The sequence below is a fragment of the Chrysemys picta genome, chromosome 20, assembly GCF_011386835.1.
Source record: "Chrysemys picta bellii isolate R12L10 chromosome 20, ASM1138683v2, whole genome shotgun sequence".
In the NCBI taxonomy this organism is placed as follows: domain Eukaryota; kingdom Metazoa; phylum Chordata; order Testudines; family Emydidae; genus Chrysemys; species Chrysemys picta.
In genome coordinates, this window is record NC_088810.1 from 17,648,062 (window position 1) to 17,895,656 (window position 247,595).

The 247,595-nt window shown below is 51.0% G+C and overlaps 7 protein-coding genes and 1 long non-coding RNA gene across 31 annotated transcripts; 4 read left to right on the forward strand and 4 right to left on the reverse strand.

The window, feature by feature from the left end:
* Positions 1-4,331: 4,331 nt before the first annotated feature.
* On the forward strand, positions 4,332-25,390 carry MINDY1 (MINDY lysine 48 deubiquitinase 1). Of its 2 annotated transcripts, none has more exons than XM_065574098.1 (10): positions 4,332-4,691; positions 10,720-12,761; positions 13,996-14,053; positions 14,704-14,768; positions 17,414-17,572; positions 19,130-19,232; positions 20,385-20,527; positions 20,939-21,118; positions 21,910-22,044; positions 22,842-25,390. In XM_065574098.1, exons 2-10 carry the CDS (start codon positions 12,123-12,125, stop codon positions 22,920-22,922), a joined length of 1,563 nt encoding a protein of 520 aa, XP_065430170.1. In that variant the 5' UTR covers positions 4,332-4,691; positions 10,720-12,122; the 3' UTR covers positions 22,923-25,390. The 2 variants fall into 2 exon arrangements, with proteins under 2 accessions (XP_065430170.1, XP_065430171.1); XM_065574099.1 differs by lacking the exon at positions 4,332-4,691 and adding an exon at positions 5,774-6,053.
* Positions 25,391-28,243: 2,853 nt separating this feature from the next.
* ANXA9 (annexin A9) lies at positions 28,244-41,235 on the reverse strand. Of its 2 annotated transcripts, XM_065574103.1 has the most exons (14): positions 41,115-41,235; positions 37,816-37,916; positions 36,912-37,008; positions 36,726-36,820; positions 35,734-35,847; positions 34,825-34,915; positions 33,945-34,024; positions 33,481-33,540; positions 32,882-32,975; positions 31,854-31,949; positions 31,156-31,245; positions 30,449-30,507; positions 30,011-30,133; positions 29,427-29,627 (listed from the first exon to the last, which is right to left on the reverse strand). In XM_065574103.1, the coding sequence occupies exons 2-14, from the start codon at positions 37,888-37,890 to the stop codon at positions 29,565-29,567; spliced, it is 1,137 nt and encodes a 378-aa protein (XP_065430175.1). In that variant the 5' UTR covers positions 37,891-37,916; positions 41,115-41,235; the 3' UTR covers positions 29,427-29,564. The 2 variants fall into 2 exon arrangements, with proteins under 2 accessions (XP_065430176.1, XP_065430175.1); XM_065574104.1 differs by lacking the exon at positions 31,156-31,245 and having other exon boundaries at positions 28,244-29,627.
* A 16,889-nt stretch (positions 41,236-58,124) lies between these two features.
* Positions 58,125-107,079, forward strand: CERS2 (ceramide synthase 2). Of its 5 annotated transcripts, none has more exons than XM_005293693.5 (11): positions 58,125-58,330; positions 96,457-96,630; positions 99,059-99,176; positions 100,413-100,531; positions 101,268-101,325; positions 101,433-101,483; positions 101,969-102,061; positions 102,651-102,779; positions 103,554-103,660; positions 103,950-104,103; positions 105,188-107,079. In XM_005293693.5, exons 2-11 carry the CDS (start codon positions 96,458-96,460, stop codon positions 105,311-105,313), a joined length of 1,128 nt encoding a protein of 375 aa, XP_005293750.1. In that variant the 5' UTR covers positions 58,125-58,330; position 96,457; the 3' UTR covers positions 105,314-107,079. The 5 variants fall into 5 exon arrangements, with proteins under 5 accessions (XP_005293750.1, XP_065429825.1, XP_008168545.1 ...); XM_065573753.1 differs by lacking the exon at positions 58,125-58,330 and adding an exon at positions 58,372-58,441; XM_008170323.4 differs by lacking the exon at positions 58,125-58,330 and adding an exon at positions 58,838-59,253.
* A 2,605-nt stretch (positions 107,080-109,684) lies between these two features.
* SETDB1 (SET domain bifurcated histone lysine methyltransferase 1) lies at positions 109,685-137,998 on the reverse strand. Of its 8 annotated transcripts, none has more exons than XM_065573751.1 (22): positions 137,884-137,998; positions 135,920-136,136; positions 135,014-135,186; positions 133,824-133,861; positions 133,461-133,560; positions 132,755-132,925; positions 131,157-131,358; positions 129,243-129,316; positions 128,579-128,769; positions 127,157-127,286; positions 126,359-126,497; positions 123,678-123,836; positions 122,080-122,688; positions 121,158-121,274; positions 118,782-118,951; positions 116,821-117,452; positions 115,504-115,532; positions 114,936-115,068; positions 113,470-113,635; positions 112,584-112,795; positions 111,650-111,738; positions 109,685-110,585 (listed from the first exon to the last, which is right to left on the reverse strand). In XM_065573751.1, exons 1-22 carry the CDS (start codon positions 137,981-137,983, stop codon positions 110,468-110,470), a joined length of 3,969 nt encoding a protein of 1,322 aa, XP_065429823.1. In that variant the 5' UTR covers positions 137,984-137,998; the 3' UTR covers positions 109,685-110,467. The 8 variants fall into 8 exon arrangements, with proteins under 8 accessions (XP_065429823.1, XP_065429822.1, XP_065429821.1 ...); XM_065573750.1 differs by having other exon boundaries at positions 135,038-135,186; positions 137,830-137,998; XM_065573749.1 differs by having other exon boundaries at positions 135,026-135,186; positions 137,830-137,998.
* Positions 137,999-138,822: 824 nt separating this feature from the next.
* Positions 138,823-147,536, reverse strand: CTXND2 (cortexin domain containing 2). 3 transcript variants are annotated; one of them, XM_065573756.1, is made up of 2 exons: positions 147,391-147,536; positions 138,823-139,197 (listed from the first exon to the last, which is right to left on the reverse strand). In XM_065573756.1, the coding sequence occupies exon 2, from the start codon at positions 139,141-139,143 to the stop codon at positions 138,970-138,972; it is 174 nt and encodes a 57-aa protein (XP_065429828.1). In that variant the 5' UTR covers positions 139,144-139,197; positions 147,391-147,536; the 3' UTR covers positions 138,823-138,969. The 3 variants fall into 3 exon arrangements, with proteins under 3 accessions (XP_065429828.1, XP_065429827.1, XP_023962743.1); XM_065573755.1 differs by having other exon boundaries at positions 147,347-147,535; XM_024106975.3 differs by having other exon boundaries at positions 138,833-139,197; positions 147,395-147,527.
* A 5,114-nt stretch (positions 147,537-152,650) lies between these two features.
* On the forward strand, positions 152,651-194,559 carry ARNT (aryl hydrocarbon receptor nuclear translocator). 8 transcript variants are annotated; one of them, XR_010594047.1, is made up of 22 exons: positions 152,651-152,803; positions 164,064-164,175; positions 165,874-165,924; positions 168,548-168,592; positions 172,271-172,315; positions 174,484-174,697; positions 174,856-175,069; positions 175,597-175,696; positions 176,309-176,374; positions 177,436-177,521; positions 178,076-178,152; positions 178,811-178,945; positions 181,147-181,221; positions 182,089-182,240; positions 184,192-184,302; positions 184,859-184,934; positions 185,519-185,642; positions 186,506-186,712; positions 187,115-187,265; positions 188,112-188,271; positions 188,910-189,058; positions 189,864-189,964. XR_010594047.1 is itself a non-coding variant. In XM_008170317.4 (22 exons), the coding sequence occupies exons 1-22, from the start codon at positions 152,782-152,784 to the stop codon at positions 189,951-189,953; spliced, it is 2,355 nt and encodes a 784-aa protein (XP_008168539.2). In that variant the 5' UTR covers positions 152,652-152,781; the 3' UTR covers positions 189,954-194,559. The 8 variants fall into 8 exon arrangements, 2 of the variants coding, with proteins under 2 accessions (XP_008168539.2, XP_008168540.2); XR_010594044.1 differs by having other exon boundaries at positions 152,652-152,803; positions 186,333-186,712; positions 189,864-191,744; XR_010594043.1 differs by lacking the exon at positions 186,506-186,712 and adding an exon at positions 186,333-186,432 and having other exon boundaries at positions 152,652-152,803; positions 188,849-189,058; positions 189,864-191,744.
* A 6-nt stretch (positions 194,560-194,565) lies between these two features.
* On the reverse strand, positions 194,566-204,778 carry LOC135976755 (uncharacterized). The gene is made up of 2 exons (XR_010594049.1): positions 204,526-204,778; positions 194,566-195,802 (listed from the first exon to the last, which is right to left on the reverse strand). It is a non-coding gene; the product is annotated as an uncharacterized LOC135976755 (long non-coding RNA).
* A 6,561-nt stretch (positions 204,779-211,339) lies between these two features.
* CTSK (cathepsin K) lies at positions 211,340-227,206 on the forward strand. Of its 2 annotated transcripts, XM_005293685.5 has the most exons (9): positions 211,340-211,548; positions 215,849-216,002; positions 218,009-218,135; positions 219,892-220,014; positions 220,924-221,079; positions 221,408-221,626; positions 224,332-224,497; positions 226,004-226,109; positions 226,288-227,206. In XM_005293685.5, exons 2-9 carry the CDS (start codon positions 215,992-215,994, stop codon positions 226,385-226,387), a joined length of 1,008 nt encoding a protein of 335 aa, XP_005293742.1. In that variant the 5' UTR covers positions 211,340-211,548; positions 215,849-215,991; the 3' UTR covers positions 226,388-227,206. The 2 variants fall into 2 exon arrangements, with proteins under 2 accessions (XP_005293742.1, XP_023962770.1); XM_024107002.3 differs by lacking the exons at positions 211,340-211,548; positions 215,849-216,002 and adding an exon at positions 217,480-217,644.
* The last annotated feature ends 20,389 nt before the right edge of the window (positions 227,207-247,595 follow it).

Consider the following 247,595-nt stretch of genomic DNA (forward strand, 5'->3'; position numbering starts at 1 on the left):
ATGAATATAGGAGGGAGTGTGTCGGGGTGACTGTGGGGGGTTGTGTTGGGGATGTGGGGGGGAGTGTATAGGAATCTGGTCTGAGTGTAGGGGGTTGTGATGGGCAGGGAATGTAGTTGTAAATGTGTTGAAAGGTTGTGCATGTCCGAGATTGTGATGTGTGTGTGTAGCTGTGAGTAGTGTGTAGGGGAGAGTGTGTTTGTGTGGTGAATGTGTATGGGATTGGTGTGATTGTGGGGGATTGTGATGGGGGAGTGTGTGTGTATAGTGAATGTATAAGGGTTGTGTTGGTGGAGTGTGTAGGAAGGGGTGTGATGGGGCAGTGTGTGTGCTTGTGAATGTAGGGGGGTTTCTATTATTGTGGGGGTTGTGATGGCAGAGCATGTGTGTAGTTGTAAATGAGTGTGCATGGGGTTCTGATCAGGAGTGTGTGTGTAAGGGTTGCGATGGTGGAGTATGTGTGGGAGGGTTGTGTGTGCAGGATAGGGTATGTAGTTATGAGTTTGTACATAGGAGGGTTGTGAGTTTAGGGGGTTGTGATGTGTATGTGTAGCTGAGAGTGAGTGTGTATGGGTTCTGACGGTGGAGTGTGTGTAGGAGGGTTATAAACATTGGGAATTGAGTCGGGAGAGCGTGTGTGTAGTAAGTGTGTAGTTTGGTGTGAGTGTAGGGGATTGTGATGGGGCGGTGTGAGTGTAGTGGTTGTGATGGGGAGTATGTGTGTGTAATGAGTAGAGGGTTGGTAGTCAAGGGGTTGTGATGGGGGAGTGTGTGTGTAGTTGCGTGTTTGTATGTAGGAGTAAGCATGTTTGCAGGGAGCTGTGTGAGGCTGTTTGTGTGCCGAGGGGTTTGGAAAGCATAATCCCAACTATACATATAAAATGATGGGGTCTAAATTACCTGTTACCACTCAAGGAAGAGATCTTGGAGTCATTGTGAATAGTTCTCTGAAAATATCTGCTCAATGTGCAGCAGTAGTCCAAAAAGTGAACAGAATGCTGGGAATAATTAAGAAAGGGATAGATAATAGGACAGAAAATACCATGTTGCCTCTATATAAATCCATGGTACGCCCACATCTTGAATATTATGTGCAGATGTGGTCGCCCCATCTCAAAAGAGATATATTAGAACTGGAAAAGGTTCAGAAAAGAGCAACAGAAATTATTGGGGGTATGGAACAGCTTCCGTATGAGGAGAGATTAGTAAAACAGGGACTTTTCCGCTTGGAAAAGCGACAGCTAAAGGGAGATATGATTGAGGTCTATAAAATCATGACTGGTGTAGAGAAAGTAGATAAGGAAGTGTTGTTTACTACTTCTCATAACACAAGAACTAGGGGTCACCTAATGAAATTAATAGGCAGCAGGTTTAAAACAAACAAAAGGAAGTATTTTTCACCCAACACACAGTTAACCTGTGGAACTCCTTGCCAGAGGATGTCGTGAAGGCCAAGACCATAACAGGGTTCAAAAAAGAACTAGATAAATTCATGGAGGATAAGTCCATCAATGGCTGTTAGCCAGGATAGGCAGGAATGGTGTCCCGAGCCTCTGTTTGCCAGAAGCTGGGAATGGGCAACAGGGGATGGATCACTTGATGTTCTGTTCATTCCCTCAGGGGCACCTGGCACTGGCCACTGTCGGAAGACAGGACACTGGGCTAGATGGACCCTTGGTCTGACCCAGTAGGGCCATTCTTATGAGGGGTGTTCATGTGCTGTGGGGTTGGGTAGGTGAAGGTGTGTGTGGGGGGGAAGTACTTTGCAGGTGGGGGCTATATGGAAATACACATCGGCAGCAGGTGTGAGTGTGTGTAGTTGTGGGATTTGCGGGAAAGAGGTGGGTGAGTAGTTGCTGGAGGATATTGGGGGCTGTGTGTAGGAAAGGGAAGGGGTTGTGATCCAGTTTGACAGGAGTGAGGCAGATCATTCAGGCCAAGTGACAGGGACAGAGGGAGCTCTGTGGAAGTACTGATGGGGCGGGGGTCTGGCTTTTCACAGTCACACGATTCCCCATCCCTCTTCCAGCTTTCCACACCCTGTAACTGTTGTTGCCCTGAATCCTGATTTGTTGTTCGCTACATTTCTTTGATCCAAAACCACTGCCAGAAAACAATATTCCCTGCTACCTAACATCCAAGTGGTGTTTTACATAACCCACTGGCTCTCCTTTCAGAAGGGCTCATTGCTGGACTGGTTCTTTTTCCTATGTTGTTGCAGCAGTCCTGCTTCTCATTGTGTCTTCTGAATTACTCCTCTTGCTAAAGAGCTAAGCTTCAGATGTGAGACCCAAATCCAGTGCAGCAGCTGGCTTGTGGGAGATGTCATTTCTTTGACAGCTGCGGTTCAGAAATAGGGAGGCCAGTGTGTGAGTGCATGTCTCTGTCATACACTCCCTTTGCAATAAATACTTTAATTAAAAAAACAAATCGTCATAGGGCAAAAATAACCCTGCAGCAAATTGCAATTAGGCCGACAATATTGCCTGTGAACCAGTTTTACTTCCTAATAAAGAAGCGCAAAACAGATTAAAGAGAAAAGGGTATGTCTAAAGGGTAAAAAAATCAAATATGATTTTAAATTGTGATTGGCCTAAAAATTATGAATATTTTTATAGCACCGCAACATTTGGGGGGAGGTCTTCTTTGCTTTCTGCTATCTGAGACTTTAGGGTTCAGTTGCTTCATGTTTTTAAGCATTTCTCTTCAACCATAAGGACAAGAAAGTTACTTTTTTTCTTGTTTCCTTTTTAAGAGTCTCTTGCAATCTCATGATTCCTGCAGCTGGAAATATCACGAATCTCGTGAGGCTCGCAATGAAATCTCGAGAGGTGGGAATGCTGTAAGAGTGACGGTGGGTCTTGTGATGCACGTGCCTATCCCTGCAAGCTCATTTCAGACAGGCTGGGATTTTTTTGGCTACTTAATAACTTGGGCTAGGTTGAAACCTAAACATGAATGGTTCTGCACAACCCTGTGTCATCCATTATGCCAATCAGGATGATTTTTAAAGGTCTTCTGGTGATATTTGTCCAGGGTGAGAGTAGAATTGGCCCTGCTGGAGGGAGGCATCAGGTATAAAACCCCATGAGCTGTGATGTACTAGTTATAATGTCCAGGTGGCAGCATTTCTTATGGAGATAGGCAAGAGGGGTTTGTTATTTCATCTGGGAGGATGTAGGGGTGACTCATAGAGACCCTGGCATGGGGTGAGGATGAGAGAGTGGGGGGCACACAGCTGCTGGTATGGGAGCAGAGAGGAATGGGAGACATAGGGGGAAGGGAGAATGGAGGGAGAGGAGAATGGGGTAGCACACAGCCCCCAGCATGGGGGGGGGGAGAGAAATGGGAATTGGTGAAATGAGGGGCATGCAGCCCCGAGCCTGGGGGGAATGGGGGATGTTGGAGGAATGGGGGGTACATGCCCCTGGCATGGGGAGGTTGCAGGGAGTTCCTGGAATAGAGGGGTATGGAAGCGTGGTACCCAGGGAGCTGGAGATGGAGGGATGCGAGAAGCCCCTGAGGTGGGCAGTGAGCTCAGCCTACGCAAGCTACAAAGTGTGCACCCTCCTAATTAATGTCATTGCAGGGCTAGGCAGATTGTACTCTCTGAATTATCTGATCATTTCTGCTACAACCCCCTCAGCTGCTGTCCTAAATTTAAAGAGTATCCCACAACTGGAAGAGTTTCCCCTAAAGATGAGTGAGGCCCCCCAGAATCTGACGAGGTTGGCTTAAAAAACACAGGGGCTTTTTTGTTTGCTTATTTTTATTTTTTAAAGCGAGGTTCTTTTTCTTTGGCATCTGTTGTCTCAATCATGCTTTGCTCCGCAACCATGAAAGCTAGACACCTACTTAAAACACGCATGCCACACCTGAGAGTCACACCTAATCACATGCCTCCAGCAGCGGGAGCTTTAAGAAACACGCACCAAATATTGCCAGACTCACAATAAAATCACAGGAACTGGGTGCTGTTGGATAAGAAACAAGATGGACCAGCCCACTGACCCAATATGTCAGATCCTGCAGGCCTTAAATGAGAATGATGATATTTCAGTGTAATCCCCAGTAGGTTGATCTGCTTTGCTTTCGCCCTGGACTCTTATCCTATGAGACAGCTCCTGCACATACCAATTAAAGCTAATTTCCCTGGTACTGTTTGCCCTGCCTTTCTTTCTCCAGCCAGTTCTTGTGTATTGCTTCAACTGGGAGGGAGGAAATAATCTCTTTTCCCTCCTCTTTGGTTGCTGTAAATCCTCCAACCCAGCAGATGTCTCTTCCGCAAACACAAAAGCTAGGCCAAGAAACCCAAGCACTTTTCTTTCCCCAGCAGCCTGGAGTCCTGTCCTTGATCAATTCACCCAGGGGGAAAAAAAATAAAAAATAAAAAACTTCCTAGAGAAGGCAGCAAAGTAGCATCAGAGAGTTCCAGGGGCGTGGGGGTGTTTTGGGCACCCCATGCAGGCAGGAGAGCTTGCCTGCATCTATGTGTGTGGGGGGAGGAAAGATACCAGGTTTCAGCCCAGTAGTAGTACAATCTGGATTAGTTGCATTTACATTTGCACCAAGAGGGGTGGGGAGGGAGAGCAGCGCAGTGCTGACAACAAGACGAAGGTGAGAAAAGTCGTTCCTTGCCCTGAAGCAGCTTCAGAGTGGAATCTGCAAAGAAACTTTTACACCCATATCAGGTAAAAATCAGGAGGCACGCGGCTTGCGTGGTGGGGAGTGGGACAGATGCCAGCTGTGAAAGAAATATGGCTGCTGAGAAGCAGAGTTTGCAGAGGGTGTATGTGTATGGGAGGGGGGTAATCAGTGTGTTGGGATCACTGTCACATCTGTAATGTGGGGGGGTGGTTTGGATCTGCAAGGCGACAACTCATTTGCTGGCTGTCTTTGGGGCAGGGGTGGCTGACTCACTGGCGGGTGCACTGTAATAAAATACCCCTCTACCCCAATATAACGCTGTCCTGGGGAGCCAAAAAATCTTACCGCGTTATAGATGAAACCGCGTTATATCGAACTTGCTTTGATCCGCCGGAGTGCGCAGCCCCCCCCCCCCCCCCCCCCCGGAGCACTGCTTTACCGTGTTATAGCTGAATTCGTGTTCTATCAGGTCATGTTATATCGGGGTAGAGGTGTATTTGGGGGCTGGGGTTGTTTTTAAGAGCTAATAATCTCTCCTGTAGCGCTTTAAACCTGCTGCAGGCTGTTTCCCTAGTCCCCAGGGCAAGCAGCGTCTGTTTGCACGGTGCAAAAGCTTTGCTTTTAATGTCGGCCGGGGGCACCCATGTGAGCAAACCCATCTTGCCCCCAGAGCGGCATGCTCCCAGATTCTGAAGTAGTGCAGGACGATTATGGAAAAAATGCCCAGCCACCTAGGGTGCGGTGTTTCTACAATTAATGGACAAGCTTGGGAGCGTCTCTTTGTGTGTGCGTGTGTGTTGCAAAGCTTGAGACAAAGATTGCTATGTGGTAAAACACAAGGAGGGGTGGATCCAGAGGCTTGTGATTTGGCTTGGAGGAGTTATTCAAAGCAGGGGGAAAACTTTGCCGTGGCAGCGGCGGCCTGAGTTTATAAGGCAATGAATCGAGTGTGGGAAGTTTGCTGGGATCCTGGCTCCTCTCCGGTTCCGGCCTAAGGCCTGCCATCTCCTCCCCAGATGTTCCTTTTATTTTGCTGCGCTGGAGCGTGCAATCCTGGAGGAGGGAGGGGCTCAGAGAGAGACGCCCCTGGCTCTGTGGCTATGCTGGGTGTGCCCAGGAGAGCCACACAAGCCGTGGTGGCTGCTGAGAGCCCAGACAACAGGACCCCAGTTAAGAAACTGGGTCACTCCAGGCTAAGCTCATAAACCTGTAATTTGCAGTCAGAAGCGGCTCGTGTTCTGGGAAGAGGATGGGGGCCGCGGATCACCCTAGCTTGCCTGTTTAAAAGCTGCTCTCTTAACCCCATCTCTCACGGAGAATGGCGAGCAAGCAAGCTCTCTTCCTTGCTTTGTGGTCCCCATGACTCCGTCCCCTCAGATGATCCTACCGGACACAGCAGTAAAAAGGTCAGCCCTCCCTTTCTATAGCTATTTATAGAGCACCCATCCCCGTGGCATCTGGGTCCTGAGGCCTAGATATTTGAAACCAGCTGCTCATGTGGGAACGGAGACCCCTTCTCCTTCCCACCCAGGCCTCTCCGACTTAACCCTTTCTATCCTGGGGCCAAATTCACTGCCGGTGTAAATGAATGCAACTCCGATTTCAATGCAGCGCCATCGTCCCATCGAGCCCCATGGTTTCACCAGTTCTGAGTCTAATCTGTGGCCTTGTCCGAGGGCTTTCAGAGCCTGTACGAAGTAAATTACAGTTCTTACCCATCACAAAACTTTTAACTGAATAGGTTTTGCATGTAAAAGCCCCCCCTCCCCCCTTGTGTTTTGGTATGTGGTTAGGTATGGGTATGTGCTGTTTTCCTCATTTTACAGGTGGGGAAACTGAGGCATGGAACTGGGAGTGGTTTACCCAGTGGGCTACGGCGAGTCAGTGGCAGAGATGGGGATAGAACTCGGGTGTCCTGCTTTTCCCCGCTAGACTCCAGGCCTGCTAGCCATTTAAAACTGAGCCTGGACATAAGCAAGTGACATACTCTAGTGGACTAAGGCTGGGGAGGAATTTGGGTGAAAAGTGTTTTCTCAGGGTTTCACTTCTGATAAGTTGCCTTTGTCGGCTGTGATGCAATGGCTGTTTTGACAGCTCCGGGGAGTGGCCCGGGGAAGGAATGTGAGATTCTGCAACACGACATTGCCATCTCTTGTCATTTTGGGTTTTGTTGTTGCAAGTCTTGTGATATTTGATGTTTCTTAAAACCCCAGCTCCTGGCGTCATGTGGTGTGGGAGAATCTCAACTTTCCTTTTTTTAAAGTTTCAAGGCCTGGTGGTGGTGGAGAAAAGATTGAAAACGTAAAAGCGAAAGGCTCAGTCTCTTTGTCGCTGTTTACAGATCCAGACTAACACGGCTACCCCTCTGATACCTAAAGGCTCAGTTATTACTTGTATTATAGTCATAAATGAGGACCCCACTGTGCAAGGTGCTGTACAAACAGAAGAAAAAGAGGGCCCCCATTCCAAAGAGCTTCTAATCTAAGTATAAGAAAAGAGAGAACAGATGTATACAGTCAGACAGGGGAGCACAAGGAGACAAATAATGGGCAGTGCTCTCAAAGGCCGAGAAGTGAATAGAAAGAACCCCACATCTATATTAAAAAAAAAAAAAGCAAACCCCCAAAAAATCTGTGATTTCTTTGGGATCCTGACTAGTGACTTTTATTTATTTTAGTACCTGGGGCAGGCAAGACTGGTGACAGCCCCGTGACTGCAAATGTTCAGACCGTATTTTCCTTGGGAAGAGACATCAGATATATACTTTTAAAGCAAAAGCATTTCCGGCTGGCTTGACAGTCTCAGATCTCAAGTCCCCTCTATCACTGGCAAGGCATGTAACCCCCACTGCTTCTCCCACTGCCAATGTGCCTCAACCTTGATCTGGGGAGGGGTCCCCCAAAGGGGAAGCTCATGTCCGTGACCCATTCAGTCCTTAGTCTCGGCAGAGAGGTTACCAAGGAGGGTTCAGATGGTGTCTAAACTGCAGGTGGCTTTGAAAGCCTGTTTTGAGACATAAGACTACAGAGAATAAGGTGGAAGCTGGATGCTTCTCTCGTGAATGGTGGGCGCCTGGATCCTGTCTCTCTCTAATCTATCACAACAGACTCTATTACCGCTCGTGCTTTGGCATTAAGGGAGCTGGCAGTGAATTACAATGGCAAGACAGAATTCACAGCTGCGTCAGTATCATTTTCTACCGATGCAGGGTACAAAGCCCTGTAGCTGGCAACTCGTCACCACTCTCCTTTCTCCCTGCAATCCCCTATGTACTCCGCATGCAAATAGAGGAAGCTTTAATGTATCCTGGCTGCTTTTAAGTGTGCTTTTAAATTTATCTGGTCTTGATCCAGCAAACCACTTAAGCATGTGCTTAACTTTTAAGCACAGGAACGGTTCCAATTGACTTCAGTGGTACTACTAAGATGCTGATAGTTAAGTATGTGATTAAGTGCTTTCCTGGATCAGGGCTGAAATTATTTGACTTTCCTCTCTCTTTTTTTTCTTTTTTTTTTTTTTTAAAGCTGTGGTGGTAGCTGGAAAGGGGAGAACTTTACACGGTCGCTTTTTCCGTTCCGTTTGTATGAATCAGATCTGTAGACCTGACTGACTGAGGCAAGTTTTCAGGCCTGTTGCAGCTTTGAGCCTTGGTTGTAGTTCTTCATCCCTCGCTGGTAGAGCCGTCAACAGCTGATTGCCGAGGCTTTAGCACTGCTCATGCCATCAGGAGGTGGGAAGAGCCATGAAGGAATTGTTAAGGGCTTAAATTTGCAACACGAACACCTGGGGAGTGGTGAGGGAGCATTTTTGACTTGTAAATCCAGCAAGTTTTAATGATCAAACTATCCTCGAAGCATAAGGGATACACTGTCAGCTTAACTTTGAGCTAAAATTTAGATCCCGTATAAACAAATGGAGGGCCTCGTCCAAAGCCCATTGAAGCTACTAGGAATCTTTCCATTGACTTTTGGCTTGTCTACACGCTCAGGCTGTACCACTATAAAGCAGTAAACCTTCCACTCCTGGCCCATGTCTACGGTGCTTGGCTGGTGTAGCCATACTCTTCACAGAACGCGCAGTCAACCTGTGGAACTCCTTGCCAGAGGATGTTGTGAAGGCCAAGACTATAAGAGGGTTCAAAAAAGAACTAGATAAATTCATGGAGGATAGGTCCATCAGTGGCTATTAGTCAGGATGGGCAGGGATGGTGTCCCTAGCCTCTGTTTGCCAGAAGCTGGGAATGGGTGATAGGGGATGGATCACTTGATGATAATCTGTCCATTCCCTCTGGGGCACCTGGCATTGGCCACTGTCGGAAGACAGGATACTGGGCTAGATGGACCTAGTCTGACCCAGTATGGCCGTTCTTATACTGGTATACTATACCAGCAAAGCTCTCCTGCAGCGGACGCCGCGGGCAGGTCCACACTTAAAAAGCTGCAGCCGCACCAATGGAGCTGCGCCGCTGTAGCGCTTCAGTGAAGACGCTGCTACACCACTGTGTGAGCTTCTCCCGTTGGCGTCGTTAATCCATTTCCGCGAGAGGCGGGAGCTATGTTAACGGGAGAAGCCCTTCCCACGGACAGCGCTGTCTACACCCAGGGCTAGGTCGGTATAACTGCATCGCTCAGGGGGGTGGATTTTTCGCACCCCTGAGTGATGTAGTTATACTGATGTAAGTTTGCACGGCTTATGCCAGCCTCTACCCTGAGCAAAACCAGCGATACCAGTAGAAGCGCAATGTTGCTGGTACAGCTGTGTACGCTCTAGGGCCTTTTGTTGGTACAGCTGTTTCAGCTCTTTGCACCCCTGACCGGCAGAAGTCTGTAGTGTAGACATAACCTTAGTGTGGACATGGTTATATTGGTAGAGAGGTGCAGCTGTTTCTGTGTGAGAAGGCGAATAAACTCTACTGGTATAAGGCATCTTGGTGCTGGTTTAACTGCATCCACAGTAGGGGTTGTACTGGTATAACTATTAAGGTTTTAAAAATAAATAAATCACCTCCTAACCAAAACGGACAGACCAGTATAAAAACTGGGATTCATAGTGATGTTTTTAATGCCAGAAGGAACCATTAGATCAGCCAGGCTGACCTCTGGGCTGTTATGGAGAGTTTCACCCCGTCACCCCTCTATCATGCGTGTAGGCTGTGTCTTTGTGAGTTTGGGATCAAGACTTTGAAGGAAAAAAATTGCTGTTGCCACTGGAAATTTCCAGTTGCTTACATGTTTGCAACCTAGACATTGCAACATTGAGATCCTGCCCCAGAGAAAGTTACACTGGATTTTTTATTTTCAGTTTTAACACCTATCGAAGGAAATTTTTGTTTGACTCAGTAATTATTGTTATAGTTATTTATTTCAAGAGCGCCCAGAGGGCCAAATGAAGATCAGGGTCCCAGTAGAGTGGGCTAGTGCACTGGATTGGGACTCAGGAGACCTAGATTAGAATTGTAGAATATCAGGGTTGGAAGGGACCTCAGGAGGTCATCTAGTCCAACCCCCTGCTCAAAGCAGGACCAATCCCCAGACAGATTTTTGCCCCAGATCCCTAAATGGCCCCCTCAAGGATTGAACTCACAACCCTGGGCCAATGCTCAAACCACTGAGCTATCCCTCCCCCTGACTCAGCCCCTGGCCTGCTAGGTGGCTTGGGTGGATTTGAATGAATTGAAGCAGTTGGTTTGGGATGGGGTAGGGAATCAGTGCATTAGGATCAGCATGAAAAAAAGGCCCAGAAACGGGAAATGCAGCTAAGATTTCCAAAAGGGGACCGATGCTGCTGGCCTCGTTTCTGGGGAGCCAACTTCAGACACTTTTTAAAGGACCTAGAGAGCAAGTTCATAGCTCTGCCTGATAAACAAGGCCCCCTTAAGGCATCTGAAATTGGGCACCCAAAAACTCTGGTTGCTGGAAAGTCTTGGCCTGTATTGCTGTGTGCCAAGCAAAGCTGATATCCATTAGGTGTGTGTCTGTCCAGCTGCAAATGAACTGACCTGTAACGATTATTGGAAATCTCTTAATGGAATTATTAGCTCATCTTTCTCCTCTCTTGTGTGTCTTTATTCAGTGAACAGAGTGGAGTCTTGCTACTGGAGCTCCATCTGACAACTCCAATGCTGCCGATACCCCAACCCAGTTAAATCCCGAAACGGAGAAAAACAGCTACAGAAGAAAAACTGGAAAGGCAAGTCAACGCACTAGGTGGAAAGACCCACAGATCAGGTCAAAACAAGATAAGAAAGCACCAGCCCTCTGCTCTGTTGACATAACCTCAAGGCTAGAGAGAAAAGGACGTTGGGTAAAGAATTGAGAGGAATCAGGAGATTCCAGACCACTGATAAGGCGAGAATTAGCCAAACAACCCCACTGACTTTGCTTTTTTTATTTTATGACTTAAAAATACTTTTTTGTAGGAAAATCTTTGCTCTATAGATTGAAGGGGCTGGGAACATACATTTTCTATAATTCCATCAGGCTCTTTTTGCAAGCTAGTGTTCTGTCTTTGTTTTGTTTTGAGTTAAGCTAGAAAGAAGGGGAGAGATTTATTGTTACTTTTCTACACCCAGAAAAGCATTGAGACGCCAGTTGCAGACACACCTTTTTTTATTTTTTAAAGGTGATTTTAAGCTATAATTATCCAAAGTGTGTGTATATATATATATATACACACACACAGAGAGAGCAGGTGGAATATTGCATTTAATCAATGCTGAGTAATTGAATTTAAAACAGGAAAGGAAGAGGGATTGGGATTAATTTGCTTTGAGGAAATTGATCAATAAGGGATAGGCCAGGGATCAGTTTGGAATCAGTTTTTTTGGGGAGGGGGAGACATTTAAAAAACCAACTTTCATAGAAACTTCAAAGTGCCTAACAAAGATTTTTTTTTTTTTTAATACCCTGGATTGACCAAGCAGAACTAAATAGATTCTGGAACAAGAATTAGACTGTTTTAAAAGGAGCTATTTATTATAATCTTCTCCTTTTTAGATATACTTTTTTTTATTAATTTGAACAAATTTAATGGGAAGGAAGGGGAATCTAAATTAATAGACAGGAAGAGGAAAGCGCGCTGAACCTGATAAATGAATAAGAGTTCTTTTTGCTTAAAACACACTAGTTTTATATCCTTGAAAGGAACATAGTCCTTGATTGTTACTGGACAGACTTGACGTGTTTGTAAAGGCTAGGTTGAGACGTGGGGATCTTTTTTTTTTCAGAAGCAGGTTGTGGTGGTTGTTGTTGGTTACCCCCCTCCAGTCGTGTTCAGTGGAATCGGATTCCCTGACAATTTGTAGAGTCAGGGACGGGAGCGAAATACGTGACAGTCAGACTGCTGCGGAAAGTGAACCGGGATTGCAGCTGGCGCTGCTTGCCGGAGAGGGACCAGCCCGCGCGATCCACTCCCTGCCCCGGTGAATGTACTAAGGACACCAAGGGGCACTGTGGAAGGGGTTTTGTCTGGGCCAGATGGAGCCCCGACTCGAGCAGGTGGATCCCATGGCTACGAAAGGGGACGATGTAAACACAGAAGTCACCACACCTGAAATCTGCCAAGCCCCTCTGGGGCTAGAGGAGGACGCTGCTGGCATGGGGGATGAAACCCAAGCGGCAGCAGGGCAAGGCCGCATGCTGAATGGGCAGGGGCTAGGAAGCCCAAAGGGGATTGGGGTAACGCATAGCGAGGAGGCTCCTTCTGGGCAGGGCAGCTCGAGCTGCCAGCAGACCGTAGGCCGGGAGCATGAGGACACCCCGAGGAAGGATCCGTCCCCGAGAGCAGGGCCCAGTGACGAAGCCAGGCAGCTGGAGCGTGGGGAACCAGAAGGAAGAGCGGACCCCAAAGAGAAGCAGCCTCCCCCGAGCGGGAGCATCCAAACAGGAGGCATCGACTCCTCGCCGGACGACCCCATCTCCAGCCTTAGCCCAGGCGCCGCAGAGCAGGCGTCTGACGCCACCAAGGCCCGGCCCCCAGCCGGCGAGCCCGAGCCTGACTTCTACTGTGTGAAGTGGATCAGCTGGAAAGGGGAGAGGACACCCATCATCACCCAGTGTGAGAACGGGCCCTGCCCACTCCTGGCCATCATGAACATCCTGTTCCTGCAGTGGAAGGTAGGTGGGAGGCCCAGGACTGCCGTTCAGAGCAGGGGCGCTGGGCGCGAGGAGGGGGCGGTAAGGACCTAGAGATCGAATGTAGTTCATGTGAGAGGCTGCTATCTAGTGGCACGGAGGAGGCTACTTGTACTGAGAGGTTGGATGGCCCCAGGGTTAGGACACTGACCTAGTACTGGGAAGACCCAGGTTCAAGTTCCTGCTCTGCCACAGACGCTGAGACACCAGTCATTAGCATCTCCGTGCCTCAGTTTCCCCAGATGTAAAATGGGGATAATAGCCCAGCCCCACATGGGTGCTTGAGGCCATAAAGTGCTCAGATACGATGGGGCCCAGATAGGTATCCAGGACACTGGGGAAACCTGCCGCAAGGGGGAACTTAATGGGTGGTGCTAGCTACCTGCTGTTGTGCACGTGTGGGAAACGTGCACCATGTTCCTCAAGCTGCCGTTGTTCTGCAGCCACTGAAGCGCTGGCGTTCTGAACTCCCGTTGTCAGGGTTCTTGCCAGCGCCAGCCCACTGAAGTTGGTGGAAAGACTCCTATTGCCTGCAGTGGGCTTTGGAGCAGCCATGGGTATCCTGGGATGTGTCTGACATTACGGTAAAAATAAGTCTAGTCAAGTCTCATGCTTCAGGGCACCTCCTGGCTATTGCCGGGGTCAGGAAGGATTTTTCTACCTCCGTGCTGGGTTGCTAGGTAGCATGGCCCAGTGGATCAGGGCCTGAACTCGGGAAACCTGGGTTCTATTCCCAACCCTGCCGCTGATTTGCTGTATGACCTTGGGCAAGTCACTGCCCCGCTATGTGCCTCAGTTTCCCCATCTGTAAAATGGGGATAACGCAACTGATGCGGTGTGGGAAAGTGTTTAGCAATTGATGGATGAAAAGTCCTGTAAGCGCCACCTTATGGTGGGGTGGTTGTTTTATTGCCATCTTCTGAAACATCAGGTGTTGGCTGGTGGTGGTGTGGGTTTCCCGACATGGTTACGAGGGCTAATGGTCTGAATCAGTATGGCAGGAGGCAGACTAGATGGACCAAGTGTCTGACCCGGTATGGCTGAAGCGGGGCTACCAGGTTAGCTGGACCATCTCATGTGGCATGGCAAATCTACGTAAGGATGTTATTGGTATTGATTATCCCTATGCCCTGATTCAAGGGGAAGCCTTGAGGGTCAAAACAGTGCTGGGAGAAAGGGTCCTTCGCTAACTTCCCCAACCCCCCTCTGTCTGCAGGTGAAGCTCTCCCCCCAGAAGGAAGTGATCACGTCGGACGAGTTGATGGCGCATCTCGGTAAGTGGTGACTTCAGGAGAACACCTGAGGGGACTGGGCTTCCCGGAGCTATGCTGTGCTCCTGGGGCGCTCAAGATTCCCATCTGCTTCTCTGGGAATTCTAGGTACACAAAGAAGAAAACAGGACCGGACCCTCCTGCCTGCTTGTGTGGGTGCCTTTCTCCCCTGCCCCAAACAGGAAACGGGCTGCATTTAGTGCGTCTCTGTTCTGTTCCTCCCACCCCACTCCCTCCATCCCAGTCTTCATCCCCTGATCCCATCAGGACCATGCTGCAGGGCTAGACAGAGAGCCATCAAAGGGGCCTTTCCATTGAGCCTGTGCAGGAATTGCCATCTTCACCATAATCTAGATCCAGCCCACGCCCAGGGATAGACCAAGCCCTTGCCCTGGTCCTAGAGGCAAAAAGGATATGCCAGTTCCTGGCTCTGCCACAGACTCCCTGTGTGACCTTGGTCAAGTCACTTAGCCTCTCTGTGCCCCAGTTTCCCCATCTGTACAATGGGGATAATAGCCCTGTTCTGGCTCACGGCGGGGAGGGGGCTGCGAGGATAAAAATATTAGAGAATGGCGCCCAGGTATTACGGTATTGGGGGACTAGATAAGTACCATCCATCAGTAATAGGGACTGGGTGTTTTCTTGTCTCAAAGGCGACTGCATCTTATCCATCAAACCCCAAGAGAATTCGGAAGGGCTGCAGCTCAACTTCCAGCAGGTGAGACCATCTGGATCCATCCCCCTCCACACACACACCTGCTGCAGAGTATCGAGGGAGGTCCGGGCGGCAGGGTTTAAAAAGGCCTATCCTGTCATCCTGAACCGCAGCCCCACTGCGAGGGGGAGAGACCTCGCATGCTGCAAAAGGAATCTGCAAATCAGGGAGCTGTGTAGCTAGCAAGAGTAGTCTAGCAGATAGAGCGCTGGACAGGGACTTGTTCTGCCATTGGCCCGGTTGAAGCCCTTGTGCGAGCCACTTAATCTGCTCGATGCCTCAGTTTCTCCACCTGTTTAAACAGACAAAAACCCCAATGTGTGTGTCTATATAAAACAGGGATGGGCAAACTGTGGTTCCCAAGCCACATGTGACTCTTTTACAATTAGTGTGCGGCTCGCGGAGCTCTCCATGCTGCCCCCCATTCTCCACCTACCAGACTTGAGCCCCGAGCCCCGGCAAGTGCCTCCCGTGGGGCAGAAGCCCCAAGTCCTGGCAGGCGTGCCCAAGTTCTTGAGCTTCTGTAAATTGCTCTATGCGGCTCGGAGGGTCAGTGAATTTGGCCAGCCCTGATATAAAATAAAATAAAAGTTATTTAGGTAACACTTTCCATCTGGGTTATAGGGATTAAAAAAAATTCCACGCTCACATTTGTTGCTGGTGAAGGCCAGATAGGTGCCTGAACGCTTAGATAAGTAGCAGACTAGTTGATTGAGCAGGCAGCGGCGAGCAATTTCAGAGCCGCACGCTGCTCCATCTTCCTTCGCCCTGTGTCCACACTCAGGATGCCTTCCGCCTCTACGGCACTTTCCACTAGGGTGAGAGAGGAGCCACTGAACCTAAAGGAGAGTGTTGGCCCAAGAACAAATGGGGATTAAACTGGCCAGGAGTCAATGGAGACTGGAAATTTAAAAGCGGGTTTCTAGCCACCAGAGGAGGGAGGTTCTGGACCAGCCTCCAATACGAGGGGGAAATGGCCTAACTAGTGTTAAGATGGAGCTTGATCAGTTTCTGAACGGGCTGACGTGGCAGGGTTGTCTGTGCTAGCAGGGACTCTGGACTCCGTGACCCAGAAGGCCCCTTTCAGACCTGTGTCCTCCGTTCCACACGAGCATCTTGTCTGGATTTCGATCAGCTGCGCAGCCCCCTTTAGTTACTGTATGCAGCACTGGTTACCCCAGCCCCAAAAGGATAGGGCAGAACCAGCGCGGGGTTCAGAGAAGGGCGGCGAGAATGGCTGGAGGCCTGAAAAGACTCTCCGATGGAGCGAGATTGGAAACATTGAGATTGTTTTATCTTACAGAGGAGGCAAATGGGGGGGAGGGATAGCTCAGTGGTTTGAGCATTGGCCTGCTAAACCCAGGGTTGTGAGTTCAATCCTTGAGGGGGCCATTTAGGGATCTGGGGCAAAAATCTGTCTGGGGATTGGGCCTGCTTTGAGCAGCAGGTTGGACTAGATGACCTCCTGAGCTCCCTTCTAATCCTGTGATATTCTATGATTCTAAGAGGAGACACAGTAAAACCATATGCAATAATGAATGGGACAGAGAATGTCGAGCAGGCACTTCTGTTCTCTCTCATTTATTTGAGAACAAGGGGACAGTCGATGAGATTGAAAAGTGGTAAATTCTAAACTAATAAAAGGAGACATGTGATTAACCTGTGGAACTCATTGCTGCTGGAGGCCACTGAGGCCAAGAATAGAGCACAGCTCAAAGAGGAGTTGGGTGTCTATACGGAGAACAAGTATAGCCAGAACTAGAATAGCTAATGCTGACTATATGAGCACTGGAAGGGAGACAGAACTTCAGGGCTGAAATCCATCTCGGTAAGGGCTAGGAGGAGCTGTTTGGGGAGGCTGGTCATCCCACATCTGCCTCCTGTGGGGTTTGTGCACCTTCCTCTAAGGCATCTGGAGCTGGCCGTTATGGGAGTTGGGATACTGGACTTTAGGTGGGCTCGGGTCTGATCCAGGCTGGCCAATCCTATGCTCAAAGCCCTTTGCAAGCACTAATGGCTTGTCTACATGGGGAAATTGATCGGCATAACTAGTGCCGAAGAAGCTCTTCCGGAGCAGCTGTCCTTGTGAATGCTCAGTTCCAGAATAAAAGTGACTTTATTCCAGAATAATTACTCCGCTTTGGAAGGGCACTGATTATTCTAGAGCAGAGTGACTCTTGTTCTGGAGTGGAGTGTCCACACGGGGAGCGATTCTGGAATGGCTCCTCTGGTCAGTTTCTCTGTATAGACAAGTCCTGACTGAGTCTCACAGCTGCCCTGCTAGGAAGTTTATGTGACAGTAGTGCCCGATTCGGGATTGGGACCCCATTGTACTAGATGCTGCGCAGGCCTCACAAGAGACGGTCCCTGCGCTGGGAGGACACAGATTGGTGAAGTGAGGGGCCAGAAAGAGAACCCGAGAGTCCCGACTTCCAGTTGGTACTGCTAGGAACGCTAGCCGAGGATCAGGGCCCCCTGCACAGACAAGTCTCCCTGCTCTGGAGTGCTTATGAACGATGTGACAACAGGATGAAAGAGACCGACAAGGCAGGGATAGGAGGAAAGCAGGAATCCCAGCCCCTCCCTTGCCAGGACTCCTCTGTCTCCTATCTATACAAGGTGCTGTCCTCTCTCTTTCCCGACTCCAGAACGTCAACGATGCCATGATGGTCCTGCCCAAACTGTCCACGGGGCTCGACGTGAACGTGAGGTTCACGGGCGTCTCCGACTTCGAGTACACCCCGGAGTGCATTGTCTTTGATCTCCTGAACGTCCCGCTGTACCACGGCTGGCTGGTGGACCCGCAGGTGAGCGCCGTTGCTGTAAAGTCCACCCTGGGCATCGAATGGATACAAGCCAGAGCCGGTGTGTCGGTGCATGGAGGGGGTGGAGCAGGGGAGGGGGAGACAGCGTGATCTAGTGGATAGAGTCCTCGACTGATCCTTGTAGCACTCACTGACAGGCGTCTCCAGCTCTGGCACTGCCCTGCTGGGTGACCTTGGACAAGTCACATCCCTGTCCCGTGCCTCAGTTTCCCCATTGCAAAATGCTTTGAGATCTGCTGGTGAAAGAGCAATAGGAAAGAGCTAGACGACATTATGGTTATTATAAGAGCGGGGACAAAGGCAGCTGTAAATTCAGAGGGGGTTTTAGGAATTGGCGAAGCTGAAGTCCCGTCCAGAGCTTCTTAATTCAGCTTCTTATGGCTGCTGGTAGCTGGGAACATCTGGGGGGACAACGAAAGGTTTGGAGCCCGCTCAAGGGCCGTCACTCCACACAGCGGGGTGACACCCATCCACGTCCTCTCCAAGAACAGAGGGGATGGTCTAGCCGGGCAGGAGATGGTGCATTCTGTCTCTGCAACGTTGTGGGTCATGCCAAGCTGACAGCAGTTTCGGCCCCGACTGCGGAGGAAGTCGAGCCCAGCCCCCAGATAGCGGGAGAAGAGCGGAAATATCTCTGGGACCAAGAGCCAGTGTTTGGGTCGATGCTGAGACACAAGGGCGAGCGGGTGGGTCGGGGGGGGTTGCAGGTGAGATCCTGGCCTCGCTGAAGCCGACGGCAAAACTCCTGTGGGCTTCAACAGAGCCAGGCTTTCTGTGCCCGTCGGCTGCTAGTTTGAATCCAGCCGGGCTGGTAGTGACCAAGCACTCTGCCCCCCCGGAACGGGGCTCCGGTCCCATTTTCAGAGCAGATGTGTCCGGATTGCACCCCCAAAAAGCCACCAACCTAAGAGCCGCCCTCGTTGGCTGCCCAGCAGAGAGCTGAGGATGGAGCGGGCCACTCTGGCTGAGATCTCCCCATACAGAAGGATGGGCTGCCTTCTTCCAGGACAGGTGGGGGCGGGGGAGCAGCGTGGTGGCCCGGCTGTCCCAGATCTGGGAATAACCAGGGGCCCCGGTCTCCTGTCTCCTTCATTTACAACTTAACACCAAAGGTGCAGCTAAAAGACCAATGGCGACACCAGGGCAGGTTTGCCCCATTGCTGGCAGCGGCACAGAGGGCAGGCAGCCTGCGCCACCCCAAAGCAGGGGCAGTGGGCACCCATCTGGCCCTTACTGGACCCTCTGGTTCTTCGGCCCCCCTTGGGGCTTTGCAAGGCAATGGATAGCCAGAGCGCAGGGCTGCACCAGAACCCTGGATTGGGTGCAGGGCTGGCCCTGCTTGAGGGGAGCATCCCCTTGAGGGGCGGAGGGGCAGGTTGCACGGGCATTAAACTCCCTGTGCACCGTCCTCGCTGGCGCAAAGGGGCCGCAGGGTAGCGACCGGTCAGGCCTGCGCTTTCCCTTCTGGTCTGGCTTAAAAAACCCCTGTCGGGAGCCCTCCTTGGGCCATCTCCTTCCCCCTCCCCCCTTCTCCCCCAGAGCCCGGACGCGGCCCAGGCCGTGGGCAAGCTGAGCTACAACCAACTGGTGGAGAAGATCATCACCTGCAAGCACTCGAGCGACCCCAACCTGGTCACCGAAGGTAAATCCCCGGCCCCCGGAGAACTCAACTCCCGACCTTGGCACGGGGGGGACCTCCTGAGTGCTGGGGCTCCCCCGGCCTTCGGGGGCTCCTGACATTGTTAACGGAGGGGGAGCAACGAGCTGATTATCCTTTAGCTGTACCTCCCCAGTCCTGCAAGGCGCCGAGTCCCCCTTCCCCCCCGCTGAACACCAGAGGGCACTCGCCCCTCGTTCGGGGCATAGTGAGGGAAGCGATTTCAGATCTGCAATGGGGTAGACCCCGTGGCCAGATTCACCTCTGCACTGGTACGGGGGGGGGGTACAGTCTCCCCTAATCAGGGGTTACGGGAGCCTGTGCCACCCTCAGGGGACCCCCCCGTGTGCCAGCGGAAGAGTGCAGAATAACCAGGGTACAGGCTTGCTCACGGGCAGCGAGGAACTGGGGTTCCCCAGGGAATCGGAGGATGTGCACGTGGCTCTTTGAGGGGCCTGGCTGCGTTGAGGGCGGGGGTGCTGCAGGTGGGACACTCCCCCTCGCCCCATTTCCACCAGCCCACCCAGTGTCGGCAGGTGGGAAAAGCTCAGGGAGGAGCCACCCTGCGCCTGGCTGCGTTTCCGTTCAAGGCCTTGCCGGGTTGCCCTTGCTGGCGTCAGACAACCGGGCCGTCAGGTTGCGCCCAGGAGGGTTAGCTGGGGACGAGGCATCAGAGCCATTCCCTGGCTGCCTGGGCAAACGCTGACTCCGCTACAGGCATGGAGGGAGCTAAACCACTGCTCGGCAGAGCACCTGCACCCCCCCACCCCAAAGGTATTTCCTCCCAGCCCCTACCGCTGCTCGGTGAAGCTGCAGCGTGTTCGCTCTAGGCATGTGCTTCCCAAGCTGTGGGTCGCTAGGCAGAGTGGCCCAGTGGGTAAGGCGCTGGATTGGGACGCAGGAGACCTGGGTTCCGTTCCCTGCTCTGGCACTGAGCAAGTCCCATCCCTTCTCTCTGTCTCTGGTTTGGTAAATCGATTTAGCTACGGTCAGTCAATTTGTAGGTGCAAGCTGAACTGGTTTCACACCCAGCATCGGTTCACCCATGCTGAGCGCCGGTCTAACACACACACACACACACACACCCCGTTCACACCTGCACCCCACCCCAGCTGACAACTCGTTTCTCCGCCCCAGGCCTGATCGCCGAGCAGTTCCTGGAGTCCACAGCCACCCAGCTGACCTACCACGGGCTGTGCGAGCTCACGGCCGCGGTCAAAGAGGGGGAGCTGAGCGTCTTCTTCAGAAACAACCACTTCAGCACCATGATCAAGCACCAGGTCAGCCTGGCCCCTTCCGCCCACCCCTCTGCCTTCCATAACCGCTGCTGCGTGCATTTGCGCACGGGGGCTCTGTGGCTGGGGAGGCTCCAGGAAAGGGTTAATGGGCTACTGAAGGCCCAAATAGAGACATTGGGGAAACAGAGGCACGGCTGCTGCCCCAGCACGGCCCTTTATGGCCCGGTGCAGCATTTGTGGCAGCCGTGCCTCAGTTTCCCCAGTGTCTCTGTTTGGGCCTTCGGTAGCCCATTAACCCTTTCCTGCCTTGCATGGAGGCTTGTGTGCCCCACTAGAGGTGGGGTAATGGTGACCCCTTGATTGCGACGTCCCCATTGTGAATCACAGGCTGCTGCTCCGCCCGCCCTCCGAGGGCTCTCAAGTGGACGCTGTCTCTTATTCATCTCTCCACAGGGCCACCTATATCTGCTGGTCACGGACCAGGGCTTCCTGCAGGAGGAGAAGGTGACGTGGGAGAGCCTGCACAACGTGGATGGGGACAGCTGCTTCTGTGACGCCGAGTTCCACCTGAGCCACACCCTGGGGAAGGAGGCGGCCGGCAGCTCCCCCCAGGAGCAGAGGCAGGTGGACCAGGTAGGAAACAAACGGCTCAGGGGAGGCCCGACTGCGCTGGGAGGTGGTTAGTTACAGTTTTGTAGCTGAGTGGTTAGAGCAGAGGGGGCTGGGCTTCAGGACTCCTGGGTTCCTTTCCAGCTCCAGGCAGGATATGTGGCCTAGAGAATGGAATTTGTAGCTCCCCTGCTCTTCTGACTGAAATGTGTCACCTCCAGGAATCGGTATCTACTGTAGCAGGATCCTTATCTTTAGGACAATGTTGTCTAGTGGTTAGAGCGGGGTGACGCTGGGAGCCAGGGCTCCTGGGAGCTGCCCTGGGTGGTCAGTGAGGGAGATAGGAGCTCAGGATCTCTCTGGGTGGCTCTGTCTCTTAACGCCTCTGAGCTTCCATCCCCCCTGCGCACACACTCCCCATAGAGCAAGGCTGATAGAACCTCCGGGGGGGGGGGGGGGGCGGCGGGTCATTGCGGACAGGTGACCTAGCCCAGAGCCTCCGAGCCTTCCAAACCCCCCCTCTCCCGATAACCACTGCTAAAGTGAATTCATGCAGAGGCCTGTTGAGACTGACGTACCTCCTCAGCGACTTGTCTCTAGTTCCTGCCCCTAAGTGTTTTGCAGCACTGTTAAATGACTGCTGCGTTGCTCCCCAGAGGTGGCCGCATGCCAGCGCTGGGCGAGTGATCCTGTACGTGCACAATTTGTGTAGGGCTTTGGAACCCTCTGGGATATAAGATCTCCTCCTCTTCCGTGTATCTCACTCCCTGGAAGTCCCAGCACTGACCACGTCTTCCCCCTCCCCTTGCCCCCAGGACTACATGATAGCCCTGTCCTTGCAACAACAGCAGCAAGGCCCCTCTGCCCTGAGCGACCTAGAGCTTGCGCGCCAGCTGCAGCAGGAGGAATACCAGCAGCAGCAGCAGCAGCCAGCGACGCCTCCTGCGCAGGTAATGGGCCCTGGCCCCCCTCCCAGAATACATTGCAGCCCCATCCCACTCCCCTGCTGGGAGGACCTTCCTTCCTCAGGGATTCCGGGGAGCGTGTCAGCGCTGCTCCTAGACCGGCCAGCAGGGGGTGCTGTGGGGGTGGCACCCTCCTACGGCGAGGGAGACTCGAACTCATGCCTGCATGGTGGGTCCATTCCAGCCTCCCTTTAACCCTCCCACCCAGGAGTTGCTCAGCCCGACCGTCCCCCTTGTGTGGGGACGACGCGCCGGTCACACTCGGTGGTGCTGGGACTGCTACTCCGTCCTGTGCAATTCTGTCTCCTCCTCCCCACGGCCTAGCTGCGGCCCGCAGGCCTTTGCTCCGTGGCGGAGGGCGGAGCGGGGATCTGCGGCTTTGCATGGGAATCTAACTCCAAAGCCTCCGTGTTCTCTTCTGCAGCAGCTGCTGCATCTCTCAGGACAGCGACTGGAGCCTGGAAGTGAGGCCGGGCACCTGGGTTCTGTTCCCAAGCCCGTGGAGGGTGCCAGGGTGCAGTCCTGGAAATGGGGACCCAATGACTCAGATTCCTAGCTCTGGGAGGAGTATTGCCTAATGATTAGAGCAGGGAGCTGGTGCCAGGACACCTGGGTTCCATCCCTGGCTGCGCCAAGGCCATGTGCCAAGTCACTTCCCCTCTCTTTGCTTCCATTGCCCCCTCCTAGGAGAGGCTATTGGTGGGGAGGGGAATGGGACTGGTCTGAAAAGCACCCTGAGATCGCTGAAGGCAGCGGCTGCTTTTTTGTCTCCTTGGTTTCAGGGGAGAGCTCAGCCGTCCAGCCGGCCGGCCGGGGAACGCAGGCAGAGACACAAGCAGGAGTCGGACTGCGTCCTCCTCTAGAGCCGCTCGCCCCCTGCCTGCTGCTTTCGGACCCCTCGCCCTCCCACGGTCCTGCCGCGTCACCGTAAAGACTCCCAGACGACAGCCCCTGCGGGGCTCGCCTCACCTCGCCTCCGGTTCCCCCGCCCGCCGCCCTCCCCAGCACAGGACCTGCGTCCCTAAGAACTCGGTCCTGGCTCCCGCACTGCGGGGGTGAAACCTCGGGCCGTGCTGCTGGTGTTTCCCCGGCCCCTGGCCTGTACATCGCAGCGCGTTGGGGCCGGGAGGGACCTCGCAGGGCAGAGTCCAGCTGGGCTGTGCATCGCCTGGGGTTTCTCCTCGCCCCCGACGCCCTCAGCTGTACCTCGCACTTCTGAGCTCTCACCAAAGATGCCGAGTGTTCTCCTCTCCCAGCTCACGCCGGGGCCAGGCCCGGGGCTGCTCTCACTCCTGCTGGCACCCTTTGAGCTTCCTCCCTGCAGAGCTCTGTGGTGGAGGCAGAGTTCAGTGATCAGAGCCCGGACTCCTGGGTTCTATTCCCAGCTTTGGGAACGGAATAGGGTCTAGTGCCTAGAGCAGGGTGGGGCTGGGAGCCAGGACTCCTGGGTTCCATTCCCAGCTTCGGGAGCGGAGTAGGGTCTAGTGCCTAGAGCAGGGTGGGGCTGGGAGCCAGGACTCCTGGGTTCCATTCCCAGCTTCGGGAGCGGAGTAGGGTCTAGTGCTTAGAGCAGGGTGGGGCTGGGAGCCAGGACTCCTGGGTTCTATTCCCAGCTCTGGGAGCGGAGTAGGGTCTAGTGCTTAGAGCAGGGTGGGGCTGGGAGCCAGGACTCCTGGGTTCTATTCCCAGCTCTTGGAGGGAAGTGGGATCAGTGCTTAGAGCAGGGTGGGGGTGGCGGTGGGAGCCAGGACTCCTGGGTTCCATTCCCAGCTCTCACCCTGCCTTGCTGGGGGATGCTGGAGCAAGTTGCTTCCCCCCCTCCCCGTTCCTCCATTTCTCCATCTGATAAAGCGGGGGGCGGAGGGGAGAAAAGGGGGGGATGGTACTGGTGCACCCACTCCTTCCTCAGATAGAAGCAGCTGTGATGCTGTGAAAACACAGGCTTATTTAACAGGGACGAAGCGGCAGCTGCCAGCCTCCCTCGGGCGGGGGCAGCTAACCCACCGAGCGTGCCAGGCAGCTGCCCGGTGCCTCTCGTGAATTCAGTGCAGGATCTCTGGGGCAGGGGGAGCCCTTCCAAAGGTGGAGGGACACCCGTGTGTCCCTCTCCTGCCACAGGTGCAAGGAATGCTCTGCACGGCCTTGACACAGACAGGAGGATGCAGAAGGTCCCTAGGGTGCTAGCCCATGAGTTGCTGCCTCCTTGTTTCGATTCTCATGGCAGGGCGAGCGCAGAATCCGAACAAGCACATTTTTCTGCCCCTCCCCCTCACTGCTCCTGTGTAGGAGCCGATCCCCTCTAGTCTCCCCTTGGGCGGGCCCGATCCTGCACTCAGCGGTGCCGCGGGGAATTCGGCGGGCAAGGCCGTCGGCTCTAATTAACTAAGGCAGCGTTGGCTGAGGAGCGGGGGGATCTGTCGGGTCAGAACTCTCTGTCCAGCCCAGTGACGCGATCCGAGCTGCAGGAAGCGCATTTTCAGGGTGCATTGAAATAATTACAGAGTAAAGCGCTCAGAGCGTAGGAGGCAGGGGGTGGGTTTGGATGTAAATTCCCTGCTGGCGCTTTCCCTTAGCCCTCTCCGCCATGGCAGCGTCCTCCCTCCAGCAGGGATGGGTTAAACCAGGCCCTGTGGAACACAGCCCGAGGCAGGATGGTGGGTCATTGCCTGGGCCGAACCTCGTTGGCATCAGCAGCCACCTATCTGGGTCGGGGGAGGCTCTCGGAGGTTTGCAAGATGCTGAGTGATGCATGACACTCCTGTCTAGCAGCAGACAGCAGGACTTGCAGCTCGAGGGGGGGAGAGTGCGGTTACCCCGGCTCCCGGGTGACTGCACACTGGATCCCAGCGCCTCCCAGGGAGGAGGAGAATTGACCGAGATGCTTGTGGCCATTCCAGGTCAGCGGTGGCCGAGCCCACAAAAATGGCCAATATCCCACAAAAAGCATCTCTTGTTCCCGTCCTTTTCTGGTTCTGCCCGATCCCTCGTCCTCGTCTAGACAGCCTCCTCCCCAGAAAAGCTGCAGTGGGGAGGGGCATGCTTAGGAAAAGGGATCAGGGTGGCTACCACGTGTTGGTTAACCCTGCCCCGCTTCTCATCCTGTGACGTCCCCCACCTCCACCCCGCGGGTTGAATGGGATCAGGATCAAACCTCGAGGATACGAACGACCCTTCTGCGGTAGGCGCCTGGGCACTCCCTTTGACAGGGGGCTGGGCTCTGTCCCCAAGCTCTGACACTCTCGGGCTCGACGAGTTTTACTCTTTCTTTTCTACTCGCCGTTATTTGTAACACTGCCTTAGACGTTTGGAAATAAACGTGTCTTTCCCTAGGGTGCTGGTGTGATGGTTTGGGGGACAGGGTGTGTCTAGGGCTGCGGGCTTGTTCCTAGGCTGCTCATGGGGTGTGTCTGTCTCCTTAGGACTGGTGTGATGACTTTCTGTATGTCAGTCTCCAGGGCTCGTCTGTCCAATCCAGCCCCCGGGCTCCAGTCTGCTGGGTGTTTGTCTCCCCCCCACAAAGCGGGGATGGGGGATGTCCATCTGTTTGTCCATCCAGCATGGGTGGGGTGGGGGGGCATTCTGCCCCTTGCAAAGAACACAGCCTCCCCCCCCCCCCCCCCCAATTCCAATTAAAGTCCAGTGGGAGTTGCTCCTCTGCAAGCCAGGCATAGTGCTTTTAGGTAGGTCCTACATAAACAGTGAAGACTGTTGGGGTTTTTTTGTTGTTGTTTTGGTGGCAACAGAGAATAAATGAAAGTCCCTGGTGTCTCACCCATGACCAAAGCACGTCTCGAGCCCAGCAGCCTTTTCCTTCCAACTGTTGGGGCCTCCAGAACGGGCGGCCTGCAGTGTCTTTGGGGGATGTGGCCACCTTTGGAGATGACTGAGACTCGACAAACTCCCTTCCTGCAGGTCACTGGCGGAAGAGCGTGTTCTGTGTCAGGACTAAACCCATCCCCCCCTTCCCTATCCCCTCTCCAGTTTTGGTGTCTGGGTTTGTCCATGGGACTGGGAGTTACTCTGGAATAGCTATACCTGATTAGCATCCTGTGTGGACACTGAGTCTGGATTGAGGGAATTGGTTCTGCTGTAGTTTAATCTGGATTAAGATAAACAGGAAATAAGGCACTCTTCTGCCAGAATCCTTGACTCTATTCGGGAATAGCTACTGCAATGTAAATTCATGCCCTACCTTAATCTGAATTAACTTTTGAGTGTAGACAAGCCTTCGTTCGGTTTGTTCCAATCTAGCAGCCCAAGACGCTGCACCTCAGTAGCATAACCTCCCTCAGTCCTAACCTCAGCCAGGCCCAGCACAGCACCGGTGTGGGAAACGGACAGCACCTTGGTATGCGCAAATGAGCCAGGAATCCAATTTGTGTTTAGTTCTGCTAGCTTTTCCGAGGCCCCCTTTGCCAGCCTGTGAGTCGCCCTGCGGGAGCCGCTGTTCATCTTCTCTTGCTAGTCTCCATTGCCAGCAAAAGGTACATTTAAAAAGTCGCTGTTTATATAGGACCTGCCTAAAAATGATACGTGGTGCTGCAGCAACAGTGAACCGTTTCAGGTGTCACTGAGCAACTGACCCCTGAACTGGGAGGCAGGACGCCTGGGTTGCGTTTCCAACTCTGGGGAGGGGCGTGGGGTGTGGAGAAGGCCTGGGCGTCAGACGCTGACTCTGCCACGGGAGCCGTGGTCTCCCTGCATCATGCCACCTCTGGGCTGAGAAAATTAAAGGGGACGGCTGCTTCATTCTTTCCATAACCAAGGGTTTCATCATTTATTTTTGTAAATGACGCTTGTTTCACTTTGGCGGAGTGATTCGGGTCAGCAGAGCTGCAGGGCCTCCCATCGGCTTCTGTCCAGGAAACGAACAGGGCGAGCGCTCGATTCTAGCAGCGTTCAGTCCTACCAGAACCCCCAGCTCCCCCGCATGGCCTTGGGCCAATCATGTAGCTTTTCTGGGTGCCGGTTCCCCATCCATGCAAGGGGGATAACAGCACCGCCCTGCCTCCGAGGCGCTCTGAGTCCACGCCACTGCGAGTGGGGCCAGATATGCACATGTGGCTCTGCTAGAAAGTTGTACACTTTGAACTATAGCCTGGTATAATTAAAGCAGCAAACCCCACCCTGCAGCCAGGGCCCTGCTTGGCCCTACGCTACAGTGATAGACCAGCAAAGCACGTTTACACTGGCAAAACTGCACTTTTACCGGTCTAGCTTGCGCCAGCCCCGCCCAGTGAAACGAGCAACGCTGGTAGAACTGTGGGGGTACAGCTCTGTAGCTGGGGGATCACGCTGCTGCCCACCATAGTTAACCAGCTGAGGTCAGGGTAGCCCTGGCCTTAAAGGGGCAGCTCTCAGCTATATGCTGGCAGAAGTCTATAGCAGAGGACTTCCACGGGGTACTCAACTCATCTAGATTCATGTTTGATAGAATATCAGGGTTGGTAGGGACCTCAGGAGGTCATCTAGTCCCACCCCCTGCTCAAAGCAGGACCAATCCCCAACTCCCCCCCGGGCCCCCTTAAGGATTGAACTCACAACGCTGGGTTGAGCAGGCCAATGCTCAAACCACTGAGCTATCCCTCCCCTCCTCAGCCTGGGGGTTGCAGCCCCTAGGAGGGTCACGGGATGGGTTTAGGTGGATCGCAAGTGCAGGGCCAGCATTAGGGGGTGGCAAGCAGGGTAATTGCCCGGGGCCCTGCCTCACAGGGGACCCCGCAAAGCTGTGCTACATGCTTCAGCCCCACTGCCTGAGGCTCTGGCTTCAAACAAGGCTCTCACTGAAATGTAAGTACAATATTTATATTCCAGTCGATGCGTTTGATAGAACGATATGGTCAAAAGGAGAAAGTCAGCAATTGGTCGGTAATGGTGTGGCTGTGACACGCCTGTATTTTTATGGCTGATTTTGTAAGCAAAACTGAGGTGAAACTTGGGGGTACACAAGACAAATCAGACGCCTGAAAGGGGTGCAGTCGTCTGGAAAGCCACTGATCTATAGGGTAGCCCTGGCCCTAGTGGGGATGCAGTTATATGAGGAGAGAGGTGCATTATGCCAGCATAGCTAGTCCTATATGAGAAGGGGAATCAGCCGTACCAGTATAAGGTGCTTTTACACTGGTATACACAGTATGATTTGACCCATTGGGCTGACTAGACTGGTTAAAACACAATTACCTGATTGACAGTTATGAAGGTAGAAATTTTAATAGTGGCCAGGCCAGAGAGAGGTTCAATTTTCCTGACTCTCTGTTGCCAAAGTCAAGGGATCGAACACCAGGTATCAGGCCTGCAAAGATCACAAGCTTGGCTAAAAAATCATGAGCTTGTTCAAAAATAATAAATGTGGAGTCTGGCACCCTGTTCCCCAAGCCCCGGTTTCTGAACTTTGAGGGTTTCCCTCGGGTCACATTCTCAAGCCCAAGGGCTAAAAATTGAGAGCGTGTCTACACAGCAGTGTTTTAGCAGCTGGAGCGCTGGCCTGCTGGGTGACCTTGGGCAAGTCACTGCCTGCTCTGTGCCTCAGTTGCCCCATCTATAAAATGGGGAAGGGAACACTGCCCTCTGTTAGAAAGCACTTTGCATTCTACAATAGCAGAGCTTGGTATTGTAATTAGAGAAATACTGGGGTAACCCTGGGTGTGGCCCCTCTTATTTCAGTAGGATGGGGGGGTGTGGATTTCACTTAGACCCCTTCCCAAGTGACATAGCTAAGTGGCCCTCTTGCACCAGGATAGGCGTGTCCATGGAGGAGGTTATACCAGTATAACTATATCAGTTTAAAAAAAATCACATTTTTAGGTGATACTGGAAAACTTTCCCATGTGGACAAAGCCTGTTTTGAAAATGCAAGCCAACATTCCCCCAGAATCACATGACTCCTGGAGCTGGGACTTCAAGAACATCACACGAATTGGCAGCACTGCTGTTTTCTCAGCCCCAGTCCGGCTGCAGGTCCTGGTATTCCTAGAGTCCAAGGCCAGAAGGGATCATTGTGCTCATCTAGGCTCACCTCCCGGATAGTGCAGGCCAGAGCCGTGCCCCAAAACAATTCCTAGGGTAGAGCTTTTAGCAAAACCTCCAGCCTTGATTTAAAAATGGTCTACCCTGCCATGGGGAGGTGTGACTGCAGAGCATGCAGAGGGGATCTAGCCAGCTCGCTCCAGTAACAGCAGCAGTGATGCCCGCACCTATCGAAGCACTGCATGGGCGGAGGCCATTCAATTAAGTATCCAGGGTCCTGGGAGGGCAGGGCTTGCCCGGGCAGCCACCCATCCCTGCTCTTGTTATTCAAGGCTCAGGTATGCGATCCCATACCCCAACTGCAGCGTAGATGCACCCTGCTGAGTGCGGCTCGTGGCTGTTTCCGTGATAAAACGGCAGAGGAATGAACCCGATGCCACAGGGTGGACTCATGCTTCCCTCCCTCCCTGGCGCACCGCTCCCCACCGTTTTCTGCAGGCCAATGGGCTGAGCGGGTTTCTCCGAAGTTGGCAGCCGCCCTACAGGTCTTCCGCCCTGCACAAGGCTAGCAGCGCTGCCTGGTAATCGCCTCTCGTCTCCACCTGGAGCAAGGAAAGGAGAGAGCAATGAGACATTTCCTCCTCCTCTCCAGACTAAATCTTTACAGCAAGCACTGGAAGAAAGCAGCGCGGTCTAGTGGTTAGAACAGGAAAGTTGGTGGCGGAGGGCCCGGATTCTAGGCCTGACTCCAAGGAGCAGGCTCCGGTCTTGCTCTCACTCAGCAAGGGGCTGGGAGCCAGGCCGCCTGGGTTCTAGTCCTGGTGCTGGGAGGGAAGTGGGGTCTAGTGGGTAGAGCAGGGAATCTGGGAGTCAGGACCACGGGGCGGGGTCTTGGTCTAACGGCTCTATGCCCCCGGGTTCTAGGGCACGCTGTTGTTGGGTCTGTCTCTGCCCCCGGGGGTAGGGGGGTGCGCATCGTGCTGACCTGGAGACAGGAGTACAGAGACTTCCCATGGTGCTTCTTGAACTCGGAGCGGATGCTCAGCAGGTCGGTTTCACTGCGGGAGATCAGGATGCGGATCAGGACTTTGTCATTGGTGCCGGGGCCCTGTGGAGGGAGGGGAGGTGCATGCTCAGGCTGGGAGATGGAGAAATTCCAGCTGCTGATAGAGGGGAAGTGGAGCCCCAAGTTCCAGAGGTAGGGGTCACTGTATCCCCGTTAGTCCATACAGCCCAGTATCTGCCCCCGGCCGGCAGAGTGATCTAATGCAGCATCGGCCCCCCTCCCGCTGGCTAAAGACCCTGCCTGACCCTTGTGGCATTCAGAGAACCCCTTGCAGCCTGAACATCACTGCCGGGCTCCCCCAAAAGGAGGCTGGGCCCATACGCTGCCGATGCACCGGCGCGGTTGAAGGCGACTCACCTTCATGGCGTTGTGCAGCTTCTCGGCGAAGTAGCGCGGGGTGTTCCTGCACACCGAGGCTGAAATGAGAGAGGGGCTCAGGGTTCAAACCATGGCACAGGCTGGCTAGTGTGCAGGGGGCACCGCTGCCGTTTGCTGGGTGGAATCAGAACTGCTCCACTGGGTGTCATAAGCCCTGTACTGTACACAGCGCCTGGGGATTCTCCCATAGCTGGCATGACGAGGGGGGGGGTTACTAGAGTAGGATTCTCTGCTCTGGGGTTCGCTGCTGTTGCCTTGCACCAGGGTGTCACCTGTCACGTCCTAAGGGACCACAGAACTGATACAGACCCACGACTGGGTTTAGTACTGATGTCTTCTGTTCTCCCCCCGCGTCCCCCCAAGTGCAGGGCCAGCAGGAGGCAGAGCCAGCGCCACACTGCCCCGTTCCCAGCGTGCTTCCTCCCCCATGACCCCTTCAGTGCTCAGCCACTCAGCGGGGGCTGCCAGCCCGGGGGGCTCACTGGAGACAACGCTGCAGCTGGCGTCTGCGAGGCGAGCGCCGGCCCGCTAGGAACTGCGCTGACAAGGAGGGGCCAGCAGACGGCAGTGCTCCTTAGCAAGCAGATGGCATTTGTCCCGGTGCCCCAGGGGCAGCGATCGCCCATCTTGTCCCTCAAGGCCAGGCAGCTCAGCGCCCGCCCCGAGTCACCTATCGAGCCCAGAACCTTTTGTGCCCACTGCCATGCGCATGCTCGTGTTCTTCTGGGCCTCAAATGGAGTCCAAAGCCTGGCTCTCACGCTTGGCACTGCAGGGTCTGTTTATAACAGGTTAGTAAATAAATGAGTAGCTTGGCCCAGGCTCCCATTACGCTAGGGGCTGTACAAAACCAGTCCCTATCCCACAGAATGTATAACCTACGTGAATCAATTGAGTGTTATAGACGGACTCAAACAGGATCCTTATAACCATCTATGCCCCCTTCTTCTGGTGGCCGCATAGCCACGCCCACCACCCACTACTCCTGTCTGTACCATGTCTACCCCGTTCATTCGCCAGGAATTAGCCCTTTATAAATGGGGCCCGCACCCGGCGGGTGACACCGTCAGAAAACAGGGAATCTGCAATAGCGACTCCCACTAAATGTTCTCTTCTACCTCTCCGGCCGCCATCCCTGAGCACCATCCGCCATCCCGGATCGATCCCCCCAACCCGCTGTGAGGCAGGTAAATGCCATGGTCTCCCATGGGAAACTGAGGCACGGATCGACTGGCCCAAGGTCACCTTGGGAGTCTCTAGCAGAGCACCAGTCCCCAGCTGGCACACTAACCCCTGGGCCATCCTGCCTTTCTGGACCGCACTAGGCTGATGGCGCTCTCAGGTTCAGGGGACCCAGACCCAGCCGCAGCCCGGTTTAGTGCTTACCCAGGGCCAGCATGGCCACCTGGCCATCTCCCCGGAAGCGCTTGCAGATGGTCTCCTCCACCTCCAGCCCGTGGGATTTCCGGTACTGACCGAACACTACCGAAGTTGGAAAGGGGAGAGTTAGTCCTGGCCTGCACGCGGTGCGCTTTGCCAGGGAGCCGGCCCGGGACTCTGTATCAGCAAAGCGCTCCTGGGACAGGGAGACACTGCGTATACCAGCCACACTGCACTCTCACGGGTAGGGCTGACTCCCGCCCTGCCGAGCGAAACGAGCAACACAGATAAAATACTGCGCTGCCGGCATGACCACATCTACCCTGGGGCCAAGACGCCTCCAGACATTTTTCACATGATATGCGCCTGCCACCCGTGTCCTGGCTGGCTCCCCCGGGCAGGTACCCACTGCAGCTTCCCTTGCTTGTAGCAGGTCTCCAGGCTGTTGCTGAGCGAGTCCCGAGGGCAGAGCAGAGGGGACATGGGCCGATGGAGGCTGGGCAGTCCCCCAGTGGGGAGCCATGGTGCAGGAGCCGGCCCCACGGCAGTGGTAAGGCGGCACAGTGCTGGCCACCTCACTGACCATGGGTCAGACCTAAGCAGCACTCGGACCCCATGCATCAGATCATGACACTGCTCACTCAGACTTGGCCCGACCAGCATCCTTGTCATGACCGGGGGGCCGCAGGTCCACACCTGAGTGGACAGTGAGGTGGCCACTGCCGCTTCTCCTCTGCTGCCATGGGGCTGGCTCCTGTAGGGCTTCCCCCCCAGGGCCCTGCCCAGCCGCACCGTGCTTCCAGGAGTCCATTGATTTAGTTGGGGATTGGTCCTGCTTTGAGCAGGGGGTTGGACTAGATACCTCCTGAGGTCCCTTCCAACCCTGATATTCTATGATTCTATGATTCAATTTCCAGGGGTACCCCTGAGTCGGGCCACATGGACACAGAGAGAGAAGGGCCCCGACTCCCTGTGCCAGCTCCCAGCTGTGTGCAACGCCAGGGGCTCCCTGCAGCAGGGCGTCCGGGCCTTGCCTCTGCTGAGATGCTCAGGGCTTCGCTGCGTGAAGATGCTTATCCACGTCCTCTCACCGGCCCCCTCGCTCCTGGCTCCTGGGTCTGCAAGAGCCTGGAAGGAGGAGGAGAGCGGTGACGGGCTGCGGGTGCTGCGAGAAGTGGCTCCCTCCCCCCAGGGGGCTTCCCCATTAGCCTGGAATTAACCCCACTGTGTTCTGGGATGCAGCAAGATGGGACCGGGGGCACCTATTCCAGAGGCATAACCAGGCCACTCTGAGCAAAGCTTGGCTTCGCTGGGGAAGCTCAGACCTGAGGCATGCAGGGGGCATGTGATCCAGCAACACAGGGTCGAACAGGTGCAACGGGCAGGGACAGCCGCCCATTGGCACCAATCGTGTCACACCGGCGGCATGTGGCTGGTGTACAGCAAGGTGCAGTACTGACTGCTGCCACTGGAGGGCTCCTTGGCCTCCTTTGGTCTAAAAGCAACCCCTCCCCAAGGCAGCTCTCTAGGGTAACTGAGCGGGATCCATGGGGACCCCGTGAGGCAGGGAATCAGTCCAGCAGTAGGATTTCAACAACTCACGCCCCCAGCTCGGGCACATCCCCAGGCTCACCTGGGCATCCTGCTGTATCAGGGCATAGTCGATGATCCCGGTGTAGTGCTCGCGCTTCCCCTGCAGGGTAGAAGGCCAGAGAGACGGATTTGTGACATGGTCAGAGCTGGCGTCCCTCGCCCCACAACCTGCCTAACGGTATGTCCGCTCGCAGTTACAGTATTCAGCCACTAGAGGACCCTTGGGTGGGCTGGGTGGAGGAGGCGGAGAGTGGCTGTCTGGTAAATAACAGAAACAAAGTTGGGTCTTGAGCTGGGTGGAAGCTTGTCTGTTTGCCAGTAGCTGTATGTACCACGATGCCCACAGATGCTGAGTGAAGGGAGTGTTGGAGATGATAAAGTAGATGGGTGAAGGCTCGCCCCCCCCCCCACACCCTTGCTGTGCTGGTTCCTGTGACTGAACAGTGGTCCCCAGTGTACGTGCCCATTCAGGTCATGCAGAAAAGGAACCAGGCAAAGTTTTACCTTTGCTAGCGCCAGGAGAATTTCCTTGAACCAACCGCTGGTTTCCGAGGCTATGTCCTTTTCAGGGTCTGCTTTAAAATCTGGAGACAGAGCAACCACCCTGGTTAAAGGGGAATTCAGCTCAGTGGCTTGCATGGGTAACACCACCGCCAGCTAGAATATATGCAGGGATCAAACTAAGAGACCTCTGGATCTAAAAGCAGCAACCTCTTCTGCTTGAGTGAAAGGAGCACCCCTGGTAGGGTGGCCACAGAAGCCTGTATATATACTCTAGCGTTGGGGTGGCGGGACAGAAAGCTACCTTAATGTGCGACCACATAGGACTGGTCCAAAATTTTTCATTGAAACTGTTTTTTGACAGAAAATTGGGGGTTTGACTAAAAAAATAATAATCACAAGACATATCTGCTCCCCCACAGAAAAGTTTCATTTTTCATTGAAAAGCAGAATGCCCCAAAACTGAACTCTTTCAATTAGGAAATGCTATTGCAGTGCCTCACGGGAGTTGTAGTCCAGGTGCCTCATGCTCCCCATGTTCCTCTCTTGGGCTAGGCTCCCTGGCTGGACTACATTTCCCATGATGCATCATGGCCAGTGATTCCCATGATGCACCACCTCTCCCACCAAAAGGGGAGAGCATGGTCCATCATGGGAGATGTAGTCCAAGCAGGGAGCCTGGCTGATAGATGACAAAATGATTTCCCTCCCTTCCCCCCCTGCCATTTTCATTGAAATTTCCCACAAAAAAGAATCCCAGCCGGCTCTAGAGACACACGGTTCCAAATGTCCTCAGAGTAACAGGGCCCTTCCTCCCGAGCTCAGACAGCGCTAACCTGGGTCTCCCCTCACAGCCCCTGGCCTTCCCCACCCCCACTTTTACCTTGCTGGTAAAAGGCCAGGCTTTCTCTGAGCTGCTGGTTGGATCGAGTGGAGAGAATTTCAGTCAAAGCATCTTCGTCAGTGCCTATACCCTGTGAAAGCAAAGGGCACAGAGCGGGTACAGGAGTGGCTGGCACAGGAGTGGCTGGCACGGCTAAGGGATGAGGACGAGCCCGCTGCTGGCTGCACTGGAATAGGGGGCGGATAGAGCCAGCCCGAAGGGGAAGCACTAAGCCAGGAGCAGGGATGGGCGGCCCTGTGGGCAGTGACGCTGCTTTGTGGCAAGCTAGCCCTTGGGACGGGGACGGCATTTGCTGCCGGTTATCACGTCCCCCTTCTAACCTCTCCGTACAGCTCCTGCCACCCTCCTTGTCTGTGCTGCTCTTCTCGGACCTCCCTCCAAGGTGTCACCCCAGAGCGGCAGGACACCTGGGTTCAATGCCCACGGACCAGCTGGGTGAGCTTGAGCAAGTCCTCGCCGCTCGCAGTGCCTCAGTTTCCCCTCCAACTCTTCGTCTGTTCTGTTCTGACTGTGAGCTGCTTGGGGCAGGGACTGTCTCCCTTTGGGTCTATGCAGCGCCCTGCGCCATGGGGTCTCTACACATCATATATGATAATATCACATCCCAGCACCTTGACTTGGCCAGTCCAAAACCCCCTTGAGCTTTTCTGCTGCTATATCCCCTTTGCAAGCCCCTCACTCACTGGCCCCTCCCCAACTCTTCCTGCTCCTCGGACCCCTCCCACTGACCAGATGAATTTGTTGAATCTCCTCTGGGTATTTTCCACCTGTGTTTATAATCTCTCTGGCGGGCCCCTCGCTGCTGGACGCGACCAGGCACAGAGTCGGGAGCAGGGCCACGTGCACCCCACCGGCCTCCCAAGGGGGAGCGGCGTCCCCAGGCCGTACCTGCATGGCCGCCCTCAGCTCGTGAGCGTCGTACTGAGCCGGCGGCTTCAGCAGCCCCACGATGACCCGCTCCAGGTTCCCAGACAGAGCCGCTTCCATGGATTTCAGCAGGTCCTGGAAGAGAGCCCTGGAAGGGTCAGAACTGAGGCCAAGCAGTGGCCTAGCTCCAGGCCCCAACTCCCCTGAGACAGGAGGCTTCATGCATTTGGGGGACCCCTGGCTGCTCCCTTCCTCAGGGCCCTGCGAATGGTCACCCCAAGTGGGCTGGTCTAGCAGTTGGAGCATGAAACTAGCCAGGACTCCTGGGTTCTGGGAGGCTTTGTGGTCCAGTGGGTAGAGCAAGAGACAGTAGGTCAGGATTCCTGGGCTGTCTTCACGGTTCTGCCACTGACTCGCTGGGTAACCTCAGCACAGCCTCAGTTTCCCCATTTGTTAAGTGAAGAGAGTAAGGGCTCCCATACAGGGGAGCTACACGGGTTAATAAATATTACTTGCACAGAGTTTCAGATGGAAGCCTCTAGAGAAAGGAAAAGGGTTGCATTGAGGTGGCCAGTGTCTCCGGGTGCACCGCTGCCCTCTAGTGGAGCGATTTGGTAATGTGTCATAAGCCCTATACTGCCCACAGCTAATGAAGATTCTCCGTTGGCGCAAGTGCTGGGGCCTGGGCTATGGCTATAGGAGGATCAGAGCAGCTGCAGTGAGGATCACAGTGGCCCGTTGTGCAGCGTAGAAGCAACCAGGATGTGTTGGGTTATTAATATGACGGGGTGGGGGTTGCTCCTTTGGGGACACAGAAAGGAGCCCGCTGAGCGGCTGCTGTGTCTTCCGCATGGCTGGTGCATTGCCAAATGCCCGGCACATGGCCCCACCTTGTGCACTAGGGCATGTCTCCGCAGGGCAGACAGACTCCAGTGCCTGAGACCGGCCCCAAGCGGACACCATCACTGCTGCTGAGAGCCCAGCCCAGCGCCCCCCGGGGCCCTTCCCATCACCTGCTTGGTGAGGGCCTGGAACACCTTGGTGATCTGCTGCCTCTGGGCACTGGTCCGATTGGTCAGCACATCCAGGATGGCCCCATGGTCAGCGCCTGTAGCAAGGGGGCAGGAAAACTGGGTGTGAATATTCAGCTGGCTGCCGGGATCCCCTCCCCGCACCCCTCCACGGTGGGATCGCGTTACCATTGCCCGCGATGGCCTTTACGAGGTGCTGTACGTCGCTCTCCGCGTCGAAGCCCAGGTAGGGTTTGATGGTGCCCAGCGTCCCCCAGGCTGCTGTCTATGGTAAGAGTAGAGACGGTTAAGCGGGTAGTTGTTATTGAAACTCATATATGGAACTTGCTGCTGTGTGATATTGTTGAGGTGAGCCTGTGGGACTCCCTGTCACGGGATATTGGTGGGGTTAACCCAGGGGATTCACTGCTGCTAGATATTAACAAGATTAGCTTGTGGGGCCTCTCTGCCCCAGGTTATTATTGAAGTTAATTCATGAGACTCCCTGCGACTGGATATTACTCAGTTTAACCTGTGGGACCCACTGCCATTGGATAGTACTGGGGTTAATCTGTGGGACTCACTGCAGTGGGATATTACTGAGGATAGCCTGTGGGACTCCCTGCCACTAGATATTATTATGAGAGTTAACTCATGGAATTCACTGCTACTGGAAATGATTTAACCTGTGGAACTCACTGTCATTGGGTCTTACTAGGATTAACTTGTGGGACTTCTGCCATTATGGAGGGTAACCTGTGGGACTCCCTGCTACTTGATATTAGTGGGGCATGCCTGTGGGACTCCATGCTGCTGGCTATCACTGGGGTTAACCCAATGGAAACCCAAATCATCCACTGTGGTGTTGCGAGTGCCCCCAAATCACCCCCTCAGAGTGCCCAGGGTGATCCCCAAATCGCCACCCCCCCACTTGCTAGGGTGAAACACTCACCATGGTGCCCAAGACCATCCTTAAAATACCCATGATGCCTACAGAGACCCCCCGAAACACCCTTCCACCCATGCCCCACGATGCCCAGGGCAGGGATGCCCATGGTGCCCCCCTCCTCCCACGCTCTGTGGCACCACTCACCTGCTGGGCCAGGGGCAGCTGGCTGAGAATCTCCTGGGCGAGGGAACGTCTGTCCATCCTGTCCCCCAGGAGCATCGCGTCGTCTTTTCCAGCAGACGGCCCTGAAAGGCAGAGAGGGGAGGGGGTGAGGCCCCCCCACAGGGAGACTTAACTGTCCCCCCGGCATCCCAAAACAGCCGCCTTCAACAGGCCCGGTCATAGGCCTGATTTCCTCAAGCCTGATCCGATTGGGGTAGGAGGGCTAGTTCCCTGCCCCGGTCCAGGCCTCCTGCCAGCGCCCTGCTCCTTTGCCGGCACTCGGGGACAGAGGACGGAGAACTGCGGGGCACGTGCGAAGTCAAAGGGGACGGATTGGGAGCCCTGGAGGGGATTAAGTGCACCCCAGTGGGTAAGGCACTGACCAGAGAGCCACGTGGGAGACAGGACACCTGGGTTCTATTCCGCTATCTGCTGTAAGACTCTCGGCAGGTGTGCTGTGTCCTGGGCCTCCCATTTGAGAGGGCCCCCTAACCGGAGTGGTGCTGCAACCCCACGCACTAGGTTGCAATGCCCAGAGTGGGGAGCCAGCCCTGTGGGACAGTAGCCACCGCTGCTGGGCGAGTGCAGGGCAGACCCCTCCCCGCAGGGATAATATTTTTGGAAGGGTGGGGAGCGTTTCTTTCAGATTTTGTCTCAGGCTCCCCACCTCTCTGCACCCTGCAGGGACTGTCTCTCAGGTGTGTCTGGGCAGCGCCCAGCATGATGGGGCCCAGGGCCGGCTCCAGGCACCAGCCGAGCAAGCTCGTGCTTGGGACGGCAGATTCTGAGGGGCGGCATTCCGCCCAATCCTAGCGTGGCACGGCCGCCCTTTTCTTTTTTTGTTTATTTTTGGTTCGCTGCTCCGGCCGCCCTGCGCCCTGGTGTTTTTTGTTTGTTTTTCTTTTGTTTCGCCGACGACTTTCAGCGCGCCATGGAGGAGGGGAGCGCCCTGCTGGGAGAGGGCTGCGCGCTCCGTCTGCCCCAGCCAGTGCCAGGTCTGCAGCAAGCCCGGCAGGGCAGCCTGCGTCCTTCCCTCCCCGCCGACCGACGACTTTCAATTCACCTGCAGGCGGGAGAGGCCCGGAGCCCTCCCGGTAGGCGGCGCGGCAGGAGGGGCCAAGTGGCGAGTGCCTCGGCTGAAGGAAGCCCTGACCACCCCCCTTCTCTCTCTCCCCCCTGCTAGCCGGGGCGTGCACTCCGCTGCCCGGGGCATGTCTGCAGTGCAGGGAGTCCCGCTAGCCAGAGTGCAGCCGCCGCCCGCCCAGAGGCTCGCCAGCGCAGCCGGGGGAGGCACCCGCGAGCCGCCAAGTAAGTGGCACCGAAAGTTTGCACCCTGTTTTTTTTGTGTGGTTCGCTGCTCCGGCCTTCCTGCACCCTGGTTGTGAGTATTTTTTTTTTTGCTTGGGGCTGTGAAAAAGCCAGAGCCGGCCCTGATGGGGCCCTGATCTCGGTTACTCTGTGTCTGGGCAGCACCCAGCACACCAATGTTCAGGCTCCTACAGCTTCGGTCATTGGCTGGCGCTCCATTGATTTCAACATAGCACTGCTCATGGACAACAGCTGGGGACCTGGCCTGCACATCTGCCGCTGACCCACACTTCCCTGCGGTGAGGTTTTCCCTGAGCTAAAGGGCGTGGATCCAGTTTTGCCAACGTAACCGATGGGTGTGCGCTCTCGTCCCTCTCTGTGCTGGGTGTTGAGTGTTGGCGCTTTTGCCCAATTCGTCACAGCTCCTGCTTTGGACGGCGGAGGGCCCTGGCGTGTCAGCCCAGCTGTCAATCAGGCAGACGGGGATCGTGGCGTTTGAAGGGAATTTGTTCATTGCGGACGGGGCTTTAAAAGCAACCTCCAAAGGGGCGAAATAAATGAGGCCCGTGCTAGCAATCCAGGCCGCGTGACTGGAGTGAGGCGAGACCGCTTTGTCTAGAGATCCAACCAGCTCTTCAGTGCAGCCCGAGCCTTTCCACAACGGCCTCCCCTAGGGCTGGCCTCCCTCAGCACCAGCCAGCCCCAAACCTCTTGCTTTCCAGGCCCCCTCGCCAGCCTCTCTTTCTCAAACCGCACCCGGCTGGGGGATGGGAGGGCGCAGTCCGTGACACATGCCTTGGACAGGCGCCAAGGGGAACTGAGAGCCACGAGGGCTTTTATTCGGACTGTTTCGAGGCTCCGGGTTGCTTTTTAACTCAAACATCTTGGGAGGAAAGACAGTTTGAGCTGCCCCGAGCTCTTTGCAGGTTGCCTCTCCCAGCCTGGCCTTTAGCGCGGAGTTGGAGCCTTTGCCACCAGCCCGGAGATGGCCTCCTTCTCTGGCTCCCTCCTCCATCTCCCGGCTGTGCTTGCTCGTGACCGTGGCCCAGCGAGCCGCCAGGCAGAACTAACTTGTTTAGTCTATTGCGAGCGGGGAGCTGAGATTCTAATCTGGTCTGCGGGGAGTCTGGCGCAGGGGATGGGGGGGTACGCTGGGGAGCCTTGCACGGGAGAGAGAGTCTTTCACAGCACGCCCGGGGGAGCGTTGCTCTGGGGATCACGGCATTGGGGGACTGCATGCGCTCCTTCTTCTCCGTGCCCAGTGCCCCTGCCCCACTCTGTACCCCTCTCCCTCTTCCCTGCAGCCCCATTGGGACACGGGGATCCCTTACTGGTGTGAAGCCCTGGGGGTGGCAGCCGTCAAAAGCAGGAGTCCCCCTAAAGTGTAAGGCAGATTGACCAGTTAGTGGGGCTCCATCTTCCCCCTGCTTCTCAAGCACTAATTGAGGTTAAGCTCCCTGTGGAAATGCTAAGAATTATTATGAATTAATGAATCCACCCTGTGGGAAGCCGGTAGATGTATGTCTGTCCAGCTAATCCCCATTGGGATCTAGGTACTGGACACGCTCTTGATCATCAGCTGCGGATCCACCCCTGTTAATTAGCATCATCCTCATTCCACAGATGGGGGAACTGAGGCGCAAAGGGAGAAAGTGAGTGGGCCAAGGCCATGGAGGGAGTCAGTGGCGGAGCTGAGACTCGCTCGCAGGAGTCCTGACTCCCAGTTCCCTGCCCTCACCATTGGAACGCATTCTCCTTCCAGAGCTGGGAAGGGAACCCAGGCGTCCTGACTCCCACCCCCCGCTCTAACCACTAGACGTCACTCCCCTCCTAGACCCAGGAAAGGAACCCAGGGGTTCTGACTTCCTGTGTTGTACCCATTAGATCACCCTCCCTCCGGTAGATAACGCTCCTCGTTTGCAGCCCAGCTGGATTCCCAGAGACGGAGATAGACCTGACGAGGCTGCACTTACCCTGAGCCGCGCTAGACAGAGTCCGGATCAGTGCACGCTATGACCCGACCAGTGTGTGTGCTCGGCTGGTGCAGGGCAGGGGCAGGACTAAAGTAATCTGATTGGCTGAGGTCCACACAACTGGTGGGTGTGTATCATCTGTCCCACCCCCACCCCACCCCCGAACAAACACCCTTCTGTGCAGGTGTGGGGACGAGGGGGGGCAAAGAAAGAACCCTCCACCCCCTAACCCACCCAGAAGCAGCCATGGCAACCCACACACACAGCCTGCCCATCCTCCCAGCAGCCGGATCTTTCAGGACACTGGCTGCATTGTATTGCGCAGTCCTCGGCTTGACGTGACAGCCACCACCAGCCAGTACCCACTGGGGCAGCGGGCACTGGAGGGATGCCCCTCCCCGGGGGGAGCAGGCATTGGGCAGGGAGCTGCTGGCGAGAAGTGCAAAGAAAAACCTGTCCAGCGTGTCGCTCCAGAGCTGGGGTGGGTGGGAGCAGAGAGTCAGATGGTTCTCAGCTTGGCTTGTGCACCGTGCCAAGCTTCACTCCTGCTGGAGGATGCCAGACGGGCCGTGCCCCAGGGGGAGCACTGGGGCGAGCGGCTCTGGTTTTTTGGATCGGTTGTGACCGACTCTGGGTTTCTTAGTGGGGAGGCAGCGAGTTGACTTGCTACAGCATAACCTGGGGACGGGTTCCCATCGGGAAGCCAGAGAGGGGGACCAAGTGGGGTTGGCAAGAGGCCAGGCCTACCGGCGTGGATCATTCAGTGGAGAAGACGGGTGGCGGAGGGGTTAGTGTACTAGCCTGCCCGTAGCGAGAGCTGCTTTCAACTCCCCCACGCTGCCTCTACGACCTTGGGCAAATCAATCAGGCCCAGATCCTCAAGGATATTTAGGTAACTAAGTACCCCTGAAATCTCAGACTTAGGCCAGGTCTACACTGCAGACCTATATCGGTGTCACTATGTCGCTCAGGGGCCACGTCTAGCTGTGGGCGGAGCCTGGGATTTGGGGGCGGAGTTAGATTCCCAGCCTGCCATCCTGGAAAAGGCCTCTTGGCCGGGAAGGTTCTCAAGGCAGAACGACCTACCCCTCCACATACACAGTGAGCGGCATGGAAAGGGAGTCTCTGGGAGGTTAAGAGGGGAAACTGGGCAGAGGAGTGCGGATTGTAGGATCATTGGGGGCTAAGCCACTGATATACAGTGGGGTGCAAACACCACCTGCTGCCACTGAAGGTCTGGTAGGGCTGGAGCAGCTGCAGTAGACCCAGCTGCCACCAGAGAATGCCAGAAGGAGACAGCACAGAGCATGGATTTTAGGGTTCAATGGGACCATTGGAATTCAGCCCCACACACTCAGAGCCCTGTGCCTCCATCCCCCATGGATCCTGCAGCCGCACCAGTTCAGCAGCAGCTGCCGCAACCTCTTAGCAAGCAAAAGCTGGTGTCGGCTGGATCCGTCTAGGTGGCCAGCGGTGCGTTTGTGGCATAAACCCCCACACCTGCGTGTGCTGGGCTGAAAATGCAGGGGTGTCTCTCAGCTGTCTGGAGCTGCATCTAGGGGTGCACTGAGCCAGCCAGTCTGACTCCGAGCCTCCTAGGCCCAGCGCTTCCAGCTCAGGGGAGTGAGATATGGAGCCGCTCGGCTCTAGGGTACAAATTGCAAACGTTGGGTGGCCTGCATGCAACGAGCCAGGTGGGATGGGGAAACTAGCCCCGGCCATCCCCATGCTGTGCTTGTTCTGTGGCTAGAGAGGGGATTTCAGCCTCCATCAAGCCAGCAGGAAAAAGCTGGATGGGGTGGGGGAGATCTCGGTGACTGGCGGCTTCTTTCAGGCATCTGACCACGCACAGTTCCTCTGGGTGGCGTCCACAGACTCCCTTTTGGGGCAGCAGGCACAGTCTGGGGTGCTTCGCTCGGTGTCCCCTTCTGGGTCCCTCATTTTGACCCTATTACTGTACCCCCATCCCTCTGCTAATTTTTTGTCCCCCATGCTCAGTTGTCATCTGGGTCCTGTGGCCCCGCCTACACCTGAGGAAGGCGGGGCCTTTTGGTCCAGTGGGCCCTGCCCACCATCTCAGTCATCAAACAGGCTGGGGAGAGCTGATGGCCTTGTGATATGACCCTGGGCTAGGGGACTGGGGTTTGATTCCCTGTTCTGCCATAGACTCCCTGGGTGAGGTCCTTAACTGCTCTGTGCCTCAGTTTCCCACCTGTTAAATGCGGATGGTATTTCCCCAGCTCCCAGGCTGAATTCACTTCTCTTTATTCCCCACCTGGGGTTAAACAGATCAGGTGCTGTGGCGTGGCAGCCAAAACAGAATAATCTCAAGCAGGTAGGAACCTGGGCCATTTTTCCGACCTCCCAGGAAGGAGCCCGGAGGCCCTGGGTGACTCAGCCCCCTTGCTGCCAGACTGCATTCCGAGCAGAATTTCCTTCCTTGTCGAACAAGATCAAACAATTCCTGCCTCGGAGGAGAACGGGGAATAAGTAACAAAACCACTGATGAGGGCGGATCAGATGGGCCCAGAGCCCCGCGTGTACAACACGGCAAAGGTTTCCGTGCCTGCCAGCACCTGACTCCGGGCTCTGACGCCCGGAGTGCTGCGGGGCAGTCACTGCTGGAGGGCAGAGAGCAAAGTCCGGGGCTGGGTCCCAAAGCTCTCGCTGGCGGGGGGGGGGGGGGGTTGGAGCTGGGGTTGGGAACTCGGAAGCCCCCCCAAAGTTAGAGGGGATAAATCTTGGGTGTGTGGGGTTCATCTCTGCATTCGGGGTGAGGAATCTTATCTTAGCCCTACACACGCCTGTCTGCCTCGCTAGGGCTTGGATGTGCCGCCCATCCCCGTGGCATCTGACTCCCCAGCCGAAGGCGCCCCCCAGCTCTTTTTTCCCAAATGGTATTTGCTGCTGTCAAGCCTCCTCTGAACTCTTCTGTTGGGATCTGCTCTCCCTTCCCAACCTCTTTGCTCCCAATCCCCGAGCCCACCCCACAACTGAGCAGAGCCCCCTCCCCAGCCCACCTGCTGCAGCCCTACAAAGAGCCCTGCCTCCCCCGCTTCCCTGGCCCGACTCCCCACTTATTCCCCCCAGCCTCAGCCCTTTCCCTCCCCTGCACCTCCTCACCCCTCTGCGCCTGTCTCCTTCCCCCCACCGCTGCCCCCCGCATGCCTTGTCTCCCCGCTCTCCTGAGCAATGCTTTCCCCTCCTGGAGAAGGGCTGTGTTGCAGCTGCTCAGGTCCGGGTGAGCCAGCCTGCCCCCTGGGGAGAGGGAAGGGGCAGGAAGCCTTGGCTGCCCGCTTAGCACCCATGGTAGCCGGGAAGCCGGGCACGTGCCCCCCAGCCCAGCTGGGGAACAACACTGCAGCTGGGCTGAGCGTCAGGCAAGTGCAGGGGGCAGGGCTAAGGCTGACACTACCTGTCCTGGCAGGTGGGCACTGCTGTGCCCGTGGGACTTGGTGTGTGTGTGTCCATGCGTGTGTGGGTGTGCGTGCAGGGCCGGCCCTAGACCACATGGTGCCCCAGGCAAGGAGCGTCTTCGATGCCCCCTCCCATTTGTTAAACTTTTGAATACCTTCTTTTTTATTGCATTTGTAACCCACGTCACAACGTTGAGGCACCATTTGCCTGCGTGATTTATCCCCGTCGTATAAGCTGATACATTTGCACCTGGGATCTGTACATCTGTAGTTATTCGTGCCGGATATAAGCAAATAACAAAAATTAGTTTCCTCTAAAGCTTCTAGAAACCTTTTAAGAATAACTGAAATGTACAGAGCGGGGCTGACCACTTTCTAGGAGGTTAATGAAAAATGAAACTACGGACAGAATGCCAGAAACATTTTACTTCAAACGTTCTATTTTCCCTTTTGTCGCTAGCAACAAAAACAGCCCCCTAAGCCTGGTGCCCCCCGATCCCAGCGCCCCCCGAGCCCGGCTGCCCATAGAACTGGCCCTGCGTGTGTGTGCCTGCGTGTGTCTATGCGTGAGCTTGCGTGTGTGTGTGGGGCGTGCTCCCAGCCTGCCTACCTCTCGCACGTTGCTCCCGGGCCCCGTGAGCTAGTGCAGAGATGCTAATGCGGGGGTGGCACGGGCAACACAGGTTGGGAAGGGATCCCAGCAGTGGAGGAGGTGGGCGGTGTGGGTTATAAGGTGCCACAGGATTCTTTGTTGCTTTTTAGGAAACACAGGACTCTCCAGCCTGGATTGGACCAATGGACCCATCTACCCAACATCCTGTCTTCAACAGTGGCCAATAGCAGATGCTTCAGAGCAAGGTGCAAGAACCCTGCAGCGCTGGGATAACCTGCCCCCCAGAGAAAGTCCCCGGCTGATCCCAGAAGCTAGAGCTTAGTTTATGGCCCTAAGGAGAGAGGTTTACAGCCTTTCCAGAACCTTTCACTCCACCCCCCTGGAGGTTTTCATTACCCACATCCATGTCTGATCCTTTCTGGAATCCCTCTAAGCTCTTAGCCTTGATGCTATCATGTGGCAGTGAGTTCCGCTGACTAACGGCAGGTTGCGTGAAAAAACAGTCATTGCATCCCACTGCGATGCAGCAATGGGGTCTGGAGTGCCTGGCTGTCAGGGCCCCACCCTGTGCTCTTTGCAGACCCAGAGCTCCCATCGGCAGCTGTGGGCGCTTCCGGCATACAGGCCCCATCCCCAAGGTTAGAATAAACCCCTGGAGCCAGTGAGCCAGATGCTCTTGCTAGTCAAACTGCCTCTGATGCAGAGATTCTGTGGGCTGGACAGGGGCCAAGCAGCTTTGAAGACAGACACTGCTGCAGGATCTCTCAGGCTGTGGACGTGGACAGGTTCCTGGTACCGGAGGAGCGAGGGACTATCTGCCGGGCAAAGCCAGCCGGGGAGGGAGGGAAGCTGCCATACCACACCCTGGGTTGGCTGGATTTTATTGACTGAATTTCCTGGTGCAATACGAGGCCACACTGTCCCCTGGAGTTTAGAGACCCTGGCTAGACGCTTGCACGCTCGAATTTTAGAGGGTAGATTATTATTGCCTGATGCTATAGATCTGCAATAAATAGGCTAGTTCTCGCAACATCCCCCCTGTTCACGCCCCCTCCCTCCCTCTCTCTGCTTTCTCCCAGATGGCTTGGCATTGCTTCCCTATTGTTCTCTGCCCGTCCCACCTTTGTCTGAACGGCAGTGAGGGCTATTATTATCATTGTTATTTATTAGGTGTATTACGGTAGCGTCCAAGAGCCCCAGTCACTGAACCCAGGAGCCCCACAGTGCTAGGGGCTGTACAGACTGAACAAAAACACTGTCCCTGCGCCACATGGTTCATAAGCGAAAGGTGAGAGCATGGTACAGGGAGGCAGGATGCCTGAGCTCTAATCCTAATGATGTGTGGCCCCCTGGCATGTCATTTCTGTGCTCCCTGACTCAGTTTCCCCCCCCCCCTGTAAAATGGTGGTACAGACCTCCCCTTTGCCCAGAGTGTGGAGATCCTGGGATGAAAAGCGCAAGGTGTTTATTATCTGATCTGATTATAAATCTGTTCTGGGAAGCTGGGCAATGCCAAAGGAGAGAGGCTCATCAGAGGAGGGAACTGCTAATTGTTCGGCAGGTTACCTTGCTGCGCCACGCCTGTTCATGGCTGTACGGAGAAAAATATAGTCCTGGCAGATATTGGGCAAACTTCCTTCACACAGCTGTGCCGATGCCCCTCAATCCCGACCCGCAGCCCCCTGCTATCCTAGCCCTGGACTTCCCCTAACGCCCGCTCTGCTGATGTCCCTCAATTCCAACCTGAAGCCACTGCCCTGACAGCCTTGGGCTAGCCCAGAACAGCTTTCCCGATGCCTCCTAATTCTGACCTACAGGCCTCCCATCCCCCGCTATTCTGCCCCTCCTTCCCCAGCTCTTCCGATACCCTGCATCATGACTTGCATACAATCATAACCCACCCCCTGGTATTCAATAGTCCTTTCTCTAATTTCTATTCGTCATGTATGCGGGTTTTGTTGATGACTCTGCTACTTGACTTGCTGCGCGACCTGGAGAGATTCACTTTCCCTGTCTAGGCCTCATTTTCCCCATCTACAAAACAGGGATCACAGCTCTTCACAGAGACACAGGGGGTCTAATTCATTAGTGCCTGTGAAATGCTTTGAGATTTTCCGATGGAAGGTGCGAGAGAAATGCAAAGTGTCATTATTATTATGGTAAGAAAACCTGTCCATGTAGGAGCTGTTGCAGGACTAGCCCCTGGGAACTTTGTAGCAAGAGGGGGAATTGCCCATGGATCCTTCTCCCAGAGCCCAAGCCATGCCCCTACCACTTGAGCTAAAGGAGAATCACCATTTATGTATAGGACATATGACACACAATGGAGTTGTTTCAATTCCATCCAGTAGAGGGCCACTCTCTTACTCTCCTTCTATATATCTCTCACACACTCTGCAGTCCATTACAATATTATTAATCAAGTATCAGAGGGGTAGCCGTGTTAGTCTGAATCTGTAAAAAGCAACAGAGGGTCCTGTGGCACCTTTGAGACTAACAGAAGTACTGGGAGCATAAGCTTTCGTGGGTAAGAACCTCACTTCTTGCATCTGAAGAAGTGAGGTTCTTACCCACGAAAGCTTATGCTCCCAGTACTTCTGTTAGTCTCAAAGGTGCCACAGGACCCTCTGTTAATATTATTAATGTAATTGGTCATTATTTGAACTCCATTTCCCAGCAGGCTATGATCCCCATTGCTTTAGCCTTAACATTTCTCAGCACTTACACGGCTTTTCACTTTCCAAGGCTGTGCGTTCATTAGCTTTTAATCACCCTATTAACAAACCACACTTCTCTACCTGATTTGGGGAAGAGGGGGTTGTGTTCTGGGAGGCACTCAGTACATAATCCTCAGCTGTGAGGATGCAATTTTTTCCAGGAATGCGAAGCCGATCACTGCTCCTGCCCCTAATTATTATTTTTATTATCAATAAGAATAACAACGCGATCCCCTTTCTGCTTCATATTGCCAAGGCGCAGCAGATGGCAGCAGAGTAAACATAGAGATGTTTGTATTACAAACATTTGCTGGGCGGTGACTCAGCAGTCCTGTAGGTCTGGGAAATTAGTTCTCCCCAGCTGGGCTTTTCAAGGCTCGTGGGCCCTCCAGGCCTAATGACAACAAAGCTAAAACCTCGGACTGTAAAGCCCTACCCAGCTCTTGGCTTTCATTCAGTGAGATGAGCTAAACCGGATGAGTTTTTGCGAAAGACTCACGTCCCGATCACACAGCTGGAGTCAGATGGGCAGGGCCCAGAGTGGCACCAAATTCTAAGGTAGATGGAAGTCCAAGTGTCAAATAAAGAAATACATTTAATTTAATTCTACTTTATTCTGAGTTCTATTCCCCGCTCTGCCACTGGTGACCTTGGGCAAGTCACTTCCCTGCTCCGTGCCTCAGTTTCCCCAGCTGTACAATGGGGATAATGATACCTACCTCCTTTCTAAGGCACTCTGAGACCTAGGAATGAAAAGTGCTGGATAAGAGCTAGCTAATAATCATTTCAATATATAATATAATTATACAATTATTATTATTATAAATCGCATACACACAAGCCTGTTTGCCACAACACATTTTGTATTCTTTGGGCCTTTTGGAGAATACAGTCCAAAAAATGGGCAGTGTGGAGCCTGGGATAAAATGTTATCAAGGCGTGTGTTAATGCTGATTGTTAATTAATTGTTACTCATAATTAATGGTGCAATCATGGTTGTATTGTTTATTGTGCTTGCTCTCTTGTTTTGATCTAATCTCTTCATGATTTCACTTGCTTACGAATTGGTTTGCACGCCAGCAGCCTGCAAAGGAGGGCGGGAGGCGTTTGCAGACAGATGCTCTGGAACAGACATGCAGGGAAGGGGCTCAAATTTTCAAACGTTCTTAAGTAATTTAGGAGCCCAGATCCCGCTGGCTTTCCTTGAGGCTGACGCTCTGGAATCGCTCAACTATTTTAACCAGCGTTCCTATCCGGGGCAGCATTTAGGGAGAGGTTGATAGAACTGGACATGTTTAGTCTAGAGAGAAGAAGACTGAGGGGTGACCTGATAGACTTCAACTATGTTAAGGGCTGTTATAAAGAGGATGGGGATCATCCAGAGCTGTCCCTAGGGTACGGCGAATCGGGGCAGCCGCCCTGGGCCCCGCGCTTTGGGGGACCCCACGGCCAAATCGCCGTACCCTAGGGACAGCTCTGTGTGTGTGTCGTGCAGGGGGCACTAGGCCAGACTAGTGGGGGAGGGGTTAGGGTGACCAGATGTCCCGATTTTATAGGGACAGTCCCGATTTTTGGGTCTTTTTCTTATATAGTCTCCTATTACCCCCCACCCCCGTCCCGATTTTTCACAGTTGCTGTCTAGTCACCCTAGGTGGGGTTAGCAGGGCCAGCACAACCCATTAGGTGACCTAGGAGGTTGCCTAGGGCACTACAATTTGGGGGGCGGCGACTGCGGTGGTACCTTCTGCTGCCTCTGTGGGGGGTGGCATTTCGGGGCGGGACCTTCTGCTGCCTAGGGCGGCAGAAAAGCTGGCGGCGCTCTTGGGGGTTAGGGTGCAGGGGCCAGACTGGTCCAGGGGGATTAGTGAGGGGCCTGGCACCGGCAGCAGTGACCCACCCTGCCCCGCTGGCTCCCGGCGTCACTTGGGGGAAGGAGGTGGAAGCTGGAAAGAGGAGGGGCAGGAGTGGAGCAGGGGCGGGGCAGGGACTTGGGGGAAGGGTTGGAGTGGGGGCGGGGCCTGGGGTGGAGGGGGCAGGGCCTGGGGCAAAGGGGGTGGGATTGTCCCAGGCCCCGCACCCCCTAGGGTCGGCCCTGGGCTCATGAACTCTTCTCTGTGTCCAATGGAGGTGGGACAAGACGTAACAAGCTTAATCTGCAGCAAGGGAGATTTAGGTTAGAGCAGGAGTCGGCAACCTTTCAAAAGTGGTGTGCCGAGTCTTCATTTATTCACTCTAATGTAAGGTTTCGCATGCCAGTCATACATATTAACGTTTTTAGGTCTCTTTCTATAAGTCTATAATATATAACTAAACTATTGTTGTATGTAAAGTAAATAAGGTTTTTAAAATGTTTAAGAAGCCTCATTTAAAATTAAATTAACATGCAGAGCCCCCCAGACTGGTGGCCAGGACCCAGGCAATGTGAGTGCCAGTGAAAATCAGCTCGTGTGCCGCCTTCGGCACGCGTGCCATAGGTTGCCTACCCCTGGGTTAGAGATTAGGGGAAACGGTCCAACTGTAAAGATCGTTTAGCACTGGAACAGGCTCCCAAGGGAATCCCCGTCACAGGAGGTTTTTAAGAACAGGTTGGACAAACACCCATCAGGGATGGCCTAGGTTTACTTGGCCCGGCCTCAGCACAGGGGGCTGGACCAGATGACCCCTGGAGGGGTCCCCTTTCCAGCCAGACATTTTTCTGATTTTCCATGTCTAACTTGGAGCATGTGCGTACGTCCCACGGGCGTGCGAGCGCTGGCCTGCATAGGGATCATTTCCTGAATCAGGCCCTGGGAGACTCAGCGGGCGACCTGACCCCGCTCTCATTTGACCACCCTGGGAAGTTTGCCCAGTGACGTCACTGGCAGCAGAACAGCTGCCGAAATGGGGCAAAGGCTCCGCCCACGCTGAGTTCATTGCAGGATCGGGGCCATGGGAGGGCGAGGGGAGAGAGGGGAAGAATGTCGCAACCTCTGCTGAGGCCGCGCAGAGGAAACGCTCAGTGGAATGTGATTCAGGCCAGAGAAGTGACTGCGCAAAACATTGGCCCCGCTTACTCAACCTGCTCCCTGCGTGTCTCTGAGTCACATCCCCTGATCCTGGCAACTCGGCCCTCCCGCTCCCTGCCAGCTGGGGGGAGTGAGCGGCGGGTGTCCTCTGGACCCACTGAATTGCCAGCTGCAATGGCATTGTGCCCAGGGGTGGTGGAAGGAGCCAGCTGGAGTTTGCGATCTCGGGGGTGCTGTTTAGCGGGGTGCTTCTCTAGACGTCAGTGGCCTGGCAATGACTACAAGCCCCGGCATTCTGGGCTTCTGTTTTACTGCAACAGCACCCTGAGATCAGGGGCCCTAAGTCCTGCTTGTCCTGCCCCACTCCCTGTTCCCCACCCCTGCAAGAGGTTACGCCAAAGACGCAGACAGGGATGGGAGCGGGGAAGTGCTGAGCTCTTTGCATAGCCACTTCAAGAGACAGCCAAGGAAAGCAGGGTCTAGTGGTTAGAACAGGGGTCTGGGCATCAGGAGGCCTGGGTTCTGTCCCCAGCTCTGGGAGGGGAGTGGGGTCAAGTGGTTAGAAGAGCACGCAAGGAGTCAGCACTGCTGGGTTCTATCCCCAGTTCTGGGAGGGGAGTGAGGTTTGGTGGTTAGAGAAGGGGGGGACAAGGACTCCTGGGTTCTCTTTCCCAGTTCTGGGAGAGGAGTGGTGTCTAGTGTTTACAGCCAGGAACTGTGACTCAGAAGACCTCAGTTCTACTCCCACTGCTGGGAGGAAAGCAGCGTCTAGTCCCTAGAACAGGAGACTGAGCGTCAGGGTTCCTGGGATCTATTCCCAGCACTGCCTGTGCAACCTTAGGGAAGTCCCATCCCTGCCCTGTGCCTCAGTGTCCCCCATCTGTAGAATGGTGCTGATGGGACTGTAACAAGTCAGTGACCACATAGGATTCTGCTTACCCAGAGAAGGAATTAAACCTTTTCTTCCTGCTGGAGCATGTGTCACTGGCAGAAAGCCCCTGTGAGTCAGGCTGAACAGAAGCCAGTCCTGCTAGGGCAGGATGGGATTACGTGCCGTGTGTTTCCCACTAGTTCCCATCACACCCCATATGGTTAGAGCCCTCGATGCAAGTTGGGGACACTGATCATTCTGCTTCTCTGCGCCTCTGTCATGCACTGGGCAGTGTGCGTGATGGCTCCCTCCTCCCCGGGGGGCAATCCACAGAGGACATGAGCCTGTTACAGCCCTGCAGGCTAGAGGCTTGGCTCTTTGAATCACACTGCAGCAGCGCCTGGTTCAGTCCTGGTGTGGGTGGCATGCATTCTTCTGCACGGGCCTGGATGGTGTCATGGTGCCGGGGCTATGGTGGGTGGCCCTGGTTGCAGAGGGCGAGACGGCCAGGGCTAACCTGATGGAAGGTTATGAAAATCACGACAGGGACCTTTCCCCCGCCTCTTCCCCAGGGAGCCAGGGCAGACAACAGAGCACCAGGCTGGTATGTTTACAGGGATCGCGGTTGCTAGGCGGATGGGATTTCTTGTTCTGTACCGGCTGAATCTGCACCAGGGTGTGTTTCTGCATTCCTAGGCATGGCAACCCACAGCCAGTGCTGTGCATCACGGCTCTGCCCAGCACTGCGTGTTGGGATTGTATTGGTTTAGCCTCTCACGGTACGTCTACATTGCAAAAAAAAAAAACCCAAAAAACCCAAACCCTGGAGCAGCGAGTCTCAGAGCCTGGGTCAACTGACTCGGGCTTGCGGGACTCACGCTACGGCACTAAAAGAAGCAGTGTAGATGTTCCCACTCTAGCTGGAGCCCAGGCTCTGAGAGCCACCCCCCCTTGCTGGGTTTCAGAACCCAAGCGGGAACGTCTACATTGCTATTTTTAGCCCCTTAGCCCAGAATCAGTTGACCTGGACTCTAAGACTTGCTGCTGTGGAATGAGTGGCCCAAATTTCCAGCCCGGCACCCAAAAGGTTCACATTTGGTGAGAGTCTTGGCACCCAGGATGCTTCCCATGCATTGAACTCTTCTGAAAAGCAGGTCCCTAGTACTGTGGGGAGCTGGGCACTCTGGGTTGACCGTCTAGCTGTATTTAAGGTACTTACGGGGCTCCTCCCATTACCAGAGCATCTGAGCGCCTCACACACACCCTGTGCAACAGGAAAGCTATTACGGATCCCATTTACAGATGGGGGAACTGAGGCCCTAATCCTCAAAGGTTTGGTCCCTAGTCATTTGCCCAAGAGCCTGGGTAGAGTAAGGAATTGCACTTAGGTTTGCCAAGTCCTAGGCTAGTGGGCTAACCACTAGGCCACTCTTCCTCTCCGGGGAGGGGTTTGTTTGACCTCTGTCATGCCTCACTATCTTAGGTTCTGACCTGGCCCCCACCACCCTAGTATCTAAGCACGTAACAGTCTTTAATGTATTTATCCTTACGCCACCCACGTGAGGCAGGGCAGGGCAGTTATCACCATTGTACCGATGGGGAAACGGAGGCAAAGTGACTGGCCCAGGGTCACACAAGGAGCCTGTGGCAGAGCAGATACTTGAACCCAGGCCTCTGGCTAGTGCTCCGATCACTGCACCAACTCTCCCTCCCTGCCTTCTCCCCGAGTGTCATGGCTCCATGCCCCCATGTTTAACACGCCAGATATTCACTCTCGCCCATTAACTCTTTAGTTGCTGTTTTATGGATGACTTGACACATCCCTCCCTGAGGCTCAGGGATGCTTCGCCCGCCCTCCGGAGGGGGCAGAAACCTCCATCCCTCTAAGGTAGAACTACAGTGCAAAGAAAAGACCCCTAGCAGTAAACCTCAGAACCAGGGTCAACTGACTTGGGCTTATACTAGAGGGCTAAAAATAGCAGTGTAGCTCTTTGTGTTTGAGCTGGAGACCCTCCGTCCGCACTGGGTCTCAGCGCCTGGGGCTCCAGCCCGACTGTCTACACCAGGGGTCGGCGACCTTTCAGAAGTGCTGTGCCAAATCTTCGTTTATTCACTCTAATGTAAGGTTTCGCGGGCCAGTCATACATATTAACGTTTTTAGAAGGTCTCTTTCTATAAGTCTATAATATATAACTAAACTAGTGTTGTATGTAAAGTAAATAAGGTGTTTAAAATGTTTAAGAAGCTTCATTTAAAATGAAATTAAAACGCAGAGCCCCCCGGACCGGTGGCCAGGACCCGGGCAGTGTGAATGCCACTGAAAATCAGCTCGCGTGCCGCCTTCGGCACACGTGCCATAGGTTGCCTACCCCTGGTCTACACTGCTATTTCTAGCCCTGTAGTGCCAGCCCAAGTCAGTTGATCCCGGCTCTGAGACTTGCTGCCGGGGTTCTTTTATGGCAGGTTAACCGTTCCCTCAGTCTTCTGGCCCTGGGGTACTCCCTGCAGCCGCCAATTGGGTGTCCCTGCAAATCACAGAATTAAGCCCAGTCAGTTATACGCCCTCCCCCTCCTCCAGCACACACTTCTCCATTTGGTCTGAGCAGGCCTGCCGCTCGACAGAAACCTGCCTGACTCGCCACCGTGGCCATTGTGTGAGTTAGATGCCTCCCAGGCGGCCGGTTGGCTGTGCCACACATCCGCTAAGAGCCGGCGCTGCACAGGCGGGTTCTGCAATCTATTGGGTGAGTGGAGGGAGGCCCCTTCAGCCACCGACAGTGACTTCATGGGGTCACTTTTTGGGGCTAAAGGAAGAGGACTTAGACTTGCAGCACATTGGAGTGGGGCTTAGGTGACCCAAGTTCAATTCCTAGCTCTGCTGGTGACCTTAGTTTCTCCATCTGTAAAATGGGGACAATGACACTGACCTTCTTCTTAAAGTACTTTTTGATCTACGGCTACAAAGAGCTAGGGATCTGATTCTGTTGATAGCATTCGCAGGACAGCAACTGGTGTGAATTGTGGTGCATTGACAACTGTGTTAATTATAAACTGTCACTTTAAATTCTCGGGGGCCTTCCTGGCTTTGCTGGCAGGCTAGGGGGCTCTGTAGGGAAGCATGCGATATGGGCCCAACAGCAGTCAGTGCCAGTCTGCAAAGAGTCATGCTAGAGCAAGGTGGGGTGAGGTGTGCCTCCCCGCCTTAGGGAGCAGCCTGCTTTGTCTCTCTCTGTTTTTGGTTCTTGTGTGTTAAGGTCTGGAGTTTAAGAAATAAAGTCGTGTTATGCTACAACCTTCCAGCAAGAGTATTGATGTTTTCATCTAACATCGCAGTGTGCATGCCCAAAGCAATGGACTCTCCTTCCTTCTTGTGATGTTGGGTAAAGGAAGTTGGCAGCTCATAGCTTGGTGACGGTCAGAACCATGAAGTACCAAGGACCGAAGTAGCATTTCTGTCCTCATGTTACAAGGCGCTCTGTTTGTCTACTTCTCTTTGGATTCACTCCATAGCTACTGACACAAAACCCTGGCCAAGTGCCATCGAGAGCTCTATTAAAAGCTCTTGGTTGGTGTCCCTTGCCAGCACCCTGTTGCCTCTTAAATCCAGACTCAAGGGCCATTTTTCAGGGAGCACCTACTACTTCTCCCCCTGATAACAGGAGGTTCCTATGTCTGGTTTTCATTTGGCCAACCTCGGGTTTAATCTTGTAGCCAGGCAAGATTCTTCGTTTTCCACTACCAGGCAGGATTGCGCTGTCTACCTGTCAGCTCCTTTGTGTTTAACACCAACACCCAGGTTTCACAAGAGAACTCTGTGCCTTGGCAGGAGTTCATAAGAATGTATTTTAGCTGGTTCCAGGCGGAGTTTGTAAGACCTGCCGCTATAGCATGGCATAGGGCGTGTCCAATTGCTCTCTTGAGTTTGCAAATACAGATGATGTGCCTCAGTGTTTCTCCAGCCTCTGATACACCAAAAAATAAGCCAAGCTGGGTTCTCACCCAAGCATCAGGAACTATGGCACCACATTGTGCTTTGTGCCACTGTAGACAAGCCCCAAGAAAGCAGCATAGAGATTTCCCCCTCCCTATTGACTGGCACTGCAAAAGCCATAACAGAGATTCTCATTGGGTGCTCTCTGTACTGCCACTGGACACCTGGTACACTGAGCCTGGGACTGCTGACTCTCAAGCTATGATGGGCCCCTGAGACTTTCCACTACACGCTTCCTCTTTTTGGTCTCTCTCACCTGCCACTCTTGCATCACTTCGGTCAGATGCTCAAGCTGTGTGTCTCCTCCAGGCAATGCACCAGCACCCCCAGAGAAGAAGCTCAAAGGAGCAGTCTCTAAAAAGCGAATGCATCAGGTGACACAGACATGGCATCTGAGGTTTAGAGTCCTTCCCATCAGCCAGACTTACTGACAGGACTTCCCCAGCGGCAGAGTGAAGGTTGCAAGGAGGGGCTGGTGTGCACCTCGGTATTTCCTAGTTTTCAGAGGTTTAAGTAAGGGGGCCCCTCAACGTTCTGGAAAGGCACGAGGCCGGCCAGACTTAACGCTGCAATAACAAAGTTTTTGGGCAGTGAATTTCCCTAGTTGTTTGGGGAAGAGAGGGGGAGTGAGGGCACATAAATGAGGGGCGCAAGGAGGCTTCCAGGGAGCACCTCACTGCAACTCAGCTACCAGCTCTGCCCTCCTCCTTGGGGCAGGGATGGGCCAGTAGGGCTGGAGTGGCTCTGGGGAGGAAGGAAGGTGGTATGCAATGGGTTCTGAGCAGCACATCGACCATTGGCAGGCAGCCAGGAAGAGTGGAGGGGAGCCCCAGCTGCTGCACCCTCACTGGGGGCCAGCATATTTGGAGGGGGTTCTGCATAACCCTCTGTAGCTCAGGAGGGTGCAGAGGTGTGAACTGGCCCATTGCTGCCTTCCTGATGCCCCTTTGAACATGCTGGAATCCAGCAGTCACAGCTACCTGTTGTTTGATCGCACTCAGGAAACAGGCTCTGTCGATCCTCATACACCCCATCTCTCTATTGATCGCCACATGTATCTATCGATCCTCATACACCTCATCTCTCTATTGATCCCCGCATGTACCTATCGATCCTCATACACCTCATCTCTCTATTGATCCCCACATGTATCTATCGATCCTCAGATACCTCATCTCTCTATTGATCCCCACATGTACCTATCGATCCTCATACACCTCATCTCTCTATTGATCCCCACATGTACCTATCGATCCTCATACACCTCATCTCTCTATTGATCCCCACATGTATCTATCGATCCTCATACACCTCATCTCTCTATTGATCCCCACATGTACCTATCGATCCTCATACACCTCATCTATTGATCCCCACATGTACCTATCGATCCTCATACACCTCATCTCTCTATTGATCCCCACATGTATCTATCGATCCTCATACACCTCATCTCTCTATTGATCCCCACATGTATCTATCGATCCTCATACACCTCATCTATTGATCCCCACATGTACCTATCGATCCTCATACACCTCATCTCTCTATTGATCCCCACATGTATCTATCGATCCTCATACACCTCATCTCTCTATTGATCCCTGTATCTATCGATCCTCATACACTTCATCTCTCTATTGATCCCCACATGTATCAATCGATCCTCATACACCTCATCTCTCTATTGATCCCCACATGTATCTATCGATCCTCATACACCTCATCTCTCTATTGATCCCCACATGTATCTATCGATCCTCATACACCTCATCTCTCTATTGATCCCCACATGTATCTATCGATCCTCATACACCTCATCTCTCTATTGATCCCCACATGTATCTATCGATCCTCATACACCTCATCTCTCTATTGATCCCCACATGTATCTATAGATCCTCATACACCTCATCTCTCTATTGATCCCCACATGTATCTATCGATCCTCATACACCTCATCTCTCTATTGATCCCCACATGTATCTATCGATCCTCATACACCTCATCTCTCTATTGATCCCCACATGTACCTATCGATCCTCAGACACCTCATCTCTCTATTGATCCCTGTATCTATCTATTGATCCTTATACACCTCATCTCTCTACTGATCCCGTATCTATTGATCTATCTATTGATCCCCGTCTCTATCTATCCGGCTATCCGCGTCTCTCTTTCTCTGTCTCTATTGATCCCTGTCTCTCGCTATTGATTTATCAATCGATCCCTGTCTCAATCTATCAATTGATCCCCTTATCTATCCAATTTATCCCCCCCCCACATCTCTCCCGCCTCAGCCTGCCCCCCTCACGCCCCGCCCCGCCCCCCGAGGAGCGGCCGCGCGGCGGCAGCAGTGAGGGGGCGTGGCCTCTGGCCGGAGCCGCCCCTGCCCGCCGGCCCCGCCTTTCCTCCCGGCGGCGGCGGCGGCGGCTGAGGCCTCGCGCGGCCGATCGGTTTCTCCGCGGTCGACTGCTGGGGCTTGACCAGCCTCTCGCGCGGCGGCGGCGGGCACGTCACTTGGGCAGGGCGCGCGTTGCCCGGCGCCTGGCAGGGGACCGAGAGGCCGCAGGGAGCCCGCTCCCGCTCCCGCTCTTCCACAGGTGAGGGGGACCCGCCGCCCCCGGCCCCGGCGCCGCGAGGCGAGGCGGGGCGCTTGGCAGCGGCGCCTGAGGGGAAGCGACTTGCGGCGTTTGACGAGAGTTGGCTGCAGGGTGGGGTTTCGCCAGGCGGCTTCTCCCCGCCCCAGCCAGGGGGAGGAAAACAACGGCCCCCGCTAGGGGGCGTGTGCAAGGGGGGGTTGGGGAGCCCCCCCCTGGGATATGGGGGGTTGGGGAGCCCCCCCCTGGGATGGGCGGGGGGTTGGGGAGCCCCCCCTGGGACATGGGGGGGTTGGGGAGCCCCCCCTTTGGATATCCCCCCTTGGATATGGGGGGGTTGGGGAGCCCCCCCCCGGGATATGGGGGGTTGGGGAGCCCCCCCTTTGGATATCCCCCCTTGGATATGGGGGCGGGGGTTGGGGAGTTCTCGATTTCTCCCTGTCTTTTGTGTGTGGAAGTAATTTAACAAAAAGGGAGGGGTGGTTTCTGCAGCCCCCCCCCGCCCCCCCCGCCAGGACTAATGGCTTCAAACGGGCTTTGGTGCGTTTCAGCCCGTGGCCGCCCACCTGAAGCGTTCCCAAGACACTGATTCGTGGGGGTGGGGAAGGGGGGTCGTTTTGCAGTCGGTCCCTCGCTGCCGATTGCCTTGGCTGGCGCCTGGGCTTGAAACGGTGGACGAAAGCGTTACCTCCCCCTCCCACCCCATTCCTCGGGATCCTTTCCACGCCCTGCTCTTCGCTTGGGGGGGGGGGGTTGCGAAGTTTGTTTGCCAACGAGGAGGGGGGGGGGGGTCCATCGGCTCTCCCGTTTGCGAGGCAAAAGCTGGGACTCTGGCGAGGTGACGTGGGCCGGCGGGGTGTGCGAGGCCTTTCTCGCTCCCCTTAAAATGAGGGAGTGCAACGGGCTGGGTGGATCATGCACAGAAAGTAAGTTGGAGGAGCGGCTGTTATCCCGCTGTTAAAGTATCTTACCCCCTCTCTCCGCCCCCGCTTGATGGGTAGTGCCTTATGGAGTTTGGACGATGCAGTTTGTGCGCTATAATTATTTTCCAAGTAGTCTATGGTCTCTTCCCCCCCATACTCCCTACATTTGGGGCACGTGCTTTCTACGTTTATAAGGCTTTTATTCATTTGCTTCCAGTTTTTTGGGGGGGAGGGGAGGAGGGGAGAGGCACCAGCCCTGCCCTCAATCTTGTTGCTGTGGTGAGTTTGAGACCTTTCCAAAGCACACGGTTCTGCAGAACGCTTAATGTCACTGGGAAGGTTGGCAGGGAGCATGTTTTCCAAGGCCTCAATTACCAGAGTTTATCTTGTTTTGACTCTTCAGATGTTAAACAGCACATATCTCTGCCGAGTCTTTTTATGTTTTTTAAGCTCCTGGGCTGCTGACTTCCCGCTTTCTGAATTCCAGGAGCCGTAATGTGACTTGCCAGTTAACGAGTCTGAGTCAAAGCGGATTGTAGTCTGTGGAAAAGATTCCATATCACGCATTAAGTTCTGGATAAATGTTCATCTTCAGACACCCTGTGTTTTGGGGGGATTGAATCAGAGAGGGCGTGAACTTTTAATGGGGCTTAAGGGGATGGAAAAATGCAAATTTAATAGCAGCTGGGCTCCTAACTCCCCTAGGGTACTCTGAAAACCCCAGTTTTATGTGGCTCAGGAAAGACCACACAGCAAGTTGGACGCCAGGGAAATTCCTGGCTCCCAGCCCCATGCTTCGTCTGTGAGTACATTCTAGCATTCAGTAAAATAGGTTTCATTATACAGAATCTGAGGCTGCCTTCCAAAGTAAGATAGCTGGATCTCTGGGCTCTCTCTTAAACAGAACGAAAGTCTCTGTTTGTAATGTTCATTGATTCAGCAATACAGGTTCTCAATTACCATATTTTGGGGGGGGAGGGAGGAAAGGGGGACAGGAGCCCAGGGTGTCAGAACCCTTGTTGACTCTGTACGAAACAGGACAGTCAGAATCTGCAATAACTTTCCTTATGGCACAAGATCAGCAGAATAATGTAACAATCTAGGAATAACTTGAAAGGAAGGATGGCCCCGTGGTCAGGACACTAATCTATGATTGGGGAGATCGGTTTAATTCCCTGCCCTGCCGCAGACTTCCTTTGTAACCTTGGGCACGTCACTTAGGAAATCAATGGAAGTTAAAAGCCTAAATACATTTGAGCATCTGGGCCTTAGTTCATCTGTGCCTGAGGGTCCCCAACTGTAAAATGGGGGTGATCCTTCCTCACAGAGGGTTTGGGAGGATAAATAGGGTAAAGATTGTGAGGGGCTCAGATACTACAATAATGGGGGCCAGATAAGGACCTTAAGTTAGAATGTCAAGTATCAGAGGGGTAGCCATGTTAGTCTGGATCTGTAAAAAGCAACAAAGAATCCTGTGGCACCTTATAGACTAACAGATGTATTGGAGCATAAGCTTTCATGGGTGAATACCCACTTCGTCAGACGAAGTGGGCATTCACCCATGAAAGCTTATGCTCCAATACATCTGTTAGTCTATAAGGTAGAATGTGTAACCTGCTTGATGCTATAGTAATTCTTGGGCACCTTTTAAAGTTAGTCTATTCTGTACAGAAATAAGTCAGTGAATTTCTGGCCAAAGGAGGCATGTTGATAGCTGTGTTAAAGGGGGTATGTTTCTACTTTTGAGATAAAGGTCTCGCCTCTAATCTTGTTTTAACCAGGGTCATCCTAGTTCTAGTTTATATTTACTGGGGAACCTGAATCTTTGGCCTTGTTCGTGGTGGCTCCAGCTGACAACCCTGGCACTGAGCAAACCAAAACACTTTAAAAGCAACAGTTTTCTGATTCCAAGTTCATCCCAAAACAACCCTCCTCTCCATTCCCATCTAGATGGATTAATTCCAAGGAGCATTATTTATACAGCAAATCTTGCAGGGCTCTCAGTGGAAAATGGTACTTGATTTACTCTTTCCTTTTTGTCATCATAACTGGAATTATAAATATTCCCTCTTTAAAAAAAATATAACAACTTGGCTGAGTGAGCAGAATCTTGTGGGGGCACATGCAGCACCTGGCACTTTGCAGAAATAGTTTGAAAGCTCTTTGTGGCAGAAAACACTACTTTAGTCTGAAGCAAATGTAGGATGCAGTATCATTACCACTTCTGTCTCTTGCTAGTGCTTTGGCCTGATCTTTTGGTCTGGTTTGAGCAGGGTGGTTCCTTGCACTCGTGTGGAACCACACTTTTGGGCTGGGATTTGTGTGGAGAGGTCAGATTGCAAGATGGGGGCGTTTTGTGAGCACCCAGTTAACCAAACGTTGTTAATCCATGCATTTTCCCTCCCGCTTCGCTTCCCTCGCTCTGTGATTTGAAGTGCTGGACAATCAAGTCTCAACTGCTTCAGGTTAATTATTCACATCAGTGGAGAGTTTCGTCTGAGCTATCTATTTTTGAGTGTAGATTTCCCCCTTTTCCTCTCCCTCCCCAAATGACTGGTGATTTTTTTTTTTTTTTTTTTTTTGATGCTTCTGTTTTTGGGCGCCCAACCTGAAACACCTTGGGCCAGATCCTCAGCTGGTGTCAACTGTCATAGCTCCATTGTGGCTATGGCAGGTACTTGAGACGCTCTGAAATTCAAACCCCTTTTAAAACGCTTTGAGTTCGGTTCCCCAAAGTGACTCATTGCTTTTGAAAATCGTGGCTTGGTTATTTTTAAGCCAGCAGGAGCAAAGCAGAAGTTGCCCAGATGTAATGTGTTAACTATGAAGACAAAAAGACTCTCTTCTCAATAAATCCCTACCTGTCACTCAGGAATTATAGGATGTCAGATGGGTTGAAAGAATTTTAAGAATATTGACCTGTCATCACTACTGCTCCATGTGTGTATGTTTACATAGGCTGATCTGTTTCACTTTTGTTTTTAGGTACTTTCACTTTCTGGTTCTCATGCCCCTTGGATAGCTGTTTGGTTGGATTTGGTTGGAAATCCATGTGTGGTTTTTCAAAAGCACTCAAGGCCCTGATCCTATAAACACCTACACACAAACTAAACTTTTTACTGTTATGAGTAGTCCCATGAATGTGTTTTTAAAAAAACATGAAATGAAATCAGGAGGCAAATAAACAGAACTCAAAACTTAGATTTCAAAGTGCTTTGCAAAGGAGGTATCATTATACAGACAGGGAAACTGAGGCACGCAGATGGGTAGTGACTTGCCTGAGTCACCCAGCAAATCAGTGGCAGAGCCAGGAATAGAACGAAGCCTCCTGCATCCCAGTCCAGTGACCTACCCAGTAGGCTGCACTGTTGGGTTCTGTTGATTTGCCTTCTGTGGTGTGTGCGGTGTATTTTGTTTTTGTTTTGCCATTGGGGGTCATATTCTCAAGCTTTTCTCTGCAACCACAAGGGCTAGAAGTGATAGATTCTCATGTAACCTCCTGACTACAGGACCAGGGGCTTTTTTAACAACAATTATCACAAGACTCATGATTCAAATTGCAAGAATCGGCAACACTTCTTTGCAAATAAATCCTATTTCTCCCTTCTAACCGTCTGAAAGCCTTCTCCAAATAACTGAAAAACCATGTGTGTGAATTTTTATGTATGTATATTTAAAAAAAAAAAAAAAAGGAAATTGTGGAGGTAATAAAACATCACTGCTCTGTTGTAACCCCACCCTGAGCTCTTATCTGTAAAGTTGTCTACTTGAAGACATCCTGATTTAAGTGAGGACAGAGGTGTTGGCATCTTAATACTGCAGCGCACATGAGATGCCTTCTGGTGCTGTATAAATAATAATGCCACTTTAAAAAAAACAAAAAAACAAAAAAAACAAACAAAAAAAACCCCCTGCTAACCCTAAATTTGGAGACTAATCTTAAATTGATGGTGTCCCTTTAATTCTGAGGAGCATCACTGCCAATGCTACAGATTTCCCTGGTTTTGGGGATCACAAGCACATAATCTCATTCATTCATTTTTTTTTTAATTTAAAAAAAAAAAGCATGGAATTAGTTAAACAAAACCCAAACTACTTGAGTAAATTCCAAATGCATCTGATAAGCTTTTTCATAGCCTGCAGCTGCGTGTCTGCCTCTGTTTAGATCTCTGAATCCAGCTCTCTGCTCAGTTGGTTGCTTACATTCTTTGACCGACAAAAATCTCTTTTCTTAATGGTCTGGCTCTCTCTAGCTCATCAGCCAGCGAGCTGCACAGTTCTCCATCAGAGTGGCTTTGTGGTCTAGTGGGTAGGGCACCAGTCTGAGACTTGGGAGACCTTGGTTTTCTTCACAGCTCTGCCACTGATTTCCTGTTTGACCTTGTGATTCCCTTTTCTGGGCCTCTCTTTTCCATTTCCACCCATTGTCTGTCTGCCTAGTTTTTGTTAGGCCCTGATCCTGCAAACGCTTCTTATCATGTGCCTAACAGTGACTCATGGAGGTAAAATTAAACATGTGCATAAGTGCTGGTAGGATCGGGGCTTTACACTGGAAAATGGGGATGATAATCAGTCCTTGTCTGTCTGGTCTGTTTAGATTGGGGGCTCTTTACGGGCAGGGTGTGGTCCTCACACAGTCTGTGCAATGCCTGGTGGGGTCTCAATGTGCTGCTGTGACACACTGAAGCAACAATGAGGATGCTATTTTGGCAATGAGTTTATCAATCGGTTTACTCTTGATTAGCATAGGATGGAGGGTTTTTTTTGTAGACTAGTTTAGGTAGCCAGTCTAAGCATCTGAGTTCTGTGGTCTTGTGCTTATGACTATGTGCTGATGTGAAGCAGTCATAATTCTCCTATTTTATTATTTGCATCATAACAGTGCCTAGAAGCCCCAACTGGATCAGGGTCCCATTGTGATCAGTACTATACATAGAATCATAGGACTGGAAGGGACCTCGAGAGGTCTTTTAGTCCAGTCCCCTGTACTCAAGGCAGGACTCAATATTATCTAGACCATCGCTGACAGGTGTTTGTCTAACCTGCTCTTAAAAATATCCAGTGATGGAGATTCTGCAACCTCCCTAGGCAATTTATTTCAGTGCTTAACTACCCTGACAGGAAGTTTTTCCTAGTGTCCAACCTAAATCGCCTTTGCTACAATTTACGTCCATTGCTTCTTGTCCTATCCTCAGAAGTTAAGAATATTTTTTTCTCTTTCCTCCTTGTAACAACCTTTTGTGTACTTAGACTGTTACCCGCCCCCCCAGTCTTCTGAAGACTAAACATATCCAAACTCTAAACCAACCCAACATGCATAGTGCGACAAAGTCCTTGGCCTGAATTCCTTAGACAAAGGTGGGAGAGAGAAATAATTATCCTCTTCCCTTTAGAAGAGAAACTGAGGCACAGAGAGGCCAAGTGACTTGGGCTGGGAATTAGACCTGGGTCTTTTGAGTTCCTGTCCAGTGCCTGAACCATTTGCTGCCCAAACTTTTGGAAATGTCTCATCAGCCAGGTGTGACAGTGGGACAATTGGAACGGACCAGAGCCATACAATGGTTGGATGTTTATCTTTTAAAAACACCCCCAGCATTGAAGAAAAGTTCTAGTTCAAACGGGAATTAATTCGGGGCAGTTTTGGGGCCTGTGCTATTCAGGAGGCCAGACTAGATGATCACAATCTTGGCATCTATGAATCTATAAATGAAAAATGAGCTGAAAAGCATATTAACTGACTTAATGATGCTGCTTTAGTCATCCCATCCCTAAAATGGAGCGCAGCACTCGTTAACTTTTGCACTCCCCTGAGCTAAAGGGATTGGCAGAAGAGTATCTGAGGGATTGATTTCCCCTCCCCCCCCCATAGGCTCTTTCTTTAAATATATTTTGTAAGTAGCTATTTTTGCAAAAATTCTGTTAGCGATCTAGGGAATCTCACACAGTGTTCATTAAAAACTAAAATACTTCTGATTAGCTGTACGGGTTAGTAAACAAACCAAGCAATAAGGAAGGAGGTGATCAAAAGTACCCCAGGGATTTAGGGACCCAAGTCGTATTGGCTTTGGATGGCACTTGTGCACCTAAAAATCCCTTTGATGCTTCTGGAAAATCTCCCTTTACATTGTTGTTAATACGATGAGAGGCCCTGTGGCCTGGTATGTAGGATACTAGACTTGGTCTTGGAGCCCTGAGTTCTATTCCCAACTCTGCCACTGGCTGGCTGGGGGTCTTTGGACAAGTCACTTCCTGTCTGTGTCTGTTTCCCTGTGCGTTGAATGGGGAGACAGGGATACTGACCTCCTCTGTAAAGCGCTTTGAGATCTAGAGATGAAGGGAGTGATGTGTAGTGATTAGAGCCATTTGCGAGATCAGACTCCTGGGTTCTGTTCCTGTCACCAGGTTGGATATGTGACATCAGACAGGTCACTTGCCCTTCTTGGTGAGAGACAGCCCCTGTCCCAAAAAGCTTTTAATGTAACCCATCTATAAAGAGAAGATAATGCTCACCCACCTTCCTCTACTAAACCAGACCATAGTCTGTTGGGCACAGCAGTGGGCTGGGTGCCAGGACCCCCTGAGTTCTAATCCTGGTTTGGCCACTGACTCGCTGGGTGACCTTGAGCAAGTTGCTTCTCTGCTCTGTGCCTCGGTTTCCCTCATCCGTAAAATGGGGGTAATGGGATTTTCCTCCCATACAAGGGGGTTGTGAGGCCAAATCAATGTTAAGCTCTTTGGGATCCTCTAATGCAGGGGTAGGCAACCTATGGCACATGTGCCAAAGGCGGCATGCGAGCTGATTTTTCAGTGGCACTCACTGCCCAGGTCCTGGCCACCGGTCCGGGGGGGCTCTGTTTTGTTTTAATTTTAAATGAAGCTTTTAAAACATTTTAAAAACCTTATTTACTTTACATACAACAATAGTTTAGTTATATATTATAGACTTATAGAAAGGAGACCTTCTAAAAACATTAAAATGTATTACTGGCACGCAAAACCTTATTTTAGAGTGAATAAATGAAGACTTGGCACACCACTTTTGAAAGGTTGCCAACCCCTGCTCTAATGCAAGGTGATAGGGGAGTAGGGCTGTAGCATCATGGGGCACCTACCTGCCCTTTGTGCCTTTGATCGTCATCAAATCATAGAAATGCAGGGCTGGAATGGACCTCGAGAGGTCATTTGGTCCAGTCCCCTGCGCTGAGGCAGGCCAAGTAAGCCTACAGAATCCCTGACAGGTGTTTGTCTAACCTGTTCTTAAAAACCCCTGACAGGGGTTCTACATCCCTGTTGGTAACCTGTTCTGGTGCTTAACTATGCTAATAGTTGGGATATTTTTCCTCCATTGCACCCCAGATGGTCTCAGCTGACATATGGCAGTTTTGATCCATGCCAGCTACAGCCCTTGCTCCCATTTGTTTTAGCAGCAGCATGGATTTCTTGCTGTTCTTTTCCCTCCCTCCTCCTTACAAATCTTCCTTACTTAGCAAAGCTTCAAGACTGAAGAGGAGGGTGAGGAGACAGGCAAATAGAAACCAAGTTCCTTGGAAGAAGTGTCATTCCCTCCCCCGCAGTCAATTGAATCTTTAAGTAGACAAACTAATATTAGCTCTGGCACGGGGCAGGGCAGACCTCCCTGAGCCAGCAGGTCGATCAGGGGGCTTGGCGCACTCATCCCTTGTTTCACTGAAAGTAAAATATTGATTGTACAGCGAAGATGCCAGAGGCACTGATTTCCCAAGGCTGGAGGGTCATGCCAGTGGGGGCCTGTTCTTGGTTGTCATTCAAACCTGTAATTCCAGACGTCAAGATCCTTTCATGGGACAGCTCTGCTCCTCCCCTCTCGCTCATCCTCTCTCTGTGGCCTGACGGATAGAGCCTCAGGAGACCTGGGTTCTGTTCGCAGCTCTGCCGTGGGCCTGCTGGGTGACCTTGGGCAAGTTGCTTCCCCTCCCTATGCCTTGGTTTCCCCATCTATAGGATGGGGATAATGAGACTGACCACTTGTGTAAAGTGCTTTGAGATCTCCAGATGAAAATTGGTAGGCAAGAGCTAGAGCGGTGTATATACGCAACCCTCCAGCTCTTATCTAGTGCTTGTCATCTGGAGAGCTAAAAACACTTTACAAATATATAACATTCCATTGGTGTTTAGAGGCCGCAACTGAGATATGGGCCCCATCATGTTAGATGTGGTACATTCACATAAGGTAAGTCTACACTGCAATAAAAGACCTGCAGCTGGTAGTTGTTTCTGTGTAGTTGTTTGGGCTTGGGCTGGAGCCCGGGATCTGGGACCCATCCCTTACAGTGAGTTTTCCGAACCCAGGGTTCAGCCCAAGCTAGAATGTCTACGCTGCTATTTTTTAGCTTCGCAGCCCGAGCCCATGTTGACCTAAGTTCTGAGACTCTGGGTTTTTTTATTGCAGTGTAGGTGAACCCTCTAGGGGATGGTCCCTGCTCCAAACAGCCAACCATCTAATGGACGTGAAGTGGGAGGGGAAATGGAGAGACTTGCCGAAGGTCAGGGCTGAGAATAGATCTCCTATCTCCTGACTCCCAGCCCGTGCTACCTCCCTGTGTGATGGTCCTATTAAATCTGTATTAGTGCAATGGGTTACATACCCCACCTGAGCTGGGATCTTATCCCTCCCCTCACTCTGGGTGCTACAGGATTAAATCTCCCCTGGTTGCATTTCGATTTGTACTGTGGTAGCTCTTAGACATCCCGTAAGTGCCCTTTTGTCCCTGAACTCGGAGACTATGGATTTAAGTGGGGAGGGGTCTGTGCGCTGGCTTTTTGCAAGGGGAGGATCTAATTTTCAGAGGTACTGTGTCCCCGCAGCTCCCAGTGACAGCTGTAAATCAGGCCACTGATTTAGGTGCCTCCTGTTAGGTCCCTGATTCTGGAAATCTCAACCCTGAACTGAGGAGAATCAGGACCCTGGTCTGGTTCCCTGATCCTCAGCTCTGGTTTCAGTCATCCAATGTCCTTTACTTAGTGAAACCCGAGAGTGTGGCCTGTTTGTGTTAGTGCCTAATCCTGCTTTGTGAGATTGTTTTCCTTCTTTGTCCTCCTAGTTCCTCTGCAGCGGGGGAGGGCGGCCAGCATAGCTGTATGCCCAGCACTGCCTTCCCTAGGAAGGCTGAAGCCTGGGAATTTAGCATCTGTGGAAGTGAGGATGTGCTAATGTCACCCGGGCATAGGGTGGGCAAGTGCTACTGCTCTGCTAAACCTCAGCCAGCAGCACTCCTCGCTCTTCCAGTCCTGTCTACCCACTCCCACATCACTGCTGCTTCAATCCTAACTTGCAGCCTCTACTGCCATTCCTGCCCTGAATTCCCCCACCCCTCAGCTCTGCCAATGTTGTAGAAGTGCAGGTAACTACAGTGGCATCATAGACTATTGGGCTGGTGGTACAAGATGGGAATTCTCTTGGCAATTCATCCATATTCCCACTTGTTGTAGGAGTACAAAGGAATAGCACAAGCATGTAGGGACAAAATCAGAAAGGCTAAGGCACAAAATGAGTTCTGTGTAACAAGGGGCATAAGAGGCAATAAGAAGAGGTTATTTAAATACATTAGGCGCAAGAGAAAGGTGGATGAAAGCATAGATTCTCTACTTAGCAGGGAAGGAGAGCTAATAACGGACAAGGTGTTCAATGTCTATTTTGCTTCAGACTTCACTAGAAAGGTATATTGTAATTGTAACCAGATATTTAACACAATTAATATTAGCAACAAGGGGGGGGGGGAACGCAAGCCAAAATAAGGAAATAACAGGTTAAAGAATATTTAGATAAGTTAGACATATTCAAGGCAGCAGGGCCTGATGAAGTTTATACTAGGGTATTTCAGTAACAGTCTTAGAGCCCTTAGCAATTATCTTCCAGAACTCATGGAGGAGGGCTGAGGTGTGAATGGACTCAAGAAGGGAAAACATAGTACTGTACCTCCCTTTAAAAAGGGGAACAAAGACGACCTGGGGAATTATAGACAAGTCAGCCAAACTTGGATACCTGGAAAGATACTGGAACAAACTATTACACAATCAATTTGTAAGCACCTGGAGGATAATAGGATGATGATTAATAGCCACCATGGAATTGTCAAGAACAGATTAGGGTTACTGGCCTAGTAGCTGGGGGAGAAGCAGTAGATGTGATGTATCTTGATTTTTAGTAAGGCCTTTGACACAGGCCTACATGACAATCTCAATAGCAAACTAGGGAAATGTGGTCTAGATGAAATTACTGTAAGGTGCATTTTGTAACTGGCAAAATGATTCCTCTAACAAACAAAAACATGAGCCCTATCACCTGCTTAAAGCCAAAGTCCAAAGGTGGCTATGTGACATCAAAGACAAGTGGTGACAAGAGAAGGCCTCTGAGATCTAGGGTTTCGTAGACTAGGATGACATGAGAAGCTTCTTTCAAGCAACAAAAGCTATATATGGGCCAAGCTCAAAGGGCCCAATCCCCTTACGTTCTCAGGATGGCTCCACCCTTCTCAAGGACAATGCAGCCATTAAACTCTGGAAGGGGCATTTTGAGAGCCTACTAAACCGCGAATCCACGGTCTCTGAAGACACCATTGAGTTTATTCCACCACGCCTAGCAATGGAACACCTTGCTGATCCCCCATCTTCTGAGGAAGTCTGGCATGCCATCACCCAGACAAAAAAATCACAAGGCACCAGGCCCAGACAGCATCCCAGCTGAAGTTTTTAAAGCTGGTGAAACAATACTCCACCACAAACTTTGCTAACTCCTTGACAAAATCTGGACCTCTGAAGAAATTCTACCTGACCTTAAGAACACCAGCATTGTTACAATATTCAAGAAAGGGGACAAATCTTTGTGTGGGAACTACAGCAGTATTGCTCTCCTCTCAATTGCAGGGAAGATTCTTGCCCAGATCCTACTAACCTGTCTCCTTCCCCTTGCTGAGGAATTCCTCCCCGAATCAGTGTGGCTTCAGGCCATCCTGAGCCACAACCGACATGATCTTCGTGGCACGACAGATTCAGGAGAAGTGCAGAGAGCAACACCAGGAACTGTTTATGGCATTCATCGACCAAACCAGGGCCTTTGACTCTATCAATCGTGATGCCCTATGGAAGGTGCTGTGTAGGTTTTGGCCACGGAAATTCATTTCCATCAACAGACTACTTCATGATGAGATGACTGCCACCATTTTATGCAACAGCTCAGAGACCGAACCATTCGCACCGGTGTCAAGCAGGGCTGTGTCATTGCTCCAACACTCTTCTCTATTTACCTTGCTGTGATCCTGATTCTCATTTGCGACTGCCTTCCTGACAGAATCTGGATGGCTAACTCCTGAATCTTCGATGTCTCCAAACAAAATCTAAAATCACAAAAATTGGCATCTCTGACCTTCAGTATGCAGATGACTGTGTCATTCTTGAACACACAAAGGCCGACCGGCAAAGCACCCTAAATCTTTTTGCAGATGCCTATCACAGCCTGGGTTTCTTTCTCAACATTGGGAAAACCAAGGTACTCTACCAGCCCTCACCTGCACAAACTACTCTTCATACTCCACAAATCACCGTCAGCAGAGAACCCCTAGAAAATGTGGACTATTTGCCGTACCTTGGCAGCCACCTCTCCCAAACAGCCAGCATTGACACAGACATTGAATACAAGATCCGCTGTGCCAGCACATCTTTTGGAAGACTACTCAAACGAGTCTCCAGTGTAGGGATCAAGGTACCAAGATCTTGGTGTACAAGGCAGTTGTCACCCCCACCCTTCTCTATGGATGTGAGACCTGGGTAACCTACAGACGACATCTCAAGCGGCTGGAGTGGTTCCAGCAACTCTGCCTCAGAAGCATTCTCAGCAACAGCTGGGAAGACCGACGCACTAAGATCAGCGTTCTCTCTGCAGCCAACATCAGCAGTATAGAAGCACAGGTCATGAAATACCAACTCCACTGGGCTGGCCACTGTACGTATATCTGACACTTGCCTCCTGAAGCAAGTGCTCTTCTCTCAGTTAAGTCAGGGAAGAAGGGCTTGCGGAGGGCAGCAGATGAGTTTCAAAGACCTACTGAAAGTACATCTTAAAAAGGGAGGCATCAACCCAACCAAGTGGGAGGAGTCAGCACGGAACAGAACACAGTGATGCCACACCATACACCAAGCCACAGCTCACTTTGAGGAGAACAGACGTGCTCATGAGACAGAGAAGCGACAAAGGAGGAAAGAAAGGGCACAACACTCCAGCCAACAACTATATCTCCTCCAAGATGACACCTGTCACTTCTGTGGGAAAATCTGCAGGGCAAGAATTGGGCTCCTCGGCCACTTAAAAACTCACCGATTACCCCCCTCGGCAGACATCATCCTCGTATCGAGGGATAGCTGAAGAAGACGACGACTATAAGGTGGGTCCCCAACTGATTGAAAAACCATTGTCAAAGAGGAGTTATCTGTGGTTCGCTATCAGATTGGGATGGCATATCTAGTGGGTGCCACAAGGGTCAGTTCTGGATCCAGTACTAATCAATATTTTCAGTTATGACTTGGATAATGAAGTGGAGAGTATGCTTATAAAATTTGCAGGTGACGCCCATCTGGGACGGGTTGTTAGCACTTTGGAGGAGAGGATTAGAATTCAAAACAACCTTGACAAATTGGTTCATAATCAACAAGATGAAATTATGTAAAGAGAATTGCAAAATACTTCACTTAAGAAGGAAAAATCAAATGCGCAGCTACAAAATGGGGACTAACTGCCTAGGCGGTAATACGGCTGACAAGGATCTGGGGGTTATAGTGGATTACAAATTGAATCGGAGCCAACGATATGATGCAATTTTGAAAAAGGCCAGTATCATTCTGGTGTGTGTTAGCAGGAGTGTTGTGTGTAGGATATGGGAGGTAATTTTCCCACTCTGTTTAGTACTGGTAATGCCTCAGCTGGGGGACTGTGTCCACTTCCGGGTGCCACACTTCAGGCAAGATATGGACAAACTGGAGAGAGTCCACAGGGAAAGCAACAAAAACGATATCAGGTTTAGAAAACCTGATCTGTGAGGAAAGGGTAAAAAAAATTGGGCATGTTCAGTCGTGAGACAAAGACGACCAAGGAGGGACTTGATAACTGTCTTCAAATATGGTAAGGGCTGTGCTAGATTGTTCTCCATGTCCACTGTGGGTTGGACAAGAAGTAATGGGTTTAATCTGCAGCAATGGAGATTTAGGTTAGATAATAGGAAAATCTTTCCAGCTATAAGGTTAGTTAAATGCCAGAATAGGCTTCCAAAGGAAGGTGGTGGAATGCCCGTGGCTGCAGGCTTTTAAGAGCAGGTTAAAAAAACGCCTGCCAGAGATGGTCTAGGTATTCTTGGTCCTGCCTCTGTGCAGGGGGCTGGACTAGATGACCTCTCAAGGTCCCTTCCAGGCTGAATTTTGTATAATTTTATGGCTCCAGCATCAAGAGTAGCTACTCAGCTTGCCAAGAGGCAGCCTGCTGTAGCAGCCAGAGCTCAGACCTGGGAGCTGGGATGTCCTGAGTTACCTCTGTGTCTTTGAGCAAGACTCTCCCACTTTCTGTACCTCGGTTTCCCTAGCTATAAAACTGGAACTAATGCGTATCTCAGTGGAGAGGGACTGGGGCTTCATGTATTATTGAATGTTGGCTTGGTGATGCCAGTGTGAATAAGCATTAAGCGCTAGGGTTTCTGTTGGCATCCCTCTGGGAGGTGAGTGCATGCAGGTGGACCTGCTCTACATTGCAGATATCGGGCACTGGGGTAGCTGCACTAATGCAAACCCCTAATGTGTACGTGGATTACACCAGCGCAGCACAGTTTCCGTCAGTGCTGTTAACCTGGCACAAACGGTGTCCACGCTAGGGAATTTGCAGCAGTAGCAACCATGCCGGGGAATGAATCCCCAGTTGACCAGGCCAGAGATCCCTGCAAAGTGGTCAGTTGATTCCTTCAGAGGGGATACCACAGCATCGGTTACCAATCCCCTAAGCAAACACAGAGGAAGAATGGTCTGGGGCTGAAGGTGCTGGGCTGGGACTCGTGAGATTTGGGTTTTGATTCCCAGCTCAGCCACCGACTCCCTGTGTGACCTTGTTTGGGCAAGTTAAATGATCTCTCTGGGCCTTGGGTTCCCATCTGTAAAATGGAGATCCTTTCTCCCGCCCGTCTCTTGCTCTACGTTTGTGCAGCACCTGAGCTGGGACCTCTGGGTGCCGCCATAATACACACACTAAAGTAGCACTGTTATGTGTTTTTAGGGGTTATCATGCAGTTCAGGGTATTGTCACAGCAGGGGAGATCAGTGGAATCCACTCCACACACTCATTGCTGATGGGTAGATTGGAATAGCTTTAGGGCAGTGACTTGTCGTCTTGTTCTGTGCTTTGTACAGCGCCTTGCACCATGGGGTCCCTATTCATGACTGGGGCTGAGAGGTGCCGTAATACACCTAATAAATAGAAATAGTTTTACAGCAATTTCCTCCCCAAATGTCATATCACTACTGGAAGGCCAGATCTAGACTAGAATCTTTTGCTGGTATAGTAATGTAGCTTAAGGGACTGATTATTTATTTAACATCTCTTCTGTACCAGCAAAACCACAGTGTGGGCACAGTTATTCCGGCATGAAAGTGGATTTGCTGGTGTAACTGATTTTGATTGATATACGCCATACTGGCAAAAGCCCTCTTTTGCCAGTATATGATGCATCTGCACTAGGAAGGTTTGCTGGTTATAGCTACACTGGAAAACCCTTTCTAGTGTAGACCTGGCTAAGATGTACACCTCTACTCCGATATAACGCTGTTCTCGGGAACCAAAAAACCTTACCGCGTTAAAGGTGAAATTGCGTTCTATTGAACTTGCTTTGATCCACCGGAGTGCGCAGCCCCGCCGGAGCACTGCTTTACCGCGTTATATCCGAATCCTTGTTATATCAGGTCGCGTTATATCAAGGTAGCGGTGTACTGATTTCAGGACCATTATTTTTGTCTTTCTCTAGCAGGTATGAAATCTTTCTGAAAATACAGCATTGCTCTAGTAAAAATGATACCATGGGGTTCCATATTGACTGTTGTTTTCTTAGCTCTATTACGGTAGCCACTGTAATCTTTCATCTTGTTGATTTCAGCTCAGGTCCTGTTGTGCCAGGCTCTGTACAGATACAGTGAGAGCCAATTCCTGCCCTGAACAGCCTACACTCTAAATAGCTAGATGATGTCTTCTGGAGAGAATCTGCCAACCCCCTGGAGTGCTCAAATCTGATGAGGGTGGTTCAAAACAAAACCAAACCATGAGACCGTAATAATGGGTTGTTTTTATTGACTTCCTATGTCTTGGACCCTTATAGGGTCAATTGTCCAAGCTTTTCTCCACCATCATTTTAGCTAGAAATTTGCCTTCTTTTTTTAAAATTGTGCCGAGATCACAGGACTCCAGGAGTTGGGGCTTTAAGGGAAAAAAGCAAGTCTCACAAAATATTGTGAGACTTGCTTTTTTCCCTTAAAATCATGAATGTTGGCCGTGCTGAACTTGCTTAGTTGACGACTAAAAATTAGGTGAGGGGTATTGTTCTGTCATCCTTGCATTCTGGGATCTTGAGGGTGAAGACTAGGACTTCTTCTGCCTCAGGCAATCAGAGTTAGTTAATTCTGATGCATGAGCTAGATTTTGTTCTGGCTCTTTCTGTCACAGCTGTGCTGAGATTTTGCAATACTAATGGAAGAAAAAATTCATGCTGGCATTAGTGCATCAGTGTAGTTATGCCCATGCAAACACTTATCCTGGAGCAATTTAATCTGGTCCCGTATGGAAATAAGATGGATGGCATAAGCCTGCTTTACCTGCTGCAGAGCTCCTACATCGGGGTTTTGCATTGATTATACACGTGCAAATGCCCTTAGTGACCTAAGGTCTTTTCTACACTACAAAATTCAGTTGACCTAAGTTAGGTCAATTTACAGCCATTGCAGTAATTATTGCGGTGTTCATGTCCACACTGCGCCTGCTCTGTCGATGGTGTGCGTCCTCACCAGAAGTGCTTCCGTTGACTTAACTGTGTGGGGCACTGACAGTTGGAGCCTCCTGCCCCGAGGCCAACAGCCAAGAGGCGATGTAAATAATGCAATAGGTATTAAGTTGGTGTAATGGTCAGCTTACATCAGCGGTAGCGACAGTGACCTAACTCTGTAGTGTAGACCAAGCTTCCAGTAAAGCGCCTGTCTGAGTTTAAAGTCTGCGGCTGTGGGTGTGTATCCCCATCCCGAGTAGACTGGTTGAGTGGAGGAAGCTGCCGTTTATTTTTTTTTAACAGTGTCCCTTTAAAGGTGTGCCCATTCCATGGCCCTGTTGCTGTATCCTGGGGATTTTTCATCCCTGTTAGGAGACAAGAAATGTTCAAAGTGGGAGACCCTGGTGCCAGCGTGTGCTGGTGGGTTGGAAGAATAATTCAGCTGGGTGGGGTGGGGAGATATTTGGCAAGAACGAATGTCCTCAAGGCAAACGCCTGCCACTTCCTATGGCTGCTTCGGCAGTGTGGGTGTGATCTGTGCGCTAGAGGAACGTTGGATCTGATGCACTGCTGAGTCTGAAGGGTTACCCAGGATTTCTGCCCATGCCCCTGAGATCAGAATCTGACCCTTAGACATGCAGCGAGGAGAGCAGTTCCCACTAAGGCAGATCCTGTTGGGTTTTTCTTCAGCACTCAGGGAGTCTTTTTACCCCAGGTCTCAGGTCGCGGAGCTAGGTTAATCATCTCTCTGTGACCCTCCAGAATGAGGGCAAAGTCCCTGAGCCAAACCTTTGGCCAACATGCCAGCAGCACAATAATTTCACAACCCTGTGGTGACTGGCTGGGTCAGGTGGGCTTGAGAATGTTTGCTGAACGATCTGGCGGATAAGACCTCCCCAGTGCCCAGCCGGGTGCTGATTCAAGGGCTAGGTGTGGATTTCCATGACAGCCTGCAGCTGATCCCGACTTGACAGCAGTGTCTATAAGTCACATGATACCTCCGCACCTCATTGCTGTCATAGTTTGGTCAATATATTTGTTGTTTGTTCTAAACCTGGATTGCAGTAGGGTAACCTCGGTTCCCCTCCTGAAGCTCTCCTGTTGCTTTAAGTGCTTGTAGAATTTTCCTTGTTCTGGCCTAGTTGGGTGACCATGGGTGAGTCATGTCCTTCTGTACCTCAGTTTCCCCATCTGTACAACGGGGTAATGATGCTGACCTCCTTTGAAAATAGTTTGAGATCTGCTAATGGAAAGCACTAGATAAGAGCTAGGTACTAGTAACCAGTTCCTATCCTGAAGTGCTGTGTAGTGTTACCATATGGCTGTTAAGCACTAGCAGCTGCCACATTCCAATCCAGAGGTGGCCACATCTTTATAGCGGCTGAAGGGAATTGGTGTAGGTGGCTTGTAATTTTGTAAAAGGATTTGGGGCTTTCAAAATAATCAGGAAGGATGAAATCAAATCTTAGGGCACCCATCTTCTGCATCTCCTTATCTGTGAGACCTGGCTGTGTATTTCAGATTGAATAAAGGAGCAGGGAATTCCGGAGAAGTGAAGGCCCTGGGCTGGGACTTAGGTGACTGGGTTTCGATTCCCAGCTCTGCCACTCCTTTGGCTGAGGCCCTGAGTAAGTAAACTCCATGCTTAACTTTAAACCTGGCTTCAGAGGGACTGAAGCTTGTGCTTAAAGTTAGGCACATGCTTAAGGGCGTGCAGCACTTTAACTACATTGGTTTAGAAACGGCTACAATTAAAGTGGTACAGCACCATACCATGAGCCTTTGAGTGCCTTTATACCAGTACCACTGCGTCCACAGGTTTTTCCAATTTAATTATGGTGGCAGAAAATCCCACCCCTAACCAACTGAGTTAAACCTGAACAAAAAATGTGAATGGAGCCATGAATCTCTGGGCCTCAGTTTCTCATCTGTGAAATAGGGATCATAATCCTTCATTTGTCTGGCTTATCTGTTGAGACAATGAGCTCTTTGGGTCTCTTGTCCTCTGTCTGTGCAGCGCCTGGCACAATGGGGCCCTGATCTTGGCTGGTGTCTCTAGGCACCTGTAATTATTATTTATGTGCATTGTGGTATTGCTTAGGGCCTCCAGCCAAGGACCACAACCCACTAGTGTGATTAAGTCTGATATGCAGGGACTGTTTGAGACACGCGAGGGCTTTGCCAGCTTCTTTTGCCCTTGGGTGCAAAAGTGAGTTCATAAATCAAACCTTAGGCATCTTGCTCCTCGATTGTCTTTATAACAGACCAGCCCTGGCCAAAGAACCATTCTCTAGAAAGGCACGTTGGCTCCTTCAGGAAGTTGATCTGTGACTTGTTCTCAACCCTGCCCAGTGGCTACTAATAACATAGCATCTCCTTGCAGCTGTTGACTGGAATACCCTGGGGATAGGGATGGCATCACAACACGCGTGCAGATTCTGGAATGGCTAGTGCTAGGGAAGTGGAACGGGCTGTGCACTTGGCCAGCCTGGCTTGAATCCGCACAGGTTTGCTGACCTATGGAACTTGCAGCAACAGCAAAGTAGCTTAGAAAAGGTTGGAAAGTGGGTAGGAGGTGATCTGCGTTCCTTGATGTGGTGGGTCCTTGTAGTAATCCCAGGTACAACTATGCATCTGGCCATTGCTTGAGCTACCAACTGGTGTTGCCCCCACCATTCCTGCAGAATTTGGAGCATTATTGGAGGTTGACTGGTATGAGTTGGTGTTAGCAATGGGATACTGGACAAACTGGTGCATTGTCTTGTTTCAGTTTGTTGCTTGTATTGCAGTAGCAGCTATACACCTTTTCATGGGGTCAGGCCATGTGTCCGCTGCCTCTGTTTCCCTTTCTTCGGCTCCCCAATGACAGCACATAGATGCTTGTGAATCAGGAAACAGCCCTTCCTGGTGGGTGGCTTATTAAAATATCACACTGCAGTGTTAACGACAAATCCAGAGGGGCAGCAATGCTACAGCGATAGGACTCTTTCTGAGGACTTTGTTGGGGGACTCCCCACACATTCCACTGTGCGCCGTCTCCCCGCCTAGCCTGAGCCAAAACGTGTGACCTTAAGTCACTTCCCGGCCCTCCCTTAATGCCTGCAAAGCTGTTCAGCTGGCAGCGCTCGGCCCTTGTCTGTGTTCCCTGCAGCAGCCGTTTCAGTCCTTGTGCGATTCCCTGAGATGCCTGTCCTGCACCAGGCCATGACATAGCAAACCTGTCTGCTGCCCCAGCTGGGGCCCAGTCCCGTGTCTGTGCTTTGCTTCTAACTATGGGGCTTCCACCCACTTAATGTTTGTGAGGGGTAGAAGAACTCGGGTTTGAGAACCAGGCACAATCTGCTTTGCAAAGTCTGGGTCCCAGTTCAGCACAGAGCGAGGGGGGGCGGGGAAGAGCTTATTTTCCAATTCCCATTTGGATGTGGCCAAAATTGCACTGTTCCCAATAGTGGTCTGTACCCATCAAACTTGGTACTTTGTGGAGGTGAGTGGAAGATCAACGTCCCTGGTTTGAAGAGGGGGAACTAGGGCAGAGAGGGCCCAGCATTTTGCAGCCAGTCAGAGAGAGAGAGCTGGGAATGGACTCTAGGAGTCCTGATTCCCAGTCCTGTTGGCTCTAACCACTAGATCTGCTCCCACAGCCAGTAAAGGAACCCAGGAGTCCTCATTTGCAGACTTGTCCCTTATTAGCTAGGCTGCAGCAGGCCCAGAATGGCGAAATCTAGCGTCTCCTGGCTACTGTCATCTTCAGCTGCAGTCTCTGTGTGTCTATTTTGTGTATGTTGCATTGAGAGCAGCTAGGTTGGTTGGCTTGCAAACACAGTGGATCTTCCCCATGGGTGTGTTTGCCACGTGGCTCTTCCTCTTGAATGACTGAGTTACTTCCAATGGCTTGGCTGTTGCTGCAGTGCTCTTAAATCCGAATGTATGTGTGAGAGAGCACGAGCACCTGGCTTGGGGTGTGTGTGTATGAGTGAGCTGTGCACATGGGGTGCTCTGGGTGTGTGAGACACTGTGTGGTAACCTCTCCCCTCTATTTCCCAAACGTGAGCCTCTTGGCTCACCTCTGTGGACACTCGCAATGCGCTTGGGCAAGGAGTACTGACTTCGTTTGAGGAAGTCCCTGCCCCACCCCGCCCTGGAACACCCCATGTGACTCAGGAGGAAACCACAGCTTGTGACAAGCTGCACCATTGGGTGTCCCTGGCTCTTGCCACATGCCTGCCCAGCTACACCCCTCCTCAGCTCCCTGTGTCCTGGGCTTCCTAGCTAGGCCCTTGCCCTGGGAAGGGGGACAGTCTCCTTCCAGGGTCCTGCTCAGCAGATGCATTGAAGCAGCACTTCAGTAGCTGTGGGGGGTGGAGGGGAAGGGCCCTGGGCACAGCCTGGTCTCTGTGACTGCAGCCAAGATCTGCGCCCTTCCCCAACTCCCGCACTCCAGATCTCCATGTGCTGCCCATGTCTCTGCTCCCTTCGCCCACTCCGCACTTCCCCGCCACCCCGTCTGTGTGCTCACTTGTCCCACCCTGCCTGCTCCCACGTACCTCAGCGTCCTGCGGGGCAGAAGCCATGTCTTAGCAGCCTGTGCACGAAGCTGGCCACGCTCAGGTTGCTATGCACTCAACGGATTGGATCCATCTGGCTTCTCAGAGGACCCTGGCAGGTAGCCAACCCGCTTCCTGGTGCTCCCTTCCAGGGGTCTGAGTGTGGGGGCTCAGCATCCCTGCCATCGGGGTCACTCTGCGTCCGGGCTACTGATTAAAGGCGATACCAGCTATTGTCTGCCTTTGGGCCATAGCACATCCCTCTGGGGTCAGGGCCACCCCTGGACTGGGGGATCCTACGAAGAAAAGGCTGAGGGATGGGGGGCTTTTATTGCTCTTGCTTGCTGTGATCTGGGAGCCCCCTCGACTCATCCCATTCCCCACGCAGCCATCAGGGCCCCCGTTCCTCTTGTGCTCCCTGCATGTGGGGTGAACGCACCCGTGGCCTGCCTGGCGTAGGGGGTTATTGCATTGAGGGCAGTACTTGGGGGCTGTCGAGGGCACCCTGGAATGTAGGAACAGGCACTACAGAGGGACTGAGGGAGATGTGCTCCTTTGTGCCAGCTGACCAGGTGGCTGTGACAAGGTGCGTTTGCAGTATACGTTTCCTTGGTACCTCTGCATGGTGATCATCAGCAGCAGGAGATCTGGGAGTTGGGACTCCTGGGTTCTATTTCCAGCTCTGTGAGGAAAGTGGGGTCTGCTGGTTGGGGTGAGGGGGTTGGGAGTCAAGACTCCTGGGTCCCACTCTTGACTCTGCCACTAACTCCTTGGCCAAATCACTCTGCCTCTCTTTCTCCGCCCATAAACTGAAGGGGCGTGACACTTTTGCAAAGCCCTTTAAGATGTATAGATGCAAAGCGTCCTAGAAAGCCATGGTGTTTGTGCTATCTCTGTTCAGTGAATGCACTAACTGATCCATCCAGCTTCTCCTGTGTGTGTGTGTGTGTGTGTGTGTGTGACGCAGCACATCAGCGTGGGACCAGTCGGTGCAGCTGCAGGGACTCTCCCTCAGTGTGTTTCTGTAGCACCCGGCATGGCGAGGCCCAACCTGCTTGGCCAGTAGGCGCTCGTGCTGTAGAGCTGTTCCACAACGACCTCCGCTGTCTGGCTGCCCCTCCCGTCGAGCCTCAGCAGCATGCACAAGGCCCAGCACCTGCAGCTCCGCGTTGAGAGATGCAGCAGTGGGAGAACCTGGGAGGAGCTGCTCTGCTCGGGAGACATGGGGTCACCCGGCGTCATTTGTTTTCCACGGATGGTATTTAAGACAAGTCCTGACACGGTTAGTTTCCTAATCTGCTAAACCTGCTAAGGGCAGGGGGTGGGTGTGCATGCACCACTTCCGTCCTGTCCTCTCACCACCTGGACTAGTAGCTCTTCTGCTTTCTAAATCCCGCAGCTCCCAAGCCTTGAAACGCAGCCCCTTCCCCAGCCCCTCTACTTGTGAGTTGGGGACACAAATCTAGCCTAAAGCAAGGCCAAGGGTCTGTCGAGCGGTCACGTGGGGGCATAGGCGCCGACTCTGTGGGTGCTCCGGGGGCTGGAAAAATGGTGGGTGCTCTGCACCCACCGGCAGCCAAGCTCCCCGCCCAGTCCGCCTCCTCCCCTGAGTGCGCCTTGTGCCCGCTTTTTCCCCCTAGCTCCCAGCACTTGCCCCTCGAAACAGCTGTTTTGCGCGGCTGGGGGGGAGGAGGGGGAATGCTGCACGCCAGGGGAAGAGGCGGGGCAGGGATTTGGGGAAGGAGTCCAATAGGGGCAGGGAGTGGGCAGAGTTGGGGCGGGGACTTTGGGGAAGGGGTTGGAATGGGGGGCGGGGCAGTGGCGGGGAAAGGATGGAGTCGGGGCGGCGGGGCGCAAGCACCCACTGGCGCCGGGGAAAGTTGGCGCCTATGCGTGGGGGTGAAGGGTGCTAGCAACACAAGACCATTCATGTTCCTTCCTGTGAAAGACTTCAACTCAATCAATTTAGCTTGTGTCTCTGGGATCCCTTGCTCAAATGAGCCCAAATTTGGACCACCAACCCTGCCCCAGGAAGCAGAGGAGTTTTCAAGAAGATGTGAGACAGCATGTGGATTTTAGAGCACTAGGAAAACCTGGTTGTTGAACAGTAACTTAGGCTATGGGCTGGTCCACACTAACCCCCCACTTCGAACTAAGATACGCAACTTCAGCTACGTTATTCACTATCTTCGTTTGAACTTACCGCGGGTCCACATGTGGCAGGCAGGCTCCCCCATCGACTCCGCGTACTCCTCTCGCCGAGCAGGAGTACTGGTGTCGACGGCGAGCACTTCCGGGATCGATTTATCGTGTCTAGACAAGACGTGATAAATCGATCCCAGAAGATCGATTGCTTACCGCCGGACCCGGAGGTAAGTATAGACGTACCCTATGTGTACGCTTACAACACTACAGCACTGCAGCTGCCCCAGAGAAACCCTCCCATCACTGTAGTCAATCCATTTTCCCGAGAGGTGGTGGCTAGGTTGCATGAAAAATTCTTCTGTTGGCCTAGCACTGTCTATATGGGGGCTTAAATTGGCTTAACTATGTCACTCGGGGGGGGGGGGGGGGGGTGGATTTTTCATACCCCTGAGCCATGTCACTGGGTTGACCTAATTTTCTTGTATAAACCAGCCCCAGTCTCAAAGTTATATATAGCAGAGCTGCGTCTTGGCTGTAATCAAAGAGAAGGTTGAGAGGCGACTTGATCACAGTCTATAGACACCAACATCAGGAGAAGGTTTCTGCTCTTGAAGTGAGCAGACAAAGGGAGAATCCGCTCCAAAGGCTGGAAGCTAAAACTGGAGTAATTCAGACTAGAAATAAAGTGCTACATTTTAAGTGAGGGGAATTGATCTTTGGAACAGCTAACCCAGGGGATTCTACATCACGAACAGTCTGTAACTCAAGGTTGGGTGCCTCTCTTTTATAAACATGTTCTAGCTCAGCCAGAAGTTATGGGGTGGATGCCGAAATTGCTGGACGAGGTTCTCTGACCTGTGAGGCAGGAAGCCAGACTAAATGATCATAATGATCCCTCTTGGCCTTATGCTCTGTGACTGTCTGTTATCGATCAAGCCCAAGATATCCACTTCTTAAAAATACCTTCCAAATTCATGTTCTGAACAAACCTATGAGCTCATTAGAGAGAGAGACTTCTACCCGTAGAAGAGCCAAAGAATTCAGCTAACCTCAGCAAAACCAACCAACCATGTTAATAGATAGTAGGCACACGCTGGGCCCAATTCTCTGCTGGGGTGAACTGGTAGAGCGTTACACTAGCAGCGTGTTTGCCCCGGTTACACAGCAAACCAGGAGTGCGTTGGAGAAGGGTTATTGAGTGTATCTAATGCACGAGGGGTGGGAACAAATGGTGCGATACTATATAGTCTCTGTGTATTGTTGCCTCTCCTCTAACACCAGATATTGGGGCCTTGCAGATCAGCTCCCTATGGAGGGGAAATCTGTGATGCCGAGGCTGGGTATATTCGAAAGGTCACTTGTTTTATTTATACACGTACACCAGTCCTGGAACGGGTCGTCAAACAGCACACAGAGCAATCCCTTCTCCCAGGAACCTCAGCGGAGAGCCAGTGCTTAGTTCTCAGGGAGCAAATCTGTGTCAAGAGTTGGCTCCCATCAGGGCTCAGGCACAGAGCAAACATTTGCACTGCTTCTGCAACCTTGTCTAAGCAAAATCTATCGCAGCATGTCTTCCCGAGTTGGAACACTTGCTCACACACCAAGAAAAGAATTTGGGCGACTGTAACAGTGCTACCTGCTGTAACAATAGGTATGAAATATCACCCATATAGTGATTGTGTGGTGGTCTAATTTGCAAATTTAATCTCCTTTTGGGGCATGCCTCAGGGTTGCTTATCAACTCAGCCCTAAAACCTGGATTAAAGGGTGTTTGTGTATTTTATAACTCTATGTGCAAGTCCTAACAGAAAGATTAATGTGCTTTATGATCTCTACAAAGTGTCTTCTTCAGATCCTTCTCTGAGGGGGGGACATCTGACTTAGTTTGGGCTCCACAGCGACTTTTCTCTCTGGAGGGTGGGAGCCAGTGTGTGTTGAGTTGCCTTTTCTTTATTTAAAAAAAAAAAAATCACAAGTCTAGCGTCTCCAGGTTCAGCACTCAGCCTGTCTCTTGGCCCCAACACAAGGAGCCAAGTCCAGCATGTTCAAGGTTGTTAACTAGCCTGTCTTGAATCTGCATTGCTTTGCTTGATCGCCTAATGCCTCGACTTTGAGGTCATCATGGAGGCGATGGAATGGGAAGAGCGTTGCTCCAATGCTTTGAGATCCTCCAACACCAGATTTAAGGGGAGTGTTTTATCATTGATGTATCATGTGGCAAAGACCCATCAGTCCAGGATTGTCTGTTGCCCACCAGATTCTCAAGAGCCGCCCTTTGTCCCAGTTCGTAGGTGCAGGTTTGCTCACTTGGGCCAGAATTTTCACAAGAGTCTCAGCTTCCATTTAGGCACCAGAACAAGGGCCCGGGGTCATCACAAGAGCTCAGCATTTCAGGAGCATGTTAATTAACCTTGCCCTTGTTTTTGGTTCCTAAATGGGAGCTGCGACTCTTGAATGCCTGGGCCCTTCTGCTCATCTGTAGACTGTCTGGCCCTTTGGTACTTAAACGCTGTGCGAATGATTGCAGGTGGTAAACTTCCACCCAGCCATTTGCAAATTGTGGTGATGGGGCAGGGGAAGAATCGTTGTGGTTGAAAATTAATCCCTTCTTGGCTTTTTTTAATGAGCTGGAGTTGCATGAAACGCTGTGGGCATCTGTGTGATTTGTGTTCTAGGCCATGAATTAGCGGAACACTTAGGTCCATGTGTTGGATTCAGTCCAAATTGGGCACGTGCTTAACTTTAAGCACATGCTTCATTGTGTGCCTAGGTTGGGGCCTGATTTGACCGTCGCAGTTAGAGGATGGAACCCTTTATGAGGCTGCCTTCTCCTTCAGGTCCTGACTGATCCTACAGAACGCCGTCCTACCCACCCTCCCCAGTCTGTCCTACAGTTGCTTAAATTTATCTTATCTTGGGCAAATGACACTTAGGTGGGGTGGGGGTGTGATGCGTGTTCAAATACAATTGCAGCATGAAGCTCCACTGATTGCTGCAGGGTGTGCCTGCTTCTGTACTCATTTGGGTTGGGCTGGTTTTTTTTTTAAATTTTGGATTAATCCCACTAATTACGGCAGTGCCCAAGGGCCAACCTGAGCGTGAGATGGAGCCAGAATTTACCAATGTACATTGCCAAAGAACCACAGTAATACCTCAGCAGCTCCCCCGTCCTCCAGCACCTCCCGCCCACCAGCAGCCCCACCAATTAGCACCTCCCCCTCCCTCCCCCGGCCTCCTGCCCGGTGCAATCAGATGTTTTGCATGCGCAGGCTCTGGGGAAGGGGCAGGAGCCTTGGGGGCAGGGGTGGAGTGGGAGCAGAGCAGGGTGTTGAGCAGTGAACGCTCCCAGGCACATTGGAAAGTTAGGGCTTGGCTACACTCGCGGATTCACAGCGCTGTGAAGTGCTCCACCTCTCCGAGGGGAATAGCGGGCAGCGCTGCAGGCGCTGATTACACTGGCGCTTTACAACGCTGCGCTCAGGGGGGGTGTTTTTTCACACCCCCGAGTGCAGCAAGTGCAGCGCTGTGAATTGCCAGTGTAGCCAAGGCCTTAGTGTCTGTAGCTCCAGCCCTGGAGTCAGCACCTATGCAAGGAACTGCATATTAACCTCTGAAGAGCCGTGTGGCTCCGGAGCCACAGGTTGGCCACTCCTGGCTTACAGTCTAACTAGATCAGACAGGCACAGGGTGAGGGAAGGGGCATCCCCCACTAAGGCTGCCAACACTGTATTTCAAAAATAAGGGGCCGTTTTCTTAGCACCCCCGCCTCACCCCTCCTCTCGGTATCCTCAATAATAATAGTAGGAGTACTAAGCAGTACTTACCTATGTTTGCTTTTTGCAGCACTTAGCCAGCCACCAACCAGCAGTTATGTTCCTCTGCTGGAGACATTGGCAGTGACCGCGAGTGGGGAGGCTATGCCCTGGGAGTACTGACTTCCCCCTCCCCCTCCACAGAGTCCCTTCCTGACCTGGGCCCTTCAGTGCAGCTCCAGGGCATGCCGCCCCGTCCACTTGCCCTGCCAGACAGATCCCGCGCAGGGAAAGCAGATGGGGCTGCACTCAAGGGCTGGAGTCAGCAGGGGGCAAGTACTCATGGGTGCACCTTTCCATTCCCCTCCCAACCTTGGCCTGGCCTTTGACTGCGCGCTGCCTGCTTTCCCTGCGCAGCAGCACTGAAGGACCCGGGCCGGAGGGGAGTGGAAAGAGGCACCCATGAGTACTGGCCACCTGCTGTTGAAATACTAGGTGTCCTGATTGAGTACTGGACAGGCAATTTTCTATGTAAATAAGGGACATTTCGCTTGTAATTTGGGGACTGTTGGCGAGCCCTTCCCTCCCCACCCCCCCCACGATAACACAGCCTGAGTGTGTATGCATGGAGGCATGCCCTGCAGTGATCGCTCTTTTCTCTTGCCCAGCTGCTGAGGACAGATCCATTTTGAATAGCCCTATTGAGCACTGACCCTGGCTGCGCTGGGTATTCATTTAGCCCATGTGCGTTCTTCACATGTTGCTTGCACAGCGCTGATAGAGGCCTGGGCAGGGCTGTTGTGGCTGCTTTCCAAGCCCGCTCTCCCTTCCCCAGCGCTGTTACCAGCTGCACCATGTACCTTGGATGCCCTGGACCTGATTCGTGATGGTGGACCGCTGGGAGATCTCTGGTTGGGCTGCAGGCCAGGGCCTTTGGTGCATTTGTGCAGTGGAAATGAGCCCCCCCCCCCCCTTTCCCATTCCTTCCCAGAAAAAGCCCATCCGTGTTGGCAGCGTGAAAGCCGGGATCGCTGCCCTGGTTTGCCGCTCTGCTTTTGATCTCTGCAGCGTGCGTACAGCAGCGCAGCGGCTTGGCGGGCTCCCATCTGATTGTTGTAGGGGCTCGAGGCGTGACTGAAGCGATGGGGCGAAGGACTGAGGGGCGTGTGCAAGCCGGGCAGGCTTCTTGCTCTCTGTGCAGGGAGTACTCGACCTGGGGCCTGGATTTTCAGAGGGGCAAAGCCTGTAGTTGTCCTGGGCTTGCTGTTGCTCAGCGCCCCTAGGAGCCAGGCTCTCCCCAGGACCATCTGGGGCTCTGTATATATCAGCTGTTGTGGGCTCCGGCTGCAGAGAAAAGGAACAACGCAGGTTCCCCACCCACTGCAGCCCGTTCCAGTTCTCGGATGCCAGGGCGGCCCAGCCCCCGTTGCAAGCCCCCTTGCCTCTAGCACTGGAGAAGCATCCTGTCATGGAGTGGTCCCAACAGTCCTTTCCAGCCTCAGTCTCAGCCCACAGCCACCCCGGTGGGCTTGACCACGCCATGCTCTATTATATTTGTTTCTAGTCAGCGCCAGGTTCCCCACTTGTCTGCTGCCGCAGCCAGTCCTGCCTACTGCTGCCTTCCGTCAGGCTCCCCGCTCCCCCCAGCACTTCCTGCCTGTTTCCTTAGATCGCCCTAGCTGCTGGGGCGCTTCCCCCTCACATAGCCCTCAGCTGCAGCTCTACTCAGTTAATTGGCACCCTCGATCAGCTCCCTGCCTTCCTTCCAGTTAGGTTCTAGTTAAGAGACTGGTGGGGATTTGAATTAGCCCCTGACTCAGCACACCCTGTCACACCTCCCCTGTGACTGCCATCTCCCAGGTCTCTGTGTGGGTGGGGGTAGGGGGGGGGAAGGGTGCTCAGGTAACAAGGAGGCTCCCGGCGGTGGGGATGGGGAGAGCCTTGCCTTGTCGCTGCTGCTCTGTAGGGCTAGACAGCCCACGCTGCAATGCTGCCGCCGTCCCAACCCAACTGACAGATGGTGGCGGCAGCTTCCTGTCCCCGGCTCAGCTGTGCTCAGGAATCCTCCCCTTCACCCTACTTTGCAGCCTTATTGCTTGCCCTCTGCAACAATTTTAAGGGGTCCCGATCCTCCTGGTTGCCAGGCAGCCTTCGCTCCCACTGACTGGCAGGAGCAGAGGATGCCCTGCACCTGCCAGGGGACATGCAGCCATTTGGGGGATTGGGCAATAAGGTGCCCAAATGCACCCTGGGTGGGCCTCTGTGCCCAACTCTCCCCTGAACCCAATCCACGCAGTCCCTAGAATGGCAGGGTGAACACAGAGCTCATCAGCCGGAGAGGATCTCTGTGGTTGTATGCCCGGGTAGAGACCCACTGCTGTAATCAAGGGGACCCTGCAAAGAAGGGAAAGTCAGGTTAAAATTAACCAAGAGGGAGTGGGGTCTAAGGGTTGGAGCAGGGGACTGGGCATCAAGACTCCTGGGTCCTCATCCCATTTGTGTCACTGGCTCACTCTGTGGCCTTGCAGCGGGTCACTTACCCTCCTTGTGCAGGGCTTCCCCGGCTGTACCCTTCTCTGCCCTTTGGAAAACAGAGGGTCAGATGCTCAGCTAGGGTAAATGGGTGTGTTCTCACTGACCTCAGTGCAGCTGGAATGTCATAGGATGTCATTAGGCTCCCGTCTCCTTAGTACCTGAGCACCTCATGCTCTTTAGTGTATTTATCCTGTCATCCCCCTGTGGGCGGGGGAGTGCTGTTATCCTGTACACGTGGGGAAACTGAGGCCCAGAGCGGTTGCGTGACTGTGCCAAGGTCACATAGGTAGTGTGGAAGAGCAGGGAGTTGATTCCGACTCTCCCAAGTCCTAGACTAGCGCCCTTCCTCTCCATGCTGCACATGCTTACCCCAGCTGTGGCTCTGCCCCATAGATCACCGAGGGCCGAGAGGGCTCTGAGTTCTGTGCCGGCAGGGGATGTGGCATGTAGAACCCGACACTAGGGGCTGTGTCATTGGTTTCCGAGGGCTGGGAACTTGGTGTGAGGCCATGCCCATGCCCGGAATGCTGTCTCCTTTGGGACGTTTGCATCAACAGATTGCAACGCTGCTGCCGCGGTGGCTATTCTAGTTCCCTGGGCGCAGTACGTCAGACCAAGTGCCTGCCTCGAGAGAGAGCTCACGGGCTGCCCCAGAGAGAGCGTGCAGTAAAGACTGTAGCTAGTGCCGCGTTGGGGGAGGGGGTATGGGCACTTTCTGGACACCTGGCAGCTCCCGGCCCCCAGCAGTGTGCGCTCTGAACTGCCTGTTGCACAGGATGGGATAGAAGGATCTGTAGGAGGAAATGGGAGCAGGGTATGACCCCTGTGAAAGATCATGCATCCCACACTGCTTCTCTGGGGTGGGACTCCGGATGCCTGGGTTCTATTCACAGCTCTGCCACTGACCTGTTGATGACCTTGGCAAGTCACTGCCCCGTCTCTGCCTCAGTTTCCCCTTCCATTTCCTAATTAGGTTCCACCTGCTCAGTCTCTTTAGACTGCAAGCTCCTTGGGGTGGGGACCGTGTCTCGCTCTGTGTCTGTGCCGTGCCCAGCACAACGGGGCCCTGATCTTAGTTTGGGTCCCAGAGTACTACTGTAACACACATAATACCTGTCGCCACCTGCTCTGGGTTGGGCTATTGGCTGCCGTTGCGCGTTGGGATGGTGTGGTTGATGGTGCGTTTGCTGGTTGGTTGAGCACATTGTGGTGGTGTTTGTGCCGGGGGCTGTGTGTTGGATTTGCAGTTGTTGTGCTATTGAGCAAGTTTTAATGCGGATCAGCACCCAGGTTTCCCTTTAATGATGTGAGACGCCACTTGATGGGGCAACAACTCTAATCAGTGTTGGGGTAGTGGAGGGGGGCTGGTTATTCGGCACCTGAATCATCCATTTGGTTGGGGTTTTCCCTTTTATTTTTTTTATCATTATTCAGATGGGTGGGTGCCAGTGGTGGGGAGACGGGATTGGGGGTCTGATGGGAGAGGCCAGTGGCTGGGTGTCCAGGGAGTAGGGGGATGGTATGAGATAGGGAGGAAATGACAGGGTAGGGCAGAATACAGGGGCTCAGGTCTGTGTTTGGGGTTATAAGGGGATGGAGGGAGATGGGTGGATGAGGGGGGAGGGATAGCTCAGTGGTTTGAGCATTGGCCTGCTAAACCCAGGGTTATGAGTTCAATCCTTGCGGGGGGGCACTTAAGGATCTGGGGCAAAAATCAGTACTTGGTCCTGCTATTGAAGGCAGGGCTGGACTCAATGACCTTTCAAGGTCCCTTCCAGTTCTACAAGGTAGGTATATCTCAATAGATGTAGCAATACCCTGTGCGAGGGGATGGAAAGAGAGCAGAGGAGGAGTGTGATGGGCAGGTTAGGGGTAGGGCAGGGAGATCGAGACAGGAGGAGAGAGAACCAGGAAGTGAAACTAGCCGGCCCAGCTGTTGGTGTCTGGGCTGTCAGTGGTGCAGGGGGAGTGAAAACCCCAGCCCCCTGCGCTCTATAGATTCGATCTCAGTCCTCTCCAGGGTCGATGATATTTTTAAACCGGCTTTGATTGAGGCGCGGGGCCGGCCACTGCTCTTGGCAGTGCTGGGAGATGCCATGCCGAGGCTGGGGGCGCGACTCTAGATTTACCCTGGAGTTTAGCCCTGATAAAATCCACCCTCGTGTGCGTGCGTGAAGAGGCTGTTTGGTTCCGAGCGAATCTGCCCACCCCGCTGACACAGCGGTAATGCTTAGTGCTCCGTGGACGCTGCCCACGCTCACAGTAGCAAGCGCCATGGTTCACAGTGGTGCATTCGTGGCAGGATTCCTTCTCTCATGTGCTGCGAGGAGCGGTAAGTGCTTAGGAAATGGTTTGCTGGTGCTCCAACGCCCCATGCGCTCTGCTCCCTCCCCCACTGGGCTGCGCCATGCTGCAGAGCGTGACTGGTTCCTCTTGAACAGGCGCACCCTGTGGCCGTAGCCCCACTCTGTCCGTTTGCCTGGGTTCTGTCTCACCCACACCTCAGCCAAGCCTTTTTGGGGGGCATTCTGGCAGGTGAGGCAACTTGTTGCAGGGAGGGTCCCCCTTGCTTGAGTCTGCCCCCAGCACGAGGGACTGCATGTTGGTGGGGTGGCCGAGCCAGTCTGTCCAGTGGCCCAGGCAGGGTGCCATGTAGCAAAGTCAGTCTCAGGTGCACACCAGACTCTGGTGAGTTGACTCCAGGCAGAGCCAGGTGAATATTGGCCTTTTTGGTTACCCGCTTTCTGCGCTGGGCAGGTCCTTTGCTTCTCAGCGTCTGTCTGGACAAGAGAACTGACCAGGAGAAGGGCCTGGGCTGCCCAAGGCCAGGAGCAGGGAATGGGGTGAGTGACTGGCTTGTCCTTGCATTCTGCCGTCCCAGCACCAAAATGTAGCCACCTCTGGGGAGGGGAGGGGCAGCTGTTAAGCTACACCCTAGTGTCCTATTCCTCTGAGGGGCTCAAAGGACATTGAATGTAGTCCCTTTCATATTTCCCATGTGGCAAGTGTTAGTACTGTTCCACAGGCTGGGAAACTGAGGCACAGAAGCAGGGAGCAACCTCCCTAGGGTCTGTTAGAAGTGGGAATAAAACCTCAAAGCATCCCTTTATGCTCAGGCCCAGCTATGGGACAGATGAGGTGACTGGAGATCCAAGGTTTACTGGACGGTATTAGGTTAGCTGCCCTGCAAAGAGCCACTGAACAGCCCCCCCCCTCCCCCTCCCCGTCCAGGCCCGCAATATAATCAGAACGCAAGTCAGCTGGCCACGCCATCTCTCTGCAAAGTTGGCTCCAATCCACCAATGCCTGCAGCCCTCCCCCTCCTGGTGCTATTGAATAGCTAGTAGTTAACATGGGTCTGGGAACGTCTGCTCCTTGCTTCAGGGAGCCCTACAAATGCGGCAGGAGCGAAGGCGGGTGGAAAATCCTGTACCTCCTCCCTGTCCCCCAGCAAACCCATGCTGGGAGCCTTGCTTGAGATGATCAAGTCAACTGGACACTAGATATGCTCCAGACTAATGGGGTCTGGTGCCTGAATCCCACAGTTAGGAGAAACTCCAGAAAAGCTCAATCATAGGAGTGTTGGGCTGGAAGGGACCTCAAGGGGTCACCTAGTCCAGCCCCCTGCGCTGACCCTGGACCAAGTAAACCTAGACTATCTGTGAGAGGTGTTTGTCCAACCTGCTCTTAAAACCCTCCAGTGACGGGGATTCCACAACCTCCCTTGGACGCCTATGCCAGAGCTGAACTAAACTTAGTCATAAAGTTTTTCCTAATATCTCTCCTAAATCTCCCTTGCTGCAGAGTAAGACCATTACTTCTTGTCCTATGCCCAGTGGACAAGGAAAACATTTTATCTCCATCCTTTATAATAGCCCTTAACATATTTGAAGATGGTTACCAGGTTCCTTCCCCCCCCCCCCCCGCCCCAACATGGCCAGGTTTTTACCTTTCCTCTTAGGTCAGGTTTTCTAACCCTTTGATCATTTTTGTTGCTCTCTGGCTTCTCTCCAATATGTCCTAAAGTGTGGCACCCAGAACTGGATGCAGTACTCCAGCTGAGGCGTTACCAGTGCTGAATGTAGCCGGACAGTTACCTCCCGTGTCTCACAAACGCCACTCCTGTTAACACGCCTCAGAACGATACTAGCCTTTTTCGCAACTGCGTCACATTGCTGGCTCTTACTCAATTTGTGATCCGCTATAACCCCCAAATCCTTTGCAGCAGTGCTACCACCCACTTAATCCCTACTTTGTAGTTGTGCAACTGATTTGATTTTTTTTTTCTTAAGTGAAGTACTTTGCACTTCTCTTTATTGAATTTCATCTTGTTGATTTCAGGCCAATTTGTCAAGGTCATTTTGAATTCTAATTCCGTCCTCCAAAGTGCCAGCAACTCCTCCCAGCTCAGTGTCATCTGGAGCCTTTATGAGCATACCCTCCAGTCCATTATCCCGGTCATTAATGAAAATATTGGATAGTTCTGGCCCCAGGACTGACTCCTGCATGACCCCACTAACTCTGTCCCCCTCACTCCCCCGCCAGTTTGATCGCTAACCGTTGATAACTATCTTTGAGTGTGGTCTTTCTACCAGCTGTGCACCCACCTTCCTCTAGACCACGTTTCCCTAGTGTGCAATTGATAATGCCATGTGGGACTGTGAGAAGCTTTACTAAAATCAAGATCTACCACATCTACTGCTTCACGCCATCCACTAGGCCAGTTATCCTGTCAAAGATGAAAATTAGTTTTGTTTGGCATGATTTGTTCTTGACTATTGCTTATCACCCTGTTACCGTCCAGGTGCTTACAAATTGATTGTTCAATCATTTGTTCCAGTATCTTTCCAGGTATTGAAGTCAGGCTTACTAGTCTATATTTCTCTGGGTCCTCTTTGTTCCCCTTTTCAAGACAGGTACTGTACTACGTTTGCCCTTCTCCGGTCCTCTCGGACCTCACCCCTCCTCCATGAGTTCTGGAAGATCATTGCTAACCGTTCCGAGATTGCTTCAGCTAGTTCCTTAAGTACCCTAGGGTGAATTTCATCAGGCCCAGCTGACTTGAATACTTGACTAACTTAGCTAAATATTCTTTAACCTGTTCTGTCCCTCTTGTGGCTTGTGTTCCCTCCCCCTTGTTGTGAATATTGTGCTGAGTATCTGGTCACCATTAAGCTTTTTAGTGCTCCATGCTCCCTGTTAAGCTCTAGAGTTTTACAACAGCCACAGAGATTGGGACCCTGCCTGGGCACAGAGTGAGAGACGGTCCCCGCTCTGATGAGCTCGCAGTCCGAATAGCCAAGGCAAAGGCGGGGAGGGAAAGCAGAGGCATACGGCAGGGCAATGACTTGTCCGAGGGCAGTGGCAGAGCTGGCAATAGAACCCAAGTGCCCTGCCCATGCAAGAAGGGGGAAGGTGGATCTTGTGTTTCTCCAGCACTGATGAAGGGCAGCCATCTCTGGGGTGGAGCACAGTGCCAGATTGCACAGCGTGTTATGCAGCCGCATGGGGGAGGAGAGTTGTTTGGTGGGTTTCAGCCTTGTTTCGTACAAGCTGCTCACACCGAGATGAGCCTCGATCCAGACACTGGGGCAGCCTCCTCTCTTTGGCTTCACTGCCAGGGAGTGGGCTGGACTGGAATCTGACATTGCTCTGCTTGCACTGAGCTGCTGTCCGAGTGGGAGGGCAGTAGCCCTGTCCCTGGGAGCCAGCCCCATGGCTGATCTGGAGGATCTTCTGCTGCACATGCTGGGGCTGGGGGGCAGCAGAGAGCCAACCTGACAGTCAGCACTGAAAGCCCTCTTACCAACACCCTACTTCCAGCTTGAGTCTTGGCCATGCCTGGCTGGTCGTACACCACCAGCCTCTCTGCCGCCCAGGCACTCTCTTCCAGGCTATGCCAGTCCTGTCTTCGCCTTGCCGGTGAACAGGAGATGCACCCCAGTCCAAGAGACCCTTTTGAATCGTTCCCCTGGGATATCCAGACCCTGATGCTCACAGAAATCCCAGCTTCTCTGCCCCCACGGGTGTAGTGTGCCCTAGTTTATCATAAACCACTCTGCGCTTGTGAGCACTTTTAATAAAACCAAAGCCAGTTTATCAGAGAGAGAATAGAGATTTAACTAGAAACAAGAGCGAGTGGTGGAGAGAAAAGGTTGCGATACAAAACAAAATGCAAAGCTGGGTCAGCACTTATCAATAGTTCCCTTTCCTAGCTAATAAAGTCGGGTTCCCCCCAATGTTCAGCCTGTTGCAGAAGAACCAGGATCCAAACGTTCGTGAAAACACCCCTGCTCCCCAAGAGGTTTCTTCCGTGACTAGATCTAAAGAACCCTTCCATCCTCTGACACTGAAACAGTTTTTTGTTCCTGTTCACAGCCTGGGCGAGCCCAGGTCTTGTTGCAATGCTCCTTTTTCACCTTTAAGAGGTTTTGATTGTATGGTACAAGGCTAGACAATGGAGCCTTGCATTGCATCACTGGCTAAATAGAGGAGGAGTGACAACTCCCTCCTGCCTGCGTGGGCCGTCACCGAGACCTATATCCTGGTGACTGATTTTTTTACTGCAAGTCCATAAAGCATACTGTCATTAGAAATACATTAGTCCTTGCTAGTACCCGTACAATTGTGAATCTTGACAAATTACGAGCTTTCTTTAGACACCTTACAGCAGGGGTGGGCAAACTACAGACCCGTGGGCTGGATCCAGCCCACCAACCGTTTTAATCCAACCCTTGAGCTCCCGCTGGGGAGTGGGCTCTGGTCCTTGCCCTGCTCCGGCATGCCAGCTGGGGGGCAGGGTTGGGGGCCTCTCCACGCGGCTCATGGAAGCAGCAGCATGGCTCTGCTCTGCACACTGCCCCTGCCCCAAGTGCCGCCCCTGCAGCTCCCATTGGCTGGGAACCGCAGCCAATGGGAGCTGCAGGGGTGGTGCCTGAGAACAGGGCAGCATGCAGAGCCGCCTGGCTACACGTCTGGATAGGAGCCGGAGAAGGGACGTTCTGCTGCTTCTGGGAGCTGCTTAAGGTAAGCGCTGCCTGGAGCCTGCGCCCCAACCCCCTGCCCCAGCCCTGATTCCCCCTTCTGCTCTCCGAACCCCTCAATCCCAGCCTAGAGCCCCCTCCCACACCCTGAACTCCTCATTTCTGGCCCCAATCCAATTTTGTGAGTATTCCTGGCCCACCGTACAATTTCTATTCCCCGAAGTGGCCCTCAGGCCAAAAAGTTTGCCCGCCCCTGCCTTACAGCTTACTCTTGCTGGATAAAAATCCTGTAAGACATGTTTGGTGTAGTGAGTTTGTCAGGTCTGAGGTGAGAGTTGTTCGCAAAGAAAAAGGGACCCTTTGCCAAGGAGCCTGTGTGTCTCAGGTGGGTGCTGCAGTCATCCTGGGAAAGCCACCATCACTTGCTCAGCCTCCCCTATTCTGAGCCCCAGGCAGAATGTAACCGGATCTCCCACGTGTGGCCGGGATGGGCCGGGGGGGACTAGTAGCTGGAACTCTGCATGGAGGTGAGCGAAGGCTAGATGCAGAGCTGGGTGCATTTGTGCTGTTAGCGCCTCCTACTGATGCTGTTTATTTGTACTGTGGTAGCACCTAAGGTCGCCATTTGGGACCCCCTGGCGCTAGGTGCTGTACAGACAGAACAAAAAGCCAGTCCCAGCCCCGAAGGACATACACATCTATACTTAGAGAGCATCTTGACTTGAACGTGGCATGTGACCTGCTGTACATCTGTCCCAACCCAGACCCTTTGCAGCCTCTATAGACCCCATGGTGCTTTTCAACCCTGAGCTTTCACGTTTGGCTTCCCTGGATTTCCTCTGCGATTTCAGTCACATACAAGGTTCTTTCCTTGCTAAACTGCCATGCGGTGTTTAAACAGCTGCAGCATTCCGTCCTCCTGTGCCAGCTCCGTTCTCACCACTTCCCTGTGTGTCCTTAGCACTGTAGGGCTTACGGTGATTCTCCTTCTGCTCTGGGACAGGAGGGGGCCTGTGCTGTGATGAGCGGTGGGATCCTGGGGCTGCGAGGGTTGGAGCAGCCGTGATAAGTCATGTGTGTCCATGCTGCTTCCTTGTAGCTGGGTGCTGCGAATCCGAGGGTGGAGGCGGGAGCCTTGGCCACTGTTGCCCAGGGGCATGGATAGGAGGAGCATGAATGAGTCACTCCATTTGTCTCTCTCTCACTGCAGGATGTTCCAGACGTTATACAATTACTTTTGGTGGGACCGGCTCTGGTTGCCGGTGAACCTGACATGGTCGGACCTGGAAGACAAGGATGGGCGGATCTATGCCAAGGCTTCAGACCTCTACATCACCATCCCCTTAGCCTTCCTCTTCCTCATCGTCAGGCACCTCTTCGAAATGTGAGTACCGAGGGGAGGCCAGGTCAGCATCCATTCCTGCAGCCTGGCTGGAGCCAGCTTCAAGGAGCTCCCCCTGGTGGACAGTGAGGGAATATCCAGCCCCTAGAGGAAGCTTAGTCTTTAATGCCAGACAGTTGAGGGCAGATTTTCATAACACTGGGTGCACATTAGGCGCGTCTGCAAACCCAGATCTTGTTAAGGTGCCTGAGCGGTCTAGAAAATCTGGCCCCAGTTCAAATCCCCACATCCCACTCCCTTCCCAGAGCCAGGAATCCTGATTCCTTGCCCCCCCCCGCTCTAACCACTAGACCCCACTCCTTCTCAGAGCTGGGGTTAGATCCCAGGAGTTCTGACTTCCAGCCCCCTGCTCTAACCTACTAGACCCCACTCCCCATCCAGAGCTGTGAACAGAACCCAGGAGTTCTGAATCCCCCAGTCCAGTGTGTGGGTCAGGGGTGCCTTCTAGGCTCTATGGACACTGGCTCAAATCCTGATTGGGTGGGATGGGACAAATGAAGGGGGAGAATCTCCTTATTTCACGTGGGCTGTGTGTACACTGCACTTCTGTCGGGCAGGAGTGTGAAAAAACTCCCTGACCGACAAACGTTTTACCGATGAAAAGCGCCGGTGTGGATAGCGCTTTGTCGGTAGGAGACGCTCTCCCACCAACCAAGCTACTGCCCCTCATTGGAGGTGGTTTTATTTTGCACTGCAAAATTCCCTCCCTCCAAATACTAAAAAGTCATAAACCCAGACTGCATAAAACAGCAGGCAACGGACTGCAGGCTGCGACCTGCACTGACCTCTGAGGGAATGAGAGCGAGCTTGGCAGAGGGTCTCTAACCTCCTAGCTTCTAGGAATACGGAGCATGTGGTGTATATTTATATGCCCCCGTCCCAGGCAGCACGGCACAGACGCTCGCATTGTGCACTCCGGCCCCCGATCCCGAGTATCTCAGCAATGCTGGGGGCTGAGGCACTAAAGAGCAATTTGTTGTATAAACCACCGTCGCGGTGACAAACGGAGACGGGAGAACAGAGCTGGCTTTGTTGGTGGATTGGGCACAGGCCCGGTGGGTGGGCAGAGCTCCATCGGGAGCTGTCCGCCCGTGTTGTGCGTGTGCCCTGGGTGCTCTATGCCTGTGAGCATCTTGCTGTGATCGCAGCTGGATGGGAGGAGCAGCGTGAAGCTGGGGGAAGAAGGGGGCTGGGTTTCTGTGGGGATGTCTCCCCACATGTTGTCAGCAAACCACCTTGGATGCCCAACCCCTGTGGGGTGAAAGCAGGGGCCTTGGACTGGGAAGTAGGAGGCGGGAGATGTTTCTTTTCTATGTAGCAAAGGGAAGATTCACTTTCCCAGCCCTTGACTTTTTCTTTCTTTCTATCTTTTCTCACCCGTTTTCTTTTTTCCTCTCCCCTCAGTTAGACATACTCAGTCTTTCTCTTTGCTTTCATATCATTCACTTCTCTCTCCCTGAGCCTTTCTTCTCTTCCCTCAATTCATTTTTCTTTCGCTCGGTCTCCCCAGCCATCATTTCAGATCCCTCACTCTGATTTTTAATCCTTTACTTCCCCTGCAACTGTCAGTCACCTCCATTCTGGCAGGTCTTCTGATCAAAACACCCACATTGGTGACTCTTTGCTCCAACTGCTGGGAGTCAGGACTCCTGGGTTCTGTCCCCAGCTCTGGGAGAGGAGTGGGCTTAGAGATGGGGAGGCTGGGAGACAGGATTCCTGGATTCTGTTCTCACCAACTGTATGACGCGGGAGTGAGTCCAGTCCCTTCTCCAGGTCTCAGTTTCTCCATCTGTAAAATGGGAAGGATGTTAAGATTCCTCCCGGGCCATCTGTGGCGCATAGCTGCACCCCTTTGGCCCAGGTAGGTTTGCTCTGTCATGTGGATTTGACTGCCACCTAATGGCCACTGCCCAGCAGAATTCTTGTCAGTGACTTTACAGGCGGCTTTGGAGTTCTGATTGATTGAGGGAGTTGATTGTCCATATGGATTTGTTATGGTAGGGCCTACAGGCTGAGCAGTAATGGGTGTGTCTTTGCCAGAAGCTGCACAAATGTAGGGTGAGACGGTTCCTGCCCTGAAGAGTTATAACCTAATAATTAGGCGTATTATGGTAGCACCTAACAGCCCCATGGTGCCAGGTGCTGCACACACTAATAATTCCTCCTAACTCTTCCGTGGCACTTTCCATCAGTAGATGGCAAAGTACTCTAGAGAGCCATGTCCTCCTCCCCCTTGCACAGATGGGGGAAAGCATCAGTGCTGTCCCTTTTCCAGACTGTGGCCCCAGGTTATAACAACGCCGTATCGCCACAAAGGGAAGGGCTTCCATGTTCTAAAGCATTATTCTAACCACGTGTTTTGTGTCTATGCTCCCCATTCCTCTCCCCCCTCCCTTCACTCCACCCCCAGATATGTGGCCACCCCACTAGCCGGGCTTTTGAACGTCAAGGAGAAGATCCGATTAAAAGCCACCCCAAATCCTGTGCTAGAAAAGTTCTACGCTTCATCCACAAAACACCCCAAGCAGGTACAGTGCATGCTACCGGCGGGGGGAGGGGGAGGGCTGTATTGCCTGCAGCCTGCGACAAGCGTGGTGCTGGGATTGCACCGGGGTGCTGCGGGCGAGGCGTCCCGGGCTGCCCTCTCCCACCTCTGGGAGCTGATCTGTATGGGGCTAGCCGGGCGCCTGGGGCGTTAATGTGACGGTATTAAATGAATCTGGCTCTGTGTGTTGGAAGAAACCAGGAGGCGAGTTGAGGAGCTAAGTGGCTGCACTTAGGGCTCGGGGGCGCTTTTGCATGCGGCTTTAGTGATTCAGGGGCTAAAGCACTGGTCTTTCCCCCCGGTGGGGTGGGGGGGTCCATTCCTGATCATTACAGGCGCTCTGCCTCATCCCCAGTATGTCGCTGGCCAGAGTGGCAGCCTCTGCCCGGGGGTTCCCAGAGCTGGTGTAGCAGGGAGGAGGTACAAGGCAGGGTTGAGGGGCATTGGCACAGCTGCTGGGGCAGAGGGGGAGCCCTGGGCTGGATTAGCAGGGGGGATGCGGGTTGGGATGAATGGGCCTAAGGCTGGGATAGCAGGGGGCTGCCGGGTGGGAGTGAGGGGCACCGGCAGAGCTGGGGGTGTGAGGAGTTGGGATAGCAGGGGATGGGGGTCAGGAATGAGGGGCCCAGGCAGAGTTCTGTGTGGGGCAAAACCAGAGCTGGGCTAGCCAGGGTGGTACTGGTTAGGATTGAGGGGCCCCGGCAGAGCGGTGTGTGCGAGGATAACGGGCTGCGGGTCAGGATTGCAGAGGAGCTGGGACCCTGCACTTGTCTGGTTCAGCCCAGGTGCTTTCAGCGTCTCACTCTCTCCGGCACCAGCGCCCCCCAGCCCTGGTGGCCACTGGCTCTGAGAGCTCAAAACAAACCCCTGGGCCTGGCTGCGCGGTAACAGCGGGCTGTGGCTGCAGCGGGTGTAGACAGACCCGATCTAGCTAGCTCAGGAGCAGCGAAGCTGCAGCAGCACCGGCTCAGGGCCCGTCTGGGCCCCTGGAGAGTTGGTCACGGGCTAGATGCCCCCACCTGGTGCCTATGGCCAGTACCTGAGCTCATGAGACCAAAGCGAGCCGCCATTGCACAGCACTGATTGCCAGGCAGACACCGTCTGCCTCCCCCGGCACAAGTGGCTCCTGACTCCCACTGACCACCCTGTCGTCTGGTCCTGGGGCCCAGCCAGCCCCTGGGTCGCCCCGGTAACCGCCCCCGGGTCTCTCCCCTCCCAGGGCGACATCGAGATGCTCTCCAAGAAGAGCGGCTGCGTGGTCCGGCAGGTGGAGCGCTGGTTCCGACGCAGGCGCAACCAGGACAGGCCCAGCTTGCTCAAGAAGTTCCGGGAGGCCAGGTAAGAGCCTGGTGCCGCTCGCCCAGCCGTGCAACGGCAGCCCTGTCGCACCCTGGTGTCTGCAGCGCCCCCTGCAGTCCATCTCCATTTGGATTCGGGACCCCCTTGCGCTCTCTGCCGAGCTGGGCACCGTGGGGCGGACCTGGGGCTCTCACGGTAATGAGACCTGGCAGGGGTTGGCAGGTGGGTGGTTCTCCAGTGGTGGTGAAGGGAGCGTCTGTGGGCTCTGAGCGCTGGAACGGCGGTGGAGGGGGCCCCGGGATTCCATTTGGGGTGATCCCCTTAAGCCCATAGTGCCCTGTTGCCCCCGTGCGTGCATCAGAACTGACTGGGCTGAGCAGGCAGGTTTGGTGGTGGGGGGGGGTGCATGGGAGCGGAGGAGCCTATTCCCTCCTCAGCCCAGCTGGGCTCCGAGCATGGCTCCAGCTTCAAGGCAAAAGGCAAGAGGGTGACAGGATTGAGGGGACTCTTAAAGCCCAGTGGCTGCCAGGCTAGCTTCCTCCCGCTTTCTCACAGGGCATAGGACAAGGCTCCGTCCCTGCTAGATCACGAGATAGGCACAGAAAGGGTTCCCGGTGATCCAGACGGGCTCTTCAACCCTGTGTCCCCTGGGCCGGCTCCCTCTGGCGCTCCCAGCGTCTGGGGCTCCCTACCTGCCCTTCCCATGACGTGTTCTCTCTCCCCTTCACTCCGCCCCGTGCTCCTCTGTTGAGAACCATCTGCTTCCTTTTTCCAGTTGGCGATTCACCTTTTACCTTATTGCTTTCATTGCTGGCATGGCCGTCATAGTGGATGTAAGTAAGATCTGGCATTTCGACCCCTTCCCGGTCTCTCGGCCCGTCCTGGCCCAGCTGCCCTGCTCACCCCTGCCCTGTCTCCCCCCTCCCGCTTTTCCTCACAGAAGCCCTGGTTCTACGACTTGAAGGAAGTGTGGAAAGGGTACCCGATCCAGGTGAGTCCAGCGCGCGCCTGCTGTCGGGTTAGCGCCCCAGGACAGAGCCGGCTGTTTCTCTCCTTCAGCTCCGCAAGCGGAGAGAGTTTCGGCTCGGCTCAGCCTCCAGCGTAGCTGCCTGGGCAGCCAATGAAACACAGCCCGGGCTCCCTGCTTCATTGGGACGCACGGCCATTGGTGCCCGTGCTCCGAAGTCAGGATGGTTACCTGGCAACTACTCGTTGGTTAACATCTCCTTGGAGGGGGTTCTGAGGAATTGCTGGGATACGTGGCCTGTGGCCACCTAGGAAATCCAGGGTGATGTCAAGGCTCCGATCCTCCTGCTTCCAAAGTTCAGGTCTACAGGAGAATCCCCATTCGTTCTGTGCAGCATTGGGCTTATGGCACACAGCAGTGCCATTCTGATCCCATGCAGCAGAGGGCGCGCGCACATGCTTCAGCAGAGCATTGTTCCGCTGAGCTCTCTGGTCCCGTTTGCCTTGCAGACCACGCTGCCGTCACAGTACTGGTACTACATGATCGAGCTGTCGTTCTACTGGTCCCTGCTCTTCAGCATCGCCTCCGACGTGAAGCGCAAGGTAGGCTGTCTCCCGCGTGCCTGGCTGTGCAGGGGGGATGGATGGAGATCCGTGTGCGTCCCCAGTCCCGGGCTGCCGCTGAATGAGGAAGAGATCTGGCGGCTCTGGGCTGGCCCTGCCACCCCTGCGGGGGTCTGGAGAGAATCCCCTGTGCCCTGATCAGTCCTAGGCCTCCAGGACATGGGCGGGGAGGGTTTGCTGGGGTCAGAGGGCTTCTGCTTGGGGCTGCCTCCATTAGCTCCATAGGGCGAGCAGTGGCCCCCAAGCCAGCCCTGGTACTAGGAATGTGGCCCTCCCCCCACGACATGGGTGTAGCTGCTTGGTGATCCCCAGGCAGCCCCTCTCAGCCCCGTTTTGGGATATCGCAGGGGGGGCACATCTGCCTCCCGCCCAGAGAGGATTCTGTGTCCAGGGCTGGGGGTGTCTGGGCAGGGCTGGACAGGGAGGGTCTGGTGTGTTTGGGGAGGGGTAGGAGGTTTGGCAGGGCCTGATGTATCTGGGGCAGGAGGGGCTGGGCTGGGGTCTGACCCCTCCTCTTGTTTGTTGGGGGCTTAACCCCTTCCTTTCCCCTCCCTTCTCTTCCTGGCAGGACTTCAAAGAGCAGATCATCCACCACGTGGCCACCATCATCCTGATCAGCTTTTCCTGGTTCGCCAACTACATCCGGGCGGGGACGCTGATCATGGCCCTGCACGACTCGTGCGACTACCTGCTGGAGGTGAGTGCAACCCCCCCACCCGGTCCCTGCGGTTCTTCCCCATGGCTGATGCACCACACGACCACGATGCCAGTGAGAGCAGAACCCCTGGTGCCCCCGCAAAGCCAGTGGGACTCCCCCACTGAGCCCGGCACAGAACCCAGGAGTCCAGAGACCCAGAGTTGTGAGTTCAATCCTTGAGGGGCCATTTAGGGAACTGGGGTAAAAAAAAAAAAAAAAATCTGTCTGGGGATTGGCCCTGCTTTGAGCAGGGGGTTGGACTAGATGACCTCCTGAGGTCCCTTCCAACCCGGATATTCCATGATTCATCCCTGGTCTACTTGGACTCTAAGCTCCTTGGGGCAGGGGACAGCGTCTCACTCTGTGTCTGGGCAGCACCTGGCACACCAGGACCTCTGGGTGCTGCAGCAATACACCTAATGCGAAATGGATGCCTGTGCGTTTCATTGAGACGTCCGTCATCGGGAGCTGGGGGCTGCTCTCCAGAGGCAAACCAAACCCTGCAGCTGCTGTTAGCAGCGCTGCTCTATCTTAGTGCTTAGAGATTCCAGCTAAGGGCAGGACCCTGTTGTGCGAGACCCGGCCCCTTCCCCCAGGAGCTCCCAGTCGAGACTGACGAGGGTGGGAGACAGGCAGGATTGGACAAGTGGGAGAGCCCCCGAGAGACGCAATGACTCATCCAAGTCTCCCGAGGCCCACGCTCTGCCCCCAGCTCACGTCTCCCACGCCTCAGAGGCACTACAGCTTACTGTGGTCTTGGCCTCTCGCCCCCAGTCTGCCAAGATGTTTAACTACGCCGGCTGGAAAAACACCTGCAACAACATCTTCATCGTGTTCGCCGCCGTCTTCATTGTCACGCGCCTCATCATCCTGCCCTTCTGGTGAGCAAGTGCCCCAGCCTCTGACCGTGGCCTACTGCTACTCCTAGGCCTGGGACAGCATTGCGGGTGGTGGGGCGGGAAAAGCTGGCTGTTGGAGGATGATCCAGGAGTTTCATCTACGTGGCAGAGCTGGGAATAGAACCCAGAGCTCCTGAGTGCCAGTCTGGCCCTCTAGCCACTAGGCCACGCTGCCAATTTTGCTTCTGAGCGGCGTGAGCCAGGAGGGTCGCTTAGCCGCCTCACTTTCAGTACAGCGAACATGTCTGAGGTCTCCTGTGCTCTCCTATAGGATCATGCACTGCACGGTGGTCTATCCTCTGGACCTGTACCCGCCCTTCTTCGGCTATTACTTCTTCAACTTCATGATGGTGGTGCTGCAATCGCTGCATATCTTCTGGGCGTATCTCATCATCCGCATGGCCCACAAGTTCATAACTGGAAAGGCAGGTTCACTTTCTCTGGCGGGGAGGGAGGAGGGGGTGTTTTTGTTTTTTCCAGGTCACCCTTCACTTACATTGGAACCCAGGGGCCAGGAGGGAAGCAAAGTGAAGCCACCGCTCCGGGCAGGATGGGGAAGTGGAAGAGATCAGCAATTTTTAAGACTGGCCAGGGGGCGTTTTCTCGTCTTGATTAATGGGGACAAATAACAGGATGCGGACAGGGGTGTTTATTGTAGGGTTGCTCGTTTGTTTGTGGTGCAGCAGTGCAGAGATTCCCGTCAAAGGAGCAGAGGGGTGTGTGTTTTGTAGGGTTGCTGGTGTGTGTGTGTGTGGGGGGGGGGGGATTGGTGAGCACTGGGGGCTCTATTGACTTTTTGAGGATAGAGAAAAGCTTTTGGTCCAATCTTCAGGAATTCAGGCGCCTATTTCCCACGGAGTCCTATGGGAATTAGGCACTTAAATCCCAATGAGGATCTGGGCCTTGGGACTTTAAGCAGCAGCGTGATTTGAGGCTCCAGTGGCGCGTCCGGGGCCAGCAGGGCCACGTGCTGGCTGGTGCTCTAGGAACGGGAGAAGTTTGCTAGGGCAACAGCATGGAGCAGGGAGAAGCCAGAGCTCAGTAGCGAAGTCCTGGAGCATCTCTGGGGAAGGCAAGGCAGTAGGGGGTCAGTGGGACCTGCATGCCGCAGGGGTAAACGGGGAGGGGGCCTTTCACATCGCAGTGGTGAGTGCAGCTCCGTTCCAGGCAGTATCTGTTACCATCTGAAGTGCGTGCGGTGGCCCCCATGTGAGATGTGTGGGAGGATTTCACCCAGTTCCCAGTCAAGTGCCTGGCTCACAAAGCCACCCGTGCAGCTGGCACTAATGGAGGAGGGGCAGGGCTGTGGACGGAATGGGCCTCACTAAGCCCCGCTCATGGTGTTCCACAGGGAAACTAAGGCACAGAAGCAAAATGGATCACGCAGCAAGTCAGTGGCAGTGCTAGGAACAGACCCCAGGAGTCCTGACACCCAGGCCCACTCTGCTCTAGCCCGCTCACCCTGTTTCACTTTGATTCGTGAAGCCCCTTTCTTTTCAATCCCTCCAGGTGGTGGAAGACGAGAGGAGTGATCGCGAAGAGACCGACAACACGGAGGAGGAGGAAGTGACAAAGAATGGGCCCCTTTCCAACGGGCACCCCGTCCTGAACAACAACCACCGGAAAACCGATTGATTTTAGGCGCATGTGGAGGTGTTGCCAGCTTGCCGCCCGGCCCCACCACCATGGGCATCAGCTGAGGCCAAAACGTCAAGAGAACTTCAGCTTCCACCCTGCCACCGACTGTAGTGCCAGGGTCTCCCTCCTGTCCCCTATAAATAGTTACTCTCCCTCTTCTCCTCAAAACGGATCTAGTGGAAATAGCTGACCCATCTAGGGGGGAGGCTAAAGGAATGGACCCTGGAGTGCCAGCACCAACCCTACATGTGTGCTTAGAATACATCATTTGAGGTCAATTTTCTTTCCTATCGCTGCAGATGGAAATGTGCCAACTTTGTGGGGGGAGGGGTGGTAGTGCCTTGTGCCACCACCATACAGTAGTGTCCTTTCTCTCTGCATCTGCACCCAGCTGCCTTAAAACCAAACTGGGACGCAAGGATTCCCTTCTCCACGACTATCTGGCCCCAGCCCCAAACTCTAGGTGCACAGGGGAAGGCACAGCCAGACTGCTACATGAGGGAGAGATGGCAAATTGCTCTCTCTGTTTTTGTGTTTTACACACACACACATCCACAGAGAAAGCTGGTGCCAGTTCCTTCCCAGTCTGTTTTAGTGGTGAGGTATGGTTTCATTGCCTCTCGAGTTGCTCTGTTCTCGCCTCTCGAGTTTCTGGAAGGGAATCCCCGAGCTGTGTGGCTGGTGGAAATAACGCACAAAAAGCAGAACTCTAATGTCCTCCGAGGGCTTGGATTCAATCGCAAAGGCTCGTTCGTTCCCCTTTGTTGTTGGGTTTTTTGGAAACGACTGCAAGCCCTCTCCCCAAACTCCTTTCCAGCTGTAGAGGAAATAAGTGTTTCCATGGAGTTTATTTTGCTTTCTTGGGTAGTAGCAAAGGCATGAAATCAAAGCCTTGGCAGGCCAGAGACCAACCTGTCAATTTCAGCTAAGCCCATCCTGCAGTTCAGGCCCTTCCGGGAGCTTTCGCTCCGCTGCAGAGTGGAGTTCAGGGACTAAGATGGCCGGGTCTTGTTTTGAAAGAAGGGCCTGGTCCCCGTTTTGGCTTTGCTACTTGCCACCGTTAGTGAATGGCGGTCAAAGCTTTGGCGGCTGGCTCCCCAGCATGACAGAGATGTGCCCGTTGCACCCAGAAAAATGAGGAGCAAAGTCACTGACTTGCTCTGGGGAGCAGCCAGAAGGAATTTGTGCTTGGTTTACAGCTCACCGCCACAGTAACAGACTTGTGGGATCAGGTGACATTCGTTATACCATGGGGGAGGCAAGTTAAGTAGATGAAGGTCTGGGTATTAATGGCTGATTTATTAGACAACACTATTGAATACTTGCTGGAAGGAAGCTGTGTGGTTTAGACACACTACCTAGTATCCATTTCGATGGGGATTTAATACATCCCATTGTTTTGCTCTATAAGAATTGGTTCTGATCACCTTTAAGAACGATCTATTCCACTTCCCTTCTAATGTGCTTTCCCCCTCCCCTCCGCCCAGGCTATGAATGGACAAATGAATTTGCAACTGATTTTTTTTTTCTATTTATTTTTTTTTAAAGCTAGGACTAAGTACAAAAAAGAACTGGACCGCAGAGAGTCTTTCATGTAAAAACAGATTCGGTGGGGGCTGAAATGCTGAAGGCAGTAAAACTTTCCAGGTTAGACAGAGGGATTGGAGAAAAGGACCATTAACCTAACTTCAGACCAAAATGTTGAGTTTTTTAAAAGTTAAAATTTATTAAAAGTTAAATAAAAACTAAAACTTCTGTAAAAACAGGCGTGGTGGTTTCTGTTGGAGTGTCACCCTGTTCCCACCCCCCCATCTGAGGGGTTTGGATCAGTATGAAACACATGGGACAACTTTCATATCAGCTGTGCTATTCCTGCCAGACTTGAGCTGGTGTGGTTTTCACAGGAGCGTCCTCTTGTGGTGGTAACGTGCTCACTACAAGCATCCCAAGGCTAGCAGGGATCAGCTCCCCCTTTTTAAGGCATCAAAATAAGCAGCCAGATTTTCAAAAGTGCTCACTCAGCCTGCTTGGGTTTGAGGTCTCCTGGAAACCGGGATGAGGCCCACTGGGAGGTGTGGGGAACTTTTGAAAGTCTGGCCTTTATTTAAGAGCCTGAACACTGGGGGGAACCAAGCCCCGAGTGTGGGTGTTGCATGCTTGGAGAGGGGGTTCAGAACTTCACATGCTTTCTACCGCCCTACTTTTAAACACAACTGGCCTCCCACTTCCTAGAAAAGCCACCTGCTCCAGCCCCTCTGAGGCTCCGCTGTTGAAATACTAATGTGGCTACGGGCAGCTGTTCCTACAGGCAGCTTGGGAGGAAGGAGCCACTGATTTAACTCTGCTATTCATAGCACTTCTCCATTAGCATTGCAAGATTCCCATGCAGCCCCTCAAATGGACAGTCAGCGAGCGGAGGAGCTTTCAGATGTCCTAGGAAAGGTAATTACTATACAACACTTTAAAAGCCATGGTCAAACTCTCTCTCCCCATTAGCAAGGGTGGAGTTCCTTTTCTCTGCTCAGGAGTGACCCCCTTTGCTGGTCCAGGGACCCTCCGTTCCCATGACCCATTCATTTCTGACTAGCTCAGTAGAGGGGCCTGCTCTTTGTAGCTCAGTGCCGTGCAGGGTGGTGACGCTCTGGCCTTGAGCCGGCTTGCTGCAGGCTGGAAAGAGGGAGCAACTGGAACAGTTTACTCCCCCTAGCTTGGTTCGGTCACGATCACCGTGAACTCGACTTGCCTGTGCCCCGTGCTGCAGTTTGACAGCTGGTGCCTAGGGATCTCCCCTAGAGGCTCTGGCAGGTGCCATGTGCGGATGGGGTGGTTCTGGCAGATTCGTGGTGACAATGCCCACAGTCCAAAGTGTGTTAAGCTAAACATGCTGCGCTAGGCTGAGTTGAGTAGAACCTGCTACGGGTTTAGGATGGTAAAGTGCAGCTCTTTGTAAGCTCGGTTTAGTTTAATAAGAGACCCCTTACAAGGAAGTCACTCAACCCCTTTGGCTGTGCAGGGACCTGGACAAGCTACAGCGCCTCCACCTGCAAAAAGAGGCCTAAAATCACGTCTTTGCTTTAAGGAAAGGAGCAACTTTTAGCTTCACCCGCAGCCATAACCCTTTGGTTTTGGAAAGCTTAGCCTGGCCCCTGAGAAACCCCATGAGCAGGTCCAAATAGACTGTGTGCGTGTTTACACAGCAGCGGCCCAAGCTTACTCTCGCCAGTGTCAGCTGGAGCCTGGCAGCAGGGATGTCCCCTCTAGCAGCCCAGGCCCCACTAGAATTAGTTACTGTCACTTTGAAAGTGACTTGGATTTTACCACTGCAGTTTCCATTGCTAGATCCCCTACTTGAAGAGCGTTTTAGGAGGAGACACTCCCTGTTCTGTATCTTGGGTACATGTGTAAATAAATTACGTGCCCCAGACATAATGATCTGTGGTTTCTTGTGAGTGTTCACCCTGCTAAAGCCAGGTTGTGTGGAGGGGGTGCAACAGCCTCTTTCCATCCCCAGGAGATCAAGCTCCTCAGGTAAACCTACAGCTGCCATTCGATGCACCGTTCTCGGAGCAGACATTTTTAGATTTGTTTCCGTGGTGAGCTACGTGCCCTGGCATTGCTAGGCGAAGGAATTTGCCATGTACTGCCCTGAGGAGGGCAGTTGTCATGCAAAGCTCTAAGAGGTAGTGTGCTGTCACTGGCAGGGGGAAGAGCGGGCTGTAGTCCTGGTGCTGCAGAAGTTAGTCTGCTATTTGATGGAGCTGTAACTTAGCCCTAGAACAATCTAAGCATCTTCAGCTGTGTGACTGAGCACCCGTCTCCTATAACTCTGGTTTCATACCCTTCTTGCTTCCTCTAGCTCGTCAGGGTGAGAGAAGTTGGTCTTATAAAATATGACCTCACCTGCCTGGACGTGCTCATACTCTAGAACTAACATGGCTACTACAAAGGGTTCTCCAAGTAACCGCCTTTATCAGCTTTGGTCTAGCTCTACTGAAGTCAGAGGAGTTATGGGCCGGAGTTAATCCTGCCTGCGTTGAGTATTTTATAAGCACTGGTAGGTACAGCCTCCCTTGCTACAATTAAGTTTGATCTTATTCCCTCCACTTCTGTAGCAGCTGGGAGCAGCTGCATAGAAGCCTCATGCCGTACAAGCCATAAGGGGCTCTGGTGGTGCCTTAAAGACCTGGGTTTGTTCACTAACCGACAAGTGATTGTTGGTCCCAGTGTCCAATTCCTAGGCAAAATCTCATGTGCTCGCTCCTGTTCACCCACTACCTGAGCCCACAGCTTGCCTCTGTCTAAGTCCACTCCTGGAAGTGATGCTTTCCCAAAAGCAGGCCCCAAGCCACTTTCAAGTTCACGCTGTACTGGAGGGTGGAAGTATTTATTTATTTATTTATTGGAAAGCATCCATTATTGCTTTCAACAGCCGCCAGGTTGGTTTTTTTTTTAACAGCATGTTCAGCAATACCCCAGGAAACTCCCAATACAGTTCCTGGATTGGATGATTTACCCCCGCTCTCTCTGAAATGTTTCTTTTGTTGAAATAGTGATAATAAGAGGGCACCAATTCTAACTGTAGTTGCCCTAGTTTTTTGGGGATGGGGGATTTGACATGGCAGACTTGGGTGCAACAGAGGCTGGCTGTAGGATGGCGAAGCAGGGGCCCCTTCTGTAGTGCCTGCCTAGTGTGTTTCATCCTTGAATTGAGCTGTCACGCTGACAGGTATTAAGTCTCAGAGCTAGCTGAATGCCTGATCAGTGCGTCACCCAGTGCAGACAGAGCTCCACACCAAGGCAGTAGCTCGCTGGGAACATTGCTGTCCATCTCAGCCCTACGCACAAAGCCAAGCGACCCTTGTGTTAGCCTGATAGTGTTGTGGTCTGTGTACCTGTGGGCGTATTTTCAAGTGAACGGGGCAGCTCCAAGTTACTGTAACCAGCCTTGTAACAGCTACAATTACAAATCAACGCGGTGTAATTAGAAACCGCTCGAGATGAAACACAGGACATCACCCTCACAGACAAAGGGTTGTGTGGGGAGGGGAGGGATAATGCCTGTGGTTGAGAATCAACCTTGTTCTGGCTCAGAGCAACTGGGGAATCCAGGGCCAGCAGCCCATGTCCGTCACGATGCGGGCACCAGCGTGGTTAGAGCAGCCTGCCTCGGCATTCGATAGCGCCACAGCAGCACAGGAGCTCCTTGCCCTCCACGCTGCCTACCTCGTAGTTATAATCCCAGGTCAGCTCAGTGCCGGCTCGTATCCGCCTGAGAAGGAAGGGAGGCAGGCGGGTTACTTAGCTAGCAGCCGCACTTGCTGGCCTTGCGGCCGGGAGATTAGGGTAGCTCCCAAGGAAGCAGGTGTATCTCTGCCAGCAGACACAGGGCAAGGCTTACGCTTGCTCAGCAGCGAGATCCGTGCCTTGGCAGCGCCCCCAGCCTCGACCGAAGAGAAGCATTTCACAAGCTTTGCACAGAAACAGCCTGTGCGACAAGAGGTGGGTGGGGAGAGGGCGGCGTAGCCGGCGGCTATGGACCGAGGTGGTTTCCCTGCTACCGCCAGAACGGCACAGTGGTGCTGCATTTGCTCTTTTTGGGAAGACTCTGGAAAGCCACAAAGTGAAGGCTGGTCCAGTACATTTCGTTATAGGATTCAGAGGCAGGACATCTAGCGGTTAGAGCCCTAGCCTGCAACCCCAGAGACCTGGGTTTAATTCCTTGTACAGATGAGGACTGAGGCCCAGAATGGAGAACAAGGGGCAGAACAGCCCTGTTCTACCTCCTCGAAGAGCTGAGGTGCTCATGTGCTACAGTAATGGAGGCCACAGAAGTACTTGAGCGATTAAGCTTCACAACCTGTGAAAGGTGCAATTTTGCCAACGATTAACTGGCCGCACCTTCCCCCCGCCCCTCCCAACAGCTGAGAACTTGCAGCTCCCAGTTACTTTGGCAAGAGCTGGTGCTGCAGGCCCCGGGGGAGACTTTCAAAGGGCATAAATGGGAGTTGGGGCTCTGCTCTCACAGACTTTCAAAGGCACTTGGGTGCCTAAACTGCACCTTGTGTCTCTGAAAGTCTCTCCACGAGTCACTTGCCCAAGCTCACAATAAGCCAGGGCCTGAGCTAGGAAGAGAAACCAGAAGCCCTGACTCCCCAGGTCTAGTCACAAGACCCCATTAGAATCCTCATGGCATAAGCCAGTAGTAAAACTTCTGAAGGGGTCTTGAAGTTTTAAACCTCCTGAACCAACAGGAACTAAAAAGCAACCAGTGTCTCCAGCCGTAGCCCTACAGCCAACAAAACTTCTCAGACTGGGCAGCATCAGGTCACTTACTTGCTAGCGAAGAAGGCAACCCAAGGGAAACGGAGATCATGCGTGTCCACAAAGACATTCTGCACAAACAGATTGGGGCTGCAGCTATGCTGTAAAGGGACAAGAGGGACAATTTGTGACCAGGCACGTGTGACAGGCAGGGAACAAGCAGACGGTGGGACGCAGTGTTTTTAAAAACAGGTAGATCACTAATTAAGCCAATTGAAACAGGGGTTATATTGTCTCACCACACACGCTACATGGACTAAGTCCCAAGATGTAATAGAAAGTGACATTTACTCAAAGGAATGGCTTTTGTACAATGTTCTGTCTTGTAACATATAAAGAGCCTGTAGTGTTTGTACTGCGTGTATTTCACACAGCCGCACTTAGCATCTATCTTCAACTCTTGCATTTCCATCCCCCACCCAATATCAAGAGCAAATACGCTCGGTTGTGGAACAGGTTTCACTTCCTTGCTAAGCTGGTCCAGAGTCGAGCACAGAGTGACAAACAACAGAATGCCGTACAAACCTAAAGCAGACAAGACGTCCACCTTTAAATGATAGAAATATAGGGCTGGGCGGGACCTGGAGAGGTCAAGTCCAGCACGCTGCACTGGGACAGTAACGGATGTTTGAAGCGACGAACTCAGGTCAGTTCCTAGTGGATAGGGGTTGACTTAACCGCCACCAGAACTGGCAGGCACTGGTCTCCCAGGACGAGTAAACCCTCCAGGACAGGGCTGAAGTTCGGAGTACGGCAAAGGGGGAAGTTGCACTTGAGGCTAGATTCGGACTCACAAGGACCCAAGAGAAGTGAAACTCCTATGCAACGTTTGCTCAACTCAAACAGAAGCCGAGAACCAGACAGCACGGTTGATGCTCCTGGAGGACTCACGCACATCACCCTTTGCAGCACTGCCTGGGAGAGCGCCTAAGAACAGGAAACTCACATTGAGGTAACGGCCGAGGTTCCCTTCGAGTTTGGCATCAATGATATAGCAGGACTCTTCGCCGTCATAAAACTGGCGGGTGTTTTTGCGCACTAGCATGTTCTCCCCCTTGTCAGCTGATGCCATATTGGTCGATTTTATGGCGATCCCGTGAGTCGATTTGAGGGCAAAACCCCGTGTGGACTTCACTGCCACTTGCCTTTTCACAGGGCCTGCCAAAACAGAGAAATAATCACTGCATGATTTCCTCTCACTTCCTTAAAGGGGTCTAAGACAGTGACATTACTTTAGTGGTAGCTAGGGAGCTGAAATCAGTTCAATTCAACCAGCACTGTCTGCTAACAAATTGTCCTGTTTCAGCCAAGACTCATGGACCATTCAGGATTCAGCTTCTAGAGCTGGGACAAAATCCTGAATCCCTTCTGAAGCTGGGACCCAGGAGTCCTGGGCTCCCCACTCAATGCCAGTCCGTGCCCAGAAATCCACAGGAAAACAAATCGCTCTTTCTTCAGAATCTCAGGCCGAACGTTGTCCAGACGGCGGAGTAATTTTGGGTGCCCATTGTGAGCTATCTTAAGAGGGGCCCGATTTTCGGGAAGTGCCGAGCATTCATCTGAAGTGCGGTCCCTTTAAAATGTCTCAAGTTGGGCACCCAAAACCAGTCACTTTGAGAAACTTTAGGCCTCGATCAGAATTTAGTCTGTAGTCAGCTGCACTGGGACCAGTGTAATAGGTAGATATGGTTATTCTGCCCAGGGCACTACAGACACATTATCAACACCTCCTGTCGCTTCTGAACACAGTTTCTTCTTCTGCATCTGCCCTCTGTACAGAGCTCCCTGTTCAATCCCGTTACTCCTTGGCAAAATGCCGCTGCTGCACCTACCTAGACCGGAAGAGGAATTCTTCTTGTCGTCGATGTCCTCTTCCTCTGAGCCAGAGGAAATAGTCTGGATGTCATCACTATCATTCGTGTTGCCCTGTGCTTGTCCTGCTGCCGGCTGGCCATTCTCCCCCTCGCTGTCCGTGCTACTTGATAGCGTCAGCACATCCTGTAAACATGCACGTGTGCCAGCGGCTCAGAGGGGTTGCAATGCAGGCCAAAAGCATCTTTCTACCTTCTCTGCAATGCAGGCCAAAAGCATCTTTCTACCTTCTCCACAATGCTGCTAAAGTCTCTATTAACTCTCCTTCCTCCAAGGAGCTGAGGTTAAATATTGTGCCTTTCTATAGAACCTTTCAGCAACCCTCAAAGCCCTTTCATTCATTAAAACTTCCGATACCCTTGGGAAGTCATTTTAAATACACACATGGAAAAGGCAGGAACAGAACCCAGAAACCCTGATAAACAGGCCTAGAGACTTCAGAAAAACGTCTATAGCACCTTTTGGCTTGAAGACTATTTGGACAGGAAGGATTTTAGCCACCTAAATGTGCAGCTAACAGTGCAAAGTCGCACTACAGTCCACAGTTTATTAAATGGGAAAAGAATAATGTTCAGGTTGAAACGGCAGGGGGAAATCTGAGAGGCTGGTTAGTAACTCCAAGGTGGAATTTAATCAGAACACAGAGATAATACCCCTTGCCTTGCTCAGTGAAAGAAGTTCTTTAATGACCACTAATGGTCAGAACTTTGGTTTAATCAACTTTTACAACAGCTACCTTTTTTATGTTCTGCAATTAGGGGTTAATGATGCAGAAAGTGTTTTGATTAAAAAAGACCCCAAATTCAATGCCCAATGTTGTATGAAATATACGACACACACAAAGAGCTAAGGATCACAGAACACAAGTGATTGTTCGCTCCAGGTTGGGCAGACGATCTCTTACAAAAAGAAATAAGTCAGAAAGCGCCAAGATCCACTCACGCCAATCCATGCTCGCTGGAACTGCAAGAGATCAACTACATGGGATAGGTCTATCTGACCCCAACAGATGCTCAGTGTCCTAGGGGAAGGCATAAGGAAACCTACGATCCCTGTCCACGTGCCCTGGGGACAATTCCTTCTTCACACTAATTCTGGCAATCACCTGAACCCCATGCACGTAAGAGTCCCCACAGCGGAGTCTCTCACCCCATTTAGACCAAGTCATCATAGCTGCTTTCCCAGAGCCTTCAAAACCCAAATACAGGGACCTGCAATTCAAAGCAAAGCCTGGAAAGACGAAACCCCAAGGAACTAGCAATCATAATCCACTGGACTGGGGGTGGCTCTTAATCAGGCTGGAGCATGTAAAGGACTCGAGTTTAAAGAGGGCCTCACGCCAGCCTGCAGTTTTGCAATGCAAACCGAAAAACCCACAAGGCACAGGCCAGTCTTCAAAGATCAGGCCCTACAGCATGATTCTTACGTCAGTTGCTTGCTGGGGAGGAGCCAAGTGCCTTTTGCTCTGATGCATGATGGTCTTGCTTGGTGGCCTCCGGATCCCCTCGAGTTTCATGGGGCTTGGATTATAGCCATACACCTTGCCGGGCTCGGATGCCCTGGAGGGAGCAAGAACAAAACAAGTCACCCACGCCGCTTCCTAGCCATCTCCCCAGCCTGCCTAGGGATACTCGGCATCGCACTGATGCCCAGGAGAGCTAACACAGAACTGGAGAAGGTAAGAGACGGTCACACCTGACTGTGTAATTTGCTAATCTAGCCAGTCCAGTTCCATGGCCTAACACACAAGGGCTTCACCAGCCTCGGTAATAACGCAGCAGCTTTCCCGGCCCCTTCTGTTGGCACAGAGCTGGTTTCTCACTCACTGTGCAAATCAGTCAGCTACCATGGACCTCCCTCATTGGCTGCACACAGAGGCCAGCCAAATTACCTGGGAGGCATCTACCTGCGACAGTGCTTGTGGCAGTAAAGGTAGCTAGCGCGCACTGGTAAGCTGCAACCTTTCACTCAAAATCAAATATTTCAACACTTACATCGAAAGCTTGTTTGGCTCTTCAGATTCCTACAAAGTGAAAAACGTAAGAGACAGTTAAACACCTCTTCTGCAGGCTGCATTTCGCTTTCTGTGAATATATATCTAGTGTCTCAGAGACTTAAAGTACTGTAACCCACGTGCTATAAACAGAGACTCTTCGGGGGACTGGTTTCCACTGGCTACACCTTCATCTGGGACGTTCCAGCCTTCTACAAGGGCTTAGTTTTCAATCTCATTTCCATAAAGTCCACACACCCTGCTCAGCCCAGGTTTGAGCCTTAAATCTGTCCGCCGAGGATTAACTATCTTATAATATGGCACTTCAACTTCCCATAGGAGACTATTCCACACGCCAACAGAGCTCACTGTTAAATCTTCCCCTTTCTTAATGTCATCCCATTCCTTCAAGTAATGGGCCTTGGATCACTCCAATCCCCCAACGCTTCTACCCTTTAGACAGCTACATTCCTGTTCGTGGCCGCTTAGCCAAGTCATTAGGCATTCTGTAAATTAGTACTTGGGGCTTTTGACACTTCTCCACTCAGTGCTGCAAATCCCTTGAACGTGTTGAACGTGTCTGCTGGAGGAAGGATGGTCTAGCACAGGAGGTCTCAACCTTTTTCTTCCTGAGGCCCCCCCAGCATGCTATAAAAGCTCCACGCCCCACCTGTGCTGCAATAACTGGCTTTCTGCATATCAAAGCCAGGGCCAGCGTTACGGGGTAGCAAGCAGGCAATTGCCTAGGGCTCCAGGCCACAGGGGCCCCCATGATGCTACATGGCTCAGGCTTTGACTTCAGTCCCGGGTGGCAGGGCTCAGGGCCTGGGCTTCAACCCTGTGCAGCAGGACTTTGGCTTTCTGCCCCGGGCCCTGGCGAGTCTAATGCTGGCCCTGCTTGGCGGCCCCCCTGAAACCTGCTCAGGGCCCTCGGACCCCCTGGTTGAGAACCACTGATCTAGCAGAGGGGGCACTGACCGGGGACTGAAGTCTTGGGTTCTATTTCTGGCTCCGTCACAGCCTCCCGGTTTGACCCTGGGCATCACACTTGCCTTCTCTACACACCTGTTTCCCCATGTATGCAATGGGGATAATGCTTCCCTACCTCACAGATACCAAGGCGAGGTGGGCTGTACAAAATGGCACCGTAGCCTAGCTGAACACAGCCTTGGGATCCAGGAATGCTCTAGTGGCACGGCTGGTCCAGGCATTCCCCTTCTCTGCACCTCATCTATAAAGAGGGGGGATGCTGCTCCAACTCCCCAGTGATGGGGAATGCCGTGTACTTAGAGAATCATCACAACAGCCTCTCGCTTACCTCCTTCTTCTGCATCTTTGAGTCGGCATCCAAGCCAAAGGCCTCCTTGCCCCCAAGCCCAGAAGTGGAGGGCTTCTCTCGGTCACCCAGGACTTCCACTTTGCCCGCCTTGACCTCGCTGGCCTCGTTCATCTTGAACGAGGAGGCGCTATCGTTGTCCTGGAAGCTGTCCGACATGCTGTTGGAGCTCAGCCAGGAGGCCACTTTGTTTTTGGAGGTCTCCTCGGACACGGGCAGTTTGCAGGCAGCGGCCACGGCGACCTCGTCGTGGCTGATCTGCCTGGTGAGGCCGGAGTCCTTGGAGGCTGTCTCAGACAGGCCGTTCTCCTTCTGGCCCCGGGTCTGCCGGCGGGTGGCATAGCTGCGCCACACCGAGCTGGTGCTGAAATCCTCGTCCTTGCAGAAGTTGTCGTCGGAGCTGTCCTCGTTGGACTCCTCCTGCTCCTCGGTGCCGGTGTTCTCTTCCTCTTCGTCCTTCAGGTCCACGCCGCTGCTGTCGGAGGAGCACTTGGCATCGCTTTCGTAGCCCTCCTTGAAGTTCTCCACGCTCTCGATGTGATCCAGGTTAGCGAAGTACTCGTCCCCCATCTCCAGCCCTTCTTTGTCGGCAAAGTCGTCTGTCAGGATTTTCCCTGGAAAACGAGCGCGGCATGAACTTTAGTGGGTGTGTTACCCCTTCAAAAGGAAATAGGCCTGGGTCTACACCCAAGGCCAGGCCTACACCCAAGCTGTGCTCTGAGAACAAAGCATGCTATGCCTGTGGCTAATCAAGGGGGGTTAAAACAGCTTGGTGTGCCTGAACGGACCCTGGCTGACCCCCAAATCAGGGACAGGAAGTATAACAACAGCTGCTAAGGCCGGTGGAGAGTTTTCCACTGAAGCTATTTTTCATTGGATAATTGGGTTTTGACTCAACAATTTAAGTGGGGGAAAAAAAGGGTCTGGCTTCCATGGAAAAATTCAACTTTGTTAAAAAGCCAAATACCAGAAAACGGAAAGAAAACTTTTAATCTGAAATGCCACCATGGGGCCTCATTGGAGCTGTAGTTCAGGACCTTCATGTCCCCATTCTCCTCTACAGGCCGGGACCCCAGAGGGACTACATCTCCCACAATGCAAGCACGAGCAAGAGGAGAGCCCATGGTGTGTCATGGGAAATAGAGTACAGCCAGGAAGCCCAGCTCATAGAGAGGGAGGTCTCTGAGGCACAATTTCCAATCAGCCCTACTGCAGAGCTTCTCCGGCAGGTCACTGAAACAAGCTGTAAAGCCAGCAAGGAGAAACCCGTTTTAGGCACTTTCTGTTTTGTTAAACCTACTGCACTTTAATGACTGCATGACAGCTCTACCCAGCCAAGGACTCTCGGAAGAGAGGACTGATTAGCCAAAGTGTCCAGTCTCTATACTGGCTACGACATCTGGACTCACGTAGGCCAAGAACACAAGTTCGTATAAGAAACTATCACGGAGGCAACATCAACACTCAATTATCGGCAACCCAGTGCTAGACTGTTTAAACAAACAGGAAGCTCGGTATGCCCCATGCTGCTGAATGAACGCCGCAAGGGAAGCCTTCACTCTTAGCAAATGCTTCCCTTCTCAATACTGGCATCGCAGTCACCATGGTTTCTGTATTTCCTTGTTTACGGGAAAAAGCAGGGCTTAAATTGCAGTGCGTCCTTAAAGGAGTTGAACATGCACGCGAGGAGGTTTGTGACAATTCTGTTCGAGTCTGACATTTTGTAAAAAGAAAACCTAACGCCGGTGTCATTTTACATAAATATTTGTTTGGTTTAAGAAAGGGTAGGTTAGTATTTGATTTCTGGGACTGCTGGCGAGAGCAGCGCAGTCTAGTAGGAGCAGACATTTCATAAGAGAGAGAGAGCCGTGTTAGTCGTGCCTCATTTTAACCAAAGGACTTCCAGGTGGATTTTCAGTACCACTGCGCCATGGCAGCTGTACCTGCATAGATGCAGACGAAAGAGCCCTTGGCAATATCGTCAAGGCAGCGGATTCCCCAGCCTTTGTTCTGAGTCTTGAATAGCTGGAGTCTGACTTGGAGTCCATGTTGTACCAAGCGATTGGTGCACATGTTCGTGTTGCATTTGCATCTCTTGTTACATTCATAGACTCTGGGAAAGGGAAAGCAGATGGTTATCGCTGCAAGTTTCAAAGCCCAGACTGAGCGCCTAAAACACCACCAAACAGAGTTGAGGCCAGGACACTCCATTTGAATCTTGCCGTGTTACTTTAGCACTGCCTAGGTGCTGTAGATGTCATATTATGACAAGTGGGGAAATCCCAACTTTCAGCTCTAGAGGGCACATAGCATTGGTAACGCTTGTTACAGAAACCAATTTAAAACCTGCTGAGGACAGTTTTAGAATATCAGGGTTGGAAGGGACCTCAGGAGGTCATCTAGTCCAACCACCTGCTCAAAGCAGGACCAATCCTCAGACAGATTTTTGCCCCAGCTCCCTAAATGGCCTCCTCAAGGATTGAACTCACAACCCTGGGTTTAGCCGGCCAATGCTCAAACCACTGAGCTATCCCTCCCCCATTCACAGCTGAAGAGTACTGGACCTATCCCTATTAGAGGTAGAGGTGGACAGAAGTCCAGACATAACCCTGCATCTGAAAGTAAATCGCTTGCCATAAGATGGGAGTGATTTCTAGTGACGTACTGGGGGATTTGAGACACCCCATGTAATAAGGCTGAACTGCTGTAGAATGAAATAATGCATAAATTACTTTGGCGCAGAAGCCCCCTGCTTTCTCCAACGCATTTATAGACTCATAGACTTTAAGGTCAGAAGGGACCATTATGATCATCTGGTCTGACCCCCTGCATGCTGCAGGCCATAAAACCGTCCCCACCCCTTCCCTGGACTCTGCTGTTGAAGTCCCCAATCCTGTTATTAGTGACTTCAATCGGCAGAGACCCTCCTGCTAGAGATCCCTGCCCCATGCTGCGGAGGAAGGCGAAAAACCTCCAGAGGCTCAGCCAATCTGCCCTGGAGGAAAATTCCTTCCCGACCCCAAATATGGCGATCAGTAAGACCCCGAGCATATAGGCAAGAGTCTCCAGCCTGACCCCTGTTGGCCATTATGCTATTTACCTACCATTGCTTGGTTTTCCTTGACTACTATGTTTTACCATTAAACCATTCCCTCCATAAACTTATCTAACTTAATCTTAAAACCAGACAGGTCCCTCGCCCCCACCGTTTCCCTCGGAAGGCCGTTCCAATATTTCACCCCTCTGACGGTCAGAAACCTTCGTCTAATTTCTAGCCTGAACTTCCCCACGGCAAGTTTATATCCATTCGTTCTCGTATCCACGTTAGTACTAAGCTGGAATAATTCTTCTCCCTCCCTTGTGTTAATCCCTCTAATATATTTAAAGATAGCAATCATATCCCCTCTCAGCCTTCGCTTTGTCAGACTAAACAACCCAAGCTCCTCTAGTCTCCTTTCATACGACAGGTTTTCCATTCCTCTGATCATCCTAGTGGCCCTTCTCTGCACCCGTTCAAAGCTCAGTATTTGTGTTACTAATACCAATAAATAAATAAATCAGCAGTCCATTGAGAATTCAGGGACAGAATTACTATAAAAATAACTGCAGCTGACTTGTCGGTCCACTACAATTTAGCAACTCTTCTACTGTGCCCATCACCACGGTACCCGAGTGCCTTCCGTTAGAGCATTAAGCAAGGTGACAGACGGCTCCCACTGATTGCATTCACCACATTCTGCAGTGAATCTGAACAGGTCACAGAATACCCAGCCGGCTGCATCTGACTGCCACAGACGCTGAACCCCTCCCTGGTGCCGTGGCTAGGACCAATTTTCCATGGAGCTTTAGCAATACCTTGGACTTGTACAGTCTAATCAGAAGTGCTCAAAGTGCTTTCCGGCAAAGTTCGTTTTGCAACAACACATGAAAGGAAGAATTGCATTATGGGGAAGTTTCTTGCGGGCAAGTTGGTGCACTGGTTATGACACTAGTCTGGGACGCGGGAGACCCAGTTTCAATTCCCTGTTTCATCACAGATTTCCTGTGAGACTAGGTGCAAATCATGTAAGCCCGGGCCTCAGTTTCCCCCTCTGTAAAATAGGAATGAGGTCGTGTCCTATTTGTGGGGTTGGTTTTTTTTGTTGAGAATAACTAGATTAAAATTGTGAAGTACTTGATGAGAGTCAGACGTGTCTTGCCAAATGCCAGGAGTTAGCAGAAAAGCCAGGAACAGAACCTAGCTCTCCAGTGTGTTGTCAGATTGACCACACTGGTCTCAGAAATCCAGCATAACGAAAGCACAGTGCCACTCTACTCACCCTGTGGGGAGGCATTCCTCCAGCCTCTTGTGCTGGTAGCCAGAATTGGGGTTGATCTGCCCACCGGGGGTGCAGCCTGTCGCTTGGACTGTCAGCTGGTGGCAGGCACATTTAGATCTGAAGTCACAAATCCCCCCCAAAGATTTATTTTACACCAGTTTTGCGAGAGAAGTCACACCTTTCAAGTCACATACACATGAGGGGGGTCTGAACATTTGGGACTCTCCGCCAAGGGCAGGATTCTCGGTAAACGGTGCCACAGCACACCACTGTGAGCCCCTCCCACGTACTCTGATGGCAGGTTACCTTTAAAGATTGGCTTGCAACAGAGCCCCTGTCCTGCTGCCCGTGCACAGACGACTTGAGCCACACGGCAGAGCCAACTTTTACCCCAAACATTTAACACTGCTTCCCCAAAGCAGCAGTGGACGCAGGACGCTAGTCAAGAGCAATCCTGGGGCAGTGAGATCAGAGCCATAACCTGAGACCTTGATACGTGCAAAAGAAATTAGAACAAACAAAATGCTATTGTGGGCTGGATCGTGGGAACCCCGCACTCAAGCGGCCTCCAACCCTAACCTGCACCCGCACAAGGGGAAACAACTTTTGAGACAATCGGAATAAAGAGGTGGATTTTAGAACACTTGGGAATCGGCTGAGAAACAGTAACTTAAGTCTCAGCCTTCTGACAGCAGTGCTACTGCGGTCAGTTGGGAGGCTCCAGCCAAGTACCCTAGAATTGGGAACAGTGTTCTCCATGGGGAGCCCTGGCCCCTGAGATTTGCTTCCTTACCACCACCCACATACTGTGCAACCAAGCCAGGAGCTGGTAACATTCAGGCCATACAGCAAGGCCTATTTGCAGAGCCTTCCCTCAATGTGTGGCCCAGCGACTTGAGGACTTGCAGACAGAGTCACCTACTTGTCTCTGCAGCCATCTTTACAGTCGCAGCCCACGAGGAACTCCCAGCCGGTGTTGATGTAGACCCCTTTCCCCGGGATGCGCTCCTTGCTATAAGCCACCTGCGGAGGAGGGGTGGTGTCTATCTCGTTGACGCAGGACAGCGGCACGTCCTCCTTGCCTTTGGTGATGTCTGCAATGTAGTAGAAGGGCTTGTAGGGCTGGAACTTGCGGTCCACCAGCACGTAGGGGTCTAGGCAGAACATCTCCAGGAAGAGGAAGTCGCAGTCCGTCTCGAAGATGTAGCGCTCGATCTCCTGCATGGTGCGCAAGCACAGCCCGCACGGCGTCTTGTAGATGACGTGGAAGCCCATCTTGCGGTTGACGCGGCGGCGGGCAGTCATGCGCCGGAAGTCATAGAGAAGCGGGATGAGGAGGGGGTTCTTGCTGCGGTACTGGTCGCTCCGGATGGGGCGGACCCGCGACAGGCAGGTGTAGCTGCAGACGTGGGGCAGGTAAAAGAGCTTCTCCATCGGGGCCCGGTAGGAGGGCTCATTGGGCACCCGGTCCATCATGCCATGGAATGGCTGCACTGCGCTGCTGCCTGGCTGGCCACTGGAATAGCTTCCACTGGGGAGAGAGAGAGAGAGAGAGAGAGACAGCAAATAAGATACACTAAAGATCCGCCACCTGGAGAAAAGCAACACCACCACCTTGATTTGGCACATGAAGCCCTCCTCAGAGACACTGTAAGATAGGCTCACAAGGGAAGCACCACTGAGTACACTGAGCAAAAAGCCACAGGGAATAGGGGGGATGACCCTACGGTGGCTGAGGATGGACAAGATTTTCAACTCTATACTGGGAGCTGCCTAGTACACCTGCACCATCGTAAAGAGAGATCAGGTCTTTTCATTATTAGGATTATCACAGCACTTAAGAGCCTTGGTCATGGACTAGGAGCCGAACGTACTAGGGTAGGGGTGGCCAACAGAGCCACATGTGGCTCTTCAGAAGTTAATACAGCAGAACTTCGCTAGAACATGCGCCTATATAGCGCGGATTCTTTTAGAACGCGGTCACGGACATGGCTCCCAAATGTAAATATTTACACTGGTAGTCATGGTAACGCGGTACTGTGCATGGATCCCGATTCCCGCGTTCTAGCGGGGGTCTGGTGTATAGGAACTGACTCCGGGGCTGGAGTTACTTTCCAACGTGCCGGGGGGTGCTCACTGCTCAACTCCTGGCTCTGCCACAGGCCATGCCCCCACTCCACCCCTTCCCGCCCCCTCCCCTGAGCCTGCCGTGCCCTCCCCCCGTCCCCCCAGAGCCGCCTGCACCCACGAAACAGGTGATCCGGAGATGTGGGGAGGGAGCAGGAGGTGCTGATCGGTGGGCAGGAGGTGGGAGGGAGCTGATGGGGGGGGGGGGGGCTGCTGACAAATTACTAAGGCTCTTTGGCAACATACATTGGTAAATTCTGGCTCCTTCTCAGGCTCAGGTTGGCCACCCCTGTACTAGGCGCTGTACAAACAGCAGTCTCGTGTAAAATATGCACGAGCCTAGGGATTCTGCAGCATGCATGTTAAAGTCAAACTACACTAGAGCTTGCTTACCGATACTGCTGGTTCACTGCAGCTTTTCCCATGGGAGGAGTTTCACTTAGCACAGGAGAAGGAGGTGAAGAGTGTCCAGACCCCACAGAGCCAGGACGGAAGGACGTGCTTTTCTTGGCCACTTGCTTTCTGGACTGAGCCAGCTGACTTTCGGGGCTTCTATACAAAGGAAGAAGAACGATGCACGATTTCAAGGCCAGATGCTCACAGGAGTGGCAGGGATTAACAAACAGAATTTGGCACCTAAAACTCTATGAAAATTCGTGACCCTGCTCAGCCCACTGCTGCCTGCCAGAAACAAACTCAAGCAAAGATTTTCTGTGTGATGGTATAATCCGTTCAACCCAATAGAATATGTACAGGGATACAGGGAATCCCAGGTTGAATATAAAGATTACATTTTAGAAATGTTGTTGGCACACAGGGGATTTCTGGGAAGTGGGGTGGGCGCTTGAGAATATTACACTAATTTCAGGCGTTTCGGAGAAACCTGGACAGCCAAAGATCCCTAGGCTGGCAGAAACAAAGAGCCTTTGGGATCTGTACTGGTGGCACTTTTCAGCATCAATGAGAAATTAAGAAGTGTCCCAGTTGTAATGCTCTCCTTACCATCTCAGCTAGCAGCAAGAGCGAGGGGAATATAGGTCTCCTCTCTAGACTGAGCTGTGTGACTCAATTACAAAAGGGAAGCCCAACTGCTGAGTGAAGTAGAACATCTGTACCGGAAGATGCCGGGCGCTCAGAAGAGCGCAATTAAGGCTCATTCTTTGCAGAGATGATGGTAGTTTCCCATCCAAATTACACACCGACTGACGGAATGCACCATATGTGAAACCAACCATTGTATGTCAACCATTGGGGGGGGCAGAGGGGCTACATTTATATAAAACAAGTTCTAAAATCCAGGACCAAGAGACATGTCTGTGAACACATAAATCCAGGGGAAAATGGCTTGAAGAAGAGACTGTTAGCCTGAAGCACTTGCAATCCCAACACTGTGGCATTGCACAAGAACCTGAAAGTGAAGGACTAGAAATCAAAACAAGACCAGGCAACGTCAGTGGACTAGGAGTACACAAGACACCAAGGCAAAGATGCCGTTTTTTCAGTTTTAATAATCATAATCTTAAAAGTCTTTACGAGTAGGATTTTTAACCCAGCCATGTCCCTTTGAACAGCAGCAATACTCGAAGTACGGAGTCTGTTTTTAGTTTATACTAGAAACTATCGTCTTTGCAGCAGTGTGCCACGCTAAAGGCAAAGGGGCTTAGAACAACAGCTGTAGTCCGAGCCACTTATCTGCAACTATGTGCTTCGAAGACCGGATCTTTAAAAAAAATAAAAAAAAAATAAAAAAAAGATTTAAGATCCCAGAGCGTCTTGCAGCCACTGCAATGACTGCTCTATAACAGAAGAGTGCAGCTCAGACAGCTAGAGGAAGTCTTTATCCTGCAGTTTAGCGTAACAGACTATCAGTCTATGGGCGGTGCTGCTGTTTATCATCCTGTAGCCTCCTCAGTTCGAATTACTTTAATGGCAGCAAAGAAGTCCCGGTCTTGTTCTGAGGATGTGGCCCTGGGAGCGGAGAATGAGAAGCCAAACTCTGCGTTCTTCAACCACTTGGGAGTAGGACTCTCCCCTTGGCTATGAAAAGAGGAAGAATGAAACTACAGCTTGGATTCCCAAGCCTTGGGAAAGCGTTAGGGTTAGAGTGGTGTGGATTCGCTAGTCGGCCACTATGTTCAGGGCAGAAGGATTTGTAGGACACTGGCATTCGGGGCTACAGGCAGCGGCAGAGACTGTTACTTGCATGCTGCTACGTCTGGAAAGAATCTCGTGTGTAACGTTCAACTTGCTGCACTGGTTCACTACAGCTTGGGCACTTCTTATCTCCCTTTTCCCCGTGCAAAGTGGCACAGTCACAGCAGAAGACATGTAGGCAAGGTATCATGCGTCCATAAATTCTGATGGGAAATCCACAGTGGTGACAAAAGTGAACAGGGACAGTATCTTTTTCTCCTAGGAAGTTTATCTTGAAGTCCCAACACACGTGCTCAGGAAATCTTGCATTCTCCAGCCCACAATCTCCATTGCACTGCGGCTTCTCTCCTTCGTCAAGTCCTCCTCCGGCACTAGGATGTGCCTCTGACAGTGGCCAACACGTGCCTCTTGCGGCGGAAGGTGCACATTGGATTTGGTTGGAGATTGGCTTGATCAGGTCTGGTCCGTGACCATCAAGACCAACCAAGGATTCTGAATTCTCAGTGCCTTGTAAGTCAGTGAGGTCCATGAGCCGGTCAGTCCAAGTTGAGGAATGCAAAGCAGCAGGGGGCCAATGCCTGGATCGTGACATGAGGGAGTAATTCAGAGAAGCAACAAACTTGGTAACTTGGAAATACATCAAGTGTGAAGCATTAGGATTGAACAAGGACAAGAAGCTTTGCTCAATGGGTACTGTGCTGTCAGCCTCCCCGCCCCAAGATACTCATCCATCAGCCTTTATCTACAGTCTCCCCACATTGGAATTAAAACAACTGCGCAACCAAGAAATAAGCCAAGTGATGGAAGAAACCCACACCAGAAGACTCCTTCCCACGGGAAGGGATGGAGCCAGGAACAACTAAGCACTGGACTATTTGGTGCAGCAGAGAGATAAAGCAGAGAATTAATAAGATACTTACTCCATCTCAGCAGGCTGTGGGGAAACAGACGGTGCAGCTAGAGACATTGCTTGGATTTGTTCTATAGGTTTAAACTGGGTGCTGGTTCCTGTTAATTCTTGCGTGTATTGTACTACGGGCCCTTTGCTCCTCACAGCACCTGGTGGAAGAGAGAATCTCTACTTCAGCCAAAAGATAGCTCAGTGGTTTGAGCATTGGCCTGCTAAACCCAGGGTTGTGAGTTCAATCCTTGAGGGGACCATTTAGCGATCTGGGGCAAAAATCTGTCTGGGGATTGGGCCTGCTTTGAGCAGGGGGTTGGACTAGATGACCTCCTAAGGTCCCTTCCAACCCTGATATTCTATGATTCAAAGATTGGTGCATTAATTAACTACATGATATTGGTAGATTCCAGTTACCGCTCACAGAAAAATATGCAATTGAACTGTGAACAACAGATTGTTAAACAATCAAATCTATTCTTTGGAAAGACTTCAGACCGACAACCACAGCACTGAACATCTAGCAAATAGCAACGTTGCAGTTAGTGGGAGATGTGTAGATTCAAGAAGGGTTAAGTCCACATTAGCAAAGTTAAGACAGCAAGAATCCCATTTTCTAGTGCTGTAGACACCGGTGTTGCCAATTATCTCCAACAGACTGGACTCTGAACGCAACTAATTTCCTTGCCAAGTCTTAAAACTAGTGAATGATGGGCCAATCTTGTAGCCCTGATTTGGTCAAAGCTTCCATAGGAGTCCTGCCTGAGAAAGCAGTTTAGGTTCATGCCCTCAGACAGACACTGGGGGAGTGACATACCAACATTGGGACGAGTCCTCATCTGCCCTCCTTGTTTCTTTTCCAGAGTGGAGGCCGTGGAGGTTTTCATGCTGAACATAGGCTCCAGGCGCGTGGAACCACGGTAAATCCATTCACAGCGTTTGTCATCCTGTGGCAAAGAGAGAATATTGTAACACTCACAGCATCTGTCTGAGATTCAAGACAAGAAGTGTGTGTGTTTAAGGGGACATCAAGATTTGAAGTATATATACAAAAGTGCATTCATGTTACACTATTTCCACAGTGTATTAAAACTCAGAGTTTAAAAATCATAGTGCACTAAATGTGCTCTGAATCACACAACAGGACAAGTGTGTCAAAAGCATGCAGAAGAGCATGCGCTCTAGGGGCACTGCATGTACAATACAGAAGAGAGACGGTGAGCTTTTTACAGTTAGAAAGGGAGGGAGACTCGTGCAAAGGAAAGATAGAAGATGGCAAAGCTGGCAAAAGATACAGTAAGGAGAGGGAGTAAGGATTGCATTCGGAAGTAGGCGCTTTCATTTAAATGATGGCCTTGCAGCTAAGGCACTGGATTGGTACTCAGAAGACCCAGACTCTATTTCCAGCTCTGCCACCAACTTCTTGGGGGATGCTGAGCAAGTAATCTCCCTGAGTCTCAGTTCCAAGAATAATACTTTGTTGCCTTAAAAGGTGGTCGAAGGATAAATTGGTTAGTGTTTATCATCAGGATTTCACATACTATGAAGGCCACACGAGACCTAGATAAGCATGGAAAGAGACAGGAAATCAGGGAAGGGAATTAAGCAGAGGGAGGGGTGGGGAACAGTAGTGTACTAGGACAGCAAGACTATCACTTAAGCTTCTGGTCAGTTTCACACCAGTTTTCTCACACTAGCACAGTGCTCTTAAGTTTGGATTCAGGAGGCCGCTGGAGGAGTTTACAGTCAGAAAGAAGCCAAAACAAATAGACCGTTAAATAAGAAACAAAACTGGTGTTATCTATTTCAATTTGAGAAAACACATCTATCCTATACTGAGCCTAAAAATGAGACATTTTTAGGAGCATCTACTTGACCTAGGAGCCGAAGCCATTTTTGAACACATGACTTGGGTGCTTTGGAAAATTTGACCCACTCTCATTTTAAGCAAAAGTCTCTCAGGTGGCATCTCCAAGCCCACCTACAGCTATCGGACCATGTTCCATGCAGAATGGAGGAACTACCAGCCTGGATCAGAGCTGAGGCCCATTTAATCCTGCATCCCATTTCTAACTGTGGTCAGTAACCAATACACTTTTAATTTACTTTCCATGGCAAAGAAGCTCATTTTGTCCAGCCTGACCTACTGGAGAAGGAAGTCCTCAGCCCCAGATTGGAAACATTTTAACAAAATAAACCCAAGCTTCCCCCGTTCCAAGGGTAGGGAATGCTTTCATACCAGGAAGAGGATTTTGACCAGACTGCCATCCACTTCCTCCACTCTGGATTTCCACCAGGTCCCTTCCCATTCTGTTTTAATCAGCTGGCCGCTCTTCAGCAAGACCATGGGACGGTTTGGGTAGGCACTGATGTATTCCTCTATGAAATCACGGCAGGAAACGTCTTCTATGTCTTCCCAGGTCTTCTTTACTATTAGGAAAGAAAAAAGGCGGGGAGAAGGCTTTTACAAAGACCTTCTCTGCAGCCTCTCCGGTGATATTCCAGGTGGATTTTACGTTAGACAAGCCAACTAAGACAGTCTAAAAGACAATGAGGGATCACAATAGAATGATTACTGTAGTGCAAATACTTGTAATCAAAAATAAATATAAAGTGAGCACTGTACACTTTGTAGTCTGTGTTGTAATTGAAATCAGTATATTTGAAAAGGTAGAAAACATCCAAAAATATTTAAAAATGGTATTCTATTATTGTTTAACAGTGCGATTAATCAAGATTAATTTTTTTAACCGCTTGACAGCCCTAGTAATAATTTGATTGTAACGTTCTGCAGCTTCTTGTGCACAGCAAATCTTTCCAGGCAAGGCGTTTAATTCCAACGCTAGGACAGAACCCAACTAGAGCCCTAGCAAAGCATAGGAGCGTGCAAACAGAGAACTCACGTGGCCTGCAGATCGGGTATAGCTCCGACTGAGTGACGTAAGAAGCATAGCCATCATCGAAGAAGATCAGGAACCTGGGATTAAAAGTGTGACAAAGGGGCCATGTATTTAATACGGCTATGGAGCTGCCTTATGTGATGAGAGTAGTGCTCATGAACGCAGCTGAAAACACCTCACCCACAGCCTGTTTGTATTACTGTAGTGCCTCGGAGCCCAAGTCACGGCCCTTTATGCTAGGCACTGTACAGACACAGAACAAACATCTGCCCGAGAGAGCTTACAATCAAAGTTAGCTGATACTTCCACTTCCTCACCATGGATGGGAACAGCAGTGGAGATATCACACCATCACAGCACAAGGGAATCCTTTCCATTTAGCCTCAGGGGCTGAGGAAAGGAGAAGCAGGGCTTCCTTCAGAGAGGCCCCAAAGATTCCCCAGCAGCGAGGAGCAACAGCAGGGCAGGGATCCCAGCCAGGACTTCTTCCCAGCCTTGGATATGAGCATGGCAGAGAGAGGATCCACCCTCCCATTTGGCAGGACAAAGCTCCCTGCCCCAAACCACAAGGGCCAAGAGCAGAAGAAGCCGCAGTCGGAGCCGTTCCCACAGACGGGGCTTACTCCCCAGAGGCAAAAAGCACCCCCTAGCAGCACCTCTGTACCCTTGAAACACTGACATCAGAGAGTGTGCTCCACAACAGATCGATGGCCTCCGAGTGGCATCCCATCCCTAACCAGAGCATGCATCCAGGAGGGAGGAGTTTATTTTCTAGGCAGTTCAGGTAAGCAGAGGGGCACTTAGAAATAGTTTGTGTTTGGGGGGAGGGGACGAGAACAAAACCAAATAGGAACCAAACCCTGGAATCACTTTTTCTGGGGACAGGGGGCATTGAGATTACAGGGGCTATGGATTTATAGAGTGGAACGTGGTAGCTGTTTAACAGCATACAGTAACACTACACAACAGTTTTAGGACAACAGCATCTAGTTGAAGTTATATTACAAAGAGATCACTGATCACCTATAAAATAAGTTGTATTTGCAATATAGCCTCTGAACGCAGTTAATTTTAGATAGTTAACTATTTGTTGCACACAGCTTTGCACCATCAGGAATTTATGACCGAGTCATGTTTGATTATTAATCTTCTCTAAGGAAGATTCAGCCTAAACCATATTTGGAAGAAAGAACCCTGCCTAGTTAGATGTAGATTTGTGTACCCTGTTTTAGGCCTACAATCTCTTTTCCTTAAGGGCTTCTCAAGGGAAGTGATACTGGTAATGCTGCTGGTCATTAATACTTCCATGGCCTATATTTCTCATCATAGTGTTTTAGGGCAACAGTTGCTTTGGGCTGTGTGGAGACCAAGGGTATGTCTACACTGGAAAAAGCTGTGTTCTTAACTTGGGTTAGCTAACTTGGGTTAAAAACCAACATTGAAGACACGACAACTCGTCTTAACAGATCAAATTAAGGGTTATAGGGAGCATGGAGTTGGACTCTGGCAACTAACCCGAGTTAAAAGCTGAATTGCCATGCCTTCACTGCTAGTTAACCTGGGTTAGCTAAGCTGAGTTAAGAACACACTGTGTTGTTGTTGTTGCAGTGTAGACATACCCTAACTCCTTGACCCTGTAGCAGGAGGGTCATGGCATTAGCAGGTGCGATTTGACTATCTCAGAAGAAAGTTGCACACAGAATAGGAATTCTGACGGTATGATTAGTGGAATGGGAACGCTTCTCGGGCTATTAAGCATCAAAGATCCAAACCACTTCACTAAAGATGGTTCGCCCAAATTCACAACAAGGTTTAGAATCTGAGACCCAGCCTCAACTTCACTATAGTCTTACTATTCTACATATACCTGCCCCTGAGACTGGGACCACCACTATGGAGGAGGCGGTTGTTTAATACCTCAGTTTATTCTTCATGTTCGGTGTTTCGGCCACAATACCAGCATAGAGCCAGACTTGATTCCCATCCTTGTATTTGGCCACGACCCGGCTTCCAACGTAGAGTTTCTCAGCAGAGGGATGATAGTCATACGCAATGTGATTGCCAGAAAGCAAACTCTTCCCTTTGTTGTCGAATTTCACTTTGAACTTCTTACCAGCACCTGAAAGGCATTTTAAAGAGGGCTACGGTCAATGAGAACCACGTCACTTCACACTGAGATCCCACTACCAAAAAGAACCTCAGATTAGATTATAAAGACAGAAGCAACCATTGCAACCATCCAGGCTGACTTCCTGCATAAAACACAATCATAGGACTTCCCTGTTTGAATTACTCTTTGAACTAGAGCATATCTTTCGGCAAAAACATCCACTTAAGTCTATGATCCAAGATAGAAACACTTAAGAGTTTAATTCAGAAGATTACTAGCAAGACCACATCATTTATCATCCCTAGTTAAAGTATTTTGCACTTATCCAGCATCTTTTCATCCAACGATGTGAAAGCACTTAAGACATTCAACCTTGGCACCCCTGTGTGACACACAAGCATTATGCCCTTTTACACAGGGGGGGAAACCGGCACAACTGTGAGGAGATACGATTTGCCCCACCATCCACTCTGTGATAAAACTGGGACTAGAATGCAGGAAATCTCGACGAAACTCCTCTGTTTTAAATAAAGAGCCCATGTTACCTCCAAGCGCTTTTGCAAATATCAGAACACACACTGTTATTCCATTACTACTGTTAGCTCAACTGCAGGAACAGTTCTAGTAGTAAAAACTAAACAGAAGTTTGGGGAAAATATAAACCCTCCTGCTTCAGAATATAAAACAACTTCCAATGGGAGTCAGGAAGAAACTTTCCCTGGGGACGGATTATCCCACATTTGGAAGGGTTTCTTACACCTTCCTCCGAAGCAGCTGGTCAGTATCAGAGACAGGTCCCATGAATAGATGGACGACTATTCTGGTCTGGTATAGCAATTCTTATGTTCCTAACAGCATAGTTCTGCCATCTCAAGGACACAAGTTCTTAAGAGAGAAGATTCCAGAGTCTGACCAACCCTGAGCTAAGCTATGCTAAAAGAGAAGGTTCAGGTACCCTCCTCAACATCAGGTATTAGCAACAAGAAAACATTAAATAACCAGTGGACTGGCACCGACCTTTAGACTCATTTTCACCCCAAACAGGCTGCTCTGATCCATAGCTGGTGAGGAGAGCAAAGGACTATGTATTGAAACTCTTCATCTGAAGGAAAGAGGATGGCCCTAAGGATATGAAGAGCTCAGATATGGTGACATGCAGCAGCATAAAACCTTAAGAGAGCATTTAACTTGTAGGTAGCAAGTTCAAAACCAGGCCAGATGGGAGTGTAGTTGCCACTGTACAGTAAACTGCATGGGCTACTCCCCTTGCTGTACTTGTTCTGCACATGGAAAACTGCAAATCTAGCACATGTTGGTCACTAAATTCAAAATGACGCTTAGCATGTTGCATTCACCTTGAGACATCGCTGGCTAGTTTACAGCCAAGACTGTGGGCCTCACTCACCTACTGCCTGGATTGCAATCAAAATTCCTTTGTGCCACGTCTTGGTCCTCTTCTTGCCTAGGATACGCATACCAACCACCAGGTCACCGTCATTGCTGAGATCACCCCCAGCAAGTGCAGAGCTCACCTGCTGGGACACGCCAACAGAGATTGGTGGAGAGGACAGCCCATCTGTCCAGGAGAGAACAAAAGATAAGTCAGAAATCATTTTTCAAAGCAAACTTCTTACCTATGCAACTAAAAACCACTTCAGCTTAGAGCTTGACAAGCTAGAAACCTCATTAGCTTTCCATCATTTATGCTATTTCACTCAGCCTAAGCTAGTTAGTTTCACTTTCGGGTTCTCACGCCCCAGCTCAGCGATGTTTGGGTGACAAACCCTGCAGGGCTAGGTGCAAACTAAGCCCTTTAACAAAAACACAGTGTTACGAGAGTGTTGCTATTTCTACTAGGGTTTGGAAAAGATTGTCAAGAGACAAAACCTAAAGTTGGGGCACGAACCACCTGATAGTTCCTTCAAGCAGACAAGTAGCAAAGAAAAGACAATGGTCTTTCTGTAACATTCTAGAGATGGATTACTGCAATCCTCCCAATCACTTTCTATCTCAGAACAGCAGTGACCTGTCTTGGGTTGAGATAAAAAGCCTGGGCACACGGCTAAGCCAGTAATGGGACTCCCCTCTCACTCCCTCACATACAAACACACCCTTTTGCAGGTCCTGGGCGTTTGTTTTTTTGTTAACAGCTTCCATAAATTTCTGAACATCTTGGGCAGACTTCCTCATTGCAGCCATGGCTTCTCGAAGCTACAGGGAGGGAAGAAGGAGGTAGAAATGAAGACACTTTTCAATATACAATTTTTTCTTTGAGGAGTTGCAACTTCAACATGATTTGTTTGTCCTACAAGTTTCTCAAGGAAGCATGACGAAGCTCAACAAAATTTAAGATTGGCAGCTCTCCAGAGCAAGGAGTATCTTTTTTAATGTTTGCACAGAGCCTAGCACACCAGCATCCTGATCGTTACTTGTAATACAAGAGCACATTACAACACACATCTTTTCCAACTCACCAGCGACTGATCCTTTGAGATTCTGTTACTTGTATCACCTAGATTTAAATTAAAGAAAACAGAAAAAGCACTTGAAGCTTGGAACTGATGCTGGAAAAGAGTCTAAATCAGACCACAACCTCCTCCTGCCAAGACACCAGAGCAAATGGAAGGGGGCAAAGGAAAACATCCATTCCCAAGGAGAATATAATTTAGAGTATAGTTCTTTTACACATTTATTAGAAGATTCACTCTGTTAAACCAAAGATTTACATTGGTCATTGGAGTGGGCCACTTAAGACAAGTTTCACAGTTCTCATGAAATGCAGCCACCTCTGAGGTGAAAGGCACCAATACAGAGGGATAATTGCCACACAAGTGTTGGGCTCAACAGGCAAGGGAAAGATTTGGGGTGGAATACCTGGACAGGCCTTAAACTCTTAAGAGCTACGGAACGTTTAAAATCTATGCAGGTCCTCCGAAGTCTTTACTTATAAGGACTCTCCCAAGAAATACATGCACAGTAATCTTAATGGAACTCATTTTATATACCTAAGAATGACTGGAGGGACATGCCAATCCTTCTAGGGTTAAAACATGTAGTTCCAAGCAGTCCTGCTATTTCAAAACTGAGGCTTATACCATTAAGCCATCCCTCTTCAAACAGGAAGCCCTTGTAAACAGAATCTCAGGATAACTAAGGGCCACATCTTGAGCACGTACAACACCTAGTGACTTCAATGGGAGCTGAGAGTGCTCAGGATCTCAGCCCATGACCCAAATTTTGCCTCATTTTTTGAGGCGAGAGGATTCCCCAGGACCTCCTTCCATTTCACCCTCCTTCTTCCCCACCAAAAAGCTGTGCTTTGGGATGGGTTAACTAGCCCTTCTGGCTGTTGAGTGCTGGATGCAGCTTATCTGCACGACTCCTGAGACAGCAGGAGAATGGGGAGGGGAGTGTCATTTGACAGCTTCCCAATTTAACTCCTTTCAATTCAGGGAACAAATGCACTGACTTCACAAGTTTTACACTTCCCACAGACTCCATGGGAGTCTCCATCTGGTTCTCCACAGCCTGAGGAAGAGTGGCCCATTCTTGAGGATGCTCCTTCACCAATTCCCCCTTCCCCTTCGTATTCTTTCCAGGGATACATTTTGATCTTCCCCACCCTTCACCAACCCACTCCCCAATGTCACATGGAACACTGAACTGTGCTTCCAACCCGAATCAATACTCATAACATCGTCGTCATCCTCATCTGGGATTTCGATCACTTCCGTGGGCTTGGAAGCTGAGTCCTCATCTTCAGAGCTGCTCTCACGATACTGAAGGCCCAGCTTGGAGTAGAGATCTTTTACCAGTATCTCGCATTTACCAATGGCTCTGCAGCGTATTGGGGGAAAAGAGGGGCAGAGAGAAAACTCCAAGATAAGTACAGCTGTACCCCACCCCACCCTGAAGGAGAAGATTTTGCACAGCAGCGCCTGCTACATTAAGGGGCTACTCAGCAGTTGCTGCCATCACTAGCACTAAGCAGAACTGTGACTTCACCTCAGTAAACAAACCGTAGTTAGGGGTTGGACAAACCTTAATCTGAAGGACTTTCAAAGCCACGACAGAATGTGGCATTGCACGAACTACACACAAACAAGTACCGAACCACACAAAGTTAGCGAACACTTCTGAAAACTTGCCCACACATCAGTGGTAGAGATGGAAATAGAACCTGAAGGTTTGTCTACACTACCGCGTGGGGTTGATCTAAGATACACAACTTCAACTATGTGAATAGCGTAGCTGAAGTTGACGTACTTAGATTTACCTACTGCGGTATCTTCACCGAGGTAAGTCAACATCTGACGCTCTCCCGATGACTTGCTTGCGCTCCTCATTCTGATGGAGTACCAGTGTCAACAGGAGAGTCGTCAGTGGTGGATTTATCGCATCTATACTAAACACGACACGATAAATCAACCCCCGCTGGATCGATCACTGCACACCGATCCGGTGGGTAGTGTAGACAAGCCCTGAGACCCAATTACCTGTTCCAGCATGCTCCTTGCTACCTCCACTAGCTCACTGTTCAACACAAAGCTGCCACTGCAAGTGTGCCCACCTTGAAGCATCATCGAAGAGCTGGTCGACATATGCAACTTCTGCTTCTTTCTGTTCCACGTTCTTTTCCAGCTCTTCCAGCTGCTGTTTCCGCTGCTTCACACACTCAAACTTCTCCAGCTCCTCATCAATGAATTGCTGGAGCTCTTCCATAGAGATCCCCAACTCCTCCATCACTTCTTGCTGCAGCTCTGTTACTTCCGGAGAATCCATTTTTGCTAAAACCAAAGCAATAAAGAAATATGAGACAACATGCAAGGTTTCAAGATTTTCCTCTCACACGCTGTAAGCCACAGCACATGTATTTTACCACTATACTCTCCTGACTGCAGCCCAAGGCCTCACAAGCATATGAACATTAGAACGGCTATACTGGGTCAAACCAAAGGTCCATCTAGCCCAGTGTCCTGTCTTCCGACAGTGGCCAATGTCAGGTGCCCCAGAGGGAATGAACAGAACAGGGAATCGTCAAGTGATTTATCCCCAACAGGTGCACATGAAGTGGTGCTTAACGTGAGCTGACTGACCGTTTAGATGAAATCAATAAAATGTTTAACATAATTTCAAATATCCTGCTCTCTTCTCGAAACAAGAAGCTACACTGAATACGACTATTCAGAATGCTGCTTCCAATACACCAGCAACGGAGTGGGAAGCAGGAACACCAAAGCTAGTTTTTCCAGGTAATTTTGTTTTGTTTATACAGAACCTTTAAACCAAAGTATCTACATTTTGGGTTGCTGGAAGTGGTTGTAAATGAATTAGGGGGCTGAGGGGCCCTAAAACAGCTAGAATTTCAGTTTGGACAAATTCTCCAAGCCGCCTGAATTTTCAAAGTTTACACCTCACCATCCCTAACCACCCCCACCAATCCCCTTCATAGCCATCTGAGACACTGCTGGGCTCACTCCCATGCTACCATAAGTTCTACTTGCCTAACCAGAGAGAAAAAGAGAACATGACCCCTCTGTTGGCATCCAGTACCCCAAGCCTACATACATGAAAATAACCCAAGACTGCTCCCCACACATCTATCTAGAGAACATGGATCACAACAGTATCTAGATTCCTGCCCCCAGTTCCCCCACCCAACATCCGCTGGTTGCAGCTCCTCCAGCCACACAGCCATCCCTCCTTCCCACAACTCCTGTCTTTCCCCTATGCCATCCCATTTCCTTTGCCACTTCCTAGCTCCAGCCACCTTCTCATTACTTTCCTGACTCTCCTGCTTTCCCCCTGGTCCCCTGGCTCCGGTCACCCCTCTGCAATCATCTTCTGGCTCCCCAGCTCTCACCTCAACCCCTATCTCCAGCCCCCTTGGCTTCCCAAAGTCATCTCCTCTCTAGAGCTCCTGACTCCACCCCCATCATCTCCTGGCTCCCCGGCCCTCTTTCCACTGACTCCCTTAAGCCATCTCGCATCTTTCAGCCCCCCCAGAGCTACCTCTTATGCTTCTACCACTCAACCAGCTCCACCCTTATGTCCCCCACTCCAGCCCGCCTCCCGTCCCACTCCTTGGTTCCTGCCTCCCCCATCAGCCCCTGGCTCCCCAGAGCCTCCCATGCCCCTTCCCCAACTCACCCCCCCCCCGGGGCTCCCCAACCCCCTACCTCCAGAGACCATGTGTCCCTCCCCAGCGTGCGCGTGGATCCCCCGAACCTTCCCCTATGTCCCCCCCGACCTCCCCCCCGTCTCCCTCCCCCCCAGAACCCTCCCCCATCGCCCCCCCGTCCCCCCGACCTCCCCAGAACCCTCCCCTATATCCCCCTCCCCCACCACCCCCCAGACCCCTCCCCTACGTCCCCCCGACCTCCCCCACCGCCCCCCGGGCTCCCCAACCCCCCGGCCTCCAGATACACACACCCCATATCCCCCTTCCCGCCCCCAGCCCCCCGGGCCTGCAGCCCTCACCTCTCCCGGGGGTGGGGGGGGACAGTTTCTGAGAAGCCGCCGCCAGGGACGGACCGGAAGGGACCTTACGACACTTCCGGCGACGGTAGCCCGCGAAGCTCAAGTGAGCTCCGATTGAGAGCGGGACGAGAGCCCACAGGTGGATACTGCGCATGCGCTAACAACGCCAGGTGGGGGCGCTCTTAAAGGGCTAGCGGCCCGTGGGGCTGTTTGGGGCGGTGCGCATGCGCTGGGAGAGCTGCGAGACCCTTGTTGAAGATGTCGCACCAGCGGGCTGAGGCTTCTCTTAAAGGGGCAGGGGGGAGGCTGGGAGGGGGAAGGTGACTTGCCCGAGGTCACATGGAGAGTCAGTGTCAGAGGCGGGTATGGCAATCAGGAGTCTGCCCTCCCACACACACACCCTTCCAGAATCCCTGCTGGAGTCCTGGGGGCTACTTGGGCACAAGTCTCTGAGCGGTGCGTAGTTGGGTGCCAGCCACATGCCCCTACGCTAGTGGGGGATAACAGTCTACTACTGCTGCTCCTTCATCTCAAACGGGAGAGGCCTGTGCTGGAGGTCGAGAGAGTTCAGACAGTGAGGACCTCGCCAGGGGTGATTACACATGCGCAGAATCACAGGAGAGAAACACCACGCGACCCATGCTAATCGTGCACAGATACCATGGTTATGAGTGTGCAGGAATAACAGAGTATGATGGTCTGCAGCCACTCGCTTGCCCCTTGTAGAGACAGCTGCCTGGCATAAGCAACCATCTCCGACTCCGTCTTGCTGTCGGGGTCAGCCGGCCCAGATGGCTACTACTGTCTTCTTCAATAAGGTGTCACAGGAATCTACTGTTTCAGACAAAGAGAGTCAAGATTCCTAAATTCAGTTTTTGGTTTGGCCACTGGCTCACTTGACACAAGGGGTTTAATATATTCACTTACCTCCCAGAGCTATTATGAAGCTGAATTCATTGCAACGTGCTTGGAGGCCCTCAGATGGAGGGTACCGAGCATTATCATTAGTGTTAGATTCTGTCAAATGCACAATTTAAACTACGGAATCTTCATTTTCCCTGCAGGGGCAGGGATTACAGGGATGGCAAAGGAGTCAAACACATAGAATTGATTAGCAATTTCCCTCCCCTTTATTGCCAGTCAATTGATCTGCTCCTCCTCCCACGTGGAGGTGGGGATGGCGCTGTACGGGTCCACGATAAGCTTGGCGCACCTCACGATCATGGCCATCAGGAAGAAGCACATCAGGATGACAAACCCAATGGCAAACCCCTTGTCCACGTCAACGTACGGCTGCACTGTTGGGCTCTCCATAGGGCTCCGCCTTCACACCCTTCTCTGTCCTCTGAGCTCCCGCACGTCCATCACCTGCACGGCAGAGTTTGGGATGGAAATCATTATTGTTGATAATAATTTGTATTGTGATACCACCTTGGGGTTCCAATTAGGTCCCCATAGTGCTATGTGTTGAAGACAACACAATGACAGTCTCTGGCCCAAAGAGCTAAGTATGGAATCAGAAGGGCATATTACCTGCCATGGCAGAAAATCCTGGTGGTTTTAGCTCATAGGCTCATAGACTCTAAGGCCAAAAGGGACCATCATGATCATCTAGTCTGACCCTGGCACTTCACAGACTACGGAACCTCACCGACCCACTCCTGCAATAGGCCCATAACCTCTGGCTGAGTCACCAAAGTCCTCCAAACTTGATTTAGATAATTCAAGTTACAGAGAATCCACCATTTACTCTAGTTCAAACCAGCAAGTGACCCAGGCCCCACACTGCAGAGAAAGACAAAAAAAATTCCACGGTCTCTGCCAATCTGACCTGGGAGGAAATTCCTTCCTGACTCCGAATATGGCGATCAATTAGACCCTGAGCATGTGGGTGAGACCCACCAGCCAGACACTTGGGAACAAATTTTCTGTAGTAACTCAGAGCCTTCCCTCTCTAGTGTTTCATCTCCGGCCGTTGGAGATTTTTATTAACAGCCAGCATGGATAGGCCATGTGTCATTGTAGGCAATCTCCTCAGATCACCCCCTCCATAAACTTACCAGGTTCTTTCGATTGCCCATCAACCCCAGCGTGGAGCAAGCACATTCCACGTAAGGCATGTGCCACAGCGCAGACTGCCTTGGTTATGCACCAAGGAGTGCTCCTAAGAAAGGCCTGACTCTCCCCCATTCCCCTAGCCACTGAGTTATAAACTCATTCTCACTCTGCCCAATTCATGTTTATTTCTCTATATCTACAAAGTGGACCAGCTTCAAGAGGTGAGATGGAGAAAGGCCTATTCTGAAAAACCCCTTAGCCCACTGGGTAGGGCGCTCATCTCAGAGGCAGAGACCTACGCTCAAGTCCCTTCTCTGGTGCAGGCTTTGGCCCCCTAACCACTGAGCTATGGAGTGACAGCTCCTCCTGCTGTGTTTTTGTGGGGGGCCTGCTCTGGTAGACGTGCTCTACAGTGGCCTCGGAGCATGCCTGTGCTCCCATTCCCCATAGAATCATAGAATATCAGGGTTGGAGGGGACCTCAGGAGGTCATCTAGTCCAACCCCCTGCTCAAAGCAGGCCCAATCCCCAGACAGATTTTTGCCCCAGATCCCTAAATGGCCCCCTCAAGGATTGAACTCATAACCCTGGGTTTAGCAGGCCAATGCTCAAACCACTGAGCTATCCCCCGTGCACTGAGTATAATATCACCTCCCACGGGGGTTGTGAAGAAACAGACGTTAAAGAGGGTGAGGTGCTCGATCCGACGTGATGCATGGAAATACCTTCGATAGGTGACCTGACGCACCATCCAAATGATGGTGAATTTCAGTTTATAAAATAACTTGTTTACGTCCTGCTGGACATTTAGTTCCAGGGGAAAATGACACTGAAAATACCAGGCTGAAATCTTAGCACATGCTCATGCTATGTCTGGTGGGGGGGAGGGGTGTTTCCCGCATGATTTCACTACTGGTGTATTTTCACTGTTTCAGGTGTGTAGTCACGTTGCTTAGCGCACCCCTGGAAGCTCAAATGCTACAGTGGTGAGCATGGTGTAAGAACCTGTATAGAACAGAACTGGTGAAAGGTGCTGGATGGACTGGCTCAATGACTCTGGAGTCCTGTGTTTATCCAGAGACCATGGGCAGCAGCAGGGTAAGCATCCCTAATTCCCCCTCCCCTGAAGCCTCTCTCCCTATTCTGGAAGGACTACGATCGAGAGCGTCGCTCAGACGCTGGAGCCTGCTCAGTCCTTGTCGTCTTGAGCACCTCACAATATTTACTATATTTATCCTCACGACATCAGTGAGCAGTGGGGCTATTAACCACGTTTTGCAGTTGAGTTACAGAGAGACTAAGTGACTGGCCCAAGGTCACACAGGGATTCTGTAGCAGGGAAAGGACTTGAACGGAGGTTCCATGAGGCTCCAAACTCTTAGACCCTCACTAGCATTCGTATGTCTGAGGGGAGCAGATATCGCCTGCTGGGGTGCCGGTTGTGCAGTGTGGACACCTGTCACTCTGGTGATATACCGAGACCCACCCACCTCATTTTGCGTATTCCACCAAACCTGTGGAGTTAAAATGAGTTGCTATTCCCTGGTGGGCCAGGAGGTGGCACAGAAAGAAACTGAAGCTGTTCGGTAAAGAGACTGTTAGAGCGAAATCTGACGTGGCTGTTAAAGTGTCACAGAGGAAACCTGTGGAACTGAACCCAGCTCTCCCAAGTCAGCAGCACCCTGACCACTGGGCCACCCTCCCTCTCCTCATGACCGCCCCTCGGCCTGCCCGTAATTAGCCATTTTCTTGCGAGCAGCGTGAAATCAATGGGTCTTGAGAGATCGGAGGCAAGTGAGTGGCTTTATGGATCAGCTCGAGGAGGGTGTTGCCAGCATGGTGCGCAGCGGGGGAGGTGGTGGTGATAAGAGAGCGGTGGGAGAAGCAGATGATTGAGGGATCAAGGTGAGCACAGTCAGGGTTAGTGATGTCCCCATTCAACCGCCCATTCTCGTTGCTCTCCTGAAGTGTATCTGATCCACGGGAGAGGGAGAGACACAGTGGCATGGAGAGAGTTAAAGGAGTGTAACAGATTAACCATCTCCTATGCTGATGTTTAGATGTATTGGGCCTGATTCTCAGTTACTCCATTCCCGCCGTTGGGGCAGGAGCACGTGGGAGGTTGGGTGTTAAGGTGCCTTTAAGACATTGAATCATAGACTCACAGGACTGGGAAGGACCTCCAGAGGTCATCTAGTCCAGTCCCCTGCACTCCTGGCAGGACTAAGAATTATCTGAACCATCCCTGACAGGGGTTTGTCTAACCTGCTCTTAAAAAAACTCCAATGATGGAGATTCCACAACCTCCCTAGGCACTTTATTCCAGGGCTTAACCACCCTGTCAGGGAGTTTTTCCTAATGTCCAACCTAAACTGCTCTTGCTGCAATTTAAGCCCATTGCTTCTTGTCCTATCCTCAGAGATTAAGGAGAACAATTTTTCCTCTGTCCTCCTTGTAACAACCTTTTATGTACTTGAAAACTGTTCTCATGTCCCCTCTCAGTCTTCTCTTCTCCAGACTAACAAACCCAATTTTTTCCATTTTTCCCTCATAGGTCATGTGGTCTAGACCTTTAATTACTTTTCTGGCTCGTCTCTGGACTTTCTCCAATTTGTCCACATCTTTCCTGAAATGTGGTGCCCAGAACTGGACACAGTACTCCAGCTGAGGCCTAATCAGTGCAGAGTAGAACGGAAGAATTACTTCTCCTGCTCATACATCCCCGAATTGCACTCAACTTATTCTGGGCCCTGCCCAGTCCTGAGGTAAGTCGGAGCAGTCCTACAGCTGCTCCAACTTACACTCCACTACCCTGGGAAGCAGAGTTTAGCCACAGTGCGTTGAGCTCTGGCTATGCCACAATCCACTCCCTTCACCGGAGGCTCGTGTAGGACCCTTGTGCTGATTCCACACCAGCTGGGGAGGCCCTGTGTTGGGCAAGGATTCTCAGGGGACTGTTTTCACCCTCTTTTAGGCTTTGTTATGTTGCTAATGCGGCATATACAGCAGAAAGATTTTGAAAGTGGAAATTCTGATGCCCTCAATTGCAGCAGTGCACGGCGTAAAACAGCTACAGTGTTGGAAGAAGATCTACGACGCCTCCTTGTTTTTCCATCCAAACAGACACGCCTCCAGGCGCTTTGGATGGCAAAGATTCAGAATTTCCCTGGTTTTTCGCCCCCTTCTGTTTAGCCATCTTCATTTCATTGGCTCCCATTAGTATCGCCTAGCGAGGAGATGTCAGATGATGGGCGGGACAGTAGGTCACGGGTCAGCTGTGATTATGCTGCATTCAGATCCTCGTTGTGATTTCCAGTGTCCATGCGGCAGCAGGCTGTGTGTTTTTCTGGTGGTGCCTTTCCACCTCTCCAGCGCCAGTGTAAAGAGATTGCTCAGCTCCTAATTGTGAAAAAATCAAAAGCTTTCTCTTTCCAGCAAAACCAAGGAAAAGAACAGTGAGCCGCCGGCTGCTCCTTCGCTAAGGAAATTTGGACTCAAGAGCAGGGTTGGTAAACAGCCTGCCTCCCACTGCTAAGAAAACAACAGCTCAGCCAGGCTATCAGGGTGCTGACTGATTTGTAACATCAGGGCTGCTTTTGACCTTTGCAACTCACAAGTTGCAGATCTTGATTTGAATTACTATAGCAACCCAGACACATAGGAAGAGACGGTTCCTGTCCCAAAGAGCTCACAGTCTGAGTCTAAGGGCAGGAGGGGAAATGAAGGCCCAGATCCTCAAAGGGACTTGAAATCAGTGGGAGTCAGGCACTTAAATACCTTTGCGGATCTGGGTTCAAGCAGCTTACCCAAGGTCACAGGAGAGGCATAGCTAAGATTAGAGACACACATCCCCCTTTTTTTTTTCCAATGCCAAGACCAGAGCCTTAGCAATCAGATCTCCCGGGAGTGGTTATGGAGCATCCAGGCCAATTTAGGAGGAGAAAAATGTTTGTCACGAGACAATGAGATAAATGAGGATTTCATTGGAAAGATTTATTTCCATCGATTCAAAGCCCTATTCGCTCCGAGATGCCTGAGACTGTGAGGACTCATGTCCCTGCCATGCCTAGCGAATTTAATTTCGATCGCTTTGCTTCGGGTTGATTCATCTTGTTTTCATGCTGTAATGCAGTTACATGTGCAGGCGGGGTGGGATTTTCCAAAGCTGTCGGGGTTGGCTGCTCTCTCTGCCCCTAAATAGGGTTGCCAACCCCCCAGGATTGGCCTGGAGTCTCCTGGAATCAGCATCAATCTCCTGGTGACTATTGAAAGCAATCCAGGAGATTTTAATAGAATATTTTAACAGGGCCGCCCAGAGGATTCAGGGGGCCTGGGGCAAAGCGGAGGAGCTGCGGTGCTTGTACTCACCCGGCGGCGGTCCGGGTCTTCGGCGGCATTTCGGCGGCGGGGGGCCCTTCAGTCGCTAATGCCGCCGCCGATATGCAGCCGAAGACCTGGAGCGACTGAAGGGCCCCCCGCTGCCGAAATGCCGCCGAAGACCCGGACCGCCACCGGGTCAGGGCTCGCGGGGCCCCTGTGGAGCCCGGGGCAAATTGCCCCACTTGCCCCCCCTTCTGGGCGGCCCTGTATTTTAAGAACAGGACATTACATCATGTTGGGGGGAAACATCTGGACTAGCTTCAGTCAGAGTTGGCAACCCTACTCCTAAAGCATCCGACATTGGTCTAAACTCTGCTCCTTTGTCTTTAATGGGAACAGCATTAGGACAATACTGAGGGTATGTCTACACTACAGCAGCACAACTGTGCCACTCTAGCACTGTAGTGTAGACGCTTCTTACATTGCCAAAAGGGGTTTTTCCATTAATGGAGGTAATCCACCTCTCTGAGAGGTAGTAGTCTTCTGTTGACCTAGGGGTATCTACAGTGGGGGTTAGTTCAACCTAACTACATTGCACAGGGAAATTTTTCACAGCCCAGTGATGTACCTAGGTTGACCTAAGTCAGGGATTGGCAACCTATGGCACGCGGCTCGCCAGGGTAAGCACCCTGGTGGTCCGGGCCAGTTTGTTTACCCGCCGCATCCGCAGGTTCGGCCGATCGTGTCTCCCACTGGCTGCAGTTCGCCGCTCCAGGCCAATGGGGGCAGCGGGAAGCAGTGGCCAGCACATTCCTTGGCCCACGCCGCTTCCCGCCGCCCCCATTGGCCTGGGATGGCGAACCACGGCCAGCGGGAGCCGCGATCGGCCGAACCTGCGGACGCGGCAGGTAAACAAACCGGCCCAGCCCACCAGGGGACTTACCCTGGCGAGCTGCGTGCCAAAGGTTGCCGATCCCTGACCTAAGTTTTAGATGTAGACCAGGCCTGAGTGCTTTCAACAACACGGCCTGTCGTTTTTTGAATGCCCTCCCGTGGCAGTTCTCGTTACGGTGCTTCTCGGTACAAGAAATGCCTTGTAGATATTATTATTCAGAATGCCTAGCAGGATGAGTCTGTGGTTGGAGAATGGAAAGTAGAGCATAGCGGAGTGTTAACAGCAAGCTTTAAAGCTGTGTCTTTCCTTATTTAAAAACATCCTAATGTGACTGCATGCACGCAGCACACCTGCACAAGGCGCACATGCAAGCAATGGACGGACTTTGCTTTTATGCCCGGCATTTTGTAGCTAAAGATGACTGAGTCTTAATTATAGATTCTTTCTACATCCTTCAATTATTCTTATAACTGGCTTATTAAATCCAAACAAATTCAAATGAGGAATAAGGCGCAAAATTGATTAACCACTGGAACAAACTCCCAAGGGAAGTGGTGGATTCTCCGTCTTTTAATGTTTTCAGATCAAGTCTGGATGCTTTTCGGAAAGAGATTTTTTGCCAAACACAAGTTGTTGCTTTCAGTACAGAAGTTCTCTGGCTGTTCTACAGGGGGTCAGACTAGATGATCTGATGGTTCCTTCTGCCTTTAAAGTCTATTCATCTTTTATGTAGGTACAAATGCTCTGCTAGAATACACATATATTATTAGTTTCATGTACTTTACTGCCTAATGCATTCATGATAACGATTGTGCATTTCTGTGATACCAGAGTATGTGATTTAACAAGAACATGGCGTGAGTCATCTCAGTCTGGCAGCAGCTATGCAAATATAAGAGGTTAATTAAAAAAAAAAAAGCCACTTTCCATACCAGAAGGATTTTTAACAATTCATTATAGAGCTCTCCCTCCACAAAACAGACTGTGAACATTCATTGCACAATCTTAGCTCTCGTCTACACTGGAAAGGGTTTGCCATTGTAGCCAAACTTGTAGAGCTAAACCATCAAACTCTCTTAGAGGAGACAGTTTATACAGATAAAAGAGTTTGTTTGCTGCTATCTCTTCTAAGGGGGGAGGGATAGCTCAGTGGTTTGAGCATTGGCCTGCTAAACCCAGGGTTGTGAGTTCAATCCTTGAGGGGGCCACTTGGGGATCTGGGGTGAAATCAGTACTTGGTCCTGCTAGTGAAGGCAGGGGGCTGAACTCAATAACCTTTCAAGGTCCCTTCCAGTTCTAGGAGATGGGATATTTCTATTTCTAGTTCCCTGAACAAAATAAGCTGAGCTGCCAAAAGTGCTTTTTTGACAGAAAAACTAGGGTTTTTGCCAGTACAGCTGTGTCATTTGGGCTTTGATTTTTTTCACACTCCTGACAAAGCTCTGTCGGAAAACTTTTAAGTGTAGACCAGGCCCTCAGTAATTTGGGCTGCTGATTAAATGTGTTGCTATGAGGCTTTGTGTATTAATTCTGAGCGGTGCTCTAAGTGACATGGTTTTAGTTCTGCGCTGAACAGCCAGTTCTTTTAGAGATTGTCACACTGTAGGCCCCCAAGTTTAGGTTGAATACATAGGTGCTGGAAGTAGAGGTGTGGGGGGTGCTGCAGCACCCCCTGACTTGAGGTGGTTTCCATTATATACAAGGTTTACAGTTTGGTTGAATGGCTCTGAGCACCCCCACTATAAAATTGTTCCAGCACCGCTGGTTGAATAAGAAAAAGAATAGCCCTCATTTTGTTTTAAATTCTATTCTGAACACAGAAGTTCTATTTTCTGTTTATTAAACAATTTGGTGAAAACACACAGTCATCAAAATCTTCTCCTTTAGTGCTGGAAACAGAAATGCAGTAACTTCTGGCCAGCCAGAAAGTGAAACTGACTAGAAACAGAAAGTGAAACTAAGCAGCCTCCTTCCATTGTCTAACTGTGCAAAGAAAGTGTAAACAAACAGCATTGATGGTGAAAAGTCAATAGGATTTTAAAAATTCATAACCATCCATATGTCATTTGCAAGAGAGATGGGTGAGTATGGGGCTAGACAGCTAGATTACATCACATGCACTGTATATCATTTGAGCACAATTATAGACACACAAGAAATAGCATGTAAAGAAATAGAATCCACAGAAAGTTACACACGGTAGAAAGATTTTGCTAAGTGTAATATAACATTGGCGACCCATTACCTTCACACATGTCTGGATTTGATTGACCTCTGGACATTCCTTACCTACCCCAAAGGATCTTTCAACAGCTCCCATCCTCTGCCCCGTGGTGCGACATTTTCATTACCCTAGGCAGTCTGGCTGGGGCTGTGACTTGCTTGCTCTCCCTGACTCCTTGCTGTGTTTGCTGCTACAGAAGCTTCATAAATACTTCAGAAATGTGACAGCATCGAGTTTCAGGCACTCCCAGTAATGAGAGCAAAATGATCCCTCACAGATGAAATTATAGCCCAGGTCATCAAGAAAATATTTCCACAATTGTCTTTCAACAGCGTGATGAAAACTCTGCTGAGCAGAGAGCGCATGGCTCAGTGGCAGAGGCAACCTTTCAAACCAGATTCTCACCAGCCGAAGCGCGTCTTAACAGATTGGTCAGTAAGAGGTGCTATCATATTATATCCCCCACCAAGGACCTGACCCTTCGTTCTAAACACAGCCATGTTTACTTCCACTGTGCCTGGGAATAACTATTTGCTGGGTTGGGCTTTAAGGCCTGGATCCTGGGAGGTGCTGAAAGCCCTCCACTCCCACTGATCTCAACGGGAGCTGAGGGTGCTCACTGCCTTGCAGGATCGGGCCCTGGGTGTGCGTGTTTTTGCACCACTTGCTCAGTTGAATCGAAGGTGGTTTAGCACAAGGCCTACACATCACTTAAGTCTCACTTAGGCCATCGAAACAAAACTTAAGTGGTACCTGAGTCCTGGGCTTGCCTTCCGCATGGGGCATATTTCACCCTTAGGCCCTAATCATGCAGCCACTTACGTACATGCTTCATTTTAAGTTAGCAATCTCAGATGGGCTAGTCACCCTGGTACAAGCCCATGCCGCCATGCCTTGACTACTATTGTTACCCGTGCATTAGAGAAAAAAATATTTTAAAACAATAAAACAATTACTCACATATTTACTCTCATCTAATTCAGAACTGATAAAAGGAGATACTTTTTTCACACCTGTGATTAGACTGTGGAACTCATTGCCACAAGAAGTCATCGGGGCTAAAACCTTCACAGGATTCAACAAAGGATTGGACATTTATATGGATAACAAGGACAGCCAGAGTAAGAATTTATGCTGACATACATTTTGGAGGAAATATTACACTTCATGCTTCCTGGCTTAAGAATGTGGTCTACTGAAAACTATGTTAAAATTACAAGCTATCACTAACTCATAAGGGGTTTCCTGGGTTTGGTGATATGCTAAGGAACTCTGTAGAGAATCGGGAGATCAGAGTCTGTCTGCAACCAGGTAGCTTCCTTAGAGTAAGAGGGGTTGAGTTGTCGCTCTTGGTTTTTTGGGTCCTTGTGTGTTATCATTCTGAAATCTAAGATGTAAAGAATATTACGTTGCGACCTTCCAGCAAGAGTTCTTCTTTATGTGTTTCTTTAACTTCTGTGTGCATATGCCATGAACATAACAAAGACAATCCCAGTGCCACTAGGGATTAGGAAATTTCTTGCACCTTTCCCTGAAGCAGCTGGTTCTGGCCACCGTCAGAGACAGGATACTGGGCTAGATGAGTCTGGGGTCAGATCTAGTCTAGTATATAGTGTTTCATTTCCCCCTTTGCCATGCGGTAACTTTATCAAAGTGGAGGAAGTCTGAACAAGTTACAGAGTGAAAAAAAAAGCGGGGGTGGGAAGTGTATGGGGAAAACCCTAGACATCCATCATTCTGTGGCACAGTGTAGCTAAAAAGGAAAAAGGGGGGGGAAACAAAAATTCCCAATTTTGAAAACTGAAATGAAATTTGCCATCAAAAATGCCCTTTTCCAGTGGAAAAAAAATCATTTTTGACTAAATCAATTTTTCAATGTTTTGTTGGGTTTTTTTGGTCAAAACATGTTGACCGTTTCTAATTTATCAGGGGGGAAATGGGGTCATGGTGCTTATGAGAATAAGAATGGCAGCTGGAGTGACAACAGCTAGGATGAAAATGACAAGGCAGCCTCATGCTTCAGGCCATAATTTGATCTCCAGCTGAGCTGCCAGGAAGAAATGCCCTTCATTCCACACACCCCAGTCATGGGACATCGTTTTTAAAGTTCTGCACCATGGAAAAGGCAGATTTAGCACCACCTTCGGAACAGGCTCCCACGAGCCTCCTCTTTCCTGATCCAGATGCAAAAAGGATTTAGAGGCTGAACGCTGAGAAGCACCTTTGTTGAGAGCACTGAGACCCTTCCCAGAGAGGATCAGAACCCTTGCAAGGCCAAGCCCTATCTAGCCAAGGCCATTTTGATCACATCCATTTGGGAGAAGTGTCCAGTGTAATCCAGAGTCAAGCCAGGTCCCCAAGGAGGGAATCCGATTATATGAACTCTGCTAGATAAGCGGATTACATAAACCTTACCGGATAAGCAGAAGCAAAGGTCATTTTATCCACAGGGACAAACACCCTCTTGAGTGGCAGGGAAATTGTTACTTGCTTCAGAGCATGGGCAAGGCCAGCTCCAGGGGAGTTGAGCTCACTGTTCATTGTGCTGGCATGGACGGAACAAGAACAACTCCCCAGCCTTCTCTGCTCTGACTTGCCGTGTTTCATCGAGCGCCATTCAGAGAGCAGAGAAAAGCGGCAGCGAGAAAATCTCAGGATTATTCGGAAGCACTTGGAGGCCCCACCCAAGATCAGAGCTCCCTTGTGTCACGCAGGGCACAGCCTCATGGTGAGAGGCGAGACAGGGCCTGCCCCAAAGAGCTTACAGCCTGAATGGACAAAGGAGGGGCGGGGAACCAGAAGTGCTTTGCTTAAGGTCCCACAGCAGAGCTGGGATTAGAATCCAGGCCTCCCAAACTGGTCCTCTAACCACTGGACCACAACACAGCAGATTAAACGGCCACAGCCGATGCTGATGCCCTATGTAGGAATTGCCACATCAGATCAGACCAATTGCCCACCTCAGCCTGTGTCCTACCTCCAACGATGGCCAGTACCAGCTGCTTCACAGGAAGGTGCAAGAATTCTCCTATAATGGACAATTACTGGGCCTAATCCAGCACCCACTGATGTCCATGTAAAGACTCCCATTGACCTGAATGGGCACTGGGTCTGGCCCAGAGAGACTGAGCCCTAAATATCTTGGTCCTGGTCCTGCATCCCTTGAAGTCAACGGTGGTTTTGGCGTGGGCTTTATGGGAGCAGGGCTGACTCCATTATGCAGAGAGGTAAGGACACCACACCAGAACAGATGATAGGTCCGTCTGATCTGATGATATGACAATACCCGATGTTTTGGAGGAAGGCAAACAAAACCTGAATGAGGCACCTTACCAACTGGGCAAGTCTTTTCTTTGGTGAGAGGGATATTTTCATGCTCATGACTGGAAATCAGCATGGGCCGGCTTGTCACCTTGAGAGCACCTAGAAAGGACCCACTGTGCATGGATCTCCCCTCTTCTCTGGGGAAGGGAGGTTGGCCACCTGCAAGGCACTCTCCCACTGTTCCTGGATCCCACACAGCCTCTGCACATGGGAAATGTTGGAGGGAAGGTGGAGAAAGGCGGAGACAGGGTGAGGGGGAGCTGATGCTTCAGTGCCCCAGGCTAATATATCTGCGAAAAAGTAAATGCCCCCTGAATGAGGTACCAGGGAATTGGTATATGCAGGAAGTCTTGAAGCCATGCTGTCTGTGAGCTGGAAAGATCATAAGTCCTGAAGCTGATTCACTGCATAGACAGGTCTGGCCTTCTGGGATTTGCAGGTTTGTGGGTCTGAATGCATATGTCCGGGGGCGTGTGTTTTTGCACATCACTTGAAAGAACTGTGCTTGCTGCAAGTGTCTCATCCCTCTTGCACTTGCCTCCTTTTGTGTCTCAAAGATTTTAATCTTCCGGAGGAGGTGAACACCTGCTTAAGGACTTTTCAGGATCAGGCCAGAGTGCCGAGCACTTTGCAGGGTTGAGGCCCGAGCCCATACAGTGCTTTGGGAGTGCAGAAGACTGCAGAAATGGAAGGTTAATTTTTTTTGTAGTAACGGAAGGCGGAGTTAAAAATAACCTCATGCACAAAAGCCCAGGGGGAGCCACTTTCCCCTCCTCCCCCTGCCACAGGCTCACATAATTTATGATAATGATTTATAGGGAGCTTATTGCCAAGGCAGCTAAGGGTTTATTTACAAAATTAAAAACACCCCTCCATCACAGAAGATCTCCCCACTCCACCCCCATGCTGCCTCACTCAAAAACATCATTGCTCCAGTTGCCACCAGCAATATTAGCGGCCTCGCTTTCAGGCGAAAAACCTGACAGAAGAATGAAGACAAATCCCTCCCGAAGCTAAACCAAAGAAATGTGACTGGGCTGGGCAGACAACAAACTCAGACGCCAGCAGCCTCGCCAAGGGCTGAGCGTTCCCATGCCAGAGTCCTCCACTGAGAGCAGCCTGCTACCACTGCCGGGGTGGGTGCAAAGGTTGTCACATGAATCCTTGCCTGGGATAGCCCAGTCCCTAGTTGGGGTCTGTGTGTGTGCATGCACTGAGCCCTACATTGTAGGAAGAGAGGAGGGGAAGCGCATGAAGGGGGGGAAGGAAGGGCTCAGCCCCAGGTGGGGGGGAAGCACATGATGGGGGGGAAGGGCTCAGCCCCAGGTGGGGGGGAAGCACATGATGGGGGGGGGAAGGGCTCATCCCAGGTGGGGGGGAAGCACATGATGGGGGGGGGAAGGGCTCATCCCAGGTGGGGGAGAAGCAGATGATGGGGGGGGAAGGGCTCATCCCAGGTGGGGGGAGAAGCACATGATGGGGGGGGAAGGGCTCAGGCCCAGGTGGGGAGAAGCACATGATGGCAGGGGGAAGGGCTCATCCCAGGTGGGGGAGAAGCACATGATGGGGGGGGAAGGGCTCAGGCCCAGGTGGGGGGAAGCACATGATGGGGGGGAAGGGCTCATCCCAGGTGGGGGAGAAGCACATGATGGGGGGGGAAGGGCTCACTCCAGGTGGGGGAGAAGCACATGGTCCACAGGTGGGGGGGTGAAGAGCTCAGCCCCGGGTGGAAGCGGGGGGGCTCAGCCAGGCTCCTGGCCCTTTAAACCCTGCCTTACGCCATCCCAGTGACGTCACCCAACTACACACCCTCATAACAAACTCGCCCTTTAAATCTTTCCCAGCAGAGCAACCCCCTACTTGGCCACGCCCCTCTCTGACCACGCCCCTGTAGGCGGGAGGGGGTGGGGGCGGAGCGTGCGGAGACAGCCTAACTGATGTTCCAGGTGGCTCCGCCCCTTTCCCCTCCCTGCCCAATGGGGAAGGGTCAGAGCGCGGCTCCCGCCCCCGCTCCCCCTGATGCGGAACGGACAGGTTCGGTTGCGCCGCAACGGGGAGGGTTTTCCTGCGCCGCCATCTTGGAAGTGGCGGTGGGACTGAGCGAGCGAGCTGGGGGGGGCGGTCCCGGGACCATGGCAGCCGCCGCCAACCCGGGTGAGTGCAGGGCCCCCCCGCGCGTGGCAAGGGGGCCGGGGACGGCGTTCAGGGGGAAGGGGAGTGGATGTGAGATGGGCCTGGCGGAGGGGGGGTGACTGATGAGGGATCCAGTGGACAAGGCTGGGGGGGAGGGGTGACTTGGAGGGGGAGCTGGGTGGAAGGGGGGAGCAGGGGCAGGAATGGAAGGGAAGCTGTGGGGAAGGGGTGACCTGGAGGGGGAGGGGAGGCGAGGGTGGGGGAGGGGTGACTTGGAGGGGGAGGGGTGACCTGGAGGGGAGGCGAGGGTGTGGGGGGGGGTGACCTGGAGGGGGAGGTGAGGCGAGGGTGTGGGGGGGGGTGACCTGGAGGGGGAGGGGAGGCGAGGGTGTGGGGGGGGGTGACCTGGAGGGGGAGCTGGGGGAGGAATGGAAGGGAAGCTGTGGAGAAGGGGTGACCTGGAGGGGGAGCTGGGGGAGGAATGGAAGGGAAGCTGTGGAGAAGGGGTGACCTGGAGGGGGAAGCTAGGGGAGGGGTGACTTGGAGGGGGAGGGGTGACTTGGAGAGGGAGCTAGGGGGGAGGGGGAGCTGGGGCCGGGGTGGAAAGGAAGCTGGGTGGAAGGGGGGAGCAGGGGGAGGAATGGAAGGGAAGCTGTGGGGAAGGGGTGACCTGGAGGGGGAGGGGAGGCTAGGCTGGGGGAGACTTGGGGTGACCTGGAGGGGAGACTGGGGGTGGGGTGGAAGGGAGGAGTTGGGGAAGGAATGGAAAGGAAGCTGGGGGGGGGGAAGGGGTGATCTGGAGTGGAGGGGTGGGTGGGTGCCAGGGATGTATGGTCTGAACTCAAGGTGGTAGAGGTTAGAAACTCTAGGCCTCAGAGTTGGGGTTGGAGTGGGTCCCCTTTATATTTAAACTTGGGGGGAAGGCTTAGCTGGGGCCTTTAACAGGGAATACATGAGGTGGGGCTGAACTACCCCCCACCCCATGAATCCTCCCCTATTTTTTTCCTTCTGCACTTCAGTTTTGTGCACCTTGTTTGGTTGTGTTGCTGGCTAGCGTGTGCCTACTTATACCCCACTTCCCTTCAAGATCCACATGTGCATACAGTCCAGACTGTATGCTTAGCGCCTGTGTCTCTCTTTCCCAACCTCTATAAAATCATTCCTGGTTGCCATGCTGTAGGTGCACTCCAGAGAATTCTTATTTTTGTGATTTTTTTTTTTAAATGGGTGTTATTTCCAGATCTTTTATGTTGTATGTTGACTTGTTTTTGCCTTCGCAAGAAACAAAATCAACTGTTGCTAATTGCTCAAAATGTAAGGACTTCGCACATTGTAATTCATAGCAATAAAAACAGTATCCCGTTTCATCATTTCTAAACCGATTGACAGGCAAAACTGACAGCACACAAGGGCATGAGTGGAGTGTGTAATCTGCTTCTAACTTTCTCTCTTTGTAAACTCTGATTTACAACAGGAGCTCTTTTTGTCTGGGTGTAGGGGGAAATCTGGTACTTCTGATGCTTGCTGATTTAAAATTTAATCTTTCCCACCTCATAGATTTCTGGCTAAATTCTTATCTCATTTGTATTGGTGTATATCTGGTATAAGTTCCTTGATGTCAGTAAAGTTATTGTTGATTTACAGTGTTGTAACTCAGATCAGAATTTTGGCCTCTGCTTGTGTTCCTTTGAGTTGTGGTGTTTTTTGTATATTCTCATTTGTGGCTTGAGGCTGATTAGGGGTCTCGGGTTGAGAGAGTTCAGGTTCATCTAGTACTGTTCAATCGAATTTTGAAGGATGACATTTTCATTCTAACTCAACATAACTTGGGTATAGTAACCTTTTGTGGCTTTCAAGATCAAGAAAGCGTCTTGGGTCTTTAGCTTGTGGTGATCTTGAGGCGAGGGTGCAGCACTGACGTCTAGAAATACGTGGTTGTGGTTTCACATATAAAGAACTGAAATTTTACAACATCCTAAAGCTAGAGTTCCCTATAGTTGAGTCATTGATGCTTGTGTTGCCAGTCGGTCAGAATATGGCAACTGAGATTGAAACTTAGATCCCGATCCTGCAAATACTTACACATGTGCTTAACTCAGCAACGAGACTCCTCAAAGTAGTAAAAAGTTAAGCATGTACATATTTGCAGGATTGGGGCTTTATTAAAGACCTTCCTTGCCTGCTTAGACCGTTGTTGTATTTTAGTGTTGAATATGGTTTTCTCTTGCAATTGCATGAGCAAAAGAGGTGTAGTTAAATCTACAGCAGTAATTGCTTGGTGCAGTAAAGCTAGAGAAAAATCATTTTGTAAACCAGACTTTGTAGCACAATAACATTTCTTTGAACTACAAAAGAAATACTCAAATGAGTGTTCTTTATTGTTCACACATGACACAATGTTTATGCAACTTCATCCTGCTGAGTTGCATGATATTTAGCATTATAGAGGCACTCTTTAAACATTGCTAAATTCACATGTCAGGAACAAGTTTTCCATCCGTGGTTAATGTTTATAACTGCATGGCTGCAGTCTGACAAACAGAGCAATAATAGCTTGGTTCTCTAAACAGGAAAAATTATTTGCTCTCTGAGTAAGCATTCACTGTATACACAAGGATAATGTTTGTAAGATAAATTGTCAGCCGCTGTCCTTGCAAGCTTTGACCCCTTTTTTTCCTCTTTGGTCTTAAAAAGTGGACTGCAAAGTTCAAGAGAGTCACTGTATATTTCTGGGGTTAACTCAATGTCCTCCTATTAAGGAAGCTGTGAGTGTAGTGATGGGTAAAACTGGTCGCAAAATACGTTGCAATTTACAACTTGTTAAAAGCACAGACATTTCAAAGTTAGGCCCAGATCCTTAAGTTCTGCACAGGAAGACCACTGTGCCCTCATGGACCCTCACTGACTTCACTTTCTGCAGGTGCAGGGTATGTTTGTGCCAAACAGTTTGCAGAATCGAGTCCCAAGCCTGTTTAATGGAAACATTCAGTGCACGTTTCTGGGCTTAACTCAATTTTCACATTAGCCTTGCTGTTCATAAGTGCTTATGTTTCAACCTAAGCAGCAAGCAATAACATATTGCTAAGTGGACTACAGATGAAGCACCTCTTTTCATTTTAAATAACAGTACTTCTCCCATTTTAAATTTCTCCTTAAAGCACCATAGCTTCCACCACGCAGTCCCCCAGCAGTTAATCTATGGCTCCCCCATAGCTTAAGGTTTCATTGTTTAATGGAAGAATGATTTAAACAGCTGAAAAGAATTGCATAGTATTTTAAGGATAATTTTTAATGACAGATTTTGCTTGTTGGTAAGATTTTTGATTGGAATGGCGGAATAACATCCTGAGAATAAAAGGGAATAGTGAAAGGAAAAAATGCCTTTCAGATGGAAGTGTACAATGAGGCCTGCTTGACTCAAATCAATCTACAAGCGTAATATTTATTTGGATTATGGGAACACCGTTAAGGTTGATAGGACAAATATTTGACCTCCTAGTTTTGTTATGAACCTCCATTCCCTGTTGTGCATATCTGCTTTTTTAATATTGGCAGTAAAGTGAAAGGTACAAGGTTTATTTGTTGTTGGATTCTTGTTAATGTCACTTTCTTTTCCTAGGAGCCTTGTTAAAGCATAAACTGTGTCCTGACTCATAATAAATGCACAGCTTTTTTTATCTATTTTTGTTAAATATGCTCTGTTTTTTAATATACCTGAGATGCTAAAGGTGACCAAAACATTTGGAAAACTTGTAACTTTTAAGGGTAATCAGGTTTTTGTTTCCTTTGGGCAATTACTTATGTTCAGGTTTGCTGTGATTTCTTTCCTACCCTTCCTAAACGGGGGGAAACCTATTAACATCGGCTTTATTTCCCCATGTTAAGTATCCTCACATCTTCTATAGGCCATCTCGATTATCACTTCAACAGTTTTTTTTCTCCTGCTGATGATAGCTCATCTCAATTGATTGGCCTCTTACAGTTGGTATGGCTACTCCCACCTTTTCATGGTCTCTGTATGTATAAATATCTTCTCTCTGTGTGTTCCATTCTATGCATCCAATGAAGTGGGCTGTAGCCCATGAAAGCTTATGCTCAAATAAATTTGTTAGGCCTTGGCTACACTCGCGGATTCACAGCTCTCCGAGGGGAATAGCTTGCAGCGCTGTGAGCGAGCGTGCAGCGCTGCAGGCGCTGATTACACTGGTGCTTTACAGCGCTGCACGCGCTGCTGTGCTCGGGGGGGGTATTTTTTCACACCCCTGAGTGCAGCAAGTGCAGTGCTGTGAATTGCCAGTGTAGCCAAGGCCTTAGTCTCTAAGGTGCCACAAGTACTTATATGCATCCGAAGAAGTGGGCTGTAGTCCACAAAACCTTATGCTCTAATAAATTTGTTAGTCTCTAAGGTGCCACAAGTCCTCCTGTTCTTTTTACAAGTACTCCTGTTTTTCTTAATTCTGAATTCAGGCATTCTGTCTTTCAAGTTTTTACTTCTATGGTATTCCACCGTTTTGATGCCACCAGTTGAGGCATCCTCCTTCACAAACAGAATTGATATGCAAATCTGGATATTCAATTTTAAATGCTAGACGAGAAGGATGGAACTGAAGGTCATGTCCCATCAGTTATGTTTCAGCCTCTTCCTGTTCTGGAGGAAGCTATGGTCTTTTGTATTTGCAGTCAGTCATGTTGGTTACAAATGCAAAAGATTCATATCTTCTCTGAATTGCTTGATTTTTGTTTTGTTCTTTTGTGGTCCTGATTTGGTGGTGGCCATTTGATATAATGGGTGTTAAAGGCAAACACGTATTGCTTCTGAATGGTGCTGATGTTGAAGAGCTGCTGGAAAGGCTTGGAACAAAGACTTGCATCTTATCATTCTGGCTATGTTTCTGTGATGACGATAATGTAAACCAGATCCCGTTTGCAGGGTCATGGAAGATTTGACTTTTCCACTTTGACAGACAAAAGTTTTTCTCAATGACGCATTTGATCTTGCAGAAAGTTGGTTTCTTCACACTTAAGAACATGACTCTTTCCTGTCTTCCTGCTTAACTCCCGACAGTGTTTACAATTTACTTCAATAGAATAATGCTATTGTTGTGTCAGTTGATCTGTTACTTCAGACCATTCAAAGGCTTGTTTCCTACCACTTCATCTGTAGGTAGCTTTAGTCAAAACTTCATACACTGACATTTGGTAATCACTAATTTTTAGTTTGCTGTATTGGTCAGCAGCTTCCACATTTAATACAGTGAGAATAAGAAACTACTTAATGAAGTTAATGCTGAGGACTGAAAAAGATGAAGAAACCAGTGGCATGCCCAACCATTTCAGACATTTCTAGGTTAGCAACATCCTGAACAGTTCATAACTCCACCATTTTTCTCTTGTGACCATTGATCCCACCCACTAGCCATGTCCTTCTTTTCAGTCTCTCCAGCCATTTCCCTTCACCTCTAGGCTCTTGGGTAGTTTTATAACTTTAATGTTCCCTAAGACACCACAAGCCTTGGTCTCATCACTTCCCTTCTAATTTCAATATAAAATTTGTATTCAAACTAAGATTGGAAAAAAGATTGGAGCCTGATGTTTGTTTAACATTTGAAAGGGATTTGTTATGTTCATATAAATATTTCCTAATGACAAAAGTTCTCATATTTTTAACACAATTTTGAAAGAGGGTTCCCCCCCCCAGGTGAAGGGAACACAAATGGATTTTCCACAGCCCTTTTTTTTTTTACCCCTTTAACACTTAAATATGGGACTTGTCCTTCTGTAGCACTTTCTACCCTTTGATCTCAAGGCACTCTACAGACTTTGTTTTCTTAAGCCTCACAACTGTCCCCTGAGGTAGGCAAGTGTGCAGTGCGGTTCCAGTTTTTACAGATAGGGAACAGGCAAGGGATAAAGTGACTTGCCCAAATTCACATGGTGCATCTGTTTAAAAAACAAAAAAACCCCAACGTGAAGCCCCGAGAGCTAAAAAAAACCAGCCCTGGCAGTGGCTCTTGGAAATGCAGTGAACATTCAGACAGATCAGAAAGGAGCTTTCTTTTTAGAAACAAATAAATAAATACATAAAAATTGCTGTTTTGCTCGTAAATCAGTCTTAAAAATATACAGTCATTTCCTTCCTCTGTCTTTAAGGCGGGAGGAACTTCCGGTTAGTAGAACACTGACATACAGTGTCAGTTTCAGGAACTCCAGAAATGCAAATATCATGGTTTAAACAGGAAAAAATTACATGCACCATAAAGCCAACAACTCCTTGAGCAGCCACATATACACAGGTCTAGACAAAAAGCAAACACCACCGTCGAGATTTCTTCTAAACCACTTAAATTACCCTCAAACCGAGGATTAGGTTTTACGAAACAAATGAAGCAACATCAACACCATATCACTGAGTGCTATAGGCTTTAGATTTCAAGAGACAGGAGAAGCTATGTATTAAAAAAAACAAAAACAAAACTAAATCAGATTAAAAACTATTGTGTTCCCCAAACCTTTAGGCAGTTAAAACATTTAAGAGCCTTATGCAGCAATAGGTGGTCTAGTCACCAGAAAGGAGGTAGGGCGAGGATGTTTTTTACTAAAACATAGGGCTGGAAGGTCCAGGTCTTTCCAGACACACCGGGAACTCGTCACTTTGTGGGAAAATTCTTTGAATAAGTTTTATTTTTTAAATATCCATACAAGTTTGACAGGGAACGTAGGTAAGAACCTAACTGCCCTTTGCCCTTAATCTCCTTTGCCATATTGAATTCACCTGCAGTATGGGGTTTTCATGCTGACAAAGTTTTGGGGCTTTTAGTAAGCCGTCAATTAAAAAAAAAAAAGATGAAATACCCTCTTCTGTTGCTATAGTTAGTATTTATATCAGACTTCCCATGCTATTGATAAGGCTGAGAATAATGGCTCTGCTAATTGCCAAGCTCAATAGTTATTCTACAGAGCAGTCACCCTTGGTAAATTCTACAAACTGGCATAGCCTTGCTGTGATATTTATGCAGCGGTATGAACCAAACTCAGGTTGGGGGTGCAAAAGAGACCAAGGCAGGCTAGCAGTGTATTTTGGTGAAATGTTTGGGGAGAACTGCAGGTACTGTTTAAAAATGCATTGGAGTATTAGGCTTTAATCTCTTTGAAATCAGATCACTTGAATTATTGCACAAATGAATAGCAAAAAATGTTTCCGACTATAAACAATGACAGTTGTTAGCCTATATCTTTTTGCTGTGTGGGGAGTGATTTTTTTCTCACAAAATGGCTTTAAAAATCCCCCAAAGCTAGTCTAGTCGTGGAATAGATAATTCATATTTCACGCCCAATAGATCTAGTATGTTTCTTGATTGATTTGTGGCTGTGTGCTGTTCATTTTACTCCGAATGGTTGGATTTTGTTATGGTTCATGACAAGATGTCTTGATTACCGTACTCTTGGCTAGCTAATGAAATTATTGTAATGATCTATAGTGATGAGAACTTGTACACCTCTACCCCGATATAACGCGACCCGATATAACACAAATTCAAATATAATGCAGTAAAGCAGTGCTCCGGGGGGGCGGGGCTGCGCACTCTGGCAGATCAAAGCAAGTTCGATATAACGCGGTTTCACCTATAACGCAGTAAGATTTTTTTGGCTCCCGAGGACAGCGTTCTATCGGGGTAGAGGTGTATAGTGTGGTGTTTGCTGTGTAGTATAATTGCAGCAAGAGAACAAAAAAAATGTGCTGACTGCAGTGTTTGTAGTTCTGTAAGCGGCCAGAGGCTTACTACTTGATTTGTATTGCAGTAGCACATAGAGGCTCTAATTGAGATCAAGATCCCATTATGCTAGGCACTGTCCTAGTAAGACAGTCCCCTGCCCCAAAGAGCCTACAGTCTAAATAGGCAAGAGAAAGTGGGAAGGGAAATGGAGAAACACAGAGGAGGGGTGACAGAGCCAGGAATAGTTCCCGGAGTGAAATCCTGGCCCCCTTGGCTTCAGTGACAAAACTCCCATTAACTTCAGCTGGGTCTCTTGGGAGTTCCAGTCTGGTGTTCTATCCCCTGGACTACACAGCCTCTGTCTCCCCTACCCCAGCTGCTCTGATGAGACAGGTGTGTTTTTTCACCCTCAGGGCATGCTGCAAGGCTCAGTTTGCCCAGGCTGTAGTTGGAGAGTCCGGCGGGAGCGAACAGCTACTTTGGATGCTTTGGGCTTGTCTACACTGGCGCTTTACAGCGCTGCAACTTTCTCGCTCAGGGGGGTGGAAAAACACCCCCCTGAGCGCAGCAAGTGACAGCGCTGTAACGCGCCAGTGTAAACAGTGCCCCAGCGCTGGGAGCTAATCCCCTCCTGGAGGTGGAGTACCTGCAGCGCTTTGAAGTTTTGAGTGTAGCCACGGCCTTTGTCTAACACTGGGTTAACAGTTTAGTGAACTTGGTTGTAAGTGAGCCTAGAGGTTACCTAGGGAGGTTGTGGAATCTCCATCTCTGGAGATATTTAAGAGTAGGTTAGATAAATGTCTATCAGGGATGGTCTAGACAGTATTTGGCCCTGCCATGCGGGCAGGGGACTGGACTCGATGACCTCTCGAGGTCCCTTCCAGTCCTAGAATCTATGTATCTATGAAAGATAAATACCTATCTAGTGCCCTATGTACACAACAATTCAAACCATGGTAACTAGAATTGTACGCCAACACTTTTCTTGCTAGCAATGCACTTGCATAATTTCTGTGTAGACCAGGCCAGTCTCAACAGTGATGTTAGCTGTTTGACAAAGCATGCTATGTGCTCCATAAATAGGCTTGGCAGAATTAGATTTGATGTTTTTTTAATAATTTCAGTGGATATCAATGGTTTTTTTTTAAGCATTTTTTTTTTGCAGTTTAAGTTTTCACTGTTGCAGGAAATTGTCAGGGGAGTCGTAAAATAACTATTTAGTGATGGTAGACTTAGATTCAAAAAGTTTTGGAACCATTACATTATAAATTGTAAACATCGTATGTCAAAATATACAAAGTAAATAGCTGAAATCAAACGCTAAAGTTCTCAAGCAGCATTTTTCCTATTCTGCCTATCTGTCAATGTTAATGGAAATATGTTGTGTTGGTTTGCATGTTTATAGTGAAATTGACATTTACTGATTAAAAATCTAATCTTTCTGAGCCATCTATAAAATAGCTTAGGGCACAGAGCAATCCTCTTTGAGGGCCAGGGAAATCCTGCTTAGTGCCAGTGCACAGAGTGCTTTCAAACCCAGTGCCTGAGCTTGCAAGGAACTGAGAACCCTCCACTTGTATGAGAGTTGAAAGCGGTTGATGTTTAATAGGCTTTGCCCCATTGTTTGAACTGTGAATGAAGAACTTGAAAGCTCTTTGCTGATGCATTTCAGATTGTTTTCAGGTAAGAATTGTTGTATTCATGTCTTAAATCTTTCATGTTACCATTTTGAGCATCTTGTATTTCAGGTGTGGAACCTTTTATAGAAGTTTATTTCAGTATCATGTACCACAATCTCTGAAGACCATGACCATTTCCTCCCACGGTTCTTCTCTTTCCTCTGGTTCCCTTCTGTTATAATCTAATGTAACATATCCCAATTAAATAACATGCAAAAGATTTTTAGTTCCAAAAATGGTTCTAGATAGGAGGGGTAACTTATGCCTTGTTTAGCCAAAGAACTGTTTCTGGGTGAGGTTTGTGTGATTTGCATCTTACCATAAAGTTTTCAGTCTTTCAGTTTAAAAACAAAAACACAAACCACGAACTTATCCCATGCTGACCTTTGATTCAATAATCCTTCAAATGGGTGGGCAGTAGGCAGGTTGGATCTTTTGTTGCAATGATTAGATGCCTTTTCCATTATGCTATTACTGTGAATGTCCATCTCTCTCAAAACCACAAACTTAGCAGGGATTTGGTATTCCCAAGATCTCGGTTTTTCCCTCTGATCTATTTTATTGAAACATTATACCATGCAGGCAACTTAGTTACTGACTTTTTAAAGCAAGTAATGTAATTAACATTTTCATTTAGAGGTTTATATGGTTAGACACAATTCTTACTTGGGGAATGAACCATGAATATTTAGAATGGGGCAGGAAATATCTCATTAAATTTAATTAACTCAGCTCTGTACAAAATGTGAATAATTCAACTGGCTTTGAATTCAAACATGCATATTTTAAATCTGGCTCTTTTCTTGTGCTCCCAAGTTGCTCCGGGTTAGAATCTTTACTTCGGCTTAGAGGGTTTGCAGCAAAAACCTTAGTCTTCCCTTAATAAGAACTTACTTCTACTGTGCACTTCTTTCAGTAAAAAGAAATCGCTTCTCTCGGGTTAATTGTTGTGGCACCAAAAATGGGGACAATGCTGCTATGTCAGGCATGCTTTCTCCTCCATTGTTCTGCCATTCAATGGAGGCACATAGTTAATATATTTGTGGTCAGATGGAGTCAGTGCTGTTTAGCTTTGCGTTTCAGCATAATTCCTCAGTGTGAAGTTCTATTGGAACTGTAGAAGCAAGCAGGGATTAGATCGCTTCATAAAGGACAGACCTTTTTGGCTCGATCACCAGTTTGAATCCAGCCCAGATTGGTAGTGACCATAGCAGCTTCTGTTGCATGTTGTTGAGGATAGGTAATGAACAAGAGTGTTACAATCCCACTAGAGCGGTTGAGGGTTGAATGGTTTCAGGATGTCTCCCTGTTCCAATTCAGCACAGTTACTTACATAATAAAACTCCACTCTTCTACCATGTTTCATCTGTAGATTTCAAAGGGTTCTACAAACATTAATTTGACTGCCCAACTCCCTTCTGAAATAGCGTCCATAAGAAAAATGCATGAAAACGTACTTCCTAGTGCCAGCTCCAACATGAGTTTCATTCTTTCCCCAATTGTATTAATCATTTTAGTAGCTCACAGCTTTCCTTCCCTCTCCCTTCTGCATACCAGAGTGGGGCCAACTAGCATTTGAGACTGTCTCCTCTTCCATCCATGACCATGCCAAGCTCCTCCTCCTCCTTAAAAGGAGCACATCTTTGAGTTTGACGATCTGAGCTTTTGATCTTATGAAAACAGCATGTGCTTAGATCCTTAATACAGGCTCTGGAGAGGAGAGCTTGATGAGAATCCGACTTGCACGTTGTATAAAGTCTACCCATTTAAATACATTATGGGCTTAACTGCATTGGGGCTCAGATTTAATCACTTCTAATGGATAACGTGCTTCAGAATCTGAAACCTAGTGGGACTTGGCATAATTGCTTTATCTCTCCTGCTCAGAAATGGCATCGGATGTTCCCTCTTTGGGTGCAGCAGTTGCTTCTGGGAACCCTGGACCTGGTACGCAGGCTGGAGTAGCCATTGTCCAGAGGACAAACAAGAGACGACCAGGGTAAGTTGTAATCACTAAAAACACAGTAAGCTCCTTGAGACAGTGTCAGCTTCCTTGCAGAGCAATTTGTGTAACCTAGCAAGGAGTGATCAGCCTTGTAATGAGGAAACATCCTTCCCTTTGAAAGGGTTTAACTATTCCTCTGTTGCTTCAGCTACCCTTTGACTTCTGTTTAGGCCTTGTCTACACTGCCATTTTACAGCGTTGGAACTTTCTTCGCTCAGGGGGGTGAACCCCCCCCCCCCCCCCGAGTGATGCAAGTTTCAGCGCTGTAAAATGCCAGTGTAGACAGTGCTGGGAGTTATTCCCCTCACAGGGGTGGGTTTTTTTACAGTGCTGGGAGAGGAGCCGTGACTACACAGACATGTTGCGCTTAAAGGTCGGTTGTGTAGACATACCCTTAGTCTTTTTATCTTGTTGTGTCTTTTATGCAAACCATATCCCCAAATGCCTCTAAGCTAACATGATTAGAGTTAAAGGGTGCAGTCAAAAGAAGTTGAGTTTCAGGACAAAAGAGAAAAGATGTCTTCATCCAAGGCTGGGAATGACCCGGGGGGGGGGGGGGGGTCACTGAATCACAGATATAAGGAGTCTGCTCCAGAATATGGTAGCTGCAAAGAAGAAAACACTTCTGCTGGTGCAGAAGCTGAGACTGGGGGAAGGGATGGAGAATGCCAGTGGATCAGTAATGCTCCTGCAACGCTTTTCTGCTGAGACTCTGTGGGGGAGGTTTATTATAGCAGTAGTGCTTGTATTTTGCTAAAATACCTTTGCAAGTTGAAGGGAAGGGAAAGCACACTTGAATGGTTTCTCTTAAAATGCCCATTGCTGGTAAAATCCTCTTATTCTGAAGCTGACTAAAACATTCCCCTACCAGCTTTGCTCGCTGCTCCAGCACAGGTCCCTCCCACTCTGCCGCCGCCTCGTTCCTTGCATTTTATTTCCAGACTCGTATGCAGCTAAGCTGGTTCTGTATGCCAGGTTCCAACTTGAAACGAAGCAAAGTGAGAACTCTCTTCCCCCTCCCATGCATACAGAAGGTGGTCACAATAAAAATGGTGGCCCTTGTCTAATGCAGTGATGCCATCTAATGTCACTAAGAAGACTAACTGGACAGTTCAGACTTCACTGACTTTTATTTTGTTTTCCTTTTTTAAAACCAAATTCTCCAGTTGGAGACTGCCACTTGGATCAGATCAGGGTGTGTGGAGTGCAGGGAGCTACACCTCTACCCCGATATAACACGACCCGATATAACATGAATTCCAGGGCGGGTGGGGCTGCGCACTCTAGCGGATCAAAGCAAGTTCGATATAACGCGGTTTCATCTATAACGCCGGAAGATTTTTTGGCTCTGAGGACAGCGTAGAGGTGTATCTGCTTTATCAGATCACTCGCTTTTCTGAATCACCCACAATACTTGGTAACCGAGGTTAAGACATGGCGAAGGTGATCTCATGCCAAATGGCCTTCCGCACCATTGCACACTCCATTTCTGACAAGTGCATATGGGAAGCCCCCTATTTGAATTTCCTGGCTCGTCCCAGTATTACTGTAATGTGGGGTTGTTTTTAATATTAGCTTCAAACAAATTCTGCATCTTTCCAAGGTGGAAGTTGCAAGGCTGACAGTTTCTCCTTTCGAGCTGGTTATCCACTATCTCTGGTAATGGTTGCTTCTCCCGCTTCTGTTTTTCAGGCTTGATTTTGATGACGATGATGATGAAGAAGAAGGGAACAAATTCCTCAGGTGAGGCGTCTCTTTCCAGTCATATGATCGTTAAAATATACCAAACTTATGGTAAAACATGAGGTGAAAACACTCTCCGCACGGGGGGGGCTTCCCTCCCAGCTCTGGTGGGAGTGGGGTTGACCCTCTTTGGAGGAAGGCACAGCAGCCCTCCTTGGGCAGGGGGATGATCCGCAGTAACACAAGGTCTGTTGGATGGGGGTGGGGAGAATACAGATGCTCAGCATTTAGGGTCAGCTAATCAAAGCAAGGCGACTCAGATAAAAAATTTTCTATTCACACATCCCTGGTGTGCTAAAGCACTAGAGAGCTCAGAACAGTATGTGTCATCCTGCATCCCAGTATGCTGTCGTATCCAAACCGACTGGAGTGAGCCAAAGAGACGGCGTTAACTCTCTGGAAACTGGACTGGTGTGTTCATTCACACCATGCAGTGGTATTTGGGTAGCTTTCAGACGGGGCAGACCTGATAGTGTCCTGTCATATGTTCGATTGCTGCCCTCTGTGTTCAAGTATTCCTGTTAGAACGCCTAAACCAGAAATGTCTGCTAGTAGTGAGTCTTAATGAGCCAAGATAACACCGGTACTAGCTGTACAGTAATACATCACTCGGTTATTTCAGTTGATAAGATTAAGTATGGCGCTGCAGAAACATCCCTGCTAGCGTAACAAAGTGGCTAATGGGGGAAAGCAAATGTGATTTAACTCCTTTTAGATCTTTCAAAGGCGAGTTAAGCAGCTGTTCAGTGTTTCCTTTGGGAATACAAGTCCGGCCTAACAGCATGTTTCTCCTATAACAAGGTCAAACCCTTTTGCTAATGAGCCGAGTTTCCATTACTGTCCTAGCAATTTGCCATTCAATCTATTGTACGGATGCTCTAGGTTAGCTTACAACAGCCCCCTACTGCTGAGAACTCCCAGTGGCTGCACACGTCCCTGTTTATCATAATCCATATGGAAGATTGGGAAGTCATGAAGAGCTCATGTAATTAATCTGTAGTCCAGTTACATGGATTAGTTTTTTGATTTAGACAACTCTAATGCAATCCTAGGATGCATTAGGCGAGGTATTTCCAGTGGATATGGGGAAGTGTTATTGCCATCATACAAGGCACTGGTGAGACCTCTTCTGGAACACTGTGCTATTCTGGTCTCCCATGTTTAAGGAACATGAATTCGAACTGGAACCTGTAGCCGTTCTCTGCATGATCAGAGGAATGGAGAACCTACCTGACAAGAGGAGAGTTAAGGAACTTAGCTTGTTTAGCCTAACAAAATGAAGGGTGAGGGGGGGATATAATTGCTCTCTTTAAATACATCTGAGGGGTAAACACCAGGGAGGGAGAGGAGTTATTTAAGTTCAGGGCCAATGTTGGCATAAGAACAAATGGATATAAACTGGCCATCAATAACTTCAGGCTTGACATTCGAGCAAGGTTCCTAACCATCAGAGGAGTGAAGTTCTGGAGCTGCCTTCCAAGGGGAGACATAGGGGTAAAAAACCCTAACTTGTTTTAAGACTGAGCTTGATAGGTTTATGAGTGGTGCCTACAATGATAGATGGCCCATTGGCGACTGCTATTAGCAAGTATCTTCAGTGGCCAGAGATGGAACACTAGAAGGTGAGGGCTCTAAGTTACTACAGAGAATTATTTCCCAAGTGTATGTCTGGTGGGTCTTGCCCACATGGTCAGGGTCTAACTGACTGCCATATTTGGGGTCGGGAAGGAATTTCCCCCCAGGATCAGATTGGCAGAGACCCTGGGGGATTTTTTTCATCTTCCTTTGCAGCATGGGTCACGGGTTGCTTGCTGGTTTGAACTAGAGTAAGAGGTGGAGTCTCTAATTTTAAGTCTTTTACTGAAGTCCTCAGATCTTGATTTACTCAGCTAGAGGCTATGGGCCTACCACAGGAGTGGGTGAGAGAGTTTTTGTGACTTGCAATGTGCAGGAGATCAGACTAGATGATTATAACGTTCCCTTTTGGCCTTAGAGTCTGAGTCTAATGAAGCTCAAAATCCATATGTCAATTTGTCAGGTTTTCCCAGGCTGCATGGCATTTTGCTATGCAGTTGAATGCCATTCAAGCTTTGGAATGGCTAACGAGCATGACAATAGTTCCGGCTTCTTTATTTTTGTAGTGTATGTAGGATTTATCTCCTGAATTCTAAGTCCTTGCATGGATGAGGCTATGGGAGAAATTGCATCTTCAGAGCATAATTTAAGCCGTTTTACTTATGAGATTCAGGCAATGCATCCGAAGAAGTGGGCTGTAGTCCACGAAAGCTTATGCTCTAATAAATTTGTTAGTCTCTAAGGTGCCACAAGTCCTCCTGTTCTTCTTTTTAGGCAATGGGAGGTGGCTGATCGTGGTATGAGATCACTCTTATGCATCATATGGAAGAAATGTAACTAATAAGCTTATTAATCTCTAAGCTCTTGAGAATGGGAAACAAAGCTCTGACTTCACTATGTCAGGTTGTAACTTGTATTCTACGTAACTGGTGTATTTTTTTTCAGTGCGGCTCTCCCACACAATTTAATCAACTTGTTACTTTATTGTTGAAAAGGAATGACATGTAAGTATTTTAAAACATTTTTTCCTTTCTCCCCCCCCTCCTAGATGTGATGATGATCAGATCCCAAATGATAAAGAGAGATTTGCCAGGTAAGAATTCACAGTACTGTGGTCCATAAAACCCACGAAGTCCTACTGCTTACATCTGGGGCACCTCCCCTACTTGGTAGTGCATGTTCATCACCCTTCTCATTTTTTGTGTCTTTCTGAGGAAAGCCTACATCTTGCACCAGGGAAGCTAGAAATCCTGCAAAATTGCTTTAGAGCAGTTTGATTGTAAAAGGTATCAAACTAATTCAGTGTGAATTTTTTGCCATGCTTCTCCTTGTTCAGCTGTCGATTAGCAGCCCCCAAAATCTTATAAAAATACACGTGTGCCGCATGCTTGTAACAAACTGTACTTGTACAGCGTTTCCTTTTCTGCCTGTAGTATGCCTCCTGCGTGTTGCCTACTTGTATATTTTGTAAAGGAATTCTGCCAAAGCGGTGTGGATAAATGGGTTGGGTTTTTTTAAGAGACCAGATAATACAATAGCATTATTAGAGAACTCTTTGACCTTGAAGTTTGAGGGAAGTGTCTGATAATGTTGGTGCTGTAGCACTCTTTCCTCAAGCACAGCTGAAGTCAATGGGAGCGGAGGGCATTGAACGCCTTGCAGGAAGCTCTCTGTACCATCTAGAATTGGGCGCTGGCACTGTTGTATTTCTCCGGTTGCCTTGGGCGCATTGAAGGGGCACCACAGGCCTAGAATGAAGCTAATTTAAACTGATTTGAAATGTTTAATTTAAATGTTTTTTTAACGTGACTTTGTAATGTTGCTAAACGTTTGAGTGTTCTGTATGTTCTGAATGCTGGCTCCAATCCACATCTTCATTGTGAGCGTCCATTTTGTCTTCTGATTTTGCTAAACTCTTAGCCAAAATAAGCAGTTCGAGAGCATTAGCGTCAGTGCATGCAATGACTTGTATTAAGCAGCTAAATCATTCGGCTAGAACCGATGAAATGCCCTAGATCTAAACGCTCCTGAACTTGGTGGAGTTAAAATACAAACTTCAGAGCATGGGGCTCGTCTCTGGGTACACATTACGGCCCTTACGCAATGTCAGAACTGCTAGGATTCCTCCGGAGAGAAAGCAAAGGATGTTGTGTTTATAAAGATCTTCCATTCACCAAAATGCTGTGGGCAAAGGGCCTTGCAGTGTAGTGGGTCGTGCATCTTGAGGTTTGGGGGTGCAGAGGAGGCAGGGATGGTACTGACCCTTCCGTAGGGAGCCCTTCTCAGGCAGAAGGACAGTGTGTGTGCTAATGTTGGGCCTCTGAACGGGAAAAAGATTAAAAATGGTGTGTGGGGGGTGGGACTTTGGCAGAACTCCTTGGGTAAGCTATAGTGTTCCTGCACTGGAGTTCTACTGTTACAGCAGCTCTGCATTTCCAGGTTTCTTTCCTAACTCCTTGTTTCTGTGCGTTTACACTGGAGCTGTAACCTTCTTAACAACAAAAGTCTCAGCACAGAGAGCGAACTCTCAAAACCAGCCTCTTCAGGTCTGTGATGGGCAGTACATGCATCTACAAGATAACGCTATGGGCTCAACTTCACTAGGCTTTTGTACTTTGAGTTAATTGCCAGTTCACTTCCGTTCACGTTAACCAACCTGCACTGGCTAGCCTGTGTTAAAAAGCTTTCCCTAGTGTAAGCATGGCCTTGGTGGCTTTTGAAGAAACTTAATATAATAAAAAATGGCAGATTCTTTAAGCATTATCAATGCATAATGTAGCACAGGTTCTCTTGGTATCATATGTTGTGATACCCTAGGACTGCTCTACAGGGTCAGAACGTTAGCTCTCGAGTTGGATATACTGTTTCAATCCCTGACCCTTCCCAGGAGTTGTATAACTCTATAATACTCCAAGCCTGTGGTGCAGTGTTGCACGTGAGGTTGTGTGGAAATTCATCTTGACCCTCTGCTTGTGATCAACTTACGCCCTGAAGTATGAGATCAAGTTCTCCTTATCTTGGCATACATAGCTACAAATGTTAGCAACGATGGACCTTATAATTACCCAGGTTAAAACAAACAGCTACCGTCTTTAACCTCCACTCTTGTGGTTAAAAAATTAAACAAATGAAACAGCGGAAGCATTGAGCTGCTAATGTGCAGGACCACTGTGTCCAGCATCATTCTGCATATCTTCAGCACTTAGTCTGTTCCTTAGTGATGTGTAAATCGATACATTCTCTCCTATACATGTTGATTGTAAGGCAGCCAGCAAGTTACTTCAAGTGTAGAATAGGAGTACTGCAAATACCTGGGTGTTACATTCATAGAATCATAGAATTTCAGGGTTGGAAGGGACCTCAGGAGGTCATCTAGTCCAACCGCCTGCTCAAAGCAGGACCAATCCCCAACTAAATCATCCCAGCCAGGGCTTTGTCAAGCCTGACCTTAAAAACCTCCATACATTGCTGCTGTATGATTACTCTTTATCAATCTGTGTAGAATTGGAAACTCTTTCGCTACTGGTGGAATGAAGAATGCAGTAAAGATTGGGGTTGGATAAAATATATATTTATACAACGCATTTGATCGTGATACCCAGGGACTAAAGTCCTTTGTATCCATGGAATTAAACTGCACCTATTTTGCCCATTAATCCACCTCTACTGGGACCTCTGAGCAGCTTTCATATGGCCACCATTTACCAGCTGAGAGTCTCTCTCCCCCCACCCCCCTTCTTCCTCAAAATATGTATTGAGTAAACCAGGGCTCGAAAGTCAAACATCAGCTATTCAGTACAGGACTAACAGTATATCACAGTTGGCCCAGTATATCACAGTTGGCCAGTGCTAGAAACTTATGCTCCACTCCATGAATCCTAGCTATATTTTGAAGAACATGCTTTTTTTATGCCTGGCAAGCAGTGGGAGATTAAACATAAAATTGTAGCTCCCTGACTTATAGAGAACATTTGATATCTGAAAACTTACAAATGTAGCTTTTGAGTCATTATGTGGTACCTAAGGCAACCTGGTTTGAAGGACAGAGAAGTTTGGAAAAAATACCAGCGAACTTTTGAAAGTGTCCCCCCCACCCACAACATACTTTTCTGTAACAATGCTATACTAGCATACATGTTGTTGTGATTATAAGGTTTCTGTAGGCCCCTTGTTTAGATGACTTGCACAATACCTTTGTGGTTTCACCGCTCATGCATAATGTGGTCGTCCCAAATGTGTGCCAACTCCGTCTCATCACGTGGTGTCTGTGCATTTAACAGTGTTATAAAGGGCACTTGTGTCTTGGTCTCTGACTCTTGGCATTTGTGGGTGTCGTTGTATGCAAAGTCTGAGTATGTTAACACTACAAATCAACAGGTTGTGTGTATTGATTAAAAATACCTTCTTTCTCATTACTTAGGGAGGTAAGTGTGACCTGAGAGTCAGGACTTCTGGGGGCTTTTCCCAGCTCTGCTGCTGACCTTCTGCAAAATTATTTCAGTGTGCCTCAGTTTACCTGTCTGTAAAAATGAATCTAACACTTGTCTACCTTATAGGTTTGCTTGATGTTTTCAGAGTGCTTTGAGACACTTTGATAGAAGATGCTAGATAAGTGTATAACACAATACATTTAATGACCTCCTTGTTTTTGTGATCTGTTTTATTACAGAACAGATGTATCTATAGGTTGGGTTTCCTAATACATCTTCCCATTTTTTCTTTTCTTTAAACTTTTTTCCATTTTAGCTTAGTTCACTAATTTTATTTTTAGGTCTGATGATGAGCAGAGTTCAGCGGATAAGGAAAGACTTGCCAGGTAGGTAGGAGAATGGAGATTTCAAGCATGGCAAAACAGAGTACTTCCTCTCCTTGATGTTTCTGCAGGCATCCCCACTTTTTTTTTCCTTATCTGCTGCAATAAAGGACTTGAAACTGGACAGACTTCTGGAAATCTGTGTGATAGTAAAACTTCAAGCTGTATTCTCCTTGTAGAACATCTTGTGGGAATACCCTCAAAAGAATTGGTTTGCATCCAAATCCAGACAGCAGGAAGACTGCAGGGCAGAGTGTGGCTGGGCCAGTGATTTCACAGATTACTGTAGCCCTGCTAACTTCAGCCTTGGCAAGTAAAACCTCTCTTCTGCTGGACTGAGAGAGGCTAGGTGCAGGAATACCCAGTTTGTAAGCTCCTGCCACGTTGCGATGGTGCCTTTTACTACTGTATAAATAGATATCATAATTGTATTGGCCAGACTTCTTCTAAACGCCAAATACTGGTTTGGTGTATGGCAAAACAGAATGGGCAGTGTGCTGTAAAAAAGTGAGGTTTTTTTGGTTTATTTTTTAATCTGTTATTGAAAAGTCACTCCTCTTCAGTAATACATGGAATCATTACATGGGTTTGCGTGTTTAGAATCTGTCAAGGTTCTGGTTGGCTTATTACATGCTGTCTAAGAAGCAGAGACACCACCTGGAAGTGCAGCGTTTCATAGTTGAAATATTTCTGACCAGATCAGAAAAAGATGGTCAGTGGCTTAAAGGAGGACCCCTAAGTGCGTCTCTGGTGAACGAGGAACTTTTTAGCTGCTTGTGTAGACAGTAGAATGCAGTACTTCCAGGAGTCCTCGTTCTTCTTCAATTAAGCAGTGACCCCACAATCTCTCGTTACGGCTGTCTTGCAAAATCCTTCTTGTTGGGAAGAGGATTTTGCAATGGGGCAAGTAAAATATCATTGATTTCCCCATTATCCTGACAGAAAGTGTAGGTGAGTAATACATGTCTGGGCAGGTAAATTTTCATTGCAATGATGGAAAGCTAAATTAAAGATGAATGGGATATTCAAAGCACTGTGCCGAATGCTATTCCCCCTTCAGCAAAAGGCAAGTCCCTATTAAACAACTGCATAAGCCTAATAGGTGACTCTTCTTTTTAATTTTCCCTTTTTCGTCTATCATATTTAGTTCATTTTTTACTGTTTCTTCCACTTGCTGTCATCCATCCAGTTTCATCTCCCATCGTGTGATTCCTTGCACTGATCCACTCTGTTTGCACCTCTAATCAATCTTTCCTATAGGAAAAACCTGGCATTTATGTTCTAGTTTGAAAAATCCACGTTCATAACCCAACTAAATTACACTTGGTCCATAAATGCAACATGTGAACACATGCTAGCCTCTATCCTGGGGGTGCCAATAGGGAATGTCCCCCCAGAAGCAGATGGATTCCTGAGAGAGGCATGTTAAACCCACTAGTGGGATCAAATCAAGGAACGTTAGTTCTAATGCATCTCTAGGAATCTGTACCTCCGCACCGGCGGTAATGTGGTGGGACACGGGGTACAGGTATGTGTCTCACAGGTAAGGACGTTGGGCCGCTTGTAGAGTTCACTTTGTTTTATACTAGAGAGGAAGTTGCCTCCCGAAGAAATTAGCAAGCCATAGTGCCTAATGGTCATATATGTGAAACTCCAGCAGTGGACAGAAATTACATTTACAACCACTCTACAGCCTTTTTGTGTGCCCATCATGGTGTGTAAGGTGCCTTAGTGTAACAGAATCAGGCCTGTAGCGTTTACTTATTTCAAAGAAGCATCACCACAGTAACGGTGAGGAAACCTATATTACTGTTGTAGGTTAGTGACTTTCTGCAGAACGATGCTCTCGATCAGCTGGAGAGAGCTTCCCGTGTTGAAGTAGCTTAGCCCTAACTTAGTGTCCTTCGCGAGACTTCTTGAATAAATATAATTTAGAGCAAGATGCTCTTGTGTTTGGCAAAGATGTCCTGGCTCTAGCTTCTCTCCCTTGCACTTGTTTTTCCCGTGTTCTTTCATGCATGCCCAGCATGGGAGGCTTTTGCAGCCCTTCTGATGACCCTGGCCCATCTTTTTGTTTTGCGCTCCGGCCTGGCGGGAACCCAGGAAGGGTTGATGAGGCAAAAGAGCTGAGCCGTTTGGCTCTGGTGACCTCTCCCCATCTGCTTTCCCAGGGAGAATCACAGCGAGATCGAGCGCAGGCGTAGGAACAAGATGACCGCCTACATCACGGAGCTGTCGGACATGGTGCCCACCTGCAGCGCCCTGGCTCGCAAGCCTGACAAACTGACTATCTTGCGTATGGCTGTGTCGCACATGAAGTCCTTGCGGGGCACTGGCAACACCTCCACTGACGGCACCTACAAACCCTCCTTTCTCACTGATCAGGTCTCTGCTGATTTTGCTTCTAAGGAAAGACTGAAAGACCTCAATGGGTAGCTCACCCAGAGGGCGATTAATGTGGGGGAGACCTAAGAGCTTAAAGGCAGCTGGTGGGTGATGACTGTCTCGCCACTGGGTTAAGAACGTGTCTATTCTGTATGCAGGAACTCAAACACTTGATTCTGGAAGCAGCCGATGGCTTTCTGTTCATAGTGTCTTGTGAGACCGGAAGGGTGGTGTATGTCTCGGACTCGGTGACTCCCGTCCTAAACCAGCCGCAGTCCGAATGGTTCAGCAGCACCCTGTACGACCAGGTGCATCCTGACGACGTGGACAAACTGAGGGAGCAGCTCTCCACCTCGGAGAACGCTCTGACAGGTAAAGCAGCCTGCTGTGGAAACTGGGCCAGGCCGATGATTCCCAGAATTTGTAGTGCACCCATTGGCCTGTTACTGGGAGGGGCACGCTACTACACCCCTGTTAAAGCATGGAGTCTCTCACTCCATCCTCAAATATGCATGGGCATGTGACAGACGCTACCTTTCTGTCTGACAAGTGGATGGGCTGCCAAGGAACCCTTAAACAATGTGCCTGGATCCGCTCGAGCCGTTTGAGCGTTGAGGCCTTTCCTTTTACCCCTGTAGCATCAGGGCTGACCATAATGCTGTCAGCCTCTGGAGCAGGGGACCAGCTCCTGTAGGAAGACGCAGACCAAGAGCCTGTCTTTAGTTTCAGTCTCACGTAGGATTTATGCACGGCTGTGTCCTGTTTTAAAGCTGGTTATGTAGAAAATTAAGTGGTGCCCGGTATGCTGTCTGGTGTATCCTGGTGATACCGAGTGACGATCCCAGAAGTTTCCCTGTTGAACAGCATCACTTGGCTTGTCTTTCCCCCCCCGCCCTCAGGTCGAATCCTTGATCTAAAGAGTGGGACAGTCAAGAAGGAAGGCCAACAATCCATGAGAATGTGCATGGGCTCAAGGAGATCCTTCATCTGTCGAATGAGGTAATACGGGGAATCCGATAGGCGATCTGGTTGCATGAGCCCATGGCTAAACCTGCGAACTGGCTGCTTAACAAATATCCGAGCAGTTAAGCTTTTCTCGGTCTCTTTCGGCCTTCTCAGGTTCGATGAGGTGGAAGGTGGCTCTGTAAAACCTGTTTGCCTAATGGGGTTCAGCTCTAAAACAGACTTACTTTTCCCACCCTGTGTTAATGGGATTGTACAGCTCTGAGATGTAACCACAGGCAGCTCGAGAACTCCGGGTCTGTTCCCGCTCTGCCGTTGACTTGCTCTGACCTTGGGCAGGTCACCTAGCCCGCTGCTTCAGTAAAGTAGGGCTAGTTACCCCCAAGAGGCGGTAGCGATGTCCGCTTCTCCCATCAACATAGCACTGTCTACACTGAACATTCAGGCGGTGTAATGGTATTGCTCAGGAGTGTGGATTTGCCACACGCTCCTGAGTGACCTCATTATACTGACGTAAGTTTGTAGTGTAGACCAGGGCTCAATTCATGTTTATGAAGCATTGTGGAATCTTGAATAAAAGGGCAAAGTATCTTATTTGCAGTCTTTACCATTGGGCTTTACACTTTTTTCCCCTCTTGACTGGTCCAGGTGTGGCAACAGCTCAGTGGATCCAGCCTCCATGAATAGACTCAGCTTCATGAGGAGCCGATGCAGGTAAACTGCAGCGATCGCGTTTAAAGATGATGCGTATGAGTCTCGCACCACATTGAGTAACAAAGTAAAAAAAAGACCTGAGAGCGGCGTGGGATGCGTGGTACATAAAGCATATATGAGATGGTATAGCACAGCCTTTGAGTGCTTAAATATGTACGCAGTCGATGGAGAGAGATCTTAGCAATGCCGCTTTCCACAAGACACTGTTAATGTGCAGATTAAAACTTCAGACCATTATTCTATGCAGTGTATAGATTAAAGTTCCAGTAGTAGAGCACAGGTTGAGATTCTGTTCCCTTAGGCTTTAATAGATTTTTGAAAACAAGCAGTGTTACTTTTAAAGGACATTAAGGCAGGCTCAGATGTCTTCAGTGCCTGGAAATCACAGCACATGTAATAACTCCATTGTGCACGCGTCTGACCTTAAGAACATAAGACCGACCAGACTGGGTCAGACTAGTGGTCTGTCTAGCCCAGAGTCCTGTCTTCCGACAGTGGCTGGAGTCAGATACTCCAGAGAGCATAAATAGGACGGCAGATCTTCAGTGATCTATCCCCTGGCATCCAGTCCCAGTTTCTGGCAGTCGGAGTCTTAGGCTTGGTCTGCACTACAGAGTTAGGTCAATATAAGGCAGCTTAGGTCGTCCTAACTCTGTGTCTATACTACGACGTCACTCCCGACGATGCAAGTCACCCACTACGCCAATGTAATACCTCACCGCCGCAAGAGGCGCAGCGCTTAGGGCGATGTAGTTAGGGCATTATGTACATCACCTATTGGCAGTCAGCCCCATGTGTGGCTTGCAGCTGGGAAAACCCCACCCTCCATGCCCCGGGTCTGACAGCCTGAGCTGTTTGGGACACCCAGAGCATGGGGTTGCGTCCCTGACCATCTCGGCTAACAGCCATCGATGGATCTAAATTAGGTGTCATTGGGCGTGCAGGCTCAGGGACTACACTCCTTCCCTGAAGACCCTTCATTTCAGTTATTTAAAGAATCCAAAATAAGCGGAGCCTCTTAAACATAAAGAGAATAATCTTAATTGTTTTGTCTTCTCTAGGAGCGGCTTGGGTGCAGTGAAAGACGGGGAGCCCCATTACGTGGTGGTGCACTGCACAGGGTATATAAAAGCCTGGCCCCCAGCAGGTAAGGAATCACGCCAGCTCCTTGAAATATTGGAGTTACCAAGTCTGCTCTTAAGCTAATCTGTGGTGTTTGCATGTTCTTGTTCTTGCTTTCAGACTGCCCATGTTGCTAAGCAGGGGTGTTTGGAGACACATTTCAAAATTCAGAGAGAACTAAAAAGGGTACCGAACTCTGCTGAATCAATTCCTATAGGTCTGAGGGTTTATAGAAGGATGGGATGTTCCTGGTGGTCAGGAGAGTGGGTCTCGCTTTCAGAACACAGCCCAGAGAGAGTCTAGAGAACCTGGGGCTGAAACGAGACTCACATTATCCTTCCCTTTGACTTTCATATAACAGTTTGAGAAAGTTGAAAACTGCACAGGTGTTGAACTTGAATGTTTTTAGCCTGTCAAACCCTTTTGACTAGGAGAAAGTGACTGGCAACAAAATGACAGTTAGGTGTGAAATATTGAAATTGGAGCTTCTTCTCTTGCTGCTTCCTGTGTGGGATTAGGGCCTTCTGGTACGCTTGTCATGCTGTAATTCCTTAAACATTCTCTTGTCTTTTGTCTCAGGTGTCTCATTGCCAGACGATGACCCGGATGCTGGCCAGGGGAGCAAATTTTGCCTTGTGGCCATTGGCAGACTACAGGTGAGTAGAAACTTTGTCATTCAGTGGGAATGTGGTGATGATGAGAATTAAACCACCTTCCTCCTTTCTCTCCAAGGGTCTTGAGCAGTATATTCTCTCCATGCAGCCTATGTTCCTTTCCTCCCAGCCATGTCATTTGTGGGTCTAGATAAAGCAAACACAATAAATCTCTGGAGAATAAAACTTAATGGTGGATTTCCCACAAGCCCAGCCCAGCACTCTGAAACCTGCCAGGTGCATTCTGGGGACTGCCATGCCAGCAAGTGCACTGAATGCCCCATCTGGCTTCACAATTCCTGCTCTCTATCTCATGCTGGCATCTCAACTCATGGGGGTGTTGTGAGCATCACTGCCCTTTGGAAATGTGCAAAGGGCTGTATAAATGTTGGTAAATATTTAATTAGTCTTTGAATTGGGTATGGATTTACCTGGGCTCAGATGCAGCTTTATTCCACCTGTCTGACATACCTTAGAGACATTCCTATTTAATATCTGCCACCTGTTCCTTTCCAAGCAGAGATGCCCGCTTCATGGTTCAGTGGGAGAAAATTCTGTTCAACCAGGACAAGCACCTATTGTATATGTTGGCTGGGAGGGCATACTTGCACTTCTGAGTGGCTTTCTTTAAACCTGAATCCAAATCTGTCTTGCTTTTCAGGTCACTAGCTCACCCAACTGCACAGACCTGAACAACGTTTGTCAGCCAACTGAGTTCATCTCCCGACACAACACCGAAGGCCTTTTCACCTTCGTAGATCACCGCTGCGTGGCTACAGTTGGCTACCAACCACAGGTGAGAAACGGTAGAAGCTTCCTAATGTAGACTGCTGCAATTCAAACCGGCTTCCCCTCCTCCTTGCTCCACATGTCATGACTTCAGTTGTCTGATAGAACTGAGCTAAAACAAATTAGTGGTTAGGTATTGAACCAGCCATCAATTTCAGCTCCACTAGTTGCTTAGAAAACAGATGTAAGGTGACAAATCTGAGGAACTGTCCCAGATTGAGGTGTCAATAAAGGAAGTTTTGGAACAAATCGATACATTAAACAGTAATAAGTCACCAGGACCACGTGGTATTCACCCAAGAGTTCTGAAGGAGCTCACATATGAAATTGCAGAACTACTAACTGTGGTATGTCACTTATCACTTAAATCAATTTAATTACCAAATGACTGGAGGATAACTAATGTGACACCAATTTTTTAAAAAAGGTTCCAGGGGTGATCCTGCCAATTACCGGCCAGTAAGACTAATTTCAATACCAGGCAAATTGGTTGAAACTATAGTAAAGAACAGAATTATCAGACACCTAGATAAACACAATTTGTTGGGGAGAGTCAACACAGCTCTTGTAAAGGGAAATCGTGCCTCACCAATCTACTGGAATTCTTTGAGGGTGTCAACAAAGACCTGGACAAGGGTGATCCAGTGGGTATAATGTACTTGGACTTTCAGAAAGTCTTTGACAAGGTCCCTTACCAAAGGCTCTTAAGCAAAGTAAGCAGTCATGGGATAAGAGGGAAGGTAATCTCATGGATTAGTAACTGGTTAAAAGACAGGAGACAATGGTTAGGAGGAATAAATGGTCAGTTTTCAGAATGGAGAGAGGTAAATAGCGGTGTCCCCCAGGAATCTGTACTGCGACCAGTGCTGTTCAACATGTTCATAACTGACCTGGAAAAGGGGGTAAACAGTGAGGTGGCAACGTTTGCAGATGATACAAATTTACTCAAGATAGTTAAGTCCAGAGCAGACTGCGAAGAGTAACAAAGGATCTCACAAAACTGGGTGACGGGGCAATAAAATGGTAGATGAAATTCAATGTTGATAAATGCAAAATAATGCATATTGGAAAACATAATCCCAAATGTACATACAAAATGGAATCTAAATCGGCTGTTACCACTGGAGATCTTGGAGTCATTGCGGACAGTTCTCTGAAAAGAACCGCTCTGAGTGCAGCGGCAGTCAAAAAAGCGAACCATGTTAGGAACCATTAGGAAAGGGATCGATAATAAGACAGTAAATATCATAATGCCATATATGAATCCATGGTATGCCCACACCTTGATGCTGGGTGCAGTTCTGGTCACCCCATCTCAAAAATATATATTAGAAACGGAAAAGCTACAGAGAAGGGCAACAAAAATGATGCCAGGGTGTGGAACAGCTTCCATATGAGGAAAGATTAAAAAGACTGGGACTATTCGTCTTGGAAAAGAGGCGACTGAAGTGGGATAGGACAGGGGTCTGTAAAATCATGACTGGTGTGGAGAAAGTGAATAAGGAAGTGTTATTGACCTCTTCATGAAACACAAGAACTGAGGTCACACGATGAAATTAATAGGCAGCAGGTTTAAAACAAAGGAAGTACTTCTTAACACAACGCACAGTCAACCTGTGGAACTCATTGCCAGGGGATGTTGTGAAGGCCAAAACTATAACTGAATTCAAAAAAAGAATTCGGAGGATAGGTCCATCAATGGTTATTAGTCAAGATGTCAAGGATACAATCCCATGCTCTGGGTGTCCCCAAGCCTCTGACTGCCAGAGTCTGAGACTGCCAGGGGATGGATCCCTCAATAATTGTTCTGTTCATTCCCTTGGAAGCATTTGGCATTGGTCATGGTCAGAAGACAGGACCCTGGGCTAGATGGAACATTGGTCTGACCCAGTGTGGCCATTCTTGTGTAACACAGATCAGTGGAGGGAGGTGGATCTGGCATATATTTAGAGCAAATTTGGTTGCAGCAAGGTCTTCGACTCCACTTCTGAGTTACAGATTAAACATCAGGGTCAGCTGCTGTGGTGCTGTGTTTTGTAAAAGTGCATCAATTCCTAAAATAGGTGGATGACCTGATGTTTTTGTCTTGGAGAGTTGTATGTGGGAGTTGTAAGCATTAGTCCAAAGTGGAGCTATTCGAGCAGGCCGAAAGCAGGGAGTCTGCTTATTAAATGGAGACTTTTTTTTTCTTTTCCTCTTCAAAATTAGGAACTCTTGGGGAAAGATGTTGTGGATTTCTGCCACCCAGAAGACCAGCAGCTTTTGCGAGACAGCTTTCAACAGGTAATATATTTAGCCACCTTGGCTGCTTACAAGATGATCTGCATCACAGCTCGTAAACCAATATTCCTATTGGCCGTCTGCTGTGCAGTGGAACTAAACTGGTTTAGATTTTTATCAAGGCAGGAATCACACCTCACTGGCCTTAAATTTCTCAGTTACTGAGTAGCATACATTTGAATAGATTTTTAAACACAAGAGAACTTACTAACATGCAAAATTAAACTGGGTGGGTTTGCGTGTCTAATTTATTTTTGAATTCCTCCTTTTGCTGCTAGTTGTCTGAGACCAGAGATGTGAGTACAAAGTCTTGACATCAAGGCCATGCTTCAGTGGCTGTGTTTGGACACCTTACGCATGGCAAGGCAGATGAACTGGTGTCTGAACTTTAAATGGATGTGGCTTGCTGGCCCTCCTGCTGTTATTACTCTCTCCTCTGAGGGCACTTGACTTGACAGGGCAGGAAAGACTCCACTACTGATGATTCTGAAAAGCAGCTCCTCATTCGTTTGACCCAATAGTAAGAATCATAAACAGCAGACAATCTTTGGTTGCTGGAGAAATTAACTTTTTTGTTCTTATTTTCGTATATTCCATTGCTGCAAAGAGCATTAATTGAAGGCATAAGAAAATGCTACATTCCACTCCCATATCATCATCCTGGGAAGTCAGACCATTGGAGGAATATAAAAAGAGTTTAAAAGAATAGAGTAGTTGTATTGTGGCTGGGAACCAAGGTACAATATTGTAGCCTTACGACAAAGAATGCCATAGTCAGCTGCTAGCAGGGTGGGTGTTTGCTTATAAACAACACTGTTCTCAAACGTCTTCTTTTTATCAGGTATTACTGATGGCGTTAAATTTTTCTAGGTGGTGAAGTTAAAAGGCCAGGTTCTGTCAGTCATGTTCCGATTCCGGTCCAAAAACCGTGAATGGCTCTGGATGAGAACCAGCTCCTTTACCTTCCAGAACCCCTACTCAGATGAGATTGAGTACATCATCTGTACCAACACCAACGTTAAGTATGTACATGGCAATGGCTTTCAACCCATGAGCACTTTCAGCGATAGCATGTGCACTTTGCCTGACCTAGTGCCTCCCCGTATGACCAGCTACGCATACCGGATGCTTTATGAGCTCGGGTTCTCCCACCATCACCCCCTCTTTCTCCCTCCCCACCCCAAACTTCTGTGCTTTCCTGAAAAGTCACTCCCTACACTGGGCAGTATCCTGACAGTGGTGCAGTGCCTGCTACGAAATGCTTTTAATATGCATAAAATGGAATTCTGTTGGATGCTCACTTGGGCGTTTAGGGAGCTGTCAAAATTCAGTTAACTCCTGAACTTGCTGGTGGTGCATTGACTCTTCAGGCTGTATATCTGCATTTGGAGTGTTAATACTAGGAGAATGTATTTTAATGTAGCACTTGGCTTCCATGGCAGCAGGACGAGGCGTGCGTAGGTTGGGGACTGAATTTTAAAAGCCACCGTTTGAATGTGAGCTGGAAAATCCTCAGCTGACACCAGAAAGTAAATATTGACTTTGGCGTTGTCTGCTTGCTTCAGCAGCTCATCCTAGAGTCAGGAAAGAATCTCCCCTAATTGTGACACTGCAGTAAAAATTGTGCTCTCTCTGTTACTATCTTCACGACCCACCACCCGTTCCCTTCTTGGCCATCGTGGTGGCGTGGCAATACTGTGCCATAGTTGGCTCTCCATCGTGGGTAGTGGACGGATGCTTCCTCTTCCTAGGGGGAGCACAAGGCTCTTAGTGCAGGCCTAGCACTTGAGATCCTGAGAGGGAACGCTCGAGTCTGGCAGGCACGTATCTTGTAATTGCAGAGCTAATATTGGCCTTACAGGACGTCTGCCCAGCTGGACAAGAGGCAAGCCAGGCCATCTGTGCTCGTGGACAAAGAGGGCAGCGGTTGAGTTGGATGTTCAGGGTCCCTTCTGGACCTTTCTCAATCACGCTGTGCAGTCAGCAGTGCACCTTATCCACCCACCAGCAGGAGAAACCCATTCTAATCAGACTCCCTTAAAAAGATTCAGAGCAATATTAATTCGGTCCCTCGAGGGGCTTCCCTTTGGTTCTAGACCACCATGATGTGAGCATGGCGTAAGGATCCAAGAATCTGTATTCTAATCACGTTTCTGATGTGCACTTAGCTTTTCCTGGCATTAGAGGCATCTCTTTGATCGTATTCTCTCCTCCTCTTATTCGGTCCACATAAATCCATTCCCATTTCCATACGCCAGCTTCCAACTATACCACTCAAGTTCAGACCAGAAAAGCACAGCTGTGCAGCGGATAGCATGTGGTGCACTCCAGCCGCCAGGCTCTTTGCTGTGTGCACTGTGCTTCGCTTTATTTTTCACAGACCCAAGTACTCTCTGCTGGGCAGAAGCAACAGCTTTTAAAACACATGTTGAGATGTATCAGATTTTTCTACCTTACGGGAAAGCTTGTTAAAGTTGAGTTGCATTCCGCTATACAGGCTTCACGACTAGACCGAAACAGAGCCCAGAGGATACTTTCAGCGTTTATATTAGGCTTAACAGTTGCCCCTTACTGAGGGCATCCTGCTCGAGCCATGATTTATTTACTGTCTCAAATGGTAAGTCATGTATGTTTTAGGCCTGGTAACCTTGGGAGTGCTGATTATTTGAGCTGTATCTAACTGCTGAGGCTTCCAGCATATATAAATTTAATAGCAGCTCTTCTTCCTGTTGCGTATGTTGGGGAGAGGGGGGGCTAGTGCCCTTTGGATCCCAGCTGTGTATCCCATTAGATGTCTGATTCAAAGGCTGTTGAAGTTTGCAGATCGGTCCATTGACTTCATCGGGCTTTTGCAAAGATGAGGCTCTCGGACCCACGACTGAACCAAAAAAGGCAAATTTTAAAGGACAGTAACTGACATTTGCACCCTTCCTTTTCTCTCTCCCCCCTTTTTTTTTTTTAAACAACATTAAGGAACTCAAGCCAGGAGTCTCGGCCTGCTGTGTCTAACTCGATGCAGCGGCCACAGCAAGGACAGAATGTCAGCCTCCCCCTGGACATGGGCACAGCTCAGCTGGCGTCAAGGTGAGAGGATTCTACCGTGCCTTTAACTTTGGTCATCTCCTCTCTTCCCCTACCTGGCCACCTTGTTTTTATAGACCTGTCAGTTCTCTCATCTCACCCCTACTTTGCTCTTTGCCAAAGGAACAGACACTCTAGGGTTAAAGGTCTGAGTCAAGAGCTCCAAAATATTTATTACAGCAATCAGCCGACCTAGTTAAGTAGCAGGGCTAATGCTGAACTGGTAATTAATTTTTAAATGAGCGGAAAAGAAGAATAGCTGATCTGCTGGAGTCCAATGGGCCATGCAGGAGATGGATTGCTTACAAGAGAGTTGAATGGTTGATGCTTGTGAGCCTCTGTCGCAGAAACTTCCTTTTGCAGGGTGGAGTCTTAATCTGGTCGTGCTGGAAAATATTGGGGTTTTCTGATGGGGCTTGAGCATAGGCAGAATCTCCAGTTGTACTGTAGCAGTCCTGCTTGCTTTTGTAGAGACACTCAAATTCCTGGCTGCCGGCGGGTCAGGGCTCGGTTGTTTTTAGCAAGACCCAGTTCTTATTACATTCACGTTCTATTTTAGGCAGCAGCAGCCCCAACAGACTGCGCTGGACGTGGTCCCAGGAAGAGAGAGTCTGTCTGGTTATGACCACTCGCAGGTAAATCAGCAGGGATCTTGATGGTCTTTGGTCTGTGTGTTGTGATCCGTTCCTGACTGTTGATGAAAACTGGCCCATAGAGCAGTCACTTGAGGCCACCGCTTGGGAGTCTGAGTTGCTGGGTTTCACTAGAGCCCATGTTGTGACTTTCTGAGAGGACAGAGTTGGGCCTGCCACCTGCCCTGCATGAGTGATGCCCTCATCTCTCCATCAGGTGTGCTGGCACAGCCTCTCCGGCAGGGCAGGGCAAAGCTGCCTCCAGAATTCTGAGTGCACTGGTGCTCAGTCCCTCTGCTTGGGGTGCCCATATCCCTCTGAGAACCGCCTCTGTGCACCCCCTATTTTTGAGCCATCAATACGCTCAGCACCATCAGTCTGGACCAATCCAAGTGGACATTGAGTCTGCGCTAAAGCACCTTGCAGACCAAGGTGTATGTAAAAAGCCAGGCAACAAATGCCCTCTGCTCTTTATCATAGGCAGTAGGTTCCTAAGTGGCTTCCTCTGTAATCTCATAGGCAACCTGCCTTTGCCCTCTGTTTTACCCGCTGGGTGCTTGTGCTTATATCTCCCTCCTGTGATCCAGGTTGCTGTCCAGCCCGTGACGGCTGCTGGCCCAGAACGCAGCAAGCCACTGGAAAAAACGGAGGCTCTGTTTAGTCAGGAGAGGGACCCGCGGTTCAGTGAAATCTACTCCGGTATCAATACAGGTAGGGATCGTGGTGTGCAGAGATTGCGGAGTTAGCCTAGAGGTTCAGTTGACTCTGTTCCTCGATCTTAGTCCTGGCTTGGTATCCTCACTTGTTCTGTTTAAATGGTCCTAGTGTTAGGGACAGGGGCTGAAGTGGCAGTGGAGAGAGCAGTCCCTTCTTTTGCAGAACAGGAATGTCTCTGGCATCCCACTCACCCACCAGTCTGCCTCTAACCTTTCCCCCGGTTGCTGCCTTCCCAGCAGTGCCTTCCTCACTGCAGTCAGCATCTTGGCAACGCTTCGGGAGGGCAGGGGCAGTCTTTTTGCCCTATGCCTTGGGCCAAGTGTCCCAGGTCTGGGATCTCCTCACAACCCCTTCTGCCTATCCCCAGAGAGCAGATTTGTTTTCCGTGACTCAGAACAGACAACAGTGAATGTCCTAAGCCCCGAAAAGATCTTAAGGCAAAGCTTATTAGAAAATTGAGAGGAAATCAAATTAATAAGCTGTTAAGGCACCATCTGCGGGCTGAGTCTGGGTAATGTCTCTAACAAGACTGTCCCTTATCTAGCCAAGCCGTTTAAGCCAAAGAATCAAACTTGACATGGAGAGCTCAGGCGTTTAGCTCCCTTGCCAACAGCCTTTGTCTTGGCCTCCCTCCATCAGCATTGCCTTGTCATGGGCTCTAACCTGTTTGCCTTCCTTTCACAGATCCGAGCAAAGCCATTCCTGCCAGCACAGTACCGGCCAATCAGCCGCTCTTCCCCCAGGGAAACACTTTCACTCCTGCGCGGCCCACCGAAAGTTTCAGGTGAAGCTGGTGCTCTGGACTGGGGTCGGGTTGCTGTGAATTGTATCTTTCTCTTTCTGCTCTGTCTGTCCAGGCTTAGTTTTCTGGAGGGGCAACAGAAGAAACGAAGGGTGACAGTGCTTTGTGGTGTCTGGCCGCTGCTGAAAGATAATTGGACTGTAATAACCATCCAGAATGAACAGACTGTTGCGCTAAAGGGGACTCCCAATGCACCAGAATTGACTGTTTGTTGCAAGTGCTGGATCATATCACAATGGAATATGCCTGCAGTTCTTAAAATGCAAGTTTAAACCAAACCCCCTAAGAAACATGTGCCAGGGTGTTCCTAGTACTCAGACGCCATTGTCTTTTCGTTCATTGAAGCCATTTGGTTTTGCATGTTTGCTTATATTAATTGCCTGCCAGACAGTAGCTAGACGCTGGTGGGAATATTACTACAAATGGACAGACCGCATCGGCAGACGTGCATGCTCCGTCAACATCATCTCCAAGTTGGGCTAGCGTCCCAGCCCAGCACACGCTCTTGTTTTGTAATTGAGGTATAGAAGTTGTGTGGGCATTGTAGATTACCTCCAGATGCATCGTACCTGTCTGCCTATGCTGGTAATGCCTCCTAAGGCACATCTAGTGGCAATTGTTAGATCTGGGCTAACTCTTTAAAGCCTGTTCTCTTCTATTCTAGGAGCAGTAGCATGGCCCCCCCTGTCAACATCATCCAGCAGCAGCCTGCTTCAGCAGGCCAGATTTTAGCACAGATTTCTCGCCACTCCAGTACCACTCCAGTCACTGCAACCAACTGGGTGTCAGCGACGCGACCGTCGTTCACGGCACAGGTAACGTTTCTCAGAATGCCCAGGGAGCCTTTTCCCAAGGGATACAGGTTTGCAAACAAACCCACACCTTGCCGTCACGAGAATTGCTCTTTCGTTAGCAGCATGTAATGTTCAAGTGCTCTGACGGGGTTGACTTCTGAATAGCAAAGGGGAGAAATTTCCCTGGCACGTGGAGTGGGTGGTGGTGGATGCATTCAACAACTCCCGTTTGACAGCGATCGCCATCCCTTAATAGCTGAAATCCCAGCAGCTGCTTTTGGGTGAATTGGTCCAGATCATTTCTCCACCTCCACCCTGAAAACAATTGCTCGATCATTGTGCCGAACCGGAGCCCCTCTGGCACAATCAGCAATAAGAGTAGAGCTTGTCTGGGCAGGAGACAGAACGTCCGCAGGGGCCGGTCCCAGACGAGAATGAACTCCCCCAGGAACGAAGGCCCATCCTAAAGCTCCCCTCCTTCCACACCAAGGGCAAGGTGCATTTCTCTGACCTGGCCTTTCCTGTTAGATAAATGCATAGCAACAGGTATATTTATAAAAGCCAAAAGAAATCCCCCACTAAACCAAGGCACTTCACTGTACATCCTTCTCCGTCTGGGGAGAGAACAGATATGTGACAGATGTGTTGCTTAATGCATGACTGGAAGGCGCTCAGGTATAGAGAGAGTTCCTCCAGATGCCGGGCTGGGGCAGATTGGCAGGGAGAAGCTTGCAATGCACATGCTGTACCTTCTTTGTAGCTAGGGAACGTCACTCACCGGAGCTGGGTCAGTCCAGCACCCTGCGCCGTTTTCAGATTTAGAGCAGAATAAATACAGCGTTTACTTCTCTCTCGTTGCCGTTCTAGCAAGTGCCTTCCCAGACCGCAAAGACTCGGTCCCCTTCATTTGGAATGGGGAGTTTCCAAGGCACCCCTTCCTCCTTCAGCCCCATGTCAACACCTGGTTCCACAGCCTCCCCGGGCAGGGCTGCTTATCCAGCCCTCGCCAGCCGCGGCACAGGCTTTGGTAAGTGTCATTCATGTCGCACAAGGAATATACGTAGGATCTTGCTGTGGGGGTGGGGCCAGGATAAAAATCTCCTTTAAAAAGAGGCTTGTTTGGATTTGTGCTTCAAGATAGGGTTAGGGCCAAATTTGGGGCAGATGCATCACCCCACGTCCTTTGTCTGTTGTTTTTGTAAAAATGTCATGGATGCTCTACTAGTGTCAGTTCTAAACCTGAATTCCTGCCTCTCCTCTCCCCCAGCTGTCCTTGTTGAGCAAGGGGTGACGCAAACCGAAGAGACTCCAAACCGCTGCAGCATGGGGGGGGGGGGGGGGGGAAGAAGGGACTCCTAAAAAGTCACAGGTTGGTTAGAGTTGGAAGGAGCCACTCAAATCCCATTGTCCTGACCTTGCCAGAAATTCAGTCCAGAGCTGGTTGGACAATATCAGGGATGGATCCTTCATATTGCAAGATCAGATTTCCTTTGCTGTTAAGTGGCTGGGCCCTGGAAGCCCCCTCCGCGTTATTACCGTACTAAGTTGTCCGCCTGAAGCAATACCATTGACCAGCCAGTGCTTGTGTTTACTGACCCTTAAAGGCTCTTGGGTAGAGACTCTTCTGTGGACACAACTCACTGACCTTGTTACTCTGTTGAACAGCCACTGAAACCGGGCAGACCCCAGCCCAGTTCCAGACACGGACAGCGGAAGGAGTTGGCATGTGGCCTCAGTGGCCAGGACAGCACCACGGGCGGAGCTCTGCGGAGCAGCACGTGCAGCAGCAGCCAAGCCAGCCTGAGGTCTTCCCAGTAAGATGACGTTTTCGTAACCTGTTGAGGGAGGGCTGTAAATCCTGGGGGAACGTATGGGCTTGGTTCACAAAAGCGCAGGAAGTTGGCTAGAGTGCAAGCTCCGTGGCCAGCGTGATGTGAAAGCTGTAATAATCCCAAGTGGGGCTGGATCACTGGGGAGGAACTGGTCAAGGGATCTGGAGCTGTTCATTTCTATTAGGTAGCTGGTTTGAAACTGGCTGAGTTTGGGATCCCAGCGGGGCCTGACTTGTTCCAGTGGACAGGATTCCACTTCACCCAGCACCACCAGAATCGGCTTGAATCATCACTCATCAGTCTCGGAGGTACAAAAGTGGCCGCAGACTGACCTCCCCTCTGAGGCGTTTTGTCCATAACTGGGCTAAGGCCTCCTGGCGAGGCGCTGTGCAGAGCTCGTGTTGCTGCCTGAGCTGGGCCTGTTCTGTGGAGAGAGGGAACAGTTGGGTTTTCAAAATGAAGTACAGCCCCATAATGACTGTTCGCAGGATTCCTCTGCATCGTGCACTCCACAGGGTCCGGTTGTCAGTTTCAGCCCGCCCGTTCGCCCACGGGTGTGTAGCTACAGTCAGTCACTGATCGTATGAGAAATATAGCTTGTATCTAGACTATGAAAGGCAGTTGGAATGTGTCTGCAGGACTCTTTAGACTGTAAGCTCTTTGGGGAAGGGAGTATCTGTTCTGTTTTTGTACAACGCCTAGCACAATGGGGCCTTAGTCCATGACGGGGGCTCCAGCTCCTACATGCGACTACAGGACAGATACAAAACTTATTTTGTTCTTCCAGGACATGCTGTCAATGCTGGGAGACCAGGGAACCAACTACAGCAATGAAGAATTCCCAGACTTAAATATGTTCCCTGCCTTTTCAGAATAAAATAAAAAAAACGAAACCCCCCTCACAAATTTTATATAAATATCTGTGTAAAGGAAAAAGCACCTAAGTCTTTTTTCTCAGACCCCCTGAACTTTCTAAACACTTCCTACTTCCTGGAGGTGGAAACTTCCAACCAAGAATCCAGAATGGAAAGCTTGTCCCGAAGGAGGAGGCGAGGTCTCTGCAATGCTGCCAGCCCTGCGTGGACGACGCTTGGGATTGTTCATCGGGCGGCGTCAGGACTCATGAAGCATTGGAGAGTGCAGGAGGGAAACTCCCACAGACTGCGGGATGCACGCAAGAGGCTTACTCTGTGCACTGGGTTGGGAGGAGAGACTCCTGGATCCTTCAGCAAGCATCTCCCAAAGTTCATGAGGTGCTTTTTAAAAATGTCAGTCTTCTGTACCATGACTTTTTAAAGACTTATTGTAACGGCTTAAATGTTGGAACCTTTTCCCAAATGTTACCCTAGGATCGAGGTATAAAGGGTTAACACGCTGGGGATTACAAATCCTTCTTGGTTTACCCAGCTGTTCTCATTGGGACTGCAGATCACCTCAGCAAGGAAGCTTTTGTGTCATCTCTCTGGAGAGGAAAGAGTAGAGTTATTACGGGCTCCCCGGCTTGTGATCGGGGTGTGTTTGAGAAGCTTCCATGTTCACGGGAGCTTAGCTTTGGAAGAACGTGTTTGTTTGAAATCCCATCTCTCTTCCATAAACAGTGCAATTAATATGGGTATTTTAGTTAGCATGACCTATAAACTTGGGGATTTTTCATTCACTTAAAGATGGGAAAATAATGAGCCATAAAGTGTTAAATAATCATATGTAGCTTTGCTTTCTAGATGCACCAGTCCACAACTGATGGCTTCAGTGCTGCCATAAACCAGTGTTAAACGGGTTTTCATTGAGTGTATCTATTGAGACTAACATGGCACTTTTAGTGCAACTTTACCAGTTTTATCTCCTTTCCCACCATCTCCATTTCTGAGTTGTAGGCCCAGCTCCTGTTGGAAACACTCTTCTGCCTCTCTCGCTTCTGGGTAAGGAATCTGGGTTTTCCAAGAGTTGTGCTCTTCACTCAGCTATCAGAGTGGCAATCTCCAGTCTGATGTTCACTGATCCCTTAAAGAACTTCTTACTGCCAGGTGCTGATCTATTGCCAAAATACAAAATGGAGGCGAGCGAGACAGGTATTTAACTTAAAGATTCAAGCCTTGTGTTCAAATTTTCTGGCACCTTCCCTGGAAAAATTTGTGGCAAACTTCACGCTCCCTCCTGGCCCTGTTTTTTAAAAAGCGATGGTGAAACCAGTACCCATGGCAAGAGTTTGCTGCTTGCATTCAGTAAGTAGATCTGTCTGCTGTGGGGTTCAACACTTGGAAACTAACTCTCCAACGCTGTGGTGGAAAAACCAGAATCTTTCCTGAAAAGGGAAATCTGTTTTTCTTTCAGGATTAAATCTGTTGGAAGCTGGTCTTGTTCCTTTAAAGCATGCACACTGCTCCACGTTAAGTGAGATTAGGGATGCTGACCTTCTGGAATGCCCTGGGGTGACCATCCTTCAGCCAGTAAGGTCAGAGCTAGACAAATAATGGAATTTCCACTGGTTGGCAATTTTGCAAAAGTAAAGAAGAAATTTGGCTGGGTCAAATTTACCATTTCATTTCGATTTGTGAGCATTTTCAAGCTTCTGAATTTAAAAAAAAAAAAAGGAAATTTTGAAACTAAGTTCTTTCGAACTAATATTTCAACCTTTTAAATAAAATGAAATAAGACATTGAATTTTTTTTATAAACAAAACAGAGAACTGAATGCAAATTCAAAGTGTTTCATTGGTGCAGAATCTGCATTTTTCATAGTTTGTGCAAATAATTTTGCCTAGCTCTAATGGCAAGATTGTCAAAAGGAAGGGTGTGGTCTTTGTCGGACTAGTAGATCTTGGGGCAGGTGAGGGTGGAGCAGTGTTGAGGGGGAAACCTTTGCCAGCTCACATATACCCTCCAAAGAGCAGATTTCCTAGACTTGTAGAGCAGGTAACCTCTATCTGTGGAAGTATTGGAGCAAAACACATTTGTGTGAATAACTGTTGTAAAGTGCGGTGAGACGTTTCAATATTTTCTGTACCCTGCCAGAGATGATATTGACACTAGGATTAGAAGAACCAAACCTATACTGTATTCTCATGCCTTCGTTGTTAAAACAGTGTTCAGACACTAGTGACCTTGGTCAAATCTTCAAAAAATCTGAAGTCCCGTTTCAAAAGTGATTCAAACAGTCACTTTTAAAAATGGGACTTAAGCTTCTAAATCACTTATGAGCTTTTGAAAATTTTACCCATATACTTAATCTGCTCTCTGCTGGGTGGATTATAAGGGTGTTGAGCTGAGCTAACAGCAGTAACTGCATTCGGCTCTTCTCTTCAGCTCTGGCAGTTCACCATGTTCCCAAATAACTTTATCACTAGCCTCTTTGGCTGTGGAGCCATGGGGTTTTCTCAGGCTTAGAGCAAATCTGTTTCGTAAAGTTGTCATGTGTTAACTCTCCCAGGTATTTCTACTCAGTATGGCAGTGTCTGCTTGTGAGTTAATTTGCAGGGCTTGTGAGTTAACTTGTATCAACAGGATGGCAGAAGCATGCGTGTGAAAATGACTAGAACTGTCTGTGACATCTCCCGAATGGTAAAGGCTGTAGTCACTTTACCAGTCTCATAAAGGTGAAGGCAGCTCTAGCCTTGAAAATCAGAATGAACCTGTTGACAAATGCTCTGAAACTATATGGCCATAAGGAAAAAACCTGTTTCTACAGAAATCATGTACTGTATGCACACTATTGTAACGCGATATTGAAGAGAAACTCAACCTTTTTTCATTCTACCGCTAGAATCTTTCCTGGGGCTTGCGGTGGGTGGGAGACCACTTAATAAGGTCAGTTGCTTGGCATTGTTTTCTGCAGTCAGTTCTCTCCAGTGGTGGTCTGAATTTCCCATCTCTCTGGCAGAGAGCAGGGCACATGCATGGCCAGACGAGCTCCTGCTAGCTGGGTAACGACCTTCTCCACCATCACATTCATAACTCCTGGGTGACCAGGTTTGTTTGTTTCTTAGCTGGGCTGCTACCACCAAGGGGGAGAACTTGGCTCTTAAGCCGAGATGATGGCCCTTGCCAAGGGAAACTTGCCACCATGATGGCTTGAGCCCCCTCAGCCCTGACCTGGGGGGACCATTTTCCCCAGGAGGTAGTGTTGCCCCCATTCTTGTTGCTCAGTCGTGGGCCCTTTCGTTGTGTGTTGCCCGCAGGGGACAAAAGGACACACGTCACTGACTCGGCGCTGTTGTGTGGGACGAGAGTCCCAGAACCTACACCGGGCTCCTAGCTCACGGCACCTTAATGCAGTGGGATTCAGACAGCGCCCTCGCCATCCACTAGACTGGAGGTTCCCAAACTTTTCTTATTGCCTACCCTCTTCAGATCTACCAGCTGCCTGTAAACCCCTACCCTTCTCGGCACTGATACTTTGTTCTTAACACTACCTGTCTTGAGCCATCTGTCCATATTTCACCGTTACTTACAGATATAGTCATGGTGCGACACACACAACCGAAAAAAAACCATCCTAAGTTCCGAGCTCAGTTAGATTGGACAGTTGCTAAGCAACTGAACCCGCACTGTATCGTGATTGGAGGTGAGGGCTCTGTACATCAGCATCTGTGTTCTCATTGGTACATCTTGAAGTTAAATTAACTGCCGTATTTTATATAACAAATTCCCACAGAGTTTTAAAGCTTCATCTGAGTCGCCTGGTATGAAAATGCAATAAATAAAATCTACAATTTCTCCCACGTACCCCCCAGAGATGTCTCGCGTACTTCCAGGGGTACGTGTAACACACTTGGGGAACCCCTGATGGTGGTGGGCTTAGTTTGGTGATCCAATACTGCAATGTTGGGGTCCATATTAGTACTTTATAGTCTGTAGGGAGGATTCAGCAGCTCTGGTGGGAAGCCCCTCTCCTCTTAGAGCTCAGACTTCCTGGGGTTTGACCTTGCATTCCTTGGAATTAAATCAGTGCAGGGATGAGGCTTTAAGAGCCTGATCCTGTGAAATCTTACATCCCATGGGAGTGGCCGGTTGTGCTACCCCTCCTGTGGAATGACACCCGGACCCTACACATGTAGTATACCCCATGTGCCCGCAGATTACACCGCGACCTAACTGAAGTGTCACCTGGCAGCCCCGCTTAGAAACCAAAAAAGAGCTCCGTTTTTGCCATGCAGGTGAAAAGGGCTTGCGTGAAATTATCGTTGGTTCTTTTCCTTCCCTGCTCTGGATGCAAAGGAGGCGCAATGTCTTATTAAAACAAAAAATCCGGTAGGCTAACTGAAAAAAGGTTGACTTTCATTTGAGTCATGTTTTTGATAATCAAATATTTTTAAATGTGAGTATTTTATTGTACAGTTTGGTTGGGGAGGGGCGGGGGACGGGAGATGCTAAACGTTTGTTCTTTTTTAAATGTTCTGTACTGAAGACTTTGTGTTGTGACAGAGGTTGCAAATAATTATATGTAGCACAGATTTTACAAGAAGATATTTTTTTTCCTTTTTAAAAGTGCAGTCTGTCTCTTTTCTGCTGGGTGTCTTTTTACAAGTGTTCCACTGGCCTGACTCAACCCATTTGGCTTGCAGGGCCTCCATTGGGTGTGCTAACGGCCCTGGGTCTAAACCTGCCCTGCAGTCCCTGACGAGTCTCCAACCTGACTCTTTTTTTTTTTTTCCTTCCCAATCCTGCTCCCTATCTCTGTGTCGGGAGATCTCCCCCCACGACTAGCAGCATGTTTCTCTTGAAGTGGCCTAACAGAGAGATTTTGAAAGGCTCAAATGGGGCCGTTTCATGCCCAGCTCCTGTTGAAAGTGAACGGGAGTTGGTGCCAGATTCCTCCAAGTTGGAATCATTGGAGAGACCGAAGGGAAAATTTTTGGAAAGTGCCTCAGGCCCCTGAGTGCCTAAGTCAATTTAGAAAAAAGGGACTTCAGGCTCCTAAGTCATTCAGATGCTCTTGAAAAATTCACCCTAAATCCCTACCGCTGTGTTCTTGCTCAGGAGATTCAACTCCCCAATATATTAAAGCCCTCCAGATCCTAGTGGTGACTAGCTGTCTGTGTCCTGCATTGGTTTGGGGAGCAGAATAGCCCCCCCCCCCCCAACTGTGGCTATATCAATAAGTGCTGCTTTTGTGTGTGCCAGTCTCAGTAGGTTTCTAGACATCTCATCGGGCACCTTGGGGGTGTGCCCTGTTCCGGAGATGTTCAGAAATGATCTGACCAGTGTGCTTGGTCTGAGGAGAGAAGTAGTAGCGCTGTGTTCCCCGCTGCCCAGAAACTTAATATTCCATAATCTCTGGCTTCAATCAACCATTGACCATCTCCGTTCTTTTTCACATGTGCATCCCCCCTTGTCTTCTCCCCGCCGTCATCGCTTGAATCAAAGCCAGGCTTTTTATCAATGGCCAGCAAGTTCACGCCAATCTCCGATCCCTCCTAGCCAGTGCCGTCCCTTCCTGCTGGGACGGATTAAGAAGCAGAGCGGGCCCATTACTCAAGCGTCGGCAGGGCTGTTGCAGGTAACCTATCGTTGGAGCCATGACCAACACAGAGCTGAACTCTCTCCTGCCATCTTGATCCACCCCACCAGCATCTCCTGTCGTCCCTAGTAATGCCGTGGAAGCTAAGAACAACTTCATGGTTGGAAGAGGAAGTTTTCTGCATAACAGATGGTGTAACGTTGCTCTGCTTGAGTAGCTTGGCCTCATCCATACAATCAAGAAAGATAATTTGGGGTGTTGAAGGGATTCCTTTTAAAAAAAAAAAATCTGATTGTGGTTAGTTGCAGGCCAGTACATCCCTCCTGTGCTCCCTATGGTGCTAATATTATCTCAGTTTCTTGGCGTGGGAGTTGGAAGGTTCCTTTAGGCTGTTCTAGCAGTGTAGTAAGGAAGAAGGGGTCATGCCCAAGGTCTAAGAGCCCTGCCTTCCCAGCCAGCCAAAGAGTGGTGGTGGGGGGGTTGTTCTAGGTGTCAAAGCCATGAGCACATGTGGCCCGCCTAGACCTGGGAAGAGGAGTCGAGCGTGGGAAGGAACAGGGAAATTGCTGCTCGGGAGTCAAACCCTCCAACTATCCTGTGCTCCATTCCTTGTGTGGATTGGACGGAAGTAGTGGTGTTCTCTGCGACATGCAGGAAAGAAGGGCCCAGGTGCCGGGAGAGACCTGCCTGGGGAAGTGAGCGGACGTGTTCCTTTCGGAAGCTCACGCAGCCGCGCTGCATTAACGTGCTTTACAGAACTTTTCAGGAGCTGCTGCAGTTTTTCGCTGTTCCTAGCAACTGAAGTTATGGTGACTGGACAGCTCGGGGGTTTGCTGCTGAGCATGGAACAGGAGCCTTTCACCTCCAGGCAAGCTGGATCCAACACCTGTTTAGCCTCCATCTGCGGCTCTTGGCCCATGCTCTGGTGGCTGGCTGTCCATCGCAAATGGTGCCTCTTCTCCACATCTTACTCAGAGAAGCCATGGAGACTGACTCCATGCTGACCTGTGGAGGGTGCAGGGGGCCCTTCCGGTGCATGCCTTGGGAGAGGGACGCTTGCAAAGCCACCTTGTACACAATCTCTGGAACCCATCTCGTCCTGAAACTCGCTGCACTGCTCTGAGCAGGGCCAGCTCCAGGCACCAGCCCACCAAGCTTGTGCTTAGGGCGGCACCTGGAGGGGAGCGGCGCGGTGCTCCGGCCGCCGGGGAGAGCGGGGCCACGGCCGGGGCTCACCGCCCTCCCCCCGGCACTCTGGCCGCCGGGGAGAGCGGAGCCCCAGGCGGGCTCGCTGCCTTCCCCCCGGCGCTGTGGCCGCCGGGGAGAGCAGAGCCCCAGGCGGGCTCGCTGCCTTCCCCCCGGCGCTGTGGCCGCCGGGGACAGCGGAGCCCCGACCGGGACTCGCCGCCCTCCCCCCGGCGCTCTGGCCGCTGGGGAGAGAGGAGCCCCGACCGGGACTCGCCGCCCTCCCCCCGGCGCTCTGGCCGCTGGGGAGAGAGGAGCCCCGACCGGGACTCGCCGCCCTCCCCCCGGCGCTCTGGCCGCCGGGGAGAGAGGAGCCCCGACCGGGGCTCGCTGCCCTCCCCCCGGGGCTCCGGCCGCCCTCCCCTGCCGTGCTGGGGGTGGGGGGCGGACGGAGGCTTTTTTGCCTGGGGCGGCAAAAAAGCCAGAGCCGGCCCTGGCTCTGAGCATCTTCCTGAAACGCCCCTTCAACAGAAATCTACTCTGAGGAGGAGCTTCTGAATGCTCCGAATTGGGGTAAGTACAGGGCACCCTGAGGAAATCGCCCTAGAAACCTGTTTGAGGGGCAGCCGTGTTGATCTGTATCAGCAAAAAGAACAGGAGTCCTTGTGGCACCTCAGAGACTAACCCATTTATTTGGGCATAAGCTTTCGTGGGCTAAAACCCACTTCATCAGATGCATGCAGTGGAAAATACAGTAGGAAGATGTATATCTACAGAGAACATGAAACAATGGGTGTTGCCATATCAACTCTAACGAGGCTAATCAATTAAGGTGGGCTATTATCAGCAGGAGTGGTTGTGTTCAGCCCCCAGCCTTGGCCCCAGCTTCCTTGTGGGACCTGGGGCAGATCACTTAATCTGTTCTGTACCTTCATTCCCTAGCTGTGAGCTGTGGTCAAGTGAAAAATTCCTCTACCTTCCAGGGCTGGTTGTGAGGGTAATAATCTATGAATGTTTGATGCTCAAGGACTGCGCTGCCAAGGGCTATAGAATTATCTGAGCCCCACTGCGCTAGGCCCTGTACAGACATGGAGTAAGAGATGGTTCCTACCCCAGGTCTACAATAGACAAAGGAAGGATCGGTCTCCCCCTTGCACAAGTGGGGAACTGAAGCCCAGAGACACGCTTAAGGTCGCACCATGAAGCTGTAGCAGAACCGGGAGTAGAACCCCACTGCAGAGCGTTAATCACAAGCCCGACCTTCACATACCGCCTGGCACAGTCCACGTTTCCCCATCTCTGGTAAAGGGCTCGGGGACTGAGGGCTGCAAAGTACCATTTCTGGCCAACGCTTGTGCCTGTGTTTATAAAAGAGCAGGGGGTGGGGGGCAGCCCATCCTTCCCTTCTCGCTCTCGCAAGCAGCAGGCCTGATCGATGCAGCAAAGCAGATGCATCTGGCCAGGCCATTAATCCCGTCCAGCGCGGCTGTAGGCGGAGTGCCCTGAAGAAAGATGCCTTTCATAAGAGGAGAGAGGGGTTGCCAAGCTGGAAAGCATGTGTTTGGTGAGCTAATGATTCCCCAGCTCCTTTCATCTCTTGTTCTTAGCGGTGTTTGAAGTGGTTTGAAAGCCAGAGTCAGAAATAAGAGGAGCTCGAAGGATCTGGAGCCAGGCTCATTCGTTCCCTTTGAAGTCTCCTCCTCCTCTGATGCCGAGGTGGCAGCTTCGTTCTGCTGCAGCCTAGAGAAGACACCACCATCACGTGTCTCCTGCATCCTGTAGCTTCCTTCCCCCTTAACTGCCCTGCTCTGCTGTCTCCAAGGTTTAAATCCTGCTCAATTCTTGAGCGGTGCAGTGCTAGGCTGGCACTCAGGAAACCTGGCTTCTAGTCCTCTGAGCTGCTGGCTGACCTTGGGGAAAGTCACGTCCCCTCTGTGCCTCGGTTTCCCCTCCCAGATTGTAAACTGTGGGGCAGGGAGAGTTTCTCACTGTTTTGTCCAGAGCCTACAGCAACGGGGCGCTGATCCCCTACTGTAATACCAAATGATCACTGTCCTCTTTCATCTGGGTCAGCTGTTGTGTATCCACCAACCAATCAAAACAATTCCCAGGCCCTGATGTCCCTGCCAGATGTTACCAATTGTAGGTGGCACCTCTCCCAGCAGCCGACATCTGGCTCGTGATCTTCGTAAGCGTTTTTAAAGGGCCTGTTGCCTGAGGATTCAGCTGCTGCGAGGGGTGGAAGAAATGGACCAAGCGGTTGCAGCAGTTTGCTGAGTTAAGTAACTATTACAATTGACTCTTTAAGGAGCTGCATGAGCCAACCCCCCGGGGATACGAAGCGACCAACTTTCCCATGGACGATGGGAGAAGGCGAAATGTGAAATTCTTGATGAAGCATGGTGAACTCTTTCCCGCTGCAGATCTTGGATGGCTTGGTAAAGGCGCATGCCTCTTAGGCTAGTTGCAGATGGGGAAACTGAGTCACCCAGGGGCTAAGACTTGGCTGCAGTCACCCAGTGAGGCAGAAGTGCCTGTGATGCAATGCAGGCCTCCTTCAGCTCAGCCTCCCCCTCAACCATATTCCCTCCCTAGCTTGGGGATAGAATCCAGGAGTCCTGACTTGATACCTGTAGCCACTAGGCCGTGCTTCCTTTTCAGTGGTGCAGGAATTGACTAAACCAACAGACCTCAAAGGGCTGAAGCTCCCCCCACTTGCCACCCAGCTCCAGAAACCAAATCTTCCGACTCTCGGCTCTTTCCAACTGTGGCCACTGATCAAAGCGAAGTCCTCCATTCTGCTCCGCTCTCTAGAGGGTGATGCTCCTAGTACCCTGGCTCATTCACCGCATGGCCATTGTTCTGCTGCGGTGTCGGCGTGAGCAGGCGGGCAGCTGTCCAAGCGATCTCCTACAAAACCACCTACTTCAGGGTTTAAGTCGATTTCTAGCTAGCAGAGACCTAATGCCGGGAGCAGATTATCCCCCATCTGTCCATGGTGGGGCTCTCTAACACCTCCCTCAGCAGCATCTAGTGCTGGCCACCTCCAGAGACACAGCGCTGGGCTAGATGGGCCTCGGGACTGATCCAGTCGGGCAATTCTTGGCTAAAGAGAGCGCGCTTGGAACCCAGCTACTGGGCTCTGCCTGCTGCGCGAGCCAGAATGCACTCCAGCTCGCGCTCCGTTAGCTGTGTCGCCCCCTACAGGAGTTATACAGAGTTGGCCTCTCAGCTTCCAGCGTTGCCCCTGTGTGGGAGAGGAGTGGCGGCTGCAGAGGGAGCTGAGAGGCCTACTCCTGTGTAGCCCAGCCCAGCCCCCTCCCACGTGGGTGGAAGCCCAGGCTGAAGTGGGGGATTGGAGCTAGTCACCAATGCTGCGAATGGTGCAGAAATAGTTTTACCATCAGCATTGACCGCTGGGCAGCCCGTTAGCAAGAGGTGTGAGCTCATGTCCTAAGCCGCTGGTTCCTGGAACGTTATTTCACACCCCTCCTCAGTGCGTCAATCAGGGCCTGATGCTCCCCAGGCCCTGCTGTGTTGGGGGCTTGGCGGGGGAAGGGGGCAGCACCTGAGCAAACAGAGTAATGCAGGCGGCTGGCGCTGGGCACCAGGAAGACATTATTTATCGACAGGACCACCAGCCACGGCTGGGCGCTGCCACGCCACAGTCCCTGCCCCCAAAGAGCCCCCAGGCTGAATAGAGACAGAGTTGGGGAAAGGAAGGATTGTTCTCCCCATATTAGACAGGAAACCCAAGGCTCAGAGCTGAAGTGACATGACCAGGGTCACCCAGGACTGAATCCAGAGCTCTCACCGCGAGCCCTTTCCTCTCTTGGGGTAGAGCTGCTGGCAGGAATGCTGTGTGGTCGGCTGACATCCGCACCTTGCTCCAGGACTGGGCGTCATTGTGGGGGGGTTGTCAGCAGTGTCTTTCTGCAGCCCTGTTGTCAGGATTCCCGTAAGTCAGGATTTTTTCCTGGCTGGCTGCTCCCTCCCCTCCTGCTCTTTTAATTGTTTGCAGAATCCTTAGAGCTGGGTCTGGATGTGATTAAGCTGGGAACGTTGTGATCGTGAGTTACGTCTGGATTCTGTTTGTCCTTTCTAAAATATCACATCCTCCCCCTGATGTGGTAAGAACTCCACAGGCAGGAGTTAGGGGGGGAAAAAGGAGGGGAAGGGGGGACGCAGGCAGACACACCCATCCTCAGCTTCAGAGAGTCCAAGTTTAAAATCCATCCCCATTGCAGGGGGTGCGTTCGTCAGTCACAGCCCTGACAATAAAATGCAGGAGTCCTGACTCCCGGTCTGTCCACTAGACCTCAGTCCTCACTCCCAGAGCTGGGAATAGAACCCAGGAATCCTGGCTCCTGGTGTTCCCCTGCTCTAACCACTGAGCCACATTCCTATGAAAAACATTAGGAGGAAATTTACCCTCCTTGGTATGAAATACTCCCCTGCTTTCAGCATGACGAGAAAAGAAAAATGGGATTTTACCTGTGTGTCAAAATGTGAAACCGCGTAGCGGATAGGTCACTGGACTGGTACTCAGGAGACCTGGGTTCTCTTCCTGGCTCTGTCCCTGACCTACCGAGTGACCTTGGGCAAGTCATGTCACCACTCTGTGCCTCAGTTTCCCCATCTGTAAAATGGGGGATAATGATACTTTAGAAAGCGCTTTGAGATCTAGGGATGACAAGAGTTATGGAATGTTCCCACCCCCAATCATTCAGGAGTCAGGTCCCCCAAATATCATGAAATTGGCTTAAGATTTTTAAGTTGCCTTTTGTCTTTAGGGGTCACACTTGCAAGCTTTCTACTGCAACCACAAGGGCTGGAAACCTGCTTTAAAAATAATAATAAAAAAACAACAACCCTGAGATTCCCACAAAACGCCAGGACTCCAGGAACTGGGGCTTTAAGAAAAATACCAAATATTGCGGGGCTTGTGATAAAATTGTGACTTGGCAATGCTGATCCTGTATTCAGGAGCACGTAGGATGACCTCAGGGGCTGATCCCTGACTGGAGAATTCTTAATTCTTTGATGTATTTCCACTTGGCCCCATATCTTCGGTTTTGTGTCTGCGCTTCTCTCTGCCTAGCTTGTTCCCGATAGGACGCTGCCTGGACCTTTTGCTTTGTTCATCATGGGGCTTGTCCCTTATCACGTTGGAGGCTCTGCTTTGGGGGAGAGATGGCCAGAGGTTTTAGCACCTCCTGCGTCCCCTTCTGGAATGAATGTCTACAGAGTAGAGACAGTCCTGCCATCCTGCCTGGCTCGGAACTGACCTCTAGTGACCCCCAGTACATACTGCAGCTTGTTCTTTTTCATTTTCAGCATCTGTGCCTTTATTGCACTGCTATAGCCCTTCGGAGCCTCAGTCGCAGACCAGGACCCCCCGGTGCAAGGCGCTGTACAAACACAGCAGAAAAACCCGAACCTTGCCCCAAAGAGCTTGTGACCGAAGTACAGAACAAGAGATGAAGGATGGATACAGACGGACAAAACCAGACACACAATTGCTCAACGTGAGGGGCCGCGTAACCCGTGTCAAGAGGTTTTGGTCTGGGGCATGGCCAAGGAGAGTTTTGAAGAGGCGTTGGAAAGAGGATCATGCGGCCATTTTATGGATGTTTAGAGAAGGGGGAGCCAGCAGTGGGATGTGATGCGGACAGAGCAACGGGCTAGGAAAACCATCTTTGTGGCAGCGTTCGGACGGGATCTGAGTGGGGCCAGACTGCTGCTGGCCAGGCCAGAGAGACGGATGTTGCTGCAATCGAGAAGTGACGTGTCAGCCTGGACAAGAGTTTTAGCTGTGTGGGGGACTAGGAAAGGCTGTAGCTTGGAGCGGTTATGGGGAGAGAAGCAACAAGGTTTAAAGGCAGCCAGGATCTGAGGACCCAGTGTGAGGTCTGAGTCAAAAATGCCCCCCACGTTGTTGGCCTGAGTGACAAGCAGAATGCTGGCGTTGTCACAGTGAAGGAGACCGGAGGTAGCGGGCAGGCCTGGGCGGAGAAGTGGTGGTTTTTTGCACGTTCCGCATCGCACGCCGGAATGCTACAGGCTGCAGTGCATCCTGCAATCCTGGGAGGCTAGGAAGTGACCTCTGGGGGGGGGGGCAGGGGGAGGGGCACAGAGCTCCCAGGGTCAGGCCCGGTGTCGGGGGCGGGGGGGAGAGGGGCGCAGAGCTCCCAGGATCAGGCCCAGTGTCGGGGGGGGGGAGGGGTGCAGAGCTCCCAGGGTCAGGCCTGGTGTCAGAGGTGGGGGGGAGGGTGCAGAGCTCCCAGGATCAGGCCCGGTGTCAGAGGTGGCGGGGGAGGGGAGGGTGCAGAGTTCCCAGGGTCAGGCCCGGTGTCGGGGGGGGAGGGCGGCACAGAGCTCTCAGGATCAGGCCCGGTGTCGGGGGGGGGGGAGGGCGCAGAGCTCTCAGGATCAGGCCTGGTGTCGGGGGGGGGGAGGGCGCAGAGCTCTCAGGATCAGGCCCAGTGTCGGGGGGGGGGGGAGGGGAGGGCCGCAGAGCTCCCAGGATCAGGCTCGGTGTCAGAGAGGGGGAGGGGCGCAGAGCTCCCAGGATCAGGCCCGGTGTCAGAGGTGGGGAGGGGGAGGGGCGCAGAGCTCCCAGGATCAGGCCCGGTGTCAGAGGTGGCGGGGGAGGGGAGGGTGCAGAGCTCCCAGGATCAGGCCCGGTGTCAGAGGTGGCGGGGGAGGGGAGGGTGCAGAGCTCCCAGGATCAGGCCCAGTGTTGGTAGGAGGGAGGAGCGTGGGAGCCAGCTCCTGTGCCCAGATGGCGGAGAGCAGGAGGCAGAGCCAAGGGGAAGGAATCAGCCCCCTCTCGCCCATCCAACGTCGCTGGCGGGGAAGTGGCTCGTGGGGTGGATGAGAGGACCCCCCGGCGGGGAGCCGGGGAAGCAGCAGCCGAAAGCCAGGCCCTGAAGAGGCGTGCATGGAGCCGAGCTTCGTGACGGCTGGTCTGGTGCTGAGCCAGCTCAAACGCCCGGCCCCAGGAATGCAGCCGAGTCCCTTGCACTGCGGTGGGCCCCTGGCGGGACACGTTACAGAGGGAGGGCAGGAGCTTCCGGAACAACCCCAGCTCCTTGTGTGGCTTCAGGTTCCTTCCATGCCTCAGTTTCCCCTTCGGTGAGGTGGGCACCAGAGCGAGCAGCCTCTGGTGCGGCTGCTGAGGCCTGGCTGGGAAACCCCAGGGGGCTGGGTCCGGTCGCAAGAGGCTATAGCTGGGGCCTACAGGAGTAAAGACCCCAACTTCCAGGAGTTGTTCGGCTCCCTTAGGCTGGGATTTCCAAAGGTACGAAGGGCTTGGCCACCCTGGGACTTGGCCCCAATCACCGCCATTGGCCCATCAGCTGCGCTGCAGAGGCCCAGATCCGCTATTTGCACCGGTGCGGCCTACCCTGGTTTTAAACCGGGATTAAGCGGCGCTGGTGCGAATTGTGGCTTATCGGCCCATTGCCTGCAGTTTGCCTGCTGCATCTCCACCCCCGACAGGAGCCCCCAGCATAGCAAAGCCTAAAACAAACCCCCAAAGTCCGTCTCCTTCCCCCCCCCCCCCCCCCGCCAGCAGCCAAAGCTCCTGCAAGCTGACCCCATGCCCCATTTTGCTGGCACAGGCCAGAGGGTGCTGAGTGTCACTGCCACCCTAGGGGGGTTGGTATAACGGGCAGTGCAGCAGCACCCTCCGTTCTGCTTTTGGCTTCTGGGGGCCGTCTTTGGCCTGGCCCGGAGCTGGATAAACAGCTCCTGGTCCCGAAGGAGTCAGGCCCCCGTGACTCGGTCACAAGCTGCTCGCTCACCCGCGACGGCTCTCCGGGGAGTCGTGCGCGTCGGGGCCGCGGCCCTTGCCAAGATGACTCCGCGTTTGCGGTGGCCCCTCTGCTCTGGCTGATTCATGCTGCTTCCATGCAGCTGTTTGCGGAGTGCCAGGAATGTTCCTCCTGGCGGCGAGAAGCAAACAGCCCCATCCAGCGACGACGGGAGGGGAGAGCCGGTCACGGGACGGGAGAGCTGGTCACGGGATCTGCCATCACATGAGTCTCTGCTCTCCACGAAAATAGCTGTGACCTCCTCGCTGGAGATCAGAGAAAGTGATCCTCCCCCTCCATCCCACACAGGCTTAATAACACACACCTCTAAAGACCCCAGCTGAGATCAGTGCCGGGCCGCAGCAAGAGACAGGCCTTGCCCCAAGGAGCTGCCCGTGTGAAAAGACCAGGCAGACGCTGGATTAGCCTCCCCATTTTAGACACTCGTAGTCTCCCAGGCCAGAGGGGCCCATTAGATCACCTACTCTGATCTCCAGTATAACCCCGGCTGGAGAATTCTCCCCCATTTCCCCTATGATGCGGCGGCTAATTTGCGTGTGACGAAACCATCACTCCGACGGGGCGCTGAGGGCCAGAGAGAGGACGTCACTTGTCTCCTGCCTCTCTCTCTCTCTCTCTGTGTGTGTGTGTGTGTGTGTGTGTGTGTGTATGTATATATATATATATATATATATATATATATATATATATATATATATATATATATAATTTTTTTTTTTCATTTGAACTTCTTTCCATGCAGGCCCCGTATCAAAGCAAGCCCCTGTCCGCTGGAGAAGGGCTGAACGCGGCTCTCTCCTACACCGACTAATGTTACCGCACCGCTGGCCAGACAGATTTGCTAGAGAGGGACGAGACGTGATCCCAGAGCCACTTAGTCTGGGGAACAAGACTAAGGCCTGTCCTGGGTTTGTATCCCAGTGGTAGCAGCAAGACGTTTTGTCGTGCACGTTTTTGGGGAAAATGTGCCTTCCCCACTGTGTGGAACTGTGGTATAGTAAAATGTGGACTGCCCTTGGGGTGGAAAAGCTTTCGCCCCCCGCACGTACACAGGAGAAGTGCCAAAACGTAGACAGGTGCTCAGAAATTTGGGTACCCTGTTTAGTACTCAGAGGAAGGCTCCCTAGCCGGCAAGCCAGAATCTTGAGCCAAATTCTCTATTAACTTGATCCCGAATAAGTACTGAGTAACGTAATTGTGTAACTTTGCCTTATGAAAGTGTTTTTTGTTTTTTTTAAATCACCTATACAAAGCCCTGGGTGCCCTGGCCTACAATCCCCAGAACAAGCCAGCAGCGTTCAACTATTGATTTGAGTAGTATTGCTAGAGGGCTGGCCACGATGGCGTTTGTGAAACACACAAATCCAGGACAAGCGTCCTGAGACAAGACGGCGTCGCTTCCTCGGCTAGGCCGGGTTGGGAGCAGGAGCTCTGGAGTCCTCGTTCGGACACCGATGGGTATTGTGGTCAATGGAGACTTGGCTAATGACTTAGATGGCCCCTTCTCCATGACTTAGATTTTCCCTCTCGAAGGTGGGGAGAATGGGGCTTGCTTTAGAGGGCGGCCGTGTGGCTGGATTACCTAATGCAATGCATTGCGGCTCCCTCAGGCAACATCAACACTCCCAGCCTGCAATGATGGTGTAGCTAGTGCTCCAGCAATACATGGCTGGGGGGCTGTCGGCTGCTGCCAGGAGCGGGTGACCGCTGTTGGGGGTGAGGAACCATGAGGGAGAGGATCAGATGGGACCTCTGTCCACGAACAGCCTCCCCAAAGAGGCACTAAGGGGAGTGTCTGGTGCAGTGTTTTCCCCAGGAATTGAAATTGGGGGGGGGGGGGTGTTTGAATTTATGGGAGGGGGGGTCAGAGCCGATGAGGGGCGAGACCATGAGGGTGAAGGTGGGCTGTATGTCACCATAGTAAAAACTGAAAAATGTTTCGTGACCGTTTTTTTAGATTTAACTCATGTTTTAAAATCATCAAACAAATTTAAGTTGGCTACTCAAGCCTCCTATGAAGCACGACATCTACATCCTTCTTGGTTTCTTCTTGTAATGTTGCACAACTCTGTTAATGAACTTCTTGAATGCAACGCGTTCATCATTGGTGGCTTCTCATGTGTCCGGTACTTCCATTCCTTCAATTGATATGCTCATTAGTTCATTCACATGATCAGGCAGACGGCGACTTCTTTCAGAACACACAATTCTATTCAATGATGGAAAAGAATGCTCAACTGTAGCTGTTGTGACTGGGAGTAGCAAGAGATGAATTCCTACTTCTTTCATCCCAGGAAACAGAGCACAAAGATTGGGTCGAACCACTAGTGATGATGATAAAGAAGTTGAAGTCAAATCTTCATTCATTCGTCGTATGATATTCCACTCTGTGTTCAAATTCTCTATTCTATCCTAAGCACATGGCAGCCCCATTGCTGGTAGTGCCTCACTCCACTCAGCTGTCAGTGTTTTATAGGACAGGGATCTGTAAAAGCTCCATAGAGGTTGAGTAGAATCTAGAAGTCGTCGTTGTAGATTTTTAAGAATCAAGTCTGTGTACTTTTCAGTTGTCTTAACAAACACTTCTTGTCCTCTTCACTTAAGGGTTCAATATAAATGCCTTCATTAGTCAACTTCTGGACTGAAATCTTTGCTTCTTCCAGAACTTTTTCAATGGATAGCTCTCGGATTGATCCAAATGTAGGTTCTATTGCTGGACAAAGATCTACTACTGTTGTAGCAGATGCCTGGATGACATTGTTTAATGACCCAAGTGATTTCAACAGTAGACTTACAAGAGGGAAACTGGCAATAGTCTTCTCTGAACGTAGTAGCAAATGTAATCCACCAGCCTCACTCCTTAGATCCATCCCATCTTGGTAGATGCTTTCCAAAGCCAGTAATAATGGCTGGAGTAATTTTAAGACGACAGCCAAGGATCGCTCATGAGAAAGCCAGAGAGTTTTCCCAGGTTGGATTAATTTGAACTTCAGTCCCAGTGTAGCTTCTATATTTCCCAAGATATTCAGTCTTTTTGGACTCTTGCTGAGAAAAGAATATAACGAAGACATTAAATTTATAGCTTTTTTTAATGTCTTTTGAAGAGTCTGCAGCTCGTACTAGCGCTAGTTGGAGTAGATGGCCTCTGCAGTGTGTATAGGAGAGATTAGGGTTACACTTTTCTCTGAGTAAAGCTTGTACTCCACCATATCTTCCAGAGAAGTTTGTAGCTCCATCAAATGCACAAGCAGCCATCTGTTTGGGGTCCAGTTGACAAGCATTTAACTCTTCTAAGATGTGGGTTGTCACAGATGCAGCCGATGTGTCTTCTAGAAATGCATCTACCGGCCTACCACTAACATCAAGATAACGTACACAATGACTTGATGCCAATTTGCATCGGTGCATTCATCAGCCATGTATGCAAATATGGTGAGAAAGTTCTTCACTTTTTCAACTGTTGAGTCTTTCACTGTTGCATAGGGTTACCATAGTTTGTGCCTCCAAAAGGAGGACACTCCACGGGGCCCTGGCCCCGCCCCAGCCCCGCCCCCTCCCCCACCCCAACTCCGCCCCCTCCCCAAAGTCTCCGCCCCCTCCCCTGCTTCCCGCGAACATTTGATTCACGGGAAGCCTGGGCAGGTAAGGGGGGGTGTGGGGGGAGGAGGTGCGGCCCAGGCTGGCCCCCCCCGGCGGCTCCAGCCTGGGTCGGCTCGGGCCCTGGGGTGCCGGCCCTGGCCCCCGGCCGACCACCCCCGGCCCGCCCAGCACTGCCGGCCGGCCCCCGGCGGCCCAGCGCACCCCCCCGGATCCCGGCCCCGGCGGCCCAGTGCACCCCCCCGGATCCCGGCCCCGGCGGCCCGACCCCGCGGCCCAGCGCACCCCCCCGGCGGCCCGGCCCCGCGGCCCAGCGCACCCCCCCGGCGGCCCGACCCGGCGGCCCGGCTCCCGGCCCGACCCCCCGGCCCCGCGGCCCAGCGCACCCCCCCCGCGGCCCAGCGCACCCCCCCGGCGGCCCGGCCCCCCGGCCCGGCTCCCGGCCTGGCCCAGCGCACCCCCGCGGCCCGGCTCCCGGCCCACCCCCCCGGCGGCCCGGCTCCCGGCCCGACCCCGCGAACCCCCCTGGCCCCCCGGCCCCGCGCACCCCCTCGGCGGCCTGGCTCCCGGCCCGACCCCCCGGCCCCGCGGCCCAGCGCACCCCCCCCAGCGGCCCGGCTCCCGGCCTGACCCCCCGGCTCCCGGCCCCGCGGCCCAGCGCACCCCCTCGGCGGCCCGACCCCGCGGCCCCGGCCCGGCACTGCGCCCCTGGACCCCGGCCCGGCACCGCGACCCCAGCCCAGCCCTCCCTCCCGATTTTCCCGGACATGCCCGGCTTTTGGGGATTTCCCCCCGGACGGGGATTTGAGCCCCCAAAAGCCGGACATGTCCGGGAAAATCCGGACGTATGGTAACCCTACTGTTGCACCACATGCTTCTAGCCACTCTGAGTTTCTTGCAGAAAGATAGTGAGCATTTGCTGTTCTTGTTCAGTACTGTGTTCAACTTCAGGATGAACTATTGACAATGCACTTAACATTGCCCACCAGTTTGTAGTGTGTGGTATCTCTTGCTTAAATAGAAAGTATGATGCCACAGCCATGTTTGTTCGCATGAACTGTGTTGTGTCTCCAGCATTCTTAACAGCCTCATTAACACTCACCAGTGTTGTCCTTGGTCAGTGGAGACTCAGAGTTCAGAGGTGCTTTCACATGAGTTCTTCTCCCAGGTAGTGGGCAAGAAGGCACCTTGCTCATTGTTCGCTCTGGCCTCTGTTGTTCGTTGCGCCACCGTTCACTCCATTGCTCTGTTGCCAATGGCCCTGCGCCGTCACCTTCTGCTGCCACCTGCCACTGTGACCTCTGCGAGTTGGTCTCTTGAGGTTCCACCCAGCTCTGTGATTTCAGCTGAGCTCTCAGTGCGGGAACCTCGCTGCTAGTGCAGACTGGGCCGTCTCTTCCACAGAAACACTGTCCCACAGCAGGACTAAGCATTTAGACCTGATTATCAGTGATTTCAGCTGCAGTGGTCACTTAACAGAACAAGACTCTCTCTGGAGCCTAATCAGCTCTGTCTTTAAACAGTGGAGCGGGTCTAATAGTACTTGTGACTCAGGCAGACCATCAAGCAAAACACCTGTCCCCACCCTCGCTCTTGATGTCCTCAATCAGCACAGGCTAAGTACAATTCTACTGCCCTTTACTCATACAATAAGAACAATAGTTCATTACCGCCGGCATTCAAGTGATTTGTAACCTCAGCCAAAATCTATCGCTTGGGCAACACAGCTCTGTTTGCTGGACACCTGGGTAGATTAGGTATGAAGGTAAATACAATCTGGTCCTGAAGCCTCTCCCTCCAGCCCCAGCTCATCACTAGCTGTCAGGGAGACCTCATTTAGTCTTTGATTACAAATCATAATTTGAAAGGATTAGGTTGGCCAACATCACCGAAATGAATGCACTGACATTGTCGTAAAAAACAGCTGTATAAGAAAGATAGTCTATGTTCATACTTTTCAAATTGATGATACTTTTTCAGATGCATTTTTCAGAGTAGCAGCCGTGTTAGTCTGTATCCGCACATGCTCTCTGTATGTGTGTGTATATATATCTCCTCAATATATGTTTCACTCGATATGCATCCGAAGAAGTGGGCTGTAGTCCACGAAAGCTTATGCTCTAATAAATTTGTTAGTCTCTAAGGTGCCACAAGTACTCCTGTTCTTTTTTCAGATACATGTATTTTATCATACACTTTATATGCTTTTAAAGTGTGTATTAATGTTTCAATTTCAATTCAAATTTCCAAACAATCACAAAATTGGCAACACTGCATGTAACGAGTTCACAAAACTGGGGGCGTGTTGGGGAAATTCGGGGAGGGGGGGGTAGGGAAATCCCTGGTCCGGGGCAGAGAGGAGAATCGAACTGAGGGAGCTGTGCAATATGTTTACTTGTAATATGCTGTTCAGCCACTAGATGTCTCCATCTGCAGCACAGCGCTCCAGGCAAGTTGTAGGTCCCTGGCAAACCCGGGAGATAAAGTTGGAACGCAAGCTGTGCGGAAGCTTGTTTGCTTGCGTGCATGGTTGTGTTCCTTTAAACAATGCCTCCTGTTGAGAGGGACTGAAGTTCCGTATCTCAGGGCAGGGAGATGAAAACTGAAGGTGGGTATTTAAACCAAAATACCCTGCTTCCTAGCATCTTCCTGTGAAGAGTCCCAGCAGGCCCTCTGTTAACGGGAATGGCTAATGCAGGGCTCTTGTTGTCTTGTCTCCAAAACATGCCCTGGTCACCTGGAACTGTGTCACTGCTCTGTTTTTACAATGTAAGTCCTTTGGGGCAGGGTCCCAGATCTCCCTGTGTGTTAACGGAGGCCTCTGAGCACTGGCTGCACTAGGAATAAATAATAATGTAGTGTGCGGTTATTCTCTACCCCAGCTCTTGAGGGACCAGCAGAATCGGTCCCTGGATCATTGTATTGTGTGGGACAGGAAGGGTAAAGTTGGGAGCAAATCTCAGTGGGGTTGATGGGAATGCTTGTTAGGCAGAACCTGCAATGGCCTGGTGTGTAAGAACTGGGCTCTGATTGCAGGCATGGAAAGGGCGAGACAGGAGACAGAGCTGGGGTAATAAGCCACTTGCTTTCTCCTTTGATCAGTTGTGCCAAGCACAGCGCCCCCTGGTGGGCTGAAGGAGGCAGTTGTTTTTGACGCTGTTTCTCCCTGCCTGTTTTTTGACTAATAGCCAAGGCTGCTTCCTTGTTGCAAGTCACTTGCTTTCCTCCATGCCTTGCCAAGGGACGGGCTGCTTCATGAACTGCTGACCCTGCGTGTGCATCAGGCCAGAAAGCACCTTTACTCAGAGAGCAGGAGTCAACTTTTCTGGTCTGCTGAGTGCCGTCCTCTGCCCTGAGCCACTGCTACAGGCGGGGAGAGGAACCCTTTGTCTGCCGGTGAGCACGTTTCCACACTGCAGGGGCTTTGCTCCTCCACTCCCATGTCCCGGCCGATGTCGCTGTTTTTAATTATTTGTAGTATTAAAGCACCTGGTTACGACCAGGGCTCTGTCGGTGCTGGACAAACACAGAACAAAGACAGTGCCTGCCCCAAAGAGCCTCCAATCTAAATAGCAGGGAATCTGCTCCCCAGGGGGTGGGGTTCTTCTGTGGGTTGGGGGAGCCAGTGTTGCTCTGGGAATGGAAAAATGCGGCTTGACTGCAGTCAGCTGCGTGGTGACTGTAACGCCCCACAACCACAAAGATTGGTTGAGACGCAGTTAAGTGCAGTTCAAAGGATACTCTGAATTAAACACATCCTTCCCCCCCCCCCTTCCCCCCAAAGCATTAAAAACTGGAAATCGGTAAATTTAACATGCTAATCAACAACTCCGGCACACAGACCATTTTGCAGTGATCAGCATCCAAATAACCTTAACTCTGCCCTGGATTTGTGTTTGGCCTTTAGAGCCCAATCCAACTCCTCCTCTTTCCTTGGACTTCAATGGGATTTGGACTGGGCCCCTCCTTGGTTTAACATTCCAAGATGTTATAAGAGGTATGATTGCAGCTTGGGTTGGCATCCCCACCTAGTTTTCATCTAGCTAGCATGGCTAAAGATAGCAGTGAAGATGCCGCGGCAGCTAAGGATGGTGTATTAAAACTGTGTCAACAATTGTAGGCTGTCACTTGAGATTTCAAGGTTTTTCCAGCTGCTGTGGGCAGGTTACAGGGCTCCGTAGGGAAACGTGCAATCTGGGTCTAGCAGCAGTCAATCCACGCCTGCGTTTGCGTCTGTTTTGGGGGGGTTGTGTGTGTTCTCGTTCTGAATTCTAAGCAAGAAAGTTGTGTTAAGTTGCAACCTTCCAGGGAGGGGCATTATGTTTTTTTTTTTTTTTTTAAATCTAACTTCCCTATGTGTCTGCTGCGAATATACGCCTGGGTACGTACTCGCATTACTGGCCCACACCAGGCTCCATGCCAGCCGGGTCTTTGCTGCTACCGTTAGCCATGATAGCTATATTAAAGCTAGCCCTGGTGGGCCTACCCGAGCTGCAGTCCCCCACCGGTTGCAGGGCCGACCTACACTCAATTATCCAAATGGAGGGTATGCATTTATTATTTGCTCTGTTCCATCAGATCTGATGGCTGGGTATGACCCACCTACTCCCTATCTTTACTGTCATGGCCCTGGTTTTGTGGCTTGTTGAGTCTGTGTCGGTACAGCAGCGTGGTCTCTAATGGTATTTTGTCTAATTAAGGGTGACATGGAATTATTTTGCTCTCTGGAAAAAGACCGCTGTTCCCTCCTGCTTATTCATAGATCAGTAGACGGTAAGGCCGGAAGGGGCTGTTAGATCATCTCGTCTGACCTCCTGTATAGCACAAGCCAGAGAACTTCACCCAGTGACTGCTGGATAGAGCCCACTAGTCTGTGTCTGGCTAACACGTCCCTTCCAGAAAGGCAGCCGGATTGTGTTAGAAGATAAGGTGTGGGGAAGCAACGTAATCACCCTCGCTGGTCAAAGTTGGTGCCTGATTCCTAATCTGAATTTGTGTGGCTTTAACCGCTGGCTGTTGGGCTTTGTTCTGCCTTTCTGCACTAGAAGGTGCCGTAACACTCAGAACAGAGCTGGGCTTCTTATCCAGCCCTGGGTGCCCCTCCCATCCAGCAATATGGGAGTGGAGCCCCCGGACACCTTGTTGTCACCTCCCCCAGGTTAGACCCGCCTAATAGAACTAGGTAAGATGGTGCAATTCTCCATCGCTTATGCAGTCCCTTACAGCAGCGCAAGCCCGAGGTCAAATGTCGCCAACTTAACATGGCAGCGTTTTTTGCAGTGGTTGAAATGATTCCATAAGCTATAGGGCAATGAAAGATAGTCGCACTGCTTCTGGCCTTAGTGGGAAGGGCCCCAGGCTGTGACCCAAAAGACTTGGGTTCTATAACCCGGCTCTGCCACTGGCCTACTGGGCGACCTTGGGCGAGTCGTGTCCCGGCTCTGTGCCTCAGTTTCCCCATTTCCACCGTGAAGCCGTTTGAGACCTGTGGATGAAAAGCGCTGGATCAGATTAGCCGGGCAGATGACATTGGGGTCACCTTGAGCGGCTCGTATCTGTATGGAACGCCGTACTTTGGTATGAATAAGAGGAAGGTTTTCTGACCAGTTCGACGGGGAAGCCACGGGATGCGTGGATAAGAGTCATTCAGGCTGGGATGATGCGCGAAGCAGCTGATGAGCTAGTTGCCAGGTTCCTGTTAAATTTAATCCAGTCCTTGGGGCAGTTTTGAAATTCCCAGGCACCGATTTTCTAGCTAATGCCTTTACGTAGACGGGAAGCTCTTTGGGGGAAGGACTGTCTATTTGTTCTATGTGCAGCGCCCTGGGGCCCTACTCCATGATCGGGGCTCCTAGGTGTTACTGTAGAAGAGTGGAACACATCTGCTGGATCTCTTTGGTTCCATCCCTTGCTACAGCCAGCCCAAATGGCATTCAGAGGCCTATGGAAACCTGAGTCCTGCCCTTAAAGGCACATAGAGTCAAATCCCACTTGGCCCTGAATCCGATCTCCCTTCTGCTCCCCTGCAGCTGTGACCGCTTCAGTCCCGCTCCGCAGCAAGCTACGCATATGAGTCAATTGCTGAGAAACCTCTTGGCTGGCCCTGGGGCTTGAACCTGGGCCCTCCCTAGCTAAGCACATGAGTCTCCAGGGGTTCTCCGGACAAATTATTCGGTGGCCTCAGAGTGCGGCCACCAACCTTTCTGGTGGCCACGCTCACACTTGTTCTTAAAATACTTGATTAGCTTTAGGAAAACCAACAAATGATGCACATCCCCACGTCCAACGCATTGTAGTGTATTTATGGCGAGCTAGTCAGTCTGGTGTGAAAAGTGATATTAACAAACCTACGTGTATCACTTTTCACAGCAGACTTACTCGGCCCCAGCAAGCCTGGGGACATATTAAGCCCTGGATGGGGGGGTCGGGAGAGGCAGCGGGAGCCAGGGGAGATTGGGGGGGGGAGAGGGTTGCCAGGGCAGACAGTTGGGGGCTGGAGCCTGCAGCCCCACAGACAGAGCCTGCTGCCCCCCTCCCCAAAGCTGAAGCCTGAGCCCCATGCCCCTGGGAAGGTGGGGAACTGACCGGCTGCCTGTTCCTTCAGCTTTGTGCTCCAGGGGTCTCCAGATGGGGGCATGGCCCAACCCCTGCTGGTGGCCCCAGCAACCAACACCAAGAGGGTGCATTGCTGCCCTCCCGGCTCCCACAGTCCCAGCCCAGGAGCCTGTGTGGCCACGAGAAAAGCCCCTAGAAACACTGCTCTACAACAGGCACAGGGGGGGATGTGTAACGCCTGCTGATCCGCAGCTCCTCCACGGCTGTAATTGGTGGGTTCAGTGCCTGGGCCTGGGCCGGGTGGATGTGTGGTTGCGGGGAGAGAGGGGAGTGTGTGTGTGTGTGTGTGTGTGTGTGTGTGTGTGTGTGTGTGTGTCTCTCTCTCTTAAGCTGTAGCCACTTCTGAGCTCTGGAGGTCACTGGGTCAATCCCCCGGTGCCTCCGCTAAGAGGTGGCATCACGCAAGTAGCGAGCTGACCCATGGGGGCCAGGCCCAGCCTTGCATTGACCCAAGTGACTCCTGCAGCTAGTTACGGGGTTAAATTGCCCAGGGGCTGAGCGCCCGCAGCTCCGATCTGCCGCAGCTGGAACAAGGGGCGCTCGGGGCCGAAGGTCAGCCCCTTCTGGGACTAATCCTGCCGGGGGTGACCTGCCCCAAAGCCAGAGGAAACGCGGGGTGCTCAAGACCTCCTTGGCTACGACCCTCCATGGGTTGCGGATGGATTCGGTAGGGGCGGTGGGGACTCTACGGGGCGTCATTAAAAGCGAAGTGTCCTTTGGGCTTCCCCGGCGAGGTTCAGCGCCCGCCCAATCTGGGGCAGGGCGGGGATTGTGTGCTCTGGGATGGGGGTGTATGCTCAGGAAATCTGGGCCCTACTGGGGCTTTAGGGGAGGGATAGACACAGCCCCCCACCCCCAAGTTCTCCCCTGCACCCGCTTTGGCCAGGTGCAAATGACTCCCCAGGGGGCAAGGCCGGGTGAGACCTGGGCCTGTGAAGCACCGAGGTGACTAAGTTCTGCAGATCATGTGAAACCGAACACCCAGCCAGCACCGCTCCCTGCAGCCCGCCCCACTCCCCGGCCAGGCCCATATGCAAATCTGAGTAAACCCTGCATGAAACTGACAGCCCATATTTTCCAGCCGCCTGCTCGACTTCCTCAATCCAGCCAGCATAAAAAGAACTAGCAGGCGAGCAGAGGTGCAACATCGCGGCTCTCATCTCCGCTTGGCGTCTCTTCGGGGCACGGAGAAGGGGTTGCTAACTTTGGTATCCGAAAGCAGCCATGACTTACAGGTGAGCCCCGCTTTCCTTCTTAGCAGCAGAGGGGGATCTGATAGCGCTCCAGACATAGCCGCCAGGGTACCTGTGGGGTACGATGCAGAAAGCTTCTCCTACCTGTGCCCTGTGGTACAGATTACAGAGTTTTCCTTGGGGAGCAGAAGAGGTTTCATAACCCCAGGCAGTAGCTTTTGCTGCTCTCAGAATAGGTTCTTTGTTCGCTTTCATTTCCTTCTTCCCCCAAGCAGCAGGACCAGCCTGCAGAGGCCTGGGGCAGTTTAAGAAGTTTGCTGCTGGGGCTGAAATTCGCCCAGGCCCAGGGGAACGGAAGCAGTTTGGGAGCCCGGGTTGATAGCCCGGCTTGTAAACCGAACGGGGAGTCTGGCTTGTTGTTAGTTTTATGGGATCGCTTGGAGGCTTTCCTGGGCTTCCATTGAGCTAGGTCCGGTGCATACTTGGAGTGAGAAACAGCCCCCGCCCTCAAGGGCCTCCACTCAGAATTGACCAGGCAGACAAAAGGTGAGAGAGGGGAAACTGAGGCACGGAACAGGAGACGTGACTTCTCCTAGGGTCAGCCAGAGACAGAACCCAGATGCTCTGCGCCCAGTCCAGTGCTCCAGCCATTAGACCGCTCTGGTGGTCCCTGATTTCTGAAGGATTTAGCAAGCTGAGCTCAGCCCGGGGAAGGCGGGTGGTGGCAGAGCGGGAGGAGCCGTCCGTTCATCCTGGGTCCCTTGCACGCTGGGTGTCGGGCAGGGCTGGAGGGTGGACGCGGGCAGAGGGAGCTGAGGTGAGCGTGACAGTGGTGATAACGCTGGCTGTGACGTGGGAGCTCGGGGCTTGATCCCAGGAGCTGCCGAGGGCAGGAGCGACCGTCAGGGGACTTGCATTCTACACCCAGCTCCTTGCCCCTGGGACACGTCCCTTCCCCACGCTGCCCTGCATTTGCTAGGCTGGGAAATGGGGAAAGCAGGCTTAAGGGGAGGCAGGGCTGCCCAGTGATTAGAGCAACTGGACCGGCAGCCAGGACACCTGGGTTCTTTTTCCCAGCAGGGCCGCTGACTTGCTGCAAGACCTCGGGCCAGTCCGGGGCTCATTCTGTGCCTCAGTTTCCCCATCTGTAAGATGGCGAGAACGTTACCCGCCTGTGGGAAATGCCTTGAACTGGGGGGAGCTGAGGCAGCAATGAGCCGTGGTGGGTTTTATCCCGGGCCGGCCTTCGCCAGGCTGCGCTGCTGTGAAGGAGAGTTAACGAGCCCCGCCGGCTTGCCCTGCATTCCTCCAGAATCTCCCAGGCCTCCGCCAAAAGGCCCTAATGGGAAACAGCTGCTGGGGCTCACGTGACGGCTGCTTGTGCATCCGACGGGGGGGTCCAGGGGCTGGGATCCGGCTGGTGAAAGAAGAGTCTGGTTCAGGTTTTCACTGACCGGCCCTGTGTAAACCCCTCCCCCTGGCCAGGCTTTGGGGAGTGGAGTGCTTCTGAGGGCTCCGTGTCGCCAGAATTCAGGAGCAAAGTCCTCATTCTAGTCACGGGGCAGGCGCGGTGCGGGATGGGGCAGGGCCGGAGCCCCTCCCCGGCCCCGCAGCAACGCTAGGCCCCAGCTACCCGCAGCCGCAGGGGTAACGCACAGGAGGCAATCGCTCGAGCTGCAGCTGGGTTAGAACAGGGCGCTAACGCCTGCCGGTGGCATGACACCCCCTCCCCTGTGGGTCATCGGCCGGGTTTGAACTTTCAGCTCCGCAGCCCGGACTTCCACCACTGGAGCTAAAAGGGCAGCTCTGGCAGCTGTAGTAGGCTGTTGTCCTCTATGCGGACTGGCCAGTAGAGGGGGACCTGGCCTGCATTTTGCCATGTGTTGTGCATGCAGGGGGTGCAACCTATACAGTGCCAGGGGGATCTGTACTGACCCAGTGCGGTTGGAGGTTGTCCGGGGTGGGGTGTGTGTCTCGTGTCGCTTTATCCTGTCCAATGCTGACCTCCTACATTGCCCTGCTCATGGCTTTCCCCTCCGCCCTCGCAGGATGTGGTGGATCAGCCTCTTAGCCCTGCTGCTCCCGGCAGTGAAGGCCAGCGTGTACCCAGAGGAGGCGCTGGATTCCCAGTGGGAGCTATGGAAGAAAACCTACCACAAACAGTACAACGGCAAGGTACCCGGGCTGGGGGAGTCTGGCAGCTCCATATGGGTCAGGACGCTTCGGGGACTGGGCTTCAGCATAGCGGTGGGGCTGAACACTCGGCAGGCCGGGCCCCAAAAGCCGCCGCCGCACTGCTAGCGCGCAGAGCGATCCAGATCCGTCTCCTCTGCTAAAGACGGTGGGGCTGGTTCGCCCTCCTGTGGTCGCCGCTTGCACCGCTGCAGAGCTCTGCCACGTCAGGGGGGTCGGTAGCACTTTACACCCACTCTGCCCCAGCGTCTATGGGTGCGGAGAGTGAGGCCCCCTGCGGCCGGAGCACTGAGGTTTATTGAGAACGCGGCAGCTGGTTTTCGAGTGGCCGATCGAGTGCTTTGAGGCTGGAAAGGTGTGGAGTGGAGGGATTAGTGTTATGGGCAGAGCGGGTCTTGTGGGGCTAGAAGTTCAGTGGCAGAGGGGTTATGGGAGACCCCCGAAAGAGGGTAAGACGTAGCAATGGGGAAAGGCCGAGTGGCTGTATGACCCTGAGGGAACGTAGGACTAGAACTTAAGGCTAGACTAGACCCTTATGAGCCACTAAGCCTGACCCTCCTGCATAAGAAGTCCCAAGTTATCCCCTGCACGAGGCACATCCAGGATTTGAACCTTGGCCCGCTGGCACACAAGGTGAGGGCCATCCACGGCACCCCCAGCCACTTGTTAGAATCCTAGAATATCATGCTTGGAAGGGACCTCAGGTGGTCATCTAGTCCAACCCCCTGCTCAAAGCAGGACCCAATCCCCTGACAGATTTTTGCCCCAGATCCCTAAATGGCCTCCTCAAAGATTGAATTCTCAACCCTGGGTTTAGCAGGCCAATGCTCAAACCACTGAGCTATCCCTCCCCCCAGGGACGAGGGACCCTGTTACTGCTTTGGCCAGCCCGGGGAATTCTAATGAAGCTTGAAAGCAATCATGCACCGCCTGGATGTTGACTAGCTCAGTGGACTGGGATAGAGGCGGTCAGGTTTAGTGGGTGGAGCAGGGGTACAGGTTGGGGAACAAAGCCAAGGGTCAGCACCAGAGTCAACTGCCAGTTCCCAGAGCCAGGGATCAAGCCAGAGGGAGAACCAGCAATGGAAGCTGAGGGTCAGAGCCGAGGTCAGGCGCCAAAGGCCGGAGCCGAGGGTCACGCCGGAGTCAAGGGCAGAAATCTGAGGCCAGGGTCGGAGCCGGGACTGGTCACTGAGGACGGGAGGCCAGCACGGTGGGAACAGGAGGAGCGAAAGCAGGGGTGAGGCAGGAGCAGAACAGGAACCAGAACTGGGTGCGGGGGCCAGGCACAAGCGGGGTCCGACACAGCCACAACAGGAAACCACCTGGTTCCTCAGACAAACTTCCTATTCCTCCTCCTTAAATAGCATAGCTGGACCAATCAGTGGAGCTGGGCGATCCTCCAATCAGAGCTCCTGGGGGTGGGGCTATAGCCCTGGTAGCTTCTCAGCCCAGTGGGCTTCAGTAGCCATTGGGTGGCAAGTGTCTGGAGACTCCCAGGCCTGGGTTCAAGACCCAGGACATCACCTTGCCAATCCAGGGCTATATGGGAGGCCCTATTCCAGTGCTCTCGATCTCTGCGGTGCACTGGGACAGCGATAACTCTCACCCCTACCACGTGGGCTCCAGACCCTGCTGTAGCTCCCAAGCTAGCGCCGGCGGGAGTCTGAGCAGGGTCCGGCCCTTGGTGTCCAATGGCCCGGTGTGTTTCCATTCCTGAATCCTCCTTGCCTCGCAGATGGACGAGCTCTCGCGGCGGCTGATCTGGGAGAAGAACCTCCAGTACATCACCACCCACAACCTGGAGTTCTCTCTGGGCACCCACACCTACGAACTGGCCATGAACCACCTGGGGGACATGGTAGGTGGATGACATGCCAGGGTATTTCCGAATCCTCTGTGAATTATCGCCAATTGCTGCAGCAACGTTACCCTCTGTCCGTCTATCCCACGGTCATCGCCGGGGTGTTTGGCTTAGGGTGACCAGGTGTCTGGTTTTTGACTGGAACGCCTGGTTGAAAAGGGACCCTGGCGGCTCCGGTCAGCGCCAGTGGGCCGTTAAAAGTCCGGTCGGCGGTGCCGCGGGATCTCAGGCAGACTCGTCCCTACCTGTCCTGGCACTGTGCTGCGTCCCAGAAGCGGCCAGCAGGTCCATCTCCTGGGTGGGGGACACGGGGCTCCGCACGCTGCCCTCACCCCAGAGCCCGCACCCCCTCCCAGCCCCCAACACCCTGCCCCAGCCCGCAGCCCCCCTCCTGCACGCTGAACCCCTCCTTTCTGGCCCCACCCTGGAGCCCTCACCCCTTCCTGCACACCGATCCCCTGCTCCAGTCCAGTGAAGGTGCTGCTGTGATGCATATGCTAACAAGGTGGGGAAGATCTCACCAAGCGTCCGAGTGCAGGTCTTTGTTCCTATCCCCGTCTGTCCGTTCACCGAGTCTGGCCGCCGGACCCTAGTGGCACAACCTGCTTTCCCATCTGAATGCTTTGACCCCTGGGTCCATGCCGCACCAGCTTAAACACTGTTCACAGCCGGGCAAGAGAGGGGAATTCTCTCTTGGCAGAAGCTCGTTTTTCTCTCCACCCAGGGCGGGTGCCAGCCCGGCAGGTTTAGCCATGCTAAAGTTCTCCTCTACTGTGCAATTCCCCAGGCAGTGCCTTTGGGTCACTGCCCCTGCCGCCCTGGGCCAACGCAGCTCTGGCCCACTGGCGACTACAGAACTGTCCGCCAGTGCCCGGTTTTGCCAAACGTCTGCCTCTCCTTCCCTAGACCAGCGAGGAGGTGGTGCAGAAGATGACGGGGCTGAAGGTCCCTCCGTCGCGTGGGCCCAGCAATGACACGGTCTACGTTCCCGACTGGGAGGAGAAGGTGCCGGACTCGGTGGACTGGAGGAAGAAGGGCTACGTGACGCCCGTGAAGAACCAGGTAAGCGGTGCTGTTCTCCGAGCTCGGCGCTTCCTTGTCCACTCCGGTTGAACCGTATGGCTGCCCTACGCCGCACTTCGCTTGTTGGCTGGGACTTTTCAGGACCAGCTCAGAGAGCCAGTGGCCGGAGTCCGGGCTCCTTTCCACGGAGGTGGAGTGGCTCCGGATTTACGCCAGGGTGACCAAGATCTGACTCTGACTGCTGTGAGATCCTTACATTTCAGTGGGGGAAACAGCCACCAACGCTGGCTGCTTTCTGCTCTCCCTCTCTGCCCCTCGGGCTAGGAACAGCCTCTCACTTCTGACCATCTCCCCTCCTGTGCGCCAGGGTCAGTGCGGCTCCTGCTGGGCTTTCAGCTCCGTCGGGGCCCTGGAGGGGCAGCTCAAGCGGCAGACGGGGAAGGTCCTGGGTCTCAGCCCGCAGAACCTGGTCGACTGCGTGACCAACAACGACGGCTGCGGGGGCGGCTACATGACCAACGCCTTCGAGTACGTGAAGGAGAACAGGGGCATCGACTCGGAGGACTCTTACCCCTACATCGGCCAGGTCAGTGCCCCGGCTTTGGCTCTGCCTATCGACGTGGCGACAGAGATGAGAGCAGTTAAGATGAAATTTAATAGTGAAAAGTGTAAGGTGATGCATTTGGGGCTGACTAATAACAATTTTAGTTACAAGCTGGGGACGCATTGGTTAGAAGTAACGGAAGAGGAGAAGGACCTAGGGGTTCTTGTAGACCGGAGGATGACTATGAGTCGACAATGTGACGTGGCGGTGAAAAAAGCCAATGCGGTCTTGGGATGCATTAGGCGAGGTATATCTAGTAGGGATAAGGAGGTCCTGCTTCCGTTGTACAAGGCGCTGGTGAGACCTCATTTGGAGTACTGTGTGCAGTTCTGGTCTCCCATGTTTAAAAAAGATGAACTCAAACTGGAACGGGTGCAGAGAAGGGCCACTAGGATGATCAGAGGAATGGAAAAGCTGTCGTACGAAAGGAGACTAGAGGAGCTTGGGTTGTTTAGTCTGACAAAGTGAAGGCTGAGAGGGGATATGATTGCTATCTTTAAATATATTAGAGGGATTAATACAAGGGAGGGAGAAGAATTATTCCAGCTTAGTACTAACGTGGATACCAGAACGAATGGATACAAACTGGCCGTGGGGAAGTTCAGACTTGAAATTAGACGAAGGTTTCTGACCGTCAGAGGGGTGAAATACTGGAACGGCCTTCCGAGGGAAACGGTGGGGGCGACGGACCTGTCTGGTTTTAAGATAAAGTTAGATAAGTTTATGGAGGGAATGGTTTAATGGTAAAACATAGTAGTCAAGGAAAGCCAAGCAATGGTGGGTAAATAGTATAATGGCTAACTGGGTCGGGCTGGAGACTCTTGCCTATATGCTCGGGGTCTTACTGATCGCCACATTTGGGGTCGGGAAGGAATTTTCCTCCAGGGCAGATTGGCTGAGCCTCTGGAGGTTTTTCGCCTTCCTCCGCAGCATGGGGCAGGGATCTCTAGCAGGAGGGTCTCTGCCGATTGCAGTCACTAAAAACAGGATTGGGGACTTCAACAGCAGAGTCCAGGGAAGGGGTAGGGACGGTTTTATGGCCTGCAGCATGCAGGGGGTCAGACCAGATGATCATAATGGTCCCTTCTGACCTTAAAGTCTATGAGTCTATGAGTTAGGGGCGGAGGGGGGGATTATGGCTATGCACCAGCCCAGGCGTCAGGTCATCTTCCCCTGACGCCAAGGGCAATGCAGCCGCTAACGCCTTGGGGTAGAATTTTGCAAGGCTGGGTGAGAGGGTCTCCCACCTTCTTGTCCAGAGGATGGCAGTGAGTGGAGCTGGCTTGATCCAGCCCAGATAAGGGGTAGTCACTAGATGACAACTCTAGTGACCATTGATTTCCTGCTGTCCCCTTGCTGCCGCTGGGGAAGTAACCTGGGCCGGCCCTGCCCTGTCGAGATGCCTCCCACTACCTGCCTGCTTGTGTAGCTGCCCGTTGGCAGCTGCTGTGCGTCTCCTGCAGACGCCTGATGCAGGGAGCTGTGCCATGATCTAAGAGCCCCTGGGACGGGGCAGGGCTCCTCACCAGACCTGGGCAAAACGTCCAGGACACCTAGTTTACTCCAGGACAAATGCAGTTTTGGTCGAGGCAAAACGAGCCCCGATTTTGACGTGAATCGCTTTGGCCAGTCACCAAGAAGAGGCGGCGGTGGCGATGGTGGTGCTGTGCCCCCCTTTATAACTTCTGGCCCTGCCAGGGCACTCCCTTGGCAGGTGGGAGCCCCCGTTTCCAGGCCCGGCTCCCCTGAACAGCCCCAACCCCGATTGCTTTGATGCATCAAAAACACCAGAAATATTTCCGATTTGGTTCAACCTGACTTGAAAAAGCAGTTATTTGCCCAGCTCGACTCTCAACTGGGCCTCCTGGCTATCCACCAGCCCTGGCTACTCATCCCCCTCTGCAGCCCAGCTGTTCCCCGCCCTGGCTCTCAACCTGTCACTCCTAACTCCCACGTTCCTCTGCAGCCAGCTCCCAGGCTGCTGCTGGTACTTCCTCCAGAGCAGGCCCCCTCTGGTCACACTACCCTTTTCTGTGCTGGAGAGATTGTGAGATCTGTGCTGGACGGATGTTGCACTTACAGTTCGCCCAGTGCAGCAGCAGCTTCGTCACAGAGCGAGCAGCGTTCCCCGGTGCACCCAGGCTGCTGTGTACTGACCCCGTCCCCGTGCCCCAGCAGGGCAGGTCTCACTTAAAACCCGGGATGGGTTCTGCAGGTGTCCTCGTCTCCCTGGGACAGTTGTTCCAAACTCCTGACCAGGATGATGGAGGGTTACCAGGTATTGTGCTCTTGCCTGGCTGTAATCACAAGAGCAGGCTGGGAAATTCTATTGATTTATTTTCTCCCCAGCGCAAAATTTGGATGAAATTGAAAACGTTTTTGTTTTCCACAAAGTTTTTTCCGAGTTTTTATTGGAAACCAAAATTTTTACATGTGGTTTTTTTTTTTTTTTTTGCAACCGGAAACAGGAAAAATGTCAGCCGGTCGGTTCTCTCAAACCGGCCAGACCTTTTCAGTTTTGGTTGCCGAAAACTGGAGGGGGGGCGGGAGAGGATTTTCTATAAAACTTAGAAAAAAAATCATCAGAATCCCCTGGAAATTTCCAAGTCCACAAAACAGCCAGTTTCCATCCCCACAAAACCTCCTTTGACAGTGAAATTGCAACCTGCTCTCTCTGCCCCCTGCAGGATGAAAGCTGCATGTACAGCCCTACCGGAAAAGCCGCCAAGTGTCGCGGGTACAAGGAAATCCCAGAAGGGAATGAGAAGGCCTTGAAGAGAGCTGTGGCCAGGGTGGGGCCTGTATCTGTGGGCATTGATGCCAGCCTGTCATCCTTCCAGTTCTACAGCAGAGGTAGGAAGAGTTGAACCTTATGAGTCCCAGGTGATGGCCTGGGCATTGCCCGTAGGGTGAGGTCTACTCCGCCTTGGCTTTTGCTGGTGGAAGGGGGTGTCAGGTAAGTTGGGCGTCAAGGGGATGGTCAGACCCCACTCTTCGCATTTCATCCCACTCCATCATCACACCTTCCACCCTGTGCTGTGCAACGCCACGGAAATGCAGCCACCTCTGGGGTGGAAGGCAGCCGCTGGGCAGACAGATGAAGAGGAGAAATTTTGACCAAGGGCTTCCCTTGATCTAACGCAAAGTGCCAGCAGATCTTTAACGCACAGGTAGAGCCAGACAGGAGCTGGGTTCTGGGATAGCTTCTCCCACACAGTGAGTTGTGTGTAGTGTGCCCCCTTGTATGCTAATGATGACGCCCTGGACAGGACGTGTGTGTTTGAAGGCTTGCGTGGCCAAGCTGCCTGTAGGGTGAGGATCCTGCTTTCCAATGGGCTGCCTTGTAACAATCAGCGTAACTACTAACGGCACCTAGCATTGATGGTAATGCTTTGCATGGACAGCTGATGACATTTAAAAGGTGGCCAAATTTGAAACGGATTAAAAGGAAATATTTTCCTAGCTTCCAAGGCCAGAAGGGACCAGGGTGATCATCCAACAGGGGTAGTCGATAGGCGGACTGCGGGCCAAATCTGGACTGTTGGACATTTTTGAATGGACCCCCAAATCTTTTTTTTATTTACTTATTACTATTTTCTATGAAGTCTGGACCTTTGACTACACCTTGATCAAGACATTTGGACTTTGATTGCCTCTGATAGTCTGACCTCCTGTTTAACACAAGCCATAGGACTCCCCTGAATTAACTCCCGTTGGGCTGTTTTACTAAGATAGGCCATCTAGTTCAGTCTTGACTGTAAAATTGCTTGTGAGGGGGAATCCACCGTGCACCTCGGTAAATTGTTTCAGTGGTTAATTAGCCTCACTGTTAACAACTTACATTTCATTTCCAGTCTTTTCCACACAGAGTGTAATGGGGCTGCGGAACTCATCGCCACAGGAAGGCGTTGAGACCAAGAACTTAACAAGATCCCAAAAGAGCTGAGACCTTTATGTAGATAACACGCACAGCCAGAGTTGTTGCCATGAACTCGCACTGTTTTTGGAAGGGATATTAAACCTTGTGCTTCAGGATTTAATAATAACAGGCACTAGATAAGAGCTAGGGGTTATCGGTAGATCTCAAAGCGCTTTGCCAAGGAGGTCAGTATCATTATCCCTATTGTACAGATGGGGAAACTGAGGCACGGAGAGGGGGATGGGTTTAAGCCTAGCTCTAGCTATTAGAGACCAGGATGAGCTCTAACATGGCAGGCAGATTATCCCACATCCACCAACTGTGGGGATCTTGTGCTATCAGAGACAAGATTCTGGGCTGAGGGGCTGGTCCAGTCTGGTGATTCCTATGTCCCAAAGTGCTGTTATACCCGTGAGTGACTCCCGCCTTCCGTCCCCCAGGTGTGTACTACGATGAAAGCTGCAATGCTGAGAACATCAACCACGCGGTGCTGGCTGTGGGATACGGCACCCAGAAGGGCAGCAAACACTGGATCATCAAGAACAGGTAATACAACGCCAGCCAGTGCCTTCTAAGGGCGCCTGCCTCCGAGTGCAACCGCAGTCTCTGCCAGGAGCCCCGTGGTGAGGAAAGGTGGCACTGGGCCAGGGTGATCTTACAGAGCTGGGGGAAGGGCTAATGAATCCAGGCAGAGTTTTTCACTCCCTCTCCTTTCTCTCCGCAGCTGGGGAGAGGGATGGGGCAACAAGGGTTATATCCTGATGGCCCGGAACATGAACAACGCCTGCGGCATCGCCAACCTGGCCAGCTTCCCTAAGATGTGAGCCCGCCGCCCCGAGCACTGTTCCAAAGAAGCGGCTGGATTCCTGAGCTGGCATCGTGGAGTATCCGCATCTCTGACTCAGCGTCCGCGGCTGTCTCCTCCTCGGCTTCTGTACTAGCCTTTCGTGCTTGCCATTTTTTATACTCTGCCCTTCTCCTCTTGATTTGCAAAGTCAGACGCGGGATCGTCCCTGTTCTAGGAGCCCCCCTCCCCCCCAAAAAAACCGTAGCCATCTCCCTCCCCCTGGGATGCGTGGGTGAAAGAATCAGTCTCTGCGGACAACAGATGCCATTGTGGGGATTAGAACTCTCGCCCAGCAGCTCCGGAGGAGCAGGTCTCTACCCATATGAGCTGTAGAACTCTAGCCACCGCGTCTCCAAAATCCTGGATTTGCTCCGTGGCCCCGGCGTCCCTCATTCATATGCACCAGTCCCCGTTACAGCCTGTGTGATGCACGCCCTGCTGCTGAGTTCTGTCCTGCCCCACTGTAGGGACAGACAGACGCACACAGCTGAGAGGGATCGCGTAACCCAGATTCTGAACCCTTGGGATGCAGCAGCAAAAGGGGGGAGGTGGCCTGGATTCCACCTCTGGCGGGGTTCTGCAGGTGGCTTCATGTTTCCCCCTGTCCTTGTTCCACTGGAGACGTTGCCTCTCTGGGGTTGGAAGGGGAGGATGCTTTGCTGTGTTCTAGCACATATGGCAGCAGCTGTGCCCACCCCGTATCCCATGCACACTTGCAGCCCTACTCCGGTGTGACAGGTTCTGGTGAGACTGACATGATTTTGTTTTTAAATAAACCCAGTTGGGAATAACCCGTCCCTTGCTTGGTGGTTTGCTCTGTATCCCGGCTGAATCGTCACTGGGGCATTGATTCAATGTTGCCAATAGCATCTACAAATACAGATCTCCCGGTTTGGTGTCAGGTTGGGTAGTGCGAGGTGACACCCCGGCCCTGTTCGTTGCTTGCCTGTCCTGTTAAGCCTCGACCAGGATTCCCTTGGGCCTTCCATTGGAGGAGCTCAACGCTCTTTGAAAGCATTACAAATACAGGGTAGTCCCTGCCGCCCGATGAGGCGGCTAACACAGCCGATCAAAAACTTTGCATCCAAACTGTAGGTGGAAAATTGGATGTTTGACAAAATGAAATATTTTGCAGAGAGTCTCTGCCTGCTTCCCGCGGAAAGCTTTGATGTTTTTCTGCAAACAAAAACAAAGGCCTGAAAATGGAACAATATGGAGTCTCACCCCTGCTGCCATGCCTCATGGGAGTTGTAGTCCAGCTGCCTCATGTACCCACTCTCCTCTGTGGGGCAGGCTCCGGAGCAGGACTTCATCTCCCATGATGCACTGTGGTCATGGGACTCTTATGATGCCTGGCCTCACCACTCCAAGAGGGGAGATTATGATGCATCATGGGATATGTAGTCTGAGCAGGGAATCGGTCTATGGAGGAGAGTGGAGGCAGGAGGCATCTGAGCTCCAGCCCCCATGAGGCTCCATGGAAGCATTTCCAAATTGAACTATTTTGCCTTTTTTGATTTTTTTTCCAATGAAACTGTTGACATTTTCCATGGGGAGGGGAGAAACCATTTTCTCACCAGCTCTAGTGGGTAAACATTATCTCAATGTTACAATCACAAAAGAGCCAGATTGTGATCATGCTGGGCAGCCCAGCATGAGAACCACAGGGTCAGTCTGCAGCCAGCAGCCTCCGTAACGAGTCCCTTTGTGCTCGTGACAGGCCAGTCTCTTCTGTGTGGGACACGATCTCTACTGGGCTTGCTTCACCCATTGGTGCAATGCAGCCACCTGTGGGGTGACCCTTTGGTAGCATCCGAGGACTGATCACAAGGCGAGAGGGCTACAGCTCTAGCAAACGGGTTTGCATTGGGTTGTTTCACTGACGAAGCTGCAGACCAGGGCCCCACTCATGAGAGAAGGGGCGATCCAGACCGCCCAGGGCAACAGAGAGAGAATCAGACCATTGCACCAAATGCAACCCCCTTCCCTGATTCTTCACACTTAAAACTCCATTGTAAGCAAGACATGAGAAGTAATTCTTCTCTATGCTGCCCTGCTATGGCCTCAGCTGGAGAAGTGGGCGCAGTTCTGGGCACCACACTTTGGGAAAGATGTGGACAACCTGGAGAAAGTCTAGAGGAGCGCAACAAAAATGATGAAAGGTCAAGAACACCTGCCCTAGGAGGAAAGCTTGAAAAAATTGGGTTTGTCTAGTCTGGAGAAGAGAGAACTCAGAGGGGACATGAGAACAGTTTTCAAGTACATCAAAGGTTTTTCCAAAGAGGAGGGTGAACAATTGTTCTTGTTAACTTCTGAGGATAGGACAAGAAGCAACGGCCTTCAATTGCAGCAAGGGCAGTTTAGATTGGCCATTAGGAAAAACTTCCTCACTGTCAGGGTAGTTAGGCACTGGAACAAATTACCTAGGGAGGTTGCGGAATCTCCGTCACTAGAGATTTTTAAGAGCAGGTTAGACAAACGCCTGTCAGGGATGGTCTAGATCAGGGGTCGGCAACCTACGGCACGTGTGCCGATTTTGAATGGCACGCGGCTGCCTGCCGCGGTTCTGATCCCCAGTTGCACTCAGCCCTCCCGCCCACCGCTCTCCCCTGCTGGGGCAGGAGGCCGAAGCTTCGTCCTGCAACAGCCAAGCTCCCCGCCCCCACTTCTTCCCCCAGCCGTGGTGCTTTCCTGCCCCTCCTCCTCTCCTTCCCTGCGCCAGCCCTTGCAAAGGGAAGGGGGAGGAGTGGCAGCGTGCTCGCTGCTCCGCAAAAGCCCCGCTCTCCCCGCTGGAGCTTCAGCTGGCGTGCGGCAGCCCTGAGGCCCCTCGCTAAAGCCGGCCCTGGGTAAAGGAGGCAGAGAAGAGGAGGGACGGGGGCTTGGGGAAGGGGGTGGAACAGGACATATCCCTTCCAGCACCCTGCCATGAGCCGCTCAGGGCAGGGGGCTGGGAGCACCCCCACGAGCCGAGCATCCCAGCCCTCTGCCCTGAACTCCCCCGACACCCAGCCTTCTGCCCTGCACCTCCACACACACCCTAGCCCTCTGCCCTGACCCACCCCACCCCCAGCCTTCTGCCCTGCACCCCCCCACATCCGCAGCCCTCATGCTTTATTTGGTTAGGTTGACTGAACTGTAAAACCCAGCTCAGCCCTTTGGCCCCTACACCAGTCAGCTGACTCCTGGGACAAGGGATGAGGCTGGATCAGAGGTGCTGGAACAATTTTTATAGTGGGGTGCTAAGAGTCAGTGAACCAATCTGTAAACATAGGATGGAAACCACTTCAAGCCGGGGGTGCGCACTTCAGCACCATCGGCTGGAATGGTGGTGGTGGAGGGTCTGGCTGGAGTCAGGGGACAAAGAGACTTGGCTGGGGCGACGCATGACTCCCATGATGGGGTGAGAGGCTGAAGATCCTCACTGGAGTGAGAGAAGATAGGAGCCCAAATGATTGGACAACAGTATACGATTCACATCAAATAGAATAAAAAATAGAAAAAATAATACATTTATAAAAAGTGCAAAATAAATTTAAAATAGTAATAATGAATAAAATACAAAAATATTAACAGACTTAAAAAAAGTAAAATAATAAAAACTGAAAAATAAAAATTGTAAAATACATAAAAAACATAAAAGGGGAAATAAAATTAAAAGAAACTTTATATATATTTATATATATAAACAACAATAAAATAAAAAAGTAAAATATATTAAAAAGGTAAAAATATAACTATTAAGAAAAAACACACACACAAAAAGAAAGAAAAAAGAAGTACAATTGTAAAACCGAGGGCGAGAGTCCATGGGGCTTGTGCTTCTATATCATAGGTGAGGAGCTCTGGTGTGTGCCCCCGTGTCCCCCTCTCTGTCCCCCGTGTGGACAGGGCTAGACAGCAGTCTCACTCCGGCCATGCGGCCACCCCAGCCTGGGAGTGAGGGGCGGCGCCCTCCCGGGCTTCTGGACCCACAGACAAAGCCCGGGGGGAACCACTCCCATTTATACTTGCTGGACACAAGGCTCTTGCTCGTGTTGTACAGGAGGCTAAGCGACCCCCCTGTTATACACTGAGCAATGAGGGCTCCCTCCGTGTGGGGCAGAGGCGAGACCCTGCGCTCCAGGGACGAGGTAGCTGGTGGACAGACCCCGCCGGAGCGGGGAATGTCGGCAGGCGCCACTCTGCCTTGGACGGAGTCATCTCCACTTGAGCAAGCGAGACTCCCCGCAACCGCCAGGCACCTCTTCCGTCAGTGGACGGTGACCCTGACTCCGAGAGAGACCCCCGGGAGAGCGAGAGATAGACGGGGTGTCCCTCGGCTGGGCCCCCTGGGGCGAGATTCAGCCCAGCCGCAGCGGGATACACAAGGTACTAGGTGGAGAGGGGAAGGAGAGAGAGAGCCAGGCTGGAGGCCTCCGGGCTCTGCTCCCCTCTCTGAACCAGCCTGAGTCCCCCCACTCAGGGCTTTTCCCAGCGTGTACCCAGCTCACCCAACCTTGTGTCATGGGTCCGGGCCAAGCCTTCAGAATGAGGGGAGAGAAAAGGGCAACGCTGCCTCTGCCCAGGCTGTGCAGAGAATCACCCCGCCCTTCTGGAACTACCTCTGGGGACCCAGCTGGGATTGTAGCTCATTGAGACTTCCAGAGCCTGGCCCCATTGCGGTCACTCCATGGGGTAGAACAGAAACACCTGCCTTTAAAATTCAACTGTATCTAGGGTGACCCCACCTGTATTTCAAGTTCCGTAATAGAGGACACTGCTGCGGGGGGTTGGGGGGGAGCTCGAGGGGGTATTTTGGGGTGCTGGAGGGGTGTGTGTGTACTGGGAGATGGTATTTGGGAGGTGCTGGACAGAGTATTTGGGGTGTGTAAGAGCAGGGGTGCCTCTTGGGACCGGGGGAACCTCCCGGAGGCATGCTGCCGAAGGCAGCCTGACTGCCGCCCTCAAGGCGACCAGCAAGCAGCACCCCGCGGCTTGCCGCCCCAGGCAGGCGCTTGCTGCGCTGGTGCCTGGAGCCGTCCCTGGTTGTTCCCCATAACGTCCATTCTTCTCCCCTAGGGTTACCATACGTCCAGATTTTCCTGGACATGTCCGGCTTTTTGGGACTCAAATCCCCGTCCGGGGGGAAATCCCAAAAAGCCGAACATGTCCGGGAAAATCCGGCGCTGCTGGGCCGGGGGCTGGCCCGGGGCCGGCGGTGCTGGGCGGCTGGGGGGTGCGCCGGGGGCCGGGGGGGTACGCTGGGCGGCCGGGGGGGTGTGCCGGGCCGGCGGGGGGTGCGCCGGGCCGCCGGGGGCCGGCGGTGCCGGGCGGGCTGGGGGTGCTCGGCCGGGGGCCAGGGCCGGCACCCCAGGGCCCGAGCCGACCCAGGCTGGAGCCGCCGGGGGGGCCAACCTGGGCCGCGCCTCCTCCCCCCACACCCCCCTTACCTGCTTCAGGCTTCCCGCGAATCAAATGTTTGCGGGAAGCAGGGGAGGGGGCGGAGACTTTGGGGAAGGGGTGGAGTTGGGGCGTGGGCGGGGCTGGGGGCGGGGCCAGGGCCCCGTGGAGTGTCCTCCATTTGGAGGCACAAAATATGGTAACCCTACCATTGGCGTGTGATCGGGTTTGCTGCTGCTGTTGCCACTCTGCACCCCAAGAGGTGGATTTTGGGGTCCTGCAGTTTTCCACCTATCTCCTCCTCTACTGCAGCTGTTGGACCAGCAGGCTGGGGGGTGAGCCAAGCATGAAAGCAGTACTGTGTTGCCATTTAGATTGTCATTTCACAACTTTGTTTGCCAAAAATGCTTGCTAACAATCCCTGAATTCAATTTCAATATATATTTTTTAAATCAATATCTTAGCCAAAACCAGAAAATTAAGTTGTTGACAATTATTTGTGACAAGTTTGGTTTGGGGCAGGGAGTGGGCCAGTTTTCATCAGAGAAATAAAAAATGTTGCCTGACTTTCCTATAGCCCTGTTACTGCTAAATAGAGCCCTCCAACAACTGTAATATGCTCACCCCCTTACTAGTGTACAGAGCAGGGGTCGGCAACCTACGGCACACGTGCCAAAGGTGGCACACAAGCTGATTTTTGATGGCACGCCGCGGCGGGCTGAGCGGCTCAGGCCACCGCCGCTCTGGGGTTCCGGCTGCTGCCCCATTGCCAGCCGGGGTCCCAGCCGCCGGCCCCACTCAGTGCCCGCTGCTGGCCTGGGGACCCCCAAGGAACCCCAGGCTGTCAACGGGCTGAGCAGGCCGGCGGCTGAGACCCCGTCTGAGCCACTCAACCCGCTGCCGGCCTGGGGTTCCATTCACTCAGCCGGCAGCGGACTGAGCGGGGCTGGTGGGGGGCTCAGTGGGGTCGGCGGCAGGCTGAGCGGGGCCGGCGGCTGGGACCCCGACTGGCAAGGGGCCAGCAGCCGGAACCCCAGAGCAGCAGCAGGCTGAGTGCTGCCGGTACCCCAGACTGGCAACGGACTGAGCCACTCAGCCCCCCCGCTGGTCCCGCTCAGCCCGCCAGCGGCCCGCTCAGCCTGCTGCCGGCTGAGTGAATGGAATCCCAGACCGGCAGTGGGCTGAGTAGGGCCAGTAGCTGGACCCCAGACCGGCAGTGGGCTGAGCGGGGCTGGTGGCTGGAACCCCAGACAAGGATCCCAGGCAAGGATCACACTAAATTGATAAGATCTGCATTTTAATTTGATTTTAAATGAAGCTTCTTAAATATCTTAAAAACCTTATTTACTTCAAATACAACAATAGTTTATTTATATAATATAGACATAGAGAGAGACCTTCTACAAATGTTAAAATGTATTACTGGCATGGGAAACCTTAAATGACAGTGAACTTGGCACACCACTTCTGAAAGGTTGCCGACCCCTGGTATAGAGTGACCATATGTTGTACTAAGATTCTCTTGCTTTTTTTCCCAGTGAGTCAGTATAGCTTTTGCCAGCCCAGAGGTTGGGCAGCCAATGTCTTACATTTTCACAATGTTTTGTCCAACTTTCATAAAGTCAATACACGGTTAATAGGAGTTAAAAAGGCCAGGGACACTTCCTTGTGAAGAATCTGTGTAGCAGATCATGCTAGAGCTGTGAAAATGTCAGTTTTTGATGGAACTTTAGAGGCAGTGATTTATCATGTATTTCTGGCAGTGCCCCAAATGTGCTGCTATTGCTAATGTCTTTCCAAACAAAAATGAGGCACAATAGGACTTCTGTAACATTTCTGTGCTACCTTCATCTAGATGAGATGATTCTGTGCTGACTTCATTTTGGTCACTTTGTGCTTTACCTAGGAGTAAAACTAGGGTTATATTTCCCCACTGCTTGGAAACCCAGCTTATTAAACTGGATAATGCCATTGATCTATTTACAGTAGAAGGTTGAGTTGTAACTAACATTAAGACTGATGCCCACTATACATTTAAAACTAAAAAGTGGCTTTGTAAAAATGACCTGGGTTTCCAACTCTATTGTGTTTCAGTCAGGGCGGAGCACCTTGTGAGGTGTCTTCACACTAGCTCAAGGTCACAGCGCAAGAACCTAGAGAGCCTCCTGAAGCACGGTGATAGTTTTGATTTAAATGGACTTGAACTGTACGAAGAATTGAGGACACTGTCACCAATGTTGCCACATGCAAAATCGGTGATGGACATTGTACAGTTTATTCATACCAGCAAAACTTGTTGACATATATCCTAATGTGTACATTGCCACTCGTATTCTACCGACAATTCCTGTAACAGTAGCATCAGGAGAACGGAGTTTCTCAAAACTAAAGCTCATTAAAAACTATCTCCGTTCTACAATGAGTCAGGAATGCTTGACTGGTCTTGCTATTCCTGCAATCGAACAAGACATCACTTTGTCTTTGTCATACAATGACATTATTACTGCTTTTGCAGCCAAAAAAAGCCAGAAAGATTGCTTTGAATTAAAAACAAATCCTTGTTTCAATACCTCTTCATATACATTTCCAATAAAAAGTTGACAAATTAAAAAAATTATATTATTTGCATCATTCTGTCAAATCAGAATTTTTTCTGTAGCGCTACTTCTTTAGTGCTAGTCCATCAGCATTACAGTGTGCTTCATTAAGTTAAACTGGGTTTAATAACATGCATGTGGCAAGTTTTCCAATACTGTAAGCTTATGTTTGTGTTGTTAAGAGCAAGTCAGGCACAGGGGCACCAGTTGAATAATCCCGCCTAGGGCACCATAAATCCTAAGGACGGCCCTGGTGCCACCTGATGTACTGGTGTACCACTGAGCCTGCCTGTTCCACCAGCCTGGGCTCCCTTACCCTGTCATGCTGAGCTAGGCTCTCAACCCTCCTTCAGCACACACACAGATAGGAGCGCACCCAGCTGCAGAAAGACTGAAATCAGCTCTGCGTGGAACGACTCAACTAGGGAAATGCCCAGCACTCAAGTGCACCCCCCCGCTGGAGTGCAAACCCAAAATGGTACTGGCTTGCGCTGTGCCGAGAGGCTATGCAGAATTATACAGCGTAAGCTCATTGAAATTCACTCCCTCCCTCAATGTGAAGGAAGATATGCACAGGTTTTTGCTCCCCAGTTATAGACTTCCACAAATTGGTTTTAGAGAAAACAAACAAGTTTATTAACCACAAAAGCTAGATTTTAAGGGGGTAGCAAACAGATCAAAGCAGATTACCTAGCAAATGAAACAAACACACAAGCTAAGCTTAATATGTTAAAGAAACTGGTTATAACGAGCAATTTCTCAACTTGTGTTAGGCAGATTGCAGAGTTTCTTGAAGGCCAGCTGCTCTTGCTTGCAGCTTGAACCTCCAGGTATTTCTTTCACAGGCCGGACACCCTCTCGCCTGGGGTCAGTCCATTTCCCCCACTTCGTCTTTGTTTCTTAGATGTTTTCAGCAGTCATTCTGGGCGGGATTCAGTGAAGAATGAACACCGATGAAGTCACTTCCCTGCATTAAATAGGTTTTATATAGGGTGGTAATTCTGTGTTTTCCAGTTTGATTCCACACCTCCCCCCCCCCCACCCTCACCACACACATTCAGTGGAAAAATACTGGTATTCTATCATGGAGGATGTGATCACATGACCCTGCAGCCATGACTCAGTCTATTTGCAGCATCCACAGGAAGGCTTTCCATGAAGGTGGGAGAGCAGCATCTTCAAAGCCCTATTGTCTTTCCTCATGACCCATCCAGGCTGATTGCATTCTGTCTGGTGGGCATTCCCCAGGTGTAAACCCACTTGTAATTGATACATAGTCAATATTCCTAACTTCAGATACAGAAACGATACATGCCAGCAAATAGGGTCATCCTATTCAGCAAATCATAACCTTTCCAATGATATCTCACATGCCTTATCTTGTACAACATATATCACAGTTATGCTAGAATATTATAACAATATTTCTAGGAAGACTACGGGACGTACGTCACAGGCTGCATGAGGCCAGCTGGCATGGGGAAGCGATAATCAGGCCTGGTAAGCGGAGCCTGGCATGGGCGTTGTTTTCGGTTCCTCTTTCTGGTTGGGCGTGGGACAGCTGTGTGTATTTTTGCACTTTGTGTGAAACGAGGTTGAGCGTAGCTGGGGGTGGGGAGGGAGAGAAGTTTTGGCAGAAGCAGAACTAGATGCCCGGTACACCGGCTCCGAACACAGCTCAGGCGCTGGTTGGCCAGCGGTCTGTTGTCGCTATTTGCTGGCTTTACTGTGACCAGCATTTTCTGCTGAGCAATGTATGGCTCAGCCCCCGCTGCTTAATTTATGCCTTGCACGCTCACGTTCCCAGGATTGCCAGCTCCAAGCATTTAAACATCAGGACTAGGCCCCCACCCCCAGATAATGGTTGCCTTAAAAAAGTCAAGAGTTGTTTGTTTGTTTTTTTTAAAACACCACACATTTTGGGCTCTTTTAAAACTTCCTTTCCTGTTTTTGTATCATTAAGGGGCCATGCCTTCAAGCATTTCGCTGCAACCACAAAGGGCTGGAAACTGGTTCTTTTTGGCTTGTTAAATGAAAGCTGAGAGTCTCATGGGAATCCCATGACTCCAGAAGCTGGGGCTTAAAAGCACCAAATATCGTGAGACCTGTGATTAAAAACCATGAGAGTTGGTGCCACTGCGCTGGCACACGTTCCCGCGGCATGAGGCTGTAACAAGGTCACAGGCTGCTGCCATGTCTTGATGCAAAGACTCATCTTTTGGGGCAAACTCCAGGAAAGGCAGTTTGATCTCTTCCCGAGCGCAGTATGGAAGCCATAGGTCCTAGTGAAACACTTAAATTTCATAGCTACATCAACAACATCATGGATGAAACTGGAATTCCATGTCTGCAAAACCCCAGCCGCCACATCTGTCTCCAGGTCCTACTTTCTCTTAGGGCTTGTCTATGCTACCACGTAAGTTACGTTGCTCAGGGGTCTGGAAACCCCCACCCCCTTAAAGTGGTGTCTACACCATGGGAGACGCTCTGCGGCCGACATAACTTCCGCCTCTCGTTGAGGGGCAGTAATTACGTCAACCGTTACCAGACGTGCTACACTAGTGCGGCTGCATTGATGCAGCAGTGAAAACAATCCCTTAGGGACTTGCGGGGCCCAGCAGAGGGTGCTACATCACACGATATACTTGCAAACCCAGAGCCCATTTTTTCAGCGCCTGAAACTTCAGCAGAACTTTCCCGGGAGATCTTCTGACCTCATTTCCAGCTGTATTAGAACAGGGGGAGCTTTATGTCGCGGTTGAGGGCTAGCTGCACCTCTGACCCCCTCCTCTGGCCTCTCTGAGTGCGTCTTACCCGCACCCTGACTTTTTGGGGGGTGGAATCCTGCAGTTTTTCCACTCTTAGACCAGGTCCTGTGCTGCAGTATTCTGTATATCGACTGTGCTCACCCCAGCAAGTCCAACTGGGGTCGGGTCCGTGTGGTTCTTCCCGGCGGGAGCTGTCATGTAAATAAGCAGACAGCCTTCCAGAAACGAAGTGTTGGTTAATGTTCACAAGAGGAACAAAGCAGAGCGTAAGAGAACAGGATTTAAATCCAGCAAAAGGCCTCCATGCATGCCAGGGGCCACCGAGACGTGCTAGCAGACGGCCGGTTCCGGGAGCGGCGTGGGGCCACGGCATGCAGGCAGCCTGCCTGAGTGACCCGCTGCACCGTGGGACTTTTAGCGGCTCGGAGTTGGAGATCGCTGCCTGTGATTTATTTTTGCGGGGCCCCCCCTTGAGCCAGGGCCCTGGGCTGCAGCCCCTGCCTTAGTCCGTCCCTGATCCTAAGACCCCTCCAAGAGAGGGAGTGGAGGGAGGGCCCTGCAGAAACGGCTGTGGCCATAAGGGGGCGCCTGGGCAAATGGACACCTATACAAGGCTCTCTACTGCTCCAACTTCCCAGTCACCCCGACTTCTCTGGGGTTCCACTCCCCCTGTCCTTGAGACGCCTTTTAAATTGAGCCAAAGTTCGTTTGTTCAGTGTTTTCTGAGCCTGGTTACACTGAGTCAGGGCAGCAACATTAGTGTCCTGGGTGTTTGCTGAGCGGCTGTTATCTGGGCTACCGTCTGCCTGTCTTTCCTGATCATACAGTTAACGCATCAATTCAGTACCTGCCCGTGCCCATGGTAAACGTTCCAGGAACCAGGTCACGTACCGTATTCATGAAGTATTACAGAGCGGTTCCAAACTGATCACGCTTTACACTACAGACTGCTGGGTTTCAAGGCCCCAAGGGACCCATTTTGATCGTCTGGTCTGGCCTCCCTGCAGAACACAGGCCACAGAACCTCAGCCAGTAATTTCCAGGTTTGCCAACCCCAAAAGTTTAAAAAACAAAACAAAACCAGACCCAGATGCACCCCCACTCCTAAAAAAAAATCATGAGATTGACCTAAAAAGGTTGTGATTTTTGATCTGTCTTTTGATTATTTTTTTTTTAACCCCACCTCACCCCATCCCGTGTGTGAGAGAGAGAATTAATGTCACCAGCTTTCCCTAATGCACCGAGCAGGTGAATTCTGGCCTCACTGGACGAGTTCTCACTGTGCAGAGTTTCCCGCTTCTCCCCAACCCCAGTGTTCTAATTACAGTAACTCCTCACTTAAAGTTGTCCCAGTTAACATGGTTTCGTCCTTACGTTGCTGATCACTTAGGGAAAATGCTCATTTAAAGTTGTGCAATGCTCCCGTCTAACGTTGTTTGGCAGCCGCCTGCTTTGTCCACTGCTTGCAGGAAGAGCAGCCCGTTGCAGCTAGCTTGTGGGGGCTTGGAACCGGGGTGGACCGGCAGCCCCCCATCAGCTCACCCTATCAGCTCCCTGCTCAGGGCTGGCTCTGGCTTTTTTCCCGCCCCAGGCAAAAAAGCCTCCCACCGCCCCCCAGCGGGGAGCGCGGCAGGGGAGAGTGCCGAGCCCGGCTGCGGCCCCGCTCTCCCCGGCCGGCCAGAGCGCTGGGAGGAGGGCGCAGAGCCCGGCTGTGGCCCCGCTCTCCCCGACCGGCCGGAGCGCCGGGGGAAGGCGGCGAGCCCGCCGCGGCTCCGCTCTCCCCGGCGGCCAGAGCGTTGGGGGGAGGGCAGCGAGCCCGGCCGGCCGGAGTGCCGGGGAAGGGCGGCGAGCCCGGCCGCAGCCCCGCTCTCCCCGGGTGAGCGCCGCCCCCCTCCAGGTGCCGCCCCATGCTTGGAGGGCCCTGCTCCCCTAAGTTCCCTGTGCTGCAGCCGCCTGCAGTTCAGCTGTCCCTCCCCCCACTGCCATGTGCTGCTCCTGCCCTCTGCCTTGGAGCTGCTCCCAGAGACCCCTGCTTGCTGTGCAGGAGGGAAGGGGGGGGCTAATGTCAGGGCGCCCCCCTCTCCCCTGCTCCTGCACCCTGCTTACCCCTTCTCCATATAGAACAGGAAGGGGACATGGAGGGAGAGAGACAGAGAGCTTGGGGCAGCAGCTGCTGTCTCAACTTCCTGATCCACTTAAAAAGACCATGCACTTAAGAGTGGATCAGCTTACTTAAAGGGGCAGTGTGCATCTCTCTCTCTCTCCCACACACAAGATGTGTGTCTGTCTCTGTCTGCTGTGCTGTCTCCCCTCCCTCGTGTTCATGCTGCCTTGTGTGAGAGGCTACATTAACAACAATGTGTTAACCCGTGAGGGCTCAGCCGAGTGCTAGTTCATCATTTAGCAGCAAGGCTCCCTGAGAAATATCCCTCCCTCTTCCACCCTCTGACTCCACCACCTCAACCAAGCTTCACAATCATCATAGCTGTGAACAGCATTAAATTGTTTGTTTAAAACGTATACTGTGTGTATATCTATATAATATATAGTTTTTTGTCTGGTGAAAAAAATTTCCCTGGAACCTAATTCCCCCTATTTACATTAATTCTTATGGGGAAATTGGATTCGCTTAACATCGTTTCGCTTAAAGTTGCATTTTTCAGGAACAGAACTACAGTGTTAAGCGAGGAGTTACTGTAGTTCTGTCCCTCCCTTGCAGTCTCCACATCCACCCCCTACCCCCTTATCCGTTTTGCCCTCTCATCCCCCTGCATTTTCCCTTTGCCTATCACTGCACCTCCTGCAGCTCCAAGATTCTTTGCTGCCCCCTCCTTCTCAGGCCTGGATGGGAAACTGCATTGCGGGGGTCTCCTTTCTCCCAGCCTAAGTGTTGGGGGGGGAGCTCCAGGGCTCATCATCCCCCCCCCCATTCCCTCTTCCCAGGACAGCAGGTATCAGACTGATTCACGGGAGGGGAGTAGGGTGGAGGGAGCGGAGATGTCTGCATTGCTGGGTTCATTTTGCTCCATCTCCTCGTCCCCTCTCCGGAGAGGTGGGGTGAGAACTCTGCCCGCCTCTTGCAGCAGCGTTGATTGGCTGCCCTTCTGCTGGAGGTGGAGCAGCGGGGAAAGGCAGCCAATCAGAAGCAGGAGGTCTCATGAGAGCTTTGGAGTTTCTCGTGTCATCCTGAGACTGGCTCCAGCCAAAATCCCGTGACTGGTGATGGAAATCGTGAGAGTTGGCAACAATGAATTTCTGCATCAAGCCCATAACCTCTGGTTGAGTTAGAGCACCTCTTACATCCAGTCTGGATTTAAAGACCGCAGGTGCTAGAGAATCTGCCACATCCTGAATTGAGTTGTTCGAACAGTTAATTCCTCTGCCGGCTAAAAACTTGTGCCTTATTTCTAGGCTTGGCAGAACTTGGTTTTGATTTTAATTTGGATGGATGCTATCAATGTTTATTTTTAATAATTTTTTTCTATTTTTATCAATGTTCATTTCTCACAGCTGTGCAAAATTAAGGGGTGTAAGCATTTATTTTTTTTATGGATTTACATTTTCCCAGTGGCAAGACATGATGGGAGGCTCAGACAGAAATTATTTAATGACAGTCGACGTTGAGATTCAGGAAGTTGACGGTTTATAATGGTTAAAACACAAATTGCCAACATCCCATGTCAAAATATATAAAGTAAATCTTCAACCAACATGTGGTTCGCAAGCAGCATTTTTCCTTACTTTGCCTGTCTGTAAATATTATGGCTGGCAATATTTTTTTAAAACTGTTTGTGTGTGCACGGTGAGATTGGCGTTCACCAGCATTTACCAATAAACATCTAATCATAGAATCGTAGACGTGTAGGACTGGATGGGACCTCCAGAATCCAATGTTTCTCAACAACCGGGCTGGTCCTTGAGATTTCCCTGACACAGTTTAGGAAGGCAGCAAGCCGGTCCCTGATATCAAAGAGGTTGAGAAACACTGATTCTAGTCCTGTCCCTGCACTCAAGGCAGGACATGCCTTCTTTTTTCCTGGCCTAATTTGTCTATCTTCAGCATCCAGCCATTGGATCTGGCTGTACGTTTCGCTGCCCGATTAACGAGCGATCTACTACCAGAATTCTTTCCCCCATGTAAGTACTTGTAGGTCGTGATCAAGCCATGACCTCTTAACTTTCTCTGGGATAAACTGACTAGATAGAGCTTCTTAAGTCTCAAGGCGTATTTTCTGGTTCTTGTTCCCCTAGAGCAGAGAAGAGGGGAGCCCACTGTTATGAGCTGACAACCTGCTAGAGCAGGTTAGAAAAAATGGTTAGTGTAGTTAATGAAAAAGAATTGTTTTCTCTGATTTTTTTTTTTCAGAACACTTAGGGCTGGTCCACACTAAGCCCCCAGTTCGAACTAAGATACGCAACTTCAGCTACGTGAATAACGTAGCTGAAGTCGAAGTATCTTAGTTAGAACTTAAAGGTACTTAGCGCGGGTCCACATGCGGCAGGCAGGCTCCCCCGTCGACTCCGCCTACTCCTCTCGCGGAGCAGGATTACCGGTGTCGACGGCGAACACTTCCGGGATTGATTTATCACGTCTTGTCTAGACGCGATAAATCGATCCCAGAAGATCGATTGCTTGCTGCCGAACCAGTGGGTAGTATAGACGTACCCTTAGAAATGTTTTGATTTTTCTGAATGAAAAAACGTATTTAAAAAAAAAATGTATTTCCCCTCCCTACCAGCTGTCCTTTTTGCCTATTGCAGCTGACTAAGGTGGATGGGGGAGGTGAAAAACATCCCAAACTGAAAAGAGTTGGGTTTCTGTTCTTTCTGGTGAGGCAAAAAACAAAACAAAAAGAAAATTCCACCACATGGTGAGAAACAGCTCCGGCCCCACAAAGGATGGAAGGGGAAACTGAGGCACAAAGAAGGGATGGGACTTGTCCAGCAGGTCGTTGGTATAGCCAGGAATAGAAGCCAGGTGTCCTGATTTGCCGGGGCTGGTGCTTTCAAAGCAGGAAGATTAAGGTTCAGTCTTTGCTCCTATATTGTCCTGGAGGGCTCATGGGGTTATTACCCCATCAGACAGGGCAAAATTCTCCACAGTGGAGCTCAGCTTGGATTTTCTCTCAACATTTTTGATTTAAAAAAAAGCCATTTTATTTTTTTAAAAAAAGAAAGTTTCAGACAAAAAGTTCCGACCGGTTCTCTTAGCCAAAAAGTTTCCCGCTGCCCCCGCCTTCACCTCCCAGCTGCCTGTGCTCTCCAAAGGGGACGGATGCTGGAGCTCCAAGGAGAGAGAACTAGGTGTTTTGTCGAGCAATTTGGGTCAAGTCTGGTTACTTGGGGCATGACTCAGCGCTCTTTGTTTTGCAGATGAGCAGGTTTCGGTTCCAGCTGCTCGTCTTTGACGTTTTCAAACCGAGAGTTCTCAGAATTCGAGCTCATTTCTACTCTGTTTCCCAGCTGGTCTTGTGCAGTTTGGGGAAGTGGCTAGCAACTGCTGACTTTGGTGTTTAGAAAGCACCTCAAGGGTGCCTGGTGCTTACCAGACAAAATTAACAGGACCTCCCTACTGAGGAGCGTTCAGACAATCTTGTCTAGATTAGGGATTGGACGCTGTTATAGCCCTCAGGGCCAAGGTAGCTAGATAGCTGCAAACCCGTATTGTAGCTAGGCCGAGCTGTCATTTGCTCTGGTGCAACTGTAACATCGACAGACCCTGGTCGTCGGCGGGCAGGATCGAACCTGGGACCTCTCGAGCTTAGTTCATGAGCCAAAAGCCAACTGGCTGTTAGCTAAGGTTGTAGAGCAAACTCATTAATAGCTCTCTGTCTCTCTCTCTGTCTCGGTGCCACAAGATGGGACAGAACACCACACCCAGGAGGTGTGTGGGTTACACAACCAATGCAGTAACCGGCCACCAGTGGCTGAAATTCCCAGTGTAGACAAAGCCTGAGCGTGCATCTGACCAGGTGAGGGTAGGATTTACAGAAGAACCGAAGGACCAGATTTTCCAAGGTATTTAGGCACCTACGGATGCTGATCAGTATCTAATGGGCTTTAGAAAGACGCCTGAGCAGGTGGGACGCTTGATTCCCATTGAAAGTCATCCCGGATGCCGTTTAATTTGCCCCTCACTCACTTATGAAAATGGGACTTAAGTTCCTTTGTAATTACATCACTTTTGAAAATGGGATTTAGGCTGCCAAGCCATTTTGACCCTCTTGAAAATGTTTCCCCTTGTGCCTCCCACCATGGCTGGCCGTGCAGTTCCCAGCTGCTGTTTATTTATCTGCCTAGCAGCCCCTAGGACAGTGATGCTCAGACGGGGGCTCGCGAGTTGCATGTGGCTCTTCGCTGCGTCTCCTGTGGCTCTTTGCAGTACATGATATTAAAACACTGTGATTTAATTAGTAACCAATCAGGAGGCTTTTACCATGTTATTAACCAATTGTAGTTGATAAAATAATAACACCTGGTCAGTCATTTTGCTGTGCGCGTAATAGATATACTAAATATTTCCCATCATGCTGTTTAAATATGACTATATAGTACTATAGTCAATGAAGCAATGAATTCACACGGGTCTGCTCTACTGGGTAATGGTGATCGATAATTTGGCTCCTGAACCACTCAGGGCTGAGTATCGCTGACCTAGGATCTCATTGTGTTTGTTTATTGCTATAGGGTGTATTACAGTAGCGCCTAGGAGCGCCGACCTCAGACCAAGACTCCATTGTGCTAGGCACTCTACATTAAGTGGATTACGGTAGTGCCCAGGCGTCCCAGCTGTAGATCAAAACCCCATTGTGCTAGGTGCAGTTCCTTATTCATTAGGTGTATTATGGTAGCGTCTGGGCGCCCCCAGGACTGCATTGTGCTAGGCCTTATACAGACACAATGCTGGGCCCTGCCCCGACCTAAACATAAGACAAGAGGGAACAGATGGCTACATACCCCACGGGTATGGTTTTGTTCAATATCTTCATTAATGATCTGGAGGATGGCATGGATTGCACCCTCAGCAAGTTTGCAGATGACACTAAACTGAAAGGAGTGGTAGATACGCTGGAGGGTAGGGATAGGATACAGAGGGACCTAGACAAATTAGAGGATTGGGCCAAAAGAAATCTGATGAAGTTCAACAAGGGCAAGTGCAGAGTCCTGCACTTAGGATGGAAGAATCCCATTCACTGTTACAGACTAGGGACTGAATGGCTAGTCAGCAGTTCTGCAGAAAAGGACCTAGGGGTTACAGTGGATGAGAAGCTGGATATGAGTCAACAGTGTGCCCTTGTTGCCAAGAAGGCTAACGGCATTTTGAGCTGTATAAGTAGGGGCATTGCCAGCAGATCGAGGGACGTGATCATTCCCCTCTATTTGACATTGGTGAGGCCTCATCTGGAGTACTGTGTCCAGTTTTGGGCCCCCCACTACAAGAAGGATGTGGAAAAATTGGAAAGAGTCCAGCGGAGGGCAACAAAAATGATTAGGGGGCTGGAGCACATGACTTATGAGGAGAGGCTGAGGGAACTGGGATTGTTTAGTCTGCAGAAGAGTAGAATGAAGGGGGATTTGATAGCTGCTTTCAACTACCTGAAAGGGGGTTCCAAAGAGGATGGATCTAGACTGTTCTCAGTGGTGGCAGATGACAGAACAAGAAGTAATGGTCTCAAGTTGCAGTGGGGGAGGTTTAGGTTGGATATTAGGAAACACTTTTTCCCTAGGAGGGTGGTGAAGCACTGGAATGGGTTACCCAGGGAGGTGGTGGAATCTCCTTCCTTAGAGGTTTTTAAGGTCAGGCTTGACAAAGCCCTGGCTGGGATGATTTAGTTGGGAATTGGTCTGGCTTTGAGCAGGGGGTTGGACCAGATGACCTCCTGAGGTCCCTTCCAACCCTGATATTCTACGATTCTATGATACAGACTGGGGAACGGGGGGGACAGGGACGCAATGAGATAACACTGGTCAGCATGATCAGCAGTGGTCCCCACACACCAGGGGACTAACCAGCAAGTTTTTGTTGGCTTCACACGACAAAGGAGAGTTTTGAGGAGGGATTTGAAGGTGGGTAATGACTTGAGGGAGCATTACTGATTGTCCCAGGAAAGCAGGAAGGGGCTTGTTTGAAAATGTAACCCTTGGGTGAGCAGAACGGCACTACGCTTTGTCGTAGGGGTCTGCAAAAGCAAGCCCTACATTCACAAAGCCTATGGCTAGTGTCAGGACACACTCCCGCCCCCTGGAAGTTTATAAAGCTTAACCGCAGAACCCCAGCGTGTTCCTTTCCTCCATCCCGTTGCTGCCGACGCTGTCCGGAATACATGCCAATTCTCCCTGAAGCTTTCACCTCCATCTCCAGCAGCTACCGAAAAAGTGGAGCTGGGTGGGAACTGCAATTTCCCTCCTGTGAAAATGTTGCATTTCTGGCGGAAGGAAATAAAATCAGTCCAAGTTGGAATAGAACGTCAGAGACGTGAAACTGTCCCGGGGAGAGGGAGACATGTTCAAACCGTTCAACTTCGGAAGACCCGAAACGGAATGTTTTGAAAATTTCCAGCCCCACCTCCCCAAGCTCTGTGGGAATGCAGAGTTGGCCTTCCAGGCTATCGGCCTCTCCTGGGGCAGAGCTGGGGAGCCAGGGGAACCATTTCAATTGTGATGAATCAGCATTTTCTCTTGCAAAGCAGTGTGGGGTAGCGGATAAGCCTGGTTAAATATCTAGGCCTGCGGCAGTGACCTCGCATAAACCGTTTGCCAAGTTATTTGCAAAACGAAAGGAAAATTGTTGAGCAGTTCTCCTCTGTCTTCTGGTTTGGGGTTCAGGCCTTAGTCAGTTGCAAATTGGAATGGGATGGGTTACCTAGGAAGGTGGTGGAATCTCCTTCCTTAGAGGTTTCTAAGGCCCAGCTTGACAAAGCCCTGGCTGGGATGAGTTAGTTGGGGTTGGTCCTGCTTTGAGCAGGGGGTTGGACTAGATGACCTCCTGAGGTTTCGTCCAACCCTGATCTTCTGTGATTCTATTAAATTGTATAGGAATTTAAACAGCACTTAAAAGAGGTGAGATTTGACCTTCTGGTCTCTTTTGCAGTTCAGGGAACTGTAGGCTTAAGAGGGTATTTAGTAACACAAATGGTCAACAGTAGCAGATTTGTCTTCAAATTCAGCAGCTTTGGCATGGTGCACAAAGGTTTATTTTTGTTATGACTAAAATGTTATAAAATGCCCCATAGACAAACCCTCCTGATCTATAACCAACATTCTGGGATGGACACATGAGGTGCAAGAATGTGGCCAGAGGAGAGGTCCCAGCTGTTTGCGATTTTGTGCAAAAAGACAATCTGGTGAAAAATTGCTGCAAGGGGTGATTTTTTTTTTGAACTTTTATTTTCTTTTATCTCTAGCAATTCATTTTCCATCAAAAACTATGATGCTATGAAAAAACTTCAAATCATGCCCATTCTACGCTTTGGTTTTTGCCATCTCAATGGGATATTTTAGACAAGAAAAGTTTCAAACTCCTGTTAAGCTGAATGTAATCATACAACCCTGACTCTGGGTGAAGCAGGCCAGAAAAGGGATTTTCGGTCCAATGGGAAATTCCAACATTTTGAAATGTTGTTATCCCAAATTGGGACAAAAATAGCTAAATTTGGTGTGGTAAGAAATATTCTGCTTTGGTAAACTCAAAATGACTGTGTTGCGAAGTTGTTCTAGCTGTGTCGGCCCAGGATACGCAAGGTTGAGGTTTGATATTCTATGATATTTATATTTAGACATGAGAAAGTCAAACCAAAATGTTTTGAAACTCTTCCATTGAAAATTTCATAGAAATTGTCACGAGTCCCGCAAAATGTTTCGATTTCAACCAAACAAACTTTTCCGATGGAAAATTGTTCCACAGAGCATTTTCCAACCGGCTCTAACCACATGGCTGCTACCACTACACAAACCTAATGCAGCAAACAGTGGAGGAGCGGGGTGGGAAGGTGACACCCTGCTCTGATGCAGCTGGCCGCTGGGGTCATTGGCGCTGACTCCCTGGGTGCTCCAGGGCTCAAACACCCACCGAAAAAAACGGGGTGCTTAGCCAGATTAATCTTTTGTGGTGCCCGGGCCATGGCCCCACCCTCTGCTCCACCTGTGCACTGCCCTGAGGCCCCACCCCCGCTCGGCCTATTCCCCCCCAAGACCTAGGGTGACCAGAGAGCAACTGTGAAAAACGGGACAGGGCATGGGGGGTAATAGGCGCCCATATAAGAAAAAGTCCCTAAAAACGGGACTGTCCCTTTAAAAACAGGACATCTGGTCACCCTACCGAGACCCCACAGGGCATCTTTCCCTTGAAGCCCTCCCGCTGCTCTCATGGGCGGGGGGGGGGGGGGGGAAGGAGGCAGAGAGGACCACCCACTGGCAAAAACAAAAGTCAGGTTTGGGGTCT

Bases quoted from the DNA above. Each gene is read 5' to 3' on its own strand.
- MINDY1 (XM_065574098.1), top strand. From the start codon at position 12,123: ATGGAGCCCCGACTCGAGCAGGTGGATCCCATGGCTACGAAAGGGGAC. The intron at 19,233-20,384 runs GTAAATCCCCGG...TCTCCGCCCCAG, and splicing joins CCCCAACCTGGTCACCGAAG to GCCTGATCGCCGAGCAGTTC. The intron at 21,119-21,909 runs GTAGGAAACAAA...CCTTGCCCCCAG, and splicing joins AGCAGAGGCAGGTGGACCAG to GACTACATGATAGCCCTGTC.
- ANXA9 (XM_065574103.1), bottom strand. From the start codon at position 37,890: ATGCTCCTGGGGGACAGGATGGACAGACGTTCCCTCGCCCAGGAGATT. The intron at 37,009-37,815 runs GTGAGTGGTGCC...CTCTTACCATAG, and splicing joins AGCTGCCCCTGGCCCAGCAG to ACAGCAGCCTGGGGGACGCT. The intron at 35,848-36,725 runs GTGATGGGAAGG...GCTCTCTTCCAG, and splicing joins TCCAGGCCCTCACCAAGCAG to GACCTGCTGAAATCCATGGA.
- CERS2 (XM_008170323.4), top strand. The intron at 101,484-101,968 runs GTGAGTCCAGCG...TTTGCCTTGCAG, and splicing joins GGAAAGGGTACCCGATCCAG to ACCACGCTGCCGTCACAGTA. The intron at 103,661-103,949 runs GTGAGCAAGTGC...GCTCTCCTATAG, and splicing joins CTCATCATCCTGCCCTTCTG to GATCATGCACTGCACGGTGG.
- SETDB1 (XM_065573745.1), bottom strand. From the start codon at position 137,983: ATGCGCAGTATCCACCTGTGGGCTCTCGTCCCGCTCTCAATCGGAGCT. The intron at 129,317-131,156 runs GTATTAAACAAC...TTTTAATCCCAG, and splicing joins AACATGAAGAATAAACTGAG to GTTCCTGATCTTCTTCGATG. The intron at 112,796-113,469 runs GTAGGTGCAGCA...CTGTTTTGGCAG, and splicing joins GAATTCCTCTTCCGGTCTAG to GCCCTGTGAAAAGGCAAGTG.
- CTXND2 (XM_065573756.1), bottom strand. From the start codon at position 139,143: ATGGAGAGCCCAACAGTGCAGCCGTACGTTGACGTGGACAAGGGGTTT.
- ARNT (XM_008170317.4), top strand. From the start codon at position 152,782: ATGGCAGCCGCCGCCAACCCGG. The intron at 165,925-168,547 runs GTGAGGCGTCTC...CCCCCCTCCTAG, and splicing joins GAAGGGAACAAATTCCTCAG to ATGTGATGATGATCAGATCC. The intron at 185,643-186,332 runs GTAGGGATCGTG...TTCCTTTCACAG, and splicing joins CTACTCCGGTATCAATACAG to ATCCGAGCAAAGCCATTCCT.
- CTSK (XM_005293685.5), top strand. The intron at 221,080-221,407 runs GTAAGCGGTGCT...CCTGTGCGCCAG, and splicing joins TGACGCCCGTGAAGAACCAG to GGTCAGTGCGGCTCCTGCTG. The intron at 224,498-226,003 runs GTAGGAAGAGTT...TCCGTCCCCCAG, and splicing joins CTTCCAGTTCTACAGCAGAG to GTGTGTACTACGATGAAAGC.